A 248,120-nucleotide genomic window follows, 5' to 3' on the forward strand; every position below is an offset into this window, starting at 1 on the left:
AAGATACACCCAAAGATATACACTTATTTTACTTACTAATTGCCAAAATATATAATATGAAAAGTTTGCTTTTAAATTTAAATAGTGGGACTTCCCTGAGGGTCCAGTGGTTAGGACTCAGCACTTTCATAGCTGAGGGCCTGGGTTCAGTCTCTGATCTGGGATCTAAATACCTGCAAGCTGAAGCAGCACCACCAAAACCAACCAAAATAATTTTAATAGCTATTTCTAGAAATATACTTTAGATATACATGAACATGGGCATAAATATTCACATATGAAATTCCTTATTGATGCACCTTAAATGTCCATCAACAGAAAACTAGTAAAAATACATTATGGCAACCTATTCAAAAGTGTTTAGTCATTCAAAAAATGAAAAACCTTAAGAAAATGATACAATCTATATGTACTGCTATAACCATCAAAATACATGGGTAAAGTGAAAAACAAGGTGTAGTACAATATATATTCTATGCTGCCATTCCTGTATCTCTAGGTATGTTCACCCATGTATGTGTTCACCCATGAAGTGGAAATATGAAAATACCTGCTGTAAGTACTCTGGAAATACATATGACATGGACATTCCCTCTTGGGAGGTAAACTAGTTGACTTGCAGGTCACATACTGAAGGGAGGCTTAAATTTCACAGTACCTTTTTTAGTACTGTTTGAATTAAAAAACATAGGTGTTTTTATCTATCTAAAATAATGTAATCAAATTGTGATTATTTTTTTAACTCAAGATAAAATGTAGAATTTTAAAATATGGAGTGGTAGGTATACTTCATCAAATTCAGTGAAAAATAATTCCTAATATCTGGGAAAAAACAAATTTTTGTAGAAAATTATTCAAGAAAAAAGAGAGAGAGGCACCCTCTTACCTGGAAGCATCTCTCAGTTGCCATTCTTAAATTCATATAGTCCTTTAAAATCGGTCATTTGGATAAGTAGTCCATAAATGCTTGGTCAGTCTTTCACACCGCTTCATTTTGTTTTACCATTTGGTTAAACATTCTAAATTGGAACCTCAGGGTTGAGTAATGTCTTAAAATGATCTAACCCAACTCTCCATCTAATCACTGAATTTTCTTTAGAACAAGATACTCCTTACAGGAGGTAGTTTAAGGAAATGAGTCTTAACCTAGGGTCCTTGGCTTGGGGGTAGTGTTTAGAGAAACCCTGAGCCTTTGAATATGTGTTCAGAACTAGCTGTGTTCGTGTTTATTTTTCTAAAGAGTTTAACACTTCCAATAGATTCTAAGAGGTGTTCATAACCTTCCCCAAATGAAAAAAACACGGTCTTTTGGACTTAATAGAATTGAAGCTGTGCATAATTTGAAAATAATGAATGGAAATACTGCTGTTGGCAGCTGCTATTTTTCTTTTTGTGAGAGAAGGAAGATAGAAATACATAGAAAGAATAAGGGAAGGTGAGGGAGATCTCTGCTGTGATGATTTGAACTGGAGGTATCAGCTGAGCTTACTCATGTTGAAATATGCTTCCTTTCATCAGTGTTGCCCTCCATAATGACAGAAAACTTAAACACACCAATTTCTAGAAGAAATAGATACATTTATTAAAAAACTAATTCAGGAAAATGTGCCAGGCCCAGGTGATTTCCAAGGGTAATTCTGACTTGAAAACCAGGTAATACCACGGTTATCCAGATTATCTCAGAAAACCTTTTTAAAAATCCAAATTGTTTTGTGAAGTAAGTTTAACGTTGGTATCTAAACTTAAAAGTGGCACAAAACAGAAAACTGCAGACAAATTTAAGATGACAATGCAAATATTCTGAATGAGTTGTTAGCAAGGAGAATCCAAGCAGCATTTAAAACAAATGCAACAAGGAGGATTCATTCTGTATATACAAGGATGTTTAATAGTAAATTCATCATAGTAATAGTCTAAGGAGAAAAGTCATATGATTATCTCCAAGTTGTCTAATGACTCTTGACAAATTCAATAACTGTCCTTTTTTTTTTTCTTTTTCTGGGGCCATGCCACATGACTTAGTGGGATCTTAGTTCCCAATCAGGGATTGAAACTAGATCCTTGGCAGTAAGAATGCAGAATTCTAACCACTGGACTGCCAGGGAGTTCTCTCAATAGCTATTCTTTTTTGTATTTCTGTTTTTATTTTTTATTAGAATGAAGCAACGATTTAAATAAAAGGAATGAAATCATACCAGTTTGAAAAAAAGCATAAGCAAATTTCTTTATAATTTAAGTGTGAGAGAATCCTTTCTATTAACTCAAAATCCATTTGCAATAAGAGAAATTGATAAATTAAATGACATAGAGACATAAACTGTATGACAAATACCATAAAGTTGAAGGAAAATGATAAACTGCAGAAAATATGTGTAAATATATTCAAGGGTCAAACTTCATGTTTGACACACACACACACACACACATACCCCACCACAAACTCTTAAAAATGAAGGCTAACACATGCACACACAGAAAGTGTGGGATAGTTCTTTACAGGTGAATGCCAGTTAGTAAATGTATAACTGACAGAATTATAAAGTCATCATCTATTCCTCAATATAATAACAAATTCAGTCAGAAATTAGCAATGGATTCTAAAACCCTTGGATGAATGGTTGTTGGAAAAAAGGATATTTGCATGGAGTCAAAGTTTCATGCTACATTATAATCATAAAAGAAAAAAATCATAAAAGAAAGGACTATTCCTTTACAATGAAAAGAGTTACCACATTAACAAAAGAACCAAATTTAGCAACATTAGTAGTGGAACAACATAAGTGCTCCATGAACCTGTATTGTAATAAAGTGTAGGGTTTACAACTTTAAGAGTATTCTTACCAAAACTGTTTAAGCTGAATATAATTTGGAGAAACTAATCTGACAAATTCAGAATGTAAGAAATTCTACAACCAACCAACCTGAAAGGCTGGGGTGGGGATGGAATGGGTGGATTAAAAGAAATTGAAAAGACGATTTCTGTAGGCTACACTTAAAACTTGATTGCATCTCGACCCTAACAAACAAACATCCACAAAAGGTATTTGGGTCAGTTTGGCAAAGTGAATTTGAATAATGCATGTTAGCTAATATGATTGAATGAATGTTAATTTTCTTAGCTGTGAAAAGTAGCATAATGATTCTATGGGAGAATATTATTATTCTTAGAAGTTGCAGACTGAAAGTAGCATAATGATTCTATGGGAGAATATTATTATTCTTAGAAGTTGCAGACTGAAAGGGTGAAGCGTCAAGATGAATGAAGCCTTTTTCAAATAGTTCATACAAAAAACCAATGTGTATATACAAAGATAAATCAAAAAGGTATATGGATTCACTGTACTATTTCTTCAAAGTTTCTATAAGCACAAATTTATTTAAATAAAAATTGAAATGTTTCCAACCTATAACTTAAAAAGGAGACAACTGTGGCTAATCCATACTTAATTATAACTTTCTTAAAAAACGGGAAAAAAACCTTAGCTTTGAAAGTAAAAATAATCCCAGTTTCAGCAGCAAAATATCAAAGAAAAAAAAAAGTAAAACAAAAGGGAGATGGCTAACCCAGTTCCTCAAAGAGCATTTCTGTAGCATGTGTGAAGTGGAAGTATTAGACTCTGTCATGTCTCTTTGCCACCCCATGGACTATAGCCCACCAGGCTCCTCTGTCCATGCAATTTCCCAGGCAAGAATACTGGAGTGGGTAGCCATTCCATTCTCCAGGGGATCTTCCTGACCCAGGGATTGAACCAGGATCTTCTGCATTTCAGGCAGACTCTTTACTATCTAAGCCACCAGGGAAGCCCTTCTATAGCATACGTGGTGTGAATTACCATTCCTGGCTAGCACAAGGAATTTCACTCAGCTAACTATAATGCAAGTAAGTATAGAATCTTTTTTAGCAGATTAATCCTTTAGAAAACAAGTTATGGTCTCATAGTGTGAGAAAAGTGCAACTAGTAGCAAATTGTGTACTATATAAACAGAATAGTCTAAAATATTTTTAAAAGATCACCAGTTAGATAAAACCATTACATAATAGACAAGAATATATTGACTTTAGATTAAACTCTCTCATTATTTAATACTTTGTCTATGTAAGGTATGAATTTAATTAGTCTTTGTTTCTTGAATCTTGATAGTTTCAGCCTACAAGAAGGTGAAGGTGAGTACTAAAGTTTGGCTAGAACTCAAGTTTAATTTTACATGTAGTAGAACCAAAAGAGCAAATGATGACCTAGGGTCTGTGAAATGTTGGCTCCCTCGGTTCTTAAAAGTACTGTTAGGTCAGGTTTCTTCTTGGGGTGGGGAGAAGGTTCTGAATCTAAGTAATGGGAAGGTCACATAACTACATAATGTAGTAAATGTCACTGAATTGTACATTTTACTACAGTCAAAATGGTTAATGGTCAAACGGTTAATTTTTTTAAAGTGATGCTAGAATTTCTAAAGGCTGGTGCCTGGGGGAGAAAAGCTCACTCCCTCTTCCTCTCACCCTTATTTATAAGTGAGGTTTTTCAAAAAAATGAATTCTGCTATGATGACAACTCTTTAGATGGAAATTATTATCCTCTTGTGTATTCTGCATTTGTTCCCACAAAAATCAACTGAATTATGTCTCCGTGTTGGCTGTAATGTTTCCCTTTGCTTTCTTGATGGCGCAGCGGGTAAAGAATCTGTCTGCAGTGAAGGAGACACAAGAGATGCAGGTTAAATCCCTGGGTCAGGAATATCCCTTGGAGGAGGAAATGGCAACCCACCCCAGTATTCTTGTGATATAAATTTCTCTAGAGAGTATTTAAATATTATACAGCAACAAATAAGCTATAAGGAAAATCAGCCTTGGGTAGCAATTAACTGTTTCAGGAGAATTAGTAAAATACTAGAGTTTAAAGGGGCTTTAAAGATCACTTAGTCCAGTCCAGTCATTTTCAAATTATGGAACAGTTAGATAAAATTATAAGGTTAAGCTTGCATGCGACACCATTGAGATAAACCTGATATGTTCATCATTAGTAGGTAAGAGTATTCTTGGCTTCCCTAGTGTCTCAGCGGCAAAGAATCTGCCTGCCAATGCAGGAGACATGGGTTCGATCCCTAGGTTGGGAAGATCCCCTGGAGAGGGGAATGGCAACCCACTCTAGTATTCTTACCTGGGAAAACCCATGGACAGAGGAGCCAGGCAGGCTACAGGCCATGAGGTCGCAAGAGTTGGACATGACTAAACAACAGCAGCAAACAGTATCCTCTGTCGGATAGACCAGTGCTGAAGATTTTTTTTTCACTACATTAACACACTAGTTTACAGTTCTTTCTTTCCCTCCATCCATTCCTATAAACCTCTGTGGGATAGACCAGTGCTGATGATTTTTTTTTACCACGTTAACACACTAGTTTACAGTTCTTTCTTTCCCTCCATCCATTCCTATAAATGTGTCTTCTGACTCACCAGCTTCCCTGGTGGTTCAGATGGTAAAGAGCCTGCTTGCTCTTCAGGAGGCCTGGGTTTGATCCCTGGGTTGGGAAGATCCCCTGGGGAAGGGAACTGCTACCCACTCCAGTATTCTTGCTGGAGAATTCTATGGAGGAGGAGCCTGGAAGGCTGCAGGGACTTCCCTGGTGGTCCAGTGGTTAAGACTTCACCTTCCAGTGCAGGGGGTACACAGGTTCAATCCCTGGTCAGGGAACTAAGATCCCACATGCCTGGAGGCAAAAAACCCCAACAAAACATAAAACAGAAGCAGTAAAGACTTTAAGAGAAAGAACATAAAGAGTACAAAACAAGCTTCAGTGTAAGTAAGAGGAAAAACGAGAAGCTCTCATCCAAGCAATAACCAATACTTCAGAAAGAGATTGAGAAGTTATGTGTATAGCTGCGTTTGAATAGCAGCCTGAGATGCAGGTCCAAGAAGCCTGAAATCTATCCAGTCTGGGTGATACTTGCACATTACTGAAGCAAGATGAAAAAACAGAAATTCTCCTTTCATGAAATTTTAGTGAACCCCTGCCTGGATGTTGACTATTGTTCCAAAAACAATGAAAGGAAGACAGAAGTCCAGAAAAAGGCAATAAATAATCAGAGATAGACATCAATGAGTATCTTAAGATACCAGACTGAAAGAACCCAGATACCATAAACTAGAACATTAAAACAAGAGGTTATATGGTTAAGGTTCAAAAATTGCTGAAAGGAACTGGTGGGATGAATGTGAACTTGCTTGGTATTTAGAATTAGAAAGCATACTTTCACTCCTGAGAGATCTTTGGAAAAAACCAAGTTCTTTAGAGGGTAGGTAGTGAGTTTCTTGTGACCTGTACTGCCTGTCTCTGTTAGGACATGATGAACCCAAAAACTTCTGAGAAAAAGAAAGTTTTTCGTTTATTTGATAAAGTCATTGTTTTTTGAAGATAGTTTTGATATTTCATATTTAGATATACTCAAGAAGGGTTTGCAAGAATTCCTAAAAACAATCTTTATGGGCCATTAAAGAAAGTTAAGGGCTTTTGGGGTATGTCACTGACATTGTCAAGGGCTGCATAAATGGCATTTATATGCTCCTCTTACAGGGTGAGAAAGGACCACATCTCACATATCAATTTCTGCCCTCCCCAATGTCCTACACCTTTGGGGGCTCAAATATTTGTTGAATAAACAAGAAAACACCACTACGCCAAATGCTTTTTGATGACACTGATTAGGGTTTCCCAGGTGGCGCAGTGGTAAAGAATCTGTCTGCCTATGCAGGAGATGTAAGTAAGAGACACGGGTTCAATCCCTGGGTCGGGAACATCCCCTGGAGAAGGAAATGGCAACCCACTCCAGTATTCTTGCCTGGAAGATTCCATGGACAGAGGAGTCTGGCAGGTTACAGTCCTTGGGGATTGCAGAGTCAGACATGACTGAGCACACACACACACCACATATATTAAAGAGAGAATTGTAGATGTGAACAAGTCCAGTTCAAAATATACCTAAAACATGAAGTCTTTACAGAAAAATGTATTGCTAGATTCATCATTTTCAGAATCTAGTGATTAAACAATTTTTGTTAGCTAACCACATGATAAAACCATATGACTTTGTACTACTACATTTGGGATAATGCTAACTGATATTGCCCATCATGAAATGATAAATGTAAAAAAAAATTAAGGATTCCATAAAAATCAAAAGCATATATTTCCATACCTGAAAAACCACAGTTATTTCAAAGTGGAAGGGGAAGAGTTCACAGTAACTTTCCAGAATCCCATTTGATAATCTGTATGAGGTTCTCGGCAACTTTACTTTTTTAACTTGAAAACAACTGTGTAGTAATTTAGAGTTTTTGATCATAGACTGGTTCTTTTTCTGGACAATTTTTAAAAAATCATTTCTTCTAAAAAAAATCATTTCTTCTCTTAAAATAGGATTATATCATAAAAACCTTATACTTACTCAATGTAAGTTGCCAAATGTCACAAAAATCATTCATACACTAAGTCTCAAAAGTTTCCTTTGAATTCAGTTCTGCTCTCTATTATTTTTTAGAAGTTAGTCTGTGCATGAAGTGATTAAAGTTTATGACGCTCTATCTGATGTGATTGTACTGATAATAGAGTTAATCAGATTCTTCAGCACCTTCACAAAATTGGAAACTAAATAGTTTTACTTTGTTGCAGAGTTAGTCTGTATTCTCAATCCCCAAAGTAACTAGTTTTTTTCTTTGCAGCAGGGTTACCAGATGTCTTTTAGAGGGTTGAATAGTGTGGATTTGTACCCCCAAACCCCAGCATTTGTATGTTCTACAACTTAAACTGAAGACTTGCTTCATAAAAGGCTGGATGTTAGACAGTATCATGTGTTCATTCATTCAACAAATATTTATTGAGTATATACTACATGTCAATTTTAGGTAATGGGAAATTAGCAATAAGCAACATGCTGCTGCTGCTAAGTCACTTCAGTCGTGTCCGACTCTGTGTGATCCCATAGACGGCAGCCCACCAGGCTCCCCCGTCCCTGGGATTCTCCAGGCAAAAACACTGGAGTGGGTTGCCATTTCCTTCTCCAATGTGTGAAAGTGAAAAGTGAAAGTGAAGTCTCTCAGTCGTGTCTGACTCTTAGCGACCCGTGGACTGCAGCCCACCAGGCTCCTCCATCCATGGGATTTTCCAGGCAAGAGTACTGGAGTGGGCTGCCATTGCCTTCTCCGATAAGCAACATAGACCTAACCAAATTGAACAAAAAACCTCTGCAAACTTGGAGTTTACTTTATTTACAAGGATAAATCAGACTTGCTTACACTGATAGAGGACATAAGTTTAAAAAATTTTAATGATAAATGTCTTACAATATAAAAAGTGCTATGTCAGATTCACATTTCAAAACCCTAACATCAGAGGAGTGAGAGGTTATTTCTAGTGTCAAGAATCACAGGTTTCATGGAAAATAATGACTTAGTTGAGACCAGACTACATGTGTAGTCTAAGCTATGAATAAGTGGTACATAATTACTTCAAGTTCATTATATTACAAAATAAAAAGAACAAAGAAAAATGAGGTAAGCTTAAAATGTAAAGTATAGTGTGTCTACTTTTGAATGTGTTACCGGTATGAAAGATTTTCAACATGAAAAACACAACATCACAGGAGGTAGAAGGAAAAATCAACACAAATTTGATTGGCTTCTTTGTTTTCAAATGTTATTCGTTCTGATTTTAGACCATAAGGACTTTTCTTGTTAAAAAATATATTTAAATTTTTGCAGTGGAACAGAAATTTTATAAAGTAAAAATCTCTTCTATATTTTACATTTTTAATAACTTCAAAGTTGCAGGACCAGGATAAAAAGCTTTATTTTGGTAAGAACTGGAGGTATAAGCTAAATAAATAAGCTAAATAATCTTCTCTGCTATTATCAATGAGCATCTTCATCTACTTTCATACTACAAAATTTTTGTTAACAAAATATATTTTCAATTTGCATAGATTCTAAAAATTTTAGTCTCTGAAAAAATTTGAAATATCATAGGGGAAAAGCACAATAACTTCCAATAAATTACTTTTTGTTTGCTTTGGAACTTATTATTTTAAATAAGTGACAAATAAGAAATGGCTCCTAAATCACTCAGTTTGTTCCACTGAGCTATTCTCTTCTTCATTTTATGAGAATGAATTAAACAGATAGAATGCACAGGGATACTCATAATCACAAAGTATTAAAGCTGCATCTTATAATGGTACTCATTTCAAATACTGAAAATAAAGAATCATCTGCAGGATCTTTTCTTTTCTCTTAGAGCGCTGCTAATCTCACTATTCTTGCTAGCTTTTCAAGTCACCACTCCTAAAGCTATTTAACATGAGGGAGCAACTAAGCTGAAGTTCTTTTAATTTTAGGAAAAAATTCTCTTGAAAATGTTGCTCAAATGAACATTTCCAGTCTAGAGGAAGATAAGCCAATCCAGGGATAGTCACCTTAGCACAAATGAAATTTTTACGTCTCTCTCTTTTTCCAATTCCTATAGAATATTTCAAGAAACCACCAGGAACAGAAGTAAACATAGACATTATAACTGAGCACTTTAAATTCTTTAAATCCAATGTACATGGTTTAAACCTAATGATATTTTTGTTTACCTGATAGTTTGGTCTAGTATATTTTCCAATTGGTCTCAAAAGGCTCCAGTTTTTGTTCTAATCATCTTTGTTTCTGTAAAATTAAAATAACCGAGTTGATCCACTCTTTAGTAATCTAAAGGAAGTGGTCAGAAAATTAATTTAAAGGCAAAATGTAGTTATTAGTAAACATTCATACTGACTGATCTATCATCCAGTAATTTGATATTTGATTCATCAGTTCCAAAATTTTGACATTTTGCTTCTCCTTATTAATTCTCTTTTACCTATAAACTCTGTATTATGGTAATAATTTCTCATTTAAGTTCACATGAAGCATGAGGCTCTGATTCTAACAGAAGAAATCCATTTATGGAAATAAATCGGTTTACTTGGAGATTTGAGACAAATTTGGTACAATCTCTGGTCAAGACACTGGCTTGTGATGGTGGTTGCTATCAGTTAGGAATTTCTTTATAGGGGAGAGTTTTCCATTTGTATTCTGCTTTCACTACCAACTCTTATTTAACTGAGGTATTTAAATAAGCTTTCTTTTCTCTGATACTAGTTACATACACACAAAATCTCCATTATTTTCCAGTGTCAAGCAATACTCCCTTCCCTTCTTGCATTTGATAGAACTTTCTGAAGTGGTCCAATAATTTCATTGATATTTCCAACCTTAGTCCTTTTTCTGAAAACTAAATACCACAAATATTTGTAGAAAGCCTCCTGAGTGTTCTGTTGTTGTGAAAAAGGCAAAGGATGGTATAAATAGTTTAACTCTCTTTACAACTGTGCAAGCAAGACCAAGGAGGTTAAAAAAAAAACAAAAACCGACCCAGGGTCACGGCAGGGTCAGCAACACACAGAGAAAAGAGACTCCTCTGTGGCATCCATGGTTTCTGAAGATCAACAGACTTACAGGTACAATAATTTCCTAAGTGCAGCTTTTAATTCAAAGGTACAGCCAAGGACTTTGAGCTCTGAGAAAAGGTTGTGGCTCTTGCCTCTCATGAGGGGTGGGAAGCCCGAAGGAAAGATGGCCAGTGACCACCACTCTGTCCTGGTGTGAGTGGATAAGAGAAGAGCTAGGGGCAGGGTGGGTTTCTGCCAGTTGTTCTGCCCCCCGCAGGATTAAGGAAAGTCTGAACTACACCATGGGGGAGATACATTTGCAAACGGACTCATGTGTGTTTGTATATACACACTTCCCCCCCCACCTCTGAAATTTCACTAAAGCAAAAAGAAAATACAATTCAAACCCAGTGAAAAACTATTGCTCATTTGGAAATTCCAACATAGCATTTTTAAAGTTGGACATGAGGAGGAATTTCTTAGCTTGCTGCTGAGTGTGTGTGAGGCGGCTGTGAATACAGATTTCTTGGCTTCTGAAGGTTCTGATATGGCTGGGCCTTGAGTCAAGCTTTTGAGAGAAGAAAAATCTTCCTTATCAGCTTTTCACACTAAACCAAGTTTACTTGTTTGGGATGGTTTAAATGAGATCCTGGGTAAAGTGACTGAGATGAATCAGGTAACTTTTTTTTTTCCCAAGGTCTTGTCTGCCTTCAATCTTTTCCCTTTTAATGACATTGCAGAACTTTTGATCTCAATAAATATAGGTGTTAGTTTGTTTGTTGTTTTTAAAGTATTGATACTGGGTCTGGGCAAACCTCACCTTGGGTTTTCTTATCACCAAAACTAGGAAAAAGCAGTTTTACTACCTTCCACTTACGATTGTCATGTGGTTTCATTCACTGATAAACACACCTCTGCCCTGCCACCAAACTAGCTGGGTGTCTGCCTGCTTTGACCTCCCCTGGCCTCAATTTCCTCAAATGTAAAAGGAAAATCTAGCAGATCCTTAAAAATATTCCCAGTACTCAAATTTTAGAATTGTTTTATAATGAAAGAAGTTCAACTGAAAGACATGTAAGAGAGAAGATACTCTGCACAATTTCCTAATTAACGACATATAGGAAAAGTCCAAACTTCTTTTTTCAAAACATCCAAGAATCTGGAATATATAAAAGGCTGTATTCCCACTTTGGATCTTTTAGGACTAAGTCCTAATATGCATTGCTTCAATCTCTCTTTCCATTAAATAAAAAAGTGCTAAGAGTTTACATATCCAAAGACCAAATTTTAACTACCAAAAGTACATTTTAGAAATATCCTAACTTACTATCTGCTATTGTGAATTTAGATATCTTCCGGTTCACACAGCCTTTTCCTGCTAAAATGCTTCAAACATTTTGACTTCCCTTTACACCACAGAGGCTGCTTTTTTGAGGTTACATCCATTTAGCCTGGGCTTTTGAAAACAATAATTTGCATATTTATATTGGTATATTCATAGTGGAATTTAAAATTCAATCTATAACCTCATTTTACATTGCATAATCACTTTGGTAATGCCACTCAATGACAATTTGCTTAAATTATACTGCTTTCAAAATGCATTTCTACTTAAATGTCCAACTTCCAAATAGTTGCATATACATAAATGAAATTCTCCAATATCCGTAAGTTACCTGTAAGAATATTTTTTTAAAAAATCAGCAAAACCTGTTCCATGGGCTTGTAAATGCCATTACATCTCTTGGTTTTTAATAGGTTATATTTTGAGTTTTCAGGGAAAAATTACATGGAAAAGACCATATTTTAATCCACAGATTATAGATTTTAACAAAATAACTAGTAGTATTCAGCTTAACTTTCATGTTTTCAAATTTATTGCAAGGAAATATGAAAAAATGTTTTAAAAAAGTAATTGATTTTTAAATCACATAAAAAGTTAGATTAAATAAAACCACAAACTTTTGAAGAGATTCTACTCATGATTAGTAATAACGGCAAACCAACAATACACTCAAATTTTAACTGTTATAGACTTTAACTAATAAAAACGATAAGCTTGATCACTGGGTTTGTTTGTGGGAAGAAACTTTAATTTTTAGCTTAATCAAGACATCCTGATTTTGATTTTTTCTTGCTTATATATTTTCTCTGCACTTTGGTTGTAATATATTTATTTCCACTAACTATTACATCTGAGAGTAAATTCAGCTTATTACTGTATTAGCAGAACATTGATAAAGATAAGGAAAGAAAATAAATACGTCACTTATGACAACAAAAGACACTGTTTTGTTTATTTAAAAAGCAGTGGTCATTCTTCATCTGTCAAAAGCTCAAAGTGTTAAAAATATTTGGTTATCCTAATGTAACATGAGTTTCCCCCTACTTTGTAAAGAAATAATTTAGGGATATTTAATAATCAAGGAAAGAGAAACTTTTCTGAGAATAGCTATCATTGATTGAAACAACATCCTTTATTTATAGCCACTAAAAACTTTATTGGTGGCCAGCCCTGAAGAAACATTACAGTTTAACCTGTTTCCCTATTCCTCAACAAATAGACAAAATGCAGTAAATAATAAAGTAAAAATTCACTTAAAATCTGAATTTCCTCTCTATAGGTTTCAAAACACATTGTTGTTTTCACAATAACAGCACATCATACTTTTGGCTTTTTTCTAAAATTAGGGTTATTTTATCAAATAATGCTATTACCTTGGATTAAAATGAACCCTTCATATATGGGTCATATGTACAGACAAAGTGGTAGAATAACCTGACAGAAAGGATCTGTGATAATATTATTTCAGTAAATCGAACATCTATCATTTTAAAAACACGTGATATTATTCTATAAGTTTAAACATTCATTACACATGTTTTAATAATATTATTTGATTTTTTAAACTATGTGTAATAGTTTTTTAAAAATAGAAAACAAGGCAAAGAAAAACAGAAAATTCCAAACATACTTGTATTACTTAAATTCTAATGCTGATGTACTAATGACATCCTAATTCCAGTTCAGTCTGTATTATTACTCTTCTCCTCCCACTGTTAAAAGCATCATACTGAAGTATTCTGATGGTTAAAGACAAAACTTAGTAAAACAGTGCTTACCTTGCTTCTTTTAACCTGCAACTTGAGAACTGAACACAAGTTCTATCTTGCTTTACTCCACAAATCTCTACAAAGAGCTTCTCAGCAGGAATATGTACATATGTTCTCTGGTCCAACTGCACACACTGACTGCATTCCATACCTTCCATACCCGACAAAACTGCCCTCAACTGGAAGATTTGTTGATATTGAGGGGAAAGAGTAATGTCACCTTTTAACCCTATTGTCTAATTGGATTAAAACACTTTCTCAACTTTTTTGGTTGTTGTTTATTAATTTTTAAAACAAAATTCAATTTAATCTGCAAAGTCATGATATCAGCTGTGGATTAAAATAAAATTGGAATATATCTCTATGGTAGCCAGAGATGAGCATCTATAGTACACTACACCAAAATTTTAGAAAATTTTTATTTGGCTTTTTATGCACAGCCATTCATTTAAGTCAAAACCAAAAAATGGCATCTGAGTCTTGGTAGGAAAGAAACGCAAGAGCAAATGAATTACCATAAGTCATAAGGTACCAGGATCAAGGAGCAAAATTCTGGGCAATTTTCAACAAACGAAAGCAAAAGATGCTGATATCATTCAGTATTTAATTGTCTCAGAACAAAATGTTAGTTAACAGTATAACAGAAATCATACTTCTTTTATATAACAAAATTGATTTTTTGTTGTTTTTTATGACTCTTGTTAGTGTCCTTTTTATGAATTAAATTTTTGATAGCTGGATTAGAATTAGAATGGGTTAGAGTTAAAAAGAGGAACCATTCAGTTATGGTAGCTTAATGGAAAATATTCAATAGTAATATGTTTCTTGTATCAAATTATACACATTTTTATGTCTTTAACAATATTTTACAGAATAAGATTTAGTTATATTTAAATTTTTCTCCAAGTCTTGGAAAAATATTTTTAGATTACAAGTAAGATAGGAATAGTTTACAAAGAAAAATAACTTAAAAAATAGAAAAATTACTTCAATGACTGGCACAAGACCCCCTCCCCCAAACCACAATTAAATAAGGGGTAATTATCAAACAGTTTCAGTTATCGATATTAAATTTAAACCTCAGTTGAAGCAAAATTTTGCCTTTGAGAAGGCATAGCACTATTAGTTTAAAAATAATTGATCAGTAAATAAGTAATTTGAGAAAAGCAACAAAGAATACTACCAACTTTAGTATGTTTAAACAACCTACTACAAAAAAGAACTAAATGTTTCAACAAAAGTGTACTAGGCATGGACTTTATGACAAATCTCTCTAGTGACAATGTTGATAAAAGCTTTAGACTAGGTATTGGTTTTTGTTTTTTTTCACCCTGCTGTAACTTACGTTCTCAGATTCTGATGAATTTTAGCTGAGACGTTTTGAAATAATAATAAAATCTTCACTTAGCCTGCTGTTTCCATCTTTAAAGCTGGAATCATCCTGCTAGAGAAGCTCAGGATCAAAATGTAAAGTGAACTCAAGAAAGAATGAATTTTAAAGACTCAAAGTGTAAATGATAATGATCTGACATCATTCCTGCAAGTAAGGAACTTATAAATATTCTCTGCCTTATTAAATCTAAAAATTAAGTTTTGATTTATAGAGAGCATGAGGGCTTCATCAGTTTATCTCTAAAGCTGATTTGTATATACATGTCATGAAATCTGCTGTTTCATTAAGGGAACTTTAACTCCTTTTTATTTTTCTTCTTCTTTGAATGGGATTCTGGAAAATAATGTCTGGAAAACAAAGAGTCCCAATGTGAAAATGGTAACCTAAGATGCGTCTTTTAAATGTGTTAGAAAATGCTGGTAACTAGTTATAACCTCAGCATGTGCTTTGCTTTCAGATTATTTTAGTGGGGAGAGGAGGTTCTTATTGTTCTCTCCAGTGGGATTTCATGCTTGGATTACTGTCCCATTTTACTCCATTAGTCAATACATTTTCTCTCTACTACCATCTTACACCCTTAGCAGGAAAACCTGCAAGATAAATGAGTTGCAACCAAGAAACAAGTTTAAATATCCAAGTCTTCTCAGCCTCTCTATACCCCTCCCCCCACAAACAAAAGCCTATCTTCTTTGTTTCCAATGGCTGGTCTGCAAAAGCTTATATACACATCAATTGCCAAAGAGTCTTTTCACTAAAAGTTTCATCCCCTTACCCCCTAGAGTAGTAATAATAAATGAATTTTTTTTTTAAGTTTCACTCATGTGAGGCAGTAAAACAAGAAATGCAATAAAAGGAATCATGTTTATCTACTGCTTTAACAATTATGTTTTAAGTTACTAGATAGATGAAAATTCTGATTCCTGACTTAATAATTGAAACTTTAAAAAAAGAAATAAATTTCTCTAACCAGAAAAGTTTTCTTAAATAAAGTATTGGTTATATAATTCACTGAATTCGAGAAAACATTTGAAAATAGCTCAGGTTTTAGAGTTTTGGTTTGTCCAGATTATTTTGGAACTTTTTTTAACAACTGAAATTTACTATATCATTTTCAAAATATAAAAATTACACAATATGCAAATCAAAGTCTAGGGTCATTTTACAAATAATTGTATCTTCATATTTTAAATTTCTTAGGTGTTTAAGATTTATATAAATTATGAGCTCTGTAATCTTCAGTATTTACACTATAAATTTATTCTCTAAGCTTTAACTTGTTCAAGTCAAAGTAAACCATTTGTAAGTTACTCTGGTTTCTAAGAAATAATTTTACATGAAAACTTCAAAAGTATTAACCACGTTAGTGAAATGTTGTTGAATCATACAAAATGTAAACAAAATGCATTCTAAAAGTTTTTCTTTACTAATTAAGTCAGTTTTAAAATTTTGTTTTAAAGAGCTGCTCTTTAAAATATAAACTGCCATGTACAATTTATATTTCTATTCCTTCAATTAGATAGTTTTTAAGAGACTAAAAGGGGAAAAAAATACAAAACTAAGTAGTTTTTCCAAATGAACTTTAGAGGATGATGTAACTTAACTACTAGCTAAGAGTTAACAATATAGAAAAAAAAAATCTGAACCCTCTGATTTCAGCCAATTCTCTCAAAGTTTTAAAATATTTACCAGGCTATTTTCGTTTTACTAGTTTTAAACCAAATCAAGTATTTTGTCAAGACTTACAAAGAACCACAAAATTATCTGTAAACAAATTATTGTTATATTTCTGATACATTTCCTTTTCTTTAAATACTCAGAGACTTGAAAAGCCTGTTATGGAATTAGATATACCAAACAAATTCATACTTCCCTCTTCTGTAATGATCAGAATTCTGATTTTCAATTTGTTTTCGAGACCAATAGCAACTTATGTATAAATTACAAATATATCGAACACATCACTACCAAGAATACATCACTATTGCTGGCAGCTTTTTCGTTTAATCTAATTAAATACGATCATTCGTTTGTTTTGTGCTTTTCCAAGATAAATTCATATTTATTTTTTCTCACCGTTTCCACCAAACGTCAGTAAAATTAGAACATTTCAGCTACAGAAATCGCTAATCCTTCAAGGTCGGTCTCAGCTCTTTAGTCTTAGGGAAGCTTTAACGAAAACGTGGTCTCCGTAGAGTTGGTTTCACCAGGAATTTTTCGTTTGCTTTTTTTGGAGGGGATTGTTTGGTTTTGTGTGAAACAACGCTGTGGCCCATAAAGGGGGTTAGGAAATGAGGGGGCGGAATACGTAGATTTCTCTAGAAGCCCTGGAAAAATCAAGCACCTAGAAACGTATTGTTAATTTAACTAAAAAAGACATATAAATTCTAAAGCGTCGGTGGAGTCGAGCAGGGAAACGATGTGGCTCCAGTGCGGGGCAAGGAGCAAACCTACGACCTCCGGACGCTGGACGTTGGGGGAAGGGAAGGGACTCAGCGGGCACCACGCGGTCAGCCCCAGGGGCGGAATTCACATGCACAACTATTTTTCATTCTTCCTCAGTTGTCTCCCTCTTTTCTCCTTGGGGGTTAGGACTGGGCTCACAGTTAAAGGGCAGGAAAAATGAGAGATGCAAGAGGGGAAGCCAATCTCACCCCTCAAAAAGAACAAAACCAATGAGAGGGAGCAAAGGGTTATTTTCGCGCCACAAAAGATGGAAATCCAAGGGCGGCTCGGGGGCCAATGAATGGAAACCAGCAAACTGCTTCGGCGGCGGCAGCCGACGGTGATAGGCTCCCTCCGTCCACCAATCGGGTGAGAGAAGCCCCCTGCCCCCTCCGCAGCCAGGGGCGGCGTCTCTCTCCACGCCGGCTGCTCTAACTCGGGCTCGGCGAGTCGGCCCCTAGGAGCGCGAAACTCCTCCCCGGAGCCGCGTTTGCGCGCCTAGCGCTCCCCTCTCACCGCCCCGCCCCGCCCCGGCCAGAGGCAGCGGGCTCAGCGGCTGCTCCTTGCGATCTTTCTTCGTGGGTACCAACCATCCCCCGGCTCCGATGAGCCCCTCGCACACTGGAAACAGGCCGGAAGTGCGGCAGGGCCGCCAGGTTCGCCCCGGCGGGCGAGGGCAGTGCTCAGGTCGGGTAGCGCGGCGAGGGGGACACAGGCTCCCCTGCCCGGGCCCCCACGTCTAACGCATCCACGCAGCTCCGCGCGCAGGGACCGAAGCCGAGACGCAGCCAGAAGGTGCCTGTCGCGCGGCGGGGCTAGGGCGGACGGGTGGGCTAGGGCCTCCGAGGCGAGCAGCGGCCGACGAAGGATCTTCCCGAGTGTGAGCTGGAAGGATCCCGCCCAGTTTCTCCCGGCAGGACCGGTGGCAAGAGGAAACATCTCTCAGAGCACCATCTTTTATTTTAAATAAAAATCACTGAAGGCATATTCCCGAAGAGAGGGAAGAGCCAGGCTACCGCTTATTATTATGCATCTGGTTTTAACAGATCAGAGTCCACGAGAGCTGTTCGAAGGAGCAAAGAGTATGTTAAAAAATACCTTCTATGAGGCCCAGGCGACGCGGCATTACATGCCCACCCGCCTTAAGGACTTCGGCTTTGGGCTGGTCTCAGAGGAAGCCGGGAGTTAGGGTTAGCAACAAGAATGCCCTCTCCCCCTCCTCTACCTGCTAAGCCGTCGCTCATAACCTGTAGATAAAGCAGCGGTAACCGACCTTCTAAACACGGTTTTTCTTCTTTAATATTACACTGCCCCATAAGAAACATTTTTATTGCCTTCAGGTCAGGAGATCAGGAGGAAGTGCAGCTGTCCAAAGAGTAAACAGGCTGCAGTTGGGAAGCCTCAACAGCATCAGAGCACATACAATGGGTGGGAGTCCTTCGTGGACTTAACATTTACTAGGAGCTGCTGCTGCTTCAGAAAGAACTTGGAGTAGCCCATACACACGGTTAATTTCCTGGGATACTCATTAAGACTGGAAGTTAGATTAACCTTATAAGCATTCTTGAAAATCCACCGAAGGTATTTTTACACTTGAAATGTCAGTAAAAAAACAATTACCCATGCTCTTTTTACTCAGCCATTGATTACTGATCCCTCAAATGCATGGAAGAGTCGAAATGGAGTGGACTGTATTTAACTCCCTTTTTGATGGCTGAGCTTATGTAACTCGTGTATGTTTTTAAGGTCCTAGACGGAGTATCCAGTTTGTTATAATAATACACAAATTAAGTTCACAAGAGCCCCAAGAACATATTTCATCAAAACTGCACACACTTGTTTTAAATCCCAGCTGTTAGATTTGATAGTGAAAGACAGGCATGGACTAGTATTTATGGAAAAAAAACATTTTATCCCATGCTTTAGACTAAGTAGATATTTTCTTAGGTCTCAGTTTTAGTAAGAGCAAATATAGTCAACAATCCAGAAGACACCATTCAATTGATTTTTGAAAGTATGTTGAACATAGAAAATTGTTTTTAAGAAAAATTACTAAAACTTAAATGATAAACAGACTAGTTTTTAAAATTTAAAGAAAAGCAAATATTACTAAGTGAATGAAAAGTACATTTCTGTAAATAGCTTTTGATCACATGCAACAGGTAAATAAAAATTTATAATTTAATATTTACATTTTGAATATGACAGAATCAAAGAATACATGTGTTTTTTTCTTTCTTGGAACGAAGGTTCTCTTCAAAAATATGAAAAGTTAAAATAAGCAAGCTTTTTAAAAAAGTTATAACCATAAATTTAAAATTTCACCACTTAAATGTTCTTTGAAGATACTGTTCATAATACAGTTGTAAACACTGAAGAACATGTTTACACCCTCCATATCATAAAGTAAAAACATTTCACTAAACTAAACATGAATGAAAATATTGTGAAAGTGAGTTTACGTTTAAAAAGTTGGATTTGCTTGGCAGGAAAGAAAAACCTGTTAGAAAGAACAGTTGCATTTAAAATGGATGATCTGACACCTTCCGGTTTCTTAACACAAAATTGTAAGTTCTTTTTAAAAGAAAAAATGTAAATGCTCTTTGTATCATACAATCATTCCCACATATTGAAAAAATAATTTTCCATTCATCTTTCAGTTGAAAAGTATACATCTTTAAATGTATGGGTTTGACCAAAAGAAATGAACTTTATCAATTATCATAATTACTGATGATATAGTGTAAACAGTATTTTCTCTACTACACAATACATTTTTCTAATAATAAGAGTATTAAGTGATTACAAAGATTGTTTAAATTTCCATCCTATTAATATATATAATTGCAATCATTTTCTAAAAAGAAACATTCTTTTTCCATGGAATACCTGTTAAAAATATACCACAAGAATCCTGGTGCAAATGAAGCCTTTGAGCGGAGGACAAAATCATTAAACGACTCTTGGCGATTTCGAAAAGAAACCCAGCACTCATTTCCGTGTTCCTCGTCTCCAGTCCTCATTTCGTTGGCTCTGTAAGGCTCCATCGGGCCCAGACCCTCCCCCACCGCCCACCATTGTACTCGTTACATACAGGGGAAATTATGAATGGCTATAATGGCTAAATGCAGGCAGAAAAGCAGCAGAAAGAGACTCAAGCAATTTTTCAAGTACAAGTTACCACTTAGGGGTAACGCAGAGCGGTGTTCCTGTTTTAAGAGTCCCAAGTTCTCCAACTAAAATTCTTTAAATAAAAGTACCAGCCTACCCCACTCCTCCTCTTCCTCCTCCTCTGGAAACTACAGGAAGAAATGGTTTCCGTTTAAATACCGACTTTCCCCACTTTGACTTTTCTGCTCCGGCCTCCGAGGCCCGGGACCCCCCCCCATCCCCAGACCAGAAACCTCGGCCCCTGCGCTCCCCTCCCCCACCGGTGGCCAAGCCCGCCCCCGGCCTCATTGATCCGGGAGCCTTTTCTGAATCGCGCAACCAATAGCAAACGCGAAGCCCAAAGCCACCGCGAGCGCAGGCGGAGGCGGAGGAGGTGTCGCCCAGACACCCGCCCAGGACGCCGCGGGCTCCCATCCCCCCACCGGCCTGGCTCGGGGCCGCCCCACTTTGCCGGTGCCCCCGCCAGCAAAGGGTGCGCAGGGTGGGGCGCGGCGGCCCGCCCCTCCGCCCCCCTCCACCCCCCCCCCCCCCGCTGCGTTTCCGTCCCCTCCAACCCCTGGAAAGGTGCTCGCGGTTTGCCGAGGTTACACTTCTCCTGTCATCGAAGCCACAAGGCGAGTTCGGAATTGTGACTCTTCGGCTTTGTTTGATTACCTATTTTTAAAAATCGAGTCTTTAAAACTCCGGTAAATAGAACTGAGGGATTGCCTAGTTAGCACCCCCACTCCAATCACATTAAAAAAAAAAAATCAATACTCCTCCCGCCCCCTCTCCCCTCACGGAGGATCCGCCCCGACCAAATAACCCTTTCTAAACTCTGTGGTGACCATCAGCTCCCCCAGCCGCGCTTGCCTCCGCGACCCCGGCTGCGGCTCCTTTAGCATTTTCCGCCCCTCTTTCTCCGCCCCTGCGCAGGGTCCTTCGCCCAATCTCGTTACCCCTCCCCCTCTTCCTCCTCTTGCTAGCTCTTTTTTTTTTCCCCCCTGCGAAACCCACTCTAATTGAGGCGCTGGGATTCCTCACGTGAGACGTTGATTTGTAGTTTGAACACGTGGCTCATTCAAAAAGCCGGACACTCGGAGCGGATTTTTTCCGCCTCCTGCGCCTTCCTCCCCTCCACCCCTTCTCCCCTCCCTCCTGCCAGTCACCCTTCTGGTTTTTTTTTTTTTTTTTTACGGGGAGGCGGCGCTTGCCCTCTCGTAGTGTGATATTTTCACAGTCCGTCGGTCGATGCCAGAGGGTTTGGGGAGGAAAAGACAAAAAGTAGTTTCCCCCCTCCTTCCTCTCCTTTTTCTCGCTAATCCCGCCTCCTCCTCCGAGTTAGGAAGACTCTTGGATGCGTTTGGGTTGTCGCTAGGGTTTTTCTTTTTTCTTTTAATACCTAGGAAAGGAAAAAACAGGAACCCTCGGATCTGATTTTTTTTCCGCTTCTTGTTCCTGTCCTTGGTTCTTACTGTGTTTGTGTATTTTAACGGCGAGAAGAGGAGGGGAACTCGCCGGATCCATCCATCGCTGTGGGTGGTTTTAATTTTTCGTTTTTCTCCTAATTTTTTTTTTTTAAAAGCAACAACCACTCTTCACAATGAACAAACTGTATATCGGAAACCTCAGCGAGAACGCCGTTCCCTCGGACCTAGAAAGTGTCTTCAAGGACGCCAAGATCCCTGTGTCGGGACCCTTCCTGGTGAAGACGGGCTACGCGTTCGTGGACTGTCCGGACGACAGCTGGGCCCTCAAGGCCATCGAGGCGCTTTCAGGTGGGCCCCGGGCCGGGCCTGCCGGGGTCGGGCCCGCGGCAGTCCACACCTTGCTGTCCGCACCGGGCCCCGGCCTGGGCGGGTGCGGGTGCGCCTGCGGACGGCGGCCGAGGCCCGGGCGCCCGCACGCGCGGGTCGGGGCCCTTCCCCCAGCCGGGGCGCCTACCCGGCCCCGCGGCTCCCCTCCCCCGCCCGGATCTGCGGGCGGAGGGCGAGCGCGCTGTCCAGAGAACCCCGACTCGGGCTCGGAGGGGAGCCAGGGCACCGTGCGGCGCCGGGGACCGGGGCTGGGGGTGCTGGAGCGGGGAGGGGGAAGCTCGCCCCGCGCGCCGCCCGGGCCCAGGCGCGTGCTCCAGGCTCCGGCACGGCGGGCCTTGGGGGCCGGGAACGAACGCCGGATTCTCTCTCCTTCCTTACCCCCGCTTCTCTGTGTGGGGGGTTTTTTGGCGGTGGACTCGCTGCCTCCTCTCCCGCCCCCAGAGCTGGGCCGCGGGAGAACTCCAAAGTGGCCTGGATCCCGCTGCCTAGCGAGGCCGCGGGCTGGTGCCGCGCACGGGCGGCCCCGCGCTCCCCTCGACCCTGCGGGGAGGCGGGCGAGGGCAACCCCCAGGTTCTGGGCTCCACCTTCCCGGGTCCGACGACCTACAGGGGTAGGTGGGCGCGGGCGACCAGGGGTCGCCAGGGAGCGCGTCCCCCTGCGGGGCCGGGCTTCGGGCCGCGGCCTCCGGGGCTGGTCGGGCGCGCGCGGGGGAAGGATGCGCTCGGGTCCCGCTTAGAGCCGCGTGCTTTTCGGAGTGGCGGGCGCCGTTCCTCGCGCGTGGCTCCGCTGGTGCCCAGCTGCGCCTCTGGACGTTCGCTCTCTCGGCGCCTGCCCGGCGATCCTCCAGCCTTTCCCGCCACTCACCGCCCGTTCCCGGCGGCCTGGGCCGGAACCCCCGGGAGAAGGGCCTAGGCGCCCCCACCTGAGGAAAGCCCACGCAGCCCTTTGCCCCGAGTTTGTCTGCTAGGGTCTCGGGGGACGTGGGCGGGGAAGGCCGAGGGGGGCGGGGAGAGTGTTACCGACCTCTGCCCATTGATTCCTCCTTTCCCACCCGCGCGAGGCCGCTTTATGTCTCGGCCTCGAGCCGCTCGGGGTCTGAGGAGGCCCAGAGAGCCGCTCAACTCGGCCAACTGTCCTGCACCTCTTGTGTGTCCGCAGGTAAAGTGGAACTGCACGGAAAACTCATAGAAGTTGAGCACTCGGTCCCCAAAAGGCAGAGGTGAGCTTGCTTAGCATGTTCTCATTGATTCCCTTCTCGGCCATCGGGAGGAGAGAACACAGCTGAAAACAACTTTTCCACTTACTGGGGTTGCTGTGTGGCTTGGCGTTTTTCGTTTTCTTTTCCATTTATGTTTCTGGCAGGTGTGTGTATGTGTGTGCACACTGGTCTGTAGGAATAGATAGCTCGTCTGTGGCCCCTGCCACCGGCTTTTTATACTGGTATATAAAGTCGCTTAAGGAAGCTCTTTCGGTTAAATGTTCTTCGGCAGAGTAGGTCAGGTTGGTGCAACAGGAAATCGAGAGTCTCCGAGGGCAGTTTCTGGGCATCCGTGGGAATTGGGAAGCAGGGGGTGACCCCCCCCCCCCCCGAAAGCACAGGAGAGGTGAAAGCAGCTGCGGCCGCGCGCGGGTGTGGCGTGCCTTTCCCTTCTCTGTCCCACGGTGGCGGGCAAGAGTCTGGGGGGCCGTCCGCGCACCTGAGGGGAGAGGAATTTGCCTTTACCCTGGGAGCGCCCCGTGAGGGAACGCCCGGGTTTCTCCTGCCCAAAAGCGCCTTTTAGTTTCTGCAGACTAAGACTGTTTTCTGCAAACCCGCCTTTGTCTCCCGGCCTCCCCCCACCCTGCTCCTCAATTTAAAAAATATTTGGCTTGTAGATAAACCACCAAGAGATGGATAAGGCTGAAGATTTTTGCTTCCTCAACAAGGAGGGGTTGCACTTTTTGGAAAGCACGTGTACTGTGTCAGTTTACAAAGTGTTCGGAGACTTTTAATCCCTGGACTGTTTTGGAGAAATGGCTCCTTTCTCCCGAGCAGGCCAGATCCCGGCTCTTTAACTCCGGCTGGAAAGGCCCTGCTTCCTCCCAGGGGGTACCGGGGTTGGCCTGTGCCTCGCTGGTTTCTGCCCAGTGGGGTGAGGGTTTCTGCCTTCCCCCATCCCCCACTGCCAACCCATGGCCCAGCGGTAAGCTGGAAGTTAATTTAAACTAGAGCAGCCGGAGGGGGAGCAGCATCTGGTTAGGTATTGGTGCAAGTGTGTATGCTGGAGGGCTGAAAGGGTTTGATATGCATTTCCCTGGTGCTTGACTTGGAGAATGGGCTACCCAATAGGTCCTCTGTTTGTAGATGGAGTTTTCTTCCAGGTAAATAATTTCCACCAACTGTGTTTTTGTTCACGAGCTTGTGGGATTCTCATGGGTTTCTCTTCATGTACTATACTTAATTTTCATTAGGATAGTTGGGAAGTGATATAGTTCTAGCTGGGAATTTTGGTAGTGGTCAAATTATTTTATATAGCAGAATGGAATTTTAAAAGCTTCTAAAACAATAGAATGTGTACTGAAAACTATCTAAATTGATCTCAGTTTAATATCAATTGAAAAATTAGGGAAGAAGTCGTATCTTCTTAAAAACAAATTTAAAGGGATAGTCTATTGTTTCCTTACTGGAAAAAAAAATGTAAGCGTATTCTGCGAATTCTAATTGGTTTTTGTTTAGCCGCTGTGTCTTATTAATTTTCTTCAAATGTTGAATAAGAAGTAGGCAAATAGTTGTGTTGAAGAACTGACATTTTAACATTCAGGAGTTGCTAAATTTAAACTTTAAATGTATTGACCTGCCTGTGAGTGCAAATAGTTTCCCTTACTCTCCTGATTCGCCTTCTCTAACCTTGTGTGAGTTTGTTCCTCATGTGTAGGGAATTAAAAACTTGGTCTGGTAAGAGACTGCTTTTTTTCTTCAAGGTTTTTGCCCAACCTAAAAACATACTTAGGAGCAGCCTCTTTGTCATAAAGAAACAAGTAACTATTGAAGAAAACACAGAAAGTAAAATGTTACTAGTGGCAGGAAGTATTAAACTGGAGAAGCTTCCATTGATGAACAAGGTAGATTAAATTTTCTAGCTGATTTTCATTAGTAATTGAAATGCTCAGGATTTTGAATGATACAGTGTTACTAGCAAAGTAAAGAGGAGTGAGTACATTAGAGACAATTTTTTTTTTTTTTTTTACTGATTTATTAAGAGAGCCATCAAGGAAGCCCTTTGCTTGTATTGAAGTGGTTAAAACCAATAATGAAGCTTGGTTTTTCTGCCCAGGGAGATTTGCTGGGAACCTCTATTACAATTTGGATTTAACTGACCCTTGAAACGGTGTTGCAGTTTTCCTTATCTGGACTGTTCCACTGTCTGAATAGGCTTTGGGAGAGAGCAGAGAAGGCACCTCGGTGATCCACATACCCAGCACCTAGAGGATGGTCAGGTGGTACTGATGAGAGTGACTTGCATGCCGAAGCCCAGTCCTTGCTGGTGAGCCTGCTGGGCTTCCCGGTGGAGTTGTTTGTGCGTAGCAGTCATTGCATTCCATCCCATCACCGTGTGGGCATCTGAGGCAGGCACACCCACATGTCCAACAGTGACCTTTATACCTGCTGTGCAAGGCATGTTGGGAGCCCTAGGCTGAAGAATGCTTCTGGCAGCACTCTGAGATGGATGAATGGACTTGTAGCAGCTAAACAGGGGAACAGGCCAATGGGTGATGTGATGTGACGCGTGGTAGGCTGGCCAAAATTCTGGGGGAGCAGAGCTGGGCGGACCCTTGCTGGAAGGGGCATCTCCGAGTTTGGTTCAGACCAAGCTTAGTTCCTGTCTCAAGGGAATGTGGAAGGAATGTTGCTTTTCTGCATTCAGATACCCCTCAGTTGGGGGAGATTATAGCAGTGCTTCAGAGTTTGAGATCCTCTGCATTCAGAATGAAGAGAACATGGCATAGAGTATCTGTGATAGTATTGCACTTTTTGTTCCAAATTTGGAAGACACAACACATGAAGACTTGGCTTCACTCTGGACGTATAAGCTTTAAAAAAAAATTTCCCTCCCTACCCCTGGAGGAAAAGGTGTGTGTGAAAATTGTTGCGGCTTTGGAAGACCATAGCTGACTTTGGGTTGGAAGAGTCACTGGTATCTTGTGGGACCTTGTATGTGCCCCTGTATATTTTGGTAAATAGCACTGATTTCCTTTTGTTACGTTGTGGGCTGTTGGGCATGGGAGAGGGAACGAGAAAGTCGCTGACACTGGGGAACTTAGAGGATGGTGGTTTGTTTTCCACTACTTTTAAATTATGAAAGTTGGCATATTTTCCAACTTTTTCTAGCTTAAACTTCCTCATGCTTTAGATGTTAACCTTAATTAGATTTGTATGTAGCCAAAAACATTTTTGAATAAAAGAAAAAATTAGTGGGATATTATAATTAATATTTTTCCAGGAAGGATCTGTTAAGATAAATGGTGGTGCCTAAGCTCAAGTATCTTTTGTTTTTTGCTTTGAAATATTTTTTAAAGAAAGAAAATTAAATGGATAACTTATTTCCATATTAGAATCTTGTGTTTAGCATATAAATGGGATAGAGCATGTATAAAAGTTACTGGGGTTTTAAATATATCTTACCTTAAATGGCTATGTAAAAGTGCTGCATTTTATTTGAAAGCAGTGAAGTATAGACTAGGACGGTGCCAGGTGTAGTCTTGTGCCAGTTAGCCAGGGCATAAGACCCTGTGGTGTCTCAGGACATCAAAAGCTGTTTTTAATGCTAAATATTTTAACAAGATATTCCCCAAGGTGTATTACCAGGGATGCTCCTGGGTTATCAGTGGTGGTCCAGGTGAATCTTGTGAATTAGGGAAATTTCTCACACATTCGTAGACCTGAAGTTGAGGAAACTTCCGTGGCTGGTAAAGGCTATCTTCGCAGTGCAGGGTTTAAGAGCAGTAATGCATGACTGCTTAAGTGGTTGTAGCCAATGAGATTTTTCTTGATTTCATGTTTTCTCAGTACAGTTTGAGAAAGAAAGATTTCTTGCTTTTCTTTCTCACTTTATTAGATTAAAAAGTATATATATTGATAAGTAGCTTCTGTGTGTCCGTGATAACAAGGAAGACATTTTGACAACATGACATGTGCCTGGAGCCAGTGGGAACTGAGAATCTTGGCTTCTGTTTCTGGCTTCCTTTTGATTTGTGGGATGACTTACATTCTCTGTTCATGCCAAACGCCATTATAATAAACTAACAAGGGGCATACTTTGTTCAGAGTTGTGAGTTCTGCTTGAAATAAGTGAGTTACCAGCTAAGATTTAAAGGTGTATTTGGGAGTTACAGAGAGATGGGCTTTCCCCTGTAAGGGACTTGCATTTCTCTTCTGAAGTAAGGCAGCTTAGTTGCTTTTTTGTACCTCGTTGGGGCAGTCAGCACGAGGGACGCGATCTTCACCATACTTGGAAAGGCTTTTGTGAGTCACACCACCGCAGCTCATGTGTTGTTGTAGGTCTGGGATTCCATATTAAAGTGAAGCTGTTGAGCCACCTTGATATATATTTTGAAGCAGCTCCATTTTAACATTCTTTAACAGCATTCAGACAGCAGCTATTCTAGCAGTAATTTTGAAAACTGTGAATTATCCATTCAGCAACGCTGGTAGTTGGTTTGGTCTGGGAGGAAAGAGTCTACTATTTTTAGTGGAGGTTCCTTTATCAGCTGTTGGTTCTGATTCAGGCTTGTAGAGTCATAAGACAGGAGGTGGCAGTGTGGGAGCAGTGACCAAGGGATAGAATTGGCATTTTTAGTTAGGATCTCTGCCCCATAAATCTTATGTTTACTAGTGGGCTTTGACTGTGGAGGTTTGTTTAGAAGCTGGTTGCAAACATAGTTTTCAGTGCTCCATTAAACCTGTGTATTTTATCATGGTCCGAAATTTCTGTGTGGTAAGTGTTCGGTATTGGTAAATACACACAGGTATAAATACCAATATAGTATGTGAATTTTGTTGCCCTGAAGGGGAATCTATAGTACATAAATTATGTGTTTTAGAGAATTATGCCGAGACTATTTAACTTGCTTAAGAAATAGTTTAAATTATTGAGGTATTATTTGAGGAATCTAGTGTAAGTCTAAGAACCCGCTTGCGCCAGTGCAGGAGACACGAGATGTGAGTTAGATCCCCGGGGCAGGGAGATGCCCTGGAGAAGGAAATGGTAACTCGCTCCAATATTCTTGCCTGGAAAATTCCTTGGACAGAGGAGCCTGGTGGCCTACAGTCCCTGGGGTTGCAAAGAGTTGGACACGACTGAGCACAGCAGGAAGGCAGGCAGGCAGTGGAACTCTTAAGCTGAAAGAAGCCTGAGTCCGTAGAATATCGGCCGTTATCATTTAGTTGTTTAGGACATTGATTCCATTGTGATCATGGTGTTTCAGTTCTCTTATCACAGCACAGTAAACGACCCTGGAAACTGGTGGCTCAAGACAACAGCAACTTACTCTTCTCTATGATCCTATGGGTCTGCTCGGTGGTTAGTTCTGTTCCACTTGGTATCATTTTGGGTCATGTACTAAGCTGGGCTAAAAGGCCCAAGAGGACTCCACTCACATGTCTGGTCTCTTGGTGCCTGTCCAGGTCATCTTTCACCATATGGGATCTCATCACTCAATAGTGGCCCCTGGCTGGCCACCCCTAGTGAAAGCTGAAGCTGCTGGGCCTTTTGAAGGCTAGGTGCAGAATTGGCACTTTATTGCTTTTAATCTCATTCTGTTGATTAAGGCAGGCCGTGAGGCCAGCACAGGTTCCAGGGGAATGTGGAAAGAACTTAATGCTAGAGTGGCATGCATGTACAGAGAGGAGGAATTGGTGGTTGCAATCAGTGTAGTTCTTCCATGAGTTGGAGGATCCACAAGCATTCCACATGCATTTTGGCTTGAAAATGCTTAGAACATAAAATATCTGAAAATTGTATTTAGCTCTAGAAATGCGGAGCCAGTCCACTTGTAATGTCTGAGCAAGAGAGAGGATGGTGTTAGCTCAGAGGTGATGAATAGTGGTCAGTCTCTGTTTACTTCTAGGGACCAGCTAGTAGGATTTACTGATGGGTTAAATGAGGGGTGTTTGAAGAGAGAAGGATGACAAAGTTTTTTGGCCAGAACCATTGGGTGGACGGGGTTGCCATTTACGCAAATAGAGGGTATTGTGTGACAAATAGGTTCTTGGGTGGAAATTAGGAGCTTTACTTTTTGGCATATTATGTTTCTAATTCTTGTTAGAAATTTGAAATGATGAAGTCGAGTAGATATTAATAGTTGGATATATTGGTCTGGAGCCCAAGAGAAGGTGGGAAGTGCAGGCGAAAAATCAGAGGCTTTGTTAGCTTATAGTATTGAAGTCACAGAATTGGACAAGGTCATCAAGGAAATAAGCGTGGAACTCTTGAAAAGAGGGGCTCACGGAGAAGAGTGAAGGAGGCCAGTGATTAGTGGAAATCAAGCGCTTCTGAGAGAGAAGTAAGGAAAGCCTGTGGATAAGGAGAGTTTAATCCACTGTGTAGAATATCACTGAGCGTGTGTGCTTTAGATGGATGAGTAAGTGACCAATGTTAAGTCTCAGCCTTCTGGCTGTGCTGTAAATAAATGGAGAGTGATTTACGAATTTTGGAGCAACCTGAAATATAGCCTCTCTTTCCAGAATTCATGTATTAGACTCTTTTTTCATTTTTTAAAAAAATGTTCTGGAAACATTCTAGAAGCATATTCTGTTTATAAGTTGCTAGAGATGGAAGAGACTCCTACGTTTAGTAGATCCTCTTCTTGCTCAGTGGATAAGACGTTGGTGACAGTTGACCTACCCGCTGGCATCTGTTTTGACACTTTGGGTGACTGTGAGCTCGCTTTCTCAAAGACAACCCCTTCTGCTTTTTATTAGTATGCATTTGGTTCCAAAACAGTGCAGACAAAGTCCAGTGCTTCCATGTGCTTGTCTAAATATTTGATTAAAGACTATGTTGGAAACTAATGGTCACAATATTTATGAATACTATGGGCTAGGTTTAAAATATTTCAATCACCTTGTCATTTTAGTATACTAGAATAAGTAAAGCATTCCATGTATTTTATTCATAACATTTAAGTCGTAAGAAATGTAAGAAACCCTTGAAGTACCCTAAATTCCCTCATTTTTGCATATTAAAAAATCTGGTCCTTGGTAAAGTAGCCGCCTCCTCAAATTATGAATTCCATCTTTGGCCACAGAAGTCATCGAAACAGGTGATGTGTTAGAGTAGTTGGTTTTGAGACAGGTGACTTGGTCTGAATGACTCTTTTTAAAACTTTCTTTGTCTATGCAAGTCCTTTGATTATAGAATACTACTTTCAGAATGTGTTAAACACCTACTGTTTTAAGAGAGGAAAACTAATAAAAATGAGATAGCACAATAGGGTGTGCCCCCCCCCTCCCCCCCCCGCCCCCCGCAGTGGTATTAGCCATAAGCCCTGGGAGAAGAAGTGACTTGCCCAGGGCTCTGATTAATGGAACCCATTTCCAAATTGTGACTCTTACCTGTCTTCATTCCTCCTCTTTAAAGTTGTCAAATCCTCAAAAAGTAGCTTACACAGCAGCCTGTTCATGTTTGCAGTGGCAAGTCAGAGCAGACACTGTTTCTTGGTGTCTCTGAAGAAAAAAGAAATCTTGTTTGGCTTCTTTGAAGGGTTGATTTTACTGTCTTGGAAAATGACAGGTACAGGTAGTCTGGAATCTGGGTTTACTACAGAATAAAAATATCCGGACATCCTGTTTTCAGATAGAAAATGAGACTACTTTTTTCTTGAAACTTTTTTTTTTTTTAAAAGGCAGCTTCACGTTAGTATAAATGAATGGCGTGGAAGTTGGAGGGGGCCTAAGGAGATACGAGAGTGGGACAGAGGGCATGAGAGGCAGATGCTGTGGCTTTACCCCAGGCAGGTGGTTGTGACTCCCAGCATGTGTTTTAGATGACAAAAGGATGCAGAGGTGTCCTGAGTGGAGTCTATAGTGCCTGATTGTCCCAGTTTGTCACCAAGTTTAGAAGAATCCTGCCTGGGGGAAAAAAGTCTCTTAAACCTGGAATAGTAAGGATTAGGAAAGAGTAGGAGGGAGAGTCATGCTGAAACCTCTTGATGTAGCGTCCTGATGCCTGCCTCATGCTCTTGTCGAATAGAAGGATGTAGCCAGAAGAATGTTACATCTGAGTTTGAATCCCACCTCTGCTTTCTGAATTCATGATGTCAGATGTCTAAGGATGAGGAAACCAAATCTGGGAGGTTAGTGTGGAAAAGATGCCTTATAGACTCCTAGGGAGATGTATAAAGCATCAATACAGCATCACCAGTGGTCACTGCCACATCAGCTGTTGATTGTTTCCCCTTGATGTTGAAATGTGAAGGCTGGATGTATATTATTTGGTGCTAATAACAGAAATAAGAAAAATTTTTCTTCTGTTCTGGGACGTGTGCTCATAAAAGTAGAAATCTTTGGGTGGTGTCTTTTGTGCTTCTATGTTCATTGAGCATGAATTACTTTTTTAAAAAAGATATAACCTAGGGACAATAGAGTATATAAATATTAAGTAAACATCTTGATAAATTCTTACAGTTGTGTACACTTAAATTTATTTAAAATGTATGAATTGTGAAAATGTGAAAATACTTGTTCTTTAATCCTCCCCATTCCCATGCATTTCCCAGGGTCTTACATTTAGTAACTTAGTATGTTATTTTTCAGGAATTCTTCTATGCATGTATCTACAAACACATTTTAGTAATCCAGTCATACTGTTTATTTTTTTTGCTTTTACTAAGTAAAGTATCCTGAAGAATCTTCAGTGTAGGTACAAATAGTTAACTCTCCTTAAACTAGCAGTTGCATCATTTTGCATAGGAGTGCAACAAATTAAATGTTCTTTTCATAGTGATTTCAGTTGACCATGAGTACATGTATGTCATAGGACTCTTGGATATTCTTTTTATGTGCATATGTTTATAAGATAAATTCTTAACACTGGAAATGGCTGTCAAAAGACATGCACATTTAAATTTGGAAGTACTCTACCCAAAACACTGAATTTGTCATGTAGAGTGAAGTAAGTCAGAAAGAGAAAAATATCATATATTAACGCATATATATGGAATCTAGAAAAATGGAATAGAGATAAAGGTTTAGAGAATGGACTTGTGGACATGGGGACGGAGAGAGTGGAACACATTGAGAGAGTAGCATTGACATGCATATGTTACGATGTAAATAACTAGTGGGAATTTGCTGTATAACATAGGTGCTCAGCTTGGTGGTTTTTGATGAGCTAGATGGTCCGGATGAGGGGGCGTGAGGGAGGGGACGTGTGCTTATGACTGATTCACGTTAGTGTACATCAGAAACCAGCACACCATTGTAAGGCAGTTATCCTCTGATTAAAACAACACTATGCTTACTGACTGATACGGTTAGTCATACTTTGACAACCAAGGAGCTGTTTGAAATGAATTGGACAGAGAGACTATTGGGTCAAAGCTGTATTCTCAAGCATGGAGGACTGTATCATTTTAGGAACAGCCTTATTCTTTCTACAGGGATGTTGTGCTGACTCTGTCAAGTAAGTCTAGGTCCTGATTGATTTGTGTCTCTTGCAGGTAAAAATTAAGTCAGAGCTATAAAGATTAAATTCTGATAACTGGAACTTCCCTTGCAGTCCAGGGGTTAAGACTCAGTGCTTAGGATGCAGGGGGCATGGAGTCAGTCCCTGGTCAAGGAACTAAGATCTAAGATCCCACATCCCACATGCTGACTGGTGTGCATCCTGCCCCACCCCCTCGAAGCCCCAAATCTGCTAACTTAGTTTGATTACCTGGGGTTTATGTTCTTTTAGCACCTTGGATTTTGGATCTTACCCCAGAAACTTAGCAATATCTTTTTGCAGTCGGAGCTTTACTGAGTTTTACTCCTCTTACCACTTGAACTAGCCAGGTGAGTACTGGAGAGCTTATATAAGAGAACCTATGACAATGTTAGAACTGTTGGAGCTGTGACTGAGTTCTTTCTAATGATCCCCAAATGCTGATTTTTTTTTTTTTAAATCAGCTGTTCTTGCAGAAATGGAGAAACTCTTGCTTTTCTTTGGAGAGATAAGTGAGGTTGAACATTTTAATTTCTCTATTTTGTGGTCTGCAAGTTTACGTATTGCTGCAGTTTTTTGAGTTTCAGAAATGGATTCATTCCTTACGGCTTATAAAAATTCTTTGCCTAACTAGCATAGATGGAGCACCTGGGCTGGTAGACAGCTCCATGCTAGATTTCAGGGGCTAGAGAGATCACGTTTCTTTTTCTGAAGAAGAGTACATGGAGTATAGTGACTTGTACTTTGTTCTGCTTCAATTTCTCAGTGATATTTTTGTCTTAACACTAACAGTGGCTCACTGTGCCAGTGACACCGGAGGTGAAGTAATACCTCTACAGAGAGAGAAGTTGTAAAATACACCACGGGGTATGTATGGGATACCCCAGAAACACAGGAGGGCCGTTGGTCTTAGCTGAGTGCTGGTGCAGCCAGCCAGAGATAGGTTCAGAGAGCAAGGCGTGTGAAGGCAATTGAAGCTGTGTGTGGCGGGGATGGAAAAGCAGAAGGGAAACAGAAGCCAAGCCATGGAAGTGTGAAGTACCCTGGTGTGTGTGGGGGCATGGCAAGCTGTTTGGAATTAGAGAGACCCGAGTGTGAGGCAGGATGCTGGTGAAGGCTGCGCCCAGAAGGGCAGCGAGAGCAGCCGGTGTGCTTTCGGAGTTCCGATTCTGTGTGTCTCTGACTTTAGGGGTTCACTCAGTTCAGTTTATGTCAGTTAGCAGATGGTTATTTGGGATCACCTCATGCAAGTCTTGATGCTTGGGGTTAATTTTGGGATCTGCTCACCAGAGATTATGTTGAACTGCTTTTACTTTATAAGTGCTTCCTGGAAACAGCTGTTCCCCAAATCATTCCATGGGGCATGGAGCTGTTCCCAGCCCTCTGACTGGGATTTGGGTCAATTGTGGGAGGACTAGGAATGCTATCGTAAGGCTGACTGAGCCTATGCTGCTTTTTTTTAAGGTCGAGTGAAGAACCTGCCCGTCAATGCAGGAGACGTGGGTTTGATCCCCAGGTCAGGAAGATTCCCCTGGAGGAGGGCGTGGCAACCCACTCCGGTATTCTTGCCCGGAGAATCCCATGGACTGAGGAGCCTGGCGGGCTACAGTCCATGCGGTCACAGAGTCAGACAGGACTGAAGAGTCTTAGCACCTGATAGTCACAGTTCTAATCAGTGGTGGTGATTAAAGCACCTAGTATGTGATTTTTATTATGACATCTCAAATGATGTAATGAACCTTTGGAGAAAAATGAGACCCTTCAATGTGCATGTGCTATTAACTGAGCAAAATCAGAGGCATCAGTGCACACTGTTGGGAGGATCAGTGATCTCTTGCTTGGAATCAGACAAACATCAGCTAGAATCCTTGCTCAGATCTGTGTTCCCTGGCAAACTGATGCTGCTCTGGACTTCTCAGTTTATCTGTTCAGTTCAGTCACTCAGTCGTGTCCAACTCTTTGCGACCCCATGGACTGCAGCATGCCAGGCTTCCCTGTCTATCACCAACTCCTGGAGCTTGCTCAAACTCATGTCCATCAAGTTGGTGATGCCATCCAACCATCTCATCCTCTGTCGTCCCCTTCTCCTCCTGCCTTTTTATCTGTACACAGGAGCAATAAACTTAATGTACAAGTTTATCTGTAAATAGTAATAAACCTTATTGTACAAGGTTGTTGGAAATTAAATCATAATGTTTGGAAAGGACTTCATGGAATATCTGACACAAGTAGTATTGTTTCATATTAGTAAGCTTGTGTATTTACAAGTGGTGATTGAAAATAAGAGATGAGTGTATCTATTTCTGTGTAATCCCATAGTTTGCTACTGATACATGGAAATGTTTGACACTTCTTTGTAGAGTATGAGTAATGCATTGTGGATAAGTTAAGAGTTTGTACTTTAGGCCTAGATGTGTATGTCTTGGAATCCCTAAAATGCATTAGGTTAGGACATTATCTTGAGAGATCATATTTTTTAAAAAGGCCAGGATATAAACTCCTGTTAATTTCAAAAAGTTAGGCAACATATGACAAAAATGTACACAGGATAAGCAGCAGTTCAGAAAGGGATACCGGAAAGGCTCATCTACTTAGGAAAAGATATCCTGTCTTGCTCATCATTAGGGAAATGCCAGTTGTAATGCCATTTTCCTCCATCAAGTTAGGAAAAGTGAACAAGATTAATAATAACTGGTATTGGCAAGTATGTGTAGGTATGGGCATTCATACAGCAAAGACTTCTTGGCTTGCTATTTGGAGTATCTGTTAGAACTAAAATGTGAATATCCTTCAAGTATCATGGGATACAACCTAGTCTTCGTAGTTGTGTTGTCTGTAAGTATACTTGTAATGAACAGTATTGTAAAGGAGCTCAAATCACTAGGCAAGACTTGGGGGAAAAAGGTCTTTGGGTAGAAGTCCAAAATATGTGCAGATAGACTTTCAGGTTTTATTATTTTACTCATTACATTTTAATAGGTATTATCAGATAATCTGGAACTTCCACTATTGTCTACTTTCCAAGCAGAGAAGATCCTTAGCCTTAATTTGGCTGTCTGGAATGTTTTGCATTTACTCATTTTTGAGCTTTAGGTTTTTGAAAAGGAGGAAGAGAACCAAGAACTGCTTTTCTTTCTTCAAAGCACTTTGAAGTAATGTTAAACAGTTTTTAACTGTTAAGTCTTTGTTAAAAAGACTTTTTTTTCTCCCCAGTATTGTTTGATAGAAAATTGGAAATAAATGTCCATTCACAGAAAATGTACCATACTCTAACAAATTATACTGTGGTATATTTCTTAGCATTTATGAAGAGTGATATAAATATGGTATAGCTCTTACAAGATAGATGTTTGGTGGTGGGGGGGTGGAACTTTTCATAGGCACATTTGCATGAAAGCACATGAAAAGGGCTAGAAGCTTAACCACCAAAAAGATTGGTTATTTTTGCAAATAAGAAGTGACTGAGGAGGAGAGAGGCTAATCTTTGGCTTTATTCTTCATTCTAATGGTCCTCAAACTTTTTGGTTTTGATTCTTTGATACTTAAAAACTGAGGCTCCTCAAAGAGCTTTTATTTTTTTTTCTTGAAATATACTGTGTAGAGGGCTTCCTGGGTGGCTCAGCAATAAAGAATCTGCCTGCGATGCGGGAGATGCCCGTTCCATCCCTGCCTGGGTTGGGAAGATCCCATGGAGAAGGAATGGCAACCCACTGCGGTATTCTTGCCTGGGAAATCCCATGGACAGAGGAGCCTGGTGGGCTACAGTTCTTAGAATCTCAGAGTCAAACGGACTGAGCATGCACACACTATATTAGAAATCAACTGAATACTGTTTTTTTTTTTAAATACTATTTTATATTGCTTTGTTTTTTTTCTTTTTTTCTTTTCCTTTATTTTTTATTAGTTGGAGGCCAGTTACTTTACAATATTGCTTTATTACTTTAAATGAATAGTATATAGTGTATATATTATATGTTACTATAATAAACATAATAATAGATTTTTGTAACAAACTCATCCAAAGCCAAAATAAAAATTAGAAAAGTGGAATTGCTTTAAATATTTGCACACTTCTTTAATGTTTGCCCTAATAGACAGCCGGACACTCATAATTACTTCAACATTCAATTTGTTGCAGTATATTGTTCTGATTGAAGTATATGAAGAAAATTTAGCTTCGCATAGATAAACTCTTACAAAAGGAAAGGAAAATTCTAATTGTCTTTTTACATGATTGTGGGTATTTTTGTTTCTGTACTAAAACTCTGCAAGTGGAATTTTTTAAAGGTTAGTTGCATTGTGGAACCTGAAATCATACCAGTAAATATTTTTTTGTACTTTGCTTACATTAAAATCCATTGGTCTGTCTTGCACTTTGATCCTGAAGTATTGGGAAACTGTGAAGCTCTAGGTGGTAGATAAGTCTTCTGAAGTTCTGAGTTTTACTTAAAAGCTTAAAATTCAGTCATTGGCAACAAATGCTGTTAGTTTTTCTTGAAGTAACTGGCTGGTTTTTTTCTCTTTTGAGAAAATGTCTATCAGACACTCGGTCTTTAATAACCATGGTTGAAAAGTGAAAGTGTTAGTCACTCAGTCTTGTCTGACTCTTTGTGACCCTATGGACTGTAGCCTGCCGGGCTCCTCTATCCATGGGATTCTCCAGACAAGAATACTGGAGTGGGTTGCCATTCCCTTCTTCAGGGGATCTTCCCAACCCAGGGATTGAACCTGGGTCTCCTGCATTGCAGGCAGATTCTTTACCATCTGAGCCGCCAGGGAAGCTTAATAACCATCGTTGGTCTATTGTTATTTCAAGTAAAAATGGTGCTCCATGAAAAAAAGCGAGTGGCTCACTGTTACAGAGTGCTTTTTCTGCAGACAACCGTGTTAGGTAGCCCGTGTGCTTTCTGTGTACAGCCCTTCTCTTCACATAGGTTGTAACAGGTTATGTTCTTAAGGGTTACTTAAGAAAATTAATTTTTACCGCTGTATTAAGGACGTTTAAAAATGAAACTCAAGGGTCTTCTCCGGCTGTCCAGTGGTTAAGACTGCCTTCCAATGCAGGGGTCAAGGCTTTGATCCCTGGTCCATGAACTAAGATCTCACATGCTGCTTGGTATGGCCAAAAATTAAAAAAAGAAACTTGTTATACTGCACGTGCCTGTGATTATGACTGCCACAGGTTAGTCCCATTGCCTTAATTCATGCTGAGGTGCCCGCAGTTTACCTACCACTGGTTTTGCACCATCAGGGCAAATGTCAACATGATAAAAGAGGCAAATAACATCATAGTGAAATAGTTTTGACTTCTTGGACCTCTTTGAAAATGTCTCCAGGATCCCCAGGAGTCCACATGTTGTATATTGGGAATTGCTGCTCTACAGGGGAGTATGATGTTTGAAATTATTTGAATTAGGTATTCGTGTGAATATGTATTTACATCATAACACAACAGATGGCAAGAGAAAGTGAGGGTTTTATGTAGCTCCATGACATGTTAGCCTCAATAGGGAATTTTACCCAAGTCAGTCTGTGAAAAACAAGTGTGAAAGAGAAAAAAAAAGATGGAAAAAAATACAAGAAACTAAATATGAAAGAAAAATGTAGGTGTACAAAAGATAATTAAATAGGGAGCACTTAAAAGTGTGCATGAGCAAAATGAAGTGAGTGTGGACATTTGGGCAATCACAGTTCGCCTTAAAGTTCCTCAAACCAAAGTGAACCCCACATGGTGACTACAAGTCTTGCCTGAGAAAATGAACAGCCTTCAGTATGATAACCTACGGTTATTCCTCAAATGTTAAAGAGACCTAACTATTAGAATGGTGGAGCAACATCAAAGTTTCTTTCGGCAGTTGAGATGTTTTGAGGCTGGAAGGTTGTGGCGACTCGTATTTTAAGGGTGACCAAGTGAAGAGTCAAGCCTCTGACACATTTCAGCCAGCTTTCCTTGCCCTATATAAGTTAGTTAATTTTAGAAAATAACTACTTTTGTTCATATCTCTGGAGAGGTAGTTTTCTTCTCTTAGGCAATGATTTTTTTTTTTTTTTCAAGAATTAAATACAACAAGGACCTTTCACAGTATTAATATTTCATAAGTCTTTCCATTTCTTATATTTTTATTGGCTTGAGAAACCTTGGTAGCTTGCTATCAGGTTCTTTTTTTCAAATGGCTTTGTGTTAGAGATCTTGGTATTTTTTAAGTGATCCATTCAGCAAAATTTTTTCTTACCTGCCAGGTACTGTTTTAGATTCTTGGGAGACAGAAGTGAACAGAAGATAGTAACTTGCTCTCATGAAGTTTAACGTCTAGGACTGCACTGCCCACATGTGACTGTCAAACAGTCAAAATGTGGCTTGTCCAAATTGAGATTGTGTATGTGTAAAATACTGGATTTTGAAGAGCTGGTTCAAAAAGATAATATAAAATGTCTCCTGGATAACTTTTATATTAATTTTACCTATTTTCTTTTTACTTGAGTGTGATATTGGAGAATTTAATATTATTGCATAGTATTACTGCATCTGTGGCTTGTTTGATGTCCTTGGACAGCTCTGCTTTAGATGAGAGGGGACAAACACACCATGTGAGGCACACTAAAGGCTACAGAGGGAAAAATAAGGCGGGGTAAGGAGGGATGAGGACAGTTGGCAGGGGTTTGGGTTTCGGGTTTTCAGGTTGGATGATCGGGGGAAGCCTCATCGATGTGGTGCTTCATGAGCAGAGGTTTATAGGGGGTGAGGGGGTATGAGAGGAGCAGGTGGGTGCCCCAGGGAAGAGGGGCACAAGCGGAGGGGATGATGAACCCCAGAGCACCAGCTCCTGCACGTATCCACTGCCGTTCAGTCACCCCGGAGTCACCGTGGCCGAGTCGCGCAGCAAGGGGGCCCACCGTAGGGGATGGAGTGCCTGCTGGCGGGGAGGAATGGGGTGAGGGGAACCCACGAGAGGGTCTACAGAATGGACACTTTGGATGTTGTTCAGTCGCTAAGTCCGGTCTGACCTTTAAAAGGGAATTCTGCTGGAACTTCTCTGGCGGTCTGGTGGTTAAGAGTCTCTGCTTCCAATGCAGGGGTTGTGGGTTCGATCCCTGGTTGGGGAACTAAGACCCCATATGCCACAGGATGTGGCCCAAAAAAGGGGGGAACTCTGCTGAGGTTAGACTATGGTGGGTGAAGGGTGATGAGGAAGGCCAGTTAGGAGAAAATGGGCTGCTGTCTGTGGAGTCCCAAAGAATTGGAGACAGTTGAGCCCACACAATTGAAAAGGCCACAGTGGTGGTGGTGATGCATTGGTTAGAATATTGTGTTTTGAACATGGAGGGGCTGGGTGCAGGAAATGAGGGAAGAATCAAGGATAACCTTGACTCAAGCAACTGGAAGGATGTTTCCACTAATTGTGATGAGCTAGACTATGAGAGCATCGTGACGAGGGGAGAGGGAGATGAGCTCGGTTTGGCCAGGTTTGAGATGCCTGTTAAGAAGTGGAGAGAGAACAGTGAGTAAACAGTATTTAGGGCAGGAGGCAGTGTGAGTGGCAGTTCTGAGAGGATGGTGAGGAAGTGAAGGGGAGCGGGGAAGGAGCTCAAGGAACAGCTCGTGAGCTGGGAGGAGGGAGAGACTTGAAAGAAGCCCCTGGAGGTGGTTAGGAACATGTTTAAGAAGAGTTGCAAGCTGTGACAAATGACGTGCAGTAGAGTGAAGCTGGAGGTGGCAACATTGTCCTCACTGGTATCCCGACAGGTGCAGTGGTGATGGAGCGTAGGGCTTGGAGCCCTCAGTGATGGGGATGTAAGAATGGATAGACAGGAAGCTGACAGTGAGCGTGGATTAATTTTCACGGGATTTGCTGTGAAGACTGCAGAGAAATGGGGTGGTACTTGGGAGGGGTTGTAGTTTAAAGGAGGACTTTAAAAGTTTCCTATTTCAGTTTGTAGGAAAGATGCAAAAACAGTACGCATTATGCATGTACCTTCCATCCGCTTTCCCCAGATATTGGTTTTGACTACTCCAGTTTCCCTGGGTCATTTGAGAGTAAGTTGCAGAACTACCATTTGTCTCTAAGTACTCGGTGTATATTTTCTAAAAACAAGGACATTCTAGTAAATGACTATAGTGAAATTATTTTTAAAAAAAATTAACATTGAGACAATGGTATTTACTCTACAGATGTTATTCACATTTTGCCTATTGTCCACAAATGGTCTTTTTGGATCCTGGATCGGATCCAAGATTATAAACTTCAATTAGTTGGGTGTTTCTCCCCCCCCCCCCCCCCAAACTGGGGCAGTTCCTTAGTCTTTTGTCTTTCATGGACTTCATGTTTTTGATCAGTGTAGACTGGTTATGGTATATAATATCCCTCAGTGTGGGTTGGTCTGATATCTCCCTGTGGTTACAATCTGGTTATGTTCTTTCAGTGATGATGTGGTCAGTGTATCTCACCAGGAGGTTTGAGATGCTGATTTTTTTTTGGTACTCCTGGAGATGTTGCCAGTTGGCTAAGCCGCGTCTGCCAGACTTCTCCAGTGTAAAGGTACTATTTTCTCCTTTGTATGAAGACTCTTGTGAGGGAATATTTTGAGACAATATAAAGATTCTGTTCTCATCATGCTTTCATTGATTTTAGATTTCATTGGTGATTCTTACCTGAAACTACTATTAACTGTAGTGGCTGCCAAATGGTGACTCTCCACTTCCGTTATTTCTTAAATTAGTTGGAATTTTACTTTAAAAAAGAACTTTCTCCACTCCATCTGGAGCCTCCCTCCCGTGGCCGCCCCCATCCCCCCCCCCCGTTGTCCCGGCCTGACAGCCGCTTCCCACTTCCTGTCTGCTTTCCCCATGGTAGCGTGTATGTCAGTGCTGCCATCCCAAGTCATCCCACCCTATCCGTACTCCGTTTATTTTATTCCTTTATATTGGTCTGGATTCATTATTGTTTTACAGAGCATAACATGTTGCTATTTTGTGGCTCTGTGACAGTGAAGGTCTTTAAGGTGAGAGGTATTATAGCGTGGTGATGTGTGCTGAAGACATGATTCAGCACACATGGAAAAATGATTGTGATGATCTACTGTCCACAGCACCAAGTGAAATCTGCGCGTGCTTATACTTCATTTTAGCGGCTTTGTACTGAAAAACAGACTTTAGCTGCCTAAATGCCATAAATCTAATATATTTGAATCTCTTCTGGGGCTGTCTTACAACTAGTGAAAGTCAGGTCATTCTTCATGAATATGACACATGAAGTCTAAATTCAGATAATTTAAACTCTGCCCCTGAAAATGTAATAATCACCTAGTATGTGCACCACTTATAAAAATTGTTAATCATCTGTAGGTTGTTTTTTCCATACCATTTTAACTTTGTTTTGCTCATAACCATGTATTTTTCCCAGTTGATTGCATTTTGATGTACTAATTCTATAGTAGGTATGAAATTGGAAGAATATTGCCATCTATTTCTTTGGTATTCCTCTTTAACCTTAGAGCTGTTGGTAAGCTGTGTGGACACTAAAATGAAATCTTTAACCTTTTTTTGGAGATAATATATTGTATATAGAATACCCACCAGAATAAAGCAAAACTAGATTTTTTTTGTGTGTGTGGTAATTTTAAAAGTTGGAAGATTAAAAAAAAAACCATAGTATATATAGTAAAGTTTAAACGGTAAAAATGGCTAAAATGATTGCTATGATCTTTTTTCTCCTTCCCCAAATGGATCCACGGTGGAGCTTCTTGTGGCTTTATTGTTGGGGACAAGACTTGTATACATATACAAACATCTATGATTCTTTATTTTTTACAAAAGTAGTTCTGCCCCTTACCGTTTTGATGTTTTAAAGAGCAGTTTTAAAGGTGCTTTGGAAACTGGGAGGGGATAAAATTGTGATAATCCATGTATGTTCAACACTATTAAAGTTGTGGAGTCTTTGGGTAAGAATAAAGTATACTTACCCATATATGTGCTGATAGTACATTAAAGCTTGTTTAAATGTGTTTGTTATTAATAGAATGTTAACAGTATGTTAGGTTTCATTATTAGTATTTGGTATAGATTATTCTAATTTTCTGAGAACTCCAGCACGTGGTTTACCTCTATCATCAGTTACAGAATGAAGAAATGTGTTGTGCAGTGTTAAACCAAAAATTTAAAAAAGAATGAAAAAACCCCCAAGCCCCTGAAAAACCTCAAAGTAGTCCTTTTAAAATAGTATTTACATAATGTTAGATTAACTGGAACTCATTGAGTGCTCTAAATTTAATTGATTTTTCCCCCAACGTTTTGTTTATGAAAATGTCTTTAAAACTTTAACTTTACTTTTAGTCTTTTTACTTTTTTTTTTTTTTTTAATGGTGTTCTTGAATTGGTTTTTTGGGTTCCCAAACTGCTATTTAAAATTAGGGCTTTTTTTTAACAGAGAAATCTTTAAAATACTCTGGAAAATACTGAAACTGATTTGTTAGTTAAAAGGTAAAGGTTAGAATTTTAAATAAAGAATTACTTTTAGTTTTTAAACTTCAGTATAAACATTTTAAAGTGAAGTTACATTAATGAGTTTTTAACAAGTGAGATGAAATAACGATGTGTTTTAATTCCAAATAGAAGTGAAGGACCAAAAAAAAAAAAAAAGAAGTGAAGGACATTTAGTGTCTATCAGTATAAATATGTAGATCTGACACATCTTAGTTTTGCTCATGTTAGATTTTTGTATTAGTAGTATATTAGTGTTTAACTTTTTCATAACAAGTGTTAAATTTTATGATAGTGTAATTTAAAAGTTAAAATTTCACTAAACTGCTTCTGAATGGTTTGGTCAAACATTAAGTTCCAGTTAGCTAGTTTCATTTAATTTTTAATTTGGTTTAAATACTGCCACCCTAAATCTCTATTGAAAAGACTAAATGAATATTTTAGTAACATCAGAAAACCTAAAAACTAATATTTAACTTTTTGGTTAAATTTGAAACACTAAAACTTTTTAGAATCCATAATTGGTTTAATCAAATCTGAGTTTGTGTGTTTATATTTCTCATTATTCTAGTAATGAAGAAAACACAAAAAATGCTAAGAATTGAAATTTTTGAAAATAAAGTTAAAAAAAAAAATACATAGTCCTGACTTTGCAAAGTTTTTACTGACTTCGCAAAACTGAAAAATTTCCAAGATGCCTTTTATCCACAGCCAATTGATAATAACTTTTCTTCAACAGATGGCCTTTTAAAAGGTCTGTAGTGAATTTGCAGTTTTATTTTCTTTCAGCTTGTGAGTTGAGTGTGCCCAAGTGCTAGAGAGACACAAAAGCAATAACTTCCAGTTGTGAAAGAGGAAGATTAACATTTTATAGTAATCTTACTCAGTTAAGAAAGCAAATTTTTAAGAATGATATGTACATTAACATTTTTAGCTATTGTCGTAATTGGCAGTAATGTTAAATGCATTGCTGGACTGAGTTTTTTAGATGGTCTGCTTAGGTAATTTGCAGTTTTTGGAAGAGCTGTTAAGATTCTGAAAGTGTTTATATATAATCTGTAGAACTTTAATGTGTGTGTTGTTACAGATAAGTCAGATCTGGTTCTGGTTGGATATCTTGATGCTATTTGTTTGATCTCATAACTGTTAAGAGTGAATTTACAGGCTCTTGGAAAGATAGACCAAGTTCTATATATAGTATTTTTCATGTTGGTTTTTCTGCTTGTATGAGACTGAAGATAGAATTTTGTAGCTAGTTTTTAAAAAACTTACCCACTATATATTTAGTGTCTTCCCCAGTCCCCAAATACCTAAAGTTATAAACCTAGAGTAAATAACTATTTTAGTGATGTCCAACAGATAAATGTATAGGGAAGGTATTTAGGATTCTCAATATTTGTGTTTTTTTTTTTTTTTTTTCCCACTTCATCGCTTGGTTTTGTGTGATCTTAGTTCTCTGACCAGGGATTGAACCTGCGCCTTTGGCAATGAGAGTTCCTGGAGGAATGTAACTGATACATTTAAGATGTGTTCTGGTATTCATCATCAGTGGAATGTGCTAAATGTAGGTGTATGTGTATAATGTAGAACCTCTTAGGGAAAAAAAAGTTAAAATTTTGACCGAGGTCTTTGCCCAGCCCTTCTGAAGCCTGTGTAAAAGTAAAACTGACCCGATATGTGAACAATGGTGAGAGAGGCGTATCAGAGGCCTAGTGTGCTGCCCCCTGGTGGATGGTCTGTCTGGCTCGCATAGGTTTTGCGCTTGTTTCTACAAGTCCGTCTTTAGGCAATTAAAGTGCTTGGCTGTTTTACATGTTCTTAAGTGTTTTGAAAATGCATAAGCTTTTATTTCAACATTTTACAAGGTGTTAAAGTCTAAAGTCCAGCCCACTAAAATTTAATGTCCTGTACAGATTGTTAATGACAGATTTAGTTTATGGTGGTTTTTCTAATAGTAAAGCTTTCAAAAGGGTTACAACATTTTAGGAGTGGGGGAGAAAGGGCCATTTAAAACTTCCGGTGTCTGTGTTATGGAGGAAGTGTGAGAGCAGGTGGATGACCTCCAGGTACCCTTGAGGGTAATTAGTGATTACTCTGCAAAGGTGAGAGCCTCTTATACCTTTGCTGCTCAGAGTCCTCTCCTTCTGGCTTATGCTAAACTTTTTGGCCAGTCATCTCCGTATAATAAAGATGACCAGGAGTTTCTTCCTTTGAGAGATTTGTGTCCTCCATGGGCTTGGAGATGTTAGTCATAGATAGTGTGCTTTTGTGTATTATCACATTGAAAGGTTATCTGCAAAGTCTATTAGACTATCTAGGTTAGGTTATTTGCAAAGCCTAGAAAAGAGTCGCCTTCTATGAGGAATGTCAGAGAGACTTGGATTAAACTTGTCCACCTTGTTGTCTTGATACATGACAAACTTCTCTCTATAAAATAGACAACAAGGTCCTACTGTATAGCACAGAGAACGATATTTAATGTCTTACAATAACCTATAATGAAAAAAGAATATGAAAAATAGTGCATATGTATAACTGAATCATTTTGCTGTATACCAGAAACTAACACATTGTTAATCAAGTATATTTCAATTAAGAAAAACCCCAAATCAGAAAAAAAATTCTTCAATTACATAATGCAGAATTTTCAACAGATTCTCTTGCAAGCAATAACAATTATTATTTTATTTGCTTGATTATACAAAATGTATTACAATTGGAAATATAAACCATGTGCATTGTATAACTCTACTTGGAAGCAAGGCATCTAAACTTCGTTGTTCAGACTCTCAGGTGTACTGAGATTATTGTAGTTACTAAAGTTAATGAGAAGATACAACTTGATAATGACCACTGCAACTTTCTCACTTAAAACGAAAAAAGAAAAAAACACAAATCCAAGGATTTGTCTTGGGTAAGGACCACATCCAGGTAGGAGTAATATGAAATAAAATGTTAATATAGGGATATCCCTGTGTTCAAAATACAGAACTTGGGAAACTTTAGTCCTCTTAAAACACCTTCTTGTAGGTATAGTTCACTTAGTGATGGTGACTTTTATGTGGAAAGTAAGTATTCTATATAAAATGTTGTTAGATCCTGAAATTACCTTGATAAATGGAAATAAAAATCAGTTTGGGCTTTGAGTAGCAACTATACTGGGCTTCCCAGGTGGCTCAGTGGTAAAGGATCTGCCTGCCAATGCAGGAGATACGGGTTCCATCCTGGGTCAGGAAGATCCCATGGAGAAGGAAATGGCAACTCACTCCAGTATTCTTGCCTGGGAAATCCCATAGATTACAGTTGGCTGCTGGGCTACAGTCCACGGGGTTGCAAAGAGTTGGACATGATTTGGGGACTAAACAACAAGTTTTAGGTCAGCTCGTCTAATTGAAAGATGTGAAATGCATATATGTATATATATATATATATATATGTATGTATATATATATATATATATGTATATATATATATATATATATATAATTTAAACTTCTCTGGTAGCCTCAGGTAGAAGTAAAAAGTAGCAGGTGAAATTACTGTTTTGTACTGTCTAACCTAAAACTTTAAAATTTAATGTGGGATGATTATAAAAATTGTTGAGTAATTTTATGCTCCTGTTTTTGTACATCTTTAAAATCTGTTAAATGTGTTACACTCATAGAACAATTCAGTTTGGACTAGGTGTGGCCAATGAGAAGTCCATTGGACAGAGTAGCTTTAAGATACACAGCTTGTAAAAATCACTTGTTAAAAATATGAGTCTTGCTGGAAAAAAATGTAAGGGTATTTATAAAATTAGTTCAACTGTGGAAAAATGTAGGAATGATTAATTTTCAGGGTGACTCAAAGTAGAGATTTCATATCTTAGTACTTCATTCCCTTGTGACCACCCTAATTTTCAAGGAATATATGTGTAATTTGCTATGTTATGTTACACTTCAAATTTTTTAAATTTAATTTCAAATACATGGTTTATAGTACATGGTTTAAAATATTTTAAGAGACATTAAAAGAAAGTTCTTTCTTATTCCTATACCTCAAGCACCCAGTTTTCATCCCAATCTCTTCCATGTGTCCATGTTGATAGTTTCTTTATTCATAGTCAAACAAAAACCAGCATACATTTTTTTCCTCAGTGATGGAGTTTTTTTCCCCTGCAACTTGCTTTCTTCCCCTTATATTAAAAAACATATCTTGAATTTGTTTCTCTATCAAGATATAACTAGCTCTTTTTTGTAACAGCTGATTTAGTGAGTCCTCTATTGATACACATCTAGGTTGTTTCTGATATTTTTCTGTGCAGATAAGTCTGCATAGAAGCATTGTGTGTATGTGTGTGTGTATGAGCATGTGTGTTTACATATTGAAATTTCTGTTAAGGGAGAAGAGTTTTTCTCGGTTGGTGCAGGTGCCCTGGTTCAAATAGGGAATCTCAGGCAGCTAATGTTACCCTTTTGAAAGAGCTACCCTTTGGAGTCATACAGGCAAAGAGTCTTTTCTTTAAATAGACACTGTCCCTGATGTTCAGCTGCATGTGTTTCTCTGGTTGGTTGAAATACTCATGGTGACTTTTCTGGTTAAAGACACATTTTTCAGCTTCTCAGTGTGAAGACTAGAGAAATCTTTTGGTTATTCAGGAGTTAAGGATCAGTTTGTGTTCTATTAATTCAACTATTATTTTTCAAAGTGATCTGAAATCTTGCTTCGCACATATCCTGGTAAAGTTCAAGAACTTTATGGGACATGTAATCTCCCACAAGGAAAAGAGATGGCAGTGCATATTTGCAGACATTAGTAATAGGAATGGCACGCAGAAGAACACCCAGCCTTTCTTTGATTCTTCCAAGTTTCCAGCCATACACTTAGGACTGTCAGACTGTTCCCTATAGATGAAGATGAGAGTGTGCACCTTCAAAAGAGAAATACCACTGTTTCCGTGAAGGGGACGTGGATGTTACTCCCATGAAGATCTGGAAGCTGCGAAATGACAAAGTGAATCACCTTAGAATCTCACTTAGAACTGTAATGTTTAAAGAGACTGTTGTAATTGCCGGTCATGAACCAGGCAGTCGGCTAAGCGCTGTAGTATACAATAGTGAATAAGATAGAAATGACTTGGCCTTCATGGGACTTGCCCTGTTAAACAGACCTCATGGGTGTGTGGGTGCTCAGTGGCCCCCAAACTTAAGTGTGTGTGAAACCGCAGTTCCCGGCCCCATCCCCAGAGGTTCTGATTTAGGAGGTCTGTAGTGGGGCCCTGACGTTTTCATTTTAAGTAAGCCTTCCTGGTGATGGTAATGTGGATGCTCTTTAGACCACACGTGGAATGACATCTCGTTAGTTTTTAATTTTATTGAAGTATAGTTAATTTATATTGTTGTATTAATTTCTGCTCGACAGCAAAGTGATTCAGTTATGCATACATTCTTTTTCATAATGGTTTATGACAGGATATTGAATATTATTCCCTATGCTGTATACAACATTGTGTTTATTCATCCTATATATGAAAGTTTGCATCTGCTAATTCCAACCTCCCAAACCTTCCCTCCTCCACCCCTTCCCCCCCTTAGTAACCACAAGGCTGTTCTTTATATCTGTGTGTCTGTTTCTGTCTTGTAGATAGGTTCATTTATGCCTTTTAGATTTCACATGTAAGCGATATCATATGGTATTTGCCTTTCTCTGACTGACTTTGGCTTAGTGTGATAAAATCTCTAGGCCCACCCATGTTGCCGTGAATGGCATTATTTCATTTTTTAATGGCTGAGTAGTATTCCATTGTGCTTATACAGCACATCTTTATCCACTCAGCTATCAATGGACCTTTATGTTGTTTCCAGAATGACATCTCTTTACTGGTACAGTTGAGGGGAACAGTTTGTTTTCTTTTCCTTTCCTCCATCCAGAATTAAATTCACTAGGCTCTGGCATTCTCTTTAAGTATTGCATCAAATATGCTTTTCTTTACAGGACATGTGACTTCTTAACTGTCAGTCCAATAGATGGGATTCAGTCTTATATAGAGATTTTTAACCTGAGGTTTACTCCCAACTCTCAACCTTGCTCCCTCCTTCCCAGTTTTACTGACCCTTCTTGAAGAGTGTCCTGAAATGTCTAATTTCTTCTGCAAGACTCAGAAATCTTTGGGGGAAGGAGAAAACTGATGTTAGAGAGCTAGTTAGAATTGCTGGAATCTGTAACTGCTTTCTCTTGATTAATCTTATGGATAGGAAATAATATCTTATTTTTCCCTTAGCAATTAGTAACATTTATTTTATAAAACACAAAAGCAAAAAAATTGAAAACTGCCCCTGAGTCTTATCAGCCAGAGCTCATCATAGTCAGTGTTTTGGTGTTATACTTCTTCTTTATTTCTGTTTGTTTATGTGACTGTGTGCACATTTTTTCTGTTTATGCTTGGGGACATTTTTTCATTTATTGTGGTAACACCCATTTTAAAATGAGATCATATCCCATGTTTTATAATATGCTGTTTTTCAATGAACAATGTTACGAACATATGTCCTCATTAAATATTACACATTTGTAATGTCTCTGAGATTTTGTTATATATTGTAATTTGTTTAGCTAACCCCTTTTTGTCCAGCAGTTTTATTGAGGTATGGTTTATAGTCAAGAGCATCTCATTTTTACTATTTTATTTTATTGTCTAAGTGCATCTTTTTAAAATTGGAGCATAGTTAATTTACAGTGTTGTGTTTGTTTCAGGTATACAAGCAAGTGATTCAGTTATGCGTAAATAGATCTATTCTTTCTCAGATTCTTTTCCAGTGTAGGTTATTACAAGGTAACCTATGCTGGAAGAGTTGCCTGTGCTATACGGTAGGTCCTTGTTGTTTACCTATTTTATATATAATGGTGTGTTTATGTTAATCCCAGACTCCCAATTTATCCCCTGCCATCTCCAAGTGCAAGTTTTTAAAACAGTGCAAAGCAGTGAGTTTTGACAACTGTATACACCTGTGAAAGTCCAACCACTGTCAAGATGTGGAACACTTCTATCCCTGAACGTGTATATATATTTTTTAGGGGGGTGGTTACTTGTTTTCCTTTGAGCTTAGCCCTTTCACCTGGACATCTGGGTTCTTCCCAGTTTTCCTCATTTACAAACTTAGAGCTAAGTTTTTGAGTCTGTTACAGCTTTGCCTAGAGGGAGAATGTAAGCGGAGAGAGCTTGAGAGGCTGTGCTGCTTGTCTGAGGGCTGGCTTCATAAGAGACCGCCGGCTCACCCAAGAGGCAAGGTTATGCCGGTTGGTGCCCATCACCAGCAGTGTGAAATGAGTCATTTCCCCTGGAATTCATCTAACTGGAGTGTTCTGCTTAAAAAAAAATTGAGGTCTGCCCTTTAAGGAGCTCATTTTTAACTGTATAAAATAAGAAAAGATAGATTTAATTATTAAGGCGTTATTGAATGTTGGAATTAGTACAGGTAATTGTATTGCATTTGGCCAGGTTGAACAAGTTCCCCTTCAGGCGTAGCTTGTGTTGGTTGGATACAGGTAAGAATGAAAATCTGCAGCGGGTAAAGAGTGTCTCCCGGTGACAGGTTGAAAAGGCCATGCCACACTCCTCTGAGTCCACAGCCTTGGTTTTTTTATTTGAAAGTGACCAGTGCACACATTGAAGAAGGAAATGGCAACTCACTCCAGAATGCTTGCCTGGTAAATCCCATGGACGGAGGAGACTGGCAGGTTGCAGTCCATGGCGTTGCAAGGGGTCGGGCATGACTGAGCCACTAACACAGACAGTGTGCACGTGGATCGTGTGTCCCGGCTCTCTTTTTTTAGCTGGCCGCACCTAGCCTTCGTTGCAACATGCAGAACCTTTAGCTGCTGTATGTGGACTCTAAGTTGTGGCATGTGGGATCTAGTTTCCTGACAGGGGATTGAACCCACGCCCCCTGCAATGGGAACTCAGGAGTCTTAGCCACTGGATCACCAGGGAATTCCTGTCCCAGCTCTTTGTGTAAGAAATCAAGGCAAAGAGGATTATGCCACAGGTTTAGTTAGATTTGGTTTTCTCTTCCCGACTTCAGCCGGTGTTAGCTCTGTTACATCATGATTCAAGCCTCAGTCTCTTTATCTGTGATGTGGGAAATTGGTGATTCTCTTGATTTGTTTAAGAGATGGTAGAAAGAGCGAGCACGGATGGTCTTTGGGAGCAATAAAGAAAATGAACATGTAGGACTTACAGCTCATTTGGATGGAAGATTGCAAGTCTGGTACACACACTTGCGTGTCTTGCATTAGGACTTAGCATAAAATGACTAAGTGCCTAGGTGCCAGTGTATTCAATTTTCATAATACATCTTGAGGCAGCTGAATTAGCTGAGTTTCTGGTGTAGTTGGAAACGATGGTTTCCATACTTTCTTGGTGTTCACACATGTCCATTTAATGTCAGTATTGACTCTAAGTATGTGAATTGACTGTATGGTTTAAAGCTGTGGGGCAAAGTGAGCATTTTGCTTGAGGTTGGCATATCTTTGATATTTGGGTTTGACATGCAACCTTGTACTTTTTCTGGAGTTTTTCTTGATAATAATTATGTGATTGATTGGATTATGAGTGAAATCAGTAAGATGGAATATAATTAGGAGGATGGACTGTGGAGCCAGAATTCCCAGAGCTGGATTCTGACTCTGACACTCCGTAATGTATGTGTTTGGACAAGATGCTGGTGGTCAGCCGCGAAGTCATGTCTGACTCTTTGTGACGCATGGACTGCGGCATGCTGGGCTTCCCTGTCCTTCGCTGTTTCCTGGAGCTTGCTCAGATTCATTCATGTCCATTGACTCAGTGATACTATCTAACCACTTCATCTTCTGTTGCCCCCTCGTTCTCCTGCCCTCAGTCTTTTCCAGCATCAGGGTGTTTTCCAACCAGTTGGCTGTTTCACATCAGGTGGCCAAACTATTGGAGCTTCAGCTTTAGCATCAGTTCTTCCAGTGAATATTCAGGGTTGATTTCCTTTAGGATTGACTGGTTTGATCTCCTTGCTGTCCAAAGGACTCTCAAGAGTCTTCTCTAGCACCACAGTTCGAAAGCATCAGTTCTTCAGTGTTCAGCCTTCTTTATGGCCCAACTCTCACATCTGTACATGACTACTGGAAAAACCATAGCTTTGACTATACAGACCTTTGTCAGCAAAGTGATGTCTCTGCTTTTTAATATGCTGTCTAGGTTTGTCATAGCTTTCCTTCCAAGGAGCAAATGTCTTTTAATTTCATGGCTGCAGTCACCATCTGCAGTGATTTTGGAGCCCAAGAAAATAAAATCTGTCACTGCTTCCACTTTTTCCCCTTCTATTTGCCATGAAGTGATGGGACTGGATGCCATGATCTTAGTTTTTTGAATGTTGAGTTTTAAGCCAGCTTTTTCACTCTCCTCTTTCACCCTCATCAGGAGGCTCTTTAGTTTCTCTTCACTTTCTGCCATTAGAGTGATATCATCTGCATATCTGAGATTGTTGATATTTCTCCTGGAAATCTTGATTCCAGCTTGTGATTCATCCAGCCTGGCATTTCACATGATGTACTCTGCATATAAGTTAAATAAGCAGGGTGACAATATACAGCCTTACTGTACTCCTTTCCCAATTTTGAACCAGTCAGTTGTTTCATGTAATATTCTTTCTTTTGTATGTGTTAGTCACTCAGGCATGTTTGCGACCCCATGGACTGTAGTCCGCCAGCCTTCTCTGTCCGTGGAATTCTCCACGCAAAAATACTGGAGTGGGCTGCCATTCCCTTTTCCAGGGGATCTCCCTGACCCAAGGATCAAACCCACGTCTCCTGCATTGCAGGTGAATTCTTTACTAAGTCACTAGGGAAGCCCTTGGACAGGTGAGCTTGTGCTTTTGTCTTAGAATCTGTAAAATGCTGACTTGTGAGGTTAGATAACAGATGGTGTCTTAAGCAGCTTGGGTGTCTATATAGACTGGATGGCTTAACAGATGTTTATTTCTCACAGTTCTAAAAATAGGGAAGATCAAGGTGCAGGTGGGTTCTTTGAGTTCTTGCCGAGGGCCCCCTTCTTGGCTTGTAGACCAGTGCCTTCTTGCTGTGGTGTGGGATCACATAGCCTTTCCTCAGAGTGTGCAGTGAAGACAGCCCTGGTCTCTCTTCTTAGAAAAACTGTAGTCCCATTATGGGGGCTCCATGCTCCTGTCCTCAGTGACCCTAAATAATCCTCAAAGGCCCATCTCCTAACACCATTGCATAGGGATAGGGGCTGCAACATAAGAATTTGGGGTGGGAAACATAAACATTCAGTCCATAATGGACATAAAGCATTTTCTTGTTTACATTCTTATTTATTCCTGGTGTCAAGCTTTAATATGAGGGGGGAAAAGTAGAGATCAAAGACTTTTGGCAAAAACCTAGTAATCTAAATTTAAGTCGAAAATAACCAGTTGGACTTCGTGGTGGTCCACTGGCTAAGACTTCTTGCTCCCAAGGTGGGGGGCCCGGGTTTGATCCCTGGTCAGGAAACTAGATCTCAAATGCTGCAGCTAAAAGAGTCTACATGCTGCAACTAAGACCTGGAGCAGCCATTTAAAGAAATAAGTATTTTTTAAAAATAAAAGAAAATACCAATTGGCCCTCCATGTCTGTGAGTTTTGCATCCATGGATTCAATTCACTGCAGATGAAAAATAATCAGGAAAAAAATTCCAGGAAGTTCCAAAGAGGAAAACTTCAATTTGCTTTGTGTGGGCAACCATCTACCTTTTATTTATATTGTATTTACATCTGTTTACATAGCATTTATATTGCATTAGGTATTATAGGTAATCTAGAGATGATTTAAGGTATTTGGGATACTACCCATTTTATATAAGGGGCTTGAACATCTGTAGATTTTGGTATCTGACCAGAGGGGGAGGGCTACTGGAACCAATCCCTTTGAATACGGTGGAAGGATGACTGTAAACGGCATGGACATGTGGTTTATTTCTCTTTGAAAAAAAAAAAAAGTATGTTGTCTAGTTCTGGCCTAGAAGCAATGACCAGCCCAATATCAGTGAGCACCCTAGTGACCAGGTTGTGTTTCAATATATTATTTCTGATTAAAAGGAACCAGTGGTTTTTTTTTTTTTTTTAGGAACCAGTGTTTTATGTAGACAGAACTGGTTGAAGATGGTGGCGGGAAGTGTACAAATTGGAACCTGGGTAATCATAACAAAATAGACAAGCTCTCAAAGATTACTGGAGAGCTGCATTATTTCAGAAGATGCAGGATCTGTGTGCAGAGGCTTCTACTGAATCCCCCATCTTTGGCTAATTAGTGCAGTGGGTTGATAAACACAAAATATCCATGCATACATAATGTTGTGTGTGTATGCTAAGTTGCTTCAGTCATGTCTTGACTCTTTGTGACCCTATGGACTGTATAGCCTGCCAGACTCCTCTGTCCATGGGATTCTTCAGGCAAGAATACTGGAGTGGGTTGCCAATGCCCTTCTCTAGGGGATCTATCCTACCCAGGAATTGAACCCATGTCTCTTTTGTACCAATGACCTGCATTGGTAGGCCAGTAGAAAATAAGCATTTAGCCCTCTTTGGACAATGCCAGGGGACCAACTTATTATTCTGAAAAGTTTGAAATAACAATGGCTTTGAACTGCAGAAAGAGGACACTGAGGTGAGGGTTTGCATTAAGCTGGTTTGTTTTTGTAGATGGTTTCAAGAAGCAAGAGTGAGGGAGTGGGAAGAGTGAAATGGAGGTTTAGGAAAAGCCAACGAAGGGCACTTTATTGAGGTTGCCAGAAGGAAACGGGACCTTTGAGACATGAACAGATATGCCTCCCAGGTGGAAGACAAGGGCATTTATCTACTGGCTCCTACATTCTCCTCTGTAATCTGCAGATTGTCTTCAGGGTTTCATCTCTCCTCTTCCTCTGGGCTATCCTTGAACTCTGCTGAGGCTTGGGTGAAAAACCTGAGGAAAAACAGATGCCTAAGAGGTGCTTAGAGTGTGGTGTTGGAGAAGACTCTTGAGAGTCCCTTGGACAGCAAGGAGATCCAACCAGTCCATCCTAAAGGAGATCAGTCCTGAGTGTTCATTGGAAGGACTGATGCTGAAGCTGAAACTCCAATACTTTGGCCACTTGATGCGAAGAGCTGACTCATTGGAAAAGACCCTGATGCTGGGAGGGATTGGGGGCAGGAGGAGAAGGGGATGACAGAGGATGAGATGGCTGGATGGCATCACTGACTTGATGGGCATGAGTTTGAGTAAACTCCGGGAGTTGGTGATGGACAGGGAGGCCTGGTGTGCTGCGATTCATGGGGTTGCAAAGAGTTGGACATGACTGAGCGACTGAACTGAACTGAATTGAAGGGGTGCTTAGGGATAGAAGAAGGTGGGACAATTTCCCTGTGCCCAGGGCTGTCCCACAGTGGTGGATGAAATCAGAGATGAGCTAGGGGATGTGATAAGTGGCACAAGACCATCTGATGCAGAAAGGAAAGAATCAATGTTTATCCTGCCTTCACTCTATTCATTGTGGTTCAGAATCTCCAGATAGGTGATAAAGGAAAGTTGTTATTCATGGAAGAACTCCAGCTAAATTTAAAAAAAAGTATGGAAGGCATGATACAATGAGGAAATCCATTTTCAACCTTGAATGAAATAGTGGATTTAGGGATTGATCATTAGTGACACAGCATCACAGGAAGACAGCCAGAGATAATGTATCTTTTCATGGAAGTACACAACCTCTCCCTAGCCAAACAACAACAACCTTCAGATCCAACTGCTACTCTTACAGGGTCAGAGTAACATATTAAACACCACGATGGGGAGTGTATGTAGCAAAAGCCAGGCAGTAAGAAACCGGAGGATGAATTGCAGGTTTGTGTTTTTTTTGTTTCCTGACCCAGTGCGGCAGTCCACGCATGGGACCTTTTGAAGGAGTTTGCGGTTATCTTCATTACCTCCACCATAGTTTGGCCTCAGGTCAAGCAACAGGGGGTTTCCCTTGTGGCTCAGCTGGTAAAGAATCCCCCTGCAATGCAGGAGACCTGGGTTTGATCCCTGGATTGGGAAGATCCCCTGAAGAAGGGAAAGGCTACCCACTCCAGTATTCTGGCCTGGAGAATTCCATGGACTGTATAGTCCATGGGGTTGCAAAGAGGCTTTCTTATCTCTCCTTGATATTCTACTTGCTATTTGTCTACTTAAAGAGTAACTTAAAGACAAACTTAGAGTTACTAAAAATACTATTTTAAAAGACATGGGAGTGACAAATAATATGGGGGTGATGGTTACATTCTGGGAGGTAGGCATTGGGGAAGAGAATGGTAGTTTCAATTGTCTTGTTCTAATTATTTGGGTGGGTGGATTCATATATGTCTATGTTTTGTATTAACTATAAGATGTTATGCATCTGTGTATATCAAATTCAACATAGCAAACAATTATTAATATTTAAAATGACTCAGAATGCAATGAATAAAACCCAGAATGAGTACTTGTACAAAGTTTATGACCTTGACCTTCAAATAAATAGCAAGAAAATGGAGTGAAGGGATTTTCTTGTGTCAAACAGACCTTAAGAGACATCTGCTCTACACATGTGGGCATATTGTTGGGATCTTGATATGAGCAGATCAGCTGTAAAATAGCAATTAAGCAATTGGAAATAGAGTGGGTATTCTGTACCTAAGCAGAATATTAAAAAGCAGAGACATCGCTTTGCAGAGAAAGGTCTATAGTCAAACCTTTGTTTTTTCCAATCATACAATGTGAGATGAAGTGTGTACGGTTGGTCCATAAAAAAGGCTGAGTGCTGAAATATTGATGCTTGTGAATTGTAGTGCTGGAGAAGACTCTTCAGAATCTCTTGGATTGCAGGGAGATCAAACCAGTCAATCCTAAAGGAAATCAACCCTGAATAGGAAAGGACTGACGCTGAAGCTCCAATGCTTTGGCCACCTGATGTGAAGAGCCAACTCATTGGAAAAGACCCTGAGGCTGGAAAAGATTGAGGGCAGGAGGCTAAGGGGGTGACAGAGGATGAGGTGGTTAGATAGCATCACCGACTCAGAGGACGTGAGTTTGAGCAAACCCAGGGAGATAGTAGAAGACTGAGGAACCTGGTGTGCTACAGTCCATGAGGCTGCAGAGAGTCGGACACAGCTTAGTGGCTGAACACCAAAAATGTTCTGTTCTTAAGGAATTTTTGTTAATCATTTTAAGAAACTATTATGGTGATAGTTATTTTTAAAGTGAAAAAGTCCTTTACTAGGTTTTTCCAGATGTACTGTAGCATGACAGGTGGTGTGTGGGGGATTTATTGGTACATATTTGAGTAGAAATAAGATTAGGTAGGTAATCATACTTGATAAACTGATACAGGCTTAGGGAGGTTGATACAATTTCTCTAGTTTGGTGTCAATATGAAAATTTGTATAAAATCAATTTAAATCTGTTCTATTTATTACTAAAAATTTTGAAGATGCGCTTAGAAGTCTACATGAGTTCTGTTGGCTCTTTATCCGGTACTTAAATCAGCTTTTAATAAATAATGAGTACTGGATTTTATAGAAACTATTTCAAGCATAATAAGCATTTTTTAAAGGTTACATGAAAGAATTCCCTGGTGATCCAGTGGTTAAGACTCTACACTTCCAATGAAGGGGGTGTGGGTTTGATCCTGATCAGGAAACTAGGATCCCACAGGTTGAGTGAGTGGCAGGCCAAAAAGAAAAAAAAAGGTTAAAAGAGAACTTAAACTTTACCTCATTTTTCCCTGTTGGCAGAAAAGTCTTAAATTCTATATGATTAACTTATAAATAGGTTGTGTGGAAGTTTTCTTTGAAGATAGCACAGGTGGTTAACTTCTTTTTCTCCTGTTTCTGGTCTCAAAAACCTCAAAGTTTTCTTTGAAATAGCACAGGTGATTAACTTCTTATTCTCCTGTTTCTGGGGCTGTTGGTCTTCACACAGTAATTTTCTATATTCCCACTGTCTTCCCACTGTAATCCCACCGTCATTTTATTACATCAGCTGTAATAAAACCATTGGGAATGTTGGTAGTTTCTGCATGGTGGATCTGTGAGTCTTGGGTTTTCGTCCCCCTCTCTGTATTATAACAAATGTTAATTTAACTGTCAATTGAGTGCTTCTCAGCTGCCAAACAGTGTTCCAGGCTCTGAATGAGACAGTGAACAAGACAGCCTAACAAGTTCCTGCCCCTGTGGGGTGTGATCCTTGTAATAATAACTTGGGTGTGTTTAGGAGGAGGTGAAATGCCCGCTTATTTTGCTGGGAGTTAAAATTAAACTCTAATGATTCTGTGATTACACGGGAGAAACAAATACCAGTATCTGTTCTCTTGACTCTTAGGTATTTAGAATTTAATGTAAATATAACCTAATTCTAAAAGCTCAGATGGGAGATGGGAGCTGAGAAAACAAAGTGGGGAAACACAGTTCTGGATGTCAAAATACTGTGCTGTTCTTGGTCGCTTCAGTCGTGTTCAACTCTTCGAGATCCCATGGACTGCAGCCCACCAGCCTCCTCTGTCCATGGGATTCTCTAGGCAAGAATACTGGAGTGGGTTGCCATGTCCTTCTCTAGGGGATCTTCCCAACCCTGCGATCGAACATGAATCTCCTGCATTGCATGTGGATTCTTTATCTCTGAGCCACCAGGGAAGCCCGTCAAAAATACTCACTTTTTGAAAATAATCCTGGTGTTTGTCTTAAGTGAAACTTCGGAGAATCAGATAATGGAAACTGGACAGTCAGTTAAGGGAAATAATTATTCTGGTGTAACTTCTAATAAGTAAATAGGTGTCAGATGTACATTTTGAAGAATATGTGGGGAAAACATGGCTAATGGATTACTTCTAATGTACAAAAATTGGTGTCCTATTTAAAGAAACTATTGGGAGCCCTGTGAAGTAGGTATTTGTTGTTGTAATAAAGAAGAATTACCTGCTTGGTGACCTTAACTGTATGTACACTTTTGTGTGTGCATTGGGGAAATTTTTTTAGTAATATATATATATATATATACACCCAAAAACAGTCCAATAGAGTTGAATACTGCGTTTCTTAACATTGTGCTGTTATTTCTTAATATGTCAGTTGCTTAAGACAGATTAGTACTTTCTAATGTGTAGTAAATAATTCTTACTTCTTAGTTACGCAGAGTAAATATTTGCACAGTGTGAGTAACTTTTCTGCTTGCTAAAGCAGTACATGGAAGAGTTGAAATCTATGTTTTAGGAATACTTTTATTAGGGTGTATTTTTTTAAGGTTTTTATAGAAGAATATAAAACTTATGCAAAGGCAGAGATATAGTATGCTTCCAGCAGCTTTAACAATTATTAGCACATGATTTATCTTGTAAACAAATTCCAGGATAGGATGTGTAAAATCTAAGACTACCTGGTGTTTGAAAATGTTTTCTTAAATTGACATTCTCTCACTATCTCTGATACTTTGCCCTTGGTGATTATGCTTTGTTTTACTGTCTAATAAAAATAATGTAAAAGTGATTTTTCCTTCATCCTCTATTTTATGATTACAAACAGGACATACCTGAGTTTGGCTAATTTACATGCTAATTGAGAGCTCCCTAAAGGCGGGCCACAGTCCATGAGGTCGCTAGGACTCAACTTAGCGAGTGAACAACAGCAGCGAAGGGATAGGCAGTGTCCGTGAGATTCCTGTAAGTTTTGTGGTGAATGGGAAAGAACCAGACCATCAATGGAATCTGCGCTGTGGTACCTAGAAGTGGATCATTGGACCTGGAAAGGGAAATTAACTGTAGGTCTAGAGGAGGTTAATTATTTCACTTGAGATGTCATGCCCACTTGCTAGTCTCTTTTTAAAAAACAGCTAGTTGACTTTAAATTCCTTTCCCTTGTAAGAGAGTGATTGGTGTGTGGTATCCATAGTACAGTCTCACATAATTCGTGTTGCTTCCTTCTTTCCATCCTCCCTCTCTTACTCTGATAGTTTTGAGGAGGGGATAGAAGAGGAGGAGATGTATAGTATAACAGTTTTTATTATTTTACAAAGATATATATTGTGTTTTATATACATAGTGTATACATAGGAATATGGGTAGGCATTGAAACTCAGGTGGGGGATTTTTAATGGTTTTTTTTTTTTTTGGTACCCTGGATTATTCCTTTGGAAGCCTGAAATGTGTGGACCTCTGAGAATATTTTTAAATGCATAAAATAAAGCACATAGGATTATAAAGGAAATTATTTTGAAGTACAGTTAGAAAATGTTAAAGCTGATAATAACATGTCTTTCTTAACATAAGAAGTAACAAGTTCTAGCAACACAGCTAACTATCACAGTAGTGAATATACAAGATCTGTAACACCTTAATGTGAAATGAAAATGCCTGACTTATTTATATTAATGTCAAGAGTACAAGACATGTAATTCTACTGTGGTTTAAGGCCAGCATTCACTATTGAAGGTGGCTAAATGTCACTTAGGGGATAGTGAAAATAAATGTGACCCCCCCCACCCCACTGCACCCCACCGCTCCTGTCCACCTTCCTTAAATTCTGTCCATGAACCCTTTGGCTGTGATCTCAGATTAAGAACATCTGGACTAAGGTTTTGTTTGTGTTCTGGGACGCTTACTTTGAGGCTAAAGGGTTTGAACTTAGCATACAGTCATTAGATGAAATGTGTTCAGACATTGTATCTGCCAGTTTTAGTGGCTTTTAGAGTAAGCCACAACCATCCAGTGATGCTCGGTTTCCAGTGGTCTTGTGAAACCTCAGTGTGCATCTTGTGATTAACTTGGTCTCCTTTATCTTTCTTGGGCTGTGTTTTCTTAGTATGTATGGATATGTAGTGAATAAATATATCTTAGGTAGTTTCAAAACATCCATGTTGGCTATAAGTATCTTTTGCTTTTATGTTTTTTTTTTTTGTTTTCTTTTAAAAAACATTTTAATTCTTCTGCAGGATTCGGAAACTTCAGATACGAAATATCCCGCCTCATTTACAGTGGGAGGTAAGAACTTCTATGTTTAAAACTAAGATATTAGTATCTAAGCCTGTTGGTAGTTTTTCCGAAGATTTTCCTCCTCTTTCCACCTCTTGGATGTGCTTGAACACAATCCTTCTCTATTATGGTCTTTGTCTTGCATTGGGCTTTTCTTTGTAACAATATATTACTTCTTTGAAAACAATCTGCTCTTTGAGATACTTTAAGAAATTGAAATAGGTTCTGGTGTAACTGGGCAAATTTCCTCATTCAGTCACATCCCACAGAATCTTGTTTGAGATCTTTCTGATGAGTTTTGCTAATTGTATTTAAATATGAAGTTCTCTGTTTGGCAGTCTTTTTTAAAAAGATAAATACTGCTATTCTTTATTTTAAAATGTTACTGTGCTTTCTTTTGCTCAGATGGTGGCACTGTGGTAACTGTATACAAACCCAAATCTTTTGGCACAGTTGAATAGCCTGTGTCAGCAATTTCCAAACTATGTTGATGATGTCAAGGTGAGAATTTGAGAACCCAGTAGTTGAAAAGATAAAAGAAAATGTCTGTTGACTCTTTCAGATAATGGAATGTGAAAATTCTTAAAACCTACTTTGGAGATGGTAGTGCAGGGAAAACTGCTCAGCTTTTATGTATTTTTAATATAAAAATCAGGAGTAACTAGGTTTGTGTGTTTAACATTAGAGACTCTTCAAATGTCATTTTAGAAAACTAAACTATAACTGTCATCAAAATGCACAGAATGGTTAAAAGATTTCTTTGAGTTGGGGGAAGCTGGCCTGAGGTCTCATTTTCCAAGGTCCCAGTTGGTAACAGGTCACTTATACTCACAGTATTTTGCAGCACATGTATTTTCAGAACAGTATTACTGAATTTAATCTTTGCAGGAAGACTTGATTTTTGGTCTATCCTGAACATTTTTCAAGTTACACAATGTATAAAAGGTATATTTTTAGACAGAATCAGTGGCTTCCATTTTCTTGTTTTAGTTTAACGTTTGTTTAGGAAATTCAGTATCTTGAAGGGTGGGTCCCTGAATTGAGTGCTATGGTATCAAGATTACTGGTTTAATCCCAATTTTTATTAATTTATTTTGAAGTGAAGTATTGTTGATTTACAATGTTGCATTAGTTTCTGGTATACAACTAAGTGATTCAATATTATATACACACACACACCTATATATACATATATATTCTTTTTCAGATTAGTTTCCAGTATAGGTTATTTTGTTATTGTTTAGTTACTGAATTGTGTCCGACCCTTTGCAACCCTACGGACTGTAGCCCACCAGGCTCCTCTCTCCACTGGATTTTCTAGGCAAGAATACTGCAGTGGATTACCATTTCCTTCAGGGTATATTCCCCACCCAGGGATCAAACCTGTGACACCTTCATTGACAGGTGGATGCTTTACCACTGAGCCACCAGGGAAGCCCCTATAGGTTATTATAAGATACTGAATATAATTCCCTGTGCTATGCAGTAGGTCCTTGTTAGTTTATTTATAGTAGTGTGTCTGTATTCATTAATCTCTTCATTTTAACATGGGCAGTGTTAAACGTGATTTTCTATCTGGGAACTGTATCTAGTGTAACATAGCTTTCGATGAAAGAGTCAAGTGGTGGCAGCCACTTTTAAGTGAGTTACAAGTGTTCTAGCATATCATCTGTAGGCAGCGGTTGTTGCCTTAAAATTCGTCCATCCTGTTGCTTCAAATTTGGATTGCAGTGGATTCTCAAGCATTGTTGATTCTACTTTTGGTGGCTTCTCAAGCTCTCAGGTCATTGCATTCTTCCTTATTCTGGGTAAAATTTAATCTATGATAATAAATCTTTATTTGTCATATCCAACTTTTTCTTTTATATTTCATTTTACCCTCCCCATAGTCCTTTGAGGTGAAGTAAAGTTGGAGAGATTATCTCTATTTTCAATTGGGCAAATACGGGCCCACAGAGTTCAAAGAACTAAGTAAGAACAGATACAGAATTTAAAGAAGCATGGAACTAGACTTTGAAACTCTTGACCTTTGATCCCTTTGAAATTTAAAGGGTGGTTTGAAATACTGATTAACAAAATTTATTGAGGGTTTGTCAGGAGTAGGATGAACTGTTGGGATTTTTGCTTTCCTTGAAGACTTGAACGAGCACCATTTGTTATTTCCGTTTTGAAGAGTCAGGTTTTTTTGGGTCTTTGTTTTTAAACTTTTTATTTTATATTGGGGTATAGCCCATTAACAATGTTGTGATAGTTTCAGATGAACAGCGAAGGACTCAGCCATACATATACATGTATCCATTCTCCCCAAAACTCCCCTCCCGTCCAGGCTGCCACTTAACGCTGAGCATAGTTCCTTGTGCTATACTGTAGGTCCTTGCTGGTTACTCATTTTAAATACAGCAGCGTGTACACGTCCATCCCAAGCTCCATAATTATCCCCCACCCCGCCCCCAGCCCCTATAAGTTCGTTCTCTAAGTCTGAATCACTTTCTGTATCTAAGTCTGCGAGTCTCTTTCATTTGTATCATTTCTGTTTAGATTCTACATGTAAGGGATGTCATATGATATTTCTCCTTCTCTGACTTCACTCAGTATGACAATCTGTAGGTCCATCTGTGTTGCTGTAAGTGACATTATTTCATTCTTTTTAACGGCTGAGTAACATTCCATATGTATATATGTACCACATCTTTATCCATTCCTCTGTTGATGGACATTTAGGTTGCTTCCATGTCTTGGCTACTGTAAACAGTGCTGCAGTGAACACTGGGGTGCATATATTCTTTTGGATCATGTTTTTCTCTGGACATCTGTGTAGGAGTGAGAGTGCAGGGTCATATGATAGCTGTCTTTAGTTTTCTAAGGAACCTCTGTACTGTTCTTCACTGTGGCTATATCTAGTTACATTCCCACCCGCTGTGTAGGGGGGTTCCCTTTTCTCCACACCCTCTGCGGCATTGTTGGTGGGTTTTTTTGATGATGGCCATTCTGACTGGTGTGAGGTGGTATCTCATTGTAGTTTTGATTTGCATTTCTCTAATAATTAGTGATGTTGAACATCTTTTCATGTGCCTTTTGGCCATCTCTATATCTTCTCTGGAGAGATGTCTATTTAGGTCTTCTGCCCATTTGTTTATTGGGTTTTTTGATGCTCTGAGGCATCATGAACTGTTCATAAGTTTTGGGGACTCATCCCTTGTTGCTCACATCATTTGCAAATGTCTCCGAATCTGTGTGTTGTCTTTTCATTTTGTTTATTGTTTCCTTTGTTGTGCAAAGTTCTTGAGTTTAAGTAGGTCCCATTTGTTTATTTTCACTTTTATTTCCATTATTCTGAGGAGTCACTTTGTGTAACATTTGATTTAAACACATTGAGTGTGGCAGTTGTCTGATGCCAAAGCCTTATAGGTGACGGTTTTGCACTGACAGGTTTGGACTCCCTCTACAATGGAGAAGTTAGACTTTGACTCCACTAATTAATCTTAGAATCACTATATGGAATGACCAGACATTGCATACTTCCTGATTTGACACAATAGGAAGTATATAGCAACACAGATGAAATACTCTTATTAAAAAAATAAAGGTTTAAGTGGGATTCAATTTCAATCTGACTTTTGAGTTTATAAAAAGTGTGGAAGGAAGAGGCACAGGTGAAATGATACCATGAAGAAACATAATAGCCAACTCCAGTATATGGGACATGGCACAGGACAGATGACATTATTTACTCATCAAGCGATGGCATGTTCAAAGGGAAGGGGACTGTTAAGAAATGAGACTTATGAGGATAACAAAAAAGCAATCATACACCTGCACTAAATTATTTGTGAACCTTGTAAACAGTCTGGAAGGAGCAGCGTGGAGTTTCTTGAAAAGCCTCAGTTTTTTGCAGAAGGCTTTTAGAGTCAGACTTAGAATTATATCCCAGCTCCACTACTTACTAGTTTTATGATGTCTGAAGTGATTTTTTAAAATTCTTGCAGTCTCATTTTCTTCCTTTTTTAACATGAGGATAATAATAGCCACTTGATTGAATTGCTGTGGGCATTAGAAGGATTATATATGCTAAAGCCCTTAAAAAATGCTTAGTACATACAAGTGCATGCTACATTTTTGCTGCAGTATGAACAATGAATTAATTTCCTCCCAACTTTAAGTTCTTGTGCTTAACTCAGATCCAGCCTACAGCACAACACACAAAACCACTAGGTGTCACACCAAGGGAAATTTAATGTGCAGGGTACACAGGTGCTAGATGGCTGAAGGAACGAAGATGGAATCCATAGATATGGGTTGTAGAGAGCAGTTACACCCGGAGGCTGAGTGGGGAAGAGAGGGGTCAAGGGCAGAGGTTGAGGTTATCAGATACCAGAAGCTGGAACGAAGGGCTCAAGTAACTGAGAGTGAGCAAAGGGATGCTGCTTGGCTGTGACTCATGCTTGGGATGGGGAAGAAGGGAGGTGATGAAACCCCTTGCTGTTAGGACAGCGCTGAGAGGAACAGCTGATTAATGGGGAAGAACATGTGCCATCTCTTCTTCTGTCTTCCCGTTTCCCTCTAGTGCCTTCTTTTTTGACTATTTAAAATGTTTATATATGTAGGTATGTATTCGGCTATGCCAGGTTTTTAGTTGCAGCATGTGGGGTCTAGTTGCTCAACCAGGGATTGAACCCACGCCCTCTGCATTGGGAGCATGGAGGCCTAGCCACAAGACCACCGGTGAGGTCCACCTTCTAGTGCCTTCTATCAGCAGAAGCCAACAGGAAACCGCTGACAGAGGTGCGACAGGGTGCCAAGCCCCAGCCCCCAGCAGCGCAGAGCTGAAAGGTGAATTTGGGACTGAGAGCGTAGTAGCCAGCTGGGGCTGCATCTCAGAAGCAGAGATCCCCGCCCTGTGCTGTTGGTCCTCTTGTAGGCCGTTTTCTGTGGGGTCATCAGGGACGTGACAGGCTCTGGGACCACGATGCTCTGAGGCATTTTATAGTCTGTAACTGGATTGTGAACGATCCTTACACCGCTGTGATAGCTTACTTTCTATTTCTTAGTTATAGTATCTTTACACCACTGTATTCTGCCGAATGACCCAAGGGGACCCAGGTTCTTGGGATACCACCTCCTGCATGCTTTGTGGGTCATGCGGGCGCTAAGTGATCTCTAGCCAATTTGTTTTGGATGATGATGAAGCGCACTCACGGACTCTGGAGTGGCTCAGTGTTTCACTGATGTGTCTTAGTAGGTAAAATATGGGAAACTAACTTTTGGAAGTACCTGCTGCCAGAGAGGTAGGTTTGTTTTTTCCCCCAAATATGTGGAATGTAGAAGGGAACTAGGAGAAACTTTCTTCTCCACCTCCTACCCTGTGGCCTTTTTTATTGAAATCAACTGATTTTTTAAAGTTAGTTTCTTGGGGAACATAATTGCTTTACAATGTTGTGTTAGTTCCTGCTGTACAACAAAGTGAATCAGCTCTACCTGCACATATATCCCCTCTCTCTTGAATTTCCTCCTCATTTAGGTCACCACAGAGCATTCAGCAGAGTTCCCTGTGCTATATAGTAGGTTCTCATTAGTTATCTATTTCATACATAGTATCAACTATACATACACCAATCCCAATCTCCTCATCTATCCACCCCCACCCCTTGGTATCTCTATGCCTGTTCTGTGCATTTGTGTCTCTCTTTCTGCCCTGCAAATAAGATCATATGTACCATTTTTCTAGATTCCACATCTATAGGCTAATACATGATGTTTGCCTCCCCACCACCCCACCCCTGACTTCACTCTGCATGACAGACTCTAGTTCCATCATGTCTCCTCAAATGACCCAGTTTCCTTCCTTTTTATGGCTGAGTAATATTCCGTTATGTAGACGTATCACATTCTCTTGATCTACTCATCTGTCAATGAACCATCTAGGCCTTGAGGTAAAGCCAACATACATTCTGCATTTTCCAGCAAGTTGTAATTTTAAAGTGTGCATTTCTCAAGTATTTTTCAGATCACAGATTCAAAATTATGTAACATTCAAGCCACCCACTTGGCTAAAGTACTTGAAGAGTAGATTTGTGATGTGACCAGAACTGGAAGGGCTCCTCTAAAGATAGATGGTCCTGATGGTGGGCAGACCTGGATCCTCAGATGCCTCAAGAGACAGAGACATGATTTATGGACAAGGATTTAAGGGTTCTTGGGCAAACATCAAAGAGGTGAGGAGGGGATAGAGCCCCAGCAGAGCGCTTGACTTTAAACAAACACCTTTGAAAATCCTTTTTCTTTTGCCTAACTCAGTGTCTTAAATTGGTCCCATTTTCTGAGTTTAAGGAGTTGTCTTTCTTCATTAACAATATAGATTGCCAAGGCCTCAGGAAAGGGCTTCTTAGAGTTACTCCTAATCTTACTATCTTAATACTACTCTCCAATCAAGGTTACTAGTACTTATAACATGTTAAAAGGGGAGACTTCCCCTGAAGGAAAGTGTAAGACCCGTTAACTACCTAAATGAAGTGTCTATAGTAAAGGGCAAGTTAGGTTCTCATTTGGGGGTCATGTATTGAAAGTAGAGTGATGTTCTCACAGAGGTTATTGTCTGGGAAAATACACTGAGCTATTGGGTTAATGGTCTGCTCTTGCCTGGAGCTACTGTATTTTCGGAGGCAGGATTTTGAATATGTGTTTTCGGAGGCAGGATTTTGAATATGTGATCTGACAAATACTGCTGGGGAGTGAATAGATGACCAGTGCAAGTCCGATGCATGAAGCAGGGCCCTCAAAGCCAGTGCCCTGGGACAGCCCAGAGGGGTGGGGCGGGGAGGCGGGGGTTTCAGGATGGGGGGGACGCGTGTGCATCCGTGGCTGATTCAGGTCAATGTATGGCAAAAACCACCACAGTTTTGGAAAAGTAATTATTCTCCAATTAAATTAATTAAGAAAAATAAAAAAAAAAAAGAAAATTACAGTTTGCTGGAAACTGAAGAATGTAAGTTGGCTTTATCTCGAGGCCCAGATACCAGATATTTCCTGGACTTCATTGAGGTGAGAAGATGAATATCTCAGGAAGAAACTCTGAAGAGGTTTCCACAGTGTAAAGTTCATTTTTCTGCCACATTCGTTGTCTGGTGTGATGGAATAAAGGAAGTAGGAGCTGTCTCCTGGTCTCAACATAGGGAAGTAAAGGGGGACCCTTCATAACTAAAGCATCCTCAGCTTGCATTCAGGCTTCTGACATACCAGTGGATTAGCCTCTGGTTCTTGGCATGGAAAGCAAGTAGCCAGTACACTGAAAATAAAAGCCCAAAGTTTTAAGTTGAACATTGTAATATAAAATATTCTTTGCTTTTTTTTTCTCAGCAGAGTCATCTTAATTTTTCTTTCGGAGGTCTCTTTGGTTCTTCTGTGTAAGCTTGAAGCAATTTTTGGGAGTAAGTGGATCTTGTCGGAAATCTTGCAAGGCTTTTTCTGTAGGGACCTAGGATTGTACTAACAGCACTTTCTTTATTGAAACACTTAGGCTTTGAATGTACCTCCTGGTTTGGAGAAACTTGACTTCTAGGGCGTAGGGAATGTTAGAAAGCCTTTGCTTCCTTCAGTGATTAAAAGACTTTTTTTTTTCCTCTGAAGTTCGGGGGTGGGGAGTATGGCATTAGTGTAAGATGTAGTATGAAGAAGCGAACTTCCCTGTAAATTACACCAAAGTGAGTCCCGGCCACTGTGGTAGAAGGGCCCAAACTTCAGAGAGATGCCCGCATTTCAGACTGTACTGAAAAATACACTCTGATCAGACATCTTCTTGTAAGATAAGGCAAGTACCTCTAATGGAGAAATGCTTACTAACGAGGGTGAGTTGTAGATATCAGAAATTTCCATATGATTAATAACAGTTTCTTAAAGCTGGTAACATCTCTGTGAAGACTGTTATTTTCTTTCTGTGTGGACTCTGGATATAGTAAGAAAGGCTGATAATAGGAGACCTCCCTGAATTCACTACTGTGATATAGAAATAGCAATCTCATTATGCTGGGTGCTGGCAGAAGGGAAAACAAAGGAGTCTTTATTTAGAAACAAGGAAGGAAGCAAGAAAGTAGTGGTGCCTTGTTAACTAGTCTGGGGGGAAATAAGTAATAGCATAGTTAGAAGCGTAGCATAGAATATCAGCATAGCATAGAACTACCTCATACCGCTCCCTCATGGGAAGCCGTGGATGACTGTGTGCTGAGAACCAGACTGCCTGAGAGACTTGGTTTGGGTGGGGTCACTTCCAAATGAAGAAGCAGGCAGGGGCCTTGGAGTCTGTGAGCTGAAGTCCCCAGTGAAGGCTGATGTCCTTAAAAGCACAGGATCTGTCATTCATACTCATCTCTCAAAATGCTGAGTCCTGTTTGGTGCCCTGGTCAGCGTGGTTTGGTGCTGTGTGGTCCGTGATGGGTATGCGAATGAATGCCGTACAAAAATTAGATGAGACCAAAGCATCTTAAATATAAACAACAACGTAACACGATGAGGTCCTTTAACTCAAACAGCAAAAAAAATACCTATAGAAACTTGGGGTTTACGTTTAAGCATGAACTGAGCAAGAAGTCATAGGCATTAATGTGCAATATAAATATCCATAGTTGTTTGGTCTGAAGCGAAAATGACAGTGTGGGCAATTGGCCTCTGAAGGGTGGAGGGCAATCTTGTGGGACTGAACCCTTAACCTGTGGAGTCAGGTTCTATCTCCAGGTAGAAAGTGTCAGAATTGAGCTGAACCATAGGACATGCATCTCGTGTCTGAGAATTTGTTATTGTTGGTGTGGGAAACATCCCCTCCACATGTTGGTATTGGACCTAGCAACCCGAAAGAGGAAGTGTTTTCTAAAAAAAATTTATTTACTTGGCTGCACTGGTTCTTAGCTGCGGCATGTGGGATCTAGTTCCCTGACCAGGGGTTGAACCCAGGCCCCTTGCATTGGGAACACGGAGACTTAGCCACTGGACCACCAAGGAAGTCCTGAAAGAGGAGGTTTTGTTGGATTGTTTGAAAAATCATCATGGCTTCAGTGAATTTGAGTACGAAGAGTTGTTAGAAGTAGTTGATGTCTATCAAATAATTTTGAAGGGACATAATAGGCAACAATGAGACCACTGACTCTGCTAAGTGATCCTTCTTCCCCGTGGCCTGACTCTGAGGACTGGCCAATAAACCGCTGACACTTACTGAGCACTAATGTGCCAGTATTTCTCGTCCTAATCTGCTGAATTGACTTGTTTTAATCTTCACCACAGTCCCATGATCCTACTTTACAGATGAGACAGCTGAGGTCAGAGAGGTGAAGTAATTTGCCCAGGGTCACGCAGCTGGAAAGTGGTAGGGTTTCTGCTCTTAATCAGGTTACTCAAACAGAACACTTCCCCTGAAAGGTAAGTTTCTATTTCTTGAAATGATCGTCATTTATTTGCTTTCAGCATGCCCCTGAAAGTTTGACAGTGAACCCAATAGAAACTGGATCTTCCCTGGGTCTGGAGGAAATATATGGTTATGTGCAATGAATGGGCTCAGACAGATTATTTGGGGAAGTTATTGGTAAACTGTTCTGTTTAGCCAACTGTGGACAATAGAGTTCTTCATGCATCGTTGCTCTGGGAGGGCCCAGACTTGGCCTCGTTTGAAATGAGCTGGTGCAAGTTGTTCGGGGAATACGTGTTTGCCTGTGAGCCCTAGATGCGTGGTGTACGAGGCATGTGCTCTGGTCCTAACCGGCTCCCTATCTGTGTTTACTGCACCCTTGCATGTGATGCCTGGACTTTTTGTGTCCTGTGCTTCATAGTCCTTCTGAGATGGTCATCTCAAAGGTCTCCATGTCCTTTATCTAAACTTTTTATTATGAAAAATATCAAACAAAAAGGCTAAATTAATGATACTTTGCAACCATTATCAATGTGCAGTCAGTCCCTCTTTTTAAAGTATTTATTTTTATTATTCGTTTGGCTATGTCAGGTGGGTCCCAGTTGTGCTACGAAGTTCTTTTGTTGCCGCGTACTGATGCTCTAGGTGTGACTCGGGCTCAGTAGTAACGGTGGCAGGGCTTAGTTGCCCTGAGATACGTGGGATCTTAGTTCCCTGACCAGGGATCGAACCTGCGCCCCCCCTGCATTGCAAGGTGGAGTCCCAACCACTAGACCCCCAGGGAAGTCCCAGTCTCTCTCTTTTTTAAATAACTCTAGCTTCTTCCATCTTTTCCCAGATTATTGAAGTACATCCTGGACATCACATCATTTAATTCAGTAAACAGTGACTTCATCTCTAAAAGTTAATGTCTCTGTATTAGTTCGCTAGGGCTGCTGCAAAACACCACACACTGGGTGGCATAAACAACAATTTTTCAGTCTCACAATTCTGGAAGCTGAAAGTCTGATATCACATGGCGCTAGTGACAGAGAACCTGCCTGCCGATGAAGAAGATGCCTAAGATAAGGTTCAGTCCCTGGGTTGAGAAGATCCCCTGGAGGAGGGCATGGCAACCCACTCCAGTATTCTTGCCTGGAGAATCCCCATGGACAGAGGAGCCTGGCAGGCTACAGTCCATGGGGTCACAAAGAGTCAGACACGACTAAAGTGTACTGTGCATGCGTGCATGAGGGCCGTGAGAGAAGGATTTGTTCGAGGCCTCTCTGTTCGGGTAGTTCCTTGGTTTGTGACACTGTAAATCCAAGCTTGCAGTGTGTCTGTCCATCCAGATTTCTTTCTCTCTCTTTTTTTTTTGGTAAAGATTTTTTTATTTTGAACCATTTTTTAAGTGTTTATTGAATTTGTTACAATACTGCTTCTGCCTTATGTTTTGCTTTTTTTTGGCCGGCAAGGCATGTGGGATCTCAACACCCTGACCAGGGATTGAACCTGCACCTTCTGCATTGGAAGGCAAAGTCTTAACCACTGGGCCACCAGAGAAATCCCCAGTTGTCTCCTTTCTATAAGGATACCAGCTATATTGGATTAGGGACCATCCTAATGACCTCGACTACCTCTGTAAATATCCTGTTTCCAAATACAATTGAACTATGGTACTAGGAATCAAGACTTCATCCTATGGATTTTGGGGAGGATGGATATAATTCAGTCCTTAACAGTGTCTTTAAAAAATTCATGTGTTAAATGAGTAGTAACTCTTACATGTCAAATCTAATCATATTTCCGTGGTTATCTTTTATAAAATTTTTTTGAGTCAGGATCCAAATAGGATCTCTTCTTAAGACAGTTAATAGGTTCACCTTTTTTTGGGAGGGTGTAGTGTATTTGTTGAAGTTGGTTTTATTCTTTAGAATGTTTCACATTCTTTGCTGAACTGCATCCATGTGTGGTCACTTTACACATTCCTTTGACCCTTGTGGGACTTGGATTAGAATTAAGTTCACTTTTGGCTTGTTTTAACATAATTTGCATTTTTGGGTTGTAAAATGCCATTGATCATTGTTAGATTCAATACTTTGTGGCTGTAGGATGGTATTACTCTTAATTCTACAGTTTCTCCATATATCAGTTAGAATGCGTTTGTATAGAGGAACTTGTCCTTATTAGCTATTGAATTATTAGGAAAGATTGAAGGCAGGATGAAAAGGAGATGACAGAGGACAGATGGTTGGATGGCATCATTGACTCAATGGACATGAGTTTGAGCAAACTCCAGGAGATAGTGAAGGACAGGGAAGCCTGGTGAGCTGCAGTCCATGGGGTCGCAAAGAGTCAGACATGAGTGAGCAACTGAACAACAGCAATAGCCTGTGTAGGAGAGAGGAAAAATGGTTGATTCTTTCCAGTCATTTACTTCCTTATAAACATTGGGTGCCTTGGCATCCTACAGTGAGTTGTTTTTATTTTTGAACCAATGAGGTTTTGTGTGTAGTTGGGAGTTCATGATTTGAAACATACGTGGGTTTCAAAATTACTAGAGTCGTTCTTACTGATGGTCAGGTTATCCAAACCTGAGAGGCCTGTCCTCTTGATGCCTCCTTAGTAGTTGATAGCTTCCTTGATCGTTGGTTTAAGAAATTCTAAGTTTGTCTTGTACATTTCCTGTTGCAAGGACTGGAATAAGCCCTTTCTCCAGAAGCCTGCTCTCTTGGGAAATGGTATGTAGAGATCATAGTGTGATCACACCCTTCTTGGGACCACATCCATTGGCATTTCCTTGGTCATTCATTTTCTTGCAGCATGTATGCTCTCAGTTCCTCTCCCTGCAGGCTTTAGTCATGGTTACTCTTGTATATTATTCCCCAACATGTGCTTCTTCATTCTTTATTTTTTTCCTGGCCATGCTGAGCTGCATGTAGGATCTTAGTTCCCCCACCAGGGATCGAACCTGCACTCCCTGCATTGGAAACTTGGAATCTTAACCACTGGACCACCAGGGAAGTCCTGTGCTTCTCCATTCTTAAATGTGAACAGTTGTATGCACTCTTTGTTTTCTCTCTCTGAGAAATTCCACTTGTTTCTACTGTTTTTGTTTTTGCTTTGTATTTGGAAGCAAACATTTACTTAAATATCCATTCAACTAAGGTGTCTAAAATCAAATCTTTTCTCTTGAATCATTGCTTTGCTTTCTCTGTGAAATGTAATTTTACTTAGGTCGTTTGGGCTTGGCCTTGACGTTATTCTTGCTTCTCTTTCTCCCCGTTGCTCTCTGACCATAGGGCGCCAGGTGTCGTTAAGCACCCCGCGCCCCCCCCCCCCGACCCCGTGCTTCCTTTGGTTTGGTGTTCTTTCCTGACGACTGCCCTGTGGAGGATTCACCTGTAAGTCAGCCACTGAAAGCATCTTACCATGTGTAAATAGGGAAAACAGCCTGTAGGCACAACCATCCTATGGAGGAGTGTCCATGGAGGGCTGCTGTTCATGTGTTCTCAAGCTTTAAGATAATTTTTAGAGGTGCCTGAGCACTAATTTTAAGATGCTGTGTTATTGCCAAGTTGTGTTAGTTGGCCAAGTTGCCAAGTGCCAAGCTCTTTCAATTTCACAACCTGCAGATGAGTCCTATAATACTTCCAGTGAAAACAGTTGGCCCTTTTCTGTCTGAATTACATTAAACTACTCACAACCACAAACAGATTGCTTATGGTTGTAAACAGGAAAGGTCATAAAAAGAAGTTTTCGGTTTCAGTAGTATTCACTTCAAGTCATGGGAGATTAAAGAAGAAATAATTGGTAAGTCTCTGTTTCTGATTTACATGATTGCTGTACTGCTTCAAGTTTAGATTGGTGATTAGGAATAAATGCGATCCCATGAAAAACCACTGAGAGGAAAAGAAGTTAAGTACTTGTGGGTGGGAAATAGTGTTATAGTTATTTAAACTTTAATGTTCCGTAGCCAGAAAAAGTGACTTTTAAAAAGCTTTAAAGATGTTAAAACTAAAAAAAAAAATGTTAAAACTTTGTAATCTTTTATTTTCACAGGATCCAGTAGATCTTTGTTTTAATGTGCCAAGAGCCCTAAAAACACTGATCTTGCTGTTTTTGGTGTAAAATGGTACCCTGAGTGTGAAGTAAGAGATTTGTCTGCTTGATTGAGGCCATAAAGACAGAGGACCTGTGTCATTTTATTGACTTTTCTGATATCAAATACATGGCGTCTTTTCCAGTACCACTTCTCTGTTCCTCCAACACCAACTTAAGTGTCTTAACAATTCAGTTCAATTCTGATGTTATTCAGTTTAGCATCAGACTCCACAGGACCACCCTCGTTTCAGATGCCGGGTACAGAGGAATGCCCAGGCTCCTCACAGTTGTTCCTGGCTGGCCACAAAGCTGGATGGAAGGTCCCACAGTGCCCCGACTACCCTTTGACAGTTCACTGGAATGGCTCATGGAACCCAGGAATGTCCGTTACTTACTATGACCAGTGTACTCTGAAAGGTACAGCTTAGGAACAGCCAAGTGGAAGAGATGCACAGAGTGTAGGGTGTGAAGAGAGGGTGTGGAGCTTCCGTGCCGGTTCCGTGTTTGCCTTCTCCCCACATCTGCACATAGTCACCAGCCCAGAAGCTCTCCAAGCCCTGTCCTTTTAGGCTTCCTTACACTGGTATGATTGATGGAGTCATTGGCTGTTGGTGATTAACTCGATCTCCAGCCCCTCTCCTCTTGCCAGGCGTGGAGAAATGAGAATGTAAGTTCTGAACCTCCAATTGTGCCTTAGTCTTTCTGATGACCAGTCCCTCATCCTGAAGCTATCTAGGGATCCAGTGAGACAGGCCTCGTCAGGGTGGAAGATATTCCTCGTCACTCCTGTCATTCAGGAAATGGAAGGATCTCTGTGTTGAGAACCATGGACGAAGACCAAATACATATTCCTTCTGCCTCAGGAGACAGATTTATCCTCAGTGACTGGCATCCTTGACACAAAACTTTTCAAAGTAGAAATGGTAGAAGAACAAGTTGAATTCTAGCCATATGTTGTAACCATCTTATTGTAGAAGGGCATTCTGGTCATTTAGAAGAAGGCATTCACAAACCCAGTAGATAACCAAGTAGCTTGAGTTGAAAAAGAAGGCCAAAACAAAACCCCCAAACCCCCCCTAAACTTCTGGTGGGAGTTGAGTTAGGAATAAGGTTGAAAGTCATAACCATGTGTCCTGTATGGTAGTTTGAGCTCTCCTTCCCCTTTCTACCTCTTGCTACTATTACCAGTTTATTATAAAGTGTCCAAATCAGGAACAGCCAAGTGAAATGGATGCATCGGGCTAAGTATGGGCGAAGGGCATGGGACGGCTTCCCCTCATACAGGCTTTCCCTTTTTCTCTCCCTCTGCTTTTTTTTTTCTTCCTGTTTTTGAAAGCACAGAATTATATTTAAACAAAATTCCTAGTGCCACACTGAGATTTGCATTTCTTGTGATGGTCATTAGAGAGCAGTTGAACTAAATCAAAGGTGAGTTTTGTTCTATTAATTCTGTGATATGAACAAAAGTGGGTCAAACTCAGTGAATGTCATCAAAATGAGGTGTGAGAGTTAGCCTGTAATTTAATGGGACATCTGTGTGTGTGTGTGTCCCCGTTTCCCCGCCCCCACGCCACCCAGCGAGGGTTTCGTTTTTAAACAACAGTGAAGGGAATTCCCTGGCAATTCAGTGGTTAGGATTGGCGCTTTAACTGTGGTGGCCCTGGTTCCATCCCTGGCCGGGCAATTAAGATCTCATAAGCCTTTCTTCATGGGCAAAAGACTGAATAAACAAAAAACAAACAAAACGATAGTGAAAACTTAACTTTAAGGAGACAATGAGTAAACTGTTTCAAAATACTGAAAACATGAAGAATGCTTAATTTACTCATACAAACCATCTAAGAACACATGTAAAAGGACAAGCCCAGAAGAGCAAAAACCAGAACGCTAACAGTCCTGTGAGAGCCTTGTAGGTAACTTTTATTTTTTACCTTCTTCAGAGGATCTCTGTTTCATCATTAACACCCTTATTTTTTTTACGGGATGTAACTTAAATACTCTAATTGGAAACTAAGGTTGAGTGTACTTTAAGGATGAATATGGGCTTATTTGATAACCAAAATAGGGATAAGTTGTTGAGTCCAAGAAGAAAATGGAGAGAAATAAGCCTGATTTTTTTAATTGGAGGATAATTGCTTTACAGTGTTGTGTTGGTTTCTGCCATACATCAGCATGAATCAGCCACAGGTATACATATGTCCCCTCCCTCTTGAAATTCCCTCCCACCTCCCACCCCATCCCACCCCTCTAGGCTGTCACAGAGCACCAGGTTGAGCTCCCTGCATCATACAGCAAATTCCCACTGTTTATCTATTTTACACATGGTAATGTATATGTTTCAATGCTACTCTCTCAGTTCATCCCACTCTCTGCCCCCACCCCAGGGCCCCCAGGTCTGTTCTCTGTCTTTATCTCTGTTGCTTCCCTGCTAATAGCTTCATCAGTACCGTTTTTCTAGGTTCCAACAGGAAGCTTTAAGATGGTCAGGAAAGTGTACATACTGTGTCAGATACACATAAACTCAGTTCAGTTCAGTTGCTCAGTCGTGTCCGACTCTTTGCGACCCCATGAATCGCAGCACACCAGGCCTCCCTGTCCATCACCAACTCCCAGAGTCCACCCAAACCCATGTCCATTGAGTTGGTGATGCCATCCAACCATCTCATCCTCTGTCGTCCCCTTCTCCTCCTGCCCTCAATCTTTCCCAGCATCAGGGTCTTTTCAAGTGAGTCAGCTCTTCGCATCAGGTGGCCAAAGTATTGGAGTTTCAGCTTCAGCATCAGTCCTTCCAATGAACACCCAGGACTGATCTCCTTGCAGTCCAAGGGACTCTCAAGAGTCTTGTCCACCACAGTTCAAAAGCATCGATTCTTCTTTCTGCACTCAGATTTCTTTATAGTCCAATTCTCCCATCCATACATGACTACTGGAAAAATCATAGCCTTGACTAGACAGACCTTTGTTGACAAAGTAATGTTTCTGCTTTTTAATACGCTGTCTAGGTTGGTCATAACTTTCTTCCAAGGAGTAAGCGTCTTTTAATTTTATGGCTGCAGTCACCATCTGCAGTGATTTTGGAACCCAGAAAAATAAAGTCAACCACTGTTTCCACTGTTTCTCATCTATTTCCCATGAAGTGATGGGACCAGATGCCATGATCTTAGTTTTCTGAGTGTTGAACTTTAAGACAACATTTTCACTCTCCTCTTTCACTTGCATCAAGAGGCTCTTTAGTTCTTCTTCACTTTGTGCCATAAGGGTGGTGTCATCTGCATATCTGAGGTTATTGATATTTCTCCCAGCAATCTTTGATTCCAACTTGTGCTTCCTCCAGCCCAGCGTTTCTCATGTTGTACTCTGCATATAAGTTAAATAAGCAGGGTGACAGTATACAGCCTTGACGTACTCCTTTTCCTATTTGGAGCCAGTCTCTGTTTTCCATGTCCAGTCCTAACTGTTGCTTCCTGACCTGCATACAGGTTTCTCAAGAGGCAGGTCAGGTGGTCTGGTATTCCCAACCCTTTCAGAATTTTCCACAGTTTATTGTGATCCACACAGTCAAAGGCTTTGGCATAGTCAATAAAGCAGAAATAGATGTTTTTCTGAAACTCTCTTGCTTTTTTGATGATCCAGTGGATGTTGGCAATTTGATCTCTGGTTCCTCTGCCTTTTCTAAAACCAGCTTGAACATCTGGAAGTTCACGGTTCACGTATTGCTGAAGCCTGGCTTAGAGAATTTTAAGCATTACTTTACTAGTGTGTGAAATGAGTGCAATTGTGCGGTAGTTTGAGCATTCTTTGGGATTGCCTTTCTTAGGGTTTGGAATGAAAATTGACCTTTTCCAGTCCTGTGGCCACTGCTGAGTTTTCCAGATTTGGTGGCATATTGAGTGCAACACTTTCACAGCATCATCTTTCAGGATTTGAAATGGAATTCCATCACATCCACTAGCTTTGTTTGTAGTGATGCTTTCTAAGGCCCACTTGACTTCACATTCCAGGATGTCTGGCTCTAGGTGAGTGATCACACCATTGTGATTATCTGGGTCGTGAAGATCTTTTTTGTACAGTTCTTCTGTGTATTCTTGCCACCTCTTCTTAATATCTTCTGCTTCTGTTAGGTCCATACCATTTACTTACTTACCCAAGTAAGATGGTAGGCACTGAGAGAGGGCATCAGAGGGCAGACAGACTGAAACCACAATCACAGAAACTAGCCAGTCTGATCACAGGACCACAGTCTTGTCTAACTCAATGAAACTAAGCCATGCCGTGTGGGGCCACCCAAGATGGATGGGTCATGGTGGAGAGGTCTGACAGAATGTGGTCCACTGGAGAAGGGAATGGCAAACCACTTCAGTATTCTTGCCTTGAGAACCCCATGAACAGCATGAAAAGGCAAAAAGATAGGACACTGAAAGATGAACTCCCCAGGTCGGTAGGTGCCCAATATGCTACTGGAGATCAGTGGAGAAATAACTCCAGAAAGAATGAAGGGATGGAGCCAAAGCAAAAACAATACCCAGTTGTGGATGGGACTGGTGATAGAAGCAAGGTTTGATGCTATAAAGAGCAATATTGCATAGGAATCTGGAATGTTAGGTCCATGAATCAAGGCAAATTGGAAGTGGTCAAACAGGAGATGACAAGAGTGAACATTGACATTCTAGGAATCAGCAAACTAAGATGGACTGGAATGGGTGAATTTAACTCAGATGACAATTATATCTACTACTGTGGGCAGGAATCCCTTAGAAGAAATGGAGTAGCCATCATAGTCAACAAAAGAGTCTGAAATGCAGTACTTGGATGCAATCTCAAAAACGACAGAATGATCTCTGTTTGTTTCCAAGGCAAACCATTCAGTATCACGGTAATCCAAGCCTATGCCCCAACCAGTAACACTGAAGAAGCTGAAGTTGAACGGTTCTATGAAGACCTACAAGACCTTTTAGAACTAACACCCAAAAAAGATGTCCTTTTCATTATAGGGGACTGGAATGCAAAAGTAGAAAGTCAAGAAACACCTGGAGTAACAGGCAAATTTGGCCTTGGAGCACAGAAAGAAGCAGGGCAAAGGCTAATAGAGTTCTGCCAAGAGAACGCACTGATCATAGCAAATACCCTCTTCCAACAACACAAGAGAAGACTCTACACATGGACATCACCAGATGGCCAACACCAAAATCAGATTGATTATATTCTTTGCAGCCAAAGATGGAGAAGCTCTATACAGTCAGCAAAAACAAGATCAGGAGCTGACTGTGGCTCAGATCATGAACTCCTTATTGCCAAATTCAGACTGAAATTGAAGAAAGTGGAGAAAACCACTAGACCATTCAGGTATGACCTAAATCAAATCCCTTATGACTATACAGTAGAAGTGAGAAATAGATTTAAGGGACTAGATCTGATAGACAGAGTGCCTGATGAACTATGGACGGAGGTTCGTGACATTGTACAGGAGACAGGAATCAAGACCATCCCCAAGAAAAAGAAATGCAAAAAAACAAAATGGCTGTCTGAGGAGGCCTTACAAATAGCTGTGAAAAGAAGGGAAGCGAAAAGCAAAGGAGAAAAGGAAAGATATACCCATTTGAATGCAGAGTTCCAAAGAATAGCAAGGAGAGATAAGAAAGCCTTCCTCAGCGATCAATGCAAAGAAACAGAGGAAAACAATAGAATGGGAAAGACTAGAGATCTCTTCAAGAAAATTAGAGATACCAAGGGAACATTTCATGCAAAGATGGGCTCGATAAAGTAAAATGTTAGCTGTAGTATTTTTGTGGATTCCCTTTATCAAGTTGAGGATACTCTTTGTGTTCCTAGTTTGTTGACAGTCTTTATAGTGAGTGGATGTTGGTTTGTGTCAAATGGTTTTTCTGCACAAATTGATATGATAATGCAGTAGCTTTAGACTGTTACTGTGATGGATTACTATTGCTCTTCAGATATTGAACCAATCTTAGATTCCTGAGATAAATTCCACTTGGTTGTGGTGTTTTAGTCTTTGAACTTATTCCTTGATTCAGTTTGTTAAGTTTGTGGTTGACAATTTAGGTGTCTTTGTCCGTGCGGGATATTAGTTGGTAGTTTTATTTTTTGTGTGTGTTGTCTTTGACTTTGTTATCAGGGTAATATAGTCTCAAACTGTCTTGTGAAGTGCTTGTTTATGTGTTTTGGAAGAGATTGTGCTGAGATGACAGTATTTCTTTAAATGTGTGATAGCATTTGCCGGTTTAACCACCCGAGCATAAAGATTTCTTCCTTAGAAGATGTTTTATTTATTTTTTTTAGTTCAATTTCAATCTTTTTACAAAGTTAAAGAGCTATGTATATATTTTATCTTGGGTAGTTTTGGTGATTTGTAGTTGCTTCAGAATTGGTTAATTTCATTCAAGTTGTTGAATAGAGATGCACAAAGTTTTGCAGTATTCCCTCGTTATCCTCTAATTGTCTGTGGGGTCTGTGGTGTTATCTCCTTTATTCCTGATACTGGTAATGTGTTCTGTTGTGTGCACACACTCTTCCTCTTTCTCTCATCATCTTTGTCAGTCTTGCCACAGGTTTATCCATTTTATCTTTTTTCTCCAAGGAAACAGTATGTGGTTTCATTAATTTTTTTCCTGCTTTTTTCTTTTCATTGATTTGACTCTTCATTATTTTATTTTTTCTACTTCATTTGGGTTTATTTTATGCTTTTCTTTGCTAGTTTAAGATGGAAGCTTGGGTTATTAATTGGAGACCCTTTCTTTTTTAATTCCTAGTGTAAATGCTATAAATTTCCCTTTAACTTAATGCCATAAATCTTGTTTTTTTTTTTGTTGTTGTTGTTCAAAGTATTTTCTGATTTCCCTTGAGACTTGCTCTTTGACCTATGGACTTTTTCCTTTAATAACTTGTAGGTTTTTGATTTTTAATTATTTATTTATTTGGCCTCATTGCATCTTAGTTGCAGAATGTGGGATCTAGTTCCCTGACCAGGGATTGAACCTGGGTCCCCTGCATTGGGAGCACAGAGTCTCAGCCACTAGACCACCAGAGAAATCCCTTAACTTGCATTAATAGTTTAATTACACTACAGTTGGTAAATATACCTTGCATACTTATATCTCATTAATCGATTGTCACTTGTTTTATATCTTCATTTTAGATAGATATAGCATATTTTGGCAAATGTTTCATGTTGTTGGGTAGAGGGCTGTACGAATGTTGTAGTTCCAGCTGGTTGATAGTGTTCAGTTCTTCTGTGTGTTTGCTGATTTTTGGTCTCGTGTTCCATCCTCTCCTGAGAGTGGAGTATTTAAATCTCTTATTACAGTCATTTGCCTATTTCTCCTCTCAGTTTTGTTTCTGTTTCATATATTTTGAAACTCTGTTGTTTGGTCTATATAAACTTAGCATTGCTATGTCTTCAAAGTGAATTGACCCTTTTATTATGATGTAATGTCCTTCTTCATCTCTGATAGCTTTCTTTGCTCTGAACTCTACTCTGAGATTAAATACCACTCCAGCTTTCTTTTGATTAATGTGTGCATGGTATCTTATTACACTATTTTTTTTTCCCTTGAAGTTTGAATGAGTTTTTTTTTTTTTTAGGCTGAGCCAGGTCTTAGTTGTGGCATGTGGTATCTAGTTTCCTGACCAGGGATTGAACCCAGGCCCTCTGCATTAAGAATGCAGAGTTTTATCCACTGGACCACCAGGGAATGCCCTGACTGAGTTTCTTTAAGGTAGCACATGGTTTTGTAGGATTATTATTATTAACATCCTTAGTCTCTACCTACTAGATACCAGCAGCTCCCTTCCTCCCCAAGTTGTGACCATTAAAAATGTCAACAGATATTGTCAAAGATCATCTTGGGGACAACTTAATCCCCAGCTGAGAACCACTGTCATGTAAGTAATGTGTTATTTTTCTTTGGCTGCTTTCAAGATTTTTCTTTGTCTTTGATTTTCAACAATTTATGATATGTCTGAAGATAGATTTTGGGGGTTTTATCTTGTTTGAGGTTGTAAAGAGAAAGCACCCAGTTTTCCTCCTATGTTGGGAAAAACCCAGTTCTTTCTGACTATGTGTCTTTTCTTTCCTGAGTGTCTCCTTTATCACTCAGAACACTTCACTTCTGTCACTCTAGTCACCAAAATATGTGAAAAATTTACTTCCCACAAGCAATTCTCTGTAGCATCTGATGGGTGTCCTATCTGTAGCGTCTGATGGGTGTCCTGTAATTTAACTGAATTCTAACACTTTCTGCCTGGAGAAGTGTCAGATCCTAGAGGCTAAAGGCTCAGTCCCAGGAGACTGCACATGTTAGTTGCAAATCTGGGTTATTATTACCTATGCTTCTGACCAGCCAGCGGTAGATGAGAGGTTGCAAAGATCTCCCTTCTTGGTTTTGATTGATTTGCTAGTGGCTTACTAAAATCAGGGAAACATATGCTTACATTTACCAGTTTATCTATTGTTATTTAATAGCTAAGTCCGACTGTTAGCAACACCATGGACTGTAGCCCACCAGGTTCCTCTGTCTTTGGGTTTTTCCAGGCAAGAATACTGGAGTAGGTTGCCATTTCCTTCTCCAAGGGATCTTCCCAACTCAGGGATCAAACCCACATCTCCTGCATTGGCAGGCAGATTCTTTACTGCTGAACCACCCAGGAAGCCCCTTGCTGCTATTATCAGTTTATCATAAAGGACAGCCAAATGTAAGAGTCACATTGGAAAAGATAAGGGGGGAGGGCATGGGGCTTCTTCCCTTTCCGTATGCTTCCCTTTTTTCCTCTCTCTAGTTTTTTTTTTCTTTCTGGTTTTGAAAGCACAGAACTATATTGAAACAAAACTCCTAGTCCTACATTGAAGTTTTCACTTCTTGTGATGCTCGTTAGAGAACACTTGAACTGAATCAAAGGTGAGTGTTGTTCTAACCCTGTGACTCAGCAGTGAAGAGCAGTGAAGAATCTGCTTGGCAATGCAAGAGACTCAGATTCAATCCCTGGGCTCAGGAAGATCCCTTGGAGGAGGAAATGACACGCCACTCCAATGTTCTTGCCTGAGGAATCTCATGGACAGGGGAACCCAGCAGGCTACAGTCTGTGGGGTTGCAAAGAGTCGGACATGACTTAACTTTTAAACAGTAACGACAACCAGCTTGTTAAAGGATGTAATAAAATATAGAGATGAGTAACCAGATGAATGGATCCATAGGGCAAGGTCTGGGTGAATCCTGAGAGCAGGAGCTGCTGTCTCTATGAAGTTGGGGTACCCTCCCACTGTGGATGTGTTCACCACCTTTAAGCTCTGTGAACCCCCTACTTTTGGGACATCATGTAGGTAGGTTCAATTATTAACTCCATTTCCAGTGCCTCTACCCTCTCTGGAGGATGAGGGGTGGGACTGAAAATTCCAAGCTTCTGATCATGGCTGGCTCTTCCTGGTGACCGGCTTCTAACCACGAGCCATCCAGGAACCCACCTAGAGTTTCCTCCGTAGAACAGGAGATATACCTAATGCTCTTACCACTTAGGAAATCAGAAGAATTTTAGGAGCTCTGTGCCTGGAAGGGAAGAGGTTGAGGTAGGGAGACCAATATATGTATTTTCTATTATTTCACAGGGGTTTGCTGAACTTTTTCAATCTATACGTTTCTATCTCTTACCAAATTTGGAAAATCTTCAGTAACCATTTACTAAAGGTATTTTCAGCAAACATTTTTCTTGTTTTCCTGTCTTTCTGAGATACCGATAACATAAAAGTTGGACCTTTGGTAATTTCCCACGGGTCTTTGGGCCACTGTTCGTTCTTTCCCTCAATTGTTCAGATTAAATAATTGCTGTTGATCTGCCTTCATGAGTAGTGACACTTTTCTGTTGTTTTCAGTCTGCTATTGTGTTTATCCCAGGAGTTTACTTCAGGTTTATTTTGGTTCTAAATTTTTATTTCTTTTTTGTCTCCTACTTCTTGGCCATTTTCTTCCTATTCTTTTCAAGGGTGCTCACCCTTTGGAACATTTTTATCACAGTTTCTTTAAAGTCTGTCATAATTCCATCATCTGTGTCATTCTTGGCATTTGCATTTGTTGATTGCCTTTTCCCATGTGCGTTGAGATTTTCCTAATTCTTTATATAAGTGATTTTGGATTGTGTATTGGACGTTTTGAGTATAGTATTATGACTCTGGATCTTGGTTCACATCCTATGGAGAATGTTGGTAATTTCATTTTCGAATGCAATTCGACCCAGTTGGCTTCAGGCTGTGAGTTGCAGCCAGCCTTCTGCAGTTTCACTTCTATTTTTGAAGCCTTTGAAGTGCTCTCTGGATTTGTCTCTTGTGTGTAGCACTCAGTGGTGGCCAGTTTGGGCCCTGGGTGGTGATCTCTCCCGTGGTTCTGCTCTCCAAGTCTTGGGCATGCTGTTTGGGTTCTGATGTAGCGTGCATGCACTGGGGCTAAATCCAGGAGTTCCTGAACAACCTCATGCTGTTGCTTTCCTGAGCTCCTCTTTTTGCATCAACTGAATCGTGCTTTGATTACCAAGGGCTTCTCTTTCTGGTTCTTCAGCCAGAAAAGATACAGCCTTAGTTACTGTGCTTGGTTGGGTATTTCTCATGACTGCATTCATGTCTGGGACTAAGTGGCATGAAGACTGGGGCAAAAAAGCGAAATGATTGAACCCCACCCCTGGGGACCAGAACTCCTCCCATCATCAGAGTTTTAGGTACCCCTTCCTGCTCCTTGAACCAGAGCTACAGGCCTTCTAGAGCTCTGTCTAGGAAAATTTCCAAGTTTTTAAACTGTTCCAAGTCCAGGCCGGGGCATCCCAGAGGGAAGAAAGGCAGAAAAAATCAGCTTTCATTCAGTGGCCCTTCAAACTCCCCATTCCACCTGCTGTCATACACATTTCAGAGTCTTCAAATAGTTGTGTCGTATGTTCTGTCCAGATTTTATCATCATTCCATGGGAGAAACAGGGTAGAACATCCCCACTCCTTTTATAGTTTTCTTGTTACTTCTAAATTTCAAAAGGTGAAATTAGTGATAAATGATTTGGTATCATTTGTTTCTCAAGAATAGAATAACTATTCTTAAGTAATTTGCTTTAAAATCGTTTATTTTTTTTCTCATAGGTAACCCTTGGTTGAACTAAGGCTGAGCAGGAACTTAGCTATCATATACAAAAAGAAACTTGTATTCAACCTGTGTCCATGTGATCCAGTACTGAAGGTGTGTGTGTAATGCTAAAAGAGATCCTTTCACATTTAAACTTATAAAAGCCTTTACTTTTGGCTCTTTCCTGTTGCTTTCCACCTCTGAAGTTAATGAACAAAATACTCAGGGTTAACACGACAGAGGGAAAGGTTCCCAGGCAGGAGTTTAGAACAAAAACCAACTGGGAATGGCAGGGCACTCTTAATCCTATTTCTAATTTTAGCATCAGCAACCAGAGAGGCAGGGTTGCCTCAGTACTCAGGGCAATTTTTTCCCTTTGTGTTTCTGTGTTGCTGAATGGCCTACTTGATCTTACCCAAAATACAGTCTTACTATTTAGAGGTCTTCTTATGTGGGGATGAGAAAGGCTATAATTTTCTGTAGTCATCCCTAGATGTATAATATACATGCACTGACATCTTTTCAGGATTCCTCAGCTATTAGTACTTACAGACAAAAGGAGGTATTCAGAAAGCCTTGGTTAAACTGAGAAAGTAATGTGATGCATTTCAGGACATGACCATAACGCAGACATCGGTGTTCATCTTAATAGATTCTTTCGTGGTCTAATGTTGTTTTGTATCACTTCTTCTCCATGTACAAGTATAAGAAAATGAAAGTTATTTAGTTAGCTTAGTTGAATTGACGGTAATGAATTGATATTTCAGTCTTTTTTCTTTTTAACAAGTCCTATATTTGTCCTTTTTTTACTCACTTTTAGGCTTACGATCCCATTGCTAGCTCCCATTTCCCTCTTTTCTTTACTCCTCTGCCTTTAAGTTTTAGGTTAGCTTAGTGGCGTATCCATCGGAAGCCCTGACCATGAACAGGGCAGGATGCTAAACTCTCTAAAAGAGTTCTCGTTTGATTCATCCGGCCAACCCTAGATAGAGGAAGGAAATAGTGCTATCCTGACTTTAGGGGGTGGGGTGGAGGGAAGGTAGCTGAGAAATGGAGAGACTTGCCTAGGTCTTGGAGCTTAAACTGCAGTAGTTTTGTTATCTCATATGTAAATACAGGAATATGACTTTTCACGTCCCAGCATGTCTGTTTATGACTTTGAACATCAACTTTATCAGCGTGTTTTTATTTAAATAGACTATAATTTCTTACTATGTTTGGCCTGTAATAAATAACTGAGATATTTAAATCAATAGACCTGCATTTTCAACCCTCAGACCTATACCCTGCTTTTGTTTCTGTGTTTGTACAGCATGCAGATCCTAGTTCTTCTACCAGCAATTTGGACACATGCTCCCTGCAGTGAAAGCTCAGAGTCCTAATTACTGGACCGTCAGGGCAGTCCCTGCACCCTCTTTTTACCAAATATTTTCTGATGTCCCAATTATACTGCTGAAGTGAGATTCATAGAAAATATAACAATTATACGTGATATAAATATTTTAAAATATATATTATTTAAAAACCAATATAGTGTCCTAGTAATATCAGAAAGGAGAAATAAAAGGTAAATAGGTTATACAAAATAATTTTTCAGTACATAAACACTTGAGGATGACCAGAGCTTGAGGCATAGTGAAATAATCAAGGACTGGTACTTGTTACTATTACACAATAACCCTCAGTAAACCAATACTAATAGATAGGTATGACATGCGTGACTATTGTGCTGCTCTCAGTTAAGTGATTTTTTTTTTATATATAGTGATGATGTTACTGTTCAGTTGCTAAGTCATGTTAGCATGCCAGACTCCTCTGTCCTCCACGATCTCCCGGAGTTTGCTCAAACCCACGTGCCTTGAGTCGGTGATGCCATCCAATCATCTCATCCTTTGCCGTCCCCTTCTCCTCCTGCCTTCAGTCTTTCCCAGCGTTAGGGTCTTTTCCAGTGAGTTGGTTCTTCAGATCAGGTGGCCAAAGTATTGGCGTTTCAGCACCAATCCCTCCAATGAATATTCAGAGTTGATTCCCTTTAGGGTTGACTGGTTTGATATCCTTGCTATTCAAGGGACTCTCAAGAGTCTTCTCCAGCACCACAGTTCAAAGGCATTGATTCTTTGGTGCTCAGCCTTCCTTATGGTCCAACTCTCACATCCATACATGACTATTGGAAAAACTGAAAAAAAATTGAAAAAAAATTAAAATTATTTAAAAAAAATTATTTATTTGACTGCGCCGTGTCTTAGGTGCAGCATGTGGGATCTTTAGTTTCGACAGATGGGATCTAGTTCCCTAACCAGGGATTGAACCCAGGTCCCCTGCATTGGGAACACAGAGTCTTAGCCACTGGGCCACCAGAGAAATCCCCACAGCTTTGACTATAAAGACCTTTGTTGGCAAGTGATGTCTCTGCTTTTTAACACACTGTCTAGGTTTGTCATAGCCTTCCTTCCAAGGAGCAAGTGTCTTTTAATTTCATGGCTGCAGTCACCATCTGCAGTGATTTTGGAGCCCAAGGAAATAAAATCTGTCACTGCTTCCACTTTTTCCCCTTCTATTTGTCATGAAGTGATAGGACCAGATGCCATGATCTTAGTTTTTTGAATGTTGAGTTAAAAGCCAGCTTTTCATTCCCCTCTTTTACTTTATCAAGAGGCTCTTTAGTTCCTCCTTGCTTTCTGCCATTAAAGTGATATCATCTGCATATCTGAGGTTGTTGATATTTCTCCTGGCAATATTGATTTCAGCTTGTGCTTCGTCCAGCCTGGCATTTTGCGTGATGTACTCTGAATATAAGTTAAACAAGCAGGGTGACAGTTTATAGCCTTGACATACTTCTTTTCCATTTTGGAATGAGTCTATTGTTCCATGTCTGGTTGTATATGGTGCTTCTTGACCTGCATATAGATTTCTCAGGAGGCAGGTAAGGTAGTCTGGTATTCCCATCTCTTTCAGAATTTTCCACAGTTTGTTGTGATCCGTACAGTCAAAGGCTTTGGCATAGTCAATAAAGCAGAAATAGATGTTTTCCTGGAACTCTCTTGCTTTTTAGATGATCCACAGATGTTGGCAATTTGATCTTTGGTTCCTCTGCCTTTTCTGAATCCAACTTGAACATCTGGAAGTTCACGGTTCACATACTGTTGAAGCCTGGCTTGGAGAATTTTGAGCATTACTTTGCTAGCGTGTGAGATGAGTGCAGTTGTGCGGTAGTTTGAGCATTCTTTGGCATTGCCTTTCTTTGGGATTGGAATGAAAACTGACCTTTTCCAGTCCTGTGGCCACTGCTGAGTTTTCCAGATTTGCTGGCATATTGAGTGCAACACTTTCACAGCATCATCTTTTAGGATTTGAAATAGCTCAACTGGAATTCTGTCTCCTCCACTAGCTTTCTTCATAATGATGCTTCCTAAGGCCCACTTGACTTCACATTCCAGGATGTCTGGCTCTAGGTGAGTGATCACACCATCATGATTATCTGGGTTGTGAAGATCTTTTTTGTATAGTTCTTCTGTGTATTCTTGCCACCTCTTCACTAAGGGAAGTGCCATAGTGGTGATTTATTGTTCATTGTTCAATTGGTCAGTCGTGTCCGACTCTTTGTGACCTCATGGACTGCAGCACGAAGGGCTTCCCTGTCCTTCACTATCTCCCAAAATTTGCTCAAACTCATGTCCATTCAGTTAGTGATGCCATCCAACCATCTCATCCTGTCTCCCTGTCTCCACTTACCAACCCTCAATCTTTCCCAGCATCAGGGTATTTTTCCAATTAGTTGGCTCTCTGCATCAGGTGGCTGAAGTATTGGAGCTTCAGCATCAGTCCCTCCCACGAATATTCAGTGTTGATTGCCTTTTGGATTGACTGGTTTGGTCTCCATGCTCTCCAAGGGACTTAAGAGTCTTCTCCAGCAGCACAGTACGAAAGCATCAATTCTTCAGCAATGATGGTGATAAGCAGGTTAAAATATAATTGCATCTTGGGACTTCCCTAATGGTCCAGTGGTTAAGAATTCACCTTGCAATGCAGGGGACATGGGTTTGATCCCTGGTTGGGGAACTAAAATCCTACATGCTGTGCGCTGCAACCAAGACCTGGCACAGCAAGTAAATAAAAGAAAAAAACAACATAATTGTGTCTTGACTTACTTGGTGGTTGCAGTTCTGGGAAGGTAGAGTACATATTAAAACTGAGCAATAAATCCTTAGGGTATATCCTGAGAAAAAGATGTGTTTTTTGTGTATGTGAATGTTATGGACCTTGAAGAGCTGTGCGTGGCAGGGGCATCTTCCCTGTGTGAGGTTGTCCTGCTTGAGTCAGGATGAGTGATGTATCTGGTCTCTGCCTGTCCAGTGTGATAGAGGAGCTTTCTCCTACCCCAGAGGGCCCACAGATTTCTAAAACCACCCCCTAAGTTGTGCGACTTTCTCCATTGAGAACTACTGCTCTAGGTCATTCCTTCCGCAGCTTAATGGTAGGATCAGTTTTTTGGGTTTTGTTTTTGACCTCTCCATGTGGCATGTGGGATCTTAGTTCCCTGACCAGGGATCGAACCCATGTCCCCTTGCACTGGAAGTGTGGAGTCTTAACCACTGGACCACCAGGGAACTTCCAAGAACAAGTTTTTGAAATTTCTAATCAATCACTGACTTTTTAATGCAAAAATTATTAGGAAAATGAACTTTTAAAAGTCAGTCCAAAAGGCAAGTCCTGACTTTTATTACTAGATTCAGCAGACGTAATAAATTCCTGGCAATCTGCCATAAAAATTTCTTTCCTTTTATCCTTTTGTCTGTTCTGCAACTTGTAGGATATTAGTTCCCTGAGCAGGAACCGAACCACAGACCTTGTAGTAAAAGCACTGAGTGCTAAGTCCTAGCCACTGGACTGCCAGGGAATGTCCTGTAAAAAGTATTAAAAGTTCTAAATGCTTAATCTTCACTCTGAACCCACCTCGTCATGGTATGGTCTCTCTCTCTCTGTCTTTCTATCCCTGATGTCAACCAAATTGAATGTATGTATCTGAAAAAGTCTTTCTTTTGTAAGATTATAGTTTCATTCTCTCTAACCAAGCGCTAAAATGTTTTGTTCACAACACCTCCTTTATTGTCCATAGATATTACTTTTTATAAAAACTCTTACTGTTGGAAGTGACCTTAACTGCCTTCATTATCCAGGGATACTTCCTATTCCATGACACAGATTTGCAGTGTTGTGTGACAGGCATAACTCAGACTGGTTTGATCTCTCATTAGCTTTATATACTGAAGTCTACTGCGTTTTCTCTATGCAAATCCATAGAGAAGCAGTGACTTTTCCAATCTTCAGAGGACTTCCTGCAATGTTTTTGATACTGTGAAGAGTCTTAGTGAATGACGAAAATTTTTACAACAAGCCGAGATGGTAAAATGCCTCGAGCAGTTCACGTTGGCGACACTGATGGCAGAGCCCCCTCAGCAGGGGCCCTGCAGCTGTGCTCTGAGAATCCGTGGGGAAACTGCAAGCTCTGGCCAAGAGAATGGATGCTTTTGGCTCAGTGACTGAAGCTGAAATGTGACTGGCTTCCTTTGCCTACCTTTTGGGTTCGTCTGAAACAGAACAGTCGGTTGTTTTCTTTCTTTCTTTTTTTTTTTTTTGTAGAGCTCTTCCTTCAAGTGTAAGTTAAAAACCTGAGTTGTGATACCATCCTGAATACCTTCCCCCCTGCAACTGACTGTTTACACTCTGTCTTTCTGCTATGATGCATGCAACTGGCCTTGGCCTGTGATTGTGTAAGTGCGTAAGGGGTGGGCCCGGGCACCGAAACATGAGGTGGCTTTTGAAGTGAACCAGAAATGCCGGGGCCTTGAGGTTTTGGTGCATTAGGGAATTACCTGGAGGCCCAGTGGTTAGGACTTTGCGCTTTCATTGCCGAGGGCATGGGTTCCATCTCTGGTTGGGGAACTAAGATCCCTAAGCCATGTGGTGTGGCCAAAAGAATTAAAAAAATAAAATCTGAACATAAAACAGATTTTTTGGGGGGTGCATGTAACATGCTATTTGTGTTTCCCAAGTGTCCCTAAAGAATCTGCCTGCCAATGCAGCAGACATAAGAGCACAGGCTCCATCCCTGGGATGGAAGTTCCCCTGGAGGAGGGCACGGCAACCCACTCCAGTATTTTTACCTGGAGAATCCCATGGACAGAGGAGCCTGGCAGGCTGCTGTCCATAGCGTCGTAAAGAGTCGGCCACGACTGAGTGACTTGATGTGCACGCACATGCTGTTTGGTGGAAGGGCATAATTCTGTTACCTCCCTTGCCTTGTGAGGCTAGGTCGGCCTCGTTGGAGAAGCCCCCTTTCGCTGTGACAGCTGTGTGGCAGAGGAGGTGGTGTGCTTTGGGGAAGCCCTGTTGACAGCACTGGCTCTCAGGAGCAGAGCATGGTCAGCTGGGGCTCTCTGAAGCTAAAGCCATCTGTTCAGATACGGCTCAGATACATCTTGCTGTTTGACTTTTATGGAATTGAGTTGTGTTCATCCTAGGTGAATTTACCTAGGAATTTATATGTGGTCAGCAATAAAGAGCAGTATAATAATTTGGATGGAGAATTTCAGTATATTGTTTTACTCCACTATCCTCCATCCTAGGGAAATGGGGTGCAAGAAATACGAATGTTTCTTCAGCTGCTCGGCTCCCGTGTGCCTCTCATACAGACTTGAAAGATCTGTAGTTTTTGTCACGTGTCCCATAACCACTAGCCAGTAACCTGATGCAGTATTTATGGGATTTGGTTTTATCTCAGTGGAGGCCCGCCTGCTGTCTTGTTGTGGCCTCTTCTTTGTCTTCAGTTGTAGGGTATCTCTTTTCGTAGGTTCTAGTGGTTTTTTTGGTTGATGGTTGTTGAGCAGTTGGTTGTGATTTTTATGTAAGACGAGGTGAACTCTTGTCCTTCTACTCTGCCGTCTTGAGCCGAGAGACCCTGCAAAGAAAGAACGATTTGTTCCAGTGTTGGAGGAATAACTGGCTCATCTGGCCTTCGTGGGTGCTGTGAACTGAATATTTGTGTCTCCCCGGAACTTTCACGTTGAAGCCATAATCCCTAATGTCATGGCATTTGGAGACAGAGCCCTTGGGAGGTAATTAGATTAATAGGGAGAGTAGAGCCCTGTGTATCGAATCAGTGCTCTTACAAGAAGAGTCACAAGAGACACTTTCTCTCTTGCCACCCGAGACTACAGGAAGAAGGGACTGTGTGTGGACCAGAAGGGGGCCCTCAGCAAGAACTTAACCAGGCTGGCACCCTGGTCTGGGACTCCAGCTTCTAGAACTGGGAGCAATCCATTTGTGTTGTGTGAGCCGTCCAGTCTCTGGTATTATTTGCTGCAGCACCTTGAGATGACTAAGATGTTGGGGATGGTGTAGAGATGTGGCATTCTCCTTAGAAATTTTATCTTAAAACTGACTCTTTAAAATGTAATTTTTATTTTGTATTAGAGTATTGTGTTGTTAGTTTTAGGTGTACAGCCGAGTGATTCAGTTATACATATACCCATTCATTTTCAGATCCTTTTCCAATATAGGCTATTACAGGTTATTGAGTAGAGTTCCCTTTGCTATACAGGAGGTCCTTGTTGATTATTTTGTATATAGTAATGTGTATATGTTAATCCCAAAGTCCTAATTTATCCCACCACCACCTTTGGTAACCATAAGTTTGTTTTCTAAGTCTGTGAATCTGTTTCTGTTTTGTAAATAAGTTCACTTGTTCCATTTTTTCAGATTTCATATATAAGTGATAATCATATGATGTTTGTCCTTTGTCTGACTTGATTTAGTATAATAATGTCTAGGTCCATCTATGTCTCTGCAAATGGCATTATTTCATTCTTTTTAATGACTGAGTAATATTCCATTGTATATGTACCACATTTTATCCATTCCTATGTTGATGGACATTTAGGTTGCTTCCATGACTTGGCTATTGTAAATAGTGCTACAGTGAACATTGGGATGCATGTATTTTTTGAATTATGGTTTTCTCCTGGATATATGCTCAGGAGTGGGATTGCTGGATCATATGCTAGTTCTGGTTTTAGTTTTTTACGGATCCTCCATATTGTTCTTCATAGTGGGTCATACTTATATTCCCACCAACAGTGTAGGAGAGTGCCTTTTCTCCACACCCTCTCTAGCATTTATTGTTTGCAGACTTTTTAATGATGGCCAGTTCTGACCAGTGAGAGGTGGTACCTCATTGTAGTTTTGATTTACATTTTTCTAATAATCCATCAGGATGAACATGTGCATTTCGGCCATCTGTATGTCGTCTTCCTTAGAAATTTTAAAGTGACTCGTAAAATTCTGTCGTTTGAAAGTTGCCAAACACATACATATACAAAAAATAGTGTAATAAACCTCCGTGTACACAGCTTTAAAGATGATCTGTATTCTGTTCTTGTTTTATTATCTATATCCCCTAACTTTGGTTTTGGGGGACTATTTTAGGCAATTCAGGGTTGACTGGCACAGAACATTGGCTTTACGTGCAAACATAAAAATAGGCATGCTAGGTTCCTAGTGGTGCTGTAAGAATTACCACAAATTCGGTGGCTTAAAACAAAATTTTATTCTCTTTTCAGTTCTAGAAGCCAGGAGTCTGAACTCAGTCTTAGAGGTCAAGGCGTTGACAGGGCTCTTCCTTCCAGATGTGGAGGAGAAACCATTTCCTTGCCTTTTCCTGTGTTCAGAGGCTGCCTGAATTTCTTGGCTTGTGGCCTCTTCTTCCATCTTCAGAGTATGTCACTCCGGTCTCTGCTTGTGTTATCACACGGTCATCTCTCTGACTTTGATGCTTCTTGTGCCCCTTGTATAAGGAGCTTTGTGAGAACATCCAGCCCACTCGGATCACCAGGCATAAGCTCCCTAGCTCAAGACACTTAATCGAATCATGTCTGCAGAGTCTCGTTTGCCATACGAGATACTTCAGGGATTAGGAAGTAGACACATTTGAAAGCATTATTCACAGTGCCACAGTAGGACCACGCTGTGGTCAGCACTCAGATGTCAGATGAATAGTAGGGGCACAATCTCAAAGAGGAGGGGCCCTAATCACTGGGAAACACACGAAGGCTAAGCTCTTCAAAACCTAGCGAGATTTCAATTCAGAATACAGCTTGTCATTTTGCCCTGAGGACGTGCCTTTCCTGTCCGATAACAGGGCAGAAGGAAGCACGTGCTGGTGAATAACTGGTGCCTTTTCGGACATCACGTTCAAGGTGGTACTGTGAATGCCCTCTCTTGGGCTTGACCTTAACCAGCCCGCGTGACTGTGTTCTCCCAGACCTAGGGTCATTTCTATCTCTCTCTCCTTGGCTTGCTGAGCCCAGTCCCTCCCCATCTCTGCTTCTGTCTGTTCGTATAAGCCTTTATTAAACTGATTTGAGTCCCTACTATGTGCGGGAGCTGGAGAGGCTTCCAGGGCTTTGCTTTTTGTCCAGTAAGTCTGAAGACTTGTCTTAGTAGAGTATAAGGCAGAGGTGACAGGGCTTCTGTGTTCGGACATCTAACCCCCGAATGATGGAGTGGAAGACTGGGAACTTTGTGTGAAGGTGACTCACCCTGACAGAGCCTCTCCCTTTCAGGGTCACCATGAGAACCAGCAAATAACACAGGTGCCTCGCCCCATGGTTTATTAGGAATTAATAAACTTCTTCAACAGATTTTGTTCTTTGGCTGGAGCCAAAACCCCATTACTCTCTTCGTTTCAAGGCTTTTGCACACACGTTTTCTCTGCCAGTAATCCATTTGCTCCTTTCTTTTTTTCCTTAATTCCCGTAATTACTTAGCCTTTAAGACGTCATTTCTTTCACAAAGCCTTATATTTTCTGCCATATCTGAATTAGGTTTGTCTCCTATATCTCTCTTATACTTAACACTGTAGCACCACTCGGCACTTGATATTTGAATTGCCTTCTGACTGACTTATATTCTCCCATCGGATATTCAACTTGGGGACCAGAGGCTGTCTTCTGTGCTGTCATCAAAGACATAGAACCAAGCCTGGTGTAGACGAGCTGGTCAGCATTCACATGCGTTTCTTGGCTGGAAACTTTTTCAACTCTGTAATGGGTTTTTAAATTTTTTTAAATAGTTGGCTGAATTTTAGGGGGGAATGTTGGGAGGGATGGAGAGGGTAGTTAGAAGAAAATAGGATGGAAATTTTTTGTCTCAAGTCATTGAGTTTACTGAAGGAGGAATGAGTCATTGAAGTCTTTTTTTTTTTTTAATGGTGTTGATTTTGTTTCTTGTGCTTTTTTTGTTTGTGGATTTTTTGAAGGGGTGGGCAGAAGCAAATTGAAATCTTGCTACAAGCAATATGGGGCCCTTTGCTAGCAGGGAACAAGTGTTTTAGTGAGAAATCTGACTGGTATTTTATCTTGCTTTGGCTGCTTGATTTAATGTTATAAGTAGTTGAAGTGTTTTGAGTTAATTTTTTAAATACCATTTAACCTTAAAATTCAGCTTTATAGTTGAGGTAAAGCTGTTTCTTCCTTCCCCACCCCCCGACCCCCAAGAAAAATCTCAGCCCTGTGTCGAAGTGATGAGTCACAGAGCAGTCAGAAGCATCCCTGAGTGAGGCTCCCGGTGGCTGTTGCCGAGCAGGCTGTGCTCCCAGATGCCAGGCTCATTAGGTAGGATTAGTGCTAAGTCCTCGTGAGTTTACACCCATCATTACCTCTGCGTTCTCCTTTCTCAGCAAATCGGATGCCCATCAGCTCTGAGCAAGTTCTCTGCGCCTCCAGTATTCCACTGTTGTTGAATGCTACGTGAAGTGGCCCAGCTCAACAAACATCTCAGATTATTTTTAATCATCTTCATGACATCTTTTCCATAAGACAACTTAATCATGTTTCTTTGTTGCTTAATTAAACATGGGCAAGTCTTCAATCAGACACAGCTTTGTTTCTATATGCCAGAAATTTTATTCTGACTTGGTATTATTTGATGTTTGTTTAATAAGAGGACCTTTGGTCTTGTGCTTCCCTCTGCTTCCAGAGACTGAGCTGTGCATTTAGTACACGACAGAATCTTGCTTTCTCCTGGGTGCAGCTTGGTGCTATTACTGAGCTTCAGGGTCACTTCCACCTGATAGTATGTTTTTTGGTTTTAATTTTCTCACTAACTCCATACTAGTTTTTTTAAATTCTTAACTTCCTCTGGCTTTATTTTTCTTTCATGGAAAAGAATTTTTTAAATGTTGTCTTTGTAAGTTGCTTCATCCTTTTGGAAAGTGCAGATTTTTCTATAGCTAGAAGACCTTGGTGTATGAAGTAGATTCGTGGTCCCCTACCTTTAGAAAAGGAGATTGAATAACTCTTAGTTTTTTCTTTATTTTTAATTGAATAATTATGATATTGTGCTGGTTTCTGCCGTACGTCAGCATGGATCACCTATAGACATACATACGAGCCTCCTTCCCGCCCCATCCCACAACTCTAGGTGGTCACAGTCCCAGTTTCTAATTAGTTTTTTAAATCAAACGACCCATATATACCTCCACAAATTATGATGTGCATATGTGTAAGATTCATTGTTCATTCAACTTGCCAAAAATTCATGAAAGTGTGTATGGATTTATATACCCCTTACAATTACTCTGGGCTTCCCTGGTAGCTCAGCTGGTAAAAAATCCTGCCTGCAATGCAGGAGACCCTGGTTTGATTCCTGGGTCAGGAAGATCCCCTGGAGAAAGGATAGGCTACCCACTCCAGTATTCTTGGGCTTCCCTGGTGGCTTAGCTGGTAAAGAATCCGCTGCAGTGCGGGAGATCTGGGTTTGATCCCTGGGTTGGGAAGACCCCCTGGAGAGGGGAACAGCTACCCACTCCAGTATTCTCTCAGTAATGCTATAGCAACTCTGTTGCCTCTGAAGGACCCAGTCCATTGATCAAGGACCAGTGGTGGGACATCCGTGGTACTTGGGTTGCCTTGCCTCTCCTTTCCACAGCAGGGACCCTGGTCTGGAGGGAAAGTTAGTTCTTAGTCATGGAAGCTAGAATGTGTTAACTCTAAGCAAGATGACAAGACTTGATGAGACAAGTCCCCTTGAGGAACTGGGTTTTTCTCACTATGAACTTCTAAGAAATTGACCACTGGCCTTTGATAGTAACAAGTGTTGTCCATTTTAATTTTTAAAATTAAAATTTTTAAAATTAAAAGTATTTTATGTTGGGATTTCCATAGTGGTACATTGGATAAGACTCAGTGCTCCTGATGCAGGGGGCCCGGGTTCAGTCCTTGGTGTGGGAACTAAGATCCTACATGCTGCAGCTACTGAGCCTGCCCACAACGAGAGGAGCCCAAACACTTGCAACGAAGACCCACTGCAGTCAAAATTATATTAATAAATTTTGTGTTCATTGTAGGAAAAAGATCAAATCTCCCTCCCCCCCCCCCCCCCCAAGAACCTATAATGTTATTATCCAGAGGTCGCTATCATTACTAGTTGGGTATTTTTGTTGATCTGTATAAAGGGTGAGTTTGTTAACTGTCCTTGCATTTTTTTCCTCCAAAATGGTTTTCTGCGCTGAGTGAATCAGCTTTTTCTTGAGCTGAGCCTTTGTGCTATCTGAGACTCTTGACAAGTTCACTCACTCCAGTGTTTCCTTTCTCATGTGAGGCTTAGCCAGGCATTGGGAATTCTTCACAGGTCAGTGAGGACGGTTCTGCAGGTCTGCCTGAGTTTTGGCTTTGGCCACATCGGTGGCACTGTAGGCAGTATTTGCCAGTATTTACAATCAAGGAGCGTTCTCAAGGGAGAGAGGAACATTCTCTTCTTTTTTTGTATGCTTTCCTCCCAAATCATTTCGGGACTCGAATGTTGTCTCTTGGTATTTTTGTAGTGCTAGCTAAGCTGGGTAAGATGTGTAGCAGATGACAGTGGTGGTGTGCATTTTAATCAGAATGCACTGTATTTTATGTCATGGATATCCCAGAGTGGTCAGTAATGAGATTTTACTGTGTTTTTTAGCTTTGTTTACAGATACTTAGCAATGTAGTAATTTGAGAGTAAGGGTTAGAAGTGGTGGATACTGTAAAACCACCAACATTCCTTCTGCTTCATCTTACTCATCTTGATTTTATTCTGCTTTCTACATGTTATGATTTTGTCAACCACAGTATGTGTTGGGCTTGTCTACAGACATCTGTCAGTATTAGCTATTTTTGTTTCTACCCACAGAAAAGGTTTTTTTGTTTGTAATTTTTGAATGAAATGTCTTTTTCTTATTCTGCCTTGTTTTGATATATTTGATTCTAAGAAAGGCCATCTGTAGCTCCTTGGTCATTGTAATGTAATTCCTAGTTTTGTGTTTTGTTGGGGGTTCGGTTCTGAAGGGGTTAAAAGTGGGTAGTGTGGGCTTCCAGTATTAGGTCTGGAATAGTAATGTCTGCGTGTGTTTCAAAGCCCATCATAGTCAGAGCTGTCTTTGCAGCCCTGGAAAGTGAAAGTGTTGTGGAGAGGCTCCCCCCTCCATTTGTGGGTGACAGATCTTACATCAGTAGCCACAGAACTAAGAAAAGGCAGAGACAAAATCAAAGTAACAAGCAGCTGTGAAGTTTTTAGGCTTCTTTCCATAAATAAGAGTTCTGTGCACTATAAAATCGTGGTATGGCATCTGTGTCCTGCATATACACCCTGAGGAGGGATGGAAGGGGTAAGGACGCTGTGTGCTTTCAGATTCTGTATTTAGCTCTAGCTGGCATCTGAGGGATTTCATTCATGTGCGGAAATGAGGTGTCCTGGAGGGGCTGCCTGTTCCCTGATTCTTTCAGTTAGCTTCTCCTGATAGAGGTGTGGTGCTTTGCCGCATCTCGTGATATTCTCATGGCTTCGTCCTTCATATCCTGGCCAGTCAAGAGACAGGCCAACTCTTTTTCATTTGGTGTTTTGATTTGAGCTGCTTTTTCCCCCCCCGCAGAAGCTGCTGTCAAAGAAATGACTTAAATACTGTCCCGTTCCCACCCCCATTATAAGAAATGCAGATTCATTGGATAATATTTAGAAAGTAAAGTGCAAAATAGTTTTAGCATACCCTTCATATTCCTATGCAGAAATACACATATTGAATTGGCAGATCAGAGTGTGAATTTTTAGGCCATTTACTGTTAGAAAATGTAGGTTAAAATTTTGTGTCCTTTATAAGTCCCCCATGAAGAGATGAGACTAATTGTTCACCCTTATCCTCTCCAGCATAATTCATGTTAAAATAATTAAAAATCTTAGCCAATTTTCCTTACAAAAACTGGCATGATTATTTCAACTGGTATATTTACATGACTTTGACCAATGATGAAAATTTTAAAATGGATGTTAACCATTTTTAGCTGTCTCCAGTTATGTCTTGATAATAATGTTTCACACTTTTAGGGCACACGGTAGTTACATGTGTCAGAGTTTGTGATTAAAAGATTTTTTTTGGGGGGGGGGATGCTGAATGAAAGCATTTTTTTTTTTTTTTCCATTTATTTTTATTAGTTGGAGGCTAATTACTTTACATCATTGCAGTGGTTTTTGTCGTACATTGAAATGAATTAGCCATGGAGTGATTAAAAGATTTATCATCCATTTTCTTTGTTTCTTTCTTCCATTTCTACAGGCTTGAAATTTTTAAAAATCAGTATTGATCCTGCTGCATGTAACTTAATATCCTGCTTTTGTTTTCCCCCTTTAACCTTAGATGAAGAACAATAGAAGAAATTCATAGAATGAATAGAAAGACATTTATAGAAATATAAATGTATAATTATAATAGAAGACATTTACAGAAAGATAAAAACATAAATAATAGGAAAAATAGTGAAATATATAAGTGAAGATACAATAATCAGCAAAGACATTTCCTTGAAAAAACTGATAAAGCAGATGAGTCTCTGGCAATATTCAGGAAGAAAAATGTTAAGGCACAAATAGCTAGTTTTAATATGGGTGAAACTCAAAGCATAAACGTTGAATAGAAAAAAAATTTTCAAGGAATACAAAAAATTTCAATAATATGTATCTTAGTATATTACTTCTGTATAAATACATAAGTGATAAGGCTTTAAAGAAGAGAATGATAAGCACAAAATGGTAAACAGTGGTTCCCTTTGTGGAAAAATGGAAGAAGACGGCTTTGCAAAGTGGCTTTAGATCCATGGGTTTGATTTATTTCTTAAAATGGATAATAGGCACTCAAGAATTAATTGAACTACTTTCATTTTCGTTTAATGTGTGAAATATTTTAGAAGTTAAACATTCTATATGTCAAAAACAAAAACCCTAGAACTTTTTCTGTGTGTCAGACATTGGGAGTAAATCTTATTTTCTCAATTTATAACAATTTAAGCCATTTTAGTAAATATTTTATATGTTACAGTAATATCTTTAAAGTTTACTTTAAGTTTTGACATAAGTTTATCCATGAAACCATCACCACGCACATTAAAAAAGTGTACCTATTACTGCCTAGAAGTTTCTTTATGCCCTTTTATATTATCCTCTAGCAACTACTGCTCTGCTGTCTTTCATTATAAATTAATTTGCATTTTCTGGAGTTGTATATAAGGAGTTATATAATATATATTCTATTGGTCTGGCTTCTTTAAGTCAGCATGATTTAAGTTCGACTCAAGTTAGTGAATCAACAGCTCCTTCCTTTTAAGATCTGAGTAGTATTCCATTGTGTGGACATACCACAATTTGTTTATCTGCTGATAGATATTTAGCTTATTTTCTGTTTTGATTACTACTATAAACAAGGTCGATATGAGCATTTATGAGCTGGCCTCTGTATGCATGTATGATTTTGTGGGGACTCACTTGGACCACCAAGGTTGATAATGAAACTTATTTTAAACTAAAGATATTTAAAATTCAACAGATGCAGAAAGAAGCCTTTTCAGAGCTTTCCTTATCTAACTAAAGGCAGAAGCTTCTGGGAGTGAGGCTGCCATAAATACTTTCCTGGGAAGTTTAACTGGTCTGAAAAGAAATGAAGACCACTCACTCCTTTATAAGCAAACATCATCACAAACTTTATCTCCCATTTGTTTTTCCTGTGAAACCTCTGCTCTCCTCATTTTCCCTCATCAAGTTAGGAGTGTAAATGCCTGTCTTTATTTAAAGAGCCACTTCTTTTGTGTGCTTCAACACAACTATATCAACAAACTATATTTTCTCCTGTTAATCTGTCTGTTGTCAGCTAAATTCACAAGCAACCAATCACCGAACCTAATTTGGGAGATGATAAGCTTTTTCCTCCCAACACTTTGATTTTTCTTGGTGGGACTTCTAGGGTGAAATTACTGGGTTATATGCTAAGTCCATGTTTAACATTTTAAGAAACTGCCGAACTTTTCCAAAGTAGCAGAGCATGAGAGATTCAGCCCTAAGTGTGCGGTTCAGTGGCTTTTAGTATATTCACTGAGTTTTGGAACATCACCACTGTGTAATTTTAGAGTATATTTTCATCACTCCAACAACAAGCAATTAACATTCACTTGGTTTTCCCTTCACACTAGCCCCTGATAGCCACTAATCTACTTTCTGTCTGTATGGATTGCCTATTCTGGACATTTCATATAAATGGAATTCTACATTATGCAGCTTTCTGTCGGAGAAGGCAATGGCAACCCACTCCAGTACTCGTCCTTGAAAAATCCCATGGATGGAGGAGTCTGGGGGGCTGCCGTCTGTGGGGTTGGGAAGAGTCGGACACAACTGCAGCGACTTAGCAGCAGCAGCAGCTTTTTGTGACCAGCTTCTTTTACTCAGTGTATTTTCAAGGTTCTCCTATGTTGCAGTGTGTTTTAGTGTTTCATTCCTTTTTAAAAAAATTAACTTTTAAATAGTTATAGATTTATAGAAGAATTGAAAAGAGAGAGTTTCCATTTTCTCCACACCTAGTCTCTCTGGTTGTTAACCACTTTCATTCATTTTATGGTACATTTATCATTTTTCTTCGCACCATGAGTCATGTGGGATCTTAGTTCCCCACCCAGGAGTCAAACCTGTGCCCCCTGCAGTAGAAGCACAAAGTCTTAATAACCACTGGACCACCAGGGAACTCCCCATTTATCATAGTTATTGAACCAACACTGTTGGGTCCTGGTTGATAATAAGCTAAAGCTCATACTTTGTTTAGATTTCCTTCCTTCTTACCTTTATCTGTTTCTGGATCCCATACAGGATTCTGCGTTACATTTCATTGTCCTGTCTCCTTAGTTCCTCCTTACTTTGTTTTTAGTCATTGCAGCCTCTTCTTGTTCTTGATGACTTTGACAGTTTAGAGGAGTACTGGTCACCTGTTGGTAGAAAATTCCTAGTTGGGACATGTCTGAAGTTTTTCTCGTGATTAAGCTGGTTTTATGGATCCTGGGGAGGGAGACCAGAGAGAGAAAATATCATTCCTATTACATCGTATCAGAAGAGTGCATACCATCAACATGACATCGCTGTTGATGTTAACCTTGATGAAATATGTATGTTAGATTGCTCCACTGTAAAACTCCTCCCCACCGCAAGCCCCGTTTCATACTGTACTCATGGAAAGAAGTCAGCCTAGGGGAGCAGGGTGTTCTGCACTCTTCCATGAGAGTGGAGTGTCTGTGTAAATTACTAGGATTTCTTCTCCGTATATATTTATCTATTCGCCCCCATTCATTTATTCAGTCATTTGGACTCGTGGATATTTGTTTTGTACCTTGGATTATAATCCAGTGTTAGCTTGGTTTTGTTGGTCTACTTTTGGTTGTTGAGAACTTTCAGTTAGCTCCTGGGTCCCTAAGCACCATTGTATGTGTTTGGTGGTTTCTTGTTTGTTTTTTTTAAGCACTTTCTTTTTGGCACTAGAAGATATTCCATAATCGTCCGGTATAATTTTTGCTTCAGTCTTAGAACCAGCCATTTCTCTAAGGAGATTTGGCTCCTTTTGTTTGAGAATGGTATTAGAAGCCAGGATCTGGTCAGTACTTACGACCTTTGCTCCTGGGGTGCTTGCTGCTTTCATGTTCTCTCCGCTGACAGAGCAAGGGCATGCACGTGTTTGTACTAACCTGTGTTACAGATGTCCATGAGTGTCCGTGTGTAACTGTCTGTTAAGCTGAATATCACTGACGCTTCATTTAATTGCTGAATATTCCCTTGTGCTGCTGTACCACAGTTTATCTCTTCTTCAGTTGATGGACATTTGGATGGTTTCCACTTTTTCAATGTTACAGATAATGCTGCTGTGAACATTCCTTTTATACAAGCTTTTGTGTGAGCATATATTCTCAGTTCGCTTGATAATAGACTTAGTAGAATAATTCTTGATGGAGTTGCTGAGTGATATGGCAACAATATATTTTGAGGAACCGCCAAATTATTTTCCAAAGTGACAGGGCTGTTTTATATTCCTACTAGCGATGCATGAGGGTTTCAATTTCTCCGCATTCTTGCCTGCAGTTATTTTCTGTCTTTTTATTTTAGTCATCTTAGAGGGTATGACGGAGAAGGCAATGGCACCCCACTCCAGTACTCTTGCCTGGAGAATCCCATGGACAGAGGAGCCTGGTAGGCTGCAGTCCATGGGGTCGCGAAGAGTCAGACACAACTGAGCGACTTCACTTTCACTTTTCACTTTCATGCATTGGAGAAGGAAATGGCAACCCACTCCAGTGTTCTTGCCTGGAGAGTCCCAGGGACGGGGGAGCCTGGTGGGCTGCCATCTATGGGGTCACACGGAGTCGGACACGACTGAAGTGACTCAGCAGCAGCAGCAGAGGGTATGAAGGGGTATCATTATAATTTTGATTTAGATTTCCCTAATTGAATTTTTTTTCATGTGTATATTTGCTATTATTCGATCTTTTTTTTTTTTTTTTGGTGAAGTCTTGTTTAAATCTTTTGAACATTAAAAAAAATAAATCTTTTGAGCATTTAAAAATTTGTTTTATCACCAAGTTTTGAAATTTCTAACATATATTCTGATAAAGGCTTTTTATCAGATATTTTCTTTGCTTGCAGTCTCTGGTTTGTCGTCGTGTGTTCTAAAGTGTCTTTCAAAGAATATTGGTGGTAATTCTTATTATCTTATTGATTTGCGTGAACTATGTCCTCATTCTTTAGTTATATTAGATCTTTTAACATCAAAAATGTTTCATTTTTTTTAAAGCTTTCTAAAATGGATAGTTTAAAGCATATACAAATGTAAACAGGCCAGTATGATAAACTATCCCATAGACCGATCACCTAATGTTAACAACTGTCAGTTAATAGCCAATCTCATTTCCTCCCCCATCAGATAATTTTGAATAAATCTTACTAAATAAGTTTACTGATAATTATTTCAGCATGTATATCTAAAATATAAGAACTTAAGAAAATAAACCAGTATCATCATACAAATTCATATTATAAAATTTGAAGCATACAGATATTGTAGTTGCCCCACACATTTAAAAAATTTGTTTCCATTAAGACCCAAATAGGTTCATACTTTGCAGATAGTCAGTTTCTTTTTCTTTTTTTCCCTTATGTCTCTTGATCTTTGGGATGCCCACTCCTTTTTGTTTCTTGTTTCCTTGCCATTTGTTAAACTGCAGTTTTTTGGTCCTGCCGCATCTTTTGTTGATTAGCTGATTGATCCTTGCATTATACTTTTGTTTCTTAGTCCTCTATAGTCCCGTGTATTGGTAGTTAGATCTAGAGCAGTGATCTTGGCTGCATGTTACAATCAATTGGGTATTTTTATTAAAAAAAATTCTAGTGTTCAGGCTATATTGTAGACTAATTAAATCTGATCTCCAGGGTATTAGGACCTAGGCACAGTATTTTAGGCTTCTCAAGTGATTCTACTCTGTTGATAAGGTTGAGAACCACAAAAGGCTTGATCATACTCAGATTCCCTTTCCTCCTCCTCTCCTCCTCCTCTTCTCTTTAAGCAAGAAATATTCATAGGTGGAGGCACAGACTTTGGTCAGGAAGTGCATACCTGGTTTTCTATGATGTAGCAGCCATAGATTTTGAGAAATCTATTTCATGAACGGCAAAGGGGTGATTTTCTGATTTTATTATTTTTTCATTTATTAATTGAACCACTTTCATAAAAAGAAACTTCCTCAGATGTACTGCATGGTTATCATGAATGTTCTGTTCTTTAAAAAATGGCAAGATGAATATTTGCTAATATTTATTTACCAACTTGCTGATCTCCAGTAGTAACTGATACTTTTCTTGAAATACTTTGAGTTTATAATAACACTTTCTGTTTCAGTCTATTTTTTGTTAGCCTCACTGTGGTCAAATTCTGGTCAAATTGTCTCGTTTTTAGCCTCTGGGAGTTCTTTCAAGTTGGTTCCTGGGTCCTTTTGAAAATGCACCTGCTGTCTTCATTATTAAAGCAGGGAAGCTGACATATAAATAACACTGTGAACTAAAAGTTTTCCTTATTTTTGTAAAGAAAATACACGGTGCTTAGATAAAATACCACACAAAAAGTCACAATATCAGTTGGCTAGGGGACTGAGTGGACAACTCTGAACATCCTTTAAGTTTTGGCCACACACGTGCGTTTTACACACAGAGGATGATACGGGCAGGGCTCTTTGCAAGCTAGTTTTGGGTACCTACCAGATATGCTGTGGGAACAGATCATGACCATTTTTTTTTTAATGTCTGTATAATTGGTAAAACTGATTTATTTATCTTGTGTATAGATTGTTTTTGGTTTCTTATTCTTACAAATAGGGCCCCCTGGCCCCCTATTATTTAATTAATACTGTTTTATTGAGCCATGGCTCACATATCAAACAATTCATCTGGTTAAAGTGCGCGATTCTGTGTTTTTTGGTCTATTCAGATATGTACAACTAGAACCACAGTTAATTTTAGAATATTTTTATCACCTCAAAAAACAAATCCTGTACCCTTTAGCTATCACTCCCCCCACTCCCATCTCTCTTAGTCCTAAGCAGTTTCTAAACTTCCCATCTCTATAGATTTGCCTGTTCTGGACATATCATAAAATGTAACCATCATAGCCTTTGTGTCTAGTTTCTTTTACTGAGCAAAATGTTTTCAAGACTTCTTCATGTTGTAGTATGTATTGCTTTTTATTGCTGAATAATACTGAATCATATGGATATACCATGTTTGTTCATTCATCTGCCATTGAATATTTGGGTTGATTGCATTTTTTTTGGCTGTTGAGAGTGATATTGCTTTAAACATTTACGTACAATTTTTTTTCGGTGTGTGAACATATGTTTTCATTTCTCTTGCATATATACCAAGTAGTGAAATTGCTGAGACTGATGGTAACTCTGCTTAAGGTTTTGAGGAACTGCCAAACAGTTTTCCAGAGTGGCTGCACCATTTTACATTCTTAACAGTAACGTGTGAGACTTCTGGTTCCTCCACATTCTTTGACACTTGTTATTATCTAACTGTTTGATTATAGCTGCCCTAGTGGGTGTAAAGTGATACCTCATTATGGTTTTAGTTTGCATTTCCCTTATGACTCATGTTGATGTGAAGAATTGCAAGAGTATCTGGAGGTTAGTTTCTGGGTGGACATAGAGCTGCCATTGACATGGGTTCTCTGTTGCTGTGTGGAATTTTCAGTCTGTAATTGTTTGCAAAGATAGCACCATGAAGTACATTCTGATTCAAAAGCGAACAGATAAATGGCCTATTATAGTAAAGACAAGACCCACAGTCCCACAGTTAAGTGTATGGTACTTACTGTGTGGAGGATGGGGGAGGGGTGTGTTTGTTTAAAAAAGCTGCCATAACAAATTTCCACAGACTTTGAGGGCTAAAAGAGAAATGTCCTCTCTCACAGTTCTGGAGGGTGGCAGTCTGAAATCAAGTGGTGGCGAGCCTCTCCCCCAGCTCCTGGTGGCTGCCAGCAATCGTGGGTATCCCTTGGCTTGTAGTTGCGTCATTCCAGACTTTACTGTGTGGTCCTGCGGTGCTCTGTCTGTGTATTTCATGTCCGGTTTTCCCTCTTCTTAGACGGTGCCAGTCACTGGATTAGAGGCCATTCACAAGGACTAGTGGGGCTTCCCTGATGATTCAAATGGTAAGGAATTCAGCTGCAGTGCAGGACACCCAGGTTCAGTCCCTGAAAGGGGAAGATCCCTTGCAGGAGGGCATGGCAACCCACTCCAGTATCCTTTCCTGGAGAATGCCATGGACAGAGGAGCCTGTCCATGGGGTTGCAAGGAGTTGGACATGACTTAGTGACGAAACCACCACCGGTACCGGTGGACATGGGTTTTTAACAGACACTCTTCAACCTAGAACAAGAGACTGAAGGATGGCATTCTAGACAGTAATAAGAACCAATAAATGCTCTGTTTTAAAAATTGATGAGAGATGAGGTTGGAGAGTAATTCGTGATAATGTTTTGAACCATATTAAATTGCATGGTGTTCCCCCCCCCCACCCCCACCCAGAGCCAAGGGGAGGTTCAAGGGTTTTAAATTTAAAATTCACATAGTATAGTGGCTGTGTTTGTGGTATTCATGGCTGAATATTAATTTTGAAATAGCTTTTCTATATTTGAGGAAATCACCAGGTTATGGATCTTCCAACCCATCTTAAAAATTGGTATTCAAATTTTTAGCACCCCCTGCTACTAGGATGTAGAGAGCTGACCATGGTTTTGCTTCTAAAATATACCCCTATAAGAATTCAATTAAAAAAAAAAGAATTTGATTGAGTGAGCAATAATAGAGACGTGGAGTTGCCGTGTGGACAGCAAGCCCGTGGAGGTCTGTTCTAAACTGACCGAGTGGAAGCCACAGAGCATACAGTTTCCAAACCAAATATGTGCTGGAGGTGATGAGTTGTAGACAGGACTCTGGGAATTTCTGAAGTTGAAGGAAGCACAGAGGAGTACTTTGAAGAGCAGAAAATTGAGACCCACCTCTTCTCAGACCCCCAGCATCTTCTCAAACCCCAGGTGACCCTGGTTGGTGAGTAAGTAGAACTTCTAAGAGGTGAATTTGCTATTTTATAGACTTGCTTTCCTGAAAAGTTGGCAGTTAATTAAATTGTCTTCCTCAAGTATAACTTCTGACTTTTTTTTTTTTTTGGCTGTACTGGGTCTTAGTTGTGGCGTGTGAAATCTAGTTCCCTGACCAAGGATCAAACCCGGGCACCCTGCATTGGTATGGTAGTGCAGAGTCTTGGCCAGTGGGCCACCAGGGAAGTCCCTCTCCTTGACTGTTGATGGAACTTTGTTATTTATTAAAACCTCTACAGTTACTTAAGCATGTCCACTTCCAGTCCCAATTTATCAGTGATAGATGCTATCTAGGTTGGTACCCAGATCTTTCTAAACAGCATGAATGAAGGAGGATCATGTTACAGTGAAAGGCATGCAATCTGGGTGAAAAGCTCGTGCAGCAGAATTTGGTACCGAAAGCAATACTTAGGGGCTTAGTTAGCAGTTTTTAAGTAGAGCAAATATATGTCTGCGCTCCAAGTAAAGCCTTGATTTTGAACACACACTGCCTGAGACTGAGAGCCTGGGTGAGTGTGGGGACGCCCTGGGGGACCCTCCTGCCCCAGCTGACCAAAGCATTTCAGAATGCGGAAATGCCGAGGACCTTTGTATAGGCGACGTCTGTCACTAACTTGGCAGTGCTGTGATGGCCTGTCCACACCACTGGTCAAAAACAACTCAGCTTCTGACATACATGTTTGTCACAGGAAACACTTAAGCCATGGGGGAGAGGATTTCACTTGACTTTTATCCCCAGGCCACACTTCTAGCCCCCTGACCCTGTCTTAGCAGTGTCTATGCAGTACTGTTCTGGAGGATTGGTGTGGGTAGATGCCTTCCTTCCTCTGCCCAGTCCCCAAATAATTTATGGGTGTGGCTTTGCCATTTGTTCAATTGAACCAAAAACACATTCCATTTTAAAGATGATTTAAAAATGGTTGTTAAGGAAAAAGCCAAATTTTTGGTTCAAATGTTCAGTTTGTTCAGTTGAACAAAAAATGTGTTTTATTTTAAAGATGGTTATTAAGGAATTAACCAATTTTGGGTTCAGTTGTTTCTTTAGCACTCTCCAGTGAGAGTCTTAAGAATAGGAGAGGAGAACCCTCATTTTCTTTCTTTCTTTTTTTTTTTTTGTGACCTTGAGTCGTGTAGAATTTTAGTTGCCTGACCAGGGATCAAAACACCCTCTGCAGTGGAAGCTTGGAGTCCCAACCATTGGACTGCCAGGGAATTCCCAACTCTTATTTCTTGGTATTACCTTTTTGGAAAACAATATAAAGGCCAATATAATCCAATTTAATGACCTCTTTTCTTCCCTGATGGCATGATTACTTGTTCTTTGTAGAAAATTTGGAAAGTGACCAGAAGAAAAAGCCTTTCTCCCGATGGCCACATTGTAATGTAAGACTCTAGGTTCAGTCTAGTATGGTAGGTGCTTTTACAAGGCTGGGTCATGTCTGTTTATATCCTGTTATGCTTTCAGATTTTCTGTATTGGAAATTTGGGCTATGAAGGTACATATCATAAAATATGCCCCTTTCAAGCATACAATTGGGCTTCCTAGTGGCTCAGATGGTAAAGAATCTGCCTGCAATGTGGGAGACCTGGGTTTAATCCCTGGGTTGGGAAGACCCCTTGGAGAAGGGAATGGCTACCCACTCCAGTATTCTTGCCTGGAGAATCCCATGAACAGAGGAGCCTGGCGGGCTACAGTCCGTGGGGTTGCAAAGAGTCGGACACGACTGAGCAACTAACACTTGTTTCTCTTGCAGTGTTTTTTGGTGTATTCACAAGGCTAGGAACCATCACCACTATCTAATTCTGGAACATTTTCTTTATCCCAAAGAGCAAATAAACTCACAGTGTTTACAGGCACTGCCCTTCCCCTTCCAGCTTCTTCCCAGCTGCTGGCAACCATTAATCTTTCTGTTTCCATGGATTTGCCTATTCTAGATGTTTCATGTAAATGGAATTACATGTATCCTCTTTCACTTAGCATACTGTTCTCTAGGTGCATCTGTGTTGTAATATGTACTTCATTTCTTTCTTTCTTTAGATTAATTCTTGGCTTCGCTGGATCTCTGCTGCTGCACGTGGGCTTTCTCTAGTTGCAGAGAGCAGGGACTGCTCACTAGTTGTGGTGCAGGCTTGTCTTGCTGAGGAGCACAGGCTCCAGGGCACACGACCTCAGCAGCTGTGACGCGCAGGCCCCGAACTCGGGCTCAGTGGTGCTGCCCGGGCTTAGTTGCCCCTCAGCATGTGGAATCCTCAGGATATTCCCGTACCAGGGATCAAACCCATGTCTCCTGCATTGCAAGGCAGATCCTTAACCACTGGACCACCAGGGAAGCCCTACTGCATTTTTTTTCTATAGCTCTGATAATATTCCAATGCATGAATATATCATGTATTGTTGACCTGTTCATCAGTTCCAGTTACTATAAGATCCCATAAACCTAGTAGAAGAACTGCTGCACATCTGGAGGAAATATTTTATCAGTATTTACTTTCGAACCGACCTTTATTTTTCTTCTCCAGATGCTATTTTTTTACTTTTAAATAAGCTTTAATTGGGGGAGTGGGACGGTCTGCTACCACTTTTGAAGGCCTCTACAGTTTTGAATATTTTTCACCTCATTTAGATAAGTCATTTCTTTTATTTCCCACAGGAATTCTGAAAAGTTTTATTTTACTCATTCTCACAAAATCAGGGGGGAAATATATATATTTTTAAAGATATAAAATGCACCATCTACTGTATTCCTATAAGAAAGGCTTCCATTTTGAATAGACAAAATGGGAACCTAATTCTCTGCTTAGTTTCACATTTCTGATGCCTGGGAAAATTTTCTACTGGCTAGTTTCTCATTTCATATATCATAAACCTGGTTGCTCTTCCACTTACCAGATAGGTCTTAAGGAAAGGGGCCGTAGATGCATTTGTGTCATGATCTGCAACCTCTAGTCCTGCACACTTTGTGTCAGATGTCTGATGGGGCAGTATAGGGTGGTAGGGGTTTTCCTGGAAGCTAGCAATTTAATTATTATTGCTCAGTTGCTAAATCCTGTCCACCTCTTTGCAACCCCATGAACTACGGCATGCCTGGCTTCCCTGTCTTTCACTGTCTTCCTGAGTTTGCTCACACTTATGTCTGTTGAGTCAGTGATGGCCATCCATCCAGCTCGTTCTCTGTCGCCCCCTTCTCTTTCCCTAAGTCTTTCCCAGCGTCAGGCTCTTTTTCAATGAGTTGGCTCCTCTCCTCAAGTGGCCAAAGTATTGGAGCTTCAGCACCAGTCCTTCCGATGAATATTCAGGGCTGATTTCCTTTAGGATTGATTGGTTTGATCTCTTTGCTCTTGGATGAGACTCTAAAGAGTCTTATCCAGCACTGCAGTTCAAAAGCATCAATTCTTCAGTGCTCAGCCTTTTTTTATGGCCCAAATCTCACATTCATACATGTCTACTGGAAAAACCTTTTTTTTGACTATACAGACATTTGTCAGCAAAGTGATGTCTCTGCTTTTTAATACGCTGTCTAGGTTTGTCATAGCTTTTCTTCCAAGGAGCAAGTCTTTTAATTTTGTGGCTGCAGTCACCATCCTCAGTGAAATCTGACACTTCCCATTTTTTCCCCATCTATTTGCCATGAAGTGATGGGACCAGATGCCATGATCTTTTATTTTGAATGTTAAGTTAAGCCAGCTTTTTCACTCTCCTTTTACCTTCATCAAGAGGCTCTTTAGTTCCTCTTCACTTTCTGCCATTAAAGTGGTATCATCTGCATATCTGAGATTGTTGATATTTCTCCTGGCAGTCTTGATTCCAGCTTGTGAGTCAAACGGCCCAGCATTTCATGTGTATTCTGCATATAAGTTAAAAAAGCAGAATGACAGTACTCCTTTCCCAATTTGGAACCAGTCCATTGATCCAAGTTCGGTTCTAACTGTTGCTTCTTGTCCTGCATACAGGTTTCTCAGGAAGCAGGTAAGGTGGTCTGGTAGTCCCATCTTTTCAAGAATATTCCACAGTTTGTTTTGATCCACACAGTCAAAGGCTCTAGCGTAGTCAGTGAAGCAGAAGTAGGTATTTTTTTTGAAATTTCCTTGCTTTTTCTATGACCCAGTGGATGTTGGCAATTTGATCTCTGGTTCCTCTACCTTTTCTAAATCCAGCTTGTACATTTGGAAGTTCTTTCCGTTCACATACTGCTGAAGCCTAGGTTGAAGGATTTTGAGCATTATTTTGCTAGCTTGTGAGATGAGTGCAATTGTGTGGTAGTTTAAACATTCTTTGGCATTGCCTTTCTTTGGGATTGGAATGGAAAAATGACCTTTTCCAGTCCTGTGGCCACTGCTGAGTTTTCCAAATTTGCTGGCATATTGAGTGTAGCTTTTCACAGCATAATCTTTTAGGATTTGAAATAGCTGAACTGGAATTCCATCACCTCCAACTAGCTTTGTTGGTAGTGATGCTTCGTAAGGCCCACTTGACTTTGCACTCCAGGATTTCTGGCTCTGGATAAGTGACCACACCATCGTGGTTATCTGGGTCATTAAGAGATTTTTTGTATAGTTCTTCTGTGTATTCTTGCCACCTCTTCTTAATCTCTTCTGTTTCTATTAGGTCCTTGCTGTTTCTGTCCTTTTTGTGTCTATCTTGCAAGAAATGTTCCCTTGGTGTCTCCAGTTTTCTCCCCCTCCCCCCCCCCTTTTTTTCCAGTTTTCTTAGAGATCTCTAGTCTTTCCCATTCTGTTGTTCTCTGTTTCTTTGCATTGTTCACTTAAAGCTTTCTTATCTCTTCTTGCTGTTCTCTGGAACTCTGCATTCAGTTGGGTATATCTTTCCCTTTCTCCTTTGCCTTTCATTTCTCTTCTTTTCTCAGCTATTTGTAAGGCCTCCTCAGACAACCACTTTGCCTTCTTGCATTTCTTTTTCTTGGGGATGGTTTTGGTCACCACCTCCTGTACAGTGTTACGAACCTCCATCCATAGTTCTTCAGGCACTCTGTCTACCAGATTTAGTCCCTTGAATCTTTTCGTCACCTCCACTGTATAATTATAAGGGATTTGATTTAGGTCATACCTGAATGGCCTAGTGGTTTCCCTACTTTCTTCAATTTGAGCCTGAATTTTGCAATAAGGAGCTGATGATCTGAGCCACAGTCAGCTCTAGGTCTTGTTTTTGTTGACTGTTTAGAGGTTCTCCATCTTCTGCTGCAAATAATCAGTCTGATTTCAGTATTGACCATCTGGTGATGTCCATGTGTAGAGTCATCTCTTGTGTTGTTGGAAGAGGGTGTTTGCTATGACCAGTGTGTTCTCTTGGCAAAACTCTGTTAGCCTTTGCCCTGCTTCATTTTGTACTCTAAGGCCAAACTTGCCTGTTACTCCAGGTATCTCTTGACTTCCTACTTTTGCATTCCAGTCCCCTATGATGAAAAGGATCACCTTATTTCGGTGTTAGTTCTAGAAGGTCTTGTAGGTCTTCACAGAATCATTCAACTTCAGCTTCTTCAGCATTAGTGGTTGGGGCATAGACTTGGATTGCTGTGATGTTGAATGGTTTGCCTTGGAAAATAACTGAGATCACTCTGTCACTTTGGGGACTTCAGCCAAGCACTACATTTTGGACTCTTTTGTTGACTCTCAGGGCTACTGCATTCCTTCTTAGGGATTCTTGCCCACAGTAGTAGATGCGATGGTCATCTGAATTAAATTTGCCCACAGCTGGCCATTTTAGTTCACTGATTTCCTAAAACGTCTGTGTTCACTCTTGCCATGTCCTCTTTGACCACATCCAATTTATCTTGATTCATGGACCTCGCATTCCAGGTTCCTGTGCAATATTGCTCTTTACAGCATTGGACTTTACTTTCACCACCAAATACATCCACAGCTGGGTGTTGTTTCTGCTTTGGCTCAGCCTCGTCACTGTTTCTGTATTTATTTCTCTGCTCTTCTCCATCAGGATATTGGACACCTACCAACCTGGGGGGCTCGTCTTTCAGTGTCATATCTTTTTGTGTTTTCATACTGTTCATGGGGTTCTCAAGGCAGGAATTCTGAAGTGGCTTACCATTCCCTTCTCCAGTGGACCACGTTTTGTCAGGCCCTAACTAGTAGGGACATGCCCTTCAGCCCTGGTTGTTCCCCTGCTCGTCCTCGTTGATCGTGTGAAACCTTCAGTGGCCGTCAAGTGTTGATCAGCAGGCGGCCCGGGGTAGAGGCAGAGGCCCTGCTGGAGTGGCTGGGAAGGGGGTCCAGGGGAGGCTGGAGTCAGTGTTGGAGGATGCCCAGGAACGGAGGGCTTCTTGGTCTCTCTGCTGCCACTGGCTGCCCTGGGGCCAGTCCGCTGCCAGTTTAACTACAGGCTATAAGAATGTGAATCTTAAGATATCCCGCTAATCTCTAACTTGGTGTTTGTCCAACCAGCTCCCTCTAACTGGATCCCTCAAATGATTATTCTCACTCCAGCCCCACTCACTAGCGGGTGTATGACAGGTCAGTTCAGAGTAGAAATAGGGGTTTGTTGTGTTTATTTTAATCACAGTATGTGTTCGTTTTGCAGCTTTAAGAAAAATTAACTGTATAATCTATTGCCAAGGTCCTTCCTAGGGCCTAGAAGCAGTTCTTGCAAGCAAGTACTTAGAAGATTAAAGAAATTACTGGGAAGTTGAACTTCTGATATTTACCTTAATGAGAAAGAAGGCGGATATTGAGGGAAAGAGAAAATATGGGTAACTTTTTATTATAGTGTCCTCTTTTTGCCTTGGGTTGGAAAAGGTAGGTAAGTCCCTTCATCAGTTAGTGCCTTTACGCAGAATTATATCGGCAGCTTCATCAGGCTTCTGAGCCCATGTCTTCTCTGTTTCCTGTCGTTTGGCGTGGTGATCTGGCTGTATTTTATGTATCCACTTGGGTTGCTTCTACTGTTTGATAATTGAATAATGCTGCTGTGAACATAGGTGTCCAGATATCTCTGACTCCCTGCTTTCCATTCTTCTGGGTAGGTATCCAGGAGTGCCGCTGTTGGATCATATGGTAATTCTATCCTTTTATTAGATTTTGAGGAACTGCCGTCGTGTTTGCTGTAGAGGCTGCACTATTTTACATTCCTCCCAGCATGTCTGAAAGTTCTAGTTTTTCTACATCTTGCCAAGACATGTTATTTTCATTTTTTACTTTTTTATTATAGCTGTTCTAGTAGGTACGAAGTGTTGTCTCACTGATTCTGATTTGCATTTCCTTAGTGACTAATGGTTTTGAGCATCTTTTCACGTGACACACATACTTCTAAAAACACCTGGAAAGACCCGCCAAAGCTGACAGTGGTTTCTTTTAGCACTTGGGGGGATAACTGGTTTGAAAGTGATTACCTAGTCAGTAAGAACCCTAGCTTTGCATCATTTAGAGAGAGTGTGTGTGGGTGTGTGTAGCCAGTATTTCTGTTAGTAAACTATAGAACAAGTTCATGCTGATTAATATCTCCATCTGATTGAGGTCCATAAAAGTAAACTGAGCACTCTAACAGGGTGGGGAGGTTTATTGACCCAAAGAATTGATGTAGTTCTTTGCCTTCTGAAAGATGATTTTGATCTTGCTGCAAAGTAAGGATTAGATTGCTTTCAATCTGAAACATTATATTTCTTCTAATTGTACAGGGAAATGAGGCAGTTTATTTGACCAAGTGCTCAAGAGTGTGAGCTCTGAAATCTGACAGCTGGGGTTTAAATCATTTCTCCATCACTTCACTGTCTGTCCAGCTTCAAATACTGTCTAACTTCTCCATGTCTAATTTACCCATCTGTAAAATGGGATGTTACATCATGGGGTTTGTGTGGATTAACTGAGTTGAAATAGATGAAACATTTGGGACAGTGCTGCCACTAGAAAGCACTCAAATGTTATTACTCATAATTTATTACCAAAAAAGGGCCAGTGTAGTTGGAGCGAGAGTGCCGTAGATGATGGGCCCCTCACCTGGAGTCTTTAGGGCTGTCAGTAGGGACTTTGTGGTTTTTGTTGTTGTTTGTCTGTCTGTTTGTTTTTTGGCCACTCCACGGGCATGTGGGATCTTAGTTCTCCAGGAAGGGATCGAACATGCAGCCCTTGGGTTGGAAGCATGGGAATTCTGAAGCACCAGGGAAGTCCTTGTTAGGGACTTTGGATTGTGTCCCAAGTACAATGAGTTAATTAGCTCAGCTTTTAAAAATTAGTCTAGGTCAATGATGTCCAATAGAAAGCTAGTTCAGGCCACTTACATAGTTTAAAATTTTCTAGTAGCCGTGTTAAAAAAGCAAAAGAGAAATGAAAAATATTTTTGATATTTTATTTAAGCCAGTATGTTACAGTTTTAACATGTAATCAGTATTTTTAAAATTGAGATTTTATATTTTTTGTACTAACTGTTCAGTCTGCTGTTGGTTTTGTACTTAAGCTCGTCTCGGACATGGATTAGCCACATTCCCAGTGCTTAATAGCTACATATAGACTTTGGGCGATGAAGATCTGTTATGAGAACAACTGGAAACAAAAGTGAATATGGGAGACAACTTAGGAGCATGTTGCAGTAGTCCAGAGAGAGATGCTGGAAGCAGTGTGGTGACAGAGAAGAAAGCAGCTGGCAGGCCCAAGGCAAGAGATAGGAGGTAGCGTGTGTAGGTGGACTTCTGTTGATGAGCTTGAGGGAAATGCAGGTGCAGTTATCAAGGTTGAATGCACGGCTCCTGGCATACGTGACTGTAGATGGTATTGCCAACTTACTGTGAAATGCAGTAACAGAGGAGAAAGGGACTCACTATTGGACTTGGACCCAGGTGTCAGGTTTCAAGCATTGCCTGAAGAAGGTGATCATCTTTCTCTGTGACTTTGAGGTCTGTGTGAGTGGAGGGTAACTTGGACTGTTCTTTCTCTCAATTGCTCTAATCCCATGATTTTATGGAATCCTAAATTATAGTTGGCCTCCCCGTGTAAAAGAGTATATCTTGTGACAGTTGAGGATGGCTAGAAAGTTGTAAGGACTGGGAGATCTGTGTGTTACACTGGAGGCTGAGATTCCCTCTGGATGTTTGTTCAGTTTAGTCACTCAGTCGTGTCCAACTCTTTGTGACCCCATGGACTGCAGCACACCAGGCTTCCCTGTCCTTCACTGTCTCCCAGAGTTTGCTCAAACTCATGTTCGTTGAGTCAGTCCATCCTTCATTGAGTTGATGATGCCATAGAACCATCTCATCCTCTGTTGCCCTCTTCTCCTGCCCTAAATCTTTCCCAGCATCAGGGTCTTCTCCAGTGAGTCGGCTCTTTGCATTAGATGGCCAAAGTATTGGACTTCAGCTTCAGCATCAGTCCTTCCAACAAATATTTAGGGTTGATTTCCTTCAGGATTGACTGCTTTGATCCCTTTGCTGTCCAAGGGACTCTCAAGGCATCAGTTCTTTGGTACTTGGCCTTTTTTATTGTCGATCTCTCACATCCAAACATGACTACTGGAAAAACCATAGCTCTGACTATACAGACTTTGTCGGCAAAATGATGTCTCTGCTTTTTAATACGCTGTCTAGGTTTGTCATAGTTTTTCTTCCAAAGAGCAAGCGTCTTTTAATTTCATGGTTGCAGTCACCATCCACAGCAATTTTGGAGCCCAAGAAAATAAAGTCTGTCACTGTTTCCATTGTTTCCCCTTTCTGGAACGTCTAGCTGTGCTTTTTGTTGGTTTTGTGTTTGACTGCACTGTGGGGTCTTGATTCCCTGACCAGGGATTGAGCCCTGGCCCTTGGCAGTGAGAGTGTGGAGTCCTGACCACTGAACTGCCAGGGAATTTGCTCCTTCTAGGTCTTATCAGTGATGAAGATGATGTGCTACATGGCTTGTGAGGTTGGCAGTGATCTGGTCTGTCTGTGTATGTTGATCCCTTTGAGTTGAAAGTCCATTTCACAGGAATGGTTTGAATGTTATCCAAATAGTTATAATGGTAACATTTAAGAGAAATATATATTAAGGTAGATAATTTTAAAAATTATCTTGTATTTGAAATTGGTACCATTATTTATTAGAAATGTAACTGGTATGTGCAGCATAGAATTTTTCTTTGTTTTTTTGATTTTTGTAGCTGGTTGTCTGTAGACAGATGTAAGAGAACAAAGTTCCTGGGATGATTTATCCATAGCTGGCAACAACTGGTTCCTGTTCCCGTAAAGTTTGTTGAGCTGTATTTGTAGGAAGTTCCTTTCATGTCTGATGGCTTTTCTTCTGCTCCTGTGGGAATGAAGAATAGGCAGAATGACGTCATTCTTGTAACCCCTCCTCAAAGATTAAGTTTGATTTTGTGTTTGGGAGGTTCTTGTGTGTGTGTGTGTGTGTCTGCGTGTGAACAAAAAGTGTGCTGGGGCAGTATTGAATATCCTGCTTTTAGTTTTAATTTTACTGTCTTTTATAATGCTTGTGAGTTTCCACGTGTACTTTTTTTTTTTAACATGTGTGTGCGCACATGCGAAGTCACTTCATTTGTATCCGACTCTTTGCAACCCTGTGGTCTGTAGCCCGCCAGGCTCCTTTGTCTGTGGGGATTCTCCAGGCAAGAATACTAGAGTGGGTTGCCATGCCCTCCTCCAGGGGATCTTCCCAGCCCAGGGATCAAACCTGCATCTATGTCTCCTGCATTGGCAGGTGGGTTCTTTACCACTAGTGCCACCTGGGAAGCCCTTTTTACATCTATTCATGATAAATACTTCTTTATGTCACTGTGGACTTTTTAGTGAATCTGGAATTCGTTTCCTGTGCTCCCACTGAAGAGGGTGTCTGGACTGTATCCCCAACATTATCCTATCATCTTCAGAAACACACATGTTCAGTAAAGAGGACTTGAAATCTAGGGCCATGCATGTGTTATCCATTATCTGGAGCACAAGAGCCAGTGTAACATTTAGGAAGAGGTTATTTGTGACACTCCTGACAAATAATCACATCACTATGGTTAATAATCACTAATCTGGTGGGAGAATAAAGATCAGTGAAGAGATCATGAAATGACATTGCTTTTTTTCCCCAGGATTAGGTCAGCTCAGGTGCTATGGAAATGGGGATGCTTTTCACAGTCTTGAGGGTATGGCTGCAGCAAGTGTGTGAGGGAAGTATATTGAAGATGATGGGAGATGTGGGCAGTACCAGATCATTGATTACCTCCTGCACAGGTAGAAGCTTGGCATTTTAAAGACACCAAAGAGAAGTAACTTCTAGCAGGAGGGCAGTTACTGGGCTGGAAGAAAGGATTCAATCAGACCCTTGCTTCAGATGACTCAGAATTGATGGGACCTGAGCAGTGGGTATAAAGAATAAGTCATCAACAGTAGATTTATCTGCAGATCATGGATTGCACCACGCCCATAGGGGTCGGGCTTCCCTGTTGACACAGTGGTAAAGAATCCGCCTGCCAATGCAGGAGGCACAAGAGACACAGGTTCGATCCCTGGGTCAGGAAGATCCCCTGGAGAAGAAAATGGCAACCTACTCCAGTATTCTTGCCTGGAAAGTTCCATGGACAGAGGAGCCTGGCAAGCTACAGTCCATGATGAGGTCACAAAAGAGTTGGACACAACTTATCAACTAAACAACAGCAACCATAAGGGGTCAGCTGAAATATGGTTTTATGGAGGGTGGAAGGAGGACTTCTGTGCAGAGGAAATCTCATGTGTAAAGTTCAAAGGAAGATTTTCAGTTCTTTGTTTTGGTGTTCTAGATTGAAGAGGGGCAAGAAGAAGCCATTAATTATGATGGTTTCATGAATGTATACACAAAGGCAAAACTGATCAAATTTTGTGCAGTTCATTGTGCTTCAATAATATTTCAAGGTTTAAAAAAACAAGGCTATTATCTAGTAACATTGACCTTAGTTATTTTTAACAAATTTATTGAGATAGAATTCACATACTATATAATTCACCCACTGAAAGTGTGCAGTTCAGTAGTTTCAATGTTAACAGGTATGTGCAGCAATCACCGCTGTCCATTTGAGAACATTCCCATCCCCGCAGAAAGAAACTTTTAGCGTTGTCCTCCACCTCCCACTTTCACCTGCCCTGGGCAACCACTCGTTGACTTTTTGTCTCCATAGAGTTCTCTGTAATGGATATTTCATATGCAGTATATGGTCTTTCGTGACATATGTCTACAACATACCTCTACAACATGGATGAGCCTTGGAAGACTTATGTTAAGTGAAAGAAGCCAAAGTTTTCCAAGGTTCATTCAGTTTGTAGAGATAGTCAGTTCTTCATTCCTTTTTTATGGCAGAATGAAATTTCATTGAGTGGCTGTTCCACAGTCTGTTTATCCATTCATCAGTTGACGCATACTTACATTGCTTCCACTTCAGTCTGTTGTAAGTTTAATTCTTACTGCTCTCTGATGGCAAGCAATGATCTTTGCAGTTATCCTGTTATTCTTTCCTTGCTGTTTTCTACATTTGGATGAATATTTTAAAACAATGTTGAACATTTGGGATTTTTAAGTCCTAAATGTATAAAAAGGAGGAATTCGACCAAGACATTTCCTATGAGGCTTTAATTTGCTTCGATACCTTCTTTCTCCTCCAACTGGAATTTGAACTCTTCAGTCATAGAGAAATATTTCCTTTTGGGTTTGAGTAAAATAAATGTATTTAGAAACAAGAATTGGGGTTTATTAGGAGATTAAAGAAAATGTTGGAAACGAGCAGTGCAGGTGTTTTTGTTTTAACTTCTACACAAGGCTGTTTAAAAGAAAACATTTAGTGGCTGAGCTAGATGGAAGAGATGGAAAATACAATAAGATGTTCTGGGAGCGGAGAGGAGACAAGAACCAGGGGCGGCTGGTTTCTGTGACAGATACAGGAGCCTCTGTCTTTCCTCCTGGTGAACGCAGGATGAGTGAAAACGTGAGAACTCTCCAGGTCCAAGTGGTGGTTGCTCTGTGAGAGTTCCGTGGGTTGCGGTGCCGTGATGCCGTGGAGCAGTCCCGCAGCACGTCCAGGCGCCTGCCTAGCAGATTTAGAACTGGTTACCATGGCACTGCTCAAGTCAGTCAGGCGTTGGAAACCCTTCCGGGATTTGTGAATCTGACGAGGTTACCGGCAGTAGACAGACTTCTCCCATCTCTCAGTTGTGATTACCCCCACAAAGCTTTGAGTTGGCATCCGTTTATGTCTAGGTCAAAACCACCGAGGTTGTGTTAAATTGTTCTCAACTATGTACCGAGAAACTAAGATCATGGCATCTGGTCCCATCACTTCATGGCAAATAGATGGGGAGACAGTGGAAACAGTGTCAGACTTTATTTTGGGGCGGGGGGCTCCAAAATCACTGCAGATGGTGATTGCAGCCATGAAATTAAAAGACGCTTACTCCTTGGAAGGAAAGTTATGACCAACCTAGATAGCATATTAAAAAGCAGAGACATTACTTTGCCAACAAAGATCCATCTAGTCAAGGCTATGGTTTTTCCAGCGGTCATGTATGGATGTGAGAGTTGGACTGTGAAGAAAGCTGAGCACCGAAGAATTCATGCTTGTGAACTGTGGTGTTGGAGAAGACTCTTGAGAGTCCCTTGGACTGCAGGGAGATCCAACCAGTCCATCCTAAAGGAGATCAGTCCTGGGTGTTCATTGGAAGGACTGATGCTGAAGCTGAAACTCCAGTACTTTGGCCACCTCATGTGAAGAGTTGACTCATTGGAAAAGACCCTGATGCTGGGAGGGATTGGGGGCAGGAGAAGGGGACGACAGAGGATGAGATGGCTGGATGGCATCACCGACTCAATGGACATGAGTTTGAGTAGACTCCGGGAGTTGGTGATGGACAGGGAGGCCTGGCGTGCTGCGATTCATGGGGTCGCAAAGAGTTAGACGCCACTGAGCTGAACTGAGCTGATGTACCAAGATTGATGCTTGACTTTTTTAGAGTTATAGTTTGTTTGTTTTTTTTCTTCTGGTTTTAGAGTCAGGTTTACATACAATAAACATTTTTTTACATATGATTTAACATATAAGGGCTATAGTTTCTAATTCCTAGAGATTTTACACATGGGATAGTTGACAACCAATAGCATTTATCATTACTTAGGAATAGGATAAATAACTCTTATAAGCAATTTTGTTTTGAACATACTAAACTTTATATAATATATGTGGTGAAAAACTTGGACATTTCCTCAATTTTAGTTAAGAATTTACTTGTATTATTTATTTATGTCTGTGTATGTATATTCACATATAAATACATATCTGTGTGTGTACATATATCAATGTATATATAAGATGCATCACTTTGCCAGTGGGCCTTTTGGAGACATTAGTTTCATGAGCATTGTTGCAGGTTTAGTCAGCATTGTTTATAAGTCATGAGTATTTAACTTTTGTAGTGATTTCTCTTAATAGTAAAAGTTAATGTAATGTAAGCTAAATTATGTGATGACTACTGTATTTTAGTGAAAAAATTGCCTTTAGGAAAAATTAATGATACTTATTTAAATTATCGTGCTAAATTAGCACTTACCCCCTATTTTTTACACGCCTCCTCCACCATTTCTAGCCGCCTTAGTACCCCTGCCCCTCAAGATACCCAGGTTGCCTTAAAGCTCTACTATTAGAGTGACTTTCATTTAAAAGCTAAATTTTAAATGGTAGATGTCTTTCCTGCTGTTTTAATTATTTAAATTGGGATGAGTTAAATATTTTTTAAGAATTCTGTTAAGTGACACAGAAAACCATTTATTGGTATTAAAATTTTTTTTTTAGTTTAAAAAATATAAGTAGATTTCTGTTTAAAGTTTTTTTTTTTTTTTTAAGGAATTACATGTTGTGTATTACCTATTTCATGGCATTAAGGACGATTTCCTGTTTTTTGGCCCTTATTAAAAATTATGTCTCATCCTACATTACATGCATAGCAAACTTATCTCTAGAACAGGTAAACACTGTTATACAGAATATTGTTCCTATTAAGTTATATTAGTGTTTCCTCCTGAGAACTAGTCACTTCATTTATGAACTATTTGAATGTCTTTTTTAGGTACTGGGGATAGTACAACAAACAAAAAAAAATTTCTATTCACACTGAGCATGCTTTCTAGTGACTAAGACAGACAAATGAAATTTTAGGTGGTCAGTTAAGTGTTTTGAGTTAAAAAAAAAAAAAGAAGCTTTATGATTTAAACAGTAGCTGTAATTTGAGACAAAGATCATTGTGCTTCTAGATCTCACCCACAGGAAATTTACCATGTCAAAGCTTAACCTATGAAAATACTAACAGTTCCATTCACAAATAGGGGTTAACCTTATTTAAAATGGAAAAACAATTAAAAGTTCATCTGCAGTCAAACCTTGCTGTAGATTTCAGTCTTCACTCAGCACAGCAGACAAAATGAAAGCCTGAAATGTACCATGTAAGATAAACATTCCTTTAAAAGAAATTGCTTAAAGTTTAGTAGGAAACTGCCATTGAAACTTATTCATTGTGTTTCTTTTTTTTTTTTTTTTTTTCATTTTTTTTTCATTTTTTTTTTTTTTTTTTTTCATTTTTTTTTCATTGTGTTTCTTGATGGTTTACTGTGTCCTGGGGGGCCAGAAAACATTTTCAAGGGCTGTCCTTCAAATTTTGCAATAAAATTGATGAGTACTTGTTTACTATAAACTAATAGAAGCTTAGTTTGTTTTACTTTTTAAGAAAAACTTGTTACAGTTCTTAGGAGCAAAAGATAGTTGAATTTGGTTTATACTGATGAGGTGTATGCCTGCAGTTAATAGTATGATAAAATTTAGTTACTGTTCTAACAGCCTTTTGTTACATTATCATGCATGTGTAATAATGCAGCCACAGGAAAGACAGTTTCCAGTTGTACTTTTTTCCAACCCATTCTAGGCTTAGAAGACTCTTAGTATAGATGCACTTCTTTTTATATTTTCTACTGTTTAGGAATTGATAAACCATTTAGATTAGTCTTTAATTTAGATTAGTCTTTAGTTCAAGACTCCAGGCAGGATATCTTTCTTCATTTTGCTGGCCTGCCTTGAGAGTAGTCTGTTCTGATGCATCCTTTAAGCTGTAGAAGGAAGTTCTTTAAAAAGGAAAATCTTAAAAAATAAACCTTAGCTTGGGCCCTTCTCTGCAAGGAGAAGGTGTGACTGTGTGTTGGTGGTGTGCGTATGAGAAACACGCACGCCTTTGTTCTCCCGCCTCAGAGCAAGCGGCTGTAGCTCTGAACACTGGCTTTCTGTGCCTTTTGTTGTTGTTCAGGTGTCAAGTTGTGTCCAACTCTTTGCAGCCCCGTGAACCTCAGCACACCAGGCTTCCTCAGCCTTCACTATCTCCCGAGTTTGCTCAGACTCATGTGCATTGACTCAGCGATGCCATCCAGCCGTCTCATCCTCTGTCCTCCCTTCTCCTTTTGCCTTCAATCTTTCCCAGCATCAGGGTCTTTTCCAGTGAGTTGGCTCTTCACATCAGGTAGCCAAAATATTGGAAGCTTCAGCTTCACCATCAGTCCTTTCAGTGAATATTCAGGGTTGATTTCCATTAGGATTGACTGGTTGGATCTTTGCAGTCCAAGGGACTCTCGAGAGTCGTCTCCAGCAACCAGAATTCACAAGCATCAAGTTTTCAATGCTCAGCCTCCTTTGTGGGCAGCGCACATCCGTACATCTTGGTTAGATCAGCGTGAAGTCAAGGGCCTCTGGAGAGGCAGGAGTGAGAACCCACCAGATGCTCTCTCTGGGGCCCTTCTCGCACTTCTGTAGTCCCAAGTCCCAGTTAATTTTAGGGGGCTCATTTCCATCACAATTACTAAAAAACCTTCTCCTGCCCTTGCTAATAACACAGGAAACTGAAAACTTGTAATTTTGTCTCCCCCTCCTGATAGGTGCTGGATAGTTTACTAGTCCAGTATGGAGTGGTGGAGAGCTGTGAGCAAGGTACATGTCTTCTCAATTGCTTTCAAATTTGTAAAAGGAAGAAAGTAGAAAGAAAACTAACTTCTTTTCCCTCTTCTTCTTCCTACAGTGAACACTGACTCGGAAACTGCTGTCGTCAATGTAACCTATTCCAATAAGGAGCAAGCCAGACAGTAAGCAGTTTGAAACTTCTAATCGCTATGTAATAACAAGGTTAAATATAGTACTTTAATTTTGGGCTAGTGGGTAGCAGACAACTTTATTTTGCGAAGTTTGACCTTGCACATCTTTTTAAGTTTGAATGTCTGATAAGAATCTACATCGGTTAAAGTTTTATTACATTTTCAATATAATGTTAATGCCAATAATAGTTATAATATGATGCTGAATTATATCCTGTTTGCAAAATGTTCTGCACCCGGGTATCATTGCCAAATTACGTTAAAGACCTTTTTTCCCCTTTTTATTGGTATGATACATACACTGTTGCTGTTTTTCCCAAAGCTGTTAAGTTGATCATGTGTTAAATGTTACATTTACCTGTTCACTTATTTTTCTGATAATTACCAAATGTCATTTAGAAGTGTGTAGGCATGGGACTAATGTAATTTGGTGGAAAAAAAATATTCCAATGCAACAGACAGGCAAAATTTCACAGATCAAAAAATGTCCCCTAGGAAAAGATAATTCTGTGGGCTTGGGAATAATCTAACAAACTGATTGACCACTGGAGAGAAGAAATGAGGTTCCCACAGATACTGCTTTTGACTGGTCTGCTCAGAACAGAAACGTGGACGGTTGGCACATGGGGTGCCCAGTCGTGCTCATGTTCAGGCGGAGCCAGACTGTCCTCTCTGTGGGGGAGCAAGGGCCATGCTGACGGACCCTGAACCCCAGAGGGGAAGGGGAATACAGCCAGGTAACCAAAGGCAGTGCTCGCCCATGCAGGGACTGAGAAGCAAGATGGGGCTGGGGAAGGAGATGGAAATCTGCATAACACAAGGGGAACTTTTGTTTTTAAAAATCGGTAATAGGGAGGGGGGATCGGGATGGGGAACACATGTAAATCCATGGCTGGTTCATGTCAGTGTATGACAAAACCCACTACAATATTGTAAAGTAATTAGCCTCCAACTAATAAAATAAAAATAAAAGTCGGTAATATTTACATAGCTCAGAATTTTTAAAGTCTAGATGTGTATACTGCAAATCTTCCTTCCAGTGTGGTTCCCCAACTGCTTTACTTTGCTTCCTTGGAGATAACCATATAGAAGACTAGTATATCTGTGTATTCTTCCTCCTTTTTTACACAGATGATACCATAGCATTTGAGGGTTTTGTACATATATAACATATCTCTTACAGTTGCATAGAATTTGGTTGTATAGATGTGGAATGTCTTAGTCTCAAATTAGATTTTTAGGTCTCTTGCAGTTCTGAGCAAAGATGTAGTGAATCCCTTTTGCAGTCAGTTTGCAAGTTTGTAAGCACAGTCATAGGTTAAATTCTTAGAAGTAAATTTGCTAAGTCAAGAAGGGTGTGCCTTTTTTGTTGGATATTGATGAGTTATCCTTTCTAGATCTTGAATGAGTTTAAATTTCCCCCCAGCACTATGAGAGTGTCCATTTCTCCTTAATTTTACCTAACACAGGGCTTTATCAAACCTGGCCTGTCAGGTGAGTAAAAATAGTATCTAATCATGTTAATTTCACATTTTTCTCAGAAGCCAGACTCGAGATTCACTTTTGATGCTTTAATTTGAGACTGTTAATGTATATTTAAAATTTTCTTTAAATTGAAGTATAGTTGATTAGTAGTGTGGTATTAACTCTGCTTTATAGCAGAGTGACTCAGTTTTACACATATATGCATTCTTTATTCAATGTTCTTTTCCATTATGGTTTATATGAGACTGAATATAGTTCCCTGTGCCAAACAGGAGAACCTTGTTTACCCATTCTAAATGTAACAGTTTGCATCTACCAACCCCAAATTCCTTGTCCATCCCTCCCCCTACCCTTAGCAACCAAAAGTCTGATCTTCATGTCTGTAGAGACTCTTAATAGATTTAAAATATTCAAATTTTCCTTCTCTTTGTACCTTTCATTTATTTAACATAAATGTTAACAGTTTATATGCTCAGTCATATCCAACTCTTTGCGACCCCATGGACTGTAGCCCACCAGGCTCCTCTGTCCATGGGATTTTTCAGGCAAGAATACTGGAGTGGGTTGCCATTTCCTCCTCCAGGGGATCTTCCCAACCCAGGGACTGAACCTGTGTCTCTGAGTCTCCTGCATTGGCAGGAAGATTCTTTACCACTGAGCCACCTGGGAAACCTCAACAGTTTATATGAAGACATAGACTTGTAGTATGAATTGTAAAATAAGCTGATGTCTCACAGAGTTTATTCTCTAATCATGATGTGAGAGGAACAACAGGAAAATTTCACACTTTATACCTGAAGTAGAGTAGGGATAAAAGTGTGCAGTGAGAAACACAGGTGCTCCATTCATGTATATGATTCAGTTTTTACAAAGAGCTCTACTAAATACTTGACAGAACCAGCTCTCTGGTAGATGGAAAATAAGGGATGACATGATAAAACCCAAGGATATTTGAGGATTGTCAGAGGCCAGTCCCAGTTGCCTCACTTGATGATTTATTACGTGAGGCTAGCTTGGTAAAGAGGGAAATGCTTAGTGTAACTAGTTATTTAGCCATGTGGGAGAATGTCTGTTGGAGGAAACCTACATAGCTTTCCATAGCTTTGAAGAGATTCAAAGTGGGCTTGAATGGGGACAGGTTGACATTTAGCACCCCTACCCCCCTTAAAAAATACCGAAGCATTTGGAGTACAGGCACAGGGTAGGCGGCTCGTCAAGGCAGAAGACTTGCCTGGCAAATGTGGAGACACTGTAATTCTAAAAGTACTTTGTGATGATTGTTAGAGATCGTCAGGATCCTGTGGATCACATGGAGGGAAGAAAAGACTGTTAGGAGTTTGTGGTTTAGGTAACTATAGCATCTAAACAAATCAGTTGGGCATTTCAAGGAGGGAAAGTCATCATGTCCTTTATTCTGGTAGTCAGTTCATTAACATTTATTGAGTGTCAACTACTGACCAAAGGTTGCCAATGAATAAAGGCAAAGTTTCTGTCCTCAAGGGTGTGCCCCCTGGTGCTGGAAGAATATTTGGAGAGGGATTACTTGATTTAATTCTTGTCCAAGTTGAATTTTCCTTTTAAGAAGCCTGGGTTTTCTCCACCTCAAGAATTTCAAAGATCAAAGAGAATTAGACAATAAGTGAGTATTCATAGGAAGTTAACAGAATGGACAAATCAGTTTTGTGGACAGTGTTATGAGAGCTATTAGTTTTCTAGTAAGTTTTTTTTTAAAGATAGGAGGTGCACTGTCATTTTTAAAGCAGAATTAATTGTATTTGAGAGGCATTTGATAAAGTGGAGAAAGCATAGACTGAAGTCCGGCAGCTCTGACTTTAACCGTAACCTCTCTGAGCTTCAGTTTTCTCAGCTACAAAATGAGGGCTGACAAGCGGATATATCTGTGCGTATATGCCCATGTTTATAGACGGTGGTCTCACCAAATGGCCTGGCACCCAGTAAGTAATAATTCTGGCTCAACCCTTTGCTTCTGGGCACTGAGAGAGCAGCCAGACGTGGCTTGCGCGGGGGAAGGCTGGTCCATTCAGGACTTGTCTGCTGAACCCAGCGAGCCTCTTCTGAACTCCACCAAGACTGTGTGCTGCCTCAGCTAAGCTGGCATGATTTCTTCCTGCCTTTCCCATGGCGCCCATCCAAAGCTTACTTCCCTAGGTGATAAGGGCTGAGTTGACATTCCTAGTTGACTTCTTTTCATTTTCCTTAGCGTGTGTTAACACAGGCCTCTCTGTAACTGGGCTGTGCTTGTGGAGGTGTGAGTACAGTGTGGAGACTCAGAGGGGTCATTTCCAGAGTTTGGTTCCATGGAATGAACTCCCTGTGACACTTTTCTAGCTGTGTCTCTGCTCAAGTTAATGTTCCTTAATATAATCCTACCTGTGAGATGCAAAGGTAGTAAGTCAATAGCTATTAAACATTTACCCAGCATTTTTCACTGCTTTTGAGAATGCCCTGTTATTGTACAGGATACTTCATTTCAGATAATAACTGGAGTTATTATAACCCTCAGGAGTTAGAGACCTAGTTCAAAAGCCTCTTTTTACTTAAAGCTCTATGAATGACACATTTCTTTCTTCTTCTTTTTTTTTTTTTTTTTTTTTTGATAATGAATGACTCTTCTAAGACGATTCCTCAGTAAGGCGATGTCTCTAAGACAGAATTTAACATGGAAATTCCTGCCACCTTGTGGATAAGAAAAAAATCAAAAGTTAACAGTGCTAATAGTACTAGGAAATACATATATTTGTTTTAACCACAAGCCTCAAATAATAATAATAAATGAGTAAGAATAATAAATAAGAATAATAAATGAGTAAAAATAATGAAAATGTATTTAAATCAGGAATATGTATTTAGTGTTTCTTGTTCTTGGAAGCAAGACAGCCTTGGATCTCATGGATAACCTGTTCCTTCCATCTTCTGGGGATGCTCAGATAACAAAGACACTAATTCATTGGAAGATTTGTCATGGGTGACAAAGAAGTAACCCTTCAGAATTTCTACATATTTAGTTCTTTTTTTATTTTAGAGTTGCTATTTCTTTTCTTTTTTTTGTATTTAGGTCTGTTTGTCATCTAGTTCAGTTCAATACGGTCGCTCAGTTGTGTTGAACTCTTTGCGACCCAGCGGACTGCAGCATGCCAGGCCTCCCTGTCCATCGCCAAATCCCAGAGTTTGCTCAAACTTACGTCCATTGAGTCAATGATGCTATCCAACCATCTCATCCTCTGTCGTCCCCTTCTCCTGCCATCAGTCTTTCCCAGCATCAGGGTCTTTTCAAATAAGTCAGTTCTTAGCATCAGGTGGCCAAAGTATTGGAGTTTCAGCTTCAGCATCAGTCCTTCCAATGAATATTCAGGACTGATCTCCTTTAGGATGGACTGGTTGGATCTCCTTGCAGTCCAAGGGACTCTCAAGACTCTTCTCCAACACCACAGTTCAAAAGCATCAATTCTTCTGTACTCAGCTTTCTTTATAGTCCAACTCTTACATCCATACATGACTATTGGAAAAACCATAGCCTTGACTAAATGGACCTTTGTTGACAAAGTAATATCTCTCCTTTTTAATAAGCTGTCTAGGTTGGTAATAACTTCTGCCAAGGAGTAAACATCTTTTAACTTCATGGCTGTAGTCACCATCTCAGTGATTTTGGAACCCAAAAAGTAAAGTCTGTCACTCTTTCCCCATCTATTTGCCATGAAGTGATGGGACCAGATGCCGATGATCTTAGTTTTCTGACTGTTGAGTTTTAAGCCAACTTTTTCACTCTCCTCTTTCACTTTCATCAAGAGGCTCTTTAGTTCTTTGCTTTCTGCCATAAGGGTGGTGTCATCTGCATATCTGAGGTTACTGATATTTCTCCTGGCAATCTTGATTCCAGCTTGTGCTTCCTCTAGCCCAGCGTTTCTCATGATGTACTCTGCATATAAGTTAAATAAGCAGGGTGACAATATATGGTCTTGATGTACTCCTTTCCCTATTTGGAACCAGTCTGTTGTTCCATGTCCAGTTCTAACTTGCTTCCTGACCTGCATACAAATTTCTCAAGAGGTAGGTCAGGTGGTATTCCCATCTTTTTAGGAATTTTCCAGAGTTTGTTGTGGCCCACACAGTCAAAGGCTTTGGCATAGTCAATAAAGCAAAAGTAGATGTTTCTCTGGAGCTCTCTTGCTTTTTCAATGATCCTAAGGTTTTTCTAAAGATAAATTTGGCATTTTATTTTTAAATATTGAACTATAGTTGTTACAATGCTGTGTTAATTTCATCTGTACAGCAAAGTGATTCAGCTATGCATACATATGTATGTGTGTATTATATGTAATGCACTGAGTTATCTGCAGTGGCTCAGTGATAAAGAATCTGCCTACTATGCAGGAGCTTCAGGGGATGCGGGTTTGATTCCTGGGCCTGGAAGATCCCCTGGAGAAGGGAATGGCAACCCACTCCAGTATTCTTGCCTGGGAAATCATATGGACAGAGGAACCCGGTGGGCTACAGTCCTTGGGGTCGCAAAGAGTTGGACATGACTGAAGCGACTTAGCATGTATATATATGTGTGTGTGTGTATACATACACAGACACACATACATATTCTTTTTTGTATTTTCCATTATGGTTTATCCCAGGACATTGAATATAGTTCCCTGTGTTATACAGTAGGACCTTTGTTGTCCAGGGGTTCTTTTTCTGGTGTGTTTTCTTTGTTGTTGGGGAATAGAAATATAGTTTATATGTTGAAGCTATTATAGCAGATATTTTTATATCAGCCTGAAGATTTGTGTAAAGTACACACAGGAGTGTTAGAGATAATTTGGCTGATGGCTAAGGGGAGGATGTTGACTCTTAAACTTTGAAAATTATGTAAATGGAAGATTTATTCTAGAAAAAGGAACAATAGATCAAGTAGTAAGACAAAGAAATGTTTTGCCTTTTTTGCCATGCAGAGATAACCACTGTGAAATTTGACATCAAGTTTGGTAGACTTTGTCTCATGCATTACAACTTACTATTTATTATTTACAATTGATATTTTGGGAGTATAGTTGATTTATGATGTTGTGTTAGTTGCTGGCTATACAGCAAAGTTAATCAGTTATGAGTGAGTGAGTGAGAGTCTCTCAGTTATGTCTGACTCTGCATCTGCATGGACTATACAGTCCATGGAATTCTCCAGGCCAAAATACTGGAGTGGGTAGCTGTTCCCTTCTCCAGGGAATCTTCCCAACCCAGGGATCTAACCCAGGTCTCCCACACTGCAGGCGTCTTCTTTACCAGCGGAGCCACCAGGGAGTAGGTAGCCTGTCCCTTCCCCAGTGGGTCTTCCCAAGCCAGGGATTGAACCGGGGTCTCCTGCATTGCAGGCAGATTGTTTCCCAGCTGAGTTAGTAGCTCGTAGCTACTAGCTCGGAGAAGGTAGTGGCACCCCACTCCAGTACTCTTGCCTGGAAAATCCCATGGACAGAGGAGCCTGGTGGGCTGCGGTCCATGGGGTCTCGAGGAGTTAGACGCGACTGAGCGACTTCACTTTCACTTTTCACTTGCATGCACTGGAGAAGGAAATGGCAAGCCACTCCAGTGTTCTTGCCTGGAGAATCCCAGGGACGGGGGAGCCTGGTAGGCTGCTGTCTATGGGGTCTCACAGAGTCGGACACGACTGAAGCGACTTAGCAGCAGCAGCAGCTACCTTGTAGCTCCAAGCCAGGTAACCACCAGGGAATCAGTTATGCATATACATATATCCAGTCTTTAGATTTTTCCCCATATAGGTCATCATTACAACATTTAAAATGCCAAAGATCATTCTGTAGAATTGTGCAGGTTGTCTTTCCATTAGCTGTATTTATTTTATTAGTAATCTCTCTCTAGTATGTCATCCCTACCACAGTCTATGTAGCTAGTCCTCTGGCGGGCATATAGGTTGTTTGCAGTTTTTTGCCATTAGAACTAGTTTGGTAATGAAGTCTTTGATTGTTTCCTTAAGATGCCTCCCTGCAGTGGTATTATCAGGCTTTTGGTAATTATTGAATTTTATGTTTCAACTTCTTACTCTTGGTACAAGGATAAAATGGATGATGTGACTTTTCAATGATGCCTAAGCCTCATTTTGTTAGGACCTATGTGAGACCCAGCAGTGAGATCTAGGAATAAGGAAAAGATTTTAGACATGGAATTTATAGAGTCGAAAGACCATAAGTCTGGTCGTTTATAGCTTTTCTGGTGAGGAGGCTAATGCCAAATCACAAAACAACCTTTCCGAGGCTCACTGGCTACTTACTGTTCAAGTTGGTTTAGAATTCTGGTCTCTCTTTCACTACTCAGCTCTGTATGTGGGTACCATTTGAGACTCAGTTCTTCTTACTCTTGAATCCTCGACATAAACTACTTATTCTTTCTTGCAAGGCCCTTTCAATCCTACCCTGTGGTCTATCCCAATAAACTTAGCAATGCGATTAAGTGCTGTTAGCCAGCAAAACTGCTCATGGGTGTGAATTTCCTGGTGGTCCAATGGTTGGGACTCTGCGCTTCCAATGCAAGAGGCACAGCTTCGAACCCAGTGCAGCCAAAAGGAAGCAAAACAAAAAATACCACTCACCGTCTCTGGTTGACTCAATCACAGCAGAGCAATCAGGTGGTGATGGGCAACAGCATTCTGAGTGACACGTGTGGGATGAACATCCTTGAGTTCTGCTGAACCGAATGCATATGTTTTGAATAATTAGATGACAGTTTTCGATCATGCGTCTTGCATGTACAGTAAGGTTGGTGAAAATACTGGAATGTTTTCCCCGGAACTCAGCAGCCCACTAGATAACGTAGCGTAGACAGGTTAATAGAGAGGCTATAAATTCATAAATACACAGTCTTCAGTCATGAGACAGTCATGCTGGCAGTTTACTCACTCCTGCACCTTCAGCTGTGTCCAGGTGTGGAGTGCCCTGTGGTGAGGGGTCAGGAGCGCTGGCAGCCAGCAGTGCGGCGTACACAGGGCATGCTCTCTGCTTTCTGGCAGGAACAACCTGAGTTTGGAGTCTTTCGGACCCAGGCGGCACTGGGTCCTGGAGCACTGTCCCACCTGGCCTCCCGATGAAGAGCATCTTTTCTTTTCCCCTCAAAGAAATCTTCTTAAAGCAATACAGTGAAGTTGGGAAGTTATAGTTTATTCCAAGTTGAGAGTTGTTTCTCCGGACACACGTGACTGTATTTGGATACACAGAAGCATCTGGTGACCTATGTTTATCTCTCTTTATTTCCATGGAGAACAACGTCTGTCTATCTGTATATGTCTCTTAATCAGGAAAGAAGCTAATTAACTTTTTAGTAACATGGGCTGTAGCCCGCCAAGCTCCTCTGTCCGTGGCATTTCCCAGGCAAGAATACTGGAGTGGGTTGCCATCTCCTTCTCCAGGGGATCTTCCCGACCCAGGGATGGAACCCACATCTCCTGCATTGCAGGCTGATTCTTTACTTTCTGAGCCACCAGGGAAGGGCTCCCCCGCCCCCAACTTCTTTTTCTAAAGTAACATTACTGACTTAATTGCACAGTCACTTGCTGTCTTCTGAAGTGCTCAGTTGTAGAGTGGGGAAGGATGTCACCGTGAACTGCCGCCTTTTATGTCCCAGGTGGAGTTGAGCCCTTTCTTCCATTGGGCTCCTCCTCATGTAACCTTCAGCGATAGGTTCCTCTTGGGCTTTGAAAAGCTTTATCTAATTTGTTGAAACATCTGCAATTCCAAACTTCCTGTAGTAAATGTACATCATCGATGTTAGTAAAATTTCTAGCTGTTGTCTTCCTTTAGAAATAGCCAAAATACTTTAGGGCCCTTAATGCACGTATTCATTAGGAAAAAAGGAGAGGGAAGAAGGCAGGAAAAATGTGTTAGCTGAAGGTTCTTACATAGGGGTATTGGTAAAACAAGTTTTTCGTGTGTCTGCTATCACCTATAAAGCTTATGAAAAGAATGCCATCTTTAGCTACTTTTTTAAAAAGAATTGAAGTATAGTTGATTTACAATGTCTTATTAATTGCTCTAAAGCAAAGCGATTCAGTTACACACACACACATACATGGGAAAAGAATGTCATCTGATACAAAACTCACATGGAAATATCCCAAGATACATTGTATTTGGAAAAACAACAAATCACACGACTATATCATGATCTCAGTTCCTACTTTTTTAAGAAGGTACTGAACACTTACACACCTGTGTAAGCATATGGAAAGAGCTGGTCCGTTTGCAGAAGTTATCACAGTTAACAGTTACTCTGGGAAGGGTCTTGGAGGTAATGGTGACAGAAATTTCTTGATACTTTGTTAGTCTGTATGACTGGGATCTTTTAAAGAGTTAATTCGTATGCATGGAACTGTAGGACAGTGATGGAACAGGCCACTGACGTGCGGAAAAGGCAGAATTCTGAGTCCTGAGGACATTGTATGTCTTGTCTGGTTTTCTGCATCTGCCATGCAGTTTCATGGTTTTGTTACCCCTTTTGGTGCTGGGCCTATCTCTTAAAGTTGAAACGGAAAGATCTCCAGATAAAGAAAGCAGTATGTGAACCACAAATGATCAGTCTGAGCAACTAGACAGAGAGCATTTTATGCCTGTTCTTCTCTCCTTGCCTGGGTCGAACTCAGGGCCCACTGGAATACCATCTGAGCAAAGATTCTGAGTAACCCTGGAGAAAGCGTGAGACCTTTTTTTTTTTTTTTTAAATTTTGTTGTGCACTGGGAGTGTGTATTATTATGGTGATGTCTATATGGCAGTATCTTCTGTCAACTTTTATTGAGTTCTTCACATTTAAAATACGTAGGTAAGCTAGAACACACCAATTTATCTTAGGAATCTTACACATTTATCTTATAAATGATAAGTTAAAGATGCCAGACATGGGTATTTACATAGAAATGTAAATAGGCAGAATCGTCTATGGCATGAGGAGCCGAGGGCAGGGGCAGTCACTGGAAGGAGGTCCTGGTGGGGCTTCAGGGACACTGGGTGTCCTAGCTCTGAATTTGGAGGTGCATGCTCACTGTGTGAAAGTTCATTGGGATGTTTGCTTAAGATTGGGTACGTTTCCATAGTTCAGTTCACTTGCTCAGTCGTGTCCAACTCTTTGTGACCCCGTGGACTGCAGCAGGCCAGGCTTCCCTGTCCATCACCAACTCCTGGAGCTTGCTCAAACTCATGTCCATCAAGTCGGTGATGCCATCCAACCATCTCGTCCTCTGTCGTCCCCTTCTCCTCCTGCCCTCAATCTTTCCCAGCATCAGGGTCTTTTCCAGTGAGTCAGTTCTTCGCATCAGGTGGCCAAAGTATTGGAGTTTCAGCTTCACCATCAGTCCTTCCAATGAATATTCAGGACTGATTTCCTTTAGGATTGACTGGTTGGATCTCCTTGCAGTCCAAGGGACTCTCAAGAGTCTTCTCCAACACCACAGTTCAAAAGCATCAATTCTTTGGTGCTCAGCTTTCTTTATAGTCCAACTCTCACATCCATACATGACTACTGGAAAAACCATAGTTTTGACTAGATGGACCTTTGTTGGCAAAGTAATGTCTCTGCTTTTTAATATGCTATCTAGGTTGGTCATAGCTTTTCTTCTAGGGAGCAACAAGTGTCGTTTAATTTCCGTACTTTTCCATAACAAGGCTTTAAAATGAAAAAACAAAACAAAAAAAAACCCAGAAAAAGTAAAGCTCCTCTTGAAATAGATGAATGGGTGCATGGATGGATGGATAGATAGGGAGAAGACAGCTTTTGTTGTTTTCTTTTCACCACCACCCCTGTCTCCCTGCCTCAAATCAGATCATAAATTCTACAAGGTCATGGATTGCTTTTTTCCCTCAAGAACAGGCTCATAATAGGTATTGAGTGATTTTATAGTGGTAAGTAACATGAGTATTAAATTCTACTTCCTCCAGTAAGTGGCTCAGAGATTTTTGTCCTTTGCTTCTGAAAGTGTTTTAAATATTTGTTTTTAAGACATTAAAGCAAGGGACGTGTGTATTGTAACCTCTTTTCTGTTCTGATTTGGAAAGACTAGCCAGGAGAAGGGGAGCCCCCCTCCTCTTGTTCTGTGGGGTCCTCATAGACTGTTATTGACTTCATGGTGAATGGCTTAGTCAAGAGTGTTGTTTTTTGTTTGTTTGGGTTTTTTTCTGGCCATTCAGTGTATCTTCTGGGATCTTACTTCCCTGCCCATGGATTGAACCCAGACTTTAGCAGTGAGAGCACCAAGTCCTAACCACTGTACCGCCAGGGAATTCCCTAGTTAGAGTTTGACAAATTTTTTTTTTTTTTTTTTACTTGTAAATGGCTAATATGTTCCCTTGGAAACCTGTTTTCCCCATGTGTCCTTCAAAGGGAATGTGGGCGGGGAGTGTTAGGTGTGTTCTGGATTTGCGATTTGCTCAGTGGCTTTATTCAGGAGCTTTAGAGCCGGGAATCCTGAGTGGAAGAGGTGGTATTGCTGTTACCCAGCCTGGTTCCCCTTCCCACCCCTGCTCCTTGTTCACTTGCAGAGCTTTAGACAAGCTGAACGGGTTCCAGCTGGAGAACTTCACGCTGAGAGTGGCCTACATCCCTGATGAGATGGCGGCCCAGCAGAGCCCCTCACAGCAGCCTCGTGGCCGGCGTGGGTTTGGCCAGAGGGGCTCCTCGAGGCAGGGGTCTCCAGGGTCAGTGTCCAAGCAAAAGCCGTGTGACTTGCCTCTGCGCCTGCTGGTTCCCACCCAGTTCGTTGGAGCCATTATAGGAAAAGAAGGCGCCACCATTCGGAACATCACCAAACAGACCCAGTCTAAGTGAGTATTTCCTGGGGCACGGTGGGTGTTTGAATCCTCATAAGAGAGTCTGTTGTTCGCTACTTCATGTCCTCCTGAACATGGTTGTGACCCCTTCCTGTATGCTACTTGGGAATCTGGAAAAACCTTGTGATTTGATATCTTTAGTGTTCATTTTATAAAAACCTGGGGCTAAACCTTAATCTCAAAGAGAACTTTAGATTTTCACACATGAATGGAAAACAAATGGTCCTCCTGATGGGGGAGGCCCTGACCAACAAAAGGGCAAGTTCTAGGTGCTTCTCTGCTCCCCCATCTCCTCTCCGACCTCCACTGATACTGCCTTCTGTGCTTTTAGAAGTAATTTTCTGGGTCCAACACAGAAGAGTTTTTTAGTCTTGCTTTACTTCAGTGAAGAATAATTCAGTTTATGATCTGTAGTTAGCCTGTGTTTAAGCCATGCAGTTAGAATGGTTCTTTCTTTAGGATGTTTGATAGTTTTAATTTGCAGATTTTGGGAATTAGAAGATTCTCTATCAAATACTCAGGCTTTTTAGGAGTAGAAGGCAGGAGCTGTTTGTTTTTATTTACCACTGTAGTCCCAACACTGGTCTGTTGATGGCTCTCATTTTTGTCAAATGAGTGAAATAACTGCATGTGAATTATGTTTAATTCTGTTAAAGTAGATCTAAGGCATTCTCAGTTTTGGAGCTCCAATGATTGTATATTTGTGATTTTGCTTTAGTAACCATCCTGTTACGCTGTATGTGAAGAATATGACCCAAAAAAATTTGACGATGAACTCTGTCCTTGCCCTTAGTTCTGTAAATTGCTATCAGGCACGTCTCTGGGACAGTTGCCACCGTATTTCCTGAAGATGTAAGGGAGAAGAGGCAGTGTGTACACACCGCTCAAGTCATTCTACACAAAAGGGTAGGGAGACGGCCTTGGGTCAGCTACAGAGATGATTGTGGATCATTTTGCTTTTTAAATTTAGTGAGAAAAATTATTTTGTGTGGTCCAAGGAGTTAAGCAGAGTCTTTTTCGGAAAGTACAACTATGGTGCCGTGTTTGTTCCAACAGGCTTAAGAGGTTATCCACGTTCATCACAGGCACCACGCCAGCCTTCAGGTGGCTGGCCCTTTTCTGATGTAGAAGCAAAATGAACTGTGTCTAGTGGTGGTCATGCACCCACCCCCCCTGAAGAGTGGCGCCTGGCCCTGCCTCCCCACACTTGGGAGTGGGAGAGATGCTGAGTGCTGGTTACCTTTGTGCAAAGTCGGTGGCCTTGACTTCGTAATATTAGAGGGTAGGGAAGACAACCATGGCCCAATCAGTTTTCATCTCAGATTTGCCTCATTTTAATACAAGAGCTTCTCTTTAATTCTCTATTTCAAGAGCGTCTTTCTTGCATTGATTCCCTGTTACCTGCAGAAACTAATTATTCAGTCGTTTCCCTTCCTCATTACATGGCAGATGAAAGTTGCTCCTTTTAAATTAAAGCTGCTCATTTCCCTGTCAGAGGAAAGAGCTTCTGTGATTTAATGAAACTGTTTGTTTTATTTAAGCAGGAAGATGGAGGATGGAGAGGGAAGGGAAGCGATAGTTGTATTCCATGATTCACTTGCAGCTCTGCCAACAGATTTAATTAACTCTTGCCATTGAAACTCGTCATTATCAGATCTTCTGCTTCTGTAATAGCCTCACAGGGCTGCCCTAGTCTGTAAAGCAACATTCCTTACTCTCAGAGGATCAGAGTTTGGTAATCCTTAGCACAGTGAGCAGGTGGAAATAAACCAGGGGGGAGATGAGCACATCACCTACTAGAAGAGATGCAGTACTTACAGTGATTGGAGACTGAAACCAGTGACTAGAAAGATGGTTCCTGAGATCAGATCTGTTACAAGATACTCTTTTTATTGGTTATTTCTAGGTATTCCTTATTTGTTTCACTTCTACATTGCCCTTATTTTTAGCTATAGGTTTTAATTCTGAGATAACTCTTCAGTTTTCAATTAGGCATTTAGGAAAATGAAATCCAAACTCTGATTTTATTAGCAAGATGTAGTGGGCATTCTCATGACAACGAGTTATATAGCCTTTCCATCTAGAGTTTGAGTGGCCAAAGGAACTTAAAATAATTTTCCCCGAATATACTTTTTTGAATAGTTGATTTTCTTTCTTGTACTTTTTAAACAGAAGACTTGTTTTTGTATTTAATTCAAAATGTACAAGTATGTACATTAAAATAAAAGAGTTAACCTCCATCTAACCCCCAAGGTGACCACTGTTGAGTTGGGAATATGTCTTTATAAGACTTGTTCCTCATATCTACTAACACATGTAGCTTTAAAGGAGAATTTATATCATGGTATGTAGTGTGTTTTTTTTCACATAAGATCGAGGACCTTTTGCTTTGTTGGCACCTGTAATTTTACCACATTTATGAACAACTGTGTGATATAGATATGTTCTTTAACCGTTTCTTCCTTATTGGAAATATCTTGGAAATACCAATTTTCTATTACAAATAGTACAGCGGTGAACATGCTTGCACCAGTGGTTTCAACCCATGGTGATGTTTTCCCCCAGAAGACATTTGTCAGTATTTGGAGACAGTTTCGGTTGTCATGCTTAGATGGGGGCGGGGGTGCTACTGGTGTCTACTGGGTAGAGGCCAGAGATGTTGTTCACCATCCTGCGATGCACAGATTGGCTTCCACACCAAAGAACTAGTCTGACCCAAAGTGCCAATGCTGCCAGAGGGTGAGAAACACCACTCTTAGCCCACGTGTGAGACTTCATCTGTAGGAGATGTTACAAGAAGTAGAATTCTTGGGTCAAAAGATAATAAGCAGTTCAGCAGATTGTTCTGTACTCCGCACCACGCCAGAGGTGTGCGTATCCCAGACACCCATCCTCTTGCCAGTACTGAATCGCATCCGTGCAGGTCTGGAAGAGAACACCACCTTGTTTTAAGGACCAGTGAGATTGAACATCACTGCATGTTTAGTGGCCATTTCTTTTTTTTTTTATATAGAACTGCTGCCATTTCTTTGGGGTCCACTCCTATCACTGTTTATTGTGGACTTTTCCTTGATCAGGAAGGCAAAGTGTAGAAAGACCCCAGCAAGAGGAAACCGAAGAGTGAAATCCCACCTGTGATGGATGGTGGTCACACTGCGTGAATGGAGTCAGGAGCCCCCAACTTGTGGGATTCCAGCTCCAGTCTTTTTGGCTTGTGTTCCAGGCTCCCTTGTTCTTTGAGTGGAAGAAAGCCTTTTGTTTAAACCCAGGCTCCTGCATGTGAGATGACTGACCTGTAGCACTGAAAAGGAAAATTAAGCAGGTGCAGCTTGGCCAGAATAAAGAGATGCCCCCGCATGAGCAGAGAGAGGGGAATATTCTTGGACTTAACATTGGTCTCATCCATGGTGACGGCTTATCAAGACTTGGTTTTGAGGAAAGTGCGTCACCCACTCTGCCCAGAAGTGCGGTGACTGTATAGGTGGTGATGACAGACTGTTGTGAACACATGCTTACAGCTCGTTTCCCTCTCCCCTTGTGCCCACCCTAAGAATTGATGTCCATCGGAAGGAGAACGCAGGTGCCGCCGAGAAGTCCATTACTATCCTCTCTACCCCTGAGGGCACCTCTGCAGCTTGTAAGTCTATTCTGGAGATTATGCATAAAGAAGCTCAAGATATAAAATTGTGAGTAAAGAGGATTACCCGGTGGGGAGGTTGATATTTATGCGGTCCTGTTTTTGGGATTCTTTGACATAATTTTTGGAAATTGCCAGCAGACAAAGGGAAATGCTGTCCCGAAGAGCGACAGAGGGTCAGCAGTGTTGTTTTTGTGGTTATAGAGCATAAGCCTTTTAAACGCTTCATTTTCATTCATGTTTGGCTGTGTTGCGAGTGGTGTTAATGGGAAAAGTCCAGCTGTATAAAGAAGGCAGTTGGGCTCACAGGAAGCTCACCTAAGGTCCAAGAAGCATCCCTGGGATTTACCTAAAGCAGGGACCCCAAACCCTCACTCCTGTGCTTGGAGCTCGAAGGAGCTCGGCCTGTCTGCCAGCCCCCACTGCAGGAGCAGGAGAACGGAGCTGGGAAGGCCCCAGTCTTGTGCCGTGGGAAGCTGGCTGTTGATTCGGGTGCTTCAGGTTGAAACTCTAAATCTCTTGTGCATGGGAGCCGTGAGCAGAGGCTGGGCTGTCTGCTGCCTGTAGCACCTAGCATGGTGGTGTGCTGAAAGGGGGCTCCAGAGTAAGACGCGGGTCCTAGTCTGGGGACCTAATGACCGGCATTTAATTTGGAGGGACCTTTGAAGTACATTACCTATATTTTAATTAGAAGGTATTATATGTTGCTTTATTATAAGATTAAAATTACTTTTTAGTATAGAGAAAAGTGAAGAAAAAGCCCACCACTTAGATGACCCCAATGACATGTTAACACAGTGCTATGTACATGACTTGGAAAGTCAGAAAGGTACAAAATGAAAAGTGAAAATCCCCTCTCTTATACTCTTCCCTCCAAAGTGTAACCCTGTTGAGTTTCTTGTTTCCGTCTGTAAATCGTGCATTTTATCTCCAGGGGTGTATTTAAACATTATTCTAAAACCGTGCTGTTTCATGTTGTAGGTGGTGTTCTGGTATTGGGGGTTTCAGCATGTGGGTTTGAGTAAGGTGTTTTCAAAGAGCTAACTAGAATCCATTATTGGAAGGCATTCCCTGAGATGAATAAAAGAAAACTTTTAAAAATTAACTCCTATCCAAATACTTGTCAGTGTTTTTTCATCCCCCTCTCTTCATGCGTTGCTAGAATGTGGGCTGATGGTCAGCAAGCTTTACAGTGTACTTGGCAGAATGCTTCCCCTACGGAAGGCAGGAAGTCAATGTTTAATGAATGAATATTGTCCTTTTACCCTAGAATAGGTATACTTACTCTGATTGGTGGCCCTTTTATTTTATTTTCCTTTACAGCACAGAAGAGATTCCTTTGAAGATTTTAGCCCATAATAATTTTGTAGGACGTCTGATTGGTAAGGAAGGACGGAATCTTAAAAAAATTGAGCAGGACACTGACACTAAAATCACAATATCTCCGTAAGTGCTGCCTTGCTTTCTTTAGAATTAGAAAACTTTCAAAGATACCGTTTCCAAGCTGTAGGTTATCTATTAAGTGGATCACAACTCTTGGAGCTGGCCTGTACCACCCTGCTTATACCTCACCTCTCAAACCCATTTCTCTCCTGCCTGCTGTCTGTTTGCAGCCCACAGTGAAAGCATTCTCTGTTCCCACTACAGAGGCAGGACACACTAGTACTTGCCGTGTGTGTTTCCTCCCTGAAGTCTTGCTGGGGTTTTCTGGCATCTGCTCTGAAAGCTGGAGTGTATAACCCTGCGTATTATCCACCGCTGTGTAACAGCTTATCCCAACATTGGCCACTAAAGACAAGGGGAAACGTTTATTGCTCACCTGGTTTCTGTGGAGCAGGAATCCAGGGGCATGACCGGGTAGTCCTGGTTTGGGGGGGTCTCCTGGCAACTCTTAGAATGTGGCCTCGGCTCCTCACCTCAGCTCAGCTCCACAGGGCTGTGTGGGGGCGTCTTCAAGTCATAGCAGCTCTCTTCCCTCACAGTGAACAACCCAAGAGACAAGAATGAAGCAGCTGTGTCTTTTGTAACATAGTCTCAGAAGTCGCTCTCTCTACCATTTTTTTCTACTGTTGTTGACGCAAGTCAGCTTCAGGCAGTGTGGGAGGGTTGGTCACTGGGGAGTGGGGATCATGGAGGCTAGTCCCCATGCCTGCAGTCCATGATGCTCTGAAATTACGGGGAAGGCCTTTCTCTTCTGAGGGTGACTTTTATTTCCTTCAGGGCACGCTAAAAAGTTGAGGGGGAAAGAGACTGACGAACTCATGAAGAATAGTTGAGAAAGACTGGGGCAGTATCTTCATGGAGCAAGGAGTGTTTGTAGAAGTGGGAGTGGAAAGGAAGTGGGAGAGTCCCGCTTGGTGGGAAAGGAAAAACCGCAAAACAGTAAAAAGAACGAGTGATCCTACCCTCTCGAATTTTATGCTCAGAAAGGGGAAGGTTTTAAGAGGGAAAAAAATACATCATAAAGGCTGTTCTGGAAGCAGCTATTTTAAAAACTGTAATAGAAAATGCTCTTCAGGGGAGAATCGGTTGAGCCTGAAGAGGAGACATACACTTGTGTACGGGGCCTGAGACGAAGCCTCTTCACTGTGTGGATGTTTATATTTTAACAAGGATAGGAAGAAGTTAAGGGATAACATCCCATTCATCTGGCTCATGTTTAGCTTGAGACACTTTGCTAGTAGTGAAAATGAGAGTTTTAACCCTAAGAATATGAAAGGAAACTGTCGCAGTATTCTGTGTCCTTTCCATCCATTTCCTGAGCCTTGTTTCCATGGTTAAGTACCTCCCATGGCTTTCGCTTCAAGGCTGTTGAATGGCTGAGACTTAGATGGTGTCAGTGTCATCTGAATGGATTTTAACGCTTCTACAGGAGCTGAGACGAGCAGGGGCTTTCTGAATATTGCTGTTACATCTTAGCTTTTTAGTTGTCTAAATGGTCATCGAGGGACTATTTTTAAAATTCAGTCAAAATGGATGGATTTGTGTTATTTCCTCAAGCGCACGTCAATCTAAATTCTAAAATTAGCAACAAAAATAAGCTTAGACATATGAATTCTGGGTGCCATTTTGGGATATTTTCTTGCTTATCCCTTGCTTGGTGATCCAAAAAATGCAGTTGCCTGACAAGGCCAAATTACACCCCAAATTGGTCAGGGCAGACTAGAAAAGCACTTATTAAAGGTTATATTCATCTGGTTCTTGGGCTCCACTAAAACTATAGGTTCCTCTGGATCATTTTCTTTACATTTCACTGTTGTGAAAAAAAGCTCACCTTAAGTGGTCAAGAAGTATAATTTGTTTAAAACATGGACTTAATTGAACTGTGTACACCCAGAGATACTTGCTGAGAAGGTGGGAGGGGCAGGATTTTCTATTCTCCTGCAGTTTACAATTCTTGTATTCACAACTTTTGGGGCTTACTCATTTTTCATGATGTCTAACCACCTCCTTTTACACATTGCCAGCCTCCACAGTTGGGTTTGAATTGCCAGTTGTGGTTGAACTATTATTAACTGTCTCCCTCCTATAATTTCCAGTCTTTTTCTTGCCTCTGTTTCAATCCGCAGATTGCAGGAGCTGACACTGTACAATCCAGAGCGCACCATTACGGTGAAAGGCAATGTGGAAACCTGCGCCAGAGCGGAGGAAGAGATAATGAAGAAAATCAGGGAGTCTTATGAAAACGATATTGCTTCCATGAATGTTAGTTTTGATATGAAGGAAATGTCTTTGTTTTGATGAACAGTTCAAAGATGTTTTCAATTGCCTTAACATTGATTTCTTTAATGGCGTCATTGTTAGATGTGGTTTCTAATTGACTTTGAGCATCACGGTCGGTGAGTGCCCTGGGATAATTGGGCAGACACAAACTTGGACTTCAGGCTCGGCCCTCTTTTGTGATTTTAGCTAACTTTGTGCCTTAGCTTCCTTACCTGTGAGGTAAGGTTAATACCGCCCTAAAAGAGGCTGATCTTTCCCATACAGTGTGAATTTGAGGGAGATTATAGTATTATAGGAATGTGGGCTTTAGGAGTGTGTGAACTGGTTTGAATCTTAGCTCAGCCACTTATTAGCTGTAGCTTTATTCTCATGGACGACTTACTTGGTCTCTCTGAGCACAGTTTCCTCATCTGTAAAATAGGGCTATTGCCTACATTGCATGCTTATTAGGATTATAATAGATACAGTGCATATATAAAAAACTACTGTTATGAAGATAAATTAAAAACCCGGTTACTCATAAACCTTAGCGATAAAAGAATTTCCAGTGACAAAACAAATCTGTGTAGTGCAGGTAAGGCAATTAAAGTGCATTGCTGACGTGCCGTAACGGATGGAATGGTATGGAAAATGTAGCATTTCAAAAGTCCATCTTGAATTTTCAAGTAAATGATTGGGGGAAAAAAAGTTCATCAGCTGGGCCTGCCATCTGAAACATTACACTTGAAAGAAGGGAAAGTGTAAAAATGATACTGCCGTTGTGAGAAGTGCCTTAAATGCTCATCATTTTACCCCATGACTGCCTCCCTACCTTCACATGATCACTGCTCATCCAAGTGTTTCAGGGTCACTTGGGAGTAAATCCAAACCCACACAGGCCTTGAAAAAAAAATGCTTGAGGATGCTCAAGTCTGAACTCTGTAGTCTTCACCTTATTTTCTCAACCCTTGGCAAATGAAACCAAAACCAAATCCCATTTCTGGCTCCTGGATCCATTCCAAAGATCGGTTTATTTGAAGGGACTTGAGAATGGAACCTGATTCCCAAAGAGCTTGATTTTGTTTTAGGTCTGTAGATTCATGACCACCAAGTTTTTTTCATGGAGTAAAGATCTCTTAATATCTGTTATCTGTTCTGCTTTTCAATGAACGTATCTTGTTTGCTTGCTTCTTCAATTCATGCAAGATACTCAGTCTCTCTTTACTGCGTGCCCGGAGAGTACAGATAACCTGTATGTCTGAGCTCTGAGAGCTGCTCGTAAAGGCAAGGAAGGCTGTGTCCCCTGCTTTGAGAAACCCAGTGTGCCTTCAGATCAAAGGGAGGAGGACAGCACATGGAGTTTAAAATAGCAAGAATTATGTACAGACATAACCTGTAACCCGAAGTATAATCACATGGAACATCTGCTCTGTTTCAAGATTTAACTCACAAAATGCTTTTTTTCTTTACTTGACAAGAGGTCACAATCTGGATATTATCACGTATAAATGCTCACTTGTACTTGATCTTGTAGCTGTAAAATAAAGGGACCTTTTTTTACCATTGCAGCTTCAAGCACATCTAATTCCTGGATTAAATCTGAACGCCTTGGGTCTGTTCCCACCCACGTCTGGGATGCCACCTCCCACCCCAGGGCCCCCATCAGCCATGACTCCTCCTTACCCGCAGTTTGAGGTAAGACGGTGTGCCCTGCCTTTCCTTCTGGTTGAGGGGGGTGACGTCAAGGGACACAGTCAGACTTTGTTGCCCTCAAGTGATGTGACATTAAATGCTAATTGGGGAAAATCTTAAGGTAAAACCCGACCCCTGTGTGACCATTTGTCAGTTTGGATCTGGCACAGGCTTTCCAGTTCTTGTCACTAGGACCTTCTTCTTTTTGTAGACATACATGCGTTATTTCTTTTGAAGTTCTTGGGTGGCAGGGTTGTCAACATGCGTTTTCAAATATCAAAAGAAAAATTTGAGACTCTGGGGAGGGGGATAGAGGTTTCTTACTTTAAATGTAAAGGAGAGGATTTTGAATAGGCTTCCTTCATCCTGAACTTCACCTGAAAGGTCAGTAAAGACCAGACACGTTTTCCATTTTGAATGTTGTGCTTTATTAAGTGGTGAGCTCAGATAGTCTTGCCCACAAATCTGCTGTGTGTGTGTGTGTGTGTGTGCAGACATTAAACAGCTTTTATTTGTTTTGTAAACAGGTGTGTCATTAAGAAATAATCATGTTGTTAAGAAATTGTAATTTTTATATTTGCTTTTTAAGAGTAGCATTTTCCCTGAGGTTAGAAATAGGCCAGTGATAGTATGAAAATAAATGCAGCCTAGCAGACACTGTATACAAGAATTTTTTTTGAAAGAAGTTCTCAGTTCAGTTGCATTATCAATGATAATTGAAGACAATCATGTGAAATAAAATTAACGTTCTAGGATCTTCCTTCTTGAATTAGTTTTTCTATCTCTTTCTTCCTATTTGACTCTCTTATGACATAAAGTTGTGAGCGGTACCTGCTACACCAAACTGAGGGAAGTGTTTAGGGAAAAGGGGGTTCTGCTCTGTCAGTGCTTAGAGCACTTGTAGAATAAAAAGCCACAGGAGTTCTGCGAAGAACACGGGTTATGAGATTGGTCATATCTTATCCCTGTAAGAATGCGAATTGCCTTTGCCTGTCCTTGAAGCCACCCGGCTGCTGGGTGTAGCTTTTGCTCTGGTCTTGTAGCGTGTGTGTTTCTGCCACTGCTGTTGGCGACATTTGCATCTTCCCCTGCAGCTCACCTGCCACTTCAAACCTCTTTGGGGCCTAGAAACCATGTAACAAAGCTCCTTAATCTAAAGATAGGTATTGGAATTTCATAGGTGTGAATAGACTTGATTCTAAAGCTTTGTGGGGCTTCCCAGGTTGAACTAGTGGTAAAGAACCCACCTGCCAAAGCAGAAGACTTAAAAAACACAGGTTCGATCCCTGGGTCCGGAAGGTCCCATGGAGGAGGGCATGGCAGCCCACCCCAGTGTTCTTGCCTGGGAAATCCCATGGACAGAAGAGCCTGGCGTGGTGCTGCGCAGGGTCGGACACGACAGAAACAACTTGGCACGCACACCCACAGCTTTGTACCACAGCTGAGAGCGATGTGGAGCGGCTCGTGTGTTGACAGCTTGGTGCTATAGGGGATGGGTGGAAAGGAAGCAAGCCCTGGAGGGAGACCCCGGGCCCCACCGTCTCTCTGACGTTGTAGGCCAGTCTCCTCCTTGCTCTAGGTTTCTCATCCACATGGTGAAAAAACTGAGCTAGACGAGTTATCTCTAAGAACTATTCTTCCCAACAGTTTTAATTTTTACAGAATTTGAAACTGTTTCTTACAAATTGAAGGTGTGCAGCAACCTGCATTGAGCAAATCTGTTGGTAACATGTTTCCAAAAGCATTATTTTTAATCAGGTATGTACAGTTTGACATAATGCTGTTGTACATTTAACAGGCAACAGTGTAGTAGAAACATAACTTATATGCACTGGGAAACAAAAAAATTTGTGCAATTTTTTATTGATTTATTCTGATACTCCATCTAATGCAGTGGTCTGACACTGAACCTGCAGTGTCTCTGGGGTGTGCCTGTATTTAAAAACTGGGTTAGGGAATTAAAGGTCGGGAGGTGTTTGCTCTCGGCACTGACAACACTCCTCCATTACTGTTTCGTAGATGTTCTCACCGAGAAGTCAGGTTACTAACAAAGATAGTCTCTTTATCCTTGATGCCTGTAGGTTAGTAGCAAATCTCTGTTTTTACTTTATACATTGCCTGTCAAGGAGTAGGTATTGATGACTAAATGGTTCAAAGACTGACTCTGTTTTTATGCACTGCTTCCTCTTTGAGAATTGTTTCATTTTTCTGCTCATGTTTTCTCACTTTTGCTTTGTAACGTGAAGTAGAACTTGATGCATCTCGTCTTTGGATAAATTCCTCGTCTCTGTTCTGTTCCAGAATTTTGCCCGTCTCTCCCCCTAAAACACACTCTTCTTCCTGCAGCCTGCCAGGCTGATGTTTGCAGTAGAGCCAGAGAGTCAGTTCTTCCAGCAGACAAAAAGTCTCTAGTTCCTGCCTAGCAGCTGGCTCATGCAGTACTTAATTGGCAGACTTCGAGTTTATAAATGACAGGAAATGCTCCTTTCAGAAATGCTGAAACAGTAGGGAAGAGGCAGTTGGCAGCTAGTGAGCAGAGGAGGAGCTGGAATTGGCATCACACACACCACCACCCATAGCTGGATGGTTTGGCAGTTTGCGTTGGGGTTGGCAGAACTTAGCTCAAGAGCTGTTGTCTCCATCATTTTGATAGTGCCTTTGGAGTCTTCCCAAGCCTCTAGAACAACAGTGTAATCTTAAAATTGCTAACTTTCTGCTTATGGAAGAGACAAGAAAGGTGAACACTTTCTTGGGTCTCATCTACTTTGAAGTGGTCTTTAAGAAGCAAAACTGTAATTTGAAAGGGACTGTTAGACCAAATGACTTTCATGGAGTCTTAGTCCTCCTCTTGAGGATGTCTTATAGCGGGTGTGACTCATTTGCTAGTAAACAATTTCAAAGTAAATAACTCATTGCATAATACTATCTCTAAGAGGCCTTGTACTTAGTATATGGAGAAACTTTCTTTGCCTTTTTAAAAAAGACTTGAGTTCAGGTCATGAAGTTGAGTAAACTCGATCCCAGTTCCAGCCAAAATCCATTAAAACACAACAAACAAAACAAAACCCCCCAGGAGTATGTCTTTTTCAAGCCACAGGGTGCTGCTGGCATCCCGCCAGGTTCCTGGAGGCTGGGCTTGTTGGCTGGCATGCTGTGTCCGTGCCTGCGTGGTGTTTTAGGTTCTGTTCCCCACAAAGTAAATACACTTAACCTTGCTGTTTGCTCATTCTTCTATCTCCTCATGATAGATGATTAGGAATTACTCATTGGCAGACTTCACCAGTTAAGCAAACTTTCAGTTGAGCAGCTTTGTTCTTCTGTTATTTCAAGCTATAGCCCAGAGGCTGCCAAGAACTCCAGAGGAAGTGCTGCCAGTAGGCATCTGGCAGAAATCCACTGGGAAGCGGCCCGCGGCCTGAGTATCATCCACCTCTGAGGGTTCAGGGAGAAGGGTTCAGGGTAACGCAGGTGAACATTAACTTCCATGCGAAGAATGTGTAACATGAAAAGGTAAAGCTGATGGATCTTCTCAAAACCACCTCGGAGTCTTAAATTCACAAGTGAAAGAGACTTGTCATAACCCATTGTTATGACTTCTGAACTTTATAAGTAAAAACTATTTGCTTATTTGGGTGTCCTAACCCTGAAAGCATGGCTTACCATACAGAGTCCCATATAAGAGTGGGCTGGTTTAATGACTGTCCGGTAGACAGGAGGTTTATGTGAGGTGCCTTATACTTCTTTTGCTTGAGAAGTAATTTATGGTCAGGGATGTGCTTGTTGGATATGAAACTGGGCAGAGGGATCTGGGTGGCATTCAGAAAGGTCTCCATCAGGCTGCAGACACCTGATGAGTCACCTTCTCATTAAGGTGCTGTCGTCAGGAGCACACACCACAGTCCCTGAGTCTGGGGCACCGCCTCCTGGCATGCGTCCTTCACTGCTAACCCGCCTTGTAGATTTGTTGCTTCTGCTTTCATCCCAGCGTGGAGCATTTTTTGTCTGCAGAGTGATGCTTTCTTCATGACTTTGCCCTTTTCTGCTTGGTCCTTTCAGTCCTGGTCTCTTCATCAGCATTGCTTTCCCAGAGCTTCACTCAGCTTAATCTATGTGTTCATTCATTATCTCCTACCTCACTCCCACCTCCTCAAAGTCAGTGAAACAAAAGCACCTGTAGCCTCTCATCCATCACTGTATGGAAAGATGATTGCTTTGTTCAGCTTTTGAGATGACAGTGGTTATTTATGCCCATGGGTTTTTCTCATAGCTGTGGTGATCAGCGTGTTTCTTCTAGGCTGAGATGCTCAGGCTGTACTGTGAGGCTCTGGGACTTCTGGTCTGATGATCCTGGTACTTTAGGCCGCTAAGAACATTCAGAAGTTGATCTCTGGGGTCAGTCCCAGGAAAACTAGTTTTTACTAAACAAATAGCTTTTCTGTTAAAGATATGGTAAATCATGATGCTAACTTTTTTCTTAGCTTTAATTAATTGCTAAGAAGCATAGAGCCAAATTTGTATAATAGCATTTCTGATTTTATCTTTTCTGTTGAGGTCCCTCTGCTCTTATTTCTTCACTTCCTTTGTCTTTCTAAATCTTCTGTATTTTGTAAGCAGCATAAAGTATTCCTGGAACATGGCCCAGAAAGCAAATAATTACATAGTCATGGAAAAATACAATGGGGCAGATTTTGGCAAGGTACATGATAGATTTAGTCTGATCCTTAGAAAAGTCTTTAAAAAAAAAACAAAACAAGAAAGGTCTTTATTACTGCCAGACCCCTGACTCCTCACCACCCCCTTTAAAAAAAAGTATACTCAGAAGAACATTACATGGATGTTCTTAGCAAGACAAAATAGATCCTGTCTTTACTTTAGAAGGGCTTCCCTTGTGGCTCAGCTGGCAAAGAACCTACCTGCAATGTGGGAGGCTTGGGTTTGATCCCTGGGTTGGGAAGATCCCCTGGAGAAGGGAAAGGCTACCCACTCCAGTGTTTTGGCCTAGAGAATTCCATGGACATCCATTGGGGTCTCAAAAAGTCAGACACGACTGAACAACTTTCACTTTACTTCAGAAAATTGGTTAATATACAAATTTTAATTTAAGGACCGGAATGACAAAATAAATTGGTATTAACATTGAGCACAGTTGATAGGCAATGTCACCATTAATTCAGTTCTGTCCAGTTACTAAGAGAGGCCTTAAATTGTACTTCTGGAATAAATGGGTTGTGTGCTGTGTTCAGGTGTGTCTGACTCTCTGCGACCCCATGGACCATAGCCCGCCAGACTCCTCTGTCCATGGGATTTTCCAGGCAAGAATTCTGGAGTGGGTTGCCATTTCCTTCTCCAAGGGATCTTCCTGACCCAGGGATTGAACCCCGTGTCTTTTGTGTCTCTTGCATTGACAGGTGGATTTTTTTTTTTTAACCACTGTGCCGTCTGGGAAGCCCCTGGAATAAATAGTATATGGTAATTGCATAATGCCCTGGCAGGCTGTGATGTATGGTGCTTTCCAGAGAGAGGCGTTTTTCCTATGTCTCAGAAATACTGAAGGGTGAACTAATTTTATTTTTGTTCTTTACTGATGAATAGCAGTAAAAGTTGATTTGGCCAGGCTGTGCAGAACAGGCCTCTTCCACAAATCTCTACAGGCAGGAGTTTAGTGGGAAGGCAAAACCTTTTCTGGTCTGTGTGTTCTAAGAATGCTTACAGAGCCCCCAGGGAGACTTCATTAGGCTGACATTGTATGAAGACCTGCAGCGTGTTAGAGCGTCCCGGGAAACACAGGGATACCCGGTTGTAAAGAATATAGTGTGTGCACATCTATTTATGCTGATGCTGAAGAAAGAGAATGTCATGATCAGAGAAAAGTACAGCGGCTTTTGTCAAGAATACTTTCTAGAGTTGAATGTTAGGTTAACTTGGATACGAACTAAGGGGGCACGTGGGGCAGGGGTGGTTAACAGAAAAAGGAAGGGGCTTAGAAGAGCCGAGTTCGATTTTTCTGTGTAGGAAACAAGACATGAGGTCTAGAATCACACACTGCTTTAATTTTTTGTTATGTGGGAAAGGCATGTTTTAAACCAAAATGACTTCCCTCTGTCTTGTACACATTTATTGACTGTAAGATAATTAGCATGAGAGTTTAGAAATATAAATTTTAAATGTTCATGCTGCAACCCAGCATTTTTATTACATAAAATCTTATAAGTATTGTGCATGGGCACAAGATTTATGTTAAAAGACCCGACTGTAGTGTTAGACAAATTAGTGAGAAACTGGAAACCATACTTTCTTGAAGTGTTCCCAAAAAGGTCCTCAGATACAACTGTCAGGGAAACATATAGTAATCGGGTTTTTTGGGGGGCAACTTTTCTGTAATGTGTTTTATTCTCATAATCCTTAAAAGTTTCAGTTAAAAGTGTTTTACAAATGCTTTAGATGGATGTATGCAGATGAGACAACAAACCTGTTGATTTCTTTTCCTTGGTCTAGTAGAGCATCTTTCCTTTGTGATTCAATTAAACTTTTTTGGGGGTGGTCAATTTTTTAATTGAGGTATAACTGACATACATTTTCAGGTGATTCAGAGAAAGAAACTGAAGACTTAGCACGCTCTCTGTCCCCACACAGGGCTTACAGGGAGAAAAGGAAGTGGTTATTGACACTCGCAACCTTTGTGTGCTAAGTGGTTGTGTCATTTGGTGGACCAACGTTAAGTGCCACACAATTTGTTGTAAATCTGTAACTCAGCATTCTAAGCTTTAAAGAAATTTTACACAGAAAAGTGGTATTGTTTTAAATGCTAATACTTTCAGGATGAATATGAGAACTTTCCAACCTGTTAGGTAGTCATGTCAACTTGCTGTGGTGATTTTTCCTAAAACTATCCTAATATTCCTAACAGTAGAAGAATGCCCCCATCCCTGTGCCCACACCACAGCCTGATCTATATCCACTAAGCATGGATGTCCTGTCTTTTCCAGCAGCAGTCTGAAACGGAGACCGTCCATCTCTTCATCCCAGCGCTGTCTGTAGGCGCCATCATCGGCAAGCAAGGGCAGCACATCAAACAGCTTTCTCGCTTCGCAGGAGCATCTATTAAGGTACTGTCCTGCCAGCTGTGGCTCTCCGGCTGCTTTAAGGAGAGCACATCACAGAGATGTGAGTCTGTCACTTCCCGTGAACTGAATGTAGCGGTCTGTACTGGGGTTACATAGGGTGTGATGGGAAACTCCGTGTAACAGCACTAGCTTAAACAAGGTAAGCTAAATTCTCTCTCCAGAAAAAGCAGTCTGGGGGTAAGGAGCCCAGCCCTGGAGTGGGGTTCTGCTCCTCCATGACGTTGGAGAGACATTCCTTCTAGCTCATCTTCCCTGGGGGTGACGCTAGTCCCTCCCTCCCAGCCGACGCTACTGTGTGTCCTAACAATGAAGGCTGTAATCCCTGCGTTTTCAGGAATACTGACAGAGTCCTGATACAGTCATAGCTTTCGTCAGGAAAACATCAGTGTGCTGGAGAGTTTGTTTTGGTTATGTCTTATAAATATTCAAATAAATATAGTACCAAAAAACCCACATTGCACTCAAGTGTTCATAACATCTTTATTTATAACTGGGAAAGGGGGACGAAGTCAACTAGCAAATGCATAAACTGGCTTATCTATATAACAAAGATTACTCAGCACTAAAACGGAGGGAGCTGTTGATAAAGACCACACATATTGTGCTAAGAAAAAGAAGACTCAAAAAGCTATATACTGTATGATCCCACTTACGAAAGTTCGGGGAAAAAACAGAACTATGGAAATGGAGGAGAAAAATCAGTGGTTGCCAGGAATTGGAGGAAGGGTTGGAAACGGAGGCAGCATGAGGAAATTTTGAGAGTGCCAGACTATAGATTGTGGTGGTGCTCACAACCACATTTGTCACCAAGTGAGTTTTAGTGTACATAAACTGTACAATTAGAAAGCAAGATACACGGGAAAAGCCTTCATATGCTCTCTCGCAGCAAGAGAGAAATACGTGAACAGAAAATGCAGCCAAAATAAACAAACAGGTAAAGGAAAAGACATTGTAAAAAGACCAAGTGGTGAACTAACATTACTACCCTGTTAGTTTCCTGATTAATGAATTAAAACATGCTCATGCACGAAAAAGAACCTACCAGATACTTTGTTTTTTGAAAAATTGCAGCGAATGTTTTATGAACAAAAACTGAGTATTTGGACACTGGGCTCTTTTTGTCTTTCTTGGAGTTTTGATGATGAGGGCAAACTATTTTTCTTTCCAAAAAGTCTGAAACATGCATAATGTGCAAGGTGCATTAGCACTCTTAGCACTTGGCTAGATTTCCATAATGTAAATTCCCATGTAGGTACTTTAATATGTACCTGTATGTCTGGTATCACCAAACCATAGTTATTTGTTAACTTATTGGGCATTAAGATTGTTCCAATTTCTCCTGCACAGTGATGGATTAAGTTATTTTGGTCATATTGTCATATACAACCTTATTCTTTCACATGAGTCTACACAAGTGGATCTGGTGAGTCTCAGAGCATGTGCTTTCTTTTCAGCTTCTCAGACATTAGAGCAATGTGTACTCCTAACCTCAGTATTAAATTCAGTATTAAAACTCAGCATTCAGAAAACTAAGATCATGGCATCTGGTCCTATCACTTCATGGCAAATAGATGGGGAAACAATAGAAACAGTGAGAGACTTTATTTTGGGGGGCTCCAAAATCACTGCAGATGGTGACTGCAGCCATGAAATTAAAAGACACTTGCTCCTTGGAAGAAAAGCTATGACTAACCTAGACAGCATATTAAAAAGCAGAGACATTACTTTGTCAACAAAGGTCCATCTAGTCAAATGGCTATAGTTTTTCCAGTAGTCGTGTATGGATATGAGAGTTGGACTATAAAGAAAACTGAGCGCTGAAGAATTGATGCTTTTGAGCTGTGGTGTTGGAGAAAACTCTTGAGAGTCCCTTGGACTGCAAGGAGATCCAACCAGTCCATCCTAAAGGAAATCAGTCCTGAATATTCGTTGGAAGGACTGATGCTTGAAGCTGAAGCTCCAATATTTTGGCCACCTGATGCGAAGAACTAACTCACTGGAAAAGACCCTGAAGCTGGGAAAGACTGAAGGCAAAAGGAGAAGGGGACGACAGAGGATGAGAGGGCTGGATGGCATCACCGACTCATTGGGCATGAGTTTGAGTAAACTCCAGGAGTTGGTGATGGACAGGGAGGCGTGGCGTGCTGCGGTCACAAAGATTAGACACGACTGAGCGACTCAAGCAAACTGAACATCAGTGTATGAGTGCTCTCACCTCCAGTCCTCTCCCGCCAGGACTGCCAGAGACAAAGGTTCTTTTTAGCAAAGCAAGCCAGGGACTTCCCTGGTGGTCCAGTGGTGAAGATTCTGTGCTGTCACTGCAGGGGTGCAGGTTAGATCCTTGCTCAGGAGCTGAGATCCTGCAGGCTGGGTGGCCCAGTGAGGGGCACGGGGGAGGGAAATCAGAATGATATCTTCTTTCTAGGGGTTTTCTGTGAATGATTCTAAGAGTGTGGTCTAAAATAATTACTGGCTTTTTTTTACAGATTCAAAATTAGTGCCCAGCGTAAAGAAGGAATGGCATTTTGGGCCTCTAAGTAACAGAAATGTTAGCTTTATTTTCAGGGAGTGAGAAAGCATGACTGTGTTAAAAGAAAAAACTTGGTCTTGATTTGTACCTGTGTAGGACAGGGTGTACTAGACTGTAAGTAATTGATAGTGATCATACTGAATGGTAAGTGCGGTGGCTTTTATTGTGGTTTTTGCTTCCTACTCCCATTATTTACTATAGGGAGTTGCTTCTTGCATAGCAAATGTCTAGCAAAATATTTTTCTTCAAACAATTCCTACCAGCCAAACTGCTTAAATCCTTTCTTACTGAGGGAATGCTGGCTTTTTTCCCCTTCAACAGTCTGCAGCGTATCCCTGGCCTGGCCTTTTATGTGATTTCATACGCTCTGCCAAAATAGAAGTCCGAGTTCACTCTTCTGTCAGATTAATGTTTACTCTATGTGTTACTCCAGGGAGTGTACTTTGGGGGGACATCAGTACCATGTATCTATACATATGTATACACACGACGTTGCAGATTTGTGACCCAAGCAGTTTCTTGCACATGCGGGAAGCCCAGGGTGTGATGCTGCGTGTGGGACCAAGACCACACGTTGAGCGCCCAGTGGTGCAGTGAGGAGCAACACAGTGGTGGAGCCAGACACAGCTCCATCAGCCTGTGTGGTCAGGGGCCAGGTGACTTTCTAGCCTTTGGTCTCCCTGTTGGTGAAGTGGGCCAGGTGTAGTGTAAACATACAGGATGTGGCAGGAGCCATAACTAATGGACCCACACTCATCACTGCCTCTCTCTTTCTTCCAGAAGGCTTATTTTCTACATTTCAGTAAGTCATGTGCAAAAGACAGGCTGGTTTGTGTAACATTTTCTATCAGTGGAACTGGAAAGTGTTGTGACCATTTCTGGTCTGTTACAGATCGCTCCAGCAGAAGCACCAGATGCTAAAGTGAGGATGGTGATTATCACCGGGCCACCGGAGGCTCAGTTCAAGGTATGTGCCCTGGAGTGTGTGCACAGATGACAGATGAATGCCTTCTTTTCAGAAACTCTATAACCTGGCTTCTCCCTTAAATAAATCCAGTACTCAGTAGAAGGAATCTCTCAGTGAAAATTGCTAAGACTAAGAACAGAGTAGAAACATTCCCCACATTACATTTTTAAAATAAACCAAAACCTTTGTGTGAGAGTTCTGTAATGGTCGTTGGGTTTGCCTATCTCCCAAGGGAGAATTTGCTCAGTGCCTTGTTGGCACAGGTGAAGGTGAGGTGGTAAGAATGGTTTGTATGCTTTGTTACTCTCAGATTTTCCCTCCTGTCTCTAAGAATCTTCGACCTTGACTTCAAATGTTCCTTTTTCCTCTTACCCTTGAGTTAACTTCAGTTAACTCCCTGGTCCACAGTTTCTCTATTAGTCACTCTAATCTTTAGAATTTTAGAGGTAGAAAGGGCAGGGACTCTTGAGGGATCTGTCCTGGTATGAACCATCAGTCATTTTGGGGGGCTTGGGGCCAGAATGCCTCCCACTCTGTCCTGAGAGGTGGTGCAGCAGGGGAATGAAGACCAGAGCCTTCGCAGCCAGGCTGCTGGTTCAAGTACCAGCTCTGCCATTTACTAGTGATATGACCTTGGGCAAGTTACTTAACCTTTTCCTAGCTAGCTCCTCATCAGTAAAATTGGGGTTAAAAACATCCACAAAGTTTAAACAAGGTTATATGGTTTAATAAATCAAGTGGTTAAGATAGTGTTGGACACACAGGAAACAGTATAAATGCGCCAGGGGTGGTAAGCAGACGTGGGATGAATCAGGCTAAGACCATGCCAGATCCTCAGATTCACAACACATACATACCTTTGAGTATATGATTTCTTCCACAGAACTCAGTTAGGGTGTCTGGCTTGTCCCAGGTAAGAGCAGCTGTTCAATTCAGGGCAATTTACCCGAAACCCCTGTCCTGCCACTACTACTCAGCAGCTGTGTTAACAGAACAACTCTTAAAGCCTTAGTTCTCCTGGCTCCAAACCATCACTTTCACCTCTCTTTTTCCATGGGCCATTTTTCACTAAAAATCTGCAACTTTTTTCATTTACAGGGTACAGGAAACAAAAGGAGGTGCTTTGAGATGTAGGTACAGTTGGCTAGGCTCAGACTCAGGTCAAGAAATTTACTTCTTCATACCAGCCTGTGGTCCCAGCAGTTCAGATCAAAACTCAGAAATGCTGAAAACTACATCCTCCCCCAGATACTTCAGGACCAGCTACTTTTAGCCTGAAATATTAAAAGATGAATACAAACACCAGTTATCTTCTTACTGTTTTATAAATGGATCTTGTAATTTTTATAATGCTTGTATGCTGGGAAATTCAGAAGTTGTTTCTCTATACCCTCCATTGCCCATGTTGTGCACTTGTCTTAAATGGAACATGTAAGAAAAGCTCTAATGCTTCAATATCAGTTATGTGATCAGTGATAATTACAAATTATTTTAGAGATCTAAGTATTAGAAACAGACCTAAATATTAGAAACTAAGCTTTTAAAATCGTAAGAAAGTAAATCCATGGCTGATTCATGTCAGTGTAGGGCAAAAACCACTACAATATTGTAAAGTAATTAGCCTCCAACTAATAAAAATAAATGAAAAAAATAAAATCATAAGAAATACTGTTTTGGAGGACAGTATATATCCTTTGTGTCCTTCGGCTGTGTTAATAATTATACCTGTGGCCTGAGACTTTGAGGATGACTGAAATACAAGGTACGAAGATGAGTTGTTTAAATGTCTGTAACCCCCTAGAATGAGCTTACCTCTGCACCGATGAAAACATGTTTTGTACCTGTGTTTTTGCTCTCTGCTGTGGCAGCCTGTTGGATGAACCCAACTCTGGTTTCTTTTTCCTTTGGTGTATACCAGAGCAAATTTGTGGTTATACATAATAGATTTACTATGTATAATTTCTGGTTGTATGCAGCAATTGACAGGATATGTTTGACTATATCAGTTGTATATGTTAACTTGATTTTGTAGCTTCAGTCAAAATAGAAACCATCTGGCTCATGAAATGTTTGACAGAAAATATTCCTTGCTGGCCCATTTAGACATGAGCTTGGCTTCTTGTGAGCCTCATGTAGGTGGCTCTGGAGGTCATTCAGTCTCTGTTACTCAAGAAAAATGCAGTTACTATCTTATTGCCAGCAGGAGAGTTTCACCTTTCAAGACTGGAGAGCAAATGGTCATTCATTCAACTGCCTCATCTGTGATGTAGCCACCACTGTTATCAACCTTTTCTAGGGCTTCCTGCCATCTCTTGGGCAGTGTTCCACCATCAGGTGCAGATGTATCACTGCAAAGGGCTGCTCCAGTGGGTCCAGGCCATTCATTTTACCCACTGTAAAATTAAGGAACCTTTTGGCCTTTCCTACATGAATGACACTGATAGGCTATGTTCTCATCTGTAGGCTCAGGGAAGAATTTATGGAAAAATTAAAGAAGAAAATTTTGTTAGTCCTAAAGAAGAGGTGAAACTTGAAGCTCACATCAGAGTGCCGTCCTTTGCTGCTGGCAGAGTTATTGGAAAAGGAGGCAAAACGGCAAGTACTTCAGCAAAACCTGTGCAGTGGTATGAAAGGGAAAGCACTGAAAGGTACTTAGGAGTTCCAAGTCCCTGAATTTTGGCTAACTTATAAAAGCAGGACATCTGGGCCAAGGTTTGGAGAAGACTGCCCTTTGTTCCTCCTGAGTGTTGGGTGTCAGCTCCTGGTGAAAGCAGTGCCTCTCTTTCAGACCACTTTGTGGGAGAGGACTGTCTCATGAGGGGCCTTTTGCATTTTTCTGTTGATAAACATCAGCTTTTTATGTCTATTGTGCAAAAATACTTAATGACATGAAAAGAAAACTTTAAGAAGTTTCATCTACCTTTATAACTTACACCTCTATAACTGAAAACTGGTTTCCAGTTTCTCTTTAACATACATAACTTCAAAATTGTAAACAGCTTTGAAAATGACTTGGAAGTGACTGCAATTATTTTTGGAATCAGATTTTTAGGGTTTGAATTTGGCTTTGTCATTAATTTATGTAACTGTAGGTTAAGTCAGTTTCTTTGGGGCTTAGTTTTAATTATCGTGAAATGGGACAATACTAATAACCAAATAGAATTATTAGTATATTAGATGAGATTTACAAAGACATAGCTCAATATTTTGGTACAAGTGTTCAGGCAATGGTAATTTTTTAAAAAATAAAAAAACCCCAGCAGTTCCACTTAGCATGATTTCTGTTTACCTCCTTCAGGTGAATGAGCTCCAGAATTTGTCAAGTGCAGAAGTTGTAGTTCCCCGTGACCAGACTCCTGATGAGAATGACCAGGTGGTCGTCAAAATAACTGGGCACTTCTATGCTTGCCAGGCAAGTGGGCTCCAGTGTGTCAGGGCAGCCATTCTCCCCTGGGGGTCTCCACATCATATAAATATTCAAGGCTGTGTTTGATGCTTAATACGTTAAATCCCCCTTTCAGCAGGTGGTTTTAGAGACTCTGCTAGCAAACTAATTAGTACGTATCTCTAATCTTCAAATAAATTTTAATTTGAAGTTAATTTAAAAAATGGGAGAGGTAAAATAACTTCCTATAATATTTGATCAGGTAGAAATTTCAAGGCCCTCTCCTTTTGCAGGTTGCCCAGAGAAAAATTCAGGAAATTCTGACTCAGGTAAAGCAGCACCAACAGCAGAAAGCTCTGCAAAGTGGACCATCTCAGTCAAGGCGGAAGTGAAGGCTCAGGAAACAGCCCACCACAGAGGCAGACGCCAAACCAAAGACAGACTGCTTAACCAACAGCCGGGCGCTGACCCCTTACCCAGCATCACATGCACAAGTTTTTACCTAGCCAGTTGTTTCTGAGGACCAGGCAACTTTTGAACTCCTGTCTCTGTGAGAATGTATACTTTATGCTCTCTGAAATGTATGACACCCAGCTTTAAAAAAAAAAAAAAAAGAAAAAAGAAAAAAATGAGGGGGGAGGGAGGGAAAGAGACGAACTCTGCACTTCCCTTTTGTTGCATTTCTCAGTATAACAAATATCTAATTTTTTAAAATATTCATTTCCCCCGTGATGCCAGAAATCGGTTTAAATGGTGCATTCATGAAACTCATCAAATAAAACTAGATTGCTCCTAAGTCCAATTGTTAAAATTGGATCAGAACAGAATTATTACAAGTACTTAAATGTTAACCTATTAGCATAGAAAGACTGTTCTCAGTTTAACACTAACACAAATAACCTAAGGGAAGTGCTGAATGGTGTTGGCAGGGGTATTAAACGTGCATTTTTACTCAACTTCCTCAGGTATTCAGTAATGCAATGAAAGCAAAATTGTTTTGTTTTGTTTTTTTTTCTGAAAATTTTATATACTTTATAAAGATAAGTCCAACTGTTTTTTAAAAAATAAATTTAATTAGCTAACAGGCAAATAACTGAAAAATTTTACTTCTGGCTGGTGACAGTAAAGCTGGAAAAATTTCATGTTTTTTGAGGCTTATGACAGTTATTAGTTGGAAAATCCAATAAATGTTCAGTGATACGGAGCAGTGCCTATATTTGGAGAGCAGCAAATACCTTTTGTTTGTGGTAGGGAAGTTTTTGATGGTACTAACAGAGCAAAGTGGTTGCAGGAGGTTTTGGAACGACTAGTTTTAAATGGCTTCAGGAGACTTCAGTTTTTCTGTTTGGCTATGTGATTGAATGCATAAATGCTTTGTGCTTTTGACTATCACTACCTAAAGTAAGTGTATCTATGGAGACATGCAGCCCCCGTGAACTTAACTGACTGGCAGAAGAAAGCTTTAGCTTGCCTTACAGGATGCTTAGTTTGCCAATACACTTCAGACCAGTTGGTCTATGCTTGGAGCAGACCCCAAAAGATTTGCTTTGTGAAGACCAGTGGGGCAGTCAGATGGTGTGACAGTGTTTAAAGGCAATAAAAAGGCTACATCTCCATGTGCCAGGCACTGTCGTGAGCCTCAAAGTAAGCTGTTTTGAAGATTTTAAGCAATGATAAATCAAGATAAATGAAAGGCCACCTAAAATATTACATACAATGTAGGAGGATTTCTGTATTCTCTGCAACCAGTTATCTGAAAATAAGTCAAAAGGTAGAAAAAGAAAAGAACTTTGGAAATATAATTTCAATGACTGTGATAATACATTTGACCTTTGCTACTGAATGCATTCACCCATTCCTTAACTTGATGGCAAAGCCTGGTATGTACAATTAGATGGGTGTGAGTGGTCTCCGAGGCCACACTGCTCTCAGAATTGTGTTGCTTTTGTTCATTAAATAATCACAGTCATCATATAATACTGATCTGAAGGGCAGATATAACCCTTAAAGTATCATTTTGCTTCATTTGTATTTCAAGATGAATTTCTACACAGACTAGGTAAGTTCTTCTGAAGATCACTGTATCTATCAATTAAACATTTTGAAAATGACTTGAAATGTTTTTCTAAATGTTTTCAGAAAACCAGTTTATTTTGTAGTTTTAGCCAAAAAGTGCCCTTTTTGTCATGGAATTCATCAAGCTTTTTTTTTTTCTATACAATGAATTGCTTAAAAAAAGTAATGGATTGGCTTTCTGGTTGGATTTTGGGTAAAATGGGCTTAAGGCCAGAGCTTTTCCTCAGTATTTGATTTTTCAAGCTTTTTTTTTTTTTAATACAGATAGGTGCTACATTTATATCTGCCTGTTTAAATTCTGTCATATTTCATTTCTAGCCTTCTAGTGTGACAAATCATGTTTTACTTTCAATGAAGTATTGGTAATGGAGTATCTGGTAATACTAGGAAGTAATTCTGTAATTGAGTTTTGTACTCACCACATATGGATCATTCCTCATCTGTAATGTGCCCCAAATGCGGCTCCATTTTCCAGATACCTTGATGCAGAATAAAGTACTTCATTATTAGGTGCAGCCTTGGTGTGTGGTATGTTTTATTTTTGGCTTTTCAGATTACTCTGAATGTCCTGAATTTCATCAAAATATAAACTTCGTATTGCTAAAAATCCATGACAATCTCAAGGTAGCCACCAGTATCTATACTATTGGCTTTACTGTGAACCTTGATAATAATACTGTTGCATATGAACTGAGAATGAAAAGGTAAGTTACAGGATCTGTGGGGTGGGGTTTTGTTTTCTGCTTTTAAAAAAATTTTGGCTATACTATTCTATAGAATAAGATTTAAACGTAAGATTACACTCTGAGCAGACAGTTCAAGTGAAACACAGGGGCCAATGCAACCTCTAGGCGATCTGCTGGAGTCTCAAAAATAACAACAATATATTTAATTTGAATGTAATGATCCATGGTATGAAAATAAGCTCACTTACCTACAATTTCCATGTGTCAGGATTAGAACCCAAAGAGAATACCTGTTTTCATAACAACCAACTAGGTTAAAAGAAGTGACTCAATCCAAATTTGAAATGACTAAAGCAGTTCATTTTATTCATATTTAAACTCCACAGGAGTCAGAGATGAAGTGTCATCTTCTATTCCAAGAATGAAGTCTTCAGGTAAGGTCTCAGGTGCTATCTGAGCTAACTGGTCATCGTAAGAACGTAGGGTCCATAATTTTTCTAATTCATAGGTTTCTCTGGTTTCTGGAAGCATCAAATGAATCACCATGCTGCCTACCGAGGACAGATAAAAATCACAAGTGAAGAAGCAGTTCATTTACTTTCATCCTTCTGTGAAACTCACAAATCTGTGACAGAGCAGTGGTTCTCAAAGTGTGAACCCCAGATCAGCATTACCTGAGAACTTACTAGGAATGTAAATTGTGGACACCATCTAGCAAAAATACTGCAGAAGTGATGCTGCGCTTCTCTCAGTGCATCAGACACATGCTATGTAACGTCAGTATGTAACACTGCTTGTGGATAACCTACACAACCAGAGGTGGGGTCTATCAGGTTTCTCCTGGTAGACAATCCAAAAGTACTGTAATTCTGCACAGCCTGTGAGCAAAACGGCAGAGTTTTATCCTGGACTGTACTTTTAAGGATGCTGGCAAATATTCTTAGAAATACTGTCTCCTTCCGGAACAAAGAGAAAGTTTGCTTACAACAGTGGCTCTCAATCAGGGACATTTATTTATTTATTTATTTAATTTCATCTATTTTTTTATTGAAGGGTAATTGCTTTACAGAATTTTGTATTCTTCAAACTTCAACATGACTCAGCCATAGGTATACATATATCCCCTCCCTTTTGAACTTCCCTACCGTCCCCCGCTCCACCCCACCCCTCTAGGTTGAAACAGAGCTCGTTTGAGTTTCCTGAGCCATGCAGCAAATTCCCACGGCTATCTATTTTACGTGTGGTAATGTAAGTTTCCATGTTACTCTTTCCATACATCTCACCCTCTCCTCCCCTCTCCCCATGTCCACAAGTCTATTCTCTATGTCTGTTTCTCCACTGCTGCCCTGTAAGTAAATTCTTCAGTACCATTTTCCTAGATTCCATATATATGCATTAGAATACGATATTTATCTTTCTCTTTCTGACTCACTTCACTCTGTATAATAGGTTCTAGGTTCATCCACCTCATTAGAACTGACTTTAAGGCGTTCTTTTTTATGGCTAATACTTCACTGTGTGTATGTATCACAATTTCTTTATCCATTCATCTGTTGATGGACATCTAGGCTGCTTCCATGTTCTAGCTATTATAAATGGTGCTGCAATGAACAATGGGAAACGTGTCTTTTTAATTTTGGCTTCCTCAGGGTATATGCTTAGGAGTGGGATTGCTGGGTCATATGGTGGTTTTATTCCTAGTTTTTTAAGGAATCTCCATACCATCTTCCATAGTGGCTGTATCAACTTACATTCCCACCAACAGTGCAAGAGCATTCCCTTTTCTCCACACCTTCTCCAGCATTTATTGTTTGTAGCCTTTTTGATGGCCATTCTGACCTGTGTGAGGTGACACCTCATTGTAGTTTTGAGCTGCATCCCTCTAATAGTGAGCATCCGTCAGGACATTTTTAATTGTCACCTTTACAAGGTGCAGAGAGGAGAAAGGGTGCTGCCAAACCTCCTACAATGCGCAGAGTAATCCTCCCCACCCAAAGTGCTAACAGTGACATGGCTGAGAAGCCCTGATGTTTTCGCCCAGAGTAACTGCAGGCCTGCTTCCTGCCCACACAAAAGATATGGGCACACTAATCTCGGGGTTCATCTCTCAACTCCGTGTGCAGGTGCCATCCGGTGCTGTGCTGTTCGGGGAACCTGGTACAAAAATGCTGCTTGATGTTGCTGCTGCTCTTGCTGAGGAGCAAACTGTTTTATCAACCCCTGAATAACTCTTTCAGCTCACAAGATAAGATTTCAGAGCCTGCATAGTTCTACAGGTACTGTTTTTACCTTTGTATTAAGTACATTCTGGGGAGTTACTTTGAAACTATGTATATATTAATTCTCAAATCTGTTAGGTCTTCTCAGAATTCCAGTCTGCTTTTCTTATCATTCCCTGTGTCTAGGACGCCCTTCAACTTATGGGAGTTACTTAAGGCCAAGGTTCTATGTACACCAAGGAGCCTTCTACCCCACTGGGGATCTCTCCGATGTTATTCATCCTGTTCTCCATCAGCTTTCTAACCTGTGTGGCTACTTAATACACACTAGGTGAGATGAGGACTTCATATGTGAAAAAGACCGAGTGAGTGGGTTAAAAACCAAAGAAAACTTCAAACAACTATCAAAAACTTTTTGCAGAAAAACATCCAGACCTTGATCCTTTTGCGATTAGTGCATTATCAATTATTTACCTGTAGAATGTGCTAAAGTAACTTACCGAAGTCCACACAGAGCCAGTCATCAGTGTCCTGCCCTTCGATCTTTACGTGAGGCTCACTTTTACATTTCAGGTGTTTGTACTGTAAAAAGCCAGGTCACATGTTAAAGGGGAAGAGGTTAGGGGAAGTCTGTTCTTACTGAGGAGTCTTGGACTTATTTGGGAACATGCTTATTCATTCCTCACAGCTATGCCAAACCCCTTAATAACAGCTCCCCCCTTAAATCCTACCCACATCCTGCAGCTCTCTCCTGAAGCCCAAACCATTGTGACAGGCAACCAAAGTGCCTCTGAGGTAGACAAGCCTAAATTCAATATCCAGTTCTCACCAGCTTCCCTTCACCCTCAGGGGAGACAGATGCTTCTTCCTGTTTCAGGGCTCAGGCTATTCATATACACCCCATATTTAATAAAGCACTATTTACAATACCCAGGAGATGAAAGCAACCTGTATGTCCACCCACAGACAAATGAATGAGATGCAGTACATATATACAATAGAATATTACTCAGCCATAAAAAGGAACGAAACTGGGTCATTTGTAGTGATGTGGATGAACCTAGAGTCTGTTAATAAGAGTGAAAACAGAAAGAGAAAAACATCATGTATTAACGTTAATATTTTATATTCTATATTATATAGAAAAGTACAGATGAGCCTATTTGCAGGGAAAGGATAAAGCAGCAGATGTAGAGAACAAACAAGTGGATGCAGGGAAACAGAAGGCTAAAACGGATTGGCACAGTAGCACCGCCATATACAAACTGCCATGTGTGAACAGACAGCTAGCAGGAAGCAGCCACACAGCATGGGGAGCAGAGTTTGGTGTTTTCTGATGTCCTAGAGGCGTGGGATAGGGGAAATGGTGGTGGGAGAGGCTACATGTACACACATGGGGGAGTCACTTTGTTGGACACAGGAGCTAACAACACTATAAAGCAATTATACTCCAAATAAAAATGAATTTTAAAACAGAAGATCAGTAATCTTGAAAACAATTAGATGTGTAACCCAGCAATCCTAATTTTGGGTATATACCCTGAGAAAACTGTAATTAACAAGAAAAACCCACTCAAATGTTCATGGCAGCACTATTTACAATAAATAGCCAGGAGATAGAAACAACCTATGGATAAAGAAGATGTGGTACATGTATACAATGGAATATCACTGAACCATAAAAAAGAACGAACTTGGGTCATTTTAGTAAGTGTGGATAGACTATAGTGTCACACAGCAATGATCAGAAAAATAACATATACATGAAATCTAGAAAAATGGTACAGATGAAGCAATTTGCAGGACAGGAATAGAAGAGCAGACGTGCAGAAAAGGCATGTGGACGCAGGGAGAGGGGAGGATGGGATGAATAACATAACTCAGCCATAAAAAGGAACAAAACTGGGCTATTTCTAGTAAAAGTGCTAGTCACTCAATCGTATCCGGCTCTGTGACCCCATGGACTGCAGCCCACCAGGCTCCTCTGTCCGTGGATTCTCCAGGCGAGAGTACTGGAGTGGGTTGTCATTTCCTTCAGGGGATCTTCCTGACCCGGGGACTGAATCCAGGTCTCCTTCATTGAAGGCGGACTCTTTACGAACTGAATCACCAGGGAAGACATAAAATATGGAATCGGGAAAAATGGTACAGATGAACTGACTTCCAGGGCAGAAACAGATAAGCAGAAGTAGAGAACGACAGGTGGACACAGGCGCAGAGGAGGGTGGGGTGAACTGAGAGAGCAGAATTGCTAATATATACTGGCATGTGTAGAATACACAGCTAGGAAGCAGCTGCAGTACAGACAGCTCAGCTCATGTTCTGCAGTGGCCCAGAGGGGTGATGGGGAAAGGTGCGCATGGGAGGGAGGCGGGAGAGGATACATGTATACTTACAACTCATTCACAGGGCTGTATAGCAGAAACTAACAACAATGTAAAATATTCTCTGATCACCATTATCTATGGGGGAGAAAAAACTACCATGTGACCCAGCAATCACAATACAGATCTTACATCATCACCTAGAGAAAACCACAGTTCAAAAACACACATACCCCACTGTTCACTGCAGCACTATTTACAACAGCCAGGACATGGAAGCAACTAGATTTTTATCCACAGATGAATGGATAATAAGATGTGGTCCTTACATACAATGGAATATCATTCAATGATAAACTGGGTCATTTGTAGTGATGTGGATGGATGTACTAAGAATCTGGCATACAGAGTGAAGTATGTCATTAAGAGAATCAAATACGGTATATTAACACATGCATAGAATCTAGAAAAATGGTACAGAAGAACCTATATGCAGGATGTGACAGTCGCAGAAGAGAAGGGACGTGTGGACACAGGGAGAGAGGAGGCTGAGATGAACTGGGAGCGTAATGCTGCCCCCCCCACAACCGTTGTGTGAACAGTGAGCTGTGGGAAGCTGCGAGGCGCGGAGCTTGTCTGGTGCTCTGTGATGACTGGCGGGGGGGCAGATGGGGTGGTGGTCGCCGGGAGGCATCAAGGGAGAGGATATATGTATACATACAGCTGATTCACTCTGTTGGACAGCAGAAACACAATATTGAAAAGCAATTATAGTTCAATTAAAAAATAATTATAAAATGGTCCGTAATAAAGAAAAAAATTAAACATGGTACTACCGCACAACCCAGCAATCCCACTGGGAATGTAATCTGAGCAACCATAATTCAACAAGACACAAGCAACCCCATTGCTCACTGCTGCACCACTAAAATATCCAGGACATGGAAGCAACCTAAATGTCCATCCAGAGATGAATGGGTAAGACAATGTGGTACATATATACAAAGGAATATTACTCACTAATAAAGTGGACAAGATTGAGTCATTTGTAGTGACATGGATGGAACTGGAGCGTCAGAGTGATATAAGTAGGAAAGAGAAAAGTGAGTATCATACCTTAGCACATATACATGGAATCGAGAACAATGGTACAGGTGAACCTACTTATAAGGTAAAAATAGAGGCACAGAAGCAGAGAATGGATGTGTGGACACAGGGAAGGAGCAGGGGGACAGACTGGAGGCAGTATTGACACACACACCGCCACGTGTAAAAGCGCTGGCGGGAAGCTGCCGTGCGGCGCGGAGCTCAGCGCAGTGCTGTGGTGACCTGGGGGGTGGGACTGGGGTGGGAGTCTCAAAAACGGGATATGTGTACACATGTAGATGATTCTCCTTCTGGGTCAGCTTTACAATATTGTAAAGCATATATACTCCAATTAAAAATAAATTTTAAAAGATCATTTATCATGAAAAAGAAAACTAAAAATAGAAATATATGATTCAGAAATCCCGTTATTAGGGATATACCCTGAGAAAATGATAAATCAAGAAGACACATGCACCCCAGTGTTCACTGCAGCACTATTTACAACAGCCAAGACGTGGGATGTACCTAAATGTCCATCCATAGATGATAAGATGTTGAAAATTTGGAATAGTGGAAACGATAGAGTATTTTTAACAATAAAAGCAATGAAATTGTGCTATCTGCGGTGATAGGATGGGCCTAGAGTCTGTCTTACAGAGTGAAGTAAAAAAAAGAAAATCAGATGTCATATATTAACACACATACATGGAATCTGAAAACTGATACAGATGAACCTATTTGCAGGGCAAAAACAGATGCAGAAGCAGAGAACAGACATGTGGACACAAGAGAAAAGGAGGATGGGGCCAACTGAGCGAGCAGCACTGTCACATACACACTGCCATGTGTAAACAGCTACCAGAAAGTTCCCGCACAGCACAGGAAGCTCGGCTCAGCGCTCCACGATGACCCGGGGGAGGGGTGGGGGGACGGGGGCACAAAGGGAGGGCTGTATATAATTATAGGGGAGTCACTTTGTTGGACAGAAGAGCTAACAACACTGTAAAGCAACTTCACTTCCAATAAAAATGAATTAAAAAAATAAAAGATTGGTAATCTTGAAAAACATGACAAATGCAACTAACATATAACCCAGCAGTTGCACTACTGGGTATATACTCTGAAAAACCATAATCAACATTAAACACCCATCTAAGTGTTCTTTTTAGCACTATTTACAACAGCCAGGAGATGGAAGCAACCTCTGGATAAAGAAGACCTGGAACATGTATACAAAGGGACACCACTGAACCATAAAACAGAATGAACTTGGGCCATCTGTAGTAAATCTGCATGGACTAGAGTCACACAGCAATAAATCAAAAAAACATCATATAGTAACATACATATATGGAATCCAGAAAAATGGTACGAATGAACTTGTTTGGACAGGAATAGAGAAGCAAACGTACAGAAGACCTGAACACAGGGAAAGGGGAGGGTGAGATGAGTAACACTGCTCAGCATAAAAAATATTTAACTGGGTCATTTCTAGTGGTACGGACTTAGAGTCTATCATACAGAGTGACTTTAGTCAGAAAAATACATATAGTAACACATGGAATCTAGAAAAATGGTACAGATGCACTGATTTACAAAGCAAAAACAGATAAGCAGAAGTAGAGAAGAAGCGGGCGAAGAGGAGGGTGGGATGAGTCGGGAAGAGTGGTGCCATATATACACCTCTGGATGTAAAACACGCAGCTAGTAAGAGGCTGCCGTGTAGCGCAGAGAGCTCAGCTTGTGTTCTGTGGTGACCCAGAGGGGCAGGATGGGGAAAGGGCGGCGTGGGAGGGAGGCTGGAGACGGAGGGTATGTGTGTACACATATAACTCACTCACAGTGCTGTATAGCGGAAACTAACACAACCATGTAAACCAAACATTCTGATCACCATTACTCACCAAAAAAAGATCTATCATACAGCCCAGCAATCACACCGCTGGGTATAAACATAAAACCAAAATCCAAAAAGACACACCACCACATGTCCACTGCAGCACTATTTACAACAGCCGGGACACGGAAACAACGCCATGCCCGCCCACACATAAATGGATAAGATGCGGGACATACATATACAATGGAACATGATTCAGAGATAAAAGGAACTAAACTGGGTCATTTGTAGTGATGTGTATGTACTGAGATCTGTCATACAGAGTGAAGTATGTCAGAAAGAGAATCAAATATCATATATTAATACACATGTATAGAAGCTAGAAAAATGGTACAGATGAAGCTATCTGCAGGACATGAATAGAGCCGCAGAAATAGAGAAGAGACGTGTGGACATGGCTAAAGAGGAGCCTGAGGCAAACTGAGTCAGTGGAGAAGGCAATGGCACCCCACGCCAGTACTCTTGCCTGGAAAATCCCAGGGACGGAGGAGCCTGGTGGGCTGCAGTCCATGGGGTCGCACAGAGTCGGACACGACCGAAGCGACTTAGCAGCAGCAGCAGTGCTGACATACACACACCGCCGTGTATAAAGCAGCAAGCTAGTGGGACGCTGCTGTGGGGACAGGGAGCTCAGAGCGGTGCTCTGTGACGACCTGCAGAAGTGGGACTGGCTGGGTGGAGTGGCGGGAGGCTCGGAAAAGGGGGAGATATGCAGCTGATTCTCTTTCTGGGACAGCAGAAACTAACAATATTGTAAAGCAATTATATTCCCATTAAAAATAAATTTACTAAAAATGATCATTAATTGTGAAAAAGAAAACTAAGAAATAGCACTTGGTTTAGTCTCTAAGTTGTGTCTGACTCTTTGCAATCCCGGGCTCCTCTGTCCATGGGGATTCTCCAGGCAAGAATACTGGAGTGGGTTGCCATTTCCTTCTCCAGGGAATCTTCCCGACCCAGGAATCAAACCTGGGTCTGCTGCATTGCAGGCAGATTCTTTACCAACTGAGCTATGAGGGGAGCAGAATTAGCACATGACTCAGAGATTCCGCTCTTGGGGATACACTGAGAATGATAATCCAAAAAGACACATGCACCCTACTGTTCACTGCAGCACTACTTACAAAGTCAAGACACAGAAGGTATGTCTGTCCAGATGAGTGAAGAACACAGAGGGTGGGATGGGAGGAAATAGCAGTGGGAGGGAAATACAAAGGAGACGATACATGTATACATATAGCTAACTCACTTAGTTGGACGGCACAAACAATAGTGTAAAGCAATTATACTCCAATGAAAAATAAATTTAAAGCAATAAATAACATTAATAATCCTAAAAAATTAGAAGTTAATACTGTATGTTAATAAAATTAAAATTTCATACTGTTAATGCTGTCTGCCCCAGCAATCCCACTAGTGGGGATGAGAAAACCATAATTCACCAAGATATATACACACCCAAATGTTTACCGCAGCACTGTTTACAACAGCCAGGATATATAAGCAACCTAAATTTCCATCCACAGATAAGTGGATAAGATATGGAAAATACAATGAAATATTATTTAGCCATAAAGTAGCAATATGGGTGCACCTAGAGTCTGTCATACAGAGGAAAGTAAGTCAAACCAGAAAATCAAATATCGTATATTAACACATATACACGGAATCCAGAAAACTGGTACAGATGAACCTATCTGCAGGGCAAAACCAGAGATGCAGAAGCAGAGAACAAACATGTGGACATGGGGGAAGGGCAAGGTGGGATGAACTGATGGAGTGGCGTTGCCATGTATTCACTACCATCTGTAAAATACATAGCTCCTGGGAGCTGCTCTATCACAGGGCGCTCAGCTCCGGGCTCTGTGAAGACTCAGATGGTGTGATTTGGTGGGGGTGGGAGGGAGGCCGAAGAGGGAGGGGACATGCGTACACTGATATCTCCTTCACACCGCTGCAGAGCAGAAACGACCACAACACTGAATCCATTATACGCCAATTAAATATAAATTTTTAAAAAACAGCCATTATTCATGAAAAAACCTAAAAACAGAACTTTCACATGAATCAGCAATTGCACTGTGTATACACCCAGAGAAAACCATAATTGAGAAAGACACACGCACCACAATCTTCACTGCAGCACTATTCACAAACGCCAGGACAAGGACGCGACTTCAATGTCCATCCACAGATGAATGGTTGAGAAGATGTGGTACATATATACACTGGAATATTAGCCATACAAAGGAAGGAAATTGGGTCATTCATAGATACGGATGGAACTAGAGTCTGCTGTACAGAGTGAAGTAATAAATCAGAAAACCAAATACTGTATATTAACACATACATGGAATCTAGAAAAATTAGACATATAAACATATGCAGGTCATGAAAAGAGTTGCAAAAGTAGAGAATAGACATCTGGACATGAATGAAGGGGAGGGTAAGAACAATCGAGAGAGCAGCCTTGCATATATACACTGCCATGTGAAAAATGGCAGTGATACTTACTTCCCTAGTAAGTGGGAAGTTGCTATAGAGCTAGAGACCTCAGCTTGGTGCTTCATGATTTCCTGGAGGGGTGGGGTAAAGGAGGTTAGGGGCGGGAGGGAGTCACAAATGGAGGGGATTATGTATAAATGTAGCTGATCATTCTGTTGGGACAACATAAACTAACAAAACATTCTAAATCAATTAGAGTCAGTTAAAAATTCAAATTAAAAAAACTGAAAACAGGTCAGTAATCTTAAAAAGAAATTAAAAAGAACTACCATAAGCCCCAGCAATCACATTTCTGGGCATAAAATCTGAGAAAACAATAATTCAAAAGGGCATATACACCCCAATGTTCAATGCAGCACTATTTACAATATCCAGGACATGGAAGCAACCTAGATGTCCATTAACAGATGAATGGATAAAGAAGATGTGGTACATACATACAATGGAACATTATTCAGCCATAAAAAGGAATGAAACTGGGCCATTTGTAGAGCTGTGGATGTTCCCTGACTCTGTCATACAGAGAAAACTCAAAGAGAAAAACGTATATGATATATTATCACAAATATACGGAATCTAGAAAAACGGTACAGATGAAATGACGTGCAAGGCAGGAATAGACACACAGAAGTAGAGAACGGACATATGGACATAAGGGAAGGGGAGCAGAGGACGCCCTGGGAGAGGAGCTTCGCCACATGTACACGGCCCCGAGTGAAACATCAACAGACAGCTGGCGGGTGCTGCTGTGCACCCCTGGGAGCTCAGCTTGGTCTTCTGTGACGACAACCGTGGGACGACATGGGCTGGGGTGCAGGGAGGCTCACAAAAGGAATAGATGTATACAAATAGCTGATTCTTTTTATTTTGAACACTAGAAACTAACACAATATTGTAAAGCAATTATACTCCAGTTAACATGTAAAGAAATAAAAGATCACTAATCTTGAAAAAAGATTAAAAATGGAACTACTATATCACAGCAATCCACTACTGGTATATTCCCTGAGAAAACCATCATTCAGCAAGGCACAGGCATCCCAACACTCACTGCAGAACTAATTACAAAAGTCAGGAAATGGAAGCAACCTAAAGGTCTACCCACAGTAAATGGATAAAGATGTGGGATGCATACAATGGAATATTACTCAGCCATTAAAAGGAACAGAACTGTGCTACTTGTAGTGATGTAGACTAGACTCTCAAACAGAGTGAAGTCAGTCAGAAAGGAAAATCCAGTAACACACATTAACACAAATATATGGAATCTAGAACACTGGAACAGATGAACCTATTTGCAGGGGGAAAACAGAGATGCAGAAGCAGAGAACAAATATGCAGACACAGGGAAGGGGAAGGTGGGACAAACAAACGGCAGCACTGCCACATACACTACCATGTGTAAAATACAGGGAGGGAAGCAGCTGCATGGCAGAGGGAGCTCAGCTGAAGGTTCAGTGACACCCCAGACTGGCAGGATGGGGAAAGGGCTGTGTGCAAGGGAGGCTCAAGAGGAAGGGGGTATGTGTATAATTCAGTCACATTGTCTTACAGCAGAAAATAACACTCAAAATCAAGTTTACTCCAATTAAAAAAAAAAAAGAAAAGCAGCACTATTCACAATGGTCGGGACATGGAAGCAACCTAAATGTCCATCCACAGACAAATGGTTAAGAAGATGTGGTAGATTTATATAATGGAGTATTACTCAGCCCCCAAAGGAAGGAAACTGGGTAACCTGTAGTTTGCTGTGGATGGACTTAGGGTCTGTCACACAGAGTGAAGTAACTCAGAAATCAAGTATCATATATTAACACGTGTATGGAATCTAAAAAATGATACAGATGAACTTACATACAGGTCATGAATGGATTTGCTTAAGTGGAGAACGTCACATGGACGCATGGAAAGGGATGGGTACGTCCACTTAAGGAGAGTAGCGTTGTCATATATACAGTGACATGTGTGGGAGGTTGCTATATGGCACTTCAGCTCACTGCCTTGTGATGACCTAAAGGGATGGGACAGAGGGGGTGGCAGTGGGGAAAATGCACAAGGTAGGGTATGTATGTATATATATACCTGATTATATATATATATATATATACCTGATATATATATGTATACATATACCTGATTCACTCTGTTGGACAGCAAAAAATAACACAACAATGTAAAGCAATTGTAGTCCAGTTTTAAAATAAAAGAATTTTTAAAAGATCAATAATGCTGGACAAATAAAACTAACCAAAAATAGAAGTACCATATGCTCTAGGAATCCCTCACTGGGCATGTATCCTAAGAAAACTAATTCAAAAAGACACATGCACCCCAATGTTCAATGCAGCAGTACTTACAATGTCCAGGACATGGAAGCAATCTAGATGTCCATCCACAGGTAAGTGGATTAAGAAATGTGGTACGTACATACAACGGTGTATTGGTGGTGGGGGTTTGGTCACTCAGTTGTGTCCACCTCTTGTGACCCCATGGGCTGCAGCCCACCAGGCTCCTCTCTCCATGGGGTTCTCCAGGCAAGAACACTGGAGTGGGTTGCCATTTCCTTCTCCAGGGGGATCTTCTGGACCCAGGGATTGAACCCGGGTCTCCTGCACTGCAGGCAGTTTCTTTACCAACTGAGTCACCAGGAAAGCCCACACAATGGTGTGTTACTCAGCCACAGAAAGGAACAAAACGGGCATGTGCAGTGATGTGGATGGACCCAGAGTTTGTCATACAGAATGAAGTGAGAAAAACAAGTATCATGCATTAACATATATATAAGTAATATATAAAAATGGTACAGATGAACTTATTTGCTGGGCAGGAATAGCGAGGCAGACATAGAGAAGGGACATGTGGACAAGGAGAAAGACAAGGGTGGGATGATTTGGGAGACTAGCGTTGACATATACATACTGCCATGTGTAAAACAGACTGCTCTGCTTCAAGTTCTGTGATGATGCAGAGGCGAGGGACTCAGCAATGGAGTGGGTGCGACACTCGAGGCAATATATGTATATTTGTAAGTCATTCAGAGTGCCATACATCGAAAACTAACACAACAATCTAAACCAATTCTACTCCAACTAAAATATATTTTAAAAATTAAATAAAATACCACTCTTCATGAAAAAAAAAAATCCCCTAAAAACTATCATATGACCCAGCAATCCCACTACTGGGCATATAACCTAAGAAGACCACAATTCAACAAGACACACTGACCCCAATGTTCAATGCAGGACTATTTACAAAACCCAGGATATGGAAGCAACCTAGAGGTCCATAAACAGATGAATGGCTTAAGAAGGTGTGGTAGGCTTTGGATTCAAGATGGTGGAGTAGAAGGACGTGCACTCATCTCCTCCTGTGAGAGCACCAAAATCACAACTAGCTGTTGAACAACCATCGACAGGAGGATGCTGGAACCCACCAAAAAAAGATACCCCAAGTCCAAAGACAAAGAAGAAGCCACAGCAAGACGGTAGGAGAGGCACAATCACGATAAAATAAAATCCCATACCTGCCAGATGCATAACCCACAAACTGGAGAAGAATAATACCAAAGAAGTTCTCCCACTGTGGTGAGGGTTCTAAACCACATGTCAGGCTTCCCAGCCTGGGCATCCGACAGAGGGCCTGGGAATTTCCAGGTAATTTCACTGGAAAGCCAAAGGGATTCAATTACAAGACTTCCACAGGACTAGGCGGGAAAAGAGACTCCAGTCTTAGAAAGCACAAACAAAACCTTTGTGAACCAAGACTCAGAGGAAAGGAGCAGTGACCCACAGGAGACTGAACCAAAACTACCTGCTAGTGTTGGAGGGTCTCCTGTGGAGGCGTGGGTTGGCAGGGGCTCACCACAGGGACAGGAGCACTGACAGCAGCTGTCTGGAAAGGTCCCCCCTGGAGTAAATAAACCCTCTTGGGGGTCACCATTAACCCTACCAGAGTCCATAGATCTCAGGGCTGGGGTGCCTCAGGCCAAAAAGGTATCAGGGAGAGAGTGCAACCCCATCCACCAGCAGATAGTTGGATCTGAGCAAGGCTTTGCCCACCAGAGCAAGACCCAGTTTTTCCCCACCAGTCCCTCCCATCAGGAAGCTTACACAAGCCTTGGCCTCCTCCACCAGAGGGCAGACAGAAGAAGCAAGAAGAATCACAGTTCTATAGTTTTCCTTCATCAGTGTTTCATCCAGAGATAAATCCATGTACCTATGGACACCTTATCTTCGACAAAGGAGGCAAGAATATACAATGAAAAAAAGACAACCTCTTTAACAAGTGGTGCTGGGAAAACTGGTCAACCACTTGTAAAAGAATGAAACTAGAACACTTTCTAACACCATACACAAAAATAAACTCAAAATGGATTAAAGATCTAAATGTAAGACCATAAACTATAAAACTCCTAGAGGAGAACATAGGCAAAACACTCTCTGACATAAATCACAGCAAGATCCTCTGTGACCCACCTCCCAGAGTATTGGAACATAAAAGCAAAAATAAACAAATGGGACCTAATTAAACGTAAAAGCTTTTGCACAGCAAAGGAAACTATAAGCAAGGTGGAAAAGAAAGGCTTCAGAATGGGAGAAAATAATAGCAAATGAAGAAGCAACTCCTGCAGCTCAATTCCAGAAAAATAAATGACCCAATCCAAAAATGGGCCAAAGAACTAAACAGACATTTCTCCAAAGACATACAGATGGCTAACAAACACATGAAAAGATGCTCAACATCACTCATTATCAGAGAAAGGCAAATCAAAACTTCAATGAGGTACCATTACACGCCAGTCAGGATGGCTGCTATCCAAAAGTCTACAAGCAATAAATGCTGGAGAGGGTGTGGAGAAAAGGGAACCCTCTTACACTGTTGGTGGGAATGCAAACTAGTACAGCCACTATGGAGAACAGTGTGGAGATTCCTTAAAAAACTGGAAATAGAACTGCCATATGACCCAGCAATCCCACTCCTGGGCATACACACCGAAACCAGATCTGAAAGAGACACAAGCACCCCAATGTTCATCACAGCACTGTTTATAATAGCCAGGACATGGAAGCAACCTAGATGCCCATCAGCAGACGAATGGATAAGGAAGCTGAGGTACATATACACTATGGAATATTACTCAGCCATTAAAAAGAATTCATTTGAATCAGTTCTAATGAGATGGATGAAACTGGAACCCATTATACTGAGTGAAGTAAGCCAGAAAGATAAACACCAATACAGTATACTAACGCATATATATGGAATTTAAGAAGATCGTAAAGATAACCCTATATGCAAAACAGATGTTCTTTCTCAAGGCTTTATCAAGCATAGAAGAAAAGCCCTTGTATACATATATATATAGATAATATGTATAACTATATATATTTTAGAAAACTTACAAGTTTTGCCTAACTAAAAAATTTATCAAATCAAAATCTACATTTTGATTCCACTTGTTTGACTTAGTATGAATAGAATGCTAGATTTCTAATTAAAAAAAAAAGATATTCAAAAAGCAACAAAGGTTTACTGTACACGATATAGAACTATATATCACCTAAAATGGAAAATAATTTCAAAAATAATATATGTATAACTGAATCACAAGGAAAAAAGAATTCTACTCTTTGAAATTTAGTACTGTTTATCTTTTCGCCAATTTTTCTAAATGTCCTACGAACATCTAATATGAGATCTAATTATGTATGAGATACAAAATTTTAAATATATTTGTGTAGGATATAAGATTAATATAAATTAATATAAATAGAAATCTATTATATTTAAATTATTAATGACATCATTCAAGATGCTCCTATTCTTATTTTTTCTGCACTTGATAAAATATTCTCAGAGAAACATTAATACATTTCACTATGACTATATATAAATTTCTTTTCCCTTCTATTTCTTCTGATTTTTGCTTTATGTATCTTTGTTTCTTTGTTGTTAGGTGTCTAATGGTTTATGATGTCTATCTTCTTTGTGAATTGTACCTTTTATCATTAAAAATATTCATCTTTGTTTCATTTAAAAATAGATAATCATCCCGAAAAAAGATGTGGGGCATGTGTGCGTGTGTATGTCTATATATATACATATGTGTACACAATGGAGTATTATTCTGCCATTAAAAAGGAACAATATTGGGTCATTTGTAGTGATGTGGATGGACCAGTCAGAAAAACAAATACCATATACTAATATACGGATATGGCATGCAGAGCAATGGTACAGATGATCCTTTCTGCAGGGCAGAAATGAGATGCAAAAGTAGAGAATGGACATGTAAACCCAAGGGAAGGGGAGTGTGAAACAAATCGGTAGAGTAGCGTTGCCACATAAACATCACCATGTATAAAATAAGTAAGTAGTGGGAAGCTGCGGTGTAGCACAGGAAATTCAGCTCGATGCTCTATGATGACCCAGACGGCTGGGGCGGGGGGTGGGAGGGAAGGGATATGTGTATACTTATAACTTATTCATACTGTTGTACAAAAAAAACTACATAACAATGTAAACCAATTTTACTCCAATTAAATTATTTAAAAAGATCATTATTCATGAAACAAAACTAAAAATAGAACTATCACATAACCCATGACCCCACTACTGGGTATATACCCAGAGAAAACCAAGAAGACACACACATCACAATGTTCACTGCCACAGTATCCACCACAGCCAGGACACGGACGCAAACTAAAGCAGATGTGGCTTACACACACACACACACACACACAATGAAATATTACTCAGCCATAAAAAAGAATGAAATTGGGTCATTTGTAACGATGTGGATGGAACCAGAATCTGTTATCCAGAGTGAGGTAAGTTAGAAAGAGAAAATCAAATATTGTATATTAACAAATATATGGAATCTAGGAAAATGGTACAGATGAACATATGTGCAAGACGAGTGCTGAAATATATAGTGTGCTGAGTACAACAGGCAGGTAGTGGGAAGCCCCTGCATAGCACAGACAGCCCAGCTCAGGGCTTTATGATGACATAAAGGGGTGATGGGGTGGAGGCATGGCAGTGGGCGGGAGCCCCAAAGGGGTATGTACACATACAGGTGATTCACGTTGTTGGACAGCACACACTAACAACATTGTAAAGCAATTGTACTCCAATTAGAAAATAAAAAAATTAAAGATCATTAATGTGGTTAAAAAAAAAAAATCTGAAAATAGAACTACCATATGCCCAAGCAATCCCACTACCAGGTATATAATCTGAGAAAACCACTAAGTCAAAAAGATATATACACCCCAATATTCAACACATTATTTACAATATCCAGAACATGGAAGCAACCTAAATGCCCATCCACAGATGAATGGATAAAGATGTGGTATGTATATATACACAAGCGAATATTATTCAGCCATAAAAAGGAAGATAATTAGGTCATCTGTAGCGGCATGGACAGCCCTGAGTCTGTCATACAGAGTGAAGTCAGAACAAAATAACAAATAGTGTATATTAATATTTGTACAGATAAGGTACAGATGAACCTATATGCAGGCAGGAATAGTCACGGAGTAGCACCCAACACGTAGACACAGTGGATGGGGAGGGTGGGACGCACAGAAAGACTAGCAGTGCCACACGTAAAACAGGCAGCTGGAGGGTCGCTGCTAGAAGGCACGGGAAGTTCAGCTCAGTGCTTTGTGATGGCCTAGCGCCGTGGCGGGATGAGGGAAATGGTAGTGTGAGGGAGGCCGAAAGGGAGAGAATATATGTGTATATACAAGTGATTCACTTTGCTGGTGAGCAGAAACTTACATAAAATGTAAAGCAATTATATTCCAATTTAAAAAGATCATTAATCTTGGGGGGAAAAAACTAAAAGACACATGAGGCTTCCCTGGTGGCTCAGTGGTAAAGAATCTGCCTGCCAATGCAGGAGACATGGGTTCCATCCCTGGTCTGGGAGGATCTCAGGTACTTCATCGTGACTAAGCCCGTGCACCGAACAACTGAGCCTGTGCTCTGGGGTCCGGGAACCACAACTGCTGGGCCCACATGCTGCAACCACTGAGGCTCGAAGCCCACAGACCCTGGAGCCAACGCACTGAGAAGCCCATGCAACCCAACTAGAGAGTAGCCCCGCTCACCACAGCTAGAGAAAAGCTCACGCAGCAAAAAAGACCCAGTAGAGCCAAAAATAAATAAATAAAAATTGTTTTTAAAAAAGACACATGGAGCTCAACGTTCACTGCAGCACTATTTACAAAGGCCAGGATATGGAAGTAACCTAGATGTCTGGCAACAGATGAATGGATTAAGAAAATGTAATATATACACTGGAATATTATTCAGCCATAAAATGGCAAGAAACGGGGTCGTCTGTTGTGCTGTGGATGGCCCTTGACTCTTGGAGGGTAACAGGCAGGAAGTCCAGGAGGAAATAGGTTGCAAGTGTCAGACATTTTTTCTCTCTGTTAAGCAGCAGGAGGAAACAAACTACTCGTGTTATATTTTTTCCCCTTCTCTATATAAATTTAAAGAGTTTTCTTTTAAAATTCTGTGTTGCCATGACAATACCTGGTTCCACCTGAACTTAATTTTTCTCAAACCTTGAGCTAACCAAAGCATTTTTCTTATGGAAATGTTTAAGCTGTTAATGAACTACATATTTACCCTACACTCTGTCTTCAAGTCCTTCCACCTAAGACTCAGAATGGACTTGACAAACCTGTACGTTTCACTCATACATTGTTCTTCTAATCTATGTTAATGAAACTATATATTTACTTGGAAACCTGCCTTTCTTCAAGATTCATGTCAATCATTTTATGGCCTGGGATGACTCACCTGGTGCCAATGTTATCTCAAAATGCATGTTGTGGGTGAGGGGCCTGGTGCCACTCTGAGTTTTGAGACATCTCCTTTCTATAATTAACAGCTTGCTAGTAGCTATATAACATCCAGCTAAAGACTAGCAGGGGGGGCACTCTTTCTGCCCCCTTCTGATGTCTATGTCAGAAGCTTTCTCTATCTTTTATACTTTAATAAAACTTTATGACACAAAAGCTCTGAGTGATCAAGCCTCATCACTGGCCCTGGATTGAATTCTTCTCCTCCGGAGGCCAAGAATCCCAGCGTCTTTCATGGTTCAGCAACAACCTTTCATATAGAGTGAACTCAGAAAGAAAAAAATGAGTCTCATATGTTAACACATATACATGGAATCTAGAAAAATGATACAGTTGAACTTATATGCAGGTCATGAATAGTTGCAGAAGTAGAGAATGGACGTATGGACACAAGGGACAGGGAGAGTAAGACTAATTGGGAGGGTAGAATTGCATAAATACACTGCCATGTGTAAAACAGATAGCTGGTGGGTAGTTGCTCATAGCACTGGGAGTTCAGTTCACTGCTTTGTGATTACCCAGAGGGATGGAGAGGGGCAGGATGGAGGGGGCTGGGGTGGGAGGGAGGCCCAAATGGACGGGATATATGTATATACAGGTGATTCACTATTGGACAGAAGAAATTAATACATCATTTTAAAGCAATTATACCCTCATAGCTCAGTTGGTAAAGAATTTGCCTGCAATGCCAGAGACCTGGGTTCAATTCCTGGGTCGGGAAGATCCCCTGGAAAAGGAAATGGCAATCCACTCCAGTATTCTTGCCTGGAAAATCCCATGGACAGAGGAGCCTGGCGGGCTACAGTCCATGGGGTCACAAGAGTCAGACATGACTTAGTGACTAAACCACCACTACTACCACGCCCATTAAAAAATAAACAGAAGATCATTAATGACGAAAAAAATCTAAAAACAGAACTACTATTTGCCCTAGGAATCCCTTACTGGGCATATAACCTGAGAAAACCAAAATTAAAAGAAAAAAACACATGCACCCCAATGTTCAATGCTGTACTATTTACGACAGTCATGGAAGCAATCTAGATGTCCAACAACGGATGAATGGAATAGGAAGATGTGGTACATACATACAGTGGAATATTACTGAGCCATAAAAAGGGAGGAACTGAGTCAGTTGAACTGTATCTAGAGCCTCTCATACAGAGTGAATAAGTCAGAGAGAGAAAAATATCGTATCATATATTAACGCCTAATTAGAATCCAGAAATATGGCACTGATGAACCTATTTGCAGGGCAGGAATACAGACAGAGATATAGAGAAAAGACATGTGAACACAGTGGGGGATGGGGACACACTTCATCACAGTGGGATGAACTGAGAGTGTAGCACTGAAATATATACATTGCCCCATGTAAAGCCGATAGCTACTGGGAAGTTGCTGAGGGCACAGGGAACTTAGCTCCGTGCTCTGTGGTGACCTAGAGGGGTGGGCTGGAGGCTCAAGAGGAAGGAGATACAGTTACACGTAGAGCTGAGTCTCTTTTTTGGATAGCAGAAACTAACACAACACAATAAAGCAATTATACTCCAACTGAAAAAAGAGAAAAGAAAACTATGCAGAACACTACTTTAAATAAATTATAGCCAAGATCTTTTTTGATCCACCTCCTAGAGTAATGAAAATGAAAAGAAAAATAAAGACAATGGGATCTAATTAAACTTAAAAGCTTTTGCACAGCAAAGGAAACCATAAACAAGACAAAAAGACAACCTTCAGAATGGGAGAAAATATTTGCAAAGGACACAAGTGACAAAGGATTAATCTCCCAAGTAAACAAGTAGCTCATGCAGTTCAATATGAAAAAAAAAAAAAACCAACCCAATCAAAAAATGGCAGAAGACCTAACCAGGCATTTCTCCAAAGAAAACGTGCAGATGGCCAACGAACACATGAAGAGATGCTCAACTTCACTCATTATTAGAGAAACGCAAGTCAAACTTACAACGAGGCATCACCTCACACTTCCGAATGGCCATCATCAAAAAATCTACAAGCATTTAATGTCTAAGAGGGTGTGGAGAAAAGGGTACCTTCTTGCACTGTCGGTGGGAATTTAAGTTGACACAGCTACTCTGGAGAACAGTATGGAAATTCCTTGAAAAACTAAAACTAGAACTACTGTGTGACCCAGCAATTCCACTACTGGGCACATAACCTGGTAAAACCATAATTCAAAAGACACATGCACCCCAGTGTTCACTGCAGCACTGTTTACAACAGCCAGGACCCAGAAGCCTGGACGCTCAGCGACAATGAACGGACTGAGATGTGGTGCAGTCACACGACGGGATGTCACTCAGTCACAAAGAGGGGCGAGGCCGGGCCACCACTCGTGAGGGGGGCGGACCTAGAGTCTCCGGTACAGAGTGCAGGAGGTCGGAGAGAGGAAGACGTACTGTGTGTTAAGGCACACGTGTGGAATGCGGGTGAGCCCATCTGCCGGCGGGAACAGAGACGGAGGTGTGGAGAAGAGAGGGGCGCACACACGGTGGATGGGGCGGGGGAAGCAGGGGTGGGGCGAGTTGGCAGATTGGGATTGACATGTATACACTACCATGGGTAAAAGAGCTAGCTAGTGGGAACCTGCGGGAAGGCCCCATCTGTGCAGGGAGCTCATCTCAGTGCTCTGTGGTGACCTAGGGGGTGGGATGGAGGGTCGAGAGGGAGGTGATGGGTTGTATTCTTATAACTGAGTCACTTAGTTGTACAACAGAAAGCAACACAGCATTGTAAAGCAATTATACCCCAATTAAAGAAAAAATGAAAATATCATTAAGAGGACGGGAGAGGGATAAATCAGGCGACTGGGACTGACATACAGACAGCACTATAAAATAACCAGCAACAGCCTACTTACAGCACAGGAATGCCACACAAGACTCTGTAATGACCTAGGAAAGAGTGCATATATGTGTATGTGGGGCTTACCTGGTGGAGGAAAAAACTGCAGATCAATACACCAGCAAACCAAATTCAACACCACATTAAAAGAATAACACACCAAGACCACAGGGGATTTATCTCTGGAAAGGACGTTTCCACGTGAAAGTCAGTCAATGTAATAAACCATATTAACAAAATGAAGAACAAAAACCATACAATCATCTCAAATACATGCCGAAAAACCATTTAACAAAACTCAGTACCCTTTCATGAGGAGAACTCAACAAAGACTAAAAAAATCTCCTCAAGATAATAAAGGCCACATATGAAAAGCCCACAGCTATTAGGTATCATCAAACTCAATGACAAAAACTGAAAGTTTTACCTCTCAGATCAGGAACAAGACAAGAATGCCCTCTTCTGCCACTTTCTATTCAACACAGGACTGGAAGTTTTAGCCATGGCAATTTGAGCAAGGGAAAAGAAAAAAGTAACCAAACTGGAAAGGAAGAAATAAAACTATCTCAGTTTACAGATGACATGATCTTATACCATAAAACCATAAAGACTGCACCCAAAAAAACCTGTTAGAAAAAATGGATTCAGCAAAGTTGCATGATATGAAATCAACATCCCCAAATCAGTTGTGCTTCTGTATACTTAATAAGCAACCTGAAAGGGAAATGAAGAAAACAATCCCGTTTGCAATAGAATAAAAAAGGATAAAATACTTAGAAATAAACATAACCAAAGGAGCAAGACTTGTACACTGAAAACTACACAACACCACAAAGATGACACCAACAAATAGACACCCTATACCCAGGAACTGGAACACAATATTGTGAAGTCCATCTACAGAGTCAATACAATCAATCCCTATAAATCCCACAACTTTTTTTCTTTTGTAGAAACAGAAATATCTACCCTAAAATGCATATGTAATCTAAAGGGACCCCAAATAGCCACAAACAATTTTAAAAGGCAAGAGCACAGCTGAAATCTCAAGCTTCCTAATTTAAAAACTTTAAAAAAAAAAAACTTATTACATAGCTACAGTCATCAAAACAGTGTTCAAGACAGACTTACAGGCCAATTCAATAAAGAGCCCATATGTTCAAATGTTTTTTTCAACAAGGGTGCCAAGTCCACTCAACAGGGTTAAGACAGTCCTTTCAACAAATAGTGTTGGAAAAACTATATACCCACATGCAAGATCTTACACCGTTTACTAAAACGAATTCACCGTTTACTAAAACGAATTCAAATGTACCAAAGATTTCAACATGAAACCTAAAACTATACAACCCTTAGAAGAAAACAGTGGAGGAACTTCCCTGGCAGTCCAGTGGTTAAGACCCAAAGCTTTCACGGTAAGCGGTGTGAGTTCGATCCCTGGTCAGGGGACTAAGATCCCACCTGCAATGCAACACAGCCAAAACAAAGAAAACATGGTGGGGAAAGCCTCACGACACTGGAGTTGGCATTTATTTCTTGGATATGAGACCAAAGGCAAGGATAGAAAAATTTAAAAACTTCTGTGCATCAAAAGACACTATCAGAGTAACAAGGCAACCTATAGAACAGGAGAAAATATTTGCAAATCACATACATGACATAGGGTTTATATCCAGAATATGCAGAGAACTCCCGCAACTTCACATGCACACACACACACACACACACACACACACAAATTAAAACATGGACAAAGGACTGTATTCAAGTGCTGCAAATGGGCTCACAACCATGTGAAAAGATGCTCAACCTCACTAATTATCAGGGAAAAGTAAATCAAAATCAGGAGTACTACTTCATGATCCTTAGACTGTCTCAGACAGTAAAGAATCTGCCTGCAATACGGGAGACCCAGGTTCGATCCCTGGATAGGGAAGATCCCTTGGAGAAAGTAAGGGCAACCCATTCCAAGATTCTTTCCTGGAGAATCCCATGGAAAGAGGAGCCTGGCAGGCTAAAATCCACAGGGTCAAAAAGAGCTGGACACAACTGAGCAACTAACACTTTCACACTTTCAGACTCATTTATCAACAAAGCGGAAAATAACAAGTGGTGAGAAATCTGAACACCTGTGCACTGCTGGTGGGAACATAAAGTGGTATAGCTACTATGTTAAAGAATATGATAGTTCCTCATAAAATTAAACATAGCATCACCATGATCTGGCAATTTCACTTCTGAAATTAAAAGCAGGGACATGAACTCATGTTTATAGCAGCATTATTCACAATAGTCAGAAGGCAGAAGCAACCCAAATGCCCACCATTTGGGTGGATAAGATACAATATGGTACATTAATTTAATACATTAAAATAAATATCCAGCCTTAAAAAGAAGAACATTCTAACACATGCGACAACACAGAAAAACCTTGAAAAATATTATGCTACATGAAGTAAGTCAAAAGGGCAGATAAAAGTATGATTCCACTCAAGGAGGTACTTATTAGTCAAGTTCAGAGACGGAAAACAGAATGGTGCTGCCAGAGGCTAGGGGAAGGAAGAATGGGGAGTTCTGGTTTAACGTGTCCAGAGTTTTCTGCAAGATGAAAAATGTTCTGGAGATGGATTGTGGTAACCTTCCTACAACAATGTGAATGTAACTAATGCCACTTAACTGCCCACCTAAAAATGACTAAAATGTTAAGTTTCGTGTTATATACGTTTTACCATAAACAAGAACAACAAAACTTTCTTGACTTTGCCCTTTTCTCCCTTCTCACCTAAACTTTCTGTAAAACTCATTTCTATTCCCCTCCCTTGCTCTTCCACAGAAACTTTCTCTGAAAAATCTCTCATTCTTTTTACATCTCCAAGTTCAATGGTCACTTCTAAGTCTTACTCTATTCTACTACTGCATCTGACAGAGACCCTAAGGTCCTTTTTCCTCCATGGCCTCCTAGCTCTCTCTGTCTCTCCAATTACCCCATTTTTAAGAATCTTCCTTTGTTCTCCCCTGTTGCACCAGGGTTTTGTTCTCAGGCTCCGTATTTTGCCACTCTTCTCTAAGGCAATCCCAGGTCCTCTCTTGGTCTTGACTGTCCCCTCCATGACTAATTTTCAACAGGGTGAAAGAAGTATGTTTCCCTCTAGAGTGGTATCAGAATCAGCTTCCAAATATATTTTCTTCCTCATTCTGATTCCTATTCAGTCTAGTTGGAAAATGAACTACCTTTACTTTCCTCAACTAGACTTGTGAATTCAGAAGACAAGGACTAAATCTTTTCATTTGAATTAAACTCTAGGCCAGCACTATCCAACAGAACTTTCTGCAACTGGGGAAATGTTTTATATTTGCGCCATTCAGTACAAATAAGCCACATGTGGCCACCAAGCACCTGAAATGTGGCTAGTACAGCTGAAGAACTGAATTTTTAGTTTTAATTTATAATTACACAATCACATAGGGCTGGTGGGTAACTGGGCAGTTTTGCTCCAGAAACCCTTCAGTAATACTGTATTCTAGTCTGCCTCAGGTTACTTGGCACAGAGACAAGAATATGAGATAGCCTGACCCACTAAGGCTAGATATTGGTCCTCATAACTTTTTCACCATCAAAGAACATAAAAAACTTGTGCCAATTCTGGGTTTCTCATATAATCTCTGTGACGGGTTTAGTTTTCAAGCGCTGCTCTTCAGTCTGATGCATTGACACCATTCCATTAAGTTAAAGATTTTAAAGAAAAAGAAAGCATCCTACCATTTTCACGATGTAGTAGGCCATGGCATGTAAGTGTCGAGTGGAAGTGCCACTACCAATCACAAAGTAATCTGTATATTTCATTTCTGGAGGAACTTTGATGACACAAATGTCTCTTGCATTTTCTTGCCTCAGAAGTGAAACCAGCATATCGATGTCAAACTTGGGACCAGCGTGATCTGAAACACAAAATATTTGGTTGTGTCAGGTGGCTAAATGAAGACAGACATGATGTGCACTCAGAAATGCAGGCCGCTGACAGCGAAAATGATTCTCTGGGAGAGTGCTCAGATCTGAAATGTTTTGTAAATGTTTTGCCTCCTGGAAGTTGAATGTGGGCTCTGGCTTCATAGAGCATTGCTCGACTTTTCTGGGAATGTGCTCAGGTCACAGAGAGCCACCACATCCTTTCCTATTAGCAAATGCAAGTAGTACCATACACCAGCAATAACCGCTTCTGTTCCAGTACTTGAGGAAACAAGTAACACTGCTCAAGCAGAGAACTGCTACACAAAGAGAGGAAAACAGAAGCACAATTTGGGGAGGTGGTAATACCCTGGGACATATTAAACTGAATTCCAGCCAGAAAGGGTCACAGAACTAGCACTGGGAACTGGAAGGGCTCTTGGGTAGTACCTGGCCCACAACCTTCATCTGAGAAACTCAGATGTAGCCAACTATGTGTGGCCCCAGATCTACCAAATCGAGGGCTAGAAGTTAACAGCAGTTCTCATCCTGAACTCTCAAGTTTTTCTTACAATGCCATTTGGGTTATGTAACAACTGTTATCTGTGAAAGTCTCCCCCCCCCCACCCCGCCCCCCGGAGGTTTAGATACTCGGATTGTCACCGTGATGTATTATAGCTTCTGGACTTACGGTTCTCTTAAGCTTTAAAGCTGACTTCCAAGGCGCTAGATATTAACCTCTCCCTCTCATATTTTCACAGGTGTGATCTGTTTACCATCTCTCAACCGGCTAAAAACTTACACAAATCAGAGGCCCTTAAATTGGCCATATCTCCTATTAGCGCTTCTTACTGCACCCTTTAGACCCCAGCCCCCAGCTCCTCCTCAGAATTCTCACGCCCCAACACTCTTAACAAGTCCATTTCTCGGGACCCTAGGAAGAGAGTGAAGGGAGATGAGGACGCTGAGGGTGTAATGCCAAGAGTCCGGCGTAGCTGTTCAGACGGACGCCCGGGGTTTCGGAGACTGATTCAGTTCATCTCTTGGTCTCACTGTGAAATGCAAAGCTGGTGCCAACAACCTTTGTAGGCCCTTCCGGTTCTGCTTTGTAGAAGTTTTGTGACCCCGAGAAAAATACAGAAAGAAGAACTCAGCAGGACCCGCCTCCCCTCTCCATCACCGTACCTGCGGTGCCAGACTCCGGGAGTCCCTCGCCGGCTGTCCCCTCCGCCTGCTCCTCCAGGCCTGGCCCGCCGTGCAGGCCGCGCGCTCGGTCCGGGACCAGGCAGGCCCTGCTGAGTGTTGCCCTCGCCGTAGGCGTTCCCACGGCCTGCAGCCGAAGCCGATCCCCGGCACCAGCCGCGGGCCAAGCGCGGGGAAAAACGGCCCTGCGGCACACCTGCGCCCAGAGCCGCAGCGCCACAAAGCTGCCGGGCCCCATCGTAATAGCCTTGCGTCGACTCACGGGGCGGGGCTTAATGGGGCTCGTGCAGCTGTGCGGCTTTCGATTGGCTAGGTCAATGCGGCTCGGCACGGAAATTTGACGTCAGGAGCGTGGGCGTGGCCAGAAGGTGGGCCGTGGGCGGAGTATGAAAACTATGCAGGGGAAGAGGATGGTAACCCAACAGTGACCCGGAAGAATTTAGGTTTTAGGCAAATATTAATTATTTTTTGAAGTGACTTTGTAATTTACATTTTTGCTATAATGATTCTGTTTCTAAACATATAAGATTGCAAGCTTGAGAGCTAATTTTACGTTTAGGTATAACACATCGATAAATATCTGCAGTAATGCATATCCATCAGAGTAGGTTTTTCTTTAATAATATTTTGAGTGATTTTTCTCACCACAGGTAATTATTCTAATTACTAACTAAGCCATAGTAACTGATGTTCAATAGCAGTCTTCCACCAAACACCTGGATTTGCTTTTGACAAACAACATTGGCACTTAAACATACATAATATTGGACAATATGAAAATCATTATATCTTTTCTAAATTAATATTTTACTAATTGAGTCTCTAATGAATCAAACTTCTAACCTTTCAAGTTAAAAAAAGACATAAACTTAAACCAGTTAAGATTTTCCTACTTGGTTATGAATTATTTTTTTCCCAGGCTAGCATTCAGATGTTTCAAGTAAACATTCATTTGCTTTCTTCTTAATTCATTCTTTCTACATTTAAAAAATGTTTACTATATACAAGCTGCTGAAGCACATGAAGAGAAACAGTTTCCCATTAACCTTCTTTGCCCAATGGTGGTTTCTTTGTGTTTTACTACCACTAAAGCAACAATACAAAAGTATTTTAAAATTTAGTAGGAGTTTTTGACTTTTCTATAAAAGTAGAGTAGAATTATAACAATATATATGTATCTAATTCATAATCTAACATTTGGGAGAAGAGGAGCAAAAGAAAAGGAAATGTACTAGTTGATTCAATGTAATCCTAAAGTTCCCAATCTCTTAGGCCTCACTTTATGCCTTTTGCCTCCAGATCCATCTAGAAATCTGAAATTTGTCAAAATAGATAATTAAATAGAAAAGGGGTTGTGGAACAGACAGGTTAGTTTAAAGGGGGAGAGTTTTATCAGAAATTATTTTTACACATTTTAATAACATTAATCAGGATGTAAACCTTAAAAAAGGAAGACTTTCTCTTTCTCCCTCACTTCAGGCTCTGTCTCACTACTGGATATACTGTTTCAACATCACTAGCAATCAAATAAATGTGAATAAAAGCAACAAAGAGATCCCTTTTCCAGTCAATAAAATTGGCACCAATCAATAACATGTGGCAGTAGCAAGAGGGGATTGGCATTCTGATACATCGTGAAGGGGTGTAAAATGTCACTGCTCCTTTCTCAGAAATCTCAAAATACATCTGTTCTTTCTTCAAACAATCCTACTTCTATGAATTTTTCCTTAGAAATAATTTTTCCTTTTCAATAAAATATCTAGATTCTAGGGAATTCCCTGGTGGCTCAGTGGTAAAGAGCTTGCCCACCAATGCCAGAGACAAGGGTTTGATCCCTGATCCCACGTGCCTTGGAGTAGCTGGGCTTGTGTGCAACAACTACTGAGCCTCTGCTCTAGGGCCTGGGAATCGCAACTACTGAGCCCATGTGCCTCCTACCAAAGTGTGCGTGCCCTGCAGCCCCTGCTATGCCACAAGGGAAGCCACTGCAATGAGCAGCCCATGCACCGCAACCAGAGAGTAGCCCCTTCTGGCCGTAACAGGAGAAAGCCTGCACAGCAATGAACAAATATTTTCTATTAAAAAAATTTAAAATAAAACATCTAGATTCTAATAGTTTAAAAAGAAGAACTTAGGGATTAGGAATTAGGTTTTATAGGACTCAGAGCACTAGCATTTTACTACTCACCTTGCGTTGCCTTGCCCTGTAGTGACACGCTGTGTCCTCTTTTTATTGTTATTATTTTTTCTTGATGTCTCCATTCACCAAAATGTAAACAGTATGAAGGCAAGAATTTTTGTTTAGTAACTGTTCTCTCCATGGCGTCTAAAGTTGAATGTACAAAAGTTGCTTCTGTTGATGAGATTGGAATTAGGACATAGCCCATTACCAAAGAAATTATCAAGTTTCCCTCGCAAATTGGAAATCCCATGAGGAAACTCTGCTGTCCTGGGATGGGGTTGGGTGGGAGGCAGAGGTAGAAAGGACCATTTGGAACACGTGCTTAGGTCAGCCCTTAGTTACACTCCCCAGTGGACTTATTTTATACCAATGGACCGCACCCTGGGGCTCACGTCAGTGAGAATAAGGAGTACGAGGTGCAGTGCGTATTGAATTGTAGGATGTGAGAGCTGAAAGAAACCCAGGGAGGAAAATTGATTTGCCTGTGGTCAAGCTGGAACCAGAAGCTGATTCTGAACTCCAGCGGGCTAACTTCTGAAAGGAAGAGGCCAGTAGAGGAAGGGAGCAAATATTATAGCTCAAGTACCTGGAACAGTGCCAAGTACATAGGAGCTACTCCAAATGCTCCATACATTACTTACTTTCTTTTAAAGAACTCCAGGCATTGCTTTTAAAAAATTAAAAAGCACAGAAACTAATATAAGCACTGTGTGTACCACCACAGATATTCACATTGCTTCAAGTTATTTTTTAAAAAATAATAAAGTGTTACAGATAAAGTTAAGTCTCATCTTCACTTCCATTTACCCACAGGCATGAATTTGGTGCTTCTCCCAGAATTTGCCATCAATTCCATGTTCCACTATTTTTTCACATCCCAAAACTGTTTTACCACCTATGTTTGCCATCTCATTTAATGGGATCATCACACACACACACCCAAATCTCCTAAACTCTGACTGCATTCACTGCAGGATCTTTCTGCAACAACTATTCCCTTGTCAAATTCTGTTTATGCTACTTTCAAAATATTTTTTGAATCCAACTTCTTGTCTTCATTCTCATTGTTCCTTCCTTAGTCTGAGATCTCAATAACTTTTGGCTCATTACTGGGACAGACTCCTACCTGGGTCTCCTGTCTCTAATCCATCTCTACTCTTTCCATCCTCCATCCTGCCAACTAAAATTATTTTAGCCTCATCTGCTCTTTGCTGTTTTCCAAACACACCATAACCTTTCCACACTGAGCTTTGCACGCACTATTCCATTCCGTGTTTCAAGAATGCACTTCTTCCACCTTTGCACATGACAGACTCAGACCCCCTCTGTAAAACCTACTTTAAACGTTAAGGTATCTCCCCTGACTCTCTCAGATAGTCCTTCCACAACCCTTCATCCCTTTGTTCATAAATGTCTTTAACATTTACCATGTTTGATTGGATGATAACCCATTGGAAAAGACTTAGATTTCCAGCTCTTCTGTTTACTAGCAGTGGAAGACTGAAGTCAATTAATCTCCTTGAGCCTTTTATTTATCACTTCCTCTCAGTGCTTTTTCCTGCACCGATAAAACTGCTGACATGATCCCACATTTTGGACTTTCAAATACAAATATGTGATATGAATGTGTGAGTGTGAGTGTGTGTGTATGTGTGTGTGTGCGTGCACACACCCAGTTGCTCAGTTGGGTCCTACTCTTTCGTGACCCCATGGACCACGGGATGCCAGGCTGTCCGTGGGATTTCCCAGACAAGAATACCGGAGTGCGTTGCCATTTCCTAATCCAGGCGACCTTCCCAACCCAGGGACTGAACCCCTGTCTCTTGCATCTCCTGCATTCGCAGGCAGATTCTTTACCATTGCGCCACCTGGGAAGCCCCATGTGATATGGAGGACATTTACTCCACGCATCCCCTCTCCTGTCTGGAAGCTCCCGAGGGGCAGGGACTATTCACCTTTCCCCTCCCTACCCACGCCCTGCGCCTGGCACTGGAATGTTTTGCCTGAAACCTTGGTGAGCGTCCTTGAGAAGAGTGTGAATCACTGCGTGGGTGGGTGACCCACTGTACGCAAGCTGCACATTAAGAAGAAAGCATACTCTTCATTGTGAAGAGGAGTACATGGAGGGCTGGTAGCCTCCAAGTCCCTGTCAATTCCTGTTGGCTGTGGGAGAAAAGATAGCCTCGTTGCCCCCAGCACCCAGGAAACCGAGGGAACAATGTGGCTGCTCAGAGGCCCAGCTCTGGAGTGAGTGACAGTTCTGAAATCTGAGAGGAAAGACCTGCCTAAGCCGAGGGGTGGGAATGTGAGCCTGCACTTTGGCCCAACAAACAGGCTCATTGGAAAAATGGTGGAGGAGTTTCTTCCCACAAGGAGCCTCCTCCTTGAAAGGCCCCTGGCAGGCGGGACTCCGATGCTCTTAAACCACAGGCTCCATGGTTCCTGGGACGCCAACGGCTCATCCCATTGCAAACCTCAATACCCACTCCGGGCTGCACTCGTGTCCTCGCAGCATGGAGGACATGACTGGCAAATGAGCAGCGAACAGCTGAGCGGCAGGCAACGCAGACTCCACACTCTGCGGGGAGGTGGGGTGAGGAAAGACAGAAGTGCTGAACTCTAGGCTTATGAAACAATGAGTCCCTGTCACCGAACTCCTGCCTAAATGGATTTTCCCTCTTCCAATCAGGAGACTACAAAAAGGACAAAGTAACTTTTAAATAGAAATACACAAACGTAGCACATCCAGAACTAATCTGATTTATGAAAGAGGTAACTTTCATACTAGCCCTTCTCTCTGCAAGATCTCCCGAAAGCAGAAACAGTACGAGAATGGAAATCTGAGGAAATGGGTGAAACTTAAAATGAGGCAGGAATATTGACCGACAGCTACAACTGCCCAGTTACTGCCCAGTTGTGGAATGAGCTGCCCTGTGAGGTTGGGAAGGGTAGCTGAGCTGCAGAGAAGTGGTCCCCACCTATTTCACTATAATGAACAACTAAAAATTGTGGCTATTTAAGTATTAGTCATTGAACACATGCATGACACAAAGCTGCTATGGACAAAGCAACTCTTTTAAATAAAATTATATTGAATTGTGATATATCCTTTGCAACCAAAAGGTCCAGCCATTAGGAAACACAGAAGCATAGTAAATTTATGCATGGAGTAAGCAAAGACCAGACTCGATAAACTTCCTAGTCCCTAAATTGTATGAATTCATCCATTCATTTATTAAACAATGATGTACTAGTTGCAGCATTACGTGTCCCAGAGTCAAATGTGGGTCCATCAGGAAAACCTGCTCAGCCTTTCTCTAGTTCAGCCTGCTCTTTTTCTTCCTCTCTGTTCTCTCTGATGCAAGGTCTTGAGGTACCTCTGGTTTCATCTCCCAAACCAGCACCCCTGATCCCTCCCCAATCCCTGAAGCTAGTTGCAGCTTCCCACCTTCCTACCTTCACACAATGCTCCAGGAAACAAGTTCAGGAACCTCTTGACTTTGCTGCTAACAGAACGAACAGGAGGCTCCTCAGTTAACACACCAAGGGTGTATTAAGATCCACAAACTTCAAAGTCCATGTAGTCATGGACACTGGTTAATTTATAATTCCTTGTGCCCTCAGGAAGCCGCTTCAGCCCTCCATTCTCAGCACCCCGAAGAGAGAGATTATCAAACCATCCTCCCCTTCTGATTCTGTCTTTAAAAAGCAACCAAAGACTTAAAGTCCACACCCAACAGCAGATGTCTCTGTTCTCAAACAGGGACATTTTGCATCTCTGAGAACCTCTCTGATGGGTAACAGTCTTTCCCCTGAGTCTTTACCAGGTAGGAAAGAAGACCTGTAAAAATTGCTTTCATTAATTAAGGACTTGTTGCCAACAAGCTGGGTCTAGCATCACAGAAAATGATAAATCACAGATAATGAGAAACTGCTATTTTGAAATCATTTTCATGAGAATGGAACATCCCACTCGTGCCTAAACACTCGACGCACGTGGGTCGGCTCACACTGAGAAGTGGTTTTGCTATCCTTCCCGCGGCCAAAGCAACACTTCAGATAAAGGTGTTTCAGAGACAACTCTCTACATTTACCTCCACTGCGCAGTCTAATGAGCAAGGCCTCTGAGTGTGCTGCTCAGCCCTGCTGGTCATTAGATGGTGACACTCTTAAGGGAATCGGAAACAGCATCAATAACAGGACATGTTTCCCCCTTGTTTACACAGCGCTTTTGAGTGATTGACTGACGACAACCCCAGCCCCCTGAAACTCCACCTGTGGCACTATATGGTCACTCAGAGGCTCTGTGGCCCTCCTGACCCCCCAAGAAATTGGACCCCCCCCCACCCCTGCCCCCTCACAAAAAGACCCTGAGTTGTTTGCTTTCAGCCCAAACCTGATTTCTGATGAGCCTCTGATTTCTTTTCTGATCAGATGCCTTGACAATCCAGTACAGATTTGGCTCAGCTTTTCCTTATTTTTTTTTTAATCCCAGTTTTATGAGTTGCCTCCCTTTTGTAATTATTATTCCAAGACTTGAATAATTCAGAAGAGTAGATGTGTTTGACCACTGGCGGCTGACCTCCCAGGGACTGGCTCAGAGCAAGCAAGCTCAGACTCCTCAGCAGGGGCCCCCTCCTCTCACTGGATCCTCGCCTTCGAGGGCTTGCAATCTCACTCCAAGTCACCTTGGCGACAGGGTGCCCGGAGGGGCGCTCGTCAGAGGAGCTGAGGGCACACCTCTTTGAACCTGAGACCTCACCTTTAAAACAGCGAAACTGACAAAGGTCCATATAATCAAAGCTATGGTTTGTCCTATAGTCATGCACGGATGTGAGAGTTAGACCATAAAGAAGGCTGAGCACCAAAGAACTGATGTGTTCTAACTGTGGTGCTGGAGAAGACTCTTGAGAGTCTGTTGGACTGCTGGAAATCAAACCAGTCAATCCTAAAGGAAATCAACCCTGAATATTCATTGGAAGGACTGATGCTGAAGTTCCAATACTTTGGCCACCTGATGCGAAGAGCCAACTCATTGGAAAAGATCCTGATGCTGGGAAAGATTGAGGGACAGAGAAGAGGATGGCAGAGAATGAGATGGCATCACCGACTCAATGGACATGAATTTGAGCAAACTCTGGGAGACAGTGAAGGACAGGGAAGCCTGGCGTGCTGCAGTCCATGGGATCACAAAGAGTCAGACATGATTTAGCGCTGAACAGCAACCACCACCTTTGGACCACATCTAAAGGGCAGCAGTGATAATACACATTCATTTCCACTGTTGCAACAGATCAATCCTCTTATCTCCTTGGTGGCTTCCCAAATTTATGCCACAAGAAAAATTCAGAGAAGTGTAACCAGTGAGTTTAGGAGTGCTCCATTCAGGCGTCTTAAAATACAGAGGGGCTTCCTTAGTCCCCTGGGATGCCAGTCATTGTGTGAGTGGCTTCTGGGGCTCCTGCGTTTCCTTGTGGCTCTTTGGTTGTGTTATTTGTTCCTCATGCAGCTGCTGCCGTCAAGACCAAGGTGACAACACCAACTGCACAGCCTTTCAGGGACCAATAACATTTATAGCATTTGCATGGCTCTATCAGATTCACTTATTTTCACAAACATACTTTTCAGTACCTACTATGTTCCAGGCACTATTCCAGGTGCTGCAAACAGGATCCTTGGCCTGAAGGGGTTTCCTTTCTGGTTTGGGAGATAAATGAACAACAATAAGAGCAGAAGCCAGGCGATTACCATCCCACCTGGTAAGTGCTATAAAGGGTATAAAATACAGGCTGCCATGGGAGCATTAGTAGCATCAGACTGGGTGGCTGAGGCCAGGGAAAACCTTCTGTCTTGAAAGCAAACAAACCAACAAAAAACTAAGGTTGAGTATTGTTGAAGCTATATTATGTCTTGAGAGTGGTTTCTCTCTCCTTTTGTATGCATCTGAAACTTTACTTTTAAAACAAAATCACAGTAACAGAAATTCTGCTCACTGTTTCTAACTGTAAGCATGGTTCTCAATTCTAGAAGCTTTTTATTAATAGAAAGAAGTCCATTTAAGCCAATGTTGATTGTCTTTCATTCCCTCAACATACTTTCAGTTTCCTTGTCTATAGCATTAAATGTATGAAGCATACGAAACTTATGTTTTGTATCTGACCATTCCAATATATTCAGTGGTTGCCAGCCTGACTTTTTTTTAATCGTGTCTGCAGACTCATTCATGAAGGATTATTTGCACATATGTCTAGTGAGTTATTGTTCTGTTTTTTAAGTATGATCCCATATATCTTGAGATTTTATCTGTTGAAATACTCTAAAGCTTAGAGTTCCTGAAGAGAAAGTTTGTAGTGCTTCTGCCAGGTATACGGAGCCATTCATTACTCACTGAGGGCTACTTTAAACAAAATGTTTAACTATGAATTTTTTCAGTGTGAATACCAATTCTAAAACCACATGAGTACAGGCTTGTGGTTCGGGACCCTCAGAGGGGACTGTTCATTTCATTCCTCACTTCCACCCGCACCACCAGAGTCCTGAGCCGGCTCAGTCAAACATTTCCACTCTCTACATCAATGAGGTGCATATTTGTCTATTTCACCCGGCGAGGATATCATTCCAGAATTCTGACTTTATGCAAGAAGGGGGTGGAGGAGGATTGTCCTTCCCTTCTGCCTGGTCTTCATGTGTTTATCTTTAACCCAAAGAGCAAGTCTTTAAACCCAAGCTCTGGCATCTTAGCAGAGAAGGCAATGGCACCCCACTCCAGTACTCTTGCCTGGAAAATCCCACGGACAGAGGAGCCTGGTAGGCTGCAGTCCATGGGGTCACAGAATCGGACACAGCTGAGTGACTTCACTTTCACTTTTTACTTTCGTGCATTGGAGAAGGAAAAGGCAGCCCACTCCAGTGTTCTTGCCTGGAGAATCCCAGGGACGGAGGAGCCTGTGGGCTGCCATCTATGGGGTCACACAGAGTCGGACACGACTGAAGCGACTTGGCGGCAGCAGCAGCTGGCATCCTAAGGGTGTGTGTACACACACACAAAACCCCTAGAAAGAACTCTGGTTCCACTGCTTGATTTCTCTTGTTTTCTTTAGATCTGTGTTTTTTTTGAGATAGAGTCTGGTCATGAAAGCCTCTCCTTACTTTCCTGCCGGCTTGCTCATACACTAAAAACATGTTTTTATATCTTATTCAATATTTTCAGTCGAGTTGTAATGGGAGGAATATCTTTGAGCATTGGGTCCATCTTATACTGGGAACTGAATCAACAATTGGGATTTTATCTTTTTTAGTCCTCCAAAGGGTCATTTTCATCTGACACTGAAGATCGCCCACGACATGGGCACTAGCAGGTAACTCCTCTCAATCTGGCCAGCCTCAATTTCAGCCCCACTGTTTTGAAGCCTTCCAAAGCAGATGCCTGGGCCCTGTACCCTCAGATAGCCCTGACTCCTATGAAAGTCCTTTGTTATAGGGCCAGTCAGAGGTCTTGGAATCATCTGAAGAGTCACAGGGGTACTGGGTTATTATTGTTCTAACTCTACAAGTTGTGGGGGGTTTTTGTCCAGAAAGAAAAACTTTCACATTGCTAACTGTTAATTCCCATTTCTAAGGATAAAGTTGCTTTAATTGCTTGTGAAAAGGAAGAAATTAAGGAGTACAAATGTTTTCATGGCTCTAGGTTTCATTCATTCTTCTTGTTTCCAATACTTTACACTTAGGAAACAACCCTTTATTCCTTTGAAGTTCAAGCATCTGTGATGTCTGAAGTTTTTTTTAAAGTATATCAAGTTTATATACATAATAAATCAGGGATGCTGCAGATGAACTTGACACTGAGGAAATTAGATCACTTTCTACCCTTAGAGGATCATTCAAAGTCCAAAACCAAAACCCAATGTGTAACAGTCAGGGTACAATTTTTAACTTTTTTTTTTAATGTAAGGAGGTGCCATGCAAACAGAATGCTTCTTAAATAACCAAGAAGAATCTTACATACTCTACATCATACCAGGAGGCAGCAGTTGTTTGTTTGTTTGTTTTTTAATGAGAGGATTTACCGTGCCCTTATTTCTACAAAATAAGACATCTATGATTTCCTAAGAAGGAGGCTTCTGCTGGTGGGGTGGGGGGCTTCCTGACTGAAGCCACGGTGGGAATCTTTGCTTCCTTCTTTTCATTCCTGTTGCTCTCTTTAGGGTTCTGAAATAATATGGTTATGATCAAAGTAAGACCCAAACACCTCTCCCAGGGGGACACATGGTAAGATGTTAAGAGTGTCAGCAGCTGTGATGAGACAAGCTCATGTTGGGCAAATCACAGTGGCCTGGACTGACTGTAAGACAATAAATTTAAGCAATCCTACACTGAAAGGATTCCAGTTGAGAAGCATTCTGAGTCTGTATTCTCTTTCACTGAGCACCCCTGCCTCCACTTCTTTCTCTCTCTGAAATGTCCAGGCTCTCGCCGCACAGGCGATGACCACGAGAATCACACCACAGCGTGTGCCTGCAGCCGCCCGGAAAGCCCGCTTCTCACGCCGAGACGCCACACAAAGGCTTTCCCTTGCTCGAGGACAGGATGGCTTGAACTCTGCTTTGCTTTCGTTTCACACTGGGTCTGCTCGCCTCTGCCAGACGACCACATCAAAAGTGACTCCTCTGGGGAAAGCACAGGCAGAACACTCTGACAGAATTCGCAGCAAGATCTGTACATCGGAAACTAACACAACTTTGTAAACCAACTCGAGTCCAGTAGACATTTTTTTTAAAAAAGAAAAGATACCCACCCCTCAATGTTCATAGCAGCACTATTTATAACAGCCAAGACAGGGGAGCAACCTCAATGCCCTCTGACAGAGAAATGTATAAAGATGCGGTCCGTATATACAATGGAATGTTACTCAGTCATTAAAAAGAATGAAATAATGCCTTTTGCAGCAACATGGATGGACCTAGAGATTATCACACTAAGTGAAGTAATTCACAGAGAAAGACAAATATCATATGATATCATTTATATGTGGAATCTAAAAAAAATGATACAAATGAACTTATTTACAAAACAGAAACAGACTCACAGACTTCAAAAACAAAACTTTTGGTACCAAAGGGGAAAGGGTGGGGAAGGGATAAATTAGGAGTTTGAAATTAACTTATATATCCTACTATATACAAAATAGATAATCAACAAGTACCTACTATATAGCACAGGGAACTACACACTCAAGATTCTGTAATAACCAACGTGGGAAAAGAATCTGAAAAAGAATAGGTAGATGTATACGTATAACTGAATCACTTTGCTGTATGCCTGAAATAGAGTAATACTACATTGTAAACTGACTATGCGTGTGTGTAAGTCACTTCAGTCATGTCCAACTCTGTGCAACCCTGTGGACTGTAGCCGGCCAGGCTCCTCTGTCCATGGGATTCTCCCACACGAAATAAAAGTTAAAAAAAAAAAAACACAAAACCTCGTGGCTGGAGGGATGGGATGAATTGGGAGATGGGGATTGACATATACATGCTATTATGTATAAAATAGACACCTAATGAGAACCTTCTCTACTGCAGAGGGAACTCAGTGCCCTGTGGTGACCTAAATGGGGGAAATTTTAAAAAGCGGGAAGTGGGGATTATGTATACAGCTGATTTGCTTTGCTGTACAGCAAAAAACTAAGACAACATTGTAAAGCAACTATGCTCCAACCAAAATTAATTAAAAAAAAAAAACTAAACAAAAAGTTGTCTCTTGGGTTGTGACGGAGTTGAAATGTGGGGTTCTTGAGACATGTTTCTGAGGTCTCCTGTCTACATGATGACAGGACAGCTCCTGTAGAAGCTCCCATGGGTGTGGGTGGTAGGAGTTTTAACTAGACTAATTAGTCTATATGTAGCCATAGTTCCCCAGCCATGCTATTAACACAGTGGCTGACCTTCAGCCTCTTATTCTGTGCTGAAAAAAATATCTTAGCTAATGACCTGGAGTTTGTAGTATTTTAAACAGTAGGTAACCAGCAAGTTGCCTCAGAGCAGCCATTTAATGATTATTGATTTCAGTTAGATTTTTTTTCAAAAGGTTTTCTGTGTTAGAAAGGGACGGACGAGGCACTCCAAGAAGGACTCCGAGTCTAAGACCCAGTTTTTGGCATCATTGGACTTAGCATGCAGTGCAAAAAAAGACACAAATACGTGAGGTTGGAAAATAACAAGACAGGATTTAACTAACAGTATAGACTGCAACAGGGGCTGCCCAGGTGGCTCAGTGGTAAAGAATCTGCCTGCCACTGCAGGAGACACAGGTTTGATCCCTGGGTCGGGAAGATCCTCTAGAGAAGGAAATGGCAATCCACTCCAGAATTCTTGATGGAAAATCCTCTGGACAGAGGAGCTTGGTAGGCTACAGTCCGAAGGGTTGCAAAGGGTAGGACACGGCTGAGCACACAGCATAAAAAGCACATATAATGCCACAGCATAATGCTATGTGGCTGTTTTAAAATATGACTCCAAATCCTTCGATATTTTTCCCACTGAGAGGTGAGGTCTGTATCCCCTCCCCTTAAATCTGGATGGGCTTGTATTTCCACCAACAAAACACGGCTGGGGTGACACCATGTGACATCTGAAGCTCGGTTAGAAAAGGCGATGCCACTTCTACCTGGCTCTTTCGAATGACTGCTCTTGGGACATTCCCGCACAGAATACAAATCTCACCTGGTGAGATGTCTGGGGTGCATGGAGACACCACACTAATCTGCTCTGGTCCACAGTCCCAGCTGAACTCAGCCTTCCAGGCAGCCCAGGTGGTGCCCAGACATGCGAGTGGGGAAGCCTCCAGATGATTCCAGCCCCTAGTCTTCCCACCAAGGCCCCAGACATCATGAAGGAGAAGAAAGCAGATCTTGTAATGCTCTGTCTAAGCCCCCATGCCACGGGATCGGTCAACATGATAGAGACTTCACACCACTAAGCTAGGGATGTTTGTTATGCAGCCATGGTAACTGACACCCACTTCACCTCCAAACAAACCATTCAAATTGTGCAAAAGAAGTTCAGCAGAGAGCCCAGTTCATGTGTACTCGAGGAACATTTTGTTGAAACAGAGGAGAAAGCACTTTTTGCTGGGTAGGAGAGGAGAAGACGGTGGGAGCCCAAGGCTGGATATGTTTGATTCTAGGTAGAGTGAATAAACCAGATGGCGAACAGGGAGGGTTCTGGCAGCAAGGAGCAGAGCAGGAAGGTGTAAAGGAAAGTGGGGGCCAGACTGCAGCATGACTGCGCCCCCTTTTCAATCTTGACACAGTGAGGCCCATCGTATGTGGGTCCTCAACCCAAATGCAGGCCTGAGGTGTGAGCTGTGATATCACCTCAGTTCTGCTCTGTGCTCATCCCAGGGCAAGGCAGTGGTTTAAGGGTTAAACTGAATCCTCATCTGAAGAAAGGCACTTTATTACTTACAGACGGGATGCCTCCCAACCTGCCACCGTAGACAATCTTCAAGGCCACACGAGTGTCTGGTTTTCCCTGTAGGTGATGGGGTGGCGACTGAAGACTCCCTAATACCAGCTCAACAATTCCAAAACTATCTTTTAAAAGCAGGCCTTGGAAGCACCAAGCAGTGTGAATATGGAGAGAGAGACAGAGACACACAGAGAAAGAATTGGGAAAGCCGTTTGGAGAGCGTTATTAGTAATCCGGGCCTGCAGTGATAACAGCCTGATGGAAGTACATTGGAGAGGAAAAGCGAGAACTTCTGTTTTTCAAAGAAAGTCTCAGAAGTGCATATTCTTTAAAGGGCCCCATAGAGCATTCATCATCTAAGGATATTTTAAAGGGCATTCTCAGGGGATAAATGGTATGGCCAAGCACATTTCCATTGCTCTCTTCATAACCTCACGGGGTTGCTTAGGGGAGACTCAGGCTAGGACTAGAATCAAAATGCCACTGGCTGTAGAGTCAGCTGCACCCTCAGGACGTGGTCTGATTTCCTGGGGCTCAGGCCCAACTGGGGAATAGCTAAATAGCAGTACATGGTGTAAAGTGAGGACGAACAACAGCGGGCAGCTTGGAAACCCAGCACCTGTGCTGAAGCGGACTTTGGTTCTCCAAGCAGAGCCTTCTGCCATGACCCAGTGAGGAGTCGGTTGCTGTGGAGCTTCTAAGGTCACCTCTTGTCAGGGGCTCCTGGGGTGACAGAGGTCAAGTCCCCTCACTTTGTAGGTGAGGGGAAGTAAATTTGGGGTATTAGTCACCAACAGTCACTAGGAATCCAATCAGAAACATCTTTAAGTTTGAGGGCGCTCCAAAATAAATGACTCATGCAACTCAGTATCAAAAAACCAAATAACTGAATCAAAAAATGGGCAGATCTAAACAGACCTTACTTCAAAAAAGACATACAAATGGCCCAACACATGAAAAGATGCTGAACATCACTAATTATTAGAGAAATGCAAATCAAAACTACAACAAGATATCACCGGTCAGAATGCCCATCACCAAAAAATTGGCAAACAATGAGCGCTGGAGAGGGTGTAGTGAAAAGGGACTCTCCCACACTGTTGGTGGGAATGTAAATTGGTACAGCCACTATGGAGGACAGTATGGAGGTTCACTAAAAAGCTAAAAATAGAGCTACATATGATCCAGCAATCTCACTCCTGGACATATATCCAGAGAAAGTCATAATTTGAAAAGATACATGTACCCCAATGTTCATAGCAGCACTATTTACAGTAGCCAAGACATGGAAGCAACCTAAATGTTCATTGACAGAGGAATGGATAAAGAAGATGTAGTATATATATATACAATGGGATATTACTCAGTCATTAAAAAGAATGAAATAATGCCATTTGCAGCAACATCCAGAGAAGGCAATGGCACCCCACTCCAGTACTCTTGCCTGGAAAATCCCATGGACAGAGGAGCCTGGTAGGCTGCAGTCCATGAGGTCACCAAGAGTCAGACACGACTGAGTCGACTTCACTTTCACTTTTCCCTTTCATGCATTGGAGAAGGCAATGGCAACCCACTCCAGTGTTCTTGCCTGGAGAATCCCAGGGGCGGGGGAGCCTGGTGGGCTGCCGTCTATGGGGTTGCACAGAGTCGGACATGGCTGAAGTGACTTAGCAGAGCAGAGAGTATCATCAGCTCACTTTAGTCGCTCAGTCGTGTCCAACTCTTTGCGACCCCATGGACTGCAGCATGCCAGGCTTCCCTGTCCATCACCAACTCCCAGAGCTTACTCAAACTCATGTCCATTGAGTGGTGATGCCATCCAACCATCTCATCCTCTGTCGTCCCCTTCTCCTCCTGCCCCCAATCCCTCCCAGCATCAGGGTCTTTTCCAATGAGTCAGTTCTTCAAATCAGGTGGCCAAAGTATTGGAGTTTCAGCTTCAGCATCAGTCCTTCCAATGAATATTCAGGACTGATTTCCTTTAGGATGGACTGGTTGGATCTCCTTGCAGTCCAAGGGACTCTCAAGAGTCTTCTTTAAGACCACAGTTCAAAAGCATCAATTTTTTGGTGCTCAGCTTGCTTTCTTTCACTAGTATGAAAAAGAGTATCATACCAGTGAAGTAAGTCAGAGAAAGACGAATATCACCTGATATCACTTATATGTGAAATATTAAAAAATGGTACTAATTAACTTATTTACAAAACAAAAATACAGTCACAGTCATAGAAAACAAACTTACAGTTACCAGGGAGGAAGAGGGGGAGGGATAAATTGGGAGCTAGGGATTAATATATACACTAAATATAAAATAGATAAACAAGTGCCTACTGTATTGCACAGGGAGCTCTATTCAATACTCTGTAACTTATATAGGAAAAGAATCTAAAAAAAGAATGGATATATGCATGTGTATAACTGATTCACTTTGTTGTACACCTGAAACTAACACAACATTGTAAATCAACTGTACTCCAGTGAAGGTTTTTAAAAAGTTGAAGGGTGGACTTTGCAGAAAAAGGCAAAGAGATCAGAACTCTGGGTTCCAAAGCTCTGGACAGTTTGGAATGAAAGAGCTTATATTTCATTCCTCTTGTTCACACCACACATGAGGAATGAAAAGATTGTCAAGAACTCGTTCTTTTAAAAAGTTATAAAGTTTTTTAAACATATAGTATAGTGGAGAGAAAAACAAATGAACATCAGATTGAGGAAACCCATTTTACTGTTTGTTTCCATTCTTTTTTTCTTTAGAAATAAAATGTCACAGATTCAGCTAGAGCGCCTTCACAACCCTCCCTAATCTCATGCATCCCTCCATCAATGAGACAAACACTACCCTGAATTTGATGTGTACCATTCCCATGCATGTTTCTATTCTTTACTTTATATGTAAGTGTAAACAATTTACAGTATTGTTTTAAATGTTTAAAACTTTTACCTAAATATTATCATACTGTACCAATGGCTTATGGTTGACATATCTCTGTTCTCCTCATTTGCATCTCCCCAGTTACTAGGGGAACTTAGTTGAACAACCTAGGTTGAACATCTTTTCATCTGTGCATCACCATTTGGATTTCCTATAGATTGTCTATTCACAAGCCATTGTCGATTTTTTATAATGAGTTGTCTTTATTTTAAAATTTCTTTTAGAAGTTATTCTACTTCATTTAGAAAACAAGTAGTATTTCATTAAAAAGAGTGAAATAATGCCATCTGCAGCAACATGGATGGACCCAGAGATTATTATACTAAGTGAAGTAAGTCAGAAAAAGATAGATGAATATCATATGATCACACATGTGGAATCTAAAAAAATGACACAAATGAACTGATTTACAAAACAGAAACAGACTCACAGACATAGAAAATAAACTTACAGTTATCAACGGGGAAAGTCAGGCAGTGAGGGATAAATTAGAAATTGGGGATTAATATACACACTACTATATATAAAATAGATAATCAACAAGGACCTACTGCATAGCACAGGGAACTCTACTCAGTATTCTGTAATAACCTATATGGGAAAAGAATCTGAAAAGAATAGATATATGTGTATGTATAGCTGAATCATTTTTCTATACACCTGAAACTAATGCAACATTGCAAATCAATTATACACCAACATACTGATAAAATAAAAATGCTTTAAAAGGCAATACTTGAAAACTATTAAAGAATTCATAAAGCATGAAGATAGAATATAAAGAAGAATAATAAAACAAATCCATCAGTCAACTAAAGCAATAAAACATGGCTGGCGCTATGGAGGCCCTCTGAGTACTGCTCCACTAGCTACCGCCCCGTTTTTCCTCCCCAGAGGCAACCACTGTGCTGAGCTTCACACAACAATTCTTTTGCCTTCTTTTCCATAGGTTTATTACATATGTTTCTATGCATTCCTATATTGCTTGGTTTTCCATGCTTTTGAAAACTTGATGTAAATTGTATCATATTGCATGTATCCTTTTATAATTTTTTTTCTGTCAATATTACATTGCAAGTCTTGGGTATTTATAGCTGTGGGTTTATTCATTTTCACTGATGACTAGCATTCCACTGTATGTCACAACTTCTTCAGCCATTCTCCTGTGGAGGGACGCTTACATTGCTCTGAACATTCTTGTCCGTGTTGCCTGGAACACCTGTGGGTTTCTCCGGGGCATTCTACAACAAAGAGTGAGACTACTGGCTCCTAGCTTTGTGCATCTTCACCTTCACCAGGTAATGCCAAATTGCTCCACAAAACCACTGGTCCAATTTAAATTCTCAACAGCAAAGTACAAGTGATCCTGTGTTCTCACTTTTGCCAATATTTGATTTTGTCAGATTTTTTTTCATTGCCAGTCTTGTGGGTATGATACCAATCTGGTTGTGTGATGATTTGCATTTCTGAGAACTAAGATCATGGCATCTGGTCCCATCACTTCATGGGAAATAGATGGGGGAACAGTGGAAACAGTGTCAGACTTTATTTTTTTGGGCTCCAAAATCACTGCAGATGGTGATTGCATCCATGAAATTAAAAGATGCTTACTCCTTGGAAAAAAAGTTATGATCAACCTAGATAGCATATTAAAAAGCAGAGACATTACTTTGCCAACAAAGGTCCGTCTAGTCAAGGCTATGGTTTTTCTAGTGGTCATGTATGGATGTGAGAGTTGGACTGTGAAGAAAGCTGAGTGCTGAAGAATTGATGCTTTTGAACTGTGGTGTTGGAGAAGACTCTTGAGAGTCCCTTGGACTGCAAGGAGATCCAACCAGTCCATCCTAAAGGAGATCAGTCTTGGGTGTTCATTGGAAGGACTGATGCTGAAGCTGAAACTCCAATACTTTGGCCACCTCATGCGAAGAGTTGACTCATTGGAAAAGACCCTGATGCTGGGAGGGATTGGGGGCAGGAGGAGAAGGGGACGACAGAGTCTGAGATGGCTGGATGGCATCACTAACTTGATGGACATGAGCTTGAATAATCTCCGGGAGTTGGTGATGGACAGGGAGGTCTGGTGTGCTGCGATTCATGGGGTCGCAAAGAGTCAGACATGACTGAGCGACTGAACTGAACTGGGCTGAACAATTCTTTATGTAATCTGGGTACTAATCTCTATCAGTTACATGTATTGCAAATAATCTTCTTTCACTCTGTACCTTTCCATTTTCAATTAACTTTATTGAGGTATATTTCTACAAAAGGGTTTCCCAGGTGACTCAGTGGTAAAGAATCCGCCTGCAATGCAGAAGATGTGGGTTCAGTCCCTGAGTCAGGAAGATCCCCTAGAGAAGGAAATAGCAACCCACTCCAGTATTCTTGCCTGGGAAATCCCATGGGCAGAGAAATCCGATAGGCTACAGTTCATGGGATCAAAAAAGACCTGGACTTGACTTAGCGACTAAACAACAACAAATTTCTACAAAATAAACTTAACCATTTTAAGCCTACAATTTGCTATCTGACAAATGGATACACTTGTCTAACCACTAAAATCATGCCATAAAACGTCTCCCTTGCCCCCCAAATTTCCCTCATGCGCCCAGTCACTCTCCTTCCCCCACCTCCAGTGTGAGGCAAGCACAGATTTGCTCTCAGTCACTATAGTCATGTCTTTCATGGGATATCATACAAACAGACTCATTCAGTGTATCTGACTATTGCATTTAGCATAATGCTTTTGAAAATCATCAATATTCTTCCACCTGTCAATAGTTTATTCCTTATTGTCAAGTAGTATTTCATTGTATGGATACACTACATTTACCCATTTATCAGTTGACAGAAATCTAGGCAGTTTCTAGCTTGTAGCTATTACAAATAACGTTATTATGAACACTTACATAAAAGTCGTTGTGTGAACATATGTCTTACTTTCTCTTGGGTAAATACCCAGGAGTAGAAGAGCCATGTGATATGGTATACTGTATATTTAATTTTATAAGGAACTGCACAGCTGTTTTCCAAAAGGCTGAACTGTTTCCTTTCCTGCCCTTTCATTAGTGGAGTCTGAGAATTCTTAGGTTTTCAGACAAGAAGTTTGTGGCATCTTTTTCATACAGTACTTTAAAATTGTGACATAATTTGATATATCAATCATTTTCTTTATGGTTGGTGTTTTGGGGGATTTAAAAAATCCTTCATCACTTGCTTATTCATATTGTGATTCTATTTGTAATTTCTCTTGCGAAGATTGATTTTTTTTTCTTCAGAAAGGCCATTTTTGATATTTTCCCATAGCAGTTTGCAGGCAATGTACACTTAACTATGATCGATAATACAGTGTGTGTTGTCATTACAGAATAATGTGACACGAGATTGAGGGTAAGAGCTCAAAGTACTCAATTTGGAAATGTACATTTCATGGAATTGAAATTCTCTGAAGAATTCTGTTTTCTCAATTCAGCTCAGAATGGAGTTCAAGAGTGCTTTACAACACAGATCAGCAAATTTTTTTTGATCAAGGACTAAATAGTACGTATTTCAGGCTATGCAGACCATACCATCTCTGTTCCAAGTACTCAACACTGTTGTTGGAGTGCAAAGGCCATTGCTGACAATGCAGAAATGGATGACTGTGGCTGTGTGCCAGTAAAACTTTATTTACGGACACTGAAATTAGAACTTCATACAACTGTTTTGTGAAACAAAAATCATATTCTTTTTTTCAACCATTAAAAGATATAAAAACCAAATTTGGCTTGTGTGCCATAGAAAAACAGGCAGAGGCAGAGTTGGCCAACCCTGGCTTTAGAACTCATCTTTCTGCCATCACCATGAAGCAAGTGGCTAACATCACCCTCACCACTTCATGCAGTAGAGTGTGAGAACCTGAGACCTCATTCAGATTAGTTTCCCTCTCCTCCTCTGTTTCACAGAGGAGGTTTTGGTGCCTGACTTCAGGCCATACAGCTTGTGAGTGACAGTGTCAGGCTGGAGCTTGGGTGTCTTGATTTAAGTCCTACCTACCTTCCCCCACTTGGTTCCAAAAATCAAAATTTAAGATTTCATCCACAGCTACAAAGTCCTTCTGCCATTTCTCATCAGCAGTTCAGCATTTTTTTTCACTTTAAAGGAATTTATTCTAATAAATACCTTAAAATTAAGGATTCAGTAAGCTCAAATTATACAGAGAATTAAAGTTAAATACAAAATACCATTAAGGCATCTACATTCCAAAAGGCCTATGAAGATCTCCAGAGCAAATTTTATTCCAGAATTTTGAGGACAAAAAGGAAAGGCAATTCTGTTGTGAGTAGCAGAGGAAACAGATTAGATGAGTCTGCAGATTAGATGAGGCCAGTGTGGTGGACGGGATGAGGGGACTCCAGGCCAGGGAGCAGGGCTCTCACTGCAGTAAGAATTCAAACTCGGAAGGCAGAGTCCTTGTTTCCTGTTCATGGCTCTGTCGCCTTCAGACCAGAGTCTGGGACATAGTGGCACTCAATAAATGATGGTTGAAGGATCAAAATCAGTCTATAAGGGGTGATTCCTGGGAAGCAGTCTCTGAATTTTTAGGTTATCTATTCCAGCAGCTTTTGGACCACTCAGAAAAAACTTGAAATGATTTCCCACCTCCCAGAGGCCCCATCAGAAGGTGGGCACCTTCATCCCTAGGACAGCTATCTTCTCATTTAAGCCTGTCACATAGATTTGGAGTTCTCACACATTCCGGATATAATGAATGCATTTAAAGTATTGCCTTCTAAACGTTAAACAATTGAAAATTCAACAAGGACAACCAATATTTATGAATGAGTCGGAAGTGTTTAAAATGCAGACATTTATAAAGAGTCTGAGGAGTGAGAAATTCCCAGAACAATTTATTACCTACACATTTCAATTTTGTTCGGAAGTTCTAATTCTCAGCAGACATTAATCAAGCCACCCCACTCTCTTTTAGGTTACTTTCCCCATTTCACAGATAGCAATTCGGCGGAAGTTAGATGACTTGTTGGCAAGGTCACACAGAGAATATAAATCTAAATAATACACGGTTTCAGTTCTCTCTCCTGCCATTTGTCAGATTGAAACCGAGGGAGGTTTCCTGAGGATTTCAACCGGCTTCCCTGGTGAAGAACTGCATATTTGCTGCTATCTGCTGCCCTCTGTTGATAGGAGAAGGCAAGAGTGGATCTCAAGACCACTGTTTTCTCCAAGTTAGGTCTGGGAGCCGCTGTACCATCACACGGGAACTGTTAAGAAACAGAAGTTATGGGGCCTGGACCCACAATTTTGGGGGTTTGGCTCAGTAGCCTATGTTTAATAAACCTACAAGTGATTCTGCTGCAACTTGATATTACTTTTCTGTTTCAGGTATGAATGTCCCGGCCTCCTAGTTATCATAAAAATGGCAAAGCCCCTTCACACTGCTTCCCACATGTAGTATCCATACTATTATGCCATATACGCAAGTGCTTTTCATGTCCATTCATTCTTTCAGAGCGGCCTGCAGGACCCTGTGAAGTGAAGTTCCCTGGTGGCTCAGATGATAATCCTCCTGCAAAGTGGGAGACCTGGGTTCAATCCCTGGGTTGGGAAGATCCCCTGGAGAAGGGCATGGCAACCCACTCCAGTATTCTTGCCTGGAGAATTCCTACGGACAGAGGAGCCTAGCAGGCTACAGTCCATGAGGTCACAAAGAGTCCAAAACGACTGAGCAACTAAGCATAGGAAGCACAGCACACCAGCTCCTTAAGAAAGTCTTACCTATTCTTAAGAAAATTAATAACAATTCTGTGATATCATTTGGTATCCAGAGTGTACTCAAATTTCCCTCAGTTGCCCCAAAGAATGTCTTTCATGGCTTTTTTTTTTTTTTAATATTAGGATGCAATCTAGGTTACTAAACTGCTTTTGGTTACGGTGTCTCTATATTCTTTTAATCTAGAATATAGGTCCACAAACTATGGCCCATAGGCCAAATCTGGCCCGCCACCTGCTCTTGTCAATATGCTCAGGCTGGAACAAAGCCATGCCCTTTCATTTATGTATATGACGGCATTTCTGCTACAGTATTGGAGTCGAGTAGTTGCCACAGACACCATATGGCCCATGAAGCCTAAAATAGTTACTACTTGGCCCTTTACAGAAAATGATTGCTAATCTGTGACCTAGAACTATCCTCTCCCCTTTATTTTTATTATAATACTGACTATTCAAACAAAGACTCCAGAACAACTGTTTGTATAAACTCTTCTTTGAGATTGGTGTAATCATATATATATATAAAATTAGTCAAAATTTCATATATTGTATTAATACACTTAAAAATATAAAATACTCAGAAATTATCAGCATTCCATGGGGCAAAGTTAAACAACTTTTTATGTGTTAAAAGTGTATAGGAAATTGAAAGGCACACAAAAATTAGAAAAACATTTCCAAGATCTGGTCTCTTCTCATATTTTATTTTTCAGGAAGGAGAAAAAGAATGTCAAGACTGACACACGGTGGTTTCAGTTACAAATGAAAGTAAAATCCTTACTGATTAAGTTTCTGTGTCATTTGAATAGAGAAATGGGTAGGAAAACCAGAAAGACTTCCTTCTTTGGGAAATCATAATATATCATTTCAACTATGAGTGCCAGAGTCTACAGAAATTCAGTTATGTCCACAAGATTGTCAACACAAGTACAGGGCTATGTACCTGGCAACATGCCTGGTATACAGAAAGTGCTACATAAATGTCCATGGGAAAAATGAATGAATGAGTACTGATCCTTTACACATTTGGACTGGGCAGGCAGTCATGATAATATTCACACATTTATTAGCCTAGTATTTTTTTTAGTATAGCAAGCACGCACAGCTTACTAAAAGCTGACCTGTTAGTGTTCTGTTGGGAGCTCATGCATGTTCATTGACACAGGATTCAGGGAGCTTGGATCATGACCTTCAGAATAGGAATTCACTGGTTTTATGTATACGATTATATGGAAAGCTAGAACATGTCCAGCCTCTCTTTCCAATTAACTTAGGTCAGACTCTAATGAATAGTACCTTCTCCTGCTACTCTGAATACAGCGTATCTATCCTACTGATTACCTAAGACATTGTAAGTGAAACATAAATCATCATGAAAGGAAGCTCTATTAATTGGTTTTATCAGTTATATAACATGGAAAAGAATTAAACTACATGCAACCTCAGCCATGTCCCTAAAATGTCATTTAACCTATAAAAAATTTAAAAAATTGAACCTCCCGCACCCACAATCTATATTTTACATTAATCTTTTTAAAAAGTTATCATCATCCACTCTAGCAAGCTGACATAAACGGTACTGAGGATGAGCTGTTGGTCAGAAGTAAGGCTGAAGATTTAAAGAATTCCTGGTTGGTTCTTGAGCAGTGGATCTTTTTCCTGGTTTCCGGGGAAGAACAGGGTCTTTGCATGATTGAGGAAAACATTCAGGCCTTTGCCTCTGATCTCGATCCCAGGGCTGTTTTCTATTGGTTTGTATTCCTTGTGTTTTCTGAAAGCAATGTGTTGGACAGATTAAAAAGAGATCTCCAGCTGGAAAAGGTTGCTTTTTCTATAAGTCACAAGTCAAGTGCAGAATCGTTCATTCCATTTAACTTATGGCTTTTAAGACAGTGTTGTCTTATGAAAATACATTTTCTCTTCTTCATGCAAGAAATGTGCCTGCTTACTATAACTTGAGATTATATGTTAAGCATTAAACTGACAATTTGGTAAAGTTATTGACATTTGGTAACATTTTTAGGGATTAAAAAAAACCACAGCAAAATTAATAGGCTGGTTTGCTATTCATCATTCAGTAGAAGATTTTCTTCCCACACACAAAATGTTTCAAAGCAGAAAAGGGAAAACAGCCCACTTGTGCAGAAATATGCCATTTATTTTTGACAATATACTCTAGTGATTTAAAGTGTTAGAACCAGCAACTTACTTGTACATCAAAAAGGCAATCACAGTGACGAGTATGGCCAAGCAGCCAAGGGAGACCAGGATACCATTTGCCATTCTTGAAAGGGAAGCTGGGTCTTAAAACAGAAGCAAGGTCATATTAGTGACAGCTTCCACCTAGAGGACATGCTGCTTGTAATGTAATTAAATCAACAAAGAAGGGAGCAAACAGAAGATATATGGCCCCTCTGAGCTTTCAGTAATCTTTCCCATTACATAATACATAGTCTTCAGGGCAGCTTACCTTCCATTTAGAGAATGAGTTAGCATGTCTGGAACACTGTGTTAAGGGCTTAAAAGATGTCATGTCCTGAAGACACCTGCTCTGGTCTGAGTTAACCCAGCCACGCCCATGCAGCAAAGGGCTTCACAAACTTTCTGCCCACTTCTCTGGCCTCATCTTCCACTGCCTACCTTCCAGCTGGGATAAAGATCCATCCTCCCCATGCTCTTTCAAATTTCCATGCCCTCTGCTGGGAATGCCCATCCCTCAGCTCATTGCCAGCATCTAACCCTTTGCAACGCCTTCCAGACATGCATGAGGGCACTGGGTCATGCCTTCCTTTGTCAAGTCTGTCCTTGTCACCCTTCCTCTGCCTCCACCACACTCTATCACAATTCCTTCTTTGGATTATGTCTTCTTTGTTCTCCCAGAAACCAGCAAATCAACTAGCCTTGTCTCCGCCACCAAAGTGTAAGCAAAGTTGGTCTCTTTTCCCTCTGTCTTCTCCGCCACCATCACAGGTCCAGCCACCAGCCCTCTCCCTTGTGAGGACATCTTCACCATCTGCTCACTTGCAGTGTTACCTTCCAATAATCCTGGCTTCACTCAGCAGTCTGAATGATCATCTAAAAGTACTAACAGGATCACGCTTCAACCCTGCCAGCGGTTCCCCTTACACACAGAATAAATGCAAACCCTATCAGAGGCATATAAAGATTTAGGCGAGCTGCTCATTCTTGAAATGCAGGTCTCAGTTCGGAGGGGGCCCTTTGCCAAGCGGGTACCACCAGGTTGGCACACTTTCCTGACCTCCCGATCGAGGGTCCACGTCTGTCTCCTCTCTTCCCTGCTTGTCACCCTGCATGCTCTGTTTCACTGTCTTCACAACATCATCTTGTTGGTTTATTCCCTGTTTCTGCTTACTAAAGCGGGGATCTTCCTTACCTTGTTCTCACTCTATCTACAACTGTCTCTGTGGTGCCTGGAGCTGTGCTGGGCATGCAGTGGATACCCACTGAATATTTGTTGAAAACATCCCAGGTGCTTCATGAACATTTAGTGAATCAATGATTAAAAGTCATTTCAGCTAAAAGTCTATGCGCTTGCCTTCGAACACTGGTCAACTTTGGAAATTCTGACTCTGAAACCCAAGTCATCAGTTCACAATTTCCACTGAATTAAAAGCTCTCTTTCCTTCCTTTTTTGGATTTTAAAAGTGGCTCAGGGAGGGACTTTCTTGGTGGTCCAATGGTTAAGAATCCACCTGCCCATGCAGGGGACATGGGTTTGATCTTTGGTCGGGGAAGATCCCACATGCCACAGAACAACCAAGCCCATGCCCCGCAACTACTGAACCCACACTTACTGCAGTGAGAAGCCCAAGCGCCACAGCAAAGACTATCCACTTGCCTCAACTAGAGAAAGCTCATGCACGTGGTAACTAAGACCCAGCGCAACCATAAATAAATAAATAGAATGGCTCAGGGACTTCCCTGCTGGTCCAGTGGCTAAGACTCGTGCTCCCAATGCAGGGGGCCCAGTTGTGATCCCTGGTCAGGGAACTAGATCCCACATGCCACAACTAAAGATCCTGCCATGCCACAACTAAGACCCAGCACAGCCAAATAAATAAATTAAAAAAAAAAACACACACAGTTCAGGTCTCACCTAAAGTTATTACTAACTACAATAGGTATTAAAGGAAAGCAAATATCCAAGCATCTAATCCAGGTAAGACAATGGTGATTTGCTAGAACTGAGGAAGCTTCATGGACTAGGTTAGGACTCTAAAGGCAGTTTTAAAAGCAGCTGCGGCAACACAAGAAGAATGACCCCAGTAGCTCCCAAAAGTGACAGCATAGAAGGTCCACATTCAGTAGGATACAGAGGCTCTGGCTACCTCTTTTTCCCCATGCTCCCATCCTGCACCCCAAGCCCATGTATCCTGCCTTCAAGGAAGCAGGGTATATTTGCATCCTTTTTTTTTTTTTTTTTTAATGTACACCTTGGCTCTCACCAAAAATAAAAGCTCAAGCAAATAATTATATGCATTATTACTTATGCTAATCTTTCAATGAGGTTAAAGCTGCCTTTTATACAGTTAATGAGTAAATATATATTTAAGTACATTTCACTTTATAAGATAGACTCCAAGACCAAAAGAATTATTTGTAAGTTAGTCATTAGATTATATCTGACAATACTCAAATTAAGGAGCAAAGTGGGAACTTCTTTAGTGGTCCAGTGGCTAAGACTCCATGCTCCCAATGCAGGGAGCCTGGGTTTGATCCCTGGTCAGAGAACTAGATCCCACATGCCACAGGTGAAGAACCACATGCCGCAGCTAAAAATCCCACATACTGCCACAAAGATTAAAGATCCTGTGTGCCACAACTAAGACTCAGCACAGCCAAATAAATAAATAAATAATTTAAGAGCAAAATACATTCTGTCTTGTACGCACAATTTTACCTGTCCCTTCCGTTCCACCATGTAGCACTTCTTTTAAGAAGTGAAGAAATATTTTACAACATAGCCAGTTATATGTGAAATTCAGTTAGGGTCACCAGGTAGAGTCCCTAGGGGTTAGGGAAAATAAACAGCCACCAGTGAACGGGAATTCCTTCATCCACTTTGTCAACATGTTACCCCTCTGAGGTTAAGGGGACAAGGAGTAGTCTGTCTGCTGAACATTTAAGGACTGGGTAATCTGGTTTGTTGCCGTCTCAGCGTAATGCTTGGCAGACTTTGAGAAAGAAAAGAAGGGTCCATGGTAACTTAGAAGGGAGCCAAGAGTCCACCTGGCTTCTTATTTCTCTTCTTGGCGTCATGTCTTTGTCCAGGTGGATTCTGAGGACATGAGAGCAGTCTCCCCTTTGTTATAGTTTAATTGGAGAACATTGTTATTTTTTGATGTTGGGCTTTACAGTTTCCCTTTGAAATACAAACCTATCCAAGCATTCAGTGGCCACATCCCATCATTACTTATCCGTGATCACAGCTGGCTTTTTTCATCAAAAGGCTTTTCTTGGACTTCCCTTGTGGTCCTGGTGGTTGAGAATCCTCCTGCTAATTTAGGGGACACAGGTTTGATCCCTGTCCTGGGAAGATTCCACATGACGCAGAGCAACTAAGCCCATGCACCACAACTACCGAAGCCCAGGTGAGTGCCTAGAGCCTGCACTCCACAAGAAATGAAGTCACTGCGATGAGTAGCCTTCACATCGAAACTAGAGAGTAGCCCCCGCTCACCACAACTAGAGAAAAGCCTGTACAGCAACAAAAACCCAGCACAGCCATAAATAAATAAATGTAGAGGTTTTCCTTTGGCCATTATTTCATAAGTTCTCTCTCTCTCATCCCTTCCCTAAGTAGATCTGCTATTGTATTGTAATATCATTTCTCAAATCCCCATTAATGACAGCTCAATGAATTTTACACTGGAATACAGCTAAACATTGAGAGTGAAGTGTTGAATAGCTTTAGTATCTGACACATGCTTTATCTGCAACACGAAATGTTCATACAACCATAAAACAAAGCTTACCTCTGCTGGAGATAGAGACGAGGGTGCTCGTGAGGGCCAGACTCGCATCATCACCCAGAGTGAGATTCATACAGTATGTCCCAGACCCACTGAAGGCTCTCCTCACCGTCAGCAAGCACGCGTCGCCCAGCTCCACGGCCACAGGGTCGCAGACTGGGTTCTGGGTGATCTGGCAGCTGGGGTCAGAGATGACGGTGCAGACCTCTGTGGGGATGCTGGGGGGTATGAATGACATCCAGAGGGAGAGAGAGGGGAGTACGACCTCAGTTCAAGAGGAAAACATCATTACACTCCTGTGAAACTGAATCCCACCTTAGTCTTACTCAAACTATATCATGTGAAGTTGTCACATACAATTTACTCTTAAACAAGCCTGGGTGTGTGTGAGCCGCTGTTTCCTCTATATGGTCAGGAAGGTGAGGCCCTAGGACTGCAGGAGGAGGAAACTATTTCCCCCAAGCCAAGGGGCTGCTGGGAACTTGCCTCTTCTCTTTGGCTCCCTAGACACTCAAAGACGCAGGTGGCTTAGGCGCTAGGCTAAGGTAGGACTAAACGCCAGCCGGCCTTGTGTGGGCCCGTGCAGATATCTGACTACAGTAGCAGCCACGGCCGGAGCTGTTCCTGCAGCGCCTGCTGTGTGCGGGGCCCCGAGTCTCAGATAAGCGACACGGCCTTGTCTATTCCTCTCAGCGGCCTGACGAGGCAAGTCGTAGTAGCCTAACGCAGCAGGTGAGGAACCACCTCTGGGAGGAGAGCTCACTGGCCTCGGTCACAGAAGCAGTTAGAGGTGGAGCTGGGATTTGCATGAAAGATATTTGACAGCTGTCCCTGTAACCATTCGCCTCACATGCATTACTGTCTTCGCCTCTGTTTCACGTCTGAGTAGACTTCCTGAATGGAAGAGAGGCCAGGCTCTGAAGCGAGGCTGATAAAGGCTCAGGGAATCAGATGAGTTCATGCTGTCTTCACCCCCGGCCTCTGGTAGCACCTTTGCCTCTCCAGTCAGGATGTTCTCTCCTTCTGTCCTCCCATTCTCTCCCCAACTCAGAGAGCTTTGGAGCTATTCCTTTCTTATTTTGCACTGCACCACTCAGCTTGCCAGACCTTAGTTCACTGACCAGGGATGAGCCCATGCCTCCTGCAGTGGAAGTGGGGTCCTAACTACTAGACCACCAGAGAATTCCCTGGAGCTCTCCCTTTGGATCAAGTATGGCCTCATTTTTATACCGGCTCATTTTCTAACCTATACATCACATACATACATACATATAGTCACTAAGTCATATCCGACTCTTGCGGCCTGCCAGGCTCCTCTGTCCACTGGGGATTCTCCAGGCAAGAATACTGGAGTGGGTTGCCATTTCCTTCTCCAGGGGATCTTCCTGACCCAGGGATCAAACCCAGGTCTCCTGCATTGCAGGCAGATTCTTAACCTCTTTACCGACTGAGCTACAAAGAAAACCCATATATATCATATACACAACATTTTAATTCCTGATTCATTTATTATATTTAAATTACTTAAATATTTAATGGGTTAATTGATATAGTATTTATATATTAATTACTTTCTATTTAGTCTGTTATCTATATATGTGCATGCTCAGTCGCAACCGACTCTTTGGGAGCCCATGGACTATAGCCTGCCAGGCTTCTCTGTCCAAGGGATTTCCCAGGCAAGAATACTGGAGTGGGTTGCCATTTCCTCTTCCAGGGGATCTTCCCAACCCAGGGATCAAATCCACGTCTCCTGCACTGCAGGTGGATTCTTTACCACTGAGCCACCAGGGAAGCCCCTCTTGATTATAGTTGTAACCAAACCACAGGAAGTCAAATTATGTAATACATTAGAAAGAGTTTTATAAGTTTAAAGAGAGACAGGTTAATCAAGCGTTGCTATTCATTAGCACAAGGACACAGCCCTTCCACACTGGCTCCCCAGACTCCAGAGGAGCCTCAGGGGGACTTCAGAGATTCTGCGCCTGCGAACCTTGCTCTGCCGGGTACCCACCACCTGGAGAGGTACTATAATCACTGTGTATCTGGTGGCCCAATCTGTAAAATGAGAAGACTCGTATGATTATGTGAGGATTTGACATGAAAACAGAAGTAAAATGTTAAGGACACAGTAAGTGTCCAATCAGTAATTATTCAACAGTTAAAGGTGATGAGCATCGCTCAACTCTAGCAAAGCAAGTACACACTTGAGAGCACTTGTGAGGGCCCGTCCTCGTCTGGCTTAGTGAGGAACTAGAATCCAAATCTGGGGCTTCCCAGATGGCACTGGGAGGTGCCAAAGTGGTAAAGAGTCCAACTGCCAATGCAGGAGATCTGAGACTTGGGTTTGATCCCTGGGTTGGCAAGATCTCCTGTAGGAGGAAATGACAACCCAATCCAGTATTCTTGCCTGGAGAATTCCCATGGACAGAGGAGCATAACAAGTTATAGTCCACGGGGTTGCAAAGAGTCAGAACTGAGTGAGCAACTGGGTACACAGATTCCAAATCAACCTAACAGGTGGGAGGTGTGCGAAGGCCACTGTTCCGCTGGGGTTCTCACTTGGCCCCTTCCTTCCCCAGAGACTGTGTGCTCACCTCCCTTGGCAGGTCACCACGAAATCCACCAGGGAATTGTCAGGCTGTGGCCCAGGCATCAGGACATCTGTCACCTGGATGATGTTAACCTCTAGAATGCCCTCTAATGAAACAATACCCCATAGAAAACCACATCAAAATACAATGAAAACCAAACTGCCTCTAAACAAATCAGAAGGCCAATCAAAATGAACACAGTCGTTCGCCATGCCAGACTTGGGAAGCTATCCCAGAGTCTGGATACATGTCCAGGTTGCATTTTCAAAGTCAAACTGAACTGTTCTTCAGTCCAAGTTTGACCGTCATTCCTGGAGCCTGTGTACGTGTCAGGAGGCAGATGACCCTGGAGGAAGGGAGGCCTCGTCCACTGTGTCTCCTGCCACGGGGCTCAGCCCTGGAGCATACAACGTGAGTTGTAGCCCCGCCCAACTCCTCTGCTGGGCACCAGTGAGCAGTGCCCTTCATGCACAGCCCTGCGTGGCTGTTCTTTTCAACCCCTTTCTCATACACAGGAGGTGTGACTTTGTGAAATCACCCAGGAGAGGAAAGCAGGGGCTGTGGGAACTTGCAGCTGGCCTTCCTTCAGGCCACATTCATTCAGATTTCTGAGCTGCACAGGGTGAGGAGGTCCAGGCCCTCCGCAGGTTCCTCGCTAAGCAGGCCTCACTGAGGGCTTGTTTCCACCGAGGACCTCGTTTCATCTCTTAGAGGGATGTCTAAGGAAGGCTGGAAAGGCAGGTGGAAATTTAGAAGCTAGTGGAGTCTTTTTTGTGCACGTGTGGTAGCACCTTGAGTGGGTGCCCTCGTTTCCCAGCCCCACCCCTCCCTGGAGTCAGGGAAGGGAGTGGGTTGCCCAAGGTGGATTCTAACATCTTTCCCCCATGGTCTTACCCACAATTGTGATGGTGGCTTTAAAGTAGCCATATCTGGTAATATGGCAACTTTCATCAGGAATCTCCCACAGCTCCAGGGTATTGTCACCAGTAGGTACTAGAGGGTTTAAATAGAAAGATTTTTAGATAAGTTGCTGAGAATGCAAAAGATGTCCATGATATAACTAAAGATCTAAACGTTTGTTTATTGCTCTTTAGAAAAACATCAAGAATTCTATACTACTAAATTGCTTCAGAAATTTGAACTAAATGCATAACAATTCATGAGACGTGAGAGCTACATTATAAAATTGTTAAATTATATAAGCAAACACAGTCCCATGTCTCATTCAAATATAAATAGCAAATGAAAGATGGAAGCCATTTTAAAATGCGTAACATAATAATCATGAAATAAAGCAGGCTACAATAGATAAAATTATACTGTAATTTTGGAAGAAGGTATTCTGGGCTCAAATTCTAGGCCCCTTGCTTTCAGCTCTTTGAGACCATGGGCAGATCATTTAACTTCTTGCCTCAATTTGCCCATCTGTAAAATAGGAACAATATTTACTGACCTACCAGGGTTGAACTATTAAACTTAAATAGATAAGACATATAAAACTTGCTTCTCACACCTGCCATATAGGAAGTAATTAATAAATATTCATTTCCTTGTCCCAATATGCTCTTATAATATATATATATTTATTTATTTAGATATAGGTGTGTTATAGCATATATGACATGTAATTTTAAATGTTAAGAAGCAAACAACATGGAAAAAGGCAATTCTTTCCCCATTTGGATGTCTCATGGATCCTAGGTTTGTATTCTCGAAGTCTTACAGTCACTGTGATGAGCAGAGGTGTGAGGAAGGAAAGCAGGGAATACAAGATACTTTTGAAAAATAGCCCTTTGAATGTGATTAGAGCAAAGAATTTAATGCTCTATTAGTTACAATTTAAAAGGCTCTAAATAAGGTGTTGGTGTTCCATTAGAAAGATAAAAAGACTGGAAAGAAAATATATTATTGAAAATACAACATTGTTGTCTCTTAAATTTCCAAAGACATGAAAATGGACCCAGTTTGGGGGGAATCAAAGCTTCATAAGAGGTGCAGCTCTAACACAGGAGTATGTAAGGATGGAGTCAACCGGGAGATTTCTCTAGGGCCTCAGAGCCTCTAGTGGGGAACGAGTGTGCCTGTGATGCTCCTATGCTGAGGGAACTTCGCAGAACAGCTCTCAGAGCAACTCTGGAAATGAGTGCTCTGTGGCAGACACTTTGGGAAACATTGTTTGGGTAAAACCCAGAAGGGTTCTGACACCATGTCAGATTCAGATGTAGGTGTGGTTTATCAGCAACGCAGGCTGTGGCAGAGTTGGCTATATTCCTTGAGTCTCAAGGTGGTCGTTTGGAAGTTGCAGGGTAATCATTCATTGTATTCTGAGATTTAACGGATGGGCTTCAAAGCAAAAGATATGTTTGTGAAGGGTATTAGGGGTGGCAGCCTCTTCCCTAGAAAACTTCTTTATAGTTTGGACCATAAAGAAGGCTGAGTGCCGAAGAAAGGATGCTTTTGAATTATGGTGCTGGGGAGACTCTTGAGAGTTCCCTGGACTGCAAGGAGATTTAATTTACACACACACACACACACATAGATAATATATGTATGATAATATATATATAACATGATATATATATATATATACATATATATATACACACATTATACTCACACACAGACACACACATACACACACACACACATACAAAGTCACTTCAGTCGTGTCGGACTCTTTGTGACCCCATGGACTGTAGCCCACCAGGCTCCTCTGTCCATGGATTCTCCAAGCAAGAATATTGGAGTGGGTTGCCATTACTGAATCTTTCTGACCCGGGGATCGAACCCACATTTCTTAAGTCTCTTACATTGGCAGGCAGCTTCTTTTTCACTGAGTCATCAGGGAAGCCATACATAAATACATATATCATATATATATTATAACACTGATTAGCATCAGTCTTGGAAAGGTTTATCTTTTTAGATTTGTGCACAAAATTCTGAAAAATGATCAGTGGCACTGTTAGCTAAGGGAAGAGAATTCTGGGGCTTAAAGCAAGTGCATACCTGTCTATCCTATGACGTAATTACCCCGAGTCACCACTTCAACTTTGCTTATGTCTCACTCCTGCGGCTGCATTTGGTTTCTATGTAATAGCTGTACTTATTTGGAAGCCACGTACCAAAGCAGAGACAACACAATTTCTGGTCAAATAGCAATCCAGTGTTCAACAGTCCCAGCCTGTTAATATGGTCTATGTAGTTAAAAATGCTCTCTCCCCAGAGGGCAAGCACTCTAACCCCTTTCTCAAGTCATGGGCTAACTCCTATCATCACCTTGGGTCCCATTACATATTTCTGTCCATCCAAGTCTCACAGTTGTTTTACGGCATTTTGGGATTGATTATGGTTGATCTAATACCTTTAGATGAAGTCAAGTAGCTTCCTTTCACTATAAAATGTAGTGAATTCATAAGGTTGCTACCTTCTATCTTATGGTTTAACCTATAGAAAATAACAACACATTTAAAATGCTCTTTCATTGACTTAAAATACCTTTTGCATATGTTATGATATAAATATGTTCTAAGAAAAATAATCTTGCTTTATAAAAATGTAATTCAAAATAGACTAACATTAAAACCTTTACCATTCAGGAATTTCTAGACAGACAAAGCAAGCATCTGTAATTTATTTTGAATTTTACACTTGATGTCCTTATTTGTAAGGAAGACCATCAATTCTTGTGGATAAATAAACTGACTCTTCTCCAGAAATACCGAAACAAAGCTATATGTTTAGAGTTGTTCAAGGCAGTTATATTTATAATAAGAATTAGAATGAATTGAAGTGTCCATCAATAAGAGAACAGTTAAATAAAGAAGTCATTGAATAAAGTGAATTACACTTACATGTACTTATAATGGACAGATGTCTGTGATGTTTGTTAAAATGAAAAGAGGCAAATTGTAAAGCAATATATATTGTGTGAGCCCATCTACCTAAAAATTAAAACCACAAATCCTATTTGTATTTATGGAATATGTTTGTAAATGGACAGAAAAGATCTGGAAACAAACACTACCAACTCTTCCAAGGTTTTACTCTTGGGAGGAGAGAATAAGCAGGAGCTTTCACTTTTATTTGAAATTTCTGAATTTGAATTTTTACTAATGAACATGCATTAATTTTATAATTAAAAGTATTTAAAAGAAAGCAAAATCAGCAACAACTTACAGTGTCTGGTATTAGATATGCTTGACTTAATAAGTTTTTTTTAACAACACACTTACTTATTAATAGCAGTTTATTGTTTATATCTAATAGATTTGGGTTAAAAAAAAAAGCCAACTGCAACAAGTCTGGACATCACCATGGAGTGTTCTGTCTGTCCTTGGTGATGGCACCCTCTTGTGTCCAGTGAGAGGATGTCAGTCTACTGCCATCCCTGGGATGCCTGGATGGAAGATGTATTCATGGCTGAGTGGGAAGGATGGTGACGGCATGGGGTAGGGTACAGAATTAGATGAAAGCTAATGCTTCTCAAAGTAAATGCTCAAGAACTTCTTGAATGTCCCCATATATTATTATGAGAAGTTGGGATTAATTAATTATGCCTTATCTCTAGAATGATTTTAGTGTCTGGAATCTTTCCAGTCTGCTAGCCAAGAAATGTTCTCAAGGTTTATTCTTTTTTGAGCCCTTTGTAAACTACTTATAAGGATGGCTGAGTTGTCATAGGACATGGAGTGGATGTGGGCAGGGTGGGGAGGAGAATGGAAGTGGGGGAGGGAATGTGGAAGGGGAGAAAGGACAATGGAATGGCCTGAATGTTTATAAGGGGATAATGTGTCTCCCATTAACTAGAAAAACTGGGAGGCAAACAGAAATGTGAAGGACTGGAAGGGGGAAAGCACCTGTATACATAACAAGAAAACAGTGAGAATTAGGAAGGTAAAAAAACTGTATATGAACCACCAAGTGACTTTAAACATATTCTCCTTCCTTCCATGTTCTAACAACTAAACGTCATGATAAGTAGCTAAAGGAAATCAACAGGTAGAAAACGGAATCACTGCAGAGTCTTTACATAATCTCTTTAACTAAGGATCTAATTATACAAACCACATGAGTTTTTTTCTAGCTGTTAAGGAGCCCTGCCAACAAAACTTAACCTGGAAAACACTTACCCAAAGAAGGGGTGGTTTTTGGAGGTCTGGGTGAAGGCAAAGGACAAGGTCCAGGCACTTCTGCTTGCACGGTGAGGTTAAGGCTGAAGGTTCCATTGAGCACATAGGTGTGATTCAAAGTGTGATTGTTGGAAACAAAGAGACCAGTATTATCCCCGAAGTTCCACGTGTAGTAAATGGCAGACTCATTGAGGAAGTGGCTGGGATCGTGAATCAGGACACTGAAGGTAATGGGGAGGTCCCTGAGGAAGGTTTCATCAGATGAATTTCGATTGTTCTTCTGGGACATAGTTACAAATACAGGAATCTGATCTAAAATGTACATTCAAAAAAAAAAAGAAAGAAGGGGGGCGTGATTGCTTGATTTTAAGTGGGTGACTTCAACAGTGCCTTTAGTTTGGAAATTAAAATGAGGGGTAATTCAGCATCGTTTCCCATTTTTTAATGCAAGTTTTCTAGAGTTTTCTCGGTTTACTTTAGAAAACATAGATGGAACATGTTATTAAATACATGAGATTGAAAAGGAGTCCAGATGAGGCGTAACCTAACCCAGAATATTTAGTTCTACTTTTTCAAACCCACTAACATCACCAGAACTCAGCACCTCGTCCTCAGTTAATTCAGAGCTCACATCACTCACCTGTTACTACGTACACATCTTTCACTTTTGCGATGGGAACATATGTCCGTCGGTGTCTTCTAAAGACAGTTACTTCCATGATTTGAGGGCCAAGACTCACATTGGCTGTGTTTATGGAAACTGTCACTGAACACTGTCCCAATTTCTGGAAATACTGACCTTTGAGAAGATAGAAATGTTTAGTTATTGGCTACATCATATGATCATGATAGAAAGTTGATGTTCCTTAAAGACTAACAACTACCATTTACAGATTGTTTTGAGAAAGGAAAAACAGGGTGGGGATGCTGTCTTGGTTCCTTCAGCAAGAAAGACAGTGCTTATTTTTATACAAAACCTTACAAAACCCACAAACAAATGTAATTGTATATAGTTGACTAAAATGAAAAGAGCTGTTTAAGTGGGATAATGCTGTTAGTCCTTAGTTGACAAATACTTTTTTTTTCCATTTATTTTTATTAGTTGGAGGCTAATTACTTTACAACATTGCAGTGGTTTTTGTCATACTTTGAAATGAATTAGCTGTGGATTTACATGTATTCCCCATCCCAGCCCCCCCTCCCACCGACAAATACTTTTTATAAGTAAGTGACCTGGCACTTGAAATACATGTGCTTCCCACAGAAAATACATTTAATGTAATAGTGAAGTATTTAAGGGAGTTAAAAAATATATCAAAAAATCTACCTTATTTTTGTAATAGTATTACTAGTTCAGCTATATTGCTGAGCAACTTTTCTTCTTTTAGGGAGCTAGATTCCTCCACCTTCTAATAATATTTGTATATGAAAATGCAGTGGTGAAAAAGAAACAGGTATGGTGGGTATGAAAAGGAATGAAGTAGTTTCGTTGACATTTCTAGGGCCCTTGAGTCTTTTTTCTTTCTCCAACTCTAACCTAAATCTAACCACCACTGACTAGCTAGTAACAGTAATTTTCTCTCCTTTAGGGCTCAAAGATTTTTCTAATCTTTTTGAGGCACCTGTCATAGATGCGTCATTGGAACAAAAGGTATTAGAAGATGGATACTTGTAAGATGGGGATGCTTAAAGATCATGTTTATCACATGATCAAAGATGTCAGGAAAGAGGGTGCTTCCCCAGGCAGTCCAAGCGTTAAGATTCTGTGCTTCCACTGCAGGGCGCATGGGTTTGATCCCTGGTCAGAGAACTAAGATCCCACATGCCTCGAGGTATGGCCAACAACAAAAAAAAGGTGTCAGTAAAGGTTCAGGATCCCCCTTTACCTTGAAACACAGAGGCAGTTCTGTTAGAGATTATAGGGGGAAGACATGTCTCTTGGAATTAGTGATAGGTGAGGAAATGCTAGTTATGGCACCCAGAGGCAGACCACAGTGGCAGCGCTTAGCTGAGAGAAAATGTCAGTTAACTCTGAGACTTCAGCAGAAAAAGGAAATTCAAAACAATCTTGTTAGGAAAACAGCAATTTCTGGACTAAAAGCTGATGTTAAATAAAGACATCTTAACTAGCTAAGTTAATGGCTATTAACTAGGCTAAACAGAATCTGAAGTGTTAGTGAGTTTATGTGACTCCATGTACATGACAAATGTCATTTCAGGTCAAAGAAATGACATTTGGGGAGTTAGCTGACAGGGCCACAGTTTCAGGGCCACAAGGCCCTGAAAAAAATTTGCTTTAAATCAATGAGCATAGTATTTGTTATATATTTTGTACTTTGTTCAACTGGAGTATATTATTAATATGTTGCTTTGATTTGTAAATAATTGAAGAAAGAAAAGCTCTCTGAAATTCATTGAGACTGACAAAACATTCCAAAATTTGGAGTTTGTGTGATGGCTAGCAGATATGAACTGCTCAGATCCAGATGGAACCTAAGATTTTTAACTAAGAATTCAGCAGCTTTGCTAATAACAACCTAAATTTAGTCCTCCTAAAAAAAGAATCACTAATAATTAAGCAAAATGGATTCCATAAGATCATGCAAGTTGCATAAGAATTTTAGTCAATGCTCATAATTTTGACCAAAATGTGTATATGTTATGATCTTAATTAAGAAATACTAGAAAAAAGAAAGAAATACTAGTAGAGAAAGCACCATCATGTTAACAATGATAATCTCTGGTATGAATTACGATGACTGATTTTTCATTTGTGCTTTTCTGCCTTTTCCAAATTTTCTACTAAAAGTCTAATTCTTTAAAATTATTTTAAAAATATAATAAATTAAAGAATAAATCAACAAATGACCATCCATATGCCATTCAAATATCATTTTTCATATTACTGCTTTAGACAGAAACAAATTAAGTAGTTCTTTTTTAAAAAAAAAAGAAAGCCAAACCTGTCTTTTTCTCCTTTTAACTATTTGATGTCCTAGAGATATGGCAAGGCTAGCCAAGATTTTATTTTTATCCCTCACTGAAGGAAAGTTAAAAGAGTAATTGTTAAACTCCTGGTGTTTAAATTCTCAATAATAGAATGAGAAAAGAAAAACAAAATTAAAAATTTTAAGGAAAGGTAAAGAAGAAACTAGGGGGGATTGTAATAGCCCAACCAAGTGTGTGGAACACGTAGACAAAATTCTTTTTCCAGGGGTGAGGGAAAGGCTTCCCATCAGGGAACACATTGTGATGGCCTTCACTGGTGTCGTTTCCCCAGTCACTGTCCTCTGTCCACGCTGTCCAGTTGTAAACATAAAGGTCAGGAGATGGACCAGTATCTAAACAGAGAAAGGCGCACACCATGATTGTCATCTGGACTCAGAACGCTCAATGTTCACCATTGAATTAAATAAATTTTCATATTTTTTCATAACCAGTTGAGATACGGTTAGACAACTAACACCCTAATATTCAGAATTCATCTAATGATACCTTTATGACTTGGGTCTTTTTCTGCCTAAATATTATATTTCAGTGAGTTCTATATAAAGCAATTTTTCAGAAAAGTTCAGAGATTTCATTTAATATGTTTATCTTCATATTGGGGCTCCAAATCACAAGCATATTCAAAGCAAACTGAGGGAAGCTGTATCTTTTTATTTTGATTCACTCTGTCTATCTGGAGCTTTTCCCCCCAACTCATCTGACATCATGACTTTCTTCTCCTAAAGACTTCAGCACACTTCTAAGAATAAAGACATTCTCCTTCATAATCACACCATTACCACCCCTACCACAGTCCAATCAAGGGCCACATCCTACACATGGCTTTCATTTCTTCAAACGATTTGGAAAAAAGATATATAAATAGAAACACAGATAGATGGAAGCAAACAGAAAAAAACATTAAACTTGCTGAATTTTGATGTACTTGCTCCCTACTTTTCTGAATGTATGACATTTTCCACTTTAAACAAGTCATGATCAATATAGTTTCATCTGAAACAATCTTCTCATCCTCTTTTTTTAATGTTCACTGACATTTATGGAGAGCCTTTTATTTATCCATCTACTACGGCCACTATTTTTTTTTTTTAATTATTCTTAAATTGTCCCCCACACGGCCAGTAGGGGCCCCTCAAGCTGCCTCTGTGTCCCTGTGACATATCCCCGTTACTTCCTTGTCTACTGGCACGAGGTGTCCCTGGCTCACCTGATAGTGTCCTGTCCTGCACCTGGAATCAGTCATCTCTTTCAAGAGCTCTGATTTCTCCTAACGGTGAGAGGTACTTTATAAAACTTCCCATGTAAAAGTTTTTTTACATGGACTCTTTCATGAAAAAGAGAACTGCATTGTCACTTGAAACATTCCTAAGAATCAACTTGTTTAGTGAGATAAAAGCAAAAACAAACAAAACAAAACAAAAAAAACTACAGGCTACTAAATATAATACTTTTAAATGATCAAACTCTTTCTATACAGAATTTGTTGTTTTCCTCATCGGAAGATGAATTGAAAAGAAATAAACCATTGGCAGTTTAATAGAAATTCTAAGTAATAAAATCAGATCATCACTGCCCTTACTAGTCTTGTTTCTGACTGAAGAATTTCAGTACTTATTTGAGTTTTTAAGGCTGTTGAGTTCTAACAAGATAATTCCCCTTGATGTGTCCGTAATCATTCACGCTCTTTAACTTGGACAAAGAGCTTCTCTGTTTTAACTAAGAGCAAAGCAAAACCAAAATATATGCATTTTATCATTTGTGCTAGCCACATTTTTTTTCTGTGAGCAGAAACTGATCTGATCAACAAAGAGCTGTCAAATTATTCTTTGAGAAGCCAGAATTCCACTCCTGTGATTTGAATAACATTCCTTACCATTTCTGCAGTTCTTCTCATAGACTATGTTGCCGCTGGCATCTTCCTTTTGGCATCTGGGGAATACCAGGTTCACTGCGAATGTTATGGTTGAGCCCACCAATGCTGGGGAATCACTGGTCAGAACTGCCTGCACACGGCCTCCTAGAACATAGAAACAAGGAGCTCAGTGATCAAACATCTCTTTTCCTTTTCACTGATAAATAAAAAAAGGAAAGCTAAATCTACAAATAACGACCAGAGGATCCTTCTGCCTCTTTACAATAAATTATTTGCAGGACTCCCAACTTTTGCTGTCAGAGCACAACACTCCAGAAGATGAACTTAGAAAGTCAGACCAACTGAAGAACTCTCTGACCACAGAGAGAACAATTACTTAAATAATTAAAAATCTGTTTAATTTGATTGAGGAAATATGTATTAAAGGTTTGCAATTTTTTAATTTCAAAGTGAATGACTGAAGGAGTCATTCATTTTTGATGTGAATGGAAAGATAATAACTTTCTGACAAATCACACATTTGAGATGGTCAAAGTGCTCTGGAATCTCAGAATTTTTGAAGATGACCATTCCCACATTAAACCTGCTTGCTTTCCAAAATCTTCCAAGAGGTACCAAATGTAAATTTCTAAGGAGGTTAAATTCTGTGTGTGGAGGAGAGTGAGGAGTTTAGAAAGTGATACTGCGACAATAAAGGGAACAGTGCCAAACCCAGGTGCCTCCCACTTGATAACTAGTGTACTGTCATTCATGGAAGCAACAGGAGTCCTGTTGCTTTCATGAACAGAGGGTCCACAATCTACAACACGAACTGGAAGAACAAATTACAGTTGTTTGGCAAATGGGACCTAATCAAACTTACAAGCTTTTACACAGCAAAGGAAACCATAAATAAAATGAAAAAACAGTCAACAGAATGGGAGAAAAAGTTTGCAAATGATTTGACCAACAAAGGATTAATATCCAAAAATATAAACAGTTCATATAACTCAATAACAAAAACCAAACAACCCAATCGGAAAATGGACAGAAAATCTAAGTAGACATTTCTCCAAAGAAGACATACAGATGGCCAATAGGCACATGAAAAGATGTTTAGAGAAATGCAAATCAAAACTACAATGAGGTACCACCTTACACCAGTCAGAATGGCCATCTTCAAAAAGCCTACAAATAATAAATGTTAGAGAGGGTGTGGAGAAAAACCCTCTTGCACAGTTAGTAGGAATGTAAACTGGTGCAGCCACTGTGGAAAACAGTATGGAAGTTCCTCAAAAAACTAAAAATAGAATTATCACCTGACCCAGTAATCCCACTCCTGGGCAAATAGCAGAGAAAAAATTACAATTCAAAAAGATACGTGTATCTCTATGTTCATAGCAGCACTATTCACAATAGCCAAACATGAAAACAACCTAAATGTCCATCAACAGATGAATGGATAAAGAAGAGGTGGTACATATATACAATGAAATACTACTCAGTCATAAAAAAATGGAATAATGCCATTTGCAGCAATATGGATGGAACTAGAGATTATCATACTAAGCGAAGTAAGTCAGACAGAGAAAGACAAATATCCTATGATATCACTTATATGTGAAATGTAAAACATGACACAAATGAACCTATCTATGGGAAACAGACTCACAGACAAGGGGTGGTTGTCAAGGCGGAGGAGAAGTGGGGGAGTTTGAGGTCAGCAGAAGCAAACTAGTACACATAGAATGGATACAAAACAAGGTCCCACTGTAGGCACGGGGAACTATAGTCAATATTTTGAGATTAACCATAATGGAAAAGAATATTTTAAAAAAAGAATGTGTATAAATATATATATACATATGTATCTGAATCGCCACTGTACAGCAGAAATTAACACATTGTAAACCAATTATACTTCTGTTTTAAAACTGAATCACTATTATACACTTGAAACTAAAAAAAAGAGAAGAAGAAGAAATTACAGTTGTTTTGAGTCTTTTGATTTACCTTTCCAAGAGCTTTTCCACCTTGAGTCTCCCCTTTTCCACACTGGATAGAGTTTTTCATTCCAGTCATTTTCATCTGAAGACCACCCATTTAATTGGTTGTGCTCCCACATATGACCAGAAGGTCTTTCGTTGCTCAGCACATCATGAAAACCTATAAAAATATTTGAAAAAAAAATTACTTTGTCTACTTACCTCTCATTTAGCAGGTATTCAGAGAAGCCATACTGAAATAATGCCACTAGCCTCTGTCTTCTCTTCCTCCTTGCTGGTAGGAGGACGGAGCAGCACGTAATTCCCTTTTTATAATAGAGGCAGATGAACACTGAAAGAACATTGATCTGGGAGCCATAGAACCTGCTACAGTGAAACAGGCTGTGGGATTTCAGGCCACGTTTCTTCTCCAGGCCTTCAAATCAAACAAAAAAACCAAATGTCCTGTGATACCATGAGACAGTATGTTTCTAAAAAAGAACAAAGTGAGGAACAAAGGAAATCTATGTTTATTAATAAATGTTCATAACTGGAAATTCAGTTGAATTTTGAGTCATAGAATGATAGAATGTTCGACAATGAAAGAGCTAAGATTAGTTAATTCAAATTCCTTCATTTATAGATGAAGAAATTCAGTCCTAGAGAAGTGACATGATTCATTCAGAGACATCTTTAATCAAGTGGAAATGAAGATTTGCAACTTTTGATTCCCAGGATCAGTTTTTTCCACTCTTCCAAGGCCTTCCTGTTTCTCAGATTCTGAGTGAATGTCAGTGTTTCCAGAAACATAATCCAAACACAGATTTCTTCTGACTTTAAATGTCAAAAGTCAAGGAGAGATACATACTTAAAAGGAGAGTGACAAGGAATGAACATATAGGTCCACAGAACAGACTGCAGAACTCAAAGATAGATTCACATAGATATGCCCTGTTGACTTTTGCAAAAATAATCCAATGGAGGAAAGACAGCTTTTCAACACACTGTGCTGTAAAAAAGCCAACAGCCTAGGAGGAATCTTCAGGTTCTAAGTAAGAAAGAATTTTTAGCCTTAATACCAAAATCTTAATCTATAACAGAGAAATTGATAAACTGGACCTCATTAAAATTAAAAAATTTTGCTCTGCAACATTCTGTGAAGAGGATAATAAGGCAAATTACAGATAGGGAGAAAATACTTGCAAGTCACATTTGCAACAAAGAAACACTATCTGGAACATATAAAGGATCTTCACAATTTGCAATGTTAAAAAAAGCAAATAATTGGACTTCTTTGATGGTCAAGTGGTTAAGACTCCATGTTTCCACTGCAGGGGGTGTGGGTTCGATCCCTGGTTGGGAGGAACCAAAAGCATACATGCCACATAACATGGCAAAAAAAAACTTAAAAACTTCAAATAATAGGGTAAAAGATCTGAACAGACATTTCACAGATGAGAATGCACAGATGGCAAGTAAACACATGAAAAGATGTTCAATATCATTCACCAGTGAGTAAATGCACATTAAAACCACAATGAGACGTCACTGTATACCTATCAGAAAGACTAAAATTAAAAATGACATCAGATGTAGAGAAACTGAATCACTCATACACTGCTGGTAGAAATGGTATAGCCATTCTGGAAAACAGCTTGGCAGTTTCCTTGTAAAGCTAAACATGCAATTACTATGCAACCAAGCAGTTGTACTCTTGGGCATCTGTCCCAGAAAAAATGGAAACTTATGTTCACATAAAAACCTGTACATTAATGTTCATAGCAGCTTTATTCATAATAGCCCAAGTTGGAACAACTAGAAAATCCTTCAGTGGGGCAAACGGATAAACTGTGGTACATGACATAGTGTGGTATACTACTCAGAGATAAGGGAATAACTATTGATATACGCAACAACTTCAGTAATTTATGCTGAGTAAAAAGAGCCAGTTCTCCCACATTACATATTATAAGTTTCCATTTCTCTAACATTCTTGAAGTGACCAAATTATAAAATTGGAGAATGGATTAGTGGTTGCCAGGGGCTGGCAGGTGGGGTTGAGTGAGAAAGGGAAGTGGGTTTGTATCTGTGGTGATGGGACTGTTTGGTGTTTGGACTGTGTCAATGTCAGTATCCTGGCTGTGACATTGTACTATGGCTGTGCAAGATGTTACCCTTGGGAGAAACCAGGTAAAGGGTACATACACAGGGGTCTCTTTGCATTATTCTTAAAAGTGCATGTGAATCTACAATAACCTCAAATTTAAAAAACTGAATTAAAAAATAGAACAAAAGCAACAACAAAAGCCCAACGGTAAAATTTTAAAAGATAGTGGGGAGGGGAAAGATGTGGGGTACACACCCAGCACCATGCGGCTGTTCCCTCTCCCCTTCGTAGGCCCCGCTCTGGCCACCAGCAGAGACACGGCAGCTGGGCTGCTTGGGAGCTATTAATACTTTGTCAATACCTTCGCCTTCCTCCTTTACCAGGGCTATGATTGGAAAACGGAAAGGAATACCTTAGTGTCTGATATATCATGAAATTCTACCCATCCTTGCTTTTTGTGGCCAGGGTACCTCGTCTTAAGGCCAAGGTGAAACAGGGCAGCAGGTTTTGCTGCAATGCTAATAGGCTGGGCCTCGGGTCAAACTGCCACCCAGCCTCAGGCTAACCTGCCTACTGCGCGGAGCAGGGGTGCTGGTGGAGCGCACACTAGGATTAGGTGCAGGGGCCTCCCATGACCTGTCAACTCTCTGTCCCTCCATTCCCCAATTGCGGGCTCCGGGGGAGTCTGTCCCGAGTGGACATGGAGGTAAGACAATTCCTCCTCAAGCACTTTAGCCTTCTCTGGGAACTGATCAGTTATTAAATGCTTATTGATCACTACCATGTCCCAAGGCAACAGAGAAGCCAAGAGATAAATAAGGACAACAGATCCACGCACTTAAGGAATTACAGTAGGGAGAAAAAGACACAAATCTTCACACACATAAATTAAAAAAAGATGATTTCAAGTAGCTGATCTCACAAGAATCCCATTACTCGGTTTCGCAAAGAAAGAAAGGAAAGCTCAAAAGAGCTAAGTCACTTTTCGTGGTCCAGACCCAGGGCTGGCAGGAAGGACGGCGGTCTGGTCTGCACGAAAGCCTTCTTCCCCTTGCCCGCTGTGCGACCTGGAGCGAGCGCCTTTCTGTCTCTGGCCCACCCGCTCCTCCGGGACAGGGGCCTGCACAGCCTCTCTGGGATGCTGCGAGACTCCAGTGCGGCTCAGCGGCCGGACAAGGGCCAAACTCCGGCCCGCGCCGACACAGCACTTGCGTCCGGGCTCCCTGGTTGCCGTCGCAGGCGCTTTCCCAGCCGCTCACTACAGACCTTCCGCTTGGTGGTTAGGGGGCGGGAGGGTGAGTCGGGGTTGGGAGGTCGGCCAGCTTCCGGTCTCAGCGCTGGCTGCAGAACCCTGGCCCCCTGACGCTCTCCCCCTCTCGCTCCATTCCCAGGTCGCTCTCCAAGCCCCCCCACCACTGCGGGCTCCTGGCGCCCCGCCCCCCAGCTCCCCCATCAGTCCCACCGCCACCTGGGGAATTGGCCGGCGTGCTCGGAAGCCAGCAGTGGCCCCTCTCTTCCTCCTCCACCCAGCAGCCTCCGGGATTGCACTTCATTGCTGGGCTTTTCTCTCTTGCAGGGAGAAGTGAGAGGAATGTGTGTACTTGTGTCCAGAACCCTCCCTTGAGAGATCTGGGCCCAGCAGGTGAAAAGCCAGACCTGGGCTCCTGTTTCCTCACCCGTTGAATAGTGGCAGGACCATCTGGACTACCTGACTGATGTAAGTGGAGCAGCTGGCATAGCACTATACATGGTATAGTACACATTTATGGAAGAAAGCGAAAAAGAACTAAAGCCTCTTGATGAAAGTGAAAGAGAAGAGTGAAAAAGTTGGCTTAAAACTCAGCATTCAGAAAACTAAGATCATGGCATCCGGTCCCATCACTTCATGGCAAATAGATGGGGAAACAATGGAAACAGTGGCAGACTTTATTTTTGGGGCTCCAAAATCACTGCAGATGGTGAATGCAGCCATGAAATTAAAAGACGCTTGCTCCTTGGAAGAAAAGTTATGACCAACCTAGACAGCATATTAAAAAGCAGAGACATTACTTTGCCAAAAAAAGTCCATCTAGTCAAAGTTATGGTTTTTCCTGTAGTCATGTATGAATGTGAAAGTTGGACTATAAAGAAAGCTGAGCACTGAAGAACTGATGCTCCACCTGGTGTTGGAGAAGACTCTTGAGAGTCCCTTGGACTGCAAGGAGATCCAACCAGTCCATCCTAAAGGAAATCAGTCCTGAATATACATTGGAAGGACTGATGCTGAAGCTGAAACTCCAATACTTTGGCCACCTGATGTGAAGAACTGACTCATTGGAAAAGACCCTGATGCTGGGAAAGATTGAAGGCAGGAGGAGAAGGGGACGACAGAAGATGAGATGGTTGGATGGCATCACCAACTCAATGGACATGAGTTTGAGCAAGCTCCGGGAGTTGGTGATGGACAGGGAAGCCTGGCATGCTACAGTCCATAGGGTCACAAAGAGTTGGACATGACTGAGTGACTAAACTGAACTGAACTGAACACATGTTGGGCCCCTTCTCAGTACGTACCTCCCCCCTCCTCTGCCCCCACCATTGCCCCCTGGCAAAATCAGAACTTTCACCCTGCGAAGGTCGTTACTCTACTAGAGTGAAGCAGAGTGGACCTTCTGGGTGATATCTCACTCACTCCCTTCTCCCACTCCACGCTACCTCTGCTTGGAGGACAGGAGCTGCTGGGGCCACACATCCCCTGGACTGGACAAGTGGGCCGCCTTTGAGCTTAGTGGCTCACAACTCCGGCTTCCATTCCAGTCACAAACTCCTCTTTTTAAATCAGCTCCTCATTGGTCTGGGCATTACCTTATTAAGAAGTCCCCAGCCTCTAACTAGAAAAGAGACCCAGGGCTTCAGCTCTTTTCTCAGTAACCTCACTACAGTGGCAGCAAACTCCTGCAGGTCTGTGAAAAATCAGCAGGATTTTCATTTTCTTTCTTTTTTTTTTTTTTTTTGCTGAGCAGCTTGTGGGATCTTAGTTCCCTGACCAGAGACTGAACCCAGGCCCTTGGTAGTGAAAGCATGGAGTCCTAACCACTGGCCTGCCAGGGAATTCCCTCAGCAGAACTGGGAACAGCTTCTGGGTGTTACTATTAGAAAGCCTGTTTCCAGAATTGGGCTTCAGTTCCTCTGTGGCCTTATCCCGGCGGATGGAAACCAGACAAACTTTAGTGGGTAGTGTTGTTGTGATCTCAAGCCAGAGACTGTGCCCTTCGCACCCGAACCCTCCCAATGTCTCTAAGAGAGTAGGTGGCAATTTTGATAGAATAAAGCTCCACAACAGAGGGGCCATGCGTCTTTCACTTCCTAAGAGCCTGGAGCAAAGAATGGAACAGAATGCATTTTGCCATGCTCTCAACATCCCCAACCATTTCCAGAGGAAACAAGTGAGCACAAATGCTTCCTAAAGGCCAGCTGCAGACTCAGACAAACCCATCACTTCAGCCAATAGCCAGAGAATGGGTTAAAGGTAGAAACTGAGAGTTACTCACGTTTGGCAGCATCCAGTGGCAATCTTGCAGCCAGAAGCAGAAATCCCAGAAAACAGTAGAGACACTCCATGCTGAATTCTCACAGATCCAGGCAATCAAGGTTTAACTTGTAACTCCTCTGGCTTCATCCACTAAGAACAACAGTGTTCTTCTGGTTTTTGCTGTGCTCCGCTCTTCATTTTAATTAAATACTGAGCCTCAGGGTGGATCATGTGATGGTATTAAGCAGCATTGCTTGATCTGGTCTCTGGAGTTCAACCACTTCCACTCATGTGCTTCTGACTCACTCGCCCTTGGCATCTATTTATTCACTTTTTAGACGCGCACCATTTCAGTGTTGTTATTCTACATTCTAGTTAAAGGGATTTTACTTTGCTATAGGGCCTGTTTTGATATCCTTCCCCAAATAAAGTCTCTAACCTCATTGGTTATCAACTTTTTTTAGTTCCTTTGCTGATTCACTTACTCAGATCATGTTGAAAGTCACAATTATGTTTCTTTTGCTATAATTTAGATTAGCAGCTCTTCCCAGTGCTAGCTAGTGCTTGTACATCCCCTTCCCCCAAGAGAAAACTAAGATGGGGAGAAACCTCTTCCATCACTTGAAATTGTGGATGACATATATAAACAAGTTTTGTCAAAAGGTAACTGAAACAGCTGCACAGCCTCCGGTAGTCGAGAAATTTACTCAAGAAAGTGCATTTAGTATATCTGTGCAATTCCATTTAACTTTTGGAACAAACTGCACCAATTTTTGATAACTGCTATCAAAGCATTCATTTATGTGTTGTATCACTCAGGGCAAACTGCATGCCACATACAGCATATTTATTTCATGTTACAGAAAGTAAACATGAAATGTAAAAATAAACTTGGCCTGGAACATTACTTCTATCAAATCATTTATGGCTACAGAATGGGCAGAAAATGTGGCAACATGACTTTACTGTATGTGATCATTCTCTCAGTCACATCCACATAACCATTCTCAGAACATATAGAAGCCCTGACCAGGGGTGAGGGGAAATCTTGGGGTGGTGATTTCTGCTTCAGTTGTGCTAGTGAGGCATAGAAATACATAGTCTGTGGGGTTCCCTGGCGGTCCAGCGGTTAAGAATCCGCCTTACAGTGCAAGAGACACCGATAATCCCCAGTCCGGGAAGACCCCACGTGCTGGCTCGGAGCAACGAAGCCCGTGTGCCACAACTACTGAGGCTGCGCTCCGGAGCCCACAAGCCGCAACCGCTGTGCCCACAAATCAGCACTGCTGAAGCCCGTACACCCTAGAGCCCGTGCTCTGCAACAGGAGCCCCTGCAGTGAGAAGTCCACGTGGACGGTGAAGAGCAGCCCTTGCTCGCTGCAACTAGAGTCTGCACGCAGCAGTGAAGACCCACCACAGCCAAAGACTAAATAAACCATTAAAAAAAGAGAAAACAGTCTGTGAAACTCCCTACCCTGAGGCCACACACAGCTCTTCAGAGCTGCTTTTACAGCCTTTGAAGCAACTGTGAAGTGGAAAAACAGGGAAGGGAACATATGCACGACTGAAAGAAAACCGATTTCAAATACAGATGAATAAGTGAATAATGGAAATGGCTGTTAGTTTAAAGTAATGTGAATGATCTACATAGTTCTGTTTGCTTTTTACAGAAAACATGAGTGACTTTTATAATTATAAAAAGCTTTTCAGTTTAGGGGAAACTTAGTATTGATTTTTGAAAAGTATGATTTCCTTTTGTTGCTGACAATTTGTTCTGGCTTCTATTTTTGGTCAGATTAGCTCTTACCGTCTCTAAGAAAACTGTCCGACTATTCTGTAAACAAATCTTATTTAGTGTGACAGACACAGTGATCAAGTCCTCTTTTACGTCTTCCCTCCTTCCCTATCCTATCAACACCACTGGCAATGACCAGTGCAACAGACAGGCAGCTAGATGGAGGCCAAGGCACAGAAGTGCTTAATTTCAAAGCACTACAAAGTGGATGATCAGTGCCTTGATCATCAACAGGTGAAAACGTGTAGTTTACTTTGTAGGACTCAGATACTGGGCTATGTTGGATAAGAAGTATCTTCAAGCTTGGGTTGTTTTTTTTTTTCCCCGTGAAAAATAAAATTATCCTGTGGAAAAGATTTGAAATAGTTACTTCAAAGAGGGCAGCATCTCAATTACTCGGCATTATTGACATGACTATCCTTCCGGGAAGGCCGTAGAGAAAAGGAACAGCCAACTTTTGGGCACATCCAAAACGGCCTCTCAGCAGCCTGGTCCCTGACACCCGTCGGGGGGCCTGCAGTCCTGAGCTGAGGAGTAGCCCCTGAGTTGGGATGATGGGGTAGTCACGCAAAGTTGGGAGTGGCGGGTGGCAGCCACACCCAGGCGTCAGCCACAGCAGGCAGTAGGGGAGTTCCCTTTGTTTTTAGGAATTTTAGTTCAAACTACTGTCTTTGAGCAAGATAATGAAAAAGAAAGCCCCTTTCTCCCCAGCTCTCATAAACAGCTAGAGGTTGGATTAGTTCCCTATCGCCTCTGTTTGCAGAACCCACAGAAACTCAGAAGCTTGAAACTATGCAAATTTATTAACTTATGTTCTGGAGGTCAGCAGTCTGAAATGGGTCTCCCTAAATCAAAACGGCAGCAGGGAAGCTGTGTTTCCCTGTGTGAAGCCTCTGTTTCCTTGCCTTTTCCAGCTTCTAGAGGCCTCCCTGTATTTGGTGGCTCTGGTCCACTTTCATCTTCAAGGCCAGTCATGGTCGGGCAAGTCTTTCTCACACCCAATTACTCTAACACTGATTCTCCTTCCTCCCTCACTTGTGATTACATTGGGCTCCCCTGGATAATCCAGATTAGTTTCTCTGTCTTGAAGTCAGTTGACTTGAAGCAATCAGCAGCCTTAATTCCATCTGCTGCCTTTAATTCTCTCTTGCCACCGAACCACCTAACAGGTTCTCTGGATTAGGGTGTGGATATCATTTGTTCCTGTTTAGTCTCTAAGTCTCATGTCTGATTCTTTTGTGACCCCCATGGACTGCAGGCTGCCAGGCTTCTCTGTCCATGAAATTTTCCAGGCAAGAATACTGGAGTGGGTTGCCATTTCCTCTCCAGGGATCTTCCTTGACCCAGGGATTGAACCCACATCTCCTGCATTGGCAGGCAGATTCTTTACCACTGATCCACCAGGGAAGCCCTGTGGACATCTTGGGTAGAGGGGTGAGTGGGCATTATTCTGCCTATCGCAGTTATCCAGCACGTGATTCAGCAAAAATTCTATTCATAAGAAGAGCATGTGATAAGGGCAGTGATGGGAAGTAACTCTCAAATATTAGGAGGCTTGTTGAAACAAAGCCTTTGTTATTTGGCAGAGCACAAAGGCAAGGATAAACTGAAGATAAAGGAACCAGTTCAGAGGGAGAGAAAGCTCATGTGACTACTTTGTCCTAATGCGGGCTTTTTAACGTGTTTTATGGTCAGAGTCACAGGCGTCCCCAGTGGCTCAGCAGTAAAGAATATGCCTGCAGTGCAGGTGATGTAGGAGACCTGGGTTCAGTCCCTGGGTTGAGAAGATCCCCTGGAGGAGGGCATGGCAACCCACTCCAGTATTCTTGCCAGGAAAATTCTCATGGACAGAGGAGCCTGGCCGGCTACGGTCCACGGGGTCACAAAGAGTCGGACACAACTGAAGCGACTGAGCATGCATGCTTGCATAATCAGAGTCACAGTTTTCAGATTTAAGCATTAACAAATGACTCACACACTTCTGTTTCGTGTCCAGTTCCTTGGCCTCTCCTGTCCGAGTGCTCCCTGCATGAATAAGTAATTAAACCCCCTTGTTTCTAGGTTTGCTAAGCTTTGAAATTACTGTCCCACAAAAATATTTTCCCTCACTTTTCAGGGAAAGAGGAGAAAAGGTCAGTGCATCATTTTCTGGTCACCTCTGCCATCATAAAGCTGCAGTGGCTGTCGTAGTTTCAGCCTGTTTCTTCTATCTGAAGGAACTAGACACTAGATTCTGATAAAGTAGTTTCTTCTTGGGGCGCTGGCTACAAACATTTGTTGACATGACTCTTCTTACAGAATTTGAAATTACAAAGAGTGGAAGGTGTAGAAAACTGTGGGTTATCATACTGAGTCTTAGTTCTGTTATTAAAGTACTTTCTCTGAATTATTAGTGTAGAAGGAGAATAAGACATGACAGTTTAATGTGTGGATGTGGAAGCAATGAAGGATGGGCACCCTTCTTCCCCACCTTTGGTGCCAGTAGATCTCTGGGACAAAAGAGAGAACTAGAACAGGCTCTATGCAGAGGGAAACGGGACAAAACAGAAATCTGAATGGAGACCTGGCTTCCAGGTTTTTTATTTTTATGGATTATCCAGAAATGTCTCAGAACACTGGAGCAAGTGCATTGTGCTCGTTCACTGGAGATCAATCATAAGCCCAAGAAAGAAGTTAGAGCAAAAATCAAAAGGGATTTTAACTGTAGAAGAAAGGCCAGGAAACCGAAGTTGGAATAGCCTCTTAGATCTATATTCTCATGTCAGAATTTGGCTTTTTCTCAATGAAACTTTTTAACACCTCAGATAAAATTTATTTCGGCAAGCACCAGTGGAGGTCTGCTTTTCTATGGCATCCATCATCAACCAAGGCATGAATGACAATCTCCAGCCACAAAGGAGCAGAAGATCTTATGAGGAGGATAAGACTCATAGAAGAGGTAATAGTATGAAACACCATTTGAAAATTTTTATTCTGGAAACTTTTAAACATACACAATATAGAAAGAATGACATTATCAGCCTCCATGTACCCATCCCTTGCTCCAATGATCATCAATATATGGCCAACCTGGTCTCATTCATCCCTCTCTCCACCCTGATACCTGCTGGATTATTTAAAAACCAATCCAAAAAAAAAAAAAAAAATCCACATCGCTTATGTGTGGCATTTATATTATGTAATGTAGATAGAGCTAAAGGAGTTCAGGGAAGATGGAGGATGTAGAAATCTTTATGAAAAAAGTATGATTTGAGTTAGTTCTTGAGTGATGAGTTACATTGGATAAGCACAGAGGAGGCACAGGGAGGTGGGAGAGAAAAATATGAACAGAAGAAGGAACATTAAAAAAAAAAAGGAGTGGGGATTTCCCTGGCAGTCCAGAGTTAAGACACCACACTCCCAATGCAGGGAGCACAGATTTGATCTCTGGTCAGGGAACAAAGATCCTGCCAGCCACAAGGCGAGACGGAAAAAAAAAAGGAATGAAGTACAGATGCATGCTATAATGTGGATGAACCTGGAAAACAGTATGCTAAGTGAAAGAAACCAGACAAAAGGGTCACATATTGTATGATTCTATTAGATGAAATACCCAGAACAGGCAAATCCATAGAAAGAACACAGATGATTGCCAGGGCTATAGGGAGGTAAGAATGGGAAATAACTGCTTAATGAGTATGGGTTATATTTTGGTGGCAAAAAAGTCTGGGAACTAGATTGAGATGGGGGTCGCACAACATTGTGATTATCCTAGAAGTAAATTGTTCACTGTAGAATGGTTAATATTATGAGACTTTCACCCTGATTACAAAACAATAAATGAACATAAATGATTAACACCCTTTGTGAAGTGTTCCAGGCACAAAGCAGCAAACCAAGGATAAAAGGGCACCACTTTTGGGGCTTGCAGTCCTGCTGGAGGCAGCAGCCAGGTGAAGAAGCACGTGCAGATGCTACGGCAGAAATGTGTCGAGGTGCACAGGAAGGACATGAAGAAAGGGGCTGCTCAGTTCCATCTGGGTAGCACTGTCCAGTACAAATATGAGTCAAGTATGTAACTTTAAGTCTTCCTAGCAGCCACATTAAAAATCATAAAGTGAAACAATTGAAATTCTTTTAATGCTATGCTTCATTTGACTCAATCTCTCTAAAACATCATTCAAGAATCTAATCAATGCGTAAAATTATTAATGAGACATTGTATGTATTTTTGGCATATATTTTCGCATGTGAAGTCTTTGAGAGCGTGTGTCAGTTTAGACGGGCACGTTGTTAAGTGCTCACTGGCCACACATGCCCGTGGCTGCTGTGTCACATGAGCCGCTTCAGAGGGACAGGAAGAGCTTCCACGGCGGTGGGGAGAGTGACCTGCAGCTTATGCTGCTCCAGGCAGACCAAGTCGGGGGTGGGGGTCACGGCCCAATGGGACCTGATGTCTGCAAGCTATGAGGGTGATATGCTAACCCTACAGCCAGAGCAGACGGCGGAGCCTGATTTTGATGGAAAAGGAGTGTAATAAGGAGGATGTTTTAATGCACATCTGGTATTTTTTTCTCTGATTTCCCAGGAGTGGATATAAAGAAGAGGAAACAGAGGTCGAGTTCCCATTACACATAATTGATTTAATGACCACTCCCCACACCCTACTGTACATCTCCATCATGGTTTTTCAAAGTGGAAATAAGTCTTGCAAAACTTGGTTGTAAAACTTTTTCATCTCAACTTAGTCATCAGTGCCTTGCTAAAGGTAAAGTTTCAGCGTTAGACAACAAGGAAATCTCTCAAGGCACCTGATTTCAGAAGTGTAAGGTACGTTCCCATAACCTTTCTCAACTTCAAGATTATTTTGAAATAATTCGAACATACAGGAGAGTTACAAGAACAGTATGAGAACTCTTGTATAATCTTTATCCAGATTTACCATTTTTCACATTTTGCCAACTTTGCACACTATCTAGTTTACATATATTTGTGTATATATACATACATACCTATTGTTTTCTATGAACCAAACTTGCAGACACCATGCTCCTTCATTCTTATTTTCTTCAACTGATACTTCCTAAGGATAAAGGCATTCTGTTAACAAAAAAGTGAAAGTGAAAAGTGAAGTTGCTCAGTCATGTCCGACTCTTTGCGACCCCATGGACTATAGCCTACCAGGCTCCTCCCTCCATGGGATTCTCCAGGCAAGAGTACTGGAGTGGGTTGCCATTTCCTTCTCCAGGGGATCTTCCCAACTCAGGGATCAAACCTGGGTCTCCCGCATTCCAGGCAGACGCTTTAACCTCTGAGCCACCAGGGAAGCCCACATAAGTACAATGTAATTGTTAAAATCACGAAATTTACTATCAATGTACTACTACTATCTAATTCTTAGTTTATTTTAAAATGTTTCTTCCTATCCCAACAGCAACCCCTGCCCCCTCCTCCTGACTTAGGATACAGTCCAAGATCATGGCTGCATGGTGTTTAGTTCTTATGCTTCCTTAGTATTTTATCTTTCAAGACATTAATTTTTTTTAATATTGGCCAGTGTTCTATAGAATGCCCCTCATTTTGGAGTTATTTCAAGCTTCCTCCTGCTTAGATTCAGGTTCTGCATCTTGAGTTGCTGTTGTTGTCCAGTTGTTCAGTCGCGTCTAACTCTTTTGACCCCTTGGGCTACAGCACACCAGGCCTCCCTATCCCTCACCATCTCCCAGAGTTCACCCAAGTTCATGTCCATTGAATTGGTGATGCCATCCAACCATCTCATCTTCTGCCGTCCTCTCCTCATTTTACTTTCAATCTTACCAAGCATCAGGGTCTTTTCCAATAAGTCAGTTCTTTGCATCAGGTGGCCAATCCCGTAGGATTGACAAGTTTGATCTCCTTGCTGTCCAAGGGACTCTCAAGAGTCTTCTCCAGCACCACAATTCAAAAGCATCAGTTCTTCAGTGCTCAGCCTTCTTCATGGTCCAACTCTCACATCCATACATGACTACTGGAAAAACCATAGCTTTGACTATATGGACCTTTGTTGGCAAAGTGAAGTCTTTGCTTTTTAATATGCTATTTAGGTTTGTCATAGCCTTCCTTTCAAGGAGCAAGCATCTTTTAATTTCATGGCTGCAGTCACCATCTGCAGTGATTTTGGAGCCCAAGAAAATAAAATCTGTCACTGCTTCCACTTTTTCCCCTTCTATTTGCCATGAAGTGATGGGACTGGATGCCATGATCTTAGTTTTTTGAATGTTGAGTTTTAAGCCAGCTTTTTCACTCTCCTCTTTCACCCTCATCAAGAGGCTCTTTAGTTCCTCTTTGCTTTCTGCCATTAAAGTGGTATCATCACATAGCTGAAGTTGTTGATATTTCTCCTGGCAATCTAGATTCCAGCTTGTGATTCATCCAGCCCAGCATTTCACATATAAATGAAATAAAGAGGGTGACAATATACAGCCTTGCCATACTCCATTAAGTACTCTACATTTTGACTACTGTGTGAGTAAC

General features: G+C 41.0%; 3 protein-coding genes and 1 non-coding gene across 6 annotated transcripts; 1 reads left to right on the top strand and 3 right to left on the bottom strand.

The window, feature by feature from the left end:
* The first annotated feature begins 21,768 nt into the window (after window positions 1-21,768).
* IGF2BP3 (insulin like growth factor 2 mRNA binding protein 3) lies at window positions 21,769-164,186 on the top strand. Of its 3 annotated transcripts, none has more exons than XM_070464560.1 (15): window positions 21,769-22,336; window positions 23,535-23,595; window positions 61,515-61,563; window positions 126,031-126,082; window positions 126,171-126,234; window positions 138,271-138,552; window positions 142,110-142,244; window positions 143,519-143,641; window positions 145,765-145,900; window positions 147,467-147,592; window positions 154,576-154,695; window positions 158,136-158,210; window positions 160,674-160,805; window positions 161,509-161,622; window positions 161,889-164,186. In XM_070464560.1, exons 1-15 carry the CDS (start codon window positions 22,162-22,164, stop codon window positions 161,985-161,987), a joined length of 1,743 nt encoding a protein of 580 aa, XP_070320661.1. In that variant the 5' UTR covers window positions 21,769-22,161; the 3' UTR covers window positions 161,988-164,186. The 3 variants fall into 3 exon arrangements, with proteins under 3 accessions (XP_070320661.1, XP_070320662.1, XP_070320664.1); XM_070464561.1 differs by having other exon boundaries at window positions 154,579-154,695; XM_070464563.1 differs by lacking the exon at window positions 161,889-164,186 and having other exon boundaries at window positions 160,674-160,858; window positions 161,509-161,592.
* Window positions 82,662-82,734, bottom strand: TRNAK-CUU (transfer RNA lysine (anticodon CUU)). The gene has a single exon. It is a non-coding gene; the product is annotated as a tRNA-Lys (tRNA).
* Window positions 164,187-164,695: 509 nt separating the features above from the next.
* Window positions 164,696-191,576, bottom strand: MALSU1 (mitochondrial assembly of ribosomal large subunit 1). Its single transcript, XM_020876478.2, has 4 exons — window positions 191,282-191,576; window positions 189,911-190,089; window positions 167,077-167,158; window positions 164,696-164,908 (listed from the first exon to the last, which is right to left on the bottom strand). The coding sequence occupies exons 1-4, from the start codon at window positions 191,535-191,537 to the stop codon at window positions 164,721-164,723; spliced, it is 705 nt and encodes a 234-aa protein (XP_020732137.2). The 5' UTR covers window positions 191,538-191,576; the 3' UTR covers window positions 164,696-164,720.
* Window positions 191,577-214,333: 22,757 nt separating this feature from the next.
* Window positions 214,334-240,112, bottom strand: GPNMB (glycoprotein nmb). The gene is made up of 11 exons (XM_020876479.2): window positions 239,853-240,112; window positions 234,244-234,396; window positions 232,252-232,395; window positions 230,546-230,710; window positions 228,010-228,168; window positions 227,370-227,681; window positions 223,132-223,230; window positions 222,241-222,343; window positions 219,647-219,861; window positions 215,860-215,953; window positions 214,334-215,421 (listed from the first exon to the last, which is right to left on the bottom strand). The coding sequence occupies exons 1-11, from the start codon at window positions 239,920-239,922 to the stop codon at window positions 215,268-215,270; spliced, it is 1,668 nt and encodes a 555-aa protein (XP_020732138.2). The 5' UTR covers window positions 239,923-240,112; the 3' UTR covers window positions 214,334-215,267.
* Window positions 240,113-248,120: the final 8,008 nt, after the last annotated feature.

This window comes from Odocoileus virginianus, unplaced genomic scaffold (assembly GCF_023699985.2).
Source record: "Odocoileus virginianus isolate 20LAN1187 ecotype Illinois unplaced genomic scaffold, Ovbor_1.2 Unplaced_Contig_29, whole genome shotgun sequence".
NCBI classification, from domain to species: domain Eukaryota; kingdom Metazoa; phylum Chordata; class Mammalia; order Artiodactyla; family Cervidae; genus Odocoileus; species Odocoileus virginianus.

Bases quoted from the DNA above. Each gene is read 5' to 3' on its own strand.
- GPNMB (XM_020876479.2), bottom strand. From the start codon at position 239,922: ATGGAGTGTCTCTACTGTTTTCTGGGATTTCTGCTTCTGGCTGCAAGA. The intron at 219,862-222,240 runs GTGAGCACACAG...CATACCCCCCAG, and splicing joins GTGGTGACCTGCCAAGGGAG to CATCCCCACAGAGGTCTGCA. The intron at 215,954-219,646 runs GTAAGCTTTGTT...TTCTGTTTTAAG, and splicing joins CGTCTCTATCTCCAGCAGAG to ACCCAGCTTCCCTTTCAAGA.
- MALSU1 (XM_020876478.2), bottom strand. From the start codon at position 191,537: ATGGGGCCCGGCAGCTTTGTGGCGCTGCGGCTCTGGGCGCAGGTGTGC. The intron at 167,159-189,910 runs GTAGGATGCTTT...GGCTTTTTACAG, and splicing joins CCTACTACATCGTGAAAATG to TACAAACACCTGAAATGTAA. The intron at 164,909-167,076 runs GTAAGTTACTTT...TGTCCTCGGTAG, and splicing joins CTGGCTCTGTGTGGACTTCG to GCAGCATGGTGATTCATTTG.
- IGF2BP3 (XM_070464560.1), top strand. From the start codon at position 22,162: ATGAACAAACTGTATATCGGAAACCTCAGCGAGAACGCCGTTCCCTCG. The intron at 23,596-61,514 runs GTGAGCTTGCTT...ATTCTTCTGCAG, and splicing joins TCGGTCCCCAAAAGGCAGAG to GATTCGGAAACTTCAGATAC. The intron at 154,696-158,135 runs GTACTGTCCTGC...GGTCTGTTACAG, and splicing joins TCGCAGGAGCATCTATTAAG to ATCGCTCCAGCAGAAGCACC.